Source organism: Nycticebus coucang, chromosome 11 (genome assembly GCF_027406575.1).
Source record: "Nycticebus coucang isolate mNycCou1 chromosome 11, mNycCou1.pri, whole genome shotgun sequence".
Taxonomy (NCBI): domain Eukaryota; kingdom Metazoa; phylum Chordata; class Mammalia; order Primates; family Lorisidae; genus Nycticebus; species Nycticebus coucang.
Genome location: NC_069790.1, coordinates 108,764,392 through 108,993,117, shown reverse-complemented (window position 1 = coordinate 108,993,117; position 228,726 = coordinate 108,764,392). Strand labels below are relative to the sequence as shown.

The following is a 228,726-nucleotide window of genomic DNA, read 5'->3' as shown; positions in this document are numbered from 1 at the left end:
ATATACAAGTCCAGTACAAGTGTCCTTATGATAAAAGGATTTTTTTCCATCTGGGTAGATGCCAGTAATGGTATTGCAGGATCAAATGAGAGGTCTAGCTTGAGTGCTTTGAGGCTTCTCCATACTTCCTTCCAGAAAGGTTGTACTAGTTTGCAGGCCCACCAGCAGTGTAAAAGTGTTCCCTTCTCTCCACATCCACGCCAGGATCTGCAGTTTTGAGATTTTGTGATGTGGGCCATTCTCACTGGGGTTAGATGATATCTCAGGGTTGTTTTGATTTGCATTTCTCTAATATATAGAGATGATGAACGTTTTTTCATATGTTTGTTAGCCATTCGTCTGTCATCTTTAGAGAAGGTTCTATTCATGTCTCTTGCCCATTGATATATGGGATTGTTGGCTTTTTTCATGTGGATTAATTTGAGTTCTCTATAGATCCTAGTTATCAAGCTTTTGTCTGATTGAAAATATGGAAATATCCTTTCCCTTTGTGTAGGTTGTCTGTTTGCTTTGGTTGTTGTCTCTTTAGCTGTACAGAAGCTTTTCAGTTTAATGAAGTCCCATTTGTTTATTTTTGTTGTTGTTGCAATTGCCATGGCAGTCTTCTTCATGAAGTCTTTCCCCAGGCCAATATCTTCCAGTGTTTTTCCTATGCTTTCTTGGAGGATTTTTATTGTTTCATGCCTTAAATTTAAGTCCATTATCCATCTTGAATCAATTTTTGTGAGTGGGGAAAGGTGTGGGTCCAGTTTCAGTCTTTTACATGTAGACATCCAGTTCTCCCAACACCATTTATTGAATAGGGAGTCTTTCCCCCAAGGTATGTTCTTGTTTGGTTTATCAAAGATTAGGTGGTTGTAAGATGTTAGTTTCATTTCTTGGTTTTCAATTTGATTCCTAGTATCTATGTCTCTATTTTTGTGCCAGTACCATGCTGTCTTGAGCACTATGGCTTTGTAGTACAGACTAAAATCTGGTATGCTGATGCCCCCAGCTTTATTTTTATTACTAAGAACTGCTTTAGCTATATGGGTTTTTTTCTGGTTCCATACAAAACGCAGAATCATTTTTTCCAAATCTTGAAAGTACAATATTGGTATTTTGATAGGAATGGCATTGAATAGGTAGATTGCTTTGGGAAGTATAGACATTTTAACAATGTAGATTCTTGCCAGCCATGAGCATGGTATATTCTTCCATTTGTTAGTGTTCTCTGCTATTTTCCTTCTGAGGATTTCATAGTTTTCTTTATAGAGGTCCTTCACCTCCTTCGTTAGGTATATTCCTAGGTATTTCATTTTCTTTGAGACTATGGTGAAGGGAGTTGTGTCCTTAATTAGCTTCTCATCTTGACTGTTATTGGTGTATACAAAGGCTACTGACTTGTGGACATTGATTTTATATCCTGAAACATTACTGTATTTTTTTGATGACTTCTAGGAGTCTTGTGGTTGAGTCTTTGGGGTTCTTCTAAGTATAAGATCATGTCATCAGCAAAGAGGGAGAGTTTGACCTCCTCTACTTCCATTTGGATTCCCTTTATTTCCTTGTCTTGCCTAATTGTATTGGCTAGAACTTCCAGCACTATGTTGAATAGTAAACGTGACAGAGGACAACCTTGTCTGGTTCCAGTTCTAAGAGGAAAAGCTTTCAGTTTTACTCCATTCAGTAAAATATTAGCGGTGGGTTTGTCATAGATAGCTTCAATCAGTTTTAGAAATGTGCCACCTATGCCTATACTCTTCAGTGTTCTAATTAGAAAAGGATGCTGGATTTTATCAAATGCTTTTTCTGCATCTATTGAGAGGATCATGTGATCTTTATTTTTGCCTCTGTTAATATGGTGGATAACGTTTATGGACTTGTGTATGTTAAACCAGACTTACATCCCTGGGATGAAGCCTACTTGATCATGATGAATGACTTTTTTGATGATAAGCTGTAATCTATTGGCTAGGATTTTGTTGAGAATTTTTCCATCTATATTCATGAGTGAGATTGGTCTGAAATTCTCCTTGTTGTTTGGGTCTTTTACTGGTTTTGATATCAGGGTGATGTTTGCTTCATAGACTGTGTTGGGGAAGATTTCTTCTTCCTCAATTTTTTGGAATAATTTCTGCAGTACAGGAATAAGTTCTTCCTTGAAGGTTTGATAGAATTCTTGTGTGAAGCCATCTGGACCAGGGCATTTTTTGGTTGGAAGATTTTTTTATTGTTTCTTTAATCTCAGTGCTTCAAATTGGTCTGTTCAGGAGGTCTATTTCTTCCTTGCTAATTCTAGGGAGAGGGTGTGATTCCAAATATTGATCCATTTCCTTCACATTGTCAAATTTCTGGGCATAGAGTTTCTGGTAGTATTCAGAGATGATCTCTTATATCTCTGTGGGAACAGTTGTTATTTTCCCTTTATCATTTCTAATTGAGGTTACTAGAGATTTTACTTTTCTATTTCTCATTAGTCTGGCCAATGGCTATTTTATTTATTTTTTCAAAAAACCAACTCCTTGTTTTATTAATTTTCTGAATGATTCTTTTGTTTTCAATTTCATTGATCTCTGATTTGATTTTGGATATTTCTTTTCTTCTACTGAGTTTAGGCTTAGATTGTTCTTCTTTTTCCAATTCCATAAAATGGCTTATGAGATTGTTGATGTGCTCTCTTTCTGATTTTCGAATGTAGGCATCTAAAGCGATAAATTTTCCTCTCAAAACTGCTTTTGCCGTATCCCACAGGTTTTGGTAGCTGGTGTCTTCATTGTTGTTATGCTCAAGGAAGTTAATGATTTCCTGTTTTATTTCTTCCTGCACCCATCTGTTATTCAACAGAAGATTGTTTAATTTCCTGAAGGGTGGGGTCGAGCATTTTTGTTAGAGTTGTGTTCCACCGTTAGTGCCTTATGGTCTGAGAAGATACAAAGTAAAATTTTAATTCTTTTGATTCTGTTGATATTTGTTTTGTGTCCCAGGATATGATCAATTTTGGAGAATGTTCCATGGGGTGATGAGAAGAATGTATATTCTTTATCTTTGGGGTAGAGTGTTCTATATGCGTCTGTCAAGCACAGTTGTTCTAGGGTCTCATTTAAATCTCTTATATCTTTGTTTAATTTCTGTTTATAGGATCTGTCCAGCTCTATAAGAGGAGTGTTAAAGTCCCCTGTTGTTATGGTATTATCAGATATCATATTGCTCAGACTGAGTAAGGTCTGTTTCAAGAATCTGGGAGCATTTAAATTGGGTGCATAAATATTTAGAATTGAAATGTCTTCTTGTTGTATTTTTCCCTTGACCAATATAAAGTGACCATCTTTGTCTTTTTTGACTTTAGTTGCTTTAAATCCACATGTATCTGAAAATAAGATTGCAACTCCTCTTTTCTTCTGAATGCCATTTGCCTGAAAAATTGTCTTCCAACCCTTGACTTGGAGCTTTAATTTGTCTTTTGAAGCCAGGTGTGTTTCTTGCAGACAGCAGATGGATGGCTTGTGTTTTTTAATCCAGTCAGCCAATCTATGTCTCTTCAGTAGAGAATTCAATTGACATTTATTGAGATAATTGATAAATGTGGTAGTATTCTACTCATCTTATTTTGTGAGATTCCTTTGCTTAGTTTTGTCTTTTGCATCAGTGTGGAGGTTAGGTTATGTCCTTTAATTTCTGAGTTCTTACTTTGCTGCTGATCCATTGTGATGGTCAGTGTGTAGAACAGGTTGAAGCATTTCCTGTAGAGCTGGTCTTGTTGTGGCGAATTTCCTCAATGTTTGTATATCCATAAATGATTTGATTTCTCTGTCAATTTTAAATCTTGGCTTAGCAGGGTACAGAATTCTGGGCTGGAAATTGTTCTGTTTAAGTAGATTAAAGGTAGATGACCATTTTCTTCTTGCTTGGAAAGTTTCATTAGAGAAGTCTGCTGTCACTCTGATGGATTTGTGCCTGTAGGTCAACTGGCGCTTACTCCTGGCAGCTTGCAGAGAATTGTTTCTTTTGTCTTGATTTTGGACAGGTTCATCACAATGTGTCTTGGAGAAGCTCAGTTAGAGTTGAGGTGACCTGGGGTCTGATATCCCTCTGAAAGCAGTGTGTCAGAATCTTTGGTGATATTTGGGAAATTTTCTTTTATAATATTCTCTAGTATGGCTTCCATTCCTCTGGGGCATTCTTCTTCCCCTTCTGGGATTCCTATAACTCGTATGTTGGAACGCTTCATAAAGTCCCATAATTCTGACAGTGAACGTTCTGCTTTCTCTCTCTTCTTTTCTGCCTCTTTTACTATCTGAGTTATCTCAAGAACTTTGTCTTCTACCTCTGAAATTCTTTCTTCTGCATGGTCTAACCTGTTGCTGATACTTTCCATTGCATCATTAAGTTCCCTAATTGACTGTTTCAGTTCCTTCAGCTCTGCTATATCCTTTTTATATTCTTCATATCGTCCATCTCCTACTTGATTCTGTTTTTGGATTTCCTTTTGGTTATTTTGCACTTTATTAGCAGTTTCCTTTATTGTTTCCATCATTTCTTTCATTGTTTTCATCATGTGTATTCTAAATTCCCTTCCTGTCATTCCTAACATTTCTTTATAGGCAGAATCCTCTGCAGTAGCTACCTCATGGTCCCTTGGTGGGGTTGTTCTGGACTGGTTCTTCCAGTTGCCTGGAGTTTTCTGCTGATTCTTCCTCATGAGTGATTTCTTTTACCTGTTTCCTTGCCCTAATTTTCCTTTCACTTCCTCTTGCTCTTTAAGTTCTCATGCCTGTGGACTAAGGTTTCGATGAGTCCTTTTGGTACAGGACCAGAAGAATGAGAAGGTTGAAAAGCAAGAAAGGGATGGAAGAAAGGAGGAACGAGTGAAAAGAAAAAAAAAAATGGAGAAAGGAGAGGGGGTGGGTAAAAGGAATATTGACAAAAAGAAGAGAGGCACAGAAAGAGGGAGACAGAGCAATATAGGTGTATAGTAGGGTACTTTGACACAACCTTAAAAATACCCCACCTTCTGGGGGTGCCCCATTGGGTGGGTCCCTTGAGGTCAGCAGCTCTTTGCTAACTTGGTCAGACACAATACACCACTTCACCAAGTAGAGAGGAAAGACAAAAATGCTATAAATCAAACCAAAACAAGCAAACAGAAAAGTTTATGGGATAAAATTGGGTGAAAAACCAAATAATAGTGGTAGAAACACTAGCAAAAATGAAGTTATAGTTATTGAAAAAGGCAGCAATGGGAAATTATCATTACACTAGAAAAATTGAGAAAGAAAAAAAATCTGTACGGAAAAGGTTGAAATTAAAAAACAAAACAACATCAACAACATCAAAATAAACAGAAAAACAACCAAACCAAAAAAAAAAAATAGAAAAAGCACAACCAAAAACAAAGCAGTATGTATATGTTGTTGAATATTGTCTGGACAACATGTGGTCTTCTGGGGTATGAGCATTAATCACAGTGCTGATATGACTGGAGGCTGCTGATTTCTCCAACCCCAGGAGGTAGACACCCTAAATCTCTCTTCAGCCCTCTTAAAAGGCACTTTGAACTTGTAAACTTGCTGAGTAGAAGCTTTCCCAGGAAAGTGTTTGTCACTGGAATCACTGCTGAAGTGGCTATCCACTTACCCAGTGTTCCAAAACTGGTCTCACTCTGCCCTTGAGGGTTAGGGCTGTAAGGCGGCTCAGACCCTGCCCTTAGGCTACTCAGTCGCTGGGTAACCAGCTCCCGCCTGATTGTTGCTCTGTGACCCTGAGGGTGGAGCTTGCGGGGCAGATCACTCACAATGGCTCCCTGTGACCCACAGCCAAACACTATTAGCTCCGTCTGGCTCAGCGGCTCAGACTGGGGCCCTAGACAATGGCCAAAGTTCTCCGCACTCCCGCTCAGCCTCTCCCCATGGCATTTCAACTGACTGCCAAGTCCAAAGACACCAAAACAGTTCACAGGTAAGGCCTTTCTGGTTTGCAGTCTCGCTGCTACTGTACTTATTTACAGTTGCTGGCGGGTTTAGACCGATTGAACACACGTGACCACTTGCCGGTTTTCCACTGTTTTTGTCCTCCTCTTGGGGTCCAGAAGTCTCTTGCTGACTCCCTGTATCCTCACAAGGATGACTATAGGCAGATCCCACCAGCCAGAGATGCCTGGAGTCCTATCTCCCCAGACTCACGGTGCCCAGATGCAAGGAAGTTGTTACTCGGCCGCCATCTTGCTCCAAAGGTCTGCCTTAGACTTTTGAACAAACCATTTTCTCTGTCTGAGCCTTAGAGAAAACATCTTGTGTGTGGGCAATGCCTGTGGTTCAGTGGGTAGGGCACCAGCCCCATATACCCAGGGTGGCGGGTTCAAACCTGGCCCTGGCCAAACTGCAATAAAAAAATAGCTGGGCATTCTGTCAGGTGCCTATAGTCCCAGCTACTTGGGAGGCTGAGGCCTAAGCCCAAGAGTTGGAGGTTGCTGTGAGCTGTGATGCCACAGCACTCTACCAAGGGTGATAAAGTGAGACTCTGTCTCTTAAAAAAACAGCAAAAAAAACAACTTATGGGGAGTGTGCAGTTGGGCGCTGGGTCCACAGTGTACCCGCACATCTGTGCACACATCTGGCGCAGTGGTAGACAAGGCAGCACTCATCTTTTCTTCTTGAACTGCTGTGTTGTTAGTGAGGGTAACAGAGTCGAGATAGTATGGGGCTATTGACCTTGTTCAGGCTCAATGGGAGACAGTGGGTGGGAAGAGTGCGTGTTGGGCCTGTTGCACCCTTTCTGGTCTGCAATCTCCAATGACCGGGTCCATTCTAGTCCATGCCTACCACACCCTCCAGCCACTCCTTAACCAACATGGTGAGCTTTCTTTATCAAGCTAACTCCAGCCCTACTTTTTCCAACTTGGAGAAAATTTTTGGAGTGGGAGGATGAAATTAAGAATGGAAGAAAGAGGAGGGGATTAGGAGGGTGGAAGTTAGATAAGCACAGATGCCACCACCTGCTGCTGCAGATTCTCAACTGCTTGTTGATGTCCTGGGAACATTTTCCTTGAGTCTGTTCAACAGTTGATTCCAGGGGAGGGGGAGGAGAAGGAGGGCTTGGGGACAAAGGGCCTTTGGCAACTCCCGAAAAAGCATTGATTCATTTTCTCAGGTTGGCAAACAATAACTGAGGACTTGGAACCCTAGGGTGAACCAGACAGATTTTACCAGAGCACAGTGACTAGCCTGGAGGGAGGGAGTGAAAGCAAATATTCAAGGAATAAGTGTGCCCAGAGGTTCAGCCATAGAGTAAACCACAGAGAAAGGGATAGGGGAGGGGAAGAGCTGCCAGTACCTGGAGTTCTGGTTCTGGGGAGTCCAGCATACATTGTTGGTGATGAAAGAGCCATTCGAGCCCCTTTGACTGTCCTGTTCCCACCCAGTTTCACTCCCCCTTCCTGAAGCTGAGAGGCAGAGGGAGGCATACCAGGGTAGATGTTTCTGAGGTGGTCCTGATGGTGAAGGGTAGGGAGAAGTGGGGTGCTGCCTGAAGACTGGTGTTGAAAGGGAGATAGCATTTGCACTTCCAATCCTGCAGAATGGCATCTGTGCTGGAGGTGGCTTCAGCCTCCTCTTCCAGCCTGGGCTTCCTCCACTGAAAGGCTTTGAATGGCTCCTCTTTCTTGTGCCCCTCTGTGTGTGATGTCTCCCTGAGAACTCCTCCTCCAAAACTCTCCCCTTCCTCTAGGAAGCTTCCAAGATAAATTTACAACATGACTTACAATTTTAGAGTTGAGAGGTAATTAAACATTATAATTACTTAAATATATATGAAGGTCTGACAATTAAGTTCATGAAGTCATCATAGAAAAAGTGCTACATACCTTGTTGCTGAATATCATAATGGTTACCTATAAGGTACTCTCCTTGGGAAGCTATGCACTGATGCCAGTGCCTAGTCTACCTTTCAAAGCAATTTTGGAACTCCTTTTCTGGAGTGGCCATCAGAGCTGTTGTTGTGTCAAGTCGGACAATTAAGTTCACCACTGTGCCCTTATGTGGACAGCACTATACGGACAACTCAGTAAGGTTTCATAACCTTGGTGTGTCAGCGTCTCATGGCTGTGTTTGTGTTGATGTGTGGTGGTGTCTTGCTGAGCGGCATTCATTATTGTTTCTTGTTTTTGTGTGCCTTATGAGAGCGGCTCTGATGGCCATTCCAGAAAAAGAGTTCTAAAGTTGCTTTGGAGAGTGGACTTGGCACTGGCATCAGTGCACAGCTTCTCAAGGGGGAGTACTTCACAGGTGACTGTAGCGATATTCAACAATGAAGTATGTAGCCCTTTTTCAAGGATGAGTTCATGAACTTAACTGTCAGACTTAGTATACTGTAGCTTTATGTCATTCTATTTTGTTTTCATAAAACATTGCTTTGTATCATTTTTATATTGTATTTTCTAAAGGCAAATCTTTAATGGTAGATATTTATTTGCTTATTTGTTTACTGTCACTTCCATAAGCAGGAGAGCTCCAGGAGGTCAGGGCTTTGTTGATTATCCTCCTGTGTCTGCAACAATGCCTGATTCATAGCAGACACTCGCTATACACTCGTTTATGGACATAAATGCTATCAGCGTAGTGATTTCTTTCCCTTTAAAGCCACAGAGCATGTGGTGTATTCCAAGGTGCATGGTGGATGCTTTTGAATAAGCGAAAGAATGAATAAAAAGAATGAATGATCAAATAAATGTGTGACTGAGCTTATGAGAGACATTGGCCAGGCTTAGAACATCATGGCAGTTGGGCTGTCTATAGGAAAATGCTTTTCAGTTGTTCATATTTTCTTAGCCCTGCCAAGGGGGAGCTTGTTCATAGAGCAAGCTGGCATTAGCTCTCTGTCTTTTGCCCATTTTTAGAACTTGAATTATTTGTCTTCTTAGTGTTAACTTTTAAGATCATATGCTAGATTCTTGATACATGTTCTTTACTGGAGATATGCTTTGCAATTTTTTTCCCCTCAATCTGTAGCTCATCTTTTCATTCTCTTGACTGTGTCTTTCATGGAGCAAAACCATTAAATTTTGATAAGGTTTAATTTATTGATTTTTTGTTTTGTTTTGTTTTTTTTGAGACAGAGGCTCAGTCTATCACCCAGGCTAGCATGTCATGGCCTCAGTTTAGCTCACAGCAACCTCAAACTCCTGGGCTCAAACAACCCTCCCGCCAATGCTTCCCAAGTATCTGGGACTACAGGCACCTGTCACAATGCCCACATCGCTATTTTTTTCTCTTTTTAGTAGAGACAGAGTCTCACTTTGCTCAGGCTTACCTTGAACTCCTGAGTTCAAGGGATCCTCCTGCCTCAGCCTCCCACAGTGCTAAGATTAGAGGCACATACAATCTAATTTATCCATTTTTTTGGATTGTGATTTGAGTGTCATGTCAAAGAACTTTTTGTCTACCTTGAGTCACAAAATTTTTATTTTGTATTTTTCTAAATGTTTTTCACTTTCATGTTTTTCATTTAGATGTAGTATCCATTTTGAGTAAATATTTGTTTAATCTAGCAGATTTAGGTCTTTTGTTTTGCATAAGAATGTCCTGTTTTTTCTGCAGTAATAAAGGGAAAGAAGTATTAATGTGCATCACCCTATCTTGTTTTTGAAGCTAGGGTAGTTGTATGATTTTGTTACCAGCAGTGCTAACCTGGATGTGACCTGGTTACCTTGGAAATGCAGGAACTTTTATGAATGTACTGTAAAATAAAATGTGGACTAATAACCAAGGGGGAAAAAAAAAGAACGTCCTGTTTTTCCAATTCTATCTGTTGACAAACACTGCACTTTCTCCCCTGAATTTCTTTTGTGCCGTTGTTAAAAATTGAAGACCACATCTGGGTCAGTCAATTTGTGGACTTCCTATTCTGTTTCTTTGGTCAATTTAGTCTCTCCCTTCACTGGTACCACACTGTCTTGATTTTTGTAGCTTTATTATAAGCCTTAAATTATATAGTGTAATTCTTCAAACTTTATTTTTCTTTTTCAAAAGTGTTTTAACTGGACTCACTCCTTTACTTTCTGTGTAAGTTTTAGAATGAACTTGTTTGTAGCTTGTCTTTAAAATTTTTGCCAGACTTTTTGTGTATTTACAGTGTTTACCCTTAGAGATTAGTCATCTTGAGCTGCTATAACAAAATCTCATAGACTTGGTGGAGTTAACAATTGTCATCTATTTCTCGTATTTCTGGAAACTGGGAAGTCCAAGCTCAGGTGCCTGACAATTCAGTTTCTGGTGAGTGCTATCTTCCTGGCTTGTGGAGGGCTGTCTTTTTGCTGTGTCCTTTTATGGATCTGAGGGCAGCAGGGGGAGGAGGGAAAGAGGAAGCTCTCCAGTTTCTCTTATGAGGACACTAAATGCATCACGAGGACTTCATGAGGGCCTCATCTGAACCTAATCACCCCAAGGCCTCATCTCCAAATACCATTTCATTGGGCAGGGGGAGTCAGGGCTTCAACACGAAAAATTGGAAGGAACACAGTTTAGCATCCCCATACTTGGTTGCTTTGATATGGTTTGTCTTCAGATAGTAAGCCACCATTGACTTAATGTGTAAATTCATGTGTAAACACTTTGAGCCCAACATCAGCTCAAGATGGATGTTTCTTAGAGGAAGCCGATTGCACAGACATATTCATACTTGGAACCAGCCTTAGCCCACCAAGATCCACCAAAACTATGTGCAAATTATGAATCCAATTGATAATACTAAGCATAGATGACAGATTGGTACATGCTGCCTTGAAACAACTCTCAGCCTTTTGGTTATATAGTTTCATTTACCTCTAATTAATACGTATTTAGTTAATACATTCCCTACTATTGGTATGGGATGATACCTTGCTCCAGGCAGTTCTGGAGATGAGTATTTGGTCAATTCAGATCAGCAGAAATTAATCCATGCTATACAAAGGGAATATCTGATGGTCTGTACAAGGCAGAGATAATCTCCTAATGCAGATTAAATAATCACAGCATTTTTCTGACTTGAATAGGAATGGAAAGTTGCTGGGTTCAAGATGCTGCAGCTATGAACAGTGATACGTGAAGGATAGACAAATAATCATCACAGTGACCTGTGTCCCACTGTTTTATTTATCCCATGAAGTGTATTATAATTGTTTTCAATTGACAAGAATATGTCCATCAAAAAATCCTGGGGTGGGGGAGGGGAGGAAATCTTTCAATAGTTACTTTATCAGTTCTTTGATTGAAACATGGATTAATTTCTTTTAACCTGAAAAGTATACAACGGTGGGTGATACGTCTTTATATTAACGTGTTTTACTTATACACCATTAATCTAGAAAGATAAATTTTCATTGTGATTTATCAGGCTTCCCCACCTTATCTTAAATTTGGTGAACAAAGGAGTTTGCACAACAGTCTAGTGAAAATTTGGAGAATGCCAAGAAAATCTGATTATTTTCATTTATTTTTTAAAATAAATCTTTGTAGTATCTAGTGATTTCTTTAGGAAATTCAAGGCTAATTTAGTCACAAGAAAACTTCCTAACTGAAAAGATTTTCCAAGTTGGGACATTTCAAAGGAGTCTCTAGATTCCACAGAATACAGTCTGAAAATGCTGTGATATAGAGGCAAAAGATGGTGGGCCGCAGGAGGGCTCCCCCAAGGCTTGGGGGACAGAGAGGTGACAGTGCTCAAGCTCCCTGGCATCTGGATTCACACACAGAACACACTATGTCTCCTGGTTAGACCCTAGAAGGCTCAAGCTAGAACTTCAAACTGAACTTCCCAGAAGGGATTTTTCTCTCTCTGTGGGCACATAGTCAAACTCAGCTGATGTAGCTAGTTGGGCTGGTTATATGATATCAGCAAAGAAACAGACTGCAGAGGTGAGGATTGCCAAGGTAGCCCCACTTTGTAGCAAACAGATCCTCAAACTATCCTTATCTCATCTCGGCCAAAATCAACAATGTCATCAGGAGGCAAAGAGATGGAGTGTTTCCAGGCCAGTTGTAAAACAACTCTAGCACCCATATTGTTTTATTTTTCTGAACGTGGAACCTAAATTTGGGAAAGGCAAAATCAAGAGTTTTCAGAGGAGAAAAGATATAAACATGAAACACAGTCTCTAGAAGGAATCAATAGTTAACCAATGTTTTGTTCCATCCAGGCAATATTTGAAAAGCACAGTAAAACAAAGAACAATCATTAGTAGAAACTTAAACCCTTATAAGCAATAAGAAACTTTTCATTGGCTCAGTGCGGGTAGCCCAGGGGTCAGGGTGCCAGCCACATACACTGGGGCTGCTGGATTGGAACCTGGCCCAGGCCTGCTAAACAGCAATGACAACTATAACAAGAAAATAGCTGGGCATTGTGGCGGGTGCCTTCAGTCCCCGTTACTTGGGAAGCTGAGGCAAGAGAATTGCTTAAGCCCAAGAGTTGGAGGTTGCTGTGAGCTGTAATGCCACCCATGCACTCTACTGATGGCAACATAGTGAGACTCTGTCTCCAAAAAAGAGAAACTTTTTGTTAAAATGTTTTAATTGTATGCTCAAAGGAATGAAGGCTGTACCTCTGTGACACAAAAATAACTAAGTCTTTTACAGAAGGACAATCTAAGTTGTAATTTTCTCCCTTTGTTAACCATTCATAAAACAATTTGTAGTAAAGGAGTTACTAATACTTCTTAATGTGTAAGAATTTAGACATCTAAAGATATATAAGTACACAAATAGATGATAAGTGTAAAAATTTTAGTTTTAGTGTTTTTTTTTTTTTTTTTTTTTTGAAATGAGAGTCTTGCTTTTTCACTCTGAGGAGAGTGCAGTGGTGTGTTCATGGCTCACAGCAACCTCAAACTCCTGGGCTCTAGCAATCCTCCTGCCTCAGCTTTGCAAGTAGCTAGGACAATAAGCATGTGTCACCATGCTGGCTAATTTTTCCATTTTTGGTAGAGATAGAGGTCTTGCTCAGGCTGGTCTTGAACTCTTGAACTCAAATAATCTTCTTGGCCAGGCTTCCTAGAACACTAGGATAATAGGCACGAGCCATTGCAACTGGCCTGAATTTTACTCTTAACATAATTTTTATAAGTATATTAAATAAAATGATTTTAACTATATTGAATTTACCATCTTAATCATCTACAATAATTTCCTTGATAGACAAATTATATATACATATCTATTTTTTCATTTTCTTTTCTTTTTTTTTTTTTTTTGTAGAGACAGAGTCTCACTTTATCACCCTCAGTACAGTGCCATGGCGTCACACAACTCACAGCAACCTCTAACTCCTGGTCTTAGGTGATTCTCTTGCCTCAGCCTCCCGAGTAGTTGGGACTACAGGTGCTTGCCACAATGCCCTGCTATTTTTTCGCAGTTTGGTCAGGGCTGGGTTTGAACCTGCCACCATTGGTATAAGGGGCCCGTGCCCTACTCACTGAGCCACAGGCGCCACCCTTTTTCATTTTTCTTTTATTTTTTAGAGTGCTGAGGCGGGAGGACTGGGTGGGACATTTCACATGGACCTGCTTCCTTCCCCACCTCCCCCAACAAATTATAAATTTTATTCTGTCTATACATTTATGTTTTTCTGTATTTATTGTATAGTCAAATATTTACATTATTATCATATTTAACAAAAGTAACCCATTATATGTTCTTCAGATACAAAAGAAAACTGTGGGACAGGAAGCCAAGAATTATCTGGGTATCTTTTTCAGCAAACACATATTAAATTATCTCAAATATAATGTGGCAAAAGTAAACATTCTATATAGCATCTTAATAAGGCATTGACACAAACTTAATTTATAACCATTTTAAGCAATAATGGTAAATTAAAACTATATTTTGTAAGGCATGCGGGCCTATCCCTGGACTCTAGAGCAGGCGGGTCCGAAGCTGCCCTGTCCCATGAGCAAAGCTGGAGTGATCCTGCCAGTATGATGCTGGACTAAGACCCATGATGGAGTCTAGGGTACCAGAAGCTATGTTGGCCCAGACAGGATTTGGACACAGGTCTACCAGAAGCAGTCCACAGGCACAAGATCTTAAAGAGCAAGAGGAAGTGAAAGGAAAATTAGGGCAAGGAAACAGATAAAAGAAATCACTCATGAGGAAGAATCAGCAGAAAACTCCAGGCAACATGAAGAACCAGTCCAGAACGACCCTGCCAAGGGACCATGAGGTAGCTACTGCAGAGGATTCCACCTATACAGAAATGTTAGGAATGACAGAAAGGGAATTTAGAATACACATGTTGAAAACAATGAAAGAAATGATGGAAACAATGAAGGAAACTGCTAATAAAGTGGAAAATAACCAAAAGGAAATCCAAAAACAGAATCAAATCAGAGATGAACGATATGAAGAATATAAAAAGGATATAGCAGAGCTGAAGGAAATGAAACAGTCAATCAGGGAACTTAAAGATGCAATGGAAAGTATCAGCAACAGGTTAGACCATGCAGAAGAAAGAATTTCAGAGGTAGAAGACAAAGTTTTTGAGATAACTCAGATAGTAAAAGAGGCAGAAAAGAAGAGAGAGAAAGCAGAACGTTCACTGTCAGAATTATGGGACTTTATGAAGCGTTCCAACATACAAGTTATAGGAATTCCAGAAGGGGAAGAAGAATGCCCCAGAGGAATGGAAGCCATACTAGAGAATATTATAAAAGAAAATTTCCCAAACATCACCAAAGATTCTGACACACTGCTTTCAGAGGGATATCGGACCCCAGGTCGCCTCAACTCTAACTGAGCTTCTCCAAGACACATTGTGATGAACCTGTCCAAAGTCAAGACCAAAGAAATGATTCTGCAAGCTGCCAGGAGTAAGTGCCAGTTGACCTACAGGGGCAAATCCATCAGAGTGACCGCAGACTTCTCTAATGAAACTTTCCAAGCAAGAAGACAATGGTCATCTACCTTTAATCTACTTAAACAGAACAATTTTCAGCCCAGAATTCTGTACCCTGCTAAGCTAAGCTTCAAAATTGATGGAGAAATCAAATCATTTATGGATATACAAACATTGAGGAAATTCGCCACAACAAGACCAGCTCTACAGGAAATACTTCAACCTGTTCTGCACACTGACCACCACAATGGATCAGCAGCAAAGTAAGAACTCAGAAATCAAAGGACAGAGCCTAACCTCCACACTGATGCAAAAGATAAAACTAAGCAATGGACTCTCACCAAATAAGACGAATAGAATACTACCACACTTATCAATTATCTCCATAAATGTTAATGGCTTGAATTCCCCACTGAAGAGACATAGATTGGCTGACTGGATTAAAAAACACAAGCCATCCATTTGCTGTCTGCAAGAAACACACCTGGCTTCAAAAGACAAATTAAAGCTCCGAGTCAAGGGATGGAAGACAATTTTTCAGGCAAATGGAATTCAGAAGAAAAGAGGAGTTGCGATCTTATTTTCAGATACATGTGGATTTAAAGCAACTAAAGTCAAAAAAGACAAAGATGGTCACTTTATATTGGTCAAGGGAAAAATACAACAAGAAGACATTTCAATTCTAAATATTTATGCACCCAATTTAAATGCTCCCAGATTCTTGAAGCAGACCTTACTCAGTCTGAGCAATATGATATCTGATAATACCATCATAACAGGGGACTTTAACACACCTCTTACAGAGTTGGACAGATCCTCTAAACAGAAATTAAACAAAGATATAAGAGATTTAAATGAGACCCTAGAACAACTATGCTTGATAGACGCATATAGAACACTCCATCCCAAAGATAAAGAATATACATTCTTCTCATCACCCCATGGAACATTCTCCAAAATTGATCATATCCTGGGACACAAAACAAATATCAACAGAATCAAAAGAATTGAAAGTTTACCTTGTATCTTTTCAGACCATAAGGCACTAAAGGTGGAACTCAACTCTAACAAAAATGCTCGACCCCACCCAAAGGCATGCAAATTAAACAATCTTCTGTTGAATAACAGATGGGTGCAGGAAGAAATAAAACAGGAAATCATTAACTTCCTTGAGCATAACAACAATGAAGACACAAGCTACCAAAACCTGTGGGATACTGCAAAAGCAGTTTTGAGAGGAAAATTCATCACTTTAGATGCCTACATTCGAAAAACAGAAAGAGAGCACATCAACAGTCTCACAAGAGATCTTATGGAATTGGAAAAAGAAGAACAATCTAAGCCTAAACTCAGTAGAAGAAAAGAAATATCCAAAATCAAATCAGAGATCAATGAAATTGAGAACAAAAGAATCATTCAGAAAATTAATGAAACAAGGAGTTGGTTTTTTGAAAAAATAAATAAAATAGATAAACCATTGGCCAGACTTACTAGAAATAGAAAAGTAAAATCTCTAGTAACCTCAATCAGAAACGATAAAGGGGAAATAACAACTGATCCCACAGAGATACAAGAGATCATCTCTGAATACTACCAGAAACTCTATGCCCAGAAATTTGACAATGTGAAGGAAATGGATCAATATTTGGAATCACACCCTCTCCCTAGACTTAGCCAGGAAGAAATAGAGCTCCTGAACAGACCAATTTCAAGCACTGAGATCAAAGAAACAATAAAAAAGCTTCCAACTAAAAAATGCCCTGGTCCAGATGGCTTCACTCCAGAATTCTATCAAACCTTCAAGGAAGAGCTTATTCCTGTACTGCAGAAATTATTCCAAAAAATTGAGGAAGAAGGAATCTTCCCCAACACTTTCTATGAAGCAAACATCACCCCGATACCAAAACCAGGAAAAGACCCAAACAAAAAGGAGAATTTCAGACCAATCTCACTCATGAATATAGATGGAAAAATTCTCAACAAAATCCTAGCCAATAGATTACAGCTTATCATCAAAAAAGTCATTCATCATGATCAAGTAGGCTTCATCCCAGGGATGCAAGGCTGGTTTAACATACGCAAGTCCATAAACGTTATCCACCATATTAACAGAGGCAAAAATAAAGATCACATGATCCTCTCAATAGATGCAGAAAAAGCATTTGATAAAATCCAGCATCCTTTTCTAATTAGAACACTGAAGAGTATAGGCATAGGTGGCACATTTCTAAAACTGATTGAAGCTATCTATGACAAACCCACAGCCAATATTTTACTGAATGGAGTTAAACTGAAAGCTTTTCCTCTTAGAACTGGAACCAGACAAGGTTGTCCTCTGTCACGTTTACTATTCAACATAGTGCTGGAAGTTCTAGCCAATACAATTAGGCAAGACAAGGAAATAAAGGGAATCCAAATGGGAGCAGAGGAGGTCAAACTCTCCCTCTTTGCTGACGACATGATCTTATACTTAGAGAACCCCAAAGACTCAACCACAAGACTCCTAGAAGTCATCAAAAAATACAGTAATGTTTCAGGATATAAAATCAATGTCCACAAGTCAGTAGCCTTTGTATACACCAATAACAGTCAAGATGAGAAGCTAATTAAGGACACAACTCCCTTCACCATAGTTTCAAAGAAAATGAAATACCTAGGAATATACCTAACGAAGGAGGTGAAGGACCTCTATAAAGAAAACTATGAACTCCTCAGAAAGGAAATAGCAGAGGATATTAACAAATGGAAGAACATACCATGCTCATGGATGGGAAGAATCAACATTGTTAAAATGTCTATACTTCCCAAAGCAATCTACCTATTCAATGCCATTCCTATCAAAGTACCTACATCGTACTTTCAAGATTTGGAAAAAATGATTCTGCGTTTTGTATGGAACCAGAAAAAACCCCGTATAGCTAAGGCAGTTCTCTGTAACAAAAATAAAGCTGGGGGCATCAGCATACCAGATTTTAGGCTGTACTACAAAGCCATAGTGCTCAAGACAGCATGGTACTGGCACAAAAACAGAGACATAGACACTTGGAATCGAATTGAACACCAAGAAATGAAACTAACATCTTACAACCACCTAATCTTCGATAAACCAAACAAGAACTTACCTTGGGGGAAAAAATCCCTATTCAATAAATGGTGTTGGGAGAACTGGATGTCTACATGTAAAAGACTGAAACTGGACCCACACCTTTCCCCACTCACAAAAATTGATTCAAGATGGATAAAGGACTTAAATTTAAGGCATGAAACAATAAAAATCCTCAAAGAAAGCATAGGAAAAACACTGGAAGATATTGGCCTGGGGGAAGACTTCATGAAGAGGACTGCCATGGCAATTGCAACAACAACAAAAATAAACAAATGGGACTTAATGAAACTGAAAAGCTTCTGTACAGCTAAGGAGACAATAACCAAAGCAAAGAGACAACCCACACAATGGGAAAGGATATTTGCATATTTTCAATCAGACAAAAGCTTGATAACTAGGATCTATAGAGAACTCAAATTAATCCACATGAAAAAAGCCAACAATCCCTTATATCAATGGGCAAGAGACATGAATAGAACTTTCTCTAAAGACGACAGACGAATGGCTAACAAACACATGAAAAAATGTTCATCATCTCTATATATTAGAGAAATGCAAATCAAAACATCCCTGAGATATCATCTAACCCCAGTGAGAGTGGCCCATATCACAAAATCTCAAAACTGCAGATGCTGGCGTGGATGTGGAGAGAAGGGAACACTTTTACATTGCTGGTGGGACTGCAAACTAGTACAACCTTTCTGGAAGGAAGTATGGAGAAACCTCAAACCACTCAACCTAGACCTCTCATTCGATCCTGCAATCCCATTACTGGGCATCTACCCCGAAGGAAAGAAATCCTTTTATCATAAGGACACTTGTACTAGACTGTTTATTGCAGCTCAATTTACAATCGCCAAAATGTGGAAACAGCCTAAATGCCCACCAACCCAGGAATGGATTAACAAGCTGTGGTATATGTATACCATGGAATCCTATTCAGCCATTAAAAAAAATGGAGACTTTACATCCTTCGTATTAACCTGGATGGAAGTGGAAGACATTATTCTTAGTAAAGCATCACAAGAATGGAGAAGCATGAATCCTATGTACTCAATCTTGATATGAGGACAATTAATGACAATTAAGGTCATGCGGGGGAAGCAGAAAGAGGGATGGAGGGAGGGGGGTGGGGCCTTAGTGTGTGTCACACTTTATGGGGGCAAGACATGATTGCAAGAGGGACTTTACCTAACAATTGTAATCAGTGTAACTGGCTTATTGTACCCTCAATGAATCCCCAACAATAAAAAAAAAAAACTATATTTTGTAAATAAAAGTCTGCATTTTTTGTTAGTTTCATACTTTCTAGGCATTTAATCTAAAATCTTAAAACTAAGGCTGCATAGAAAGATGGAGACCTCACCTCCTTCATGTTTACATGGATGGAGCTGGAACATATTCTTCTCAGTAAAGTGTCTCAAGCATGGAAGAAAAAATATCCAATGTATTCACCCCTACTATGAAACTAACTTAGAACCTTTACATGAAGCTATAACCAAGTTTCAACCTAAGAACAGAGGGAAGGGGGAAAGCGTGGGGAGGGAGGCGGGAGGTGGGTAAAGGGAGGGGGATTGAAAGGATCACACATGTGGTGCATCTTACAAAGGTACATGTGAGCCCTGGCAAATGTGGAATGTAAATGTCTTGACAAAGTAACTAGCATGATGCCAGGAGGCCTATGTCAACTAATGAGATGAAAATGTGTCAAATATTCTATGAAACAAGTGTATGATGCCCCATGATCATATTGATGTACACAGCTATGATTTAATAAAAAAAAATAAAATGAAAAAAAAAGAAAAATCTAAACATTTTAATAATATGCAAAATTAAAATAAAGGTTTACATTAGCCACTTAAAAAAAAATAAAAAAATAAAATCTTAAAACTAAAGATCTCAAATAACTATTTTAGCTAGCATTTTATGACTTTACGCCTCTTAGTAGTATGAAAATTTTGTAATATTAAACTCCTGAAAAAATCTTTTATTATGGGCAGTGCCTGTGGCTCAAAGGAGTAGGGCGTCAGCCCCATATACCAGGGGTGGTGAGTTCAAACTGGCGCCGGCCAAAAACTGCAAAAGAAAAATAATAATAAAATAAAATAAAAATAAGTTTAAAAAAATCTTTATTATAATTTCAGTTAATCGAACACAAGTTTTTATGTATTTATGTAGAGACAGGGTCTCACTATATTGCCTAGCCTGGTCTTGAATTCTGGCTTTAAGTGATCTTCCTGCCTTGGCCTTCCAAAGTGCTGGGATTAAAGGCATAAGCCTTCATGCCCAGCCAGAATTTAGAAAGTTTACATCTTGAGGCTTGTCGCCTGTGCAAGTAGCTAAGGTGCCAGCCCATACACTTGAGCTGGCAGGTTCCAATCCAGTCCAGGCCCACCAAACAATGACAGCTACAACCAAAAAAATACCCAGGCATTGTGGCAGGCACCCGTAATCCCAGCTACTTGGGAGGCGGAGGCAAGAGAATCACTTGAGCCCAGGAGTTGGAGGTTGCTGTGAGCTGTGATGCCACGACACTCTACCCAGGGTGACAGCTTGAGGTTCTGTCTCAAAAAAAAAAAAAAAAGAAAAGAGAAGAAAAAGAAAGAAAGGAAGTTTACATCTTGAGAAATTTAACTTCAGTCTTGTATGCATTATTAATAAAATATTGCTTTAACAGAACTTTCATATAATAAAATCTGAAAAAAGACGTCATGTTATCTATACATCAATATTATCAACTCACTTGTCTAATTTATCCTAAGATTTACCCATTTATCAAGAATATTACATAAACCTTTCAAATATGTATAATTTATAGATTTCTGCTTTAATAACCATATTTGAAAGACACTTTAAATCAGTGGTTCTCAACCTGTGACTTGCGACTCCTTTGGAGGTCAAACAACCTGTTTCACAAGGGTCATCTAATGCCATCCTACATATCGGATATTTACATTACGATTCATAACAGTAGCAAAATTACAGTTATGAAGTAGCAACGAAAATAATTTTATGGTTGGGGGTTACCACAACATGAGGAACTGTATTAAAGGGTCGCGGCATTAGGAAGGTTGAGAACCACTGCTTTAAATTATGCCAAAACCTCTGTGCATTCAAATTCTGAAATCTTACAACCTTAACCAAGGACATTAGCTTAACTTACAATTAAATCTCTTATTTTTTTCTTTGAACTCCATGCTTTTAGCAAGATGGAATTTAAAAAAAAAAACAGCAACAACATATACTACAAGTTTAATATTTTTGATTTTCCATTTAGTTAGGATGGGGCTATTAATTTTCAGGTAAGCCTTTTCTCTAAAATATCAACAGGTATCTTTACTGGAGAATAAAAAAAAATTCCCTTAGAAGTTTATTACTTTCTAATTCCTTTTCAGGATTATGCCTGTTATTTCTTTAACCAAATGTTTATATCTTCTAATTAAGAAAAATGTGATTGGAAGTGGTCAGGACCAGTCCGAATTCTATGACATAATCTTTGCTTTTCATCCCAGAGTTTGAGAAGTCTTTTCAATGGTAGAGGGATATGAATACAATCAGGATTTAAAATGTACATACCAATCAAAATCTGGAAAATAAAAGGAAAGATACAAACAAGAATGAGGGGAACTGAGAAGGAGCCCTAAGTGAACCTATTTTGAAGTTTTCAATGGCCTTTGTTAAAGAATTTTTTAGAGAAGAAAAAAAATTTTTTTTTTTTTTTTTTAGACAGAATCTCAGTATGTTGCCCTGGGTAGAGTACTGTGGCATCACAGCTCACAGCAACCTCAAACTCTTGGGCTTAAGCGATTCTCTTGTCTCAGCCTCCCAAGTAGCTGGGGCTACAGGCGCCCACCATGATACCTGGCTATTTTTGTTGTTGTAGTTGTTGTTGTTGCTGCAATTATCCTTGTTGTTTTAGCTGGCCCAGGACAGGCTTGAACCTGCCAGCCTAGGTGTATGTGGCTGGCACTGAACCAAAGTGTCTTATTTTTTTCTGTAATGCTGCTTGGCCTCATACAGGCTTGACAGTGGCTTGCAGTGGCCTCAACATGGCACCTTTGATCTCTCAATTCTCATGATCTTAATAATTACTGTCAAAAATTAGGCAAATGGTCAGAGATCCCATATATCCAGGCATTTCTTATATTCTGGAACATTCCTTCCCTGTGTTAGTCCTGTGAAACTCTCAGATTCTCATGGCATGGGTAACACCAGCTTCTCCTGAGACCCTTCCACAGCCCCTACAGTTCCTCTCCAACCCCCACCCCAATCCCTCCATTCTCTCCATCAGAACACCTGGGAAGCTTCTCTGTGTGGGATACCTTTCTTCCATCTATAACCTCCCATCAGTCACCCATTCTTGTTGCCCTCCAACCCCCATGTCCATATCCTTCACTTAAACAATATGCCGTCCCACCCCTCCACTGTCTTCCCCCACTCACCCTCTGCCACAAGTGGTAGACAAAAAAAAAAAAAAAAAAAAAAAGCAGAATTTCCCCCAGGGCCCTCAGACCTTCCAGCGAAATCTCCTTGATCTGGCCTTCAAGGTGAAGCAGAGCCTCTCAGAGCTCCAGTATTGGCTTTCGCCATTAAGCAAAACTTGGCTACTTCTTAAAACTCCAAGAGGCATTCCAAATAAAATAAAATCTTCCTCAGGATCATGCTCTAAGTGCAGCAAACCAGGCTTCAGGCAAAGCAGTGCCCCAAATCCAACCCCCCCTGCAAACCGTGTCCAGCCTGCAGGGCTCTGGCTGCCCAGTCTTTCTGAAGGTCTGGTGCAGACCTCTCAGAACGTGGCTGAAGTTCCCTCCTGAACCTAGCTGCGACAGGCCCACCACCCCTGGAAAATCAGAATGGCTCCTGGACACCATCCTGGAAAACTGAACTCTAAGTATTTTTGTTTTTAAAAGGTAAGCCGATCTTTTCTCTTTCCTAACAAACACACGAGCAACTTCACACTGCCCCTTGTAAAAATCCTCTGAAAACAGGCAGCGATCTCGGTAATGGGTAATAGATGTCTCCTCAGGATTCTGGTGGCCCTGGCCACTCCGACTGGTTCCCGACTCTCACTGTTCATCTTCCTCTTTGATTACTATCTGATAAGATTACTAATTTTGAATGTTTCTCATTCTCAGTTTCCAACCAGTAACCATCCGCCTCAGGTCTCGAGAGTCACTGAAAACCAGTCCTCTTATTCTCACCTTAATGGATGCCACCAGCTCAGACTGAAAAAGCCAAAACGTCCCTGTAACGCCATTCCCTTAGCTCATTCCCTCCCTCCATTCTCTTTACGGGCAGCCCACACAGCCCGTAAGATCTGTACACTAAAAGCTTTTAAAACATAGGTGAAATAAATTGAAGAAAATACAAATAAATGGGGAGCCCGGCTCTAGCGACTCAAGGTGGTGGGTCGGAGCGAGACACAGCGAAGGGAACCGGGACCGCCGTGAGCGCTGCAGCGGCTGGAGGACGAGGAAGGTAGCAGCTACCACCGGGCTGGTTTGAATCTAGCCAATGACACTGGAGCCAAAAGAAGAAAAAAGAAAAAGGCAGCGAGACAGAGTCAGCCCAACATCAGCCTGGGAAGATGAACTCCTCGCCAGCAGCGAGGATCCAGGAAACACAGAAGGCCATTGAGCTGTTCTCAGTGGGGCGGGGACCTGCCAAAACCATGGAGGAGGCGGGCAAGCGAAGCCACCCGTCTGGGATACGCAGCCTGTCCCCGAACTAGGCGAAGTAGTGAACACCCTTGGTCCCGTGGAACCTCAGGAGCCCTCTACTCTACCCTAGGGCTTCACCTGCCCTGGACGTGGGGGACCGGGGGTGCTGAAGGATCTGTACACCCTCCTGAATGAGAACGTGGAAGATGATGACAACGTGTTCTGACTTGATTATTCCCCAGAATTTCTTTTGTGGGCTCTCCAGCCACCCGCTGGCTCCCGCAGTGGCACTGTGGGGTTCGAGTGGTCTCAAGTCGGAAAGTGGTTGGGTTTGTTAGTGCCATCCCGGTGAACGTCCATGTCTGTGACACAGAGAAGGAGATGGTAGAAATTAACTTCTTCTTTTTTTTTAGAGACAGAATTTCACTTTGTCGCCCTCAGTAGAGTGCTGTGGTGTCACAGCTCACAGCAACCTCCCGCTTTTGGGCTTAGGCGATTCTCTTGCCTCAGCCTCCCAAGTAGCTGGGACCACAGGCGCCCGCCACAACGCCCAGCTAAGAGCTTAACTCCTGATGTGTACAGAAGAAGCTGCGGTCCGAGAGGGTGGCTCCAGTCCTGACCGGAGACATAACCAGGCAGGTTCACCTGAAGGGCATTTTCCAAGCTGTTTACACTGCCCGTGTGGTACTACCGAAGCCTGTTGGCACCTGCAGGTACTAGCGTCTGTCCCTAAACCCACGGAAGCTGATTGCAGTGAAGTTTTCCCATCTGAGCAGAAATATGACCATGCAGTGTACCATGAAGCTCTACCGACTGCCAGAGACTCCCAGTACAGCTGGACTATGGAAAAAAAGGACATTCCAGTAGTGCACCAGCCCCTCACCGATACTTGAAGCAGTTTCCCCTCACACCAGTCATGAACCAGGAGGAGGTGGAGCACTGGTTCTACCCCCAGGAGAATGTCATTGGCACTTTCGTGGTGGAGAATGCAAATGGAGAGGTGACATATTTCCTGAGCTCCACCATGATGGTTCCCTACACCATCATGAACCATCCAACCCATAAGAGTCTAAAAGTTGCTTATTCTTTCTACAACATTCACACTCAGACCCCTCTTCTAGACCTCAGGAGTGACGCCCTTGTTCTCACCAAAATGAAAGCGTTTGACGTGTTTAATGCGCTGGATCTCATGGAGAACAAAACTTTCCTGGAGAAGCTTAAATTCAAGAGTTTGAGACCAGCTGAAGCAAGAGCGAGACTCTGTCTCTACAAAAAATAGAAAAATTAGCCTGGTGTGGTGGCGCATGACTATAGTCTCAGCTACTTGTGAGGCTGAAGCTTGAGGATTGTTTTGAGCCCAGGTGTTTGAAATTGCTGTGATCTATGATCACATTAATGCACTCTAGGTCAGAAGACAGAGTTAGGTCAGACTGTCAAAGGGAAGAAGGAAGGAAAAAAGGAAGGGAGGGAGGGAAGGAGGAAGGGAGGAAGAAAGGAAGAGAGAAAAAGAAAATTAGACAATGAGCTTTAGTGAGGAAAGACCTCATTCCTGCCATCTTTGTCTTTTTGCCCATTAAGCTAGCACCGTGGTGGCTGGGAAAAGATGCCAACTCCCATCTGCAGGACTGGTCATTTTTTCCACCAAGCACTGCTTCATAGTGAATGGTATCTGATAGGCATAGATGTGGGACATGCGTTCACACTCTGTGTCCATTCTAATAGGTCCCTTCTCCAAGCAATAGCTCAACTAGCTAGACACTGCCCATGAATAAGTGTTGATTTTCACTTCAGGCACAACTAGATATACCACAAATGTTCTGCCCAATGGGAGGATTTTTCTTCACCTATGTCTTCAGGGCTACTATGTGTGAAGCCATAGTGCAGAAGCCATGTGCATCTGCCTGGTATTGGCCACTTACGCAACTCATCTAGCTATAATCCAGCCCTTTGGTTATTCATCTTTTATTGACTGGTCATAAGGAATTTCCTCTGAAGACAAATGTGTGAGAAAACCACAGAGTTTCAGTACTTGTAACAATGGCAACGTTTACTCTCCCTAGGCCTCCAAGGGTAGGGAGACAAAGTGGTTTCTAGAACCTGGCAACAAAGAGATTGCATTTCTAATTTTGCCTTTTTTAAAAAAAAATTGTGTTTGATTATTTGTAGTTTTTCCCTGTGAACCATTACTCACAGAAACATATGTCCACACAGAGACTTGTACAGTAGTGTTATAACAGCTTTCTTCAGGAGTCCCAAATGGGAAACACAGAAGTCCGTCAACAGGAGAATGGCATGTCCATGTAAGGAAATGTGACTCAGCAGTAAAGAGGAAGGGACTGGTCACATGTACAGCGACACAGAGGAACCTCAAAATCATTATGCTGAGTGAGAAAGGCACAAAAAACACATAAATTCTGATTTAACTCATGTGAAATTCCAGAAAAAATAGAACTCATCCATAGGCATAGAAAAGTATCATTGATAGCCTCAGGTTCAGAAAAGAGGTTTGGAATTCACTGACAAGAGACAGAGGGAATCTTTTGAGATTATGGAAATGTGGGCGGCGCCTGTGGCTCAAAGGGGTAGGGCGCCAGCCCCATGTGCCAAAGGTGGCGGGTTCAAACCCAGCCCCTGCCAAAAAGTGCAAAAGAGATTATGGAAATGTATCTTATATCTAATTGTGGTGGTGATATACTATATATATATATATTTTTTAATTATCTAACTCTTAAAATGAGTATATTTTATTATAAATTATAGCTCAGTAAAGTTGATTAAGTATGAGCTTATAACCTCTTCCAGAGATTTACTTTTAACTCTATATACCACTTTCCTGATTTTTATGTTATTGTTCTCATGTGTTTTAATTTCATACATATTTTAATTATCCCCAAATTATATAGTGATTGGAATTTTTGCAGTCATTGATCACTTAGATTTACTCAGATGGTTGATTCAGTGGAGCTCCTTTCCCCTCCCTCCCTCCCCATCCTTCTTCCCTCCTTCTTTCCTTCCTTCTCTTTCTTGGTTTTAGCTGAATGATTCAGTTATCTTAGTTTCTTTCTTTCTTCTCCCAGTAGTTGCTAGCCTTTTTGTGTCCCACTTAGTGAAAAGCTGGGTGTTTTGCCTAGTTTTAGTTTTAAATGATGTTTATCAAGTAAAGATAATATTAACAAGGGGTCAATCTGAACCTATGCTGGGACTTTGGGGTCCAGGGTCAGGGCAGCCTTGAGGACTTTTTTCATAAACTCTACTGAATGTTTACAATTCTGGAGAAAAAGAAGGAAAGACATTATTGCATGTGAACTGCTATAATATAATTATTCATTTATGTAAGGGTCTCCCCTAGACAGAGAGTTCTTTGAGTTGAGACATGATCTGGAAAATCTTGCTACCTCAGTGACTAGCATAGTTTCTATGATAAGTTAATAGTAGAGGCTGGAAAAAAAAGATTTGCTGCAATCACTTTACAGGAGTCATCTAGCCTCTAGAGCAGTGATTTTCAGCCGGTGTGCTGAGAAAATGTTTAAATATCATTAATTACTTTCTAAAGAAGTTCAAGGCATAGTAAGTATATTTATTTATTTTTTGATCAACAAACACACATAGTTTAAGTGTGTCATAGAAATTTAACTATAGGTTCAAGTGTGCTATGAGATAAAAAAGGTTGAAAAACACTGCTGTGGGTGATGAAGCCAAGAACTCCAGAATTAGAATGAACTTTGTTTCATTCATTCTAACATTCAGAAATACTGAAATGTTACCAGCGTAGCACAGTATTAACATCCTGATTGTTATTCTTTGTAATACTGGCTACTTGAATTGTTACAAGTAGTTGCCCATTTACAGTCTCTAACATTTGATTTTTGAAAGAGCTGCTCTAGTGGCTAGTTAATTTGACGTGTGTGCTGGATAGCTTCCCACGTTGGGAAGATTCAGCCACAGATGAAAATACACTACCTCGCAGCAGTGGTGGCTATGTTTAGGGGAATATAGTTTCTGCCAACCAGAGTGGAGGGTGCTGGGAAACAGATACAATAGTACCCCTCTGTCCAAGGAGGATACAGACCCCCAGAGGATGCCTGAAATGTGGAATAGTAATGAACCCTATGTATGCTACATTTTTTCTATAGATACATATCTGTGATAAAGTTTAATTTATAAATTAGGCACAGAAAGAGATTAACAACAATAACCATTAATAAAATAGGACAATTTTAACAGTATATTGTAATAAACGTCATGTGAATGTGGTCTCTCTTCCTCTTCCTCTTTCTCACATTCCTTTCCTCTCTTATTGTACTGGACTCCCAGCTTCCCAGATTCTCCTTCTTGTGATCTGCTAAGTCTGATAACTCAGATAGCTGCTCCTGGATGAGTAGTTTTTACAGCATGGACAGAGCAGAGCAGCATGAGATTTTATTATGCCACTCAGAGCATTGCACAATTTAAAGCTTAGAAATTATTTTATTTCTGTAATTTTTCATTTAATATTTAAACATTTCATTTAACTCCTGCAAGGGAGTCCCATCAGCTCTTGATGCTTTGAAAATGATTTTTTTTTTTTTTTGAGACAGAGTCTCACTAAGTTGCCCTTGGTAGAGAGCTGTGGTGTCACAGCTCACAGCAACCTCAAACACTTGGGCTTAAGCAATTCTCTTGCCCCAGCCTCCCAGGTAGCTGGGACTATAGGCACCTGCCATAATGCCCAGCTATTTTTTGGTTGCAGTTGTCATTGTTGTTTGGCAGGTCCAGGCTGGATTCAAACCCGCCAGCTCTGGTGTATGTGGCTGGTGCCTAGCCACTGAGCTGAGCCTGGAGATGATTAAGCATTACCTTATTTAACAGTTTTAGTTCTTTTAGCATGAGGGTTTGTCTCTGTAACCAATATCATTATTAACCAAGAATGAAAGTTCTCAGTGCCCTTAAAATGTTCTCCAAAAAATGGAGAGTGAGTAGAAAGTCCAAAACTGGGTTATAGGTGAAGAGGACAGATTAGATCCAGTTTGCACAAGACAAATCGCACCATGATAGACACACATGAGACAGACCAAGATATCCCTTATTGTGAAATGTGACAAAGAAGGCACAAGTGAGCTGAGTAAGAAAGATAACAGGGGAAGATGATTCTGCACTTGGACCTTCCTGGATTGAATGAAGCTTCACTTCTGTCACTCAACCTATTCACGTGGGAAAGATCAATACAAAACATAATCATCAGAATACAAAAATGATGCAAAAACACACTCATCAAAACCAACGATAACAGTAATAATACCCTTTGCACAAATTCCTGCGAATAGTAGATCTCGTTACTTTTCAGACAGTTGTACCAAACAACATGCCACCAATAATAAAAGTATACTGATTTCACTGAAATCTCTTCAGCATCAGGAATTATTTATAGATAGTTTAGAATAATGTAGAAGTGTTTCTTTAATTTGCATTTAAGATTTTTTTAAACCTTCAAGTAGGGCTATTTACTAACTGTATTTATTCAACATTTATATAATTTTGGAAAACAAGAACAATTTAGAAGAGTTCCCAGGAGGCGGAGCAAGATGGCGGCCGAGTAACACCTTCCTTGCATCTGGGCACCGTGAGTCTGGGGAGATAGGACTCCAGGCATCTCTGGCTGGTGGGATCTGCCTATCATCACCCCTGTGAGGATACAGGGAGTCAGCGAGAGACTTCTGGACCCCAAGAGGAGGACTAAAACAGTGGAAAAATGGTCGCGTGTGTTCAATTGGTCTAAAGTGGTCACGTGTGTTCAATTGGTCTAAACCCACCCGCAACTGTAAGTTCAGTAGCAGCGACACTGCAAACCAGAAAGGCCTTACCTGTGAACTGTTTTCATGTCTTTGGACTTGGCACTCAGTTGAACTGCCTTGGGGAGAGCCTGAGCAGGAGTGCAAAGAATTTTGGCCGCTGTCTGGGGCCCCAGTCTGAGCCACTGAGCCAGACGGAGCTAATAGTGTTTGGCTGTGGGTCACAGGGAACCATTATGAGCGATCTGCCCTGGCAAGCTCCACCCTTAGGGTCACAGAACTAGAATCCAGTGGGAGCTAGTAACCCAGTGACCAAGTAGCCTAAGGGTGGGGTCTGAGCCACCTTGCAGCACTAACCCTCGGGGCAGAGTGAGACCGGTTTTGGCACAGTGGGTAAGTGAATAGCCAATTCAGCAGTGATTCCAGTGACAAGCACTTTCCTGGGAAAGCTTCTGCTCACCAAGTTTACAAGTTCAAAGTGCCTTTTAAGTGGGCTGAAGAGAGATTAAGGGCGTCTACCTGCTGGGGTTTGAGAAATCAGCAGCCTCCCGTCGTATCAGAACTGTGATTAACATCTCATAACCCAGAAGACCACGTGTTGCCCAGACAGTATTCAATAACATATACATACTGCTTTGTTTTTGGTTGTGTTTTTTTTTGTTTTGGTTGTTTCTTTTGTTTATTTTGATGTTGTTGATGTTGTTTTGTTTTTTAACTTCAACCTTTTCCATACAGATCCTTTTCTTTCTCAATTTTTCTAGTTTAATTATAATTTCCCACTGCTGCCATTTTCAATAACTAGAACTTCATTTTTGCTAGTGTTTCTACCACTATTATTTGGTTTTTCACCCAATTTTATCCCGTAAAGTTTTCTATTTGCTTGTTTTGGATTGATTTACAGCATTTTTGTCTTTCCTCTCTACTTGGTGGAGGTGGGGTACTGTGTCTGATCAGGTTAGCAAAGAGCTGCTGACCCCAAGGGAACAACCCAATTTGGCACCCCCAGAAGGTGGACTTTTTTTCAGGTTGTGCAAAGTACCATACTGTACACTTATATTGCTCTGTCTCCCTCTTTCTGTGCCTCTCTTCTTTTTGTCAATATTCCTTTTACCCACCTCCTCTCCTATCTCTATTTTTCTTTTTTTTTCTTATCACTCGGTCCTCCTTTCTTTCATCCCTTTTTGCTCTTCATCCTTCTCACCCTTCTGGTCCTGTAACCCTTAGTCCACAGGCATGAGAACTTAAAGAGCAAGAGGAAGTGAAAGGAAAATTAGGGCAAGGAATCAGATAAAAGAAATCACTCATGAGGAAGAATCAGCAGAAAACTCCAGGCAACAGGAAGAACCAGTCCAGAACAACCCCGCCAAGGGACCATGAAGTAGTTACTGCAGATGATACCATCTATAAAGAAATGTTAGGAATGACAGAAAGGGAATTCAGAATACACATGTTGAAAACAATGAAAGAAATGATGAAAACAATAAAGGAAACTGCTAATAAAGTGGAAAATAACCAAAAGGAAATCCAAAAACAGAATCAAATCAGAGATGAACGATATGAAGAATATAAAAAGGATATAGCAGAGCTGAAGGAACTGAAACAGTCAATTAGGGAACTTAAAGATGCAATGGAAAGTATCAGCAACAGGTTAGACCATGCAGAACAAAGAATTTCAGAGGTAGAAGACAAAGTTCTTGAGATAACTCAGATAGTAAAAGAGGCAGAAAAGAAGAGAGAGAAAGCAGAACGTTCACTGTCAGAATTATGGGACTTTATGAAGCGTTCCAACATACGAGTTATAGGAATCCCAGAAGGGGAAGAAGAATGCCCCAGAGGAATGGAAGCCATACTAGAGAATATTATAAAAGAAAATTTCCCAAATATCACCAAAGATTCTGACACACTGCTTTTAGAGGGCTATCGGACCCCAGGTCGCCTCAACTCTAACCGAGCTTCTCCAAGACACATTGTGATGAACCTGTCCAAAGTCAAGACAAAAGGAAAGATTCTGCAAGCTGCCAGGAGTAAGCGCCAGTTGACCTACAGGAAATCCATCAGAGTGACCGCAGACTTCTCTAATGAAACTTTCCAAGCAAGAAGACAATGGTCATCTACCTTTAATCTACTTAAACAGAACAATTTCCAGCCCAGAATTCTGTACCCTGCTAAGCTAAGCTTCAAAATTGACGGAGAAATCAAATCATTTACGGATATACAAACATTGAGGAAATTCGCCACAACAAGACCAGCTCTACAGGAAATACTTCAACCTGTTCTGCACACTGACCACCAGAGTGGATCAGCAGCAAAGTAAGAACTCAGAAATTAAAGGACAGAACCTAACCTCCACACTGATGCAAAAGATAAAACTAAGCAACGGACTCTCACAAAATAAGACGAATAGAATGCTACCAGAATTATCAATTATCTCAATAAATGTTAATGGCTTGAATTCCCCACTGAAGAGACATAGATTGGCTGACTGGATTAAAAAACACAAGCCATCCATTTGCTGTCTGCAAGAAACACACCTGGCTTCAAAAGACAAATTACAGCTCTGAGTCAAGGGTTGGAAGACAATTTTTCAGGCAAATGGAATTCAGAAGAAAAGAGGAGTTGCGATCTTATTTTCAGATACATGTGGATTTAAAGCAACTAAAGTCAAAAAAGACAAAGATGGTCACTTTATATTGGTCAAGGGAAAAATACAACAAGAAGACATTTCAATTCTAAATATTTATGCACCCAATATAAATGCTCCCAGATTCTTGAAACAGACCTTACTCAGTCTGAGCAATATGATATCTGATAATACCATCATAACAGGAGACTTTAACATTCCTCTTACAGAGCTGGACAGATCCTATAAACAGAAATTAAACAAAGATATAAGAGATTGAAATGAGACCCTAGAATAACTGTGCTTGATAGATGCATATAGAACACTCCACCCCAAAGATAAAGAATATACATTCTTCTCATCACCCCATGGACCATTCTCCAAAATTGATCATATCCTGGGACACAAAACAAATATCAACAGAATCAAAAGAATTGAAATTTTACCTTGTATCTTCTCAGACCATAAGGCACTAAAGGTGGAACACAACTCTAACAAAAATGCTCGACCCCACCCAAAGGCAGGGAAATTAAACAATCTTCTGTTGAATAACAGATGGGTGCAGGAAGAAATAAAACAGGAAATCATTAACTTCCTTGAGCATAACAACGATGAAGACACAAGCTACCAAAACCTGTGGGATACTGCAAAAGCAGTTTTGAGAGGAAAATTCATCGTTTTAGATGCCTACATTCGAAAAACAGAAAGAGAGCGCATCGACAATCTCACAAGAGATCTTATGGAATTGGAAAAAGAAGAACAATCTAAGCCTAAACTCAGTAGAAAAAAAGAAATACCCAAAATCAAATCAGAGATCGATGAAATTGAAAACAAAAGAATCATTCAGAAAAGTAATGAAACAAGAAGTTGGCTTTTTGAAAAAATAAATAAAATAGATAAACCATTGGCCAGACTAACGAGGAATAGAAAAGTAAAATCTCTAGTAACCTCAATCAGAAATGATATAGAGTAAATAACAACTGATCCCACAGAGATACAAGAGATCATCTCTGAATACTATCAGAAACTCTATGCCCAGAAATTTGACAATGTGAAGGAAATGGATCAATATTTGGAATCACACTCTCCCTAGACTCAGCCAGGAAGAAATAGAGCTCCTGAACAGACCAATTTCAAGCACTGAGATCAAAGAAACAATAAAAAATCTTCCAACCAAAAAATGCCCTGGTCCAGATGGCTTCACACAAGAATTCTATCAAACCTTCAAGGAAGAGCTGATTCCTGTACTGCAGACATTATTCCAAAAAATTGAGGAAGAAGGAATCTTCCCCAACACGTTCTATGAAGTGAACATCAACCTGATACCAAAACCAGGAAAAGACCCAAACAACAAGGAGAATTTCAGACCAATCTCACTCATGAATATAGATGCAAAAATTCTCAACAAAATCCTAGCCAATAGATTACAGCTTATCCTCAAAAAAGTCATTCATCATGATCAAGTAGGCTTCATCCCAGGGATGCAAGGCTGGTTTAACATACGCAAGTCTATAAACGTTATCCACCATATTAACAGAGGCAAAAATAAAGATCACATGATCCTCTCAATAGATGCAGAAAAAGCATTTGATAAAATCCAGCATCCTTTTCTAATTAGAACACTGAAGAGTATAGGCATAGGTGGCACATTTCTAAAACTGATTGAAGCTATCTATGACAAACCCACCGCCAATATTTTACTGAACGGAGTAAAACTGAAAGCTTTTCCTCTTAGAACTTGAACCAGACAAAATTGTCCTCTGTCACCTTTACTATTCAACATAGTGCTGGAAGTTCTAGCCAATACAATTAGGCAAGACAAGGAAATAAAGGGAATCCAAATGGAAGGAGAGGAGGTCAAACTCTCCCTCTTTGCTGACGAAATGATCTTATACTTAGAGAACCCCAAAGACTCAACCACAAGACTCCTAGAATTCATCAAAAAATACAGTAATGTTTCAGGATATAAAATCAATGTCCACAAGTCAGTAGCCTTTGTATACACCAATAACAGTCAAGATGAGAAGCTAATTAAGGACACAACTCCCTTCACCATAGTTTCAAAGAAAATGAAATACCTAGGAATATACCTAATGAAGGAGGTGAAGGACCTCTATAAAGAAAACTATGAAATCCTCAGAAAGGAAATAGCAGAGGATATTAACAAATGGAAGTACATGCCATGCTCATGGATGGGAAGAATCAACATTGTTAAAATGTCTATACTTCCCAAAGCTATCTACCTATTCAATGCCATTCCTATCAAAATACCAACATCATACTTTCAAGATTTGGAAAAAATGATTCTTCATTTTCTATGGAACCGGAAAAAAACCCGTATAGCTAAGGCAGTTCTTAGTAATAAAAATAAAGCTGGGGGCATCAGCATGCCAGATTTTAGTCTGTACTACAAAGCCATAGTGCTCAAGACAGCACGGTACTGGCACAAAAACAGAGACATAGACACTTGGAATTGAATTGAAAACCAAGAAATGAAAATAACATCTTACAACCACCTAATCTTCGGTAAACCAAACAAGAACATACCTTGGGGGAAAGACTCCCTATTCAATAAATGGTGTTGGGAGAACTGGATGTCTACATGTAAAAGACTGAAACTGGACCCACACCTTTCCCCACTCACAAAAATTGACTCAAGATGGATAATGGACTTAAATTTAAGGCATGAAACAATAAAAATCCTCCAAGAAAGCATAGGAAAAACACTGGAAGATATTGGCCTGGGGAAAGACTAAATGAAGAAGACTGCCATGCCAATTGCAACAACAACAAAAATAAACAAATGGGACTTCATTAAACTGAAAAGCTTCTGTAGCTAAGAAGACAATAACCAAAGCAAAGAGACAACCTACACAATGGGAGAGGATATTTGCATATTTTCAATCAGACAAAAGCTTGATAACTAGGATCTATAGAGAACTCAAATTAATCCACATGAAAAAAGCCAACAATCCTATATATCAATGGGCAAGAGACATGAATAGAACTTTCTCTAAAGATGACAGATGAATGGCTAACAAACATATGAAAAAATGTTCATCATCTCTATATATTAGAGAAATGCAAATCAAAACATCCCTGAGATATCATCTAACCCCGGTGAGAATGGCCCACATCACAAAATCTCAAAACTGTAGATGCTGGCGTGGATGTGGAGAGAAGGAACACTTTTACACTGCTGGTGGGACCGCAAACTAGTACAACCTTTCTGGAAGGAAGTATGGAGAAACCTCAAAGCACTCAAGCTAGACCTCCCATTTGATCCTGTAATCCCATTACTGGGCATCTACCCAGAAGAAAAAAATTCCTTTTATCATAAGGACACTTGTACTAGACTGTTTATTGCAGCTCCATTTACAATCACCAAAATGTGGAAACAGCCTAAATGCCCACCAACCCAGGAATGGATTAACAAGCTGTGGTATATGTATACCATGGAATACTATCAGACGTTAAGAAAAATGGAGACTTTACATCCTTCGTATTAATCTGGATGGAAGTGGAAGACATTATTCTTAGTAAAGTATCACAAGAATGGAGAAGCATGAATCCTATGTACTCAATTTTGATATGAGGACAATTTATGACAATTAAGGTTATGGGGGGGAAGCAGAAAGAGGGACGGAGGGAGGGGGGTGGGGCCTTGGTGTGTGTCACACTTTATGGGGGCAAGACATGATTGCAAGAGGCAGTTTACCTAACAATTGCAATTGGTGTAACCTTGACTTTGGACAGGTTCATCACAATGTGTCTTGGAGAAACTTGGTTAGAGTTGAGGCGACCTGGGGTCCGAAAGCAGTGAAAGCAGTGTGTCAGAATCTTTGGTGACATTTGGGAAATTTTCTTTTATAATATTCTTTTGGGTAGATGCCCAGTAATGGGATTGCAGGATCAAATGGGAGGTCTAGCTTGAGTGCTTTGAGGTTTCTCCATACTTCCTTCCAGAAAGGTTGTACTAGTTTGCAGTCCCACCAGCAGTGTAAAAGTGTTCCCTTCTCTCCACATCCACGCCAGCATCTGCAGTTTTGAGATTTTGTGATGTGGGCCATTCTCACTGGGGTTAGATGATATCTCAGGGTTGTTTTGATTTGCATTTCTCTAATATATAGAGATGATGAACATTTTTTCATGTGTTTGTTAGCCATTCGTCTGTCGTCTTTAGAGAAAGTTCTATTCATGTCTCTTGCCCATTGATATAAGGGATTGTTGGCTTTTTTCATGTGGATTAATTTGAGTTCTCTATAGATCCTAGTTATCAAGCTTTTGTCTGATTGAAAATATGCAAATATCCTTTCCCATTGTGTAGGTTGTCTCTTTGCTTTGGTTATTGTCTCCTTAGCTGTACAGAAGCTTTTCAGTTTAATGAAGTCCCATTTGTTTATTTTTGTTGTTGTTGCAATTGCCATGGCAGTCTTCTTCATGAAGTCTTTCCCCAGGCCAATATCTTCCAGTGTTTTTCCTATGCTTTCTTGGAGGATTTTTATTGTTTCATGCCTTAAGTTTAAGTCCTTTATCCATCTTGAATCAATTTTTGTGAGTGGGGAAAGGTGTGGGTCCAGTTTCAGTCTTTTACATGTAGACATCCAGTTCTCCCAACACCATTTATTGAATAGGGAGTCTTTCCCCCAGGGTATGTTCTTGTTTGGTTTATCAAAGATTAGGTGGTTGTAAGATGTTAGTTTCATTTCTTGGTTTTCCATTCGATTCCAAGTGTCTATGTCTCTGTTTTTGTGCCAGTACCATGCTGTCTTGAGCAGTATGGCTTTGTAGTACAGACTAAAATCTGGTATGCTGATGCCCCCAGCTTTATTTTTATTACAGAGAACTGCCTTAGCTATACGGGGTTTTTTCCAGTTCCATACAAAACGCAGAATCATTTTTTCCAAATCTTGAAAGTATGATGTTGGTATTTTGATAGGAATGGCATTGAATAAGTAGATTGCTTTGGGAAGTATGGACATTTTAACAATGTTGATTCTTCCCACCCACGAGCATGGTATGTTCTTCCATTTGTTAATATCCTCTGCTATTTCCTTTCTGAGGATTTCATAGTTTTCTTTATACAGGTCCTTCACCTCCTTCGTTAGGTATATTCCTAGGTATTTGATTTTCTTTGAGACTATGGTGAAGGGAGTTGTGTCCTTAATTAGCTTCTCATCTTGACTGTTATTGGTGTACACAAAGGCTACTGACTTGTGGACATTGATTTTATATCCTGAAACATTACTGTATTTTTTGATGACTTCTAGGAGTCTTGTGGTTGAGTCTTTGGGGTTCTCTAAGTATAAGATCATGTCGTCAGCAAAGAGGGAGAGTTTGACCTCCTCTGCTCCCACTTGGATTCCCTTTATTTCCTTGTCTTGCCTAATTGTATTGGCTAGAACTTCCAGCACTATGTTGAATAGTAAAGGTGACAGAGGACAACCTTGTCTGGTTCCAGTTCTAAGAGGAAAAGCTTTCAGTTTTACTCCATTCAGTAAAATATTGGCTGTGGGTTTGTCATAGATAGCTTCAATCAGTTTTAGAAATGTGCCACCTATGCCTATACTCTTCAGAGTTCTAATTAGAAAAGGATGCTGGATTTTATCAAATGCTTTTTCTGCATCTATTGAGAGGATCATGTGATCTTTATTTTTGCCTCTGTTAATATGGTGGATAACGTTTATAGACTTGCGTATGTTAAACCAGCCTTGCATCCCTGGGATGAAGCCTACTTGATCATGATGAATGACTTTTTTGATGATAAGCTGTAATCTATTGGCTAGGATTTTGTTGAGAATTTTTGCGTCTATGTTCATGAGTGAGATTGGTCTGAAATTCTCCTTTTTGTTTGGGTCTTTTCCTGGTTTTGGTATCAGGGTGATGTTTGCTTCATAGAATGTGTTGGGGAAGATTCCTTCTTCCTCAATTTTTTGGAATAATTTCTGCAGTACAGGAATAAGCTCTTCCTTGAAGGTTTGATAGAATTCTGGATTGAAGCCATCTGGACCAGGGCATTTTTTGGTTGGAAGCTTTTTTATTGTTTCTTTGATCTCAGTGCTTGAAATTGGTCTGTTCAGGAGCTCTATTTCCTCCTGGCTGAGTCTAGGGAGAGGGTGTGATTCCAAATATTGATCCATTTCTTTCACATTGTCAAATTTCTGGGCATAGAGTTTCTGGTAGTATTCAGAGATGATCTCTTGTATCTCTGTGGGATCAGTTGTTATTTCCCCTTTATCATTTCTGATTGAGGTTACTAGAGATTTTACTTTTCTATTCCTTGTTAGTCTGGCCAATGGTTTATCTATTTTATTTATTTTTTCAAAAAACCAACTCCATGTTTCATTAATTTTCTGAATGATTCTTTTGTTTTCAATTTCATTGATCTCTGATTTGATTTTGGATATTTCTTTTCTTCTACTGAGTTTAGGCTTAGATTGTTCTTCTTTTTCCAATTCCATAAGATCTCTTGTGAGATTGTTGATGAGCTCTCTTTCAGTTTTTCGAATGTAGGCATCTAAAGCGATGAATTTTCCTCTCAAAACTGCTTTTGCAGTATCCCACAGGTTTTGGTAGCTTGTGTCTTCATTGTTGTTATGCTCAAGGAAGTTAATGATTTCCTGTTTTATTTCTTCCTGCACCCATCTGTTATTCAACAGAAGATTGTTTAATTTCCATGCCTTTGGGTGGGGTCGAGCATTTTTGTTAGAGTTGAGTTCCACCTTTAGTGCCTTATGGTCTGAGAAGATACAAGGTAAAATTTCAATTCTTTTGATTCTGTTGATATTTGTTTTGTGTCCCAGGATATGATCAATTTTGGAGAATGTTCCATGGGGTGATGAGAAGAATGTATATTCTTTATCTTTGGGGTGGAGTGTTCTATATGCGTCTATCAAGCACAGTTGTTCTAGAGTCTCATTTAAGTCTTTTATATCCTTGTTTAATTTCTGTTTAGAGGATCTGTCCAGCTCTGTAAGAGGAGTGTTAAAGTCCCCTGTTATGATGGTATTATCAGATATCATATTGCTCAGACTGAGTAAGGTCTGCTTTAAGAATCTGGGAGCATTTAAATTGGGTGCATAAATATTTAGAATTGAAATGTCTTCTTGTTGTAGTTTTCCCTTGACCAATATAAAGTGACCATCTTTGTCTTTTTTGACTTTAGTTGCTTTAAATCCACATGTGTCTGAAAATAAGATTGCAACTCCTCTTTTCTTCTGAATTCCATTTGCCTGAAAAATTGTCTTCCAACCCTTGACTCAGAGCTTTAATTTGTCTTTTGAAGCCAGGTGTGTTTCTTGCAGACAGCAAATGGATGGCTTGTGTTTTTTAATCCAGTCAACCAATCTATGTCTCTTCAGTGGGGAATTCAAGCCATTAACATTTATTGAGATAATTGACAAGTGTGGTAGTATTCTATTCATCTTATTTTGTGAGAGTCCTTTGCTTAGTTTTATCTTTTGCATCAGTGTGGAGGTTAGGTTCTGTCCTTTAATTTCTGAGTTCTTACTTTGCTGCTGATCCATTGTGGTGGTCAGTGTGCAGAACAGGTTGAAGTATTTCCTGTAGAGCTTGTCTTGTTGTGGCGAATTTCCTCAATGTTTGTATATCCGTAAATGATTTGATTTCTCTGTCAATTTTGAAGCTTAGCTTAGCAGGGTACAGAATTCTGGGCTGAAAATTGTTCTGTTTAAGTAGATTAAAGGTAGATGACCATTGTCTTCTTGCTTGGAAAGTTTCATTAGAGAAGTCTGCGGTCACTCTGATGGATTTGCCCCTGTAGGTCAACTGGCGCTTACTCCTGGCAGCTTGCAGAATCATTTCTTTGGTCTTGACTTTGGACAGGTTCATCACAATGTGTCTTGGAGAAGCTCGGTTAGAGTTGAGGCGACCTGGGGTCCGATATCCCTCTGAAAGCAGTGTGTCAGAATCTTTGGTGATATTTGGGAAATTTTCTTTTATAATATTCTCTAGTATGGCTTCCATTCCTCTGGGGGCATTCTTCTTCCCCTTCTGGAATTCCTATAACTCGTATGGTGGAACGCTTCATAAAGTCCCATAATTCTGACAGTGAACGTTCTGCTTTCTCTCTCTTCTTTTCTGCCTCTTTTACTATCTGAGTTATCTCAAAAACTTTGTCTTCTACCTCTGAAATTCTTTCTTCTGCATGGTCTAACCTGTTGCTGATACTTTCCATTGCATCTTTAAGTTCCCTGATTGACTGTTTCATTTCCTTCAGCTCTGCTATATCCTTTTTATATTCTTCATATCGTTCATCTCTTATTTGATTCTGTTTTTGAATTTCCTTTTGGTTATTTTCCACTTTATTAACAGTTTCCTTCATTGTTTCCATCATTTCCTTCATTGTTTTCAACATGTGTATTCTAAATTCCCTTTCTGTCATTCCTAACATTTCTGTATAGGTGGAATCCTCTGCAGTAGCTACCTCATGGTCCCTTGGCGGGGTAGTTCTGGACTGGTTCTTCATGTTGCCTGGAGTTTTCTGCTGATTCTTCCTCATGGGTTATTTCTTTTATCTGTTTACTTGCCCTAATTTTCCTTTCAATTCCTCTTGCTCTTTAAGTTCTTGTGCCTGTGGACTAAGGGTTACAGGACCAGAAGGGTGAGAAGGTTTAAGAGCAAAAAAGCGATGAAAGAAATGAGGACCGAGTGAAAAGAAAAGAAAAAAAAATGAAAAAAAAGAAAAATAGAGAAAGGAGAGTGGTTGAGTGAAAGGAATATTGACAAAGAGAAGAGAGGCACAGAAAGAGGAAGACAGAGCAATATAGGTGTACAGTAGGGTACTTTGATACAACGTTAAAAAAAAAAAAACACCTTCTGGGGGTGCCAAGTGGGGTGGTTCCCTTGAGGTCAGCAGCTCTTTGCTAACCTGATCAGACACAGTACCCCACCTCCACCAAGTAGAGAGGAAAGACAAAAATGCTATAAATCAAACCAAAACAAGGAAACAGAAAACTTTACGGGATAAAATTGGCTGGAAAAACCAAATAATAGTGGTAGAAACACTAACAAAAATGAAGTTCTGATTATTGAAATAGGCAGCAATGGGAAATTATAATTAAACTAGAAAAATTGAGAAAGAAAAAGGATCTGTATGGAAAAGGTTGAACTTAAAAAACAAAACAACAATCTATAACGTCAAAATAAACAAAAAAAAACAACCAGACCAAAAAAAAAACCAAACAAACAAACAAAAAAAAAAACACACACGCAACCAAAAACAAAGCAGTATGTATATGGAATTGAATATTGTCTGGGCAACACGAGGTCTTCTGGGGTATGAGATGTTAATCACAGTTCTGATACGACTGGAGGCTGCTAGTTTCTCGAACCCCAGCAGGTAGACACCCTAAATCTCTCTTCAGCCCACTTAAAAGGCACTTTGAACTTGTTCACTTACTGAGCAGAAGCTTTCTCAGGGAAGTGCTTGTTGCTGGAATCACTGCTGAAGTGGCTATCCACTTACCCTGTGTGTCAAAACTGGTCTCCCTCTGCCCCCGAGGGTTAGGGCTGCAAGGCGGCTCAGACCCCGCCCTTAGGCTACTTGGTCGCTGGGTTACCAGCTCCCACCCAATTCCAGCTCTGCGACCCTGAGGGCGGAGCTTGCCAGGGCAGATCGCTCACAATGTCTGCCTGTGACCCAGAGCCAAACTCTATTAGCTCCGTCTGGCTCAGCGGCTCAGACTGGGGCCCTAGACAAAGGCCAAAGTTCTCCGCACTCCCGCTCAGGCTCTCCCCAAGGCAGTTCAGCTGAGTGCCAAGTCCAAAGACACCAAAACAGTTCACAGGTAAGGCCTTTCTGGTTTGTAGTCTCGCTGCTACTGAACTTACAGTTGCGGGCGGGTTTAGGCGGGTTGAACACACGCGACCACTTGCCGGTTTTCCACTGTTTTAGTCCTCCTCTTGGGGTCCAGAAGTCTCTCGCTGACTCCCTGTATCCTCTCAGGGGTGATGATAGGCAGATCCCACCAGCCAGAGATGCCTGGAGTCCTATATCCCCAGATTCACAGTGCCCAGATGCAAGGAAGCTGTTACTCGGCTGCCATCTTGCTCCACCCTCCGGCAATTTCTTTCTTAATCTCATCTCTGACCCAGCTATCATTCAGCATAAGGTTATTTAACTTCCATGTTTTTGTATGGGTATGCAGATTCCTGTTGTTACTCAATTCAAGTTTTATTCCATGATGGTTCGAGAAGATGCATGGAATAATTTCAATTCCTTTAAATTTACTGAGGTTAGACTTGTGACCTAAAATGTGGTCAATTTTGGAGTAAGTTCCGTGGGCTGATGAGAAGTATGTGTTTTCAGTTTTGTTGGGATGAAATGTTCTGTAGATGTCTGCTAAATCTAAATATTGGATGGTTAGGTTTAAATCTAAGATTTCTTTGCTCAGCTTCTTTCTGGAGGATCGATCCAACACTGTCAAGGGAGTGTTGAAATCTCCGACGATTATGGAGCTGGAGGAAATCAAGTTACTCATGTCTGTTAGAGTTTCTCTTATAAATTGAGGTGCATTCTGGTTGGGTGCATAGATATTAATAATTGAGATCTCATCATATTGAGTATTACCCTTAACAAATATGAAGTGACCATTCTTGTCCTTCCTTACATTTGATGGTTTAAAGCCTACTGTATCTGCAAATAAAATTGCAGCACCTGCTTTTTTCTGATTACCATTTGCCTGAAATATGGTAATCAGGCAAATGATTACCATATTTGCCTGATTGTCTTTGTATTTGTCTTTTAAGTTGAGATGTGACTCTTGTATGCAACAAATATCTGGCTTGAGTTTTTGTATCCAGTCAGCTAACCTATGCCTCTTTAGAGAACAGTTTAAACCATTCACATTGATGGAGAGTATTGATAAGTCTGGTGGAATTTTGGGTATTGAGTTTTTCAAAGGTCCAGTGGACAGTTTTAATCCTTTCGCCAGTGTGGAAGTTGGAGTTTGATCCGAAGTTTCTGAGTGAGTTTACTTTTGTGGTGGAGCAAAGTGGTTCTGTCTTATTTTCAGCTGGTTTCTGTTCGATCCTATTGCAACTTCTACTCTGGCTTGAAGTCTCAGCTGTGTGGAAAAATCAGCAATTAAGTCACCCTGCCTGCCCACCTCTGGCCCCAGTTGGAAAAGGAGAATCAACCTTCCTACAACCATACACCCAGGGCACCGCCTGAAAAGTCCTTAGTCTATTAGCCCAGTTCAAAAGGTCCGAATCTACTGTCTTAATCGTCACTTGTCTCGGGTGAGAGAGTTCAAGAGGTCTCTGGGAACTGGATCATAGGGGCCTGGTGACTCCTCTGACACGGCTCACCCCAGTGCAGCGTGGAGTCAGGAGGAGCCACCCAGCAAACAGAGCAGTCTAGGAAGGTTGACGTCTCCTTCCCCACTTTGCCCCTCCGTCGGACCCAGTCACTGGTATCTCTGCAGATGGCTAACCCAGTTGCCTGCAGTGAACAGACACTCCAGGGGTTTGCACCTGCCCGAATCACAAGGAAGTCTGCCAGGCCCCCGCAGACTGCCGCTATCTAGCAGGAGGAGATGGGGCCTGACATCTATGAGTGTTTGATGCAGGTGATGGGAGGGAGGTGTTCACTCAGGCTTAGCCCCGTCCCTGATGGATGCTGCTAACAGAACAGAACAGAATAGAACAGACAACTTTGCGGGGTTCTGTCTCTGTTCCTGTCAAAATCGCCTACAGAAGATGGGCTGTTTTGAGTTCAAACGTCTTTGCTGCTGGAGATTTGCGTTCGAACACCTCTCTGGGTCGGCCCCGCCCTGGAAGTTTCCCGGGTTTGTGAGCCGTGTCAGGAAATCCCCCGCTCACCGGTGGCCTCCTCTGGTTGCCCAGGGAGACAGGGGGTGTGGCCTCAGAATATCCAGAAGTGAGCGTTCTGCCGTTAAAGAAAAAATGGCTGTTGATCTACCTCCAGGGAACTGCTGCTCTGGTGTGGGCACTCAGGCGACCCTTTTCTCCTCTGTCCCGCGCCCCAGAGTCAGCACTGAGCGGCCGCAGTTTGTGCTGGGTCCACACCCCTCAAGAGATCCCTCAAGAATCAGAACTGTTGGGGGATGGGCCCCCAGACCCCGATTGGGAGTGTGGGGGGGGAAGCTAGAGTTTCATTCAGTTTTACGCAATACTACTGCCCGGGGAGGGCTCCTGCACTGCACCGCAGGGAAGTGCCGCCAAGGCTTGATTTCCCCTCAGCAGAGTGCCCTCTCCTCGCTCACATGTCCCAGAGTCGGCGCTGACCTGATGCAGCTCAGGCACTGTGCACTCCCCTCGAGAAATCACCCAAGGATCCGAACTCCTGGGGGATAGGCCCTCAGACCCCGAGTGAGAGTAGGGGCTCTCAGCTCTCAGTGGGGAAGCTAGAGTCTTATTCAGTCTTGTGCCCGGGGAGGGTTGCTGCACTGCACTGCAGGGAAGTGCCGCGAGGCGTGACTCCCCCTCAGCCCGGTGCCCTCTCCTCACTCGCGCGCCTCAGAGTCAATGCTGACCAGTCGCAACTCGGGGACTGTCCAGTCCCCTTGAGAAATCACCCAAGGATCCGAACTCCTGGGGGACAGGCCAGCGCCGGGAGGGTTGCCGGCGAAGGATTCCCAAAGTTTTATTCCGTTTTATGCCTCGCTGGAGAACGCCACGGCACCCCATCAGGGGGGGTTAGGTCCAGTTTTTAGAAGGTCTCTCCCGTGGAGTGTAGTGGGAGGGCCTTTAATTTCTGCCCGCTTGTTTAATTGTGGGGCTCTTGAGCCGGTCCCATGGGGGAGGGGGACTCCCATCCGCTTGGTGGTGGATTTTGTACCTTTCGTTTGCGTCCATGTGATCGCAGCTTGCCTCAGCGGTGTTGATGTGCGTTCTTCAACCTTCTCTCTTGGTGAGGCTCAAGTCCACCAGGATACTTACTAAATTCCTGTCCCTTAACTCTCCTTCTGGACGGGAGCCTCTGTTGAAAGCTGGCTTCAGTCCGCCATCTTGTCTCTCTCCTGTTGCTGATACTTTCCATTGCATCTTTAAGTTCCCTAATTGACTGTTTCAGTTCCTTCAGCTCTGCTATATCCTTTTTATATTCTTCATATCGTTCATTTCTTATTTGATTCTGTTTTTGAATTTCCTTTTGGTTATTTTCCACTTTATTAGCAGTTTCCTTCATTGTTTCTATCATTTCTTTCATTGTTTTCAACATGTATTTTCTAAATTCCCTTTCTGTCATTCCTAACATTTCTTTTTTTTTTTTTTCCTAACATTTCTTTATAGGTGGTATAATCTGCAGTAGCTACCTCATGATCCCTTGGCGGGGTTGTTCTGGACTTGTTCTTCCAGTTGCCTGGAGTTTTCTGCTGATTCTTCCTCATGAGTGATTTCTTTTATCTGTTTCCTTGCCCTAATTTTCCTTTCACTTCCTCTTGCTCTTTAAGTTCTTGTGCCTGTGGACTAAGGGTTAAAGGACCAGAAGGGTGAGAGCGTTGAAGAGCAAAAAAGGGATGAAAGAAAGGAGGACCGAGTGATAAGAAAAAAAAGAAAAATAGAAAAAGGAGAGGGGGTGGGTAAAAGGAATATTGACAAAAGAAGAGAAGCACAGAAAGAGGGAGACAGAGCAATATAGGTGTACGGTAGGGTACTTTGACACAACCTTAACAAAAGCCCACTTTCTGGGGGTGCCCAGTTGGGTGGGTCCCTTGAGGTCAGGAGCTCTTTTCTAAGCTGATCAGACACAGTACCCCACCTCCACCAAGTAGAGAGGAAAGACAAAAATGGTATAAATCAAACCAAAACAAGCAAATAGAAAACTTTACGGGATAAAATTGGGTGAAAAACCAAATAATAGTGGTAGAAATACTAGCAAAAATGAAGTTCTAGTTATTGAAAAAGGCAGCAATGGGAAATTATAATTAAACTAGAAAAATTGAGAAAGAAAAAGGATCTGTATGGAAAAGGTTGAAATTAAAAAACAAAACAACATCAAAATGAACAACAAAAAAAAAACAACCAAACCAAAAAAAAAAAAAGAAAACAACAAAAAAAACAAAAGAAACACAACCAAAAACAAAGCAGTATGTACATGTTATTGAATATTGTCTGGGCAACATGTGGTCTTCTGGGGTATGAGATGTTAATCACAGTTCTGATACGACTGGAGGCTGCTTATTTCTCAAACCCCAGCAGGTAGACACCCTAAATCTCTCTTCAGCCCACTTAAAAGGCACTTTGAACTTGTAAACTTGGTGAGCAGAAGCTTTCCCAGGAAAGTGCTCGTCACTGGAATCACTGCTGAAGTGGCTATCCACTTACCCAGTGTGCCAAAACCAGTCTCACTCTGCCCCTGAGGGTTAGGGCTGCAAGGCGGCTCAGACCCCACCCTTAGGCTACTTGGTCACTGGGTTACCAGCTCCCACCCGATTCTAGGTCTGTGACCCTGAGGGCGGAGCTTGCTGGGGCAGATCGCTCACAATGGCTCCCTGTGACTCACAGCCAAACAGTATTTTCTCCGTCTGGCCCAGCGTCTCAGAGTGGGGCCCCAGACAGCAGCCAAAGTTCTCCGCACTCCCCAAGGCAGTTCAACTGAGTGCCAAGTCCAAAGACACCAAAACAGTTCACAGGTAAGGCCTTTCTGGTTTGCAGTGTCGCTGCTACTGAACTTACAGTTGCGGGTGGGTTTAGACCGATTGAACACATGCGACCACTTGCCGTTTTTCCACTGTTTTAGTCCTCCTCTTGGGGTCCAGAAGTCTCTCGCTGACTCCCTGTATCCTCACAGGGGTGATGATAGGCAGATCCCACCAGCCAGAGATGCCTGGAGTCCTATCTCACCGGACCCACGGTGCCCAAGGAAGCTGTTACTCAGCCACAATCTTGCTCCACCTCTCCAATTTTTTATTTATTGATCTGTTGTATAATTCTTTTGTTTTCAATTTCATTCAATTCTGCTCTAATTTTGGTTATTTCTTTTATTCTACTGGGTTTGGGGTTGGAATGTTCTTCCTTTTCCAGTTGCTTGAGATGTCCCATTAAGGTGTTAACTTCCTCTCTTTCCGTTCTCTTGAGGAAGGCTTGCAGTTCTATAAATTTCCCTCTTAGGACTGCCTTTGTGGTATCCCAGAGGTTCTGATAATTTGTGTCTTCATTGTCATTTTGTTCCAAAAATTTGGTAATTTCTTTCTTAATCTCATCTCTGACCCAGCTATCATTCAGCATAAGGTTATTTAACTTCCATGTTTTTGTATGTGTAATGCAGATTCCTGTTGTTATTGAGCTCAACTTTTATTACATGGTGGTCCAAAAAGATGAAAAGAATAATTTCTATTCCTTTAAATTTACTGAGGTTAGACTTGTGACCTAAGATGTGATTGATTTTGGAGTGTGTTCTGTGGGCTGATGAGAAATATGTGAATATATGTGTATTCAGTTTTGTTGGGATGAAATATTCTGTAGATGTCTGCTAAATCCAAATGTTGGATGGTTAGGTTTAAATGTAAAATTTCTTTGCTCAGCTTCTTATTGGCGGATCTATCCAGCACTACCAAATGAGTGTTGAAATCTCTGACTATTATGGAGCTGGAGGAAATCAAGTTTCTCATGTCTGTTAGAGTTTCTCTTATAAATTGAGGTGCATTCTGGTTGGGTGCTTAGATGTTTTTTGGTTATTTTCCACTTTCTCAGAAATTTCCTTCATTTTTTTCATCATGTGTATTTTAAATTCTCCTTCTGTCATTTCTAACATTTCTTTAAAGGTGGAAATCTCTGCAGTAGCTACTTCATGGTCCCTTGGGTGGGTGTAGGGGTATTGCTCTGGACTGGTTTTTCATAATGCCAGGATTTTTATGCTGATTCTTCCACATTAGTGCTTTCTTTTATCTGTTTCTTTGACCTGATTTTCTTTTCACTTCCTCTTCCTCTTTAAGTTACTGTGCATCTGGCCTAAGGTTTTGATGCGTCCTTTGTACAGGACTGGGGATGAGAAAATTGAAGAGCAAGAAAGGGAAACAAAATTTTTTTAAAGAAAAAAGAGAAAGGAGATGGAGTGAGTAAAAGAGTATATTGATAAAAATAAGAGAGGCACAGAAAGAGGGAGTCAGGAGTAATAAAGTTGTACAGTAGGGTACTTTGACCCAACCTTAAAATCCCCCAACTTCTGGGGATGCTGGATTGAGTGATTCCCTTGAGGGCAGCAGCTCTTTGCCAGCCTGTTCAGACACAGTACCCCACCTGTACCAAATAGAGAGGAAAGACAAGAATACTATGAATCAAACCAAACCAAAACAAACAAACAAACAAACAAAAAAACCCCAGAAAACGTTATGGGATAATATTAGGGGCAGAAATACTAGCAAAAATGAAGTTCTTATTATTAGGGAAGGCAACAATGGAAAACTATATTTACACTAGAAAAATGAAGAAAGAAAAGAGAGAGAGAGTGAAAAAAATAAAAATCTAGAGGGAAATGTTGAAATTAAAAAAATGAAACAAACAAAAACCAAAACAAAGCAGTATATATATCTTGCTGAATATTATCTGGTCAACAGGTGATCTCCTGGGGTATGAGATGTTAATCATAGTGCTGATACAGCTGTATGAGATGGACTGGAGGCCTCTGCTGATTTCTCAAACCCCACAGGGTTGAGAGCCTTAATCTCTTCTCAGCCCACTTAAAAGACACTTTAAACCACTAACCTTGGCTAAGTAGAAGCTTTCCCAGGAAAGGACTTGTTGCAGAGATCTCTCCTGATGTGGCTGCGTATCCGGTGCGCCAAAACCAGTCTCACTCTATGCCCCTGAGAGCCAAGGCTGCAAGGCAGCCCTGCTACTGCAAAACTGAAATTTCTGCTCTTACCCAGCATCTCATCCCGACCTTTGGTGCTGCTCAATCACTAAATCCTTCACCCAAGTTCTCCCAGCCTCAATCTAGCTCTGCGACCCTGAGGGCGGAGCCTGCAGGAGCAGTTCTCCCACAATGGCTGTCCACACAGCCCACAACCAAACAATATTAGCTCTGTTCAGGCTCAGCGGCTCAGTCTGGGGTCCTAGACAGCTCTTAAAGTCATCTGCACTCTTGCCCAAGTTCTCTGAAGGTAGTTCAACTGAGTCCCCAAGTCCAAAAAAAATGAAAAAATAAAAATAGCCCATAAGGAAGGCCTTCCCTGTTTGCCTTCTTGCTTCTGTTGTAATTATAGGTATGGCAGCCACAGCCTCAGACCAAATGAATGCAACCATTTGCCAGTTCTCCACTGATTTTGTTCTCCTCCTGGGGTCCAAAAGTCTCTCACTGTCTCTCTGTGTCCCCAAAGTGAAGTTTCTGGGCAGCTTCCACAAGCCAGAAGTGCCTGGAGTCTTCTCTCCCCAATCTTACTGCACTCATTTGCAAAGAAGCTGTTACTCAGCTGCCACCTTACTCCCTCCCCACTGTTTGCTTGCTTTTTAAAAAAATACATGGTCTTGCTCTGTTGCCCAGGCTGGAAATTTGGTTATTTTTGTGGCATATGATATAATAACAGAATGTGACTGAAGACATATCATATTTCTAATTTTTGTATATAATTTTGGAATATTTATATGAATAACATGCTCACAAATGTAATTTAAAGAAAGTCTAACACTTACATTTGACATGGTTTCCCATACAACATTATTCCCATATTAACATTTCATATAAGCCTGACTTAGTTCAATATGTCTCTTTTTTACTTTTCTTTTTTTTTTTTAAATTAAGTCATATACACATAGATCATGAATACATTTATGCATATGTGGGGTACAATGTGTTGATTTTTTTTTATACAATCTGACATGGTTGCATCAAACCAATCAACATAGTTTTTGCCTCATTTACTTGATTATTGTGTTAAGACATCTACATTCTACACTTGACAGATTTGACTTATACCCTTGCAATATGCTCCATAGGTGTGGTCCCACCTTTTACCCTCCCTCCATCAAACCTCTTTCCTCTCCTCCCTTCCCACTCCATTTGTCTCCTTCATCCTGGGCTATAGTTGTGTTTTATCTTTTATAAGAAAGTGTGAGTAAATAGAAGTTGGTTTCATAGAAGTACTGAGTACATTGGATACTTTTCATCCATTCTTGAAATACTTTATTCAGGAGAATATGTTCCAGGTCCCTTCATGTAAACATAAAAGAAGTAAAGGTTCTATCTTTTTTTAAGGCTGTATATTATTCCATGGTATACATATACCACAAATTAGTCATCCATTCATGAGTCGATGGATTGGGCTTCTTGGGCTTCTTCCATGACTTGGTTATTACAAATTGAGCTTCAATGAATAATCTGGTGCAAACATCTTTTTCGCAAAGTGATCTTTGGTCTTTTGGATATACTCCTAGTAGAGGAATTGCAGGATCCAATGGCAGGCCTACATTTAGATCCCTCAGTATTCTCCAAACTTCTTTCCAAAGGGAACATATTAGTTTGCATTCCCACCAGCAGTGGAGGAGTGTTCCCTTTTCTCCACATCCATGCCAACATCTGTAGTTTTGGGATCTTTCTGAGTTTGTTGAGTTTCCTACTGGAGTTAGCTGGTATATCAAAGTGGTTTTTATTTGCATTTCTCTGATGATTGAAGATGATGAGTGTCTGTAGACCATGTGCCTGTCTTCTTCGGAGAAGCTTCTGTTCAGGTCTCTTGCCCATAGTGAAATGGGGTCACTTGTTCTTTTCTTGCTAATACGTTTGAGTTCTCTGTGGATTCTGGTTATCAGACCTTTGCCAGAAATATAACCTGCAAATATCCTCTCCCATTCTGAGGGCAGTCTACTTGCTTTACTTACTATGTTCTTGGCAGTGCAGAAGATTTTTAGTTTGATCAGATCCCAGTAATGGATTTTTGGCATTGTTTCAATTCCCCTGGGGGTCCTCCTCATAAACTTTTCTCCCAGGCCAATTTCTTCAAGTGTTTCTCCTGCACTCTTTCCCAGAATCTTTATACTTTCATGTCTTAGGTTTAAATCTTTTATCCAGTGAGAGTCAATTTTTGTTAGAAGTGAAAGGCGTGGGTCCAGTTTCAGTCTTCTACAAGTCCCCAGCCAATTCACCCAGCATCATTTGTTAAATAGGAATTCTTTCCCCCAATTTAAGTTTTTGATAGGCTTATCAAAGATCAAATGAAGATAATTGTCTTGGTTCATCTCTTGGTTCTCAATTCTGTTCCATACGTCTACCTCTCTATTTTTGTGCCAATACCATGCTGTTTTGATCACTATAGATTTATAGTATAGTCTGAAGTCTGGTAGTATGATTCCACCTGATTTGTTTTTATTTCTGAGTAATGTCTTAGCTATTCAAGGTTTTTTCTGTTTCCATATAAAACAAAGTACTTATTTTTTCAGATCTTTATTTAAAGTATGACAGTGGTGCTTTAATGGGGATTGCATTAAATCTGTAGATTGCTTTGGGTAGTATGGATGTTTTAACAATGTTGTTTCTTCCCAGCAATAAGCATGGTATGTTTTTCCATTTGTTGACATCTTTGGCTATTTCTTTTCTTAGAGGTTCATAGTTCTCTTTATAGAGATCTTTCACGTCCTTTGTAAGGTAAACTCCCAAATATTTCATTTTCTCTGGCACTACTGTAAAGGGAATAGAGTCCATGACTGTTTTTTTCAGCTTGACTATTGTTCATATATATGAATGGTACAGATTTGTAAGTATTGATTTTGTAGCCTGAGATGCTGCTGTATTCCTTGATCACTTCTAAGAGTTTTGTGGTTGAGTCCCTGGGGTTTTCTAGGTATACAATCATATCATCTATGAAAAGTGAAAGTTTGATCTCTTCTGACCCTATATAGATAACCTTGATTGCCTTTTCTTCCCTAATTGTGGTAGCTAAAACATCCATTACAATATTAAAGAGTAGTGGAGACAATGGGCAGCCTTGTCTGGTTCCTGATCTGAGTGGAAATGATTTCAATTTCACTCCATTCAATACAATATTGGCTGTGGGTTTGCCGTAGATGGCCTCTATCAGTTTAAGAAATGTCCCTTCTATACCAATTTTCTTAAGTGTTCTGATCATGAAGGGATGCTGGATATTATCAAAAGCTTTTTCTGCATCAATTGAAAGAATAATATGGTCTTTGTTTTTTAATTTGCTTATGTGCTGAATTATACTTAAAGATTTATGTATATTGAACCAGCCTTGAGACCCTGTGATAAAACCGACTTGGTCATGATGTATAATTTGTTTGATGTGTTGCTGGATTCTGTTTGTCAGGATCTTGCTGAATATTTTTGCATCTATATTCATTAGTGATATTGGTCTATGATTTTCTTTTAATAATTTGTATTCCTTTAAATTTACTGAGGTTAGACTTGTGACCTAAGATGTGATCGATTTTTGAGTATGTTGTGTGGGCTGATGAGAAGTATGTGTATTCAGTTTTGTTGGGATGAAATGTTCTGTAGATGTCTGCTAAATCCAAATGTTGGATGGTTAGGTTTAATGTAAAATTTCTTTGCTCAGCTTCTTATTAAAGGATCTATCCAACACTGCTAAAGGAGTGTTGAAATCTTTGACTATTATGGAGCTGGAGGAAATCAAGTTTCTCATGTCTGTTAGAGTTTCTCTTATAAATTGAGGTGTATTCTTGTTGGTGCATAAATATTAATAATTGAAATCTCAGCATATTGAGTATTACCCTTAACAAATATGAAGTGACCATTCTTATCGTTCTTTACTTTTGTTGGTTTAAAGCCTATTGTGTCTGCAAATGGAATCGCAATACCTGCTTTTTTCTGATTACCATTTGCCTGAAATATGGACGACCATTCTTTCACCGTGAGTCTATATTTATCTTTTAAGGTAAGATGTGACTCTTATATGCAGCAAATATCTGGCCTGAGTTTTTGTATCCAGTTAGATAACCAGTGCCTCTTTAGAGGACAGTTTAAGCCATTCACGTTAATGGAGAATATTGATAAGTCTGGTAAAATTATGGGTTTTTCGAAAGTCCAGTGGACATTTTTAATCCTTTCGTCACTGTGGAAGTTGGAGTTTGATCAAAAGTTTCTGAGTGAGTTTACTTTTGTGGTAGTGGATGGGGCTGGTCATTATGGGGATAGTTCTGAGAATATCCTGAAGAGCTGGTTTGGTTATGACAAATTTCTTCAACATGTGAATGTGATTAAAGTATTTAATTTCTCCATCATAAATGAAACTCAGTTTAGCTGGATACAGGATCTGGGGTTGAAAGTTATTTTCATTTAGGAGATTAAAAGTCGATGACCACCCTCTTCTGGCTTGAAGTTTCAGCAGAGAGATCTGCAGTCATTCTAATATTCTTCCTTTTGTAGGTAATGTAATTCTTACATCTGGCTGCTTTCAGAATTTTCTCCTTAATATTAACTTTAGTGAAGTAAATTATGATATGCCTGGGGGATGTCTTATTCAGATTGAGTCATGCTGGGGTTCTGAAACTGTCTGCTATCTGAATTTCAGAATGTCTTGGCATGTCTGAATAATTCTCTTTCATAATTTCATGGAGAAGGGTCTCTGTACCTTGCGAGGCCACTTCATCACTTTCAGGGATTCCAATTTTGGCAGATATTATCCTTCTTCGAATTATCCCAGAGCTCTCTGAGAGAATGGTCCGTTTTTGCTCTCCATTTCTCTTCCTTTTTGAGAGTTTGGGAGCATTCAAAAGCTTTGTCTTCAGTGTCAGAAATCCTTTCTTCTGCTTGCTCCACTCTGTTACTGAGGGATTCTAGTGTATTTTTTAGATCTTTGAGGGCTGCAAATTCTTGCTTTAGTGTATCAAAATCTTTGGTGGTTTTGCCTTAAAATTCATTAAATTCTTGAGACAACTTTTGAATTTCCCCTCGAATTTCTAATTCTGACTTTTGAATTGCTCCCCAAATTTCTAATTCCAAATTTTCCTCCGTTCCATTAATCTTGTTTGCAATCCAAATTCTGAATTCGATTTGTGACATCTTGGCCAAATGTTTTTTAATGGAATCTTCAGTTGCATCTGCCATATTTTTCCTTGGGGGGGGGGTTGATCTATTCTGGTTATTCACGTTACCAGAGTTTTTCCACTGATTCCACCCCTATGATTATTTTACACTGTTTGGTTTTTCCCCTGGAGCTTTGTCAAGGACCCACACAGTGCTATGGCCTGAGAAACAGGGGACCTGTTTGGTGTGGTGGGGCTAAGTAGTTCTGTCTTGTTTTCAGCTGGTCTCTGTCCGTCCTAGTGAAACAGTTCCTCTGGGTTGAAGTCTCACCTGTGGAGAAATACCAGCAATTGAGTCACCCGCCACCAACAGGCAACAATTGGAAAAGGAAAATCAAACCTTCCTGCAACCACACACCCAGGGCACCACTTGAACAGTCCTCGGGTGATTGGCTCAGTTCAAAAGGTCCAAATCAATTGTGTCAGTCAGCACCTATCTCAGGTGGGAGAGTTTAAAAGGTCTCTGGCAACTGGATCACAGGGTTCTGGTGATAACTCAGATATGACTTGCTCCAGTGCTCTGTGAAGTCAGGAGGACCTACCCAGCAAATAGATTTGTCTTGGAAGGTTAATGCCTCCTCCCTACCTTGCACCTCTGTCACACCCTGTCACTGATAGCCCCACAGGGCTGTGACCCAGTTGCCTGTAGTGAACAGATACTCCAGGGGTTTGCACCTGCCTGAATCACAAAGAAACCTATATCTGCTCAGCCAGGCTGCTGCTCTCTGCCTCTATTTAGCAGAGGGATGTGAGGCCTGATGGTGCTTGATGGAGGCTGGGGGTGTTCACTCAGTTCCAGCCCCACCCCTGTTTGATGTTACTGACAGAACAGAACAGAACAACTTTGTGGGAATTTGTTTCTGTCCCTGCTAAATTCCCCTGCAGAATAGAAGCTGTTTTGAGTTCACAGAGCCTGCGCCTCAGGCCCTGTCTTTGCTCCTGCAGGTTTGTATTCGGTTAGCTGTCAGTTCTAGCCTCCTGCCTTCCTTTGTCTATAGGCTGACTATCCCCTGAGGGACCGTTGCATCTTGGGCTCAGTAAAGCGTTCCTCTGGGTCAGGCCCCCCTGGGAATTTCCTGGCTCTGCGTATGCATTCTCTAGTCCCCGTGCTCTACCCAGGCTGGTACCATCTCAGACAAACCCTTTACTCATGGGCTGAGTTTCCATCCCAGATCTGTTCTGCGGTGGTTGCCACCTGTCAAGATGCCCAGCCTCCTCTGGTTGTCCAGGGAGATAGGGGGTGTGGCTTCGGAATATCCAGGAGTGAGCCCAATTGTTGCCAAAAACAGCTGCTGCTCTGCACCTTGGGGCACCGCCACTCTGATGTGGTTCCCTCTCTGCTGACCGTCCTCTCCTCACTCCCATGCTGCAGAATCAGCACTGACCAGCTGCAATCTAGGCCCTGTCCACACCCCTCAAGAAATCACCCAAGAATCTGGACTCCTGGCTTACAGGTCTCCAGACCTCAGAGTGAGAGTGAAGGGGAGTGCTGGGAGCTCAGAATTGCAGGTAGAGAATATATACAGTTTTATACAGTTTTATGCCTGGCAGGAGAACACCGTGGCACCCTAGTATGGGAGGCAGGTCCAGTTTTTAGAGGGTCTTTCCCATGGAGTGTGGTGGGAAGACCTTTGAACTCTGCTTGTTTGTTTGTGGGGCACTCCAAGCTATTCTCATGGGGGAGGGGACTCCCATCCACTTGGTGATGGATTTTGTACCTTTTGTTTGTATCCTTGGGGTTGCAGCTTCGTCTCGGCGGGGTTGATGTGTGTTCTTCAACCTTCTGTCTTGGTGAAGCTCCAATCCACTAGGTTACTTGCTAAATTTCTGCCCTTTAACTCTCCTTCTGGATGGGAGCCTCTGTGGAAAGCTGGCTTCAGTCAGCCATCTTGTCTCCATCCGCCCCATCTTCAGCTTTTCTTAGAGTTTCACAGTTCTCTTTATAGAGATCTTTCACGTCCTTTGTTAGGTAAACTTCCAAGTATTTCATCTGCTTTGGCACTACTATGAATGGAATAGAGTCCTTGACTGTTTTTTCAGCTTGACTATTGTCGGTATATATAAAGGCTCCAGATTTATGAGTGTTGATTTTGTATCCTGAGACGCTGCTGTATTCCTTGATCACTTCTAAGAGTTCTGTAGTAGAATCCCTGGTGTTTTCCAGATATACGATCATATCATCTGTGAAGAGTGAAAGTTTGATCTCTTCTGACCCTATGTGGATACCGTTGATCGCCTTTTCTTCCCTAATTACAATGGCTAAAACTTCCATTACAATGTTAAAGAGCAATGGAGACAATGGACAAACTTGCCTGGTTCTTCATTTTCTCTGTTGGTTTCTGGTTTTTAATGTCATTGATTTCTGCTCTAATTCATTATTTCTTTTATTCTACTTTCTTTGAATCCAATTTCCTCCTTGTTTTCTAGTTTTCTAAGGTGGAATTTAGTTATTCATTTTGTGTTCTTTCTCCTTTTCTCCTTTAGGCACCCAATGCTATAAATTTTCCTCGATGTGTTGCTTTTACTCTATCCCACAAATTTTGATAAGTTGTATTTTCATTTACATTTAGATCAAAATACAAGCTCTGACTATTAAGTTTGTGAACTCATCTTGGAAAAAGTGCTGCATTTTCACTGCTGAATATCACTATGGTAACTTTTGAAGTACACTCCTTGAGAAGCTATGCATTGACACCAGCACCTAGTTCATCCTTCATGGCAATTTTGGAACTCTTTTTCTGAAATGTCCATCAGATCTGTCATTGTATTACACTTGATGTCCTGAATATCATCAAATGTCTTCCTTTCAATATTTCCTTTACCTTCAGGTAAAGAAAAATGTTACTGTGAGCCAAATCAGGTGAGTAAGGAGAGTTTTCCAATATAATTATTTGTTTTCCAGCTAAAAAACTCCCTCACAGATAGTGCCTTGTGATCTCTTTGCTTTTGTACATTGCTGAGCTTCTTCAAGACCATTTTTGTACACACCTTCCTCACGACAAGATTTGCAGTTAAGGTTTTCCTAACTATTTCTCTATTGATATTTATTTAGTCTGCTATGCTTCTCACATTTTGCTGATTATTTTGACACGTAATTCAATTAATTTTTGCAATGTTTTTATCAGTTCTGCTCATTACTACCTACCCTGACCTCTCTTCATCAGTGACACTTTCTCTTCCCTCAGAAATACATTTAATACATTTGTACACTGTTGTTTTCTTCTGGGCATTTCCCCTCAAAACTTGAACTAACATGTCCTTGATTTCTGTTCCACTCTTTGCTCTAGCATTCTTGCAATAGCACATAAAAACATTCAACAATGATAACGATTGCCATTCAGCAGGACACTGTCACAAGTCAACATGAACACAACCATGAGACTCTGATATACTAAGGTTATGAAACATAACAGAGTTATTTGTGCAGTGCTGCCAATATCAGCACACAGTGATAAGTTCATGAACTTAATTGTCCCACCTTGTATTTTTTAATTTCTCTTGAACTTCCTTTAACATATGTTTATTTGGAAGTGAATTATTTAATCTCGGGTATTTGGGGGCGGGTATTTTCCAGCTATCATTCTGTTTTTCATTTCTAGTTTAACTTTATTGTACTCTAAGAGAATATTTTGTGTCATTTCTATTCACTTGAGATTGTTAAGGTATGTTTTATGGCCCAGAAGGTTGCCTGTTATAATGATTGTTTTCTGTGAGCTTGGGAAGAATATAGAGTCTTCTGTTGTTGGATGACATATTTTATAGATTCCAGTAGATCCAGTTGTTTTGTGGTGCTGTTCAGCTCAATTATGTCCTTACTAATTTTCTGTCTGTGAGATTCGTCAGCTGTAAAGAGGAGTATGGAAGTCTCCAAACATAATAGTGGATTTATGTATTTCTTCTTGCAGTTCTCAGTTTTGCCTTGTATATTTTGAGGCTTTCTTATTAGGAGTACAATAATTAGGAATTATTATGTCTTCTTAAAGAATTGATTCTTTTATTTTATGTAACGTTCTTCTTTATCCCTGATAATTTTCCTTGCTCTGAAGTCTGCTTTATCTGAAATTACTATAGCTACTTGAGATTTCTTTTCATTGGTATTAACATGTTATATCTTTATTCATCCCCTTACTTTTAATCTATCTGTGTCTTTATAATTAAGGTGGATTTCTTAGAGACAATATATAATTTGTTTTTAGTCTACTGTGACTATCTCTGTCATTAAATTTGTGGATTTACATCATTGACATTTAAAGTGATTATTAATATAATTGATAAAGACTTAACACATTTGTTAGTTTTCTGTTTGTTATTCTTCATTGTTTCTCCCCTCTCACCCTTCTTTTGGACTTTCACTCTTTCCTCTGCCTTCAGTAGCTTAGTTGCGAAATTTATAGGATACCATTTTCCCTCTTATCATATCAGTTATACTTCTTTTTAAATACTTTTTTATTGGTTGGCTTTGATTTTTTTTTTTTTTTTTTTTATTGTTGGGGATTCATTGAGGGTACAATAAGCCAGTTACACTGATTGCAATTGTTAGGTAAAGTCCCTCTTGCAATCATGTCTTGCCCCCATAAAGTGTGACACACACTAAGGCCCCACCCTCCTCCCTCCATCCCTCTTTCTGCTTCCCCCCCCATAAACTTAATTGTCATTAATTGTCCTCATATCAAGATTGAGTACATAGGATTCATGGTTGGCTTTGATTTTTCAGTATTTACATCTAATTCAAGTCTTCTTCCAAATAATACTTTGTCACTTCAGGGGTAGTGTTAATTCTGCATAACAGAGAATTCTCAATTACGCTTTCCTTTTCCTTATAATATTGCAGTCATTATTCCACTTATCCATAAACTAAAATCACACCAAATATATTGTTGCTGTTCCTTTCTCTTCCTTCCTTCCTAGAATCTCACTCTGTCCCCTGGGCTAGAGAATAGTGGCATCATCATGGCTCATTGTAACCTCAAACTCCTGGGCTCAATGATCCTCTTGCCTCAACCTCCCAAATAGCTGGGGCTATAGGAGCACACCAGCACTTCTGCCTTATTTCTACATTTTTTTGTAGAGATGACTATGTTACCTAGGCTGATTTTGAACTCCTGGCCTTAAGCAATCACAGGCATGAAGCACCACACCTGACACTATTATTATTTTGAACAGTGATCTGATTTTATCAATATGAAGAAGAAAAAATTTTTCTTTTACCTTCATTTGTTTCTTCTTTAACACTCTTCCTTTCTTTGTGTGTAGATCCAAGTTTTTTCCTTTTCTTTTTCTGAGGAATTTCTTTTAGCATTTCTTGCAGAGCAGATTTTTACTGGTGACAAACCTCTTCAAATTTTATTAGTCAGAGAAAGTCTATTTCTCCTTTACTTTTGAAAGATAATTTTTCTGGATACAGAATTTATAGGTTGATGGTATTTTTCTTTTTTTTTATTTTTTTTATTTTTATTAAACCATAGCTGTGTACATTAGTATGATTGTGGGGCACCATACATTTGGTTCATAGATCGTTTGACACATTTTCATCACATTAGTTAACATAGCTTTTGTAGCATTTTCTTAGTTATTTTGCTAAGACCTTTACATTCCACATTTACTAGGATTCACATATACCCTTGTAAGATGCACCTATTCATAATTGCTAAGTCATGGAAAAAGCCCAAGTGCCCATCGATCCACGAATGGATCAATAAATTGTGGTATATGTACACCATAGAATATTATGCAGCCTTAAAGTACCCAACGTACTCACCCTTATTATGAAACTAATGTAGGGGGATTAATGATATTTTTCTTTTAATAGTTTAAATATTTCACTTCATTCTCTCCTTGTTTGTGTGGTTCCTAAAAAGAAGTCTGAAGTAATTCTCATTCTTGCATCTCTGTACATAAGTTTCCCTCTCTGCCTTCCCTCCATCCTGCCTTCTTTCCAGATTTTCTATTTGTTTTTGATGTTTTCAAATTTGGATATGATATGTCTAGGTATATTCACTTGCTATTCTATGAGCTTCCTAGATCTGATTTGGTGTCTACCATTAATAAGGGAAAATTTCAGTCATCAATTCTTCAAATATTTGTTCTGCTCTTTCTTTTATTTCTGGTATTTTCATTATATATATGCTTTGTGCTTTTTGTGATTGTCCCATTGTTTTGGGGTATTCTGTTGTCTCCCCCTTTTCATTATTTTTTCTGTTTGTATTTCAGTTTTGGAAGTTTGTATTAATATTTCCTCCAAGTCACTGCTTTCTTCAGCTATGTCCAGTTTGTTGATGGGTACAGAAAAGACACTCTGCTAGTGTTTTTTATTTCTAATGTTTCCTTTGATTATTTTTTAGAGTTTACATCACCCTGCTAACATTACCCATCTGTTCTTGCATTTTCCCCATGAGAGCTCATAGCATGTTCATCATTGTTGTTTTAAATTTCCAGTTTAATAATTCAATACCTCTGACATATCTGAGTCTTCTAATATTTACTCCGTGATTTCAAAGTGTGTCTTTTGGCTTTACAATTCTTTGTTGAAAGCTAGACATTATGTGGCATACCAGAGAACTGAGGTAAATAGGCCTTTACTGTGAGGTTTTGTTAATGTTAATCTGGGTAGGGGTTAGTCCTTATTTACTGCTTGATGTAGTGATAAGTGTCTGAGCTAAATTTTCTCCAATGTCCTCATTTCTCTTTCCCTTATTGTTTTTTGGGTTCCCTAATTATTTCTTATTCAATAAGGTCTAAGATGTAAAATCTCAGGTGCATTAATCTGTTATTAAGCAAGACCCCTACTGATGTGGTGGTAAGGTGTCAGCAGAGGGAAAGCTTTCTGTATGCCTATGAATAGGTCTCAGTGTTCTAGTGAGCCTTGGCCTGAGCTGTGACCTTTACAAGTGCTTCTCAGCACTGAGGCTAGAAGGATCTGGACTTGGATATCTCCTTCTCCCAGGCCACTTAGTCAGTTAGGCTCAATAAAACCCTAGTCACTTATGCTATGGAGAAATAGTTGCTTTTTTCTTTTTTGGAAGTCAGGTCTTGTTAAGAACAGAATGCTTTGACTGTACTCAGAGTGGCTACTTTCCCCCTCATGAGCCTAAAAAAACACAGAGGCTACCTTAAAAATAATGATATTTACTCAGGAATAGGCCATTGCAGTGGGAGTGCCTATGCTATAGTACACTACCTGCATCTTCAGGGAGATAAAGGAAAACAAAGGGTTTTAGAAGACAACTGAGGAGGATTACATAATTGTTTTGAGATGGTTATCCTCAGCTACAATAACAAGGACGTGCCAGGCCAAGGTTGAACAGGCAGCAGCTGGGCAGATGTAAGGTTGTTATGGCCATTGTGCAAGGTCATGATTTTTGCAAAGTCTTTGATGACAGTTTTTTTTTTTTTTCATCAGGCATTTATACATGAGAACATTTCTCCTCATGGCCTGAGCTCTATTTGTCATTCTTTTTTTTTTTAAACAAAAAAACAGTGACTCTGTTTTCTGATAACCTTCATACCCTTTCCCTCCCAGCAGCACTGGATTTTCTCCTGTTTTCAGTATGAGAACTTGGTTGTGCTCTTGGAGGTGAAACTCACAAAAGTGTGGGGTCTCCACTTCACACTGGACAGCCTTGGAGTTTTTAACTATCCAGCAGGTCCATACTGAGCCTCCAGTAATTGAGTTTTCCTTCCAAGTACTGATTCTTGTGGGCAGGTTTATTCTAATAAGTTGTGGTTCTCTGTGTTTGCTTCTCTCTCTGATTTTCAGGACAGTGATTTGCCCAGTTACCTCAATTCTCTGAGGGATCTAAGAAGAATCGTTTTCAGTTCATTCAGCTTTTTTCTTGTACTTTGAATGGGAATAACTTTTAAGGTCTTTATATGTTGAAAGATTTCCAGAAACTGGAAATCTTTCTACAATTGTAGAATATTACATTTCTTTCTGCTTAGCAATGCCATGTTTAAAATAGGTATAAGGGCGGCGCCTGTGGCTCAAAGGGGTAGGGCACCGGCCCCATATGCCGGAGGTGGCGGGTTTAAACCCAGCCCTGGCCAAAAACTGGAAAAAAAAAATGAACTAAAATAGGTATAAGTTGTATGCAGGTAGAAGAATGAAAAAGACAAAAAATACGTGAATAAGAATATTTATGGGAGAACATACATAATAGGAAAATAATACTTTGGAAACAACCACGTGTTATTGACAGGAAGATAAATGACTTGTGGTATATTCACACAATGGTGTACATAGTTCACCACAATGAAAGGCATGAACTGCAACTCGCACAAATCTCAGTAATATAATAGTGAGCAGCAAAAAAAGAGTCCAGAAAATAACAAATAGTAAGATATTCTTTCTCTGAAGTCCAAAAGCCCCTGGAACTAAAGTGTGTATTGCTTAGGCATAGATATACCATATTTGTTGATTTTAAGATGCAAATTGAGGGGAAATGTTGGAAAGAGAAACACTGGAAGGACAAACTAGAAACAAATCAAATCGCTCCCTCTGGTGGAGATGATGATGATGTGCAAAGTCATTGTGGAAGGTTTTGAAATACAAGCAAATCTTCATTAAGGTTTTTAAACATAGTTTTTACTTTCAAATTACATATTTCCATATTTTAAAAATAAAATTAGATCATAAAAAAGAAAGAGAAATTTTTTAAATAGAAAAAAAGGGACACAATGAACCTGTGTGTCAAGTTGGTAACTGCGTATAGGAGGACCAAACTGTTTTACTCTATAATCTCACTCATAACACTCAATACTTGCAGAACACTTTACTTCTGTACTTCATGACATTAGTTGTATGGGTGATTTTTTCATACCAAGCAATTCTCCAATTCTCTGTAGATATCAACTCGGTGTCCTGTTCCAATTAAATACTGATGCTATCTAACTGGAGATGCTCACATACTCCACACTTAAGGTCTGAGTCCCACAAGACTGCTCTGCCCCCCACTTCAAAAATCAACCACAGTGGATGGGTCATCAGGTTATATATAATTTCAATCTGATTTGGCTACAAATCAGTGGTTCCTATGACCTGCTCTTCAGATTCTTTCATTTCATAGAATAGCTCATATGACTCAACAAAACACTGATGTCTACTAATTTATTATAAAAAATACAATAAAGGGGATTCGGAGCAAGATGGCAACCAAGTAACAGCTTCTTTGCACCTGGGCATGGTGAGATTGGGGAGAGAAGACTCCAGACACCTCTGGCTTGTGGACTTTGCCCAGAACGATCCCTTTGGGGATGCAGGGAGACAGTGAGGGACTTCTGGACCCCAAGAGGAGGACAAAAGCAGTGGAGAAGTAGCAAGTGGTTGCATTCATTCATTCGTGGTGGCTGCCATGACTGTACCTACAATAGCAGCAAGACTGAAGGCCTTCGCTGAGGGTTGTTTTATTTTTTTAGACTTGGGCACTTGGTTGAGTTACCTTGGGAGAACTTGGGTGAGATTGTGGGTGACTTTAAGCATTGTTCAGGGTCTGGGACTGAGCTGCTTTGCCAGAATGGAGCTATCATTGTTCAGCTATGGACTGCAGACAGCCATTGTGGGAGAGCTTCCCTGTAAGCTCTGCCCTCAGGGTTGAAGAATGAGGCCCGGGCTGGGAGACCTTGGGTGAGTGATCTAGTGACTGTGAACAGCACCAGAGGCCAGGACTGAGACCGAAGGGAAGAGTGGAGCTTTCAGTGTTTGGCAGTAGGACAGCTACCTTGCAGCCTCGGCCCTCAAGGGCATAGACTAAGACCAGTTTTGGCACAAGTGATAAGTGGGAAGCCACTTCAGGAGAGATCCCAGTGACACATCATTTCCTGGGAAAGCCTCTGCTTAGTCAACCTTAATGGTTTAATATGTCTTAAGCAGGCTGAGGAGCGAGTCAGGCTCTCAACCCTGATATGATAAGCTATAATGTATTGGCTAGGATTTTGTTGAGAATTTTTGCATCTATATTCATTAGTTAAATTGGTCTGAAGTTCTCCTTTTCAGCTGAGCCTTTTCCTGGTTTTGGTATCAGGGTGATGGTTCCTTCCCAGAATGAGTTGGGGAACATTCCTTCCTCCTCAATTTTTTGGAATAATTTCTGCAGTATCGGACTAAGTTCTTCTTTGAAGGTTTCATAGAATTCTGATTTGAAGCCATCTGGACAAGGGCTTTTTTTGTTGGGATATTATCTCTGAATACTACAAGACACTCTATGCCCAGAAATTTGAACAATGTGAAGGAAATGGATTAATATTTGGAATCACACCCTCTCCCTAGACTTGGCAGGGAAGAAATAGATCTCCTGAACAGACCAATTTAAAGCACTGAGATCAAAGAAACAATATAAAATCTCCCAACAATACAAAATCTCCTAAGTTAAAAAAAATCTCACTATATTACCAGGCTGGTCTTCCAACTCCTGGCCTCAAGCACTCCTCTCAAAGTTCTGGGATTATAGGCATCAGCCACTGTGGCCCACCAAAAGTTGCATTTCTAAAAAAAAAAAAAAAAAAGAAAAGAAAGAAAAAAATTTAAATTTTTATTATATAAGCTTAACAAACATCTAGATCAATGAGATAATGGTAATGACTCAAATTAATTAATTTATCCAATATCTTGCTTGTCTTAAACGAGATTCTGATCAAAGTCACAGAGGGAGCACAACCTTGCTGATGCCTTGATTTGGGACTTGTAAATAAGCAAAACTTTTGTTTGAAACCATCTAGTTTGTGCTACTTTGTTATAGCCTCTATAGGAAAGCAGCCAAATTGTCATTTCATATGAGAACACAGTAAAGATACTCTCAGCCATATCCTTAGTCAAGGCCTTAGAGAATTTTCCATACAAAGTCTCCCTTTGAAACAGTCTTGGAGAACTCAAAAGAAAGAAAAATAAATATAGGTGTATGTTGAAGGAAATGTGAGCTGTAAGAACAATCAAATGTCTTAACTAAACAAACAGTAAAAGAGACCAACTGAGACACAAAATAATACTCAACCCAGAAGAAAACAGAAAAGGAGGAGCAAAGGAACAAAGAACAGAAGAAAAATTAGAAAGTAAATATTGAAGATATTTATCAATGCTAGCAACTACACTAAATATTATTAAGCTAACAACATTTGATAAAAATAAAAAACTGTAGAGACTAATAAAACATCAATAAAAAGACAAAGAAATAGTCAGATGAGATAGAGTCAACCATCTTAGTTTGTTCGTGTTGCTATAACAAAATACTGTGGACTGGGTAATTTATGTTCTTTTCCTTTTTTCTTTTCTTTCTTTCCTTTTTTTTTTTTTGAGATGGATTCTCACCATGTCACCCTCAGTAGAGTGCTGTGATGTCACAGCTCACAGCAAGCTCAAACTTTTGGGCCTAAATGATTCTCTCGCCTCAGTCTCCCAGTAGCTGGGACTACAGGCACCTGCCACAATGCCCAGCTATTTTTTGTTGCAGTTGTCATTGTTTAGCTGGCCCTGGCTGGGTTCCAACCCACCAGCCTCCATGTACGTGGCTGGTGCCGTAACCACTGTGCCATGGGTCCTGAGCCAGACTGGGTAATTTATGAACAACACAAATTTACCTGGGGCCATGGATCTAGCTCTGGCCTTGGTCTGGGAAATTCAAAATAAATAAGAAGATTAAAAATATATGTTTCTTATGATTTGGAAGCTGGAAGTCCAAGATCAAAACACTAGTAAGTTGTTGTCTAGTGAAGGCAACTCCCTGCTTCTAAAATTATGCCTGCTGTTACATCCTTTGGAAGGTAGGGACGTTGTGTCCTCACATGATGGAAGAGATAGAAAAGCAAGAGAGCTCTCCCTTCAACCATGAGCCCTTTTACAAAGACTTAATGATCTCCCAAAGGCCACACTTCTTAATACTGTTACATTGGGGATTAAACATCACCATGAGTTTTGGATTAGATACAATCATCCAAACCATAGTGCCAACTATATGCTATTTATAAAAGACATTTAAAATATAAATAGTTTATTTGAAAGCAAAGAATAGAAATAAGCTATGTCATATAAACACTAATTAGAAAAAAACTAATGTAACCGTACAAGTACCAAAGTAGACTTTGAGACAAAGTTTATAACATGAAAACAGAGTGACATTTCTTGATGATAAAAAGAATCTCTTCATCCTGGAGATATAAAATCTCTACATCCACCTAATGACATAGTGTACAGTCCATGACTCAATAGTTGACATGACTAAAAGATTAAAAAACAGTTGTAGTTGGAGATTTTGATATTCATTTCATAGCAACTGAGAAAACAAGTACACAAAAATCAATAAGGCTGTAGAATATTTGAACGACTAAACCCTAATTGACATTCATGGAACACAATATCCAATTACTGTAGTACACCAAATCTTTTCATGTGTACATGGAACATTCGGCCAAACAGAACAAGTCTCAAAATGTCAAAGGATTGAAATAATACACAATATGTTCTTTGGTCTCAATGGAATTAAACTAAAAATTCATAACCGAAAGATAACTAGAAATTTCAAACATACTCAGAAGTTAACAAGCACATCTTTGTAACCCCCAGGTTAAAGAAAAGTTTGCAACGGATGTTAGAAGATATTTGACTTAAACTATACATATAAAACATATCAAAACAGACAATGAAGTTAAAGCAGTACTAAGAGGAAAGTGTAGAAGTTTCATACATTTATTTAAAAGTAATGGTGCATGATTCTACTGAAGAAGAGAGAAAAAGCTTAGGTGACTTAGAGGAAATAGGTAATTTCCTTGAACAACACAACTTTTCAAAACCGATATAGGATATGTAGAAAATTGAGGGTCCTGTACCTCTTGGGAAATTATGGGTAATCAAACCCATAATTAAAACTTTCTCATTAAATAAACTCCAAATGCACATGGTTTTACTAATAAAAAAGTCTTTGAAGTATTTATGGGAGAAAACTAATCTTACATGAACACTTTTAGAAAGAAGAGGTAATATTTCCCAACTTGTTTGTTTATGGACTGAGCCTAAATATGTTGATTGCTTGTTAGCTTTTTTTTCTCATCAACATTCTTCAAAGGATGAACACAAAACCCAAGAGTCTGCACAGTTTAACATTAAATGTGGGCAGGATAAAATCTGAAATTATTCTTCAACAACCCCGAACAGGTAAATGTAGCTGGTATAGATTGAATATTTGTGTTTCCCAAAATTCCTCTGTTGAAGCCTAATCTCCAATGTGATGGTACTTAGGTGGGATCTTTGAGAAATAATTAGGTTAGATAAGGTCATGAGGGTGAGAGTGGACTTAAGCGAAAGAAACCTCTCTCTCTGTTCCCCCTGCCCTGCACCAAGGACAAGTCATGTGAGGACATAGAAAACGGCCGTCTATAAGCCCTTTCTGAAAACTGAATCAGCTGGCACCTTGATCTGGAACTTCCTCACCTCCAGAACTTTGAGAAATAAATTTCCATTGTTTAGACCACACTGTATTAGTTACCTCCAATTATAACTATTTTTTAACCTTTTAGTTATGTCAACTATTGAGTCATGGACTATAAAACTATGTCATTGGGTGGATGTAGAGATTTTATATCTCCTTGATGAACCCATTCTTTTTAACATCAAGAAATGTCATTGTTTTCATGTAATAATCTTTGCCTCAAAGTCCACTTTGGTAATTATACGGTTACATCAGCTTTTTTCTAATTAGTATTTGTGTGATATAGCTTATTTCTATCCTTTGCTTTTGCAAGTGTGACGATCAATGGATGTTAACTATTGGAACTATCAAGTGGAAACTTTAAGTAGCTATTATAAATATGCTTCATGATGTACGGAAAAACACACTTTCATAAGCTCTATTATAAACCTTCTAAGTACGGATGGTTTCACTTGTGAATTCTATCAAATATTCAAGGAAGAGAAACACAAATCTTACACAAATGTTTTCATAAAATAGAGGAGGAGAGATCACTGTCCAAATAATTTTATGAAACCAGTGTGCCTTAATACCAACAACTAACAAAGACATTATCAAAAAAATTTTACAAAGAAACATCACCTGTAAATATAGATGCAATCAAATTCAACACCATAGAGTTTATCCCAAAAGGCAAAGTCAATTTCATACTTGAAAACTAATTTATATAATCCATCACATTTTTCTTTTTTATAATCCATCATATTAACAAAATAAAGGAGAAAAGCCAGATGATCATTCTAACAGATGCAGAAAAAGTGCTTGAGAATTCAACCTTCACTAGTCATAAAAAGCCTCTCAGAAAACTAAAAGTATACAAAAACATCCTCAAATTGATAAAAAGCATCGATGAGAAACTTACAGTCAACATCTTTCTTAATGATAAAGGACTGAATTATTCCCCCTTGAGACTGGGAACAGGGTAAGGTGTTTTCACTATTTCTGTTCAATGTTTTTTGAAGGTCTGGAGCAATAGGGTAATTAAAAGTATAAAGATCAAAGAGAGAGATATTAAACTTTCCTTGTTTGCAGATGATATAAATTGTTTATATAGAAAATATCAGAGAATATACAAAATAACTACTAAAACTAATCCATGAATTTAGGACGGTCACAGGATAGAAGGTTAATACAAAAATCAAACAATTAAAGAATGAAAAATTTAAAAATTCTATTTAAGATAGTACTTCAAAGAATAGGAATAATTCTGCTAAAAGACATCCAAGACACTGCACTTAAAGCTACATAACATTGCTGTGAGACATTGACAGGAATCTAAAAATGGAGAGACGTATGATCATGGATTAGAAAACTCAAGATTTTTCAGCTTCAGATGACAATTTTCCCCAAATTGGTTCATACATTCAGTACAATTGAGGTCAAAATTCCATAGCCTTTTTTTGGGAGGAAGAAGTTGTCAAGTCAATTCTAAAATTTATAGGAAATGAAAGGACCTGGAGAAAACAATGTTTGAAAAATAAATCCATTGTAGGTTTCACAGTATCTATTTCAAGATTTAATATAAAGTGTTAGTCGTGAAGAATGCTTAGTTTGGCAAAAATCTAGATATCAATGGAAATAATAGAGAGCCAAAATTTCCCCAGACAGGCTGGGGGTGGTAGCTCAGGCCTGTTATACCATCACTTTGGTAGGCTGAGGAGGGAGGATAGCTTGAGGCCAGGAGTTCAAGAGCAGCCTGAGCAACACAGTAAGACCTCATGTCTACAAAAGAAAAAAAAAAAAAAATATATATATATATATATATATATATGTCAGCTGGGGGTGGTGGCACAAGTTTGTATCTCAGCTATTCAGGAGGCTGAAGCAGGAAGATCCTTTGGGCTCAGGAGTTGGAGATTAGTGTGATATGATTGTGCCTCAGCACTCCAGCCTGGGCAGCTGAGTGAGATCTTGACTCTAAAAAAAAACAAAACCAAAAATCCCCCAAATCTATTTAAATATATATAGTCAATTTATTTTTTGAGATAGCACCCAAGCTGGACTACAGTACTTCATCATAGGTAACTGCAACCTCAAACTCCTGGGCTTAGACAATGTCTTGCCTCAGCCTTCCAAGTAGCTGAGACTATAGGTGTACACCACCATGGCTGGCTAAGTTTTCTAATTCCTTTTAGAGACACGGGTCTCATTCTTGCTCAGTCTGATCTCAAACTCCTAGCCTCAAGCAATCCTCTTGACTCAGTCTTTCAAAGTACTAGGATTATAGGCACTCACATTATGAGTGCACCCAATTTTTTTTTTTTATTGTTGAGGATTTATTGAGGGTACAAGAAACCAAGTTACACTGATTGCATTTGTTAGGTAAAGGCATACTTATGCCTTGCCCCCCAAAAGTGTGTCACACACCAAGACCCTCCACCTCCCTTTCCTCTCTCTGCTCTTCCTTCTCCCAACCCCTTTCCCCTCCCTCCTTCCTATTCTCTGGTCTTCCTTTCCCCCACTCCCTCCCTTCTCTCTCTCTGCTCTCCCCTTCCCCCAGCCTCCACCATGTAGTAAGTGATTAATTGTCCTCATATCAAAATGGAATACACAGGATTCATGCTTCTCCACTCTTACTAAGAATAATGTGTTCCACTTCCATCCAGGTTAATACAAAAGATGTAAAGTCTTCATCTTTTTAATGGCTGAATAGTATTCCATGGTGTACATATACCACAGCTTGTTAATCCATTCCTGGGTTGGTGGGCATTTAGGCTGTTTCCACATTTTGGAAATTGCTAATTGAGCTGTGATAAACAGTCTAGTGCAAGTGTCCTTATGGCAAAATGATTTTTTTTCTTTTGGGTAGATGCCCAGTAATGGGATTGCAGGATCAAATGGGAGGTCTAGCTTGAGTTCTTTGAGGTTTCTCCACACTTCTTTCCAAAAAGGTTGTATTACCCTGCAGTCCCACCAGCAGTGTAAAAGTATTCCTTTCTCTCCACATCTACGCCATCAGTTTTGAGATTTTGTGATGTGTGATGTGTGATGCCATTCTCGCTGGGGTTAGATGATATCTCAGGGTGGTTTTGATTCGCATTTCTCTAATAATTAGGGACAATGAGCATTTTTTTTTTTTTTGTAGAGACAGAGTCTCACTGTACCACCCTCTGGTAGAGTGCCGTGGCGTCACACGGCTCACAGCAACCTCTACTCTTGGGCTTATGTGATTCTCTTGCCTCAGCCTCCCCAGCAGCTGGGACTACAGGCGCCCGCCACAACGCCCGGCTATTTTTTTATTGCAGTTTGGCCGGGGCTGGGTTTGAACCCTCCACCCTCGGCATATGGGGCCGGCGCCCTACTCACTGAGCCATAGGCGCCGCCCCATCTGTCTTCTTTAGAGAAGGTTCTATTCATCTCTCTTGCCCACTGATATATGGGATTGTTGGCTTTTTTCATGTGTATTAATTTGAGTTCTATATAGATCCTAGTTATCAAGCTTTGGTCTGATTCAAAATATGCAAATATCCTTTCTCATTGTGTAGGTTGTCTATTTGCTTGGGTTGTTATCGCCTTAGCTGTACAGAAGCTTTTCAGTTTACTTAAGTCCCATTTGTTTATTTTTGTTCTCGTTGCAATTGCCATGGAAGTCTTCTTCATAAAGTCTTTCCCCAGGCCGATATCTTCAAGCTTTCTTTGAGGATTTTTATCACTTCATGCCTTAAACTTAGGTCTTTTATCCATCTTGAATCAATTTTTTGTGAGTGGAGAAAGGTGTGAGCCCAGTTTCAGTCTTCTACATGTGATATCCAGTTCTCCGAGCACCATTTATTGAATAGGGACTCTTTCCCCCAGTGTGTGTTCTTGTTTGGTTTATCAAAGATTAGGTGGCTATAAGATGTTAGTTTCATTTCCTGGTTTTCTATTCAATTCCAAATGTCTATATCTCTGTTTTAGTGCCATACTGGTTTTGGCCACTATGGCCTCGTAGTACAGCCTAAAATCTAGTATGCTGATGACCCTGGTTTTGTTTTTATTACTAAGAACTGCCTTAGCTATACGAGGTTTTTTCTGGTTCCACACAAAATGAAGAATTATTTTTTTCAAATCTTGAAAGTATGACAGCCAAATTTATTTTATTTTTTAAGTCAGGATTTCACTTTGCTACTTAGGGTGGAGTGCAGTAGCACAATCATAGCTCACTATAGCCTCAAACTCATGGGCTCAAGGGTTCCTCTTACTTCAGCCTTCCAGGTATCTAGGACTATAGATGCATGGCATCACACCTAGCTGATATTTTTATTTTTTATAGAGATGTGGGTCTCACTACATTGCCCAGGTTAGTCTTAAACTCCTGGTCTCAAGTGATCCTCCTGCCTTGGCCTCCCAAATTACTAAGATGACAGGTGTGAGCCACCATGCCCCACCTCAATTGTTTTTTGACAAAGATATCGAGGCAATTCAATGGAGAAAGAAAAGTGTTTTCAATTAATGGCACTGGATCAACTGAATACCCGTATAGATAAAGAAGAACACTAGCTCTTAGGGCACATTATACACAAAAATTTACTTGATATGGATCATATACATATATGTAAAACCTGAAATTACCTTCTACAAGGAAACATAGAAAAAAAAATTTGCAACTTTGGTTAGACAAATGATTCTGAGAGCATAAAAGCTAAGAAACATAAAAAAAAGAGATAGTTTTAAATCATTAAAATTAATTTTTTTCCTTTTTGAAAGACACCATTAAAAAACCCTGTGTCAAAGAACTTGTACTCATACTATAGAAACATTCCTTAAAATTCAATAATATAAAGACAAACAACCAAATAAGATGGGCAAAATATCTGAACACTTTACAGAAGGACAAGATGATGAATATTATTAGTCAGCAAGTAAATGTGAATTAAATTAAAAATTAAAGTTTTAGAGTGGGTGGAAGATGTAAGCAAATAGAACTCTCATATGTTGCTAATAGGAAATTGTACAATCTCTTTGGAAATAATTTGGTAGTTACATAAAAAGTTAAATATGCATCTATTACATAACCCAGCCTTTTCATTCTGCTCTAGAGAAAAGAAAATATGTCAATGCAAAGATTTCCAAATGTCTAAAGTAAGTTTATTTTTAACTCAAAACTGTAAACAAACCAAAGGTCAATCCACAAGTGTGTGGATAAACACATCATGGTATGTCCATGTATCAGAATATTACCCATCAATAAGAACTAAACTGTTGACATATTCAGCAATATGCATGAGTCTCAAAATCATCATGCTGAATGAAAGAAGCCAGGCAAAGAGTACAAATAGTACCATCCCATTTATGTACATGTTTTAGAAAATAAAAACAAATTAATAGTGAAATTAAAAAAATTCCATAGACTGGGTTACAGCAGGCACACAGCAATTGGGAGATCATGGAAATGTTTGTTACATTGATTTTTCTGATAGTTTTATAGGAATGAACATATATTAATGATGCTTAACTTACAGTTTAAGTATTTTCAGCTTATTATATTTCAATTTGTCCCACAATAAAGTTGGAAAAATCAAATGGGAAAAGTATCAGTCTATGGAATTCACCTCCTTAACCCCTTGCCTGTGGAGCACTCATAATCAAAACATGCCATTTGAGGCCTGCAACCATCCCAACAACCCTTATCATACGTGGCATGCTGCTGGACATCCTTTGGTTTCTTACTAATCAAAATAATTCACCCAATTTGGTTTCAGTTTCCATATTTTATATTTGTATTTATAAAGATGTAATATGCAAACACAAAAATTAATATGAAGTGGTAAAGCTTTGCCATCTCAATAAAAATTTAATCATCCTTGTTTTGCATGATATAACTCAAAACATGGCTTGATGTGTAATCTAACTCTCTGCATTGACACTGTGTTCTGCTTTGCTTATGTTTTGTGCAAGCAACACGTCCCCAGTGGGTGTTCCGCTGTATTCTTATTAGACTGTTATACTTTGATGTAAAATGCCTCTCCACGAGAGGGAATGGATTGTTGTCAGAGACAGTTCTTCCTTCAGCATGGTACAATATGATTAAACATATGTTCTGGGAGGAATACCTGGAAGACTTCTAACATTGATGGTTTGTTATGAATCCTGGCTTTTATTCCCGATACATTGGCATCAAAATCATATATTTTGGGATTTAAATTGTCTTCTCTCCATTGCAGTTGCCAAGGATTGACAATTTTTAAATTTGAAGTAGCTTCTATGCTTTCATTTTGCAAATCAGATTCTGAGGTACTTGACAGTTTATGTTTTTTGCGAGAAGTATTTTTAAAGCTACCTTAATATCCAAATTCTCCAAAAATGATCGAGTCTTCTAAACTCCGTGACTCTTTGAATTGATCATATTCCATATTTATATATACTCCCACAAGAATCCACTATTTGTACGAATTATTTCAGGCACAACTGTGAAAAATATTAAGAACAAAGCATATGATGCTTACAGACTTAAGTCAGGTAACACAATTGTAACTGGTAATCAAGTGCTTCTTTGCAAAATGAACGTATACAGGCATTGTTCATACTAAAGGAACATGTTGTTTGAATGCCTATTGGTGGGGTTCACAGTCAAAAGATTAAGAAAATAAGATGCATAGGATAATGTGATTATTTTGGTAGCAAAAGAGCATTTGATGAAATTAAGCATCTGTTCCTAATAAAAATTCTCTGTTAACTAAGAATATAGGGTGTCCCAAAAGTCACCCGTAAAGTTTCCCTACATAGGGAAAATGGGAAATGGTAGCTAAATCTACCTTTATTTACAATATATTCATTACAACATTTTACAAAATATTTACAAAATATTCTCTGTGTATTGGCTACCTCTGTTGCGGGGGCCTAACACAGCTACACACAAACCCTTTTACCTCCCTCTTTCTCCTCTCCTCCTAAGACAAAGACACAAAGGATCTGGCTAGCCCCACCTCGAGAAGTTCAGGCCAAAGGACCCTAACTTTCTGGGTAAGGTATGGAATTCGTCCACCCACTATGGCCCCATATAAAAGGGGTCTCTAACTGTCCCCGTGTACAGACACCACCTTTGCATTGCCGTGGCTGGTCACCCTCCCCTTTGAATAAACCTGGCCTGAACATCTCTGTAGCCTCATCTCTGGGCACCATCTTTTATACCTTTCAGCTGCTTTATAAAATTTTCTGATGAACATGTTGTAAATAAAGGTATATTTGACTACCATTTCTCATTTTTCCTATTTGTAGCAACTTTGGGGACACCCTGTAGATGGCTTAGCAGGTCAGGCTCCCAGAAAGCAGATTCAGCTATGTATTCCATTCCATTGGAATCTTATCCCAGGTGATATGGCTCCAAAAGGCTACTTATAACTTGCTTTCATAGACCACTCCCTGCACCAACCATCATGGAGACAGAGGAAGTTTATTGGAGAAGGTTTACAAGAACAACACTTATAGAGGAATGCAGATGGGAAAATTAGGCAGAAGGTAAATTGATGTGCAGTCTTGACAATGGCCTCAGGTTAACCTATGGGGAACTTTGGGGCTGGAATGACTATCCAGAGTTGTCCCGAATTGCAGCAAGAAGGCTGAGTCTCTATGCCTCCCTCCTCCCCATCCCAACTAGACATTGGATATGGATTGTCCCATAAGAAGTGTTATGAACTCAAGTGAAGTGACTCTCTTTGGCTGAGAGCGGATAGCTGGCAAGACTTACAGCATCTGTGAGAATGACTTTTTCTGTTCTACATGAGGTCTTGGAGAGGGAACCAAGAGTACCACATAGTGACATCAACTATAGACACAAAGCTCTTCAATCTGCAATCTATATATAAACAAAATGTATACTTATAATTTTTTGTAGGTTGTATTTTAGTTATTTTTTTTTTTTTATTTCAGGCTAATGTGAGGGTATAAACAACCGGGTCACAATATTTGAATCTTCAGGTAAAGTCCCTTTTGTAGTTGTGTTCCACTCCCAAAAGGTGTGCCATACACCTGTACATTGTGCTCATTAAAGTGGGAGCGCACTGAACCCCCCTCCTCTCTCCCTTCTCCCTCGTTCCCCCTCCTGCCAACTTGAATTGAATTGAGTTTTTCTCCTATGTGGGTGTCACTTAGATCGTCTTCTGACTTCATGTTAGTATTGAGTACATTGGATATTTGCTTTTCCATTCTTGTGATACTTCACTAAGAAGAATGTGTTCAACTTTACCCAGGTTAATACAAAAGATGTAAAATCACCATCTTTTTATGGCTGAATAGTATTCCGTGGTATACATATACCACAGTTTGTTAATCTATTCCTGAGTTGATGGGCACAAAGGTTGTTTCCACACCTAGGCAATTGTAAACTGAGTTGCAGTAAACAATCAGACAACTCAACTGATCGCTTGAGTCAGGATGCTAGGGCAGGAAGATTGTCTGTGCCCAGGAGTTCAAGGTCGAAGTGAACTATGATTATGCCACCACACTTCAACCTGGGTGACAGAGCGAGATTCTATATCAAAAAATAAAAACCAAAACCAAAACCAAGAATTTAGCAAAGTTGTAAATTGATAAGGTCAATATGCAAAAATTAGTTATATTACTATTGATACCAACAAGCAATTACAAAAGAAAATTAATTAAAAATGCCAGTTACAATAACAGTAAAAATATAATACACTTAAAAATAAATTCTAAATCTAAGTAAAGATGTTCATGGCCTCTATTCTGAAAACCACAGAATATTCCTGAGAGAAATTAAATGTGACCTAATTAAGTGGAGGTGTTTTTCACATTTATTTGTTGGAAGACTCATTGTGATTAAGATGATATTTTCTCCAAATTGACTTACAGATTTAATGAAAAAACTCAGAAGAATTTTAAAAATATAGATAAGATGATTCTACAAACCTCAGCAGAATTTTAAAAATATAGATAAGATGATTCAACAAGCACCATGAGCTTGGTGGCTCATGCCTGTAGTCCTAGCACTTTGGAAGGCTGAGATAAATGGATTGCTTGAGCTCAGGGGTTTGAGACCAGCCTGGGTAAGAGTGAGATCCGTTCTCTGCTAAAAATTGAAAAATATTAGCCAGGCATTGTGACAGGCACCTGTAGTCCCAGCTCCTTGGGAGGCTGAGGCAGAAGGATCATTTGAACCCAAGAGTTTGAGGTTGCTGTGAAGTATGATGCTATAGTGTCTACCCAGGATGACAGAGTGACTTTGTATCAAGAAAACAATTTATATGCAAGTGCAACATTTCTAGAATGAACTCAATCTTGAAGAGAAAGACTAAAGTTAGAGGACATGCGTTGCCATATTTTAAGACATACTATAATGCTATAGTAATTAAAACATAGGACAAAAAGATAGATAAATTAATCAATGAAACAGGAAAACTAGTTTGAAAATAAGGCTGACAAGTCCAAAATCAGCAGGGTAGGCTCGCAGGCTGGAGATCTCAGGAAGAGCTGACGTTGTAGCTTGTGTCTACACAAGATTGTCTTCTGAAACAGCTCACTCTTTCCTGAGAGGGGTTGGTCTTCCCTTTGGGCCTTCAATTAGTTGGTTGACACCCTTCCATATTTTGGAGGATAACCGCTTTACTTATAGCCTACTGATCTAAGTGTTAATTTCATCTAAAAAATAGCTTCATAATCAGCAATGTTACCAGCCACTGTTAACCTGAACAGCCATTTCATGCAGGGTGCTGCTGGTCAGGCCCTACCAGGGCAGAATGAGGCTATGTGCTGCCGTCTGGAGACTGTTTATTCACTTCTAAGGCCTACTACTATCATAGATAAGGTGGGGTCCATGGTACCAGCCAAGGACCCAGGGTCCTCTATGCATGCAGCGAATTGTTGACCAACTATAAATTTAGAAGCTATAACTACTTTAAGATAGGAAGATATTGTATCACTTTGTAACCTGAGAGGAGGAACCTATTTCATGTATACTGTGACTAGTAATAACATTGCCGATGTTTACTTTTACTGTGAGAATAAAAAGTAACACAGGGAAAGAGGGGGCAGAACAGTTCTTTGGGGGAAATATTCCTGTAGTTCTCAGGAATTGCTGGCTTTTCTGCAAGTAAAAGTGAAACTGTTGATCTCTCATCTACCTCTCTGTTGACTGGCTTAGGTGACAGGTGCATGGCCTTCTTGGTCCCACAACAGCAACATCCAGATGGGTGACCAGATATCTGAGTGGTGCTGTGGCCTAGCCAAGTTAACACACGAAATTAACCATCACAACACCAGTGCCATTTACCAGGGAAAGGAGGGTTTTTCAGTACTAGAGCAATTAGATGTCTGTTTAAAAAATCATCTTTGATTTCTCAAATATAGTGATAAAGTGCTGTCTAGTGCTTCCAAATGCAAGAAGGCTGTGAGGTGTCTTTCAGAGAAAATAGTGTGTTAGGTAAGTTTCATTCAGGTACAAGTCCATGATAGTGCTGTTGGTGTTCAGCATTAATGAATCACCACTATGTATTAAATAAGGTGCCTCTAAACAGATACGCATAAAAAAGCTATTTGTTTCTATTTCATTTGTTGACGTGTATTGATCATCGCTTGATAGTGTTTTATGTTGATGTGTTTTGTTTGGCTGTCAGGAGCCTAACTTTTAAATGTCCCTAGGAGCAGTGGCTCACAGCGTTCGTGGTGGCTTCACAGAACACACCTACCGCGAATAATGAAAATCGACTGCGCACGCAACAACAGACGCTGTGAGCTAGACACGGGAGGGCGCGCAGCAGGATTCCATTTATAACATGCCCCAGAACGTGCCAGTAGAAGTCACAAGAGCAATGATCACTAGGGGAGGACCGCCCGGAAAACAGCGGTGGATGGAAACGTTCTTTACGTTGACCTGGGGTCGGAAAATAAGACAGAAAGTGAGACTCGGTTTTATTTGATAGCTTCCCAGCTCTTGCAATCTAGCCCTGGGGTTCGCTGGCCTCATTGTCCCACAACAGCCACACAGGGGCAGTGTTGTAGAAAGGAACAAAGCTGGAGGAAGGCAGAAAGCGGGCTGGAACCGGTTCCCAGGTTCAGTTTCCGACGGCGTGTTCCAGCTTCGTTCAAGGAATCTTGGCCTCCACCACCTCTCTGGTAAAACAGTTTGAATAAGGTGCTAAGGCGAGGGTGTGGCAGCGTGTATCCTTGAAGCCTGTTCTGCGGCCTCCAGCCATTTCTCCTCCCTGTGTCCCCGCCTGCCCTCCCAGCCCCGCTCCTCCAGCACCAGGAGAGACTCTGGGTCCAGCACCAGGAGGGGCTCTGGGCTGTCGGATCCAACGCTCTGAACCTAACCTTCCCTTACCGGGAGAAGGTCACACTTAGGGAAACTCAAGACAAAAGCATATGATCACATGTCATTTAAATGATGTTTCTAAACTTAAAACCTGCCAGTGAGTAAATGTTTATTAATAGAGGAACAAAAAGTGCTTCCTCCTTGCTCAGTCAACTGTTAACAACAATGCATTAGATTCATACTGGAGGACTTGAGGGATTTTCAAGACCTATTGTTGGTGAGAGGAGTGGACCACAGAGAAGTGTGCGTAATAATCACCAAACTTCTCTCTATGTGTGTGTGTTTGTATGTGGTTATGTGTGTATGAAGACAAGTGTGGAAAGGTACATAGTGTTACATCTATGTACTTGGGATGGATGGGATGGGGGAAGGGGATAAATGGTAAAAAAAGAACTTCACTAAAAAGATCGAAGCAAACTACGTGTGTAACATTTCAATCTTGTTTGTTTAATTATGTATTATGGTAGATGTGTATCTACGTATGTGCATACATATATATACGCATACACATCCATGTGTATATAGCTTTTATGCTCCTCCTCCCTTTTAAAGAGATGGGGTCTTGCTCTGCTGCCCAGGCTGGACTTCAGTGGTACAATCATATCTCACTGCAGCCCTGCTCATTGCTTGAGCCTTCAAACTGCTGGGCTCACGCAATCCTCCTGCTTCAGCCTCCTGAGTAGCTGGGACTATAGGCATGTGCCACCACACTTAGCTAATTACAAGCATTTTTTGTAGACCTTGGGTTTCACTGTGTTGTTCAGGTCAGTTTTGAACTCCTGGCCTCAAGTGATCCTCTTCCCTCCAGCCTACCAAAGTGCTGGAATTACAGATGTGGGCCACTGTGCTGGGCTTCTGTCTTTTATATTATGCCTAAACCTTGGCCTACTTGGAAATTTTAGAAGTATTTTATCTCTGGTTTCTCTATATAGCTTTTTTCCATCCATCTAAGTTGTTAGGTAGAGGTTTAATATTTAAAACATTTATATTCAAACAATTAGTCAGTGAACCATGATTTTAAAGACGCTTATCCTGGTGGCGAGTTAGTGTGAATATAAGCTCAGAATGTGATTACGAAGCCCATTGGCAGTATGAGGAGGGGTAGTCCCAGCTCTCCTGAGGTCAGCAAAGGCAGAGAAGGACAGAAGATGGTGGCAGCTGCTCTGCTCATGCCTGTGGCTCTTCCTGTTGTCCTGATGACTTTTGCCATCTCTGATCTTGCCAAGATGGGAAAAGGTTTCTCTTAATCACATTTTACAGATTTTTTATTAGATTTCAAAGGCACTGCCCCCAAGATCTTCACAGTCACATTCTCCTGGAAATTGAGAGCCAGACCCAGACAGACAAGTTTCCTTGACTTCAGGCAGAGTGGCTGTATCCAGGACACCCCTCAGAGGCCATTTGCATAAGCAGTCTATATCTGCAGCCAAGGCACCTGTGCCTTCTAGTCCTTTCTAGCTCCCTGTCTACCCAGGGCGGACTTCTCAGAGATTGGGGCCACTTCTTCTCCTCTCATTTTTTGGCTTTATCCCAGTGCTCTGAGTTTTCATTACCAATGCTTTTTTGACTCCCAAGGTCTATCCTACTATCCCAGATTCCCTAAGGAGAGACTGTAGATTCTCCTGGAAATCTTGTCTCCTCTCAGGTTTATTTACAAGAAAGAATAATGTTATAAAGTGAAAAACACCATTTCTGATTACGCAATCATAACTAAAAGAAATTCCTCCAAGCTGAAAAATTTCTGTTGTACTGAAGACTGTTAGAATAGAACACATTGAAAGGAGGAAGGGCAACGGGTAATATTTGCTTTCTCTCCATGTTGGAATAGAGTAATAGAACATGTTACAACAGCAATAAAATTCTCAAAAGATGATAGAAAGTCAAGAGCATTGAGGAACAAAATAGACACTTATCAGAATTCATTGAAACAATGCTTAGAGATGAAATAGACAGAATTACGAGCTTTGTTATACTCACAGGAAAAAAACTTGTCAAGAGCAAGGTCTCAAAAATGCAAAGCTGATTGTGTAACACAAGTGGTTTAATAAGGACAACAAGTGGGCTGTCCTGGGAGAACTCAGGCTGTTTGTAGGGACAGTGCTGAGATGAGCTCTTGAGTGGACATGTACAAAAGAGAGGAAGAGGAACAGAAGAGGGTGGTGCACACATTCAAGAGTCATTGCAGGGAAGCTAAATTCTAAGTATGATGAGGCATGTGCTTTGTTTTGCCTTTTTAAGGCAATAATGGATCTATCAAAGAATCAAAGAAGTATGTTTGGGGGCAGTAAAATGACCAAGGACTAGGCATGCTTGTATTATGAACTTGTGTGGTAAGGTCGATATGGTGGCTTGGTAAAATGTTATAAGTTGAATATGTATCCACAGAAAAGACAGGTGAAAGTCCTAATCTCAGAATACCGAAAAGACAGGTTAAAGTCCTAATCTCAGAATACAGAAAAGACAGGTTAAAGTCCTAATCTCAGAACTTCCTTGGAAGCAGAGTCATTATAATTGGAATTAGGTAAGATAAAGCTGTTCTGCAGAGGTGAGGAGAGACACAGGAAAGAGAATGCCATGTGAAGAGAGAGACACAGGGAATGAGGTGTCGCGTGGCCATGGAGGCAGAGATTAGCGTGATGCTGTGACAAGACAAGAAATGCCAGAGATTGAAAGCTACACCCGATGCTGGGAGGAGGCAAAGAAAGATTCTCCTCCGAGTCAGAGGGAGCACGGCCCTGCTGACACCCAACTGTGGACCTCTAGCCTGGAGAACTGTGAGTCAATACATCTTTGTTGTTTTAAGCCATCCAGTTTGTGGTACTTTGCTATTGCAGCCCTGGGGATCCTATAGAATAGGCAGCCCTGACATGATGCCCTCTCTTGCCTGCCTTTCCCCTTCTCCTAATCCTCACCGTCATGAGAGGGAGATGTTGATGAGCCAACTCCTGTTCATCTCATGCACATTCTCTGGTCCACAATTTCTTCTTGGAAGTCTTCAGGGCTTGCACCACATATAGGTGTCAGGATGTGGAGCCAGGGATGCTTTTACTCATTATTTTGTACAGCCTCTTCATATTGTTGGCTTAGGCAGACTTTTCCTCCCAGAAACAAAGGCAATAGGCTTGCCACTGAACTCTTTCTCCAGTTCATAGCCTAGGTTGTCTGAATCTTCTAGAAAGATTGCAGTTGAGGAAAAAGAACCAAAATCATCACATCTTTCTAACCATCACCAACTTCGATTTCCTTGGCTGCTGTAACACGCATTTGGTTAAGTCTTAAGTCAAATTTCAGCTCAACTCCAGGACGGCCCGAGAAATACCAGACTGGAATGTGTCTATCTTTTTTTTAGTTTCAGATTAATATGAGGGAACAAATGTTTAGGTTACATTGTTTTCAATTCCAAGGTAAAGTTCAAGTTCTAGTTGTACCCTTCGCCCAGGGGGTGTGCTGAACACCCTCACATTGTGCACATTAGGTGAGATCTCCCCAACAGCCCTCCCGCTTCCCCTCTCCCCTTTCTCTTCTCCCCCTTCCCTCTTGCTAGATTATACTTGTGTTTTTTCTTTCTTATGGGTGTGTAGTTGTTTACGTACTGGTTTCGTGTTAGTATTGAGTGAATGTGTCTATCTTTCTGCCATTAGGTTCCATGTCTTCAACTCATGAATATGGCCTTGTTCTCTTGTGAGCACCAGTCTAGGAAAAGGATGAGTGACAAAACCCCACTTCTCTTTAAGAGAGTTTTACATCTGGAAAAATGTAGGCACAACGCTGTCTGGCATTTACCAGGGACTTAAAAAAATCCTTGTGGAGAAACCAAAAAAAAAAAAAAAATTACAGCACATGAAAAGGGAAAATTTGATAGAGTAATATTTAATTTACTTGAATAGTCAAATAGAAAGCATACTGATGAATGGGGCCAAGTCTACTTAGAAGGTGGATTCTATTTCATGGTGTTGGGATCTGTGAAGTGTCCAGTCCTGGATACAGTTTATCTTAATAATTGTGATGAAAGGATAGAAAGCAGGTAAAACAAGTTTATAAACAGATTGCCACATGGGAGGATAACAAGTCATACCAAGAAAAAGAATTAGAAAAATATCTGGTTGGCTTATGCATCTGATTTTGGTTTGAGGAAATCTGACTTCCAGTCATCCTGGTGCCATTAACCTAGTAGTATCTGATAGTGGGGAACAGGCACTGCCACTTCATAAGGGAGGTGAGAGGAGCTAGAAAAGAGAGTCAACTACATTGCCATGTCCTAAGAAGGAAAGGGAAAGGGAAAGACTAGCTTTCAAGATGAAAAACAGGAAGATGAGCTTGTAAGAAGTTGTGTGTACATTTAACAGAACTATACACAAAATAAAGGAGGCTGGAGGGACTGTGACATTATTATTAACATTAGGGTCCAGACAGCCTTCACCAATCCATTTAGGGTGTCAATGATCATAATATCTATTTTACAAAGGAAAAAGTTAGTGCCTTAAAACCTCACTGTACTTCATAGTGTCTGCAGATCAGGAATCTGAGCATGGCTTAGCTGGGTTCTCTGGCTCCAAGTATCCCACAAGGCTGTGGTCATCTCAAGTCTCACTTCCATGTTACTCACATGGTTATTATTAATGGAATTCAGTTGCTCATGGGCTGTAGGACTGAGAGCCTCAGTTCCTTGCTGGCTGTTGGCCAGATACAGTTCTCTGCTCTATGGGTCTCTCCCCAGGGAAGCTCATACAGGGCAGTTGGCTTTCCTTGGAATAGGCAAGAACAAGAGAAGAGAACAAACAAGTCAGGAGCCAGAATCTTTTTGATATCCTCTCACTTTTGCCATATTCTGTTTGTGAGAAACAGTATCCAGGTCTAGCACACCCTGGAAAGGAGGGAATTGGCTACCAGGAGGTGGGATTATTTGGGGCGTCAGGGAAGCTGCCCACCACAGGGCATAACCAGGATTAGACTTTGTCAACAGCAGAAGTGTTTGACAGGTAAATGCATTCCTCTATCAAGGAGGATATACAGATGCTGCTGACCTAAGATTTTACAACTTTTTACATTAGTGTGAAAGAGATATGCATTCATAGAAACTGTATTTACAATTTTGATCTTTTCCTGCTTAGCGATGTGTGGTGTGATACTCTCTTGTGATGCTGGAGAGTGGACAGTGATCACAGTGGTAAACACCAGCACTCTGCAATGTTCTGTACTGCCACAGGATTTTTTCCAACAGTAGGGGAATATAAGTGTTCTGAGGACATTTAAGGTAGGGTAGGCTAAAGTATGATGTTTGATGGGCTTGATGTATTAAATGCATTTTTGATTTACAATATTTTCAGTTTTCACCAAAAAATGAAAAAGAAAAACTTGGCCAGTTTTTTCCCCCTCAATGGGTTTATCTGGATGTAACCCCACTATAAACTGAGGAGCATCTGCCATGTTTCTAACCTCACTTGCTCATGTTGAATGCTATGTTAAAAAAATTAGAAAAGGTCTTCAAAAATTGAAACCATGGTCTATGGAAAAAATATGATGGAGGTAACACGTTGGAACAGAAAAACCAAGAAGCTAAGAGAAACATGAGAAAACTATTACATGAGAGGACTCCAAAATGTGCATGGAAAATGGAAAAATAAAATAAAAATATAAAAATAAAATATCACAGATAAAAATAAAAATAGAAATTTCATTTCTCAACATAAGCTCCACCAAATTCAAGACACTTTTTAAACTGATGATACCAGCCGTTGGGTCTATCAGTGAAGAACTGTGGATTCTGGGAATTTAACCTTGTGTCCATGCAGTATTTTTTACATTATTAACTGAAGAAAAATAAGTGTTCTTTAAATACTCAATGAATTGAACTACTTGAAAATATTTTGGACCGTATTTAAGTCTGCCTCATTTCTCCAGCGAACTTCTGCTGCTCCTCAACTCTCACTGCCAGTCTTAGCGATTTTGTTCTTTTCTGGGATTCCCGGGGTAGGAACTGAGCGTGCCCCTCCCTTTTATAAAATGTATTCTTGTCGCTACTTGATTGGCTTTCGCTCTCAGACACTCCTTTATCATTGGCCAAGTCTCCAGTCCAACACTCAGTGAACCTAGCCCTCTATTGGTCCGCTGTACCAGACAACCAGCAGCTGGCCGTACTTAGATAGGAGGAGTTCCCCGGTGACGGCAAAGTCACGCCCCGCCCACATTCCAAAGCCGGGGCGGAGACTTTCGGCAGCCCTTGCCCTTGTGGGCGGGACATGGCGGAAAGTAAGACTTCTGATTTGGTCTGGAGGGTGAGGAGGGTATTCGATTGGTCACTTCCCTGGAGGGAGGGAGCCAGAGAGCTGAGCTGAAGAGCCCTAGGGAGTCTCAAAGTTTGCGTCTAGATCGGTAGTGTAAAGTGGGCTATTGCGAAGGAAGTTTCCTGGGATGAGAGCTGATCGCCTGCTTTCCTTTTGAATGCACATCCCGCTTTAATCCCTGAAGCCTTCGGTCCGAGGCCTGGACGGCCTGTGTACCCCGGCGATTCTCAAACCTCCCAGGACGCCGGACGGGCGCCCGCGGCCCTTCTCTCTCTCCAACAGAGGAGGAAAGGTTTTCCTTCCTAAGTGCACACACCACACACTCACGCACACACACGCACACGGACAGAGAGCAACCTCGCGGTCCCCTCCTGCCCTCCGCATCCTCGCCCCGCGCGGCTCGGCCACCATGGAGGTGCTGGAGAGCGGGGAGCAGAGCGTCCTGCAGTGGGACCGCAAGCTGAGCGAGCTGTCAGAGCCCGGGGACAGCGAGGCCCTCCTGTACCAGACGGTGAGCACTCCGCGGGGCGCGGGCAGGGGAGCGTCGGAGGAACAGCTGGACACCTGGGGTCTCGGGGATGGTATTTGGGAAAGGGTATGGCCAGGATCCAGACGACTGGGGCGAGGTGGAGTTTTTCTATCTGAGCGGTTGGGGGGGTGGGGCTGGCCCTTTTAAACTTTTCTTAAGAGCAATACCACTTTGAACTCCTTTAGCAATTTATACTTTTCCCCCCAGACTTTTTCATATCTGTACTATTTGCTATTGCTAACAGTACAGTAACGCAGAACAAGGGATATGTGTTTTGAGAATAATTTGCCTCCACCTTGTTTGCTATTAATTTTTGTGAGTAGTTATTAAAAGCTGGACAAGAATTAGGAGCGTTTCCTTTCCATATGTTTCATATTCTTCCTCCCTTCTCCCGCCTTTCTTATCTATATTTTACAAAGTCTGTATTGAGAAGCCTCCTTCGTATTAGTCAGAAAGCTGCTTTATTTGGCTTCCTAAACTGTACAGCCAAGAAATCTCCTTCCTCTCTTTTCAGAGGAAAGACCAGCAGAGGAGTATGGAAAATCTGAGGCAGTTGCATATTTCAGAAAGGCTCTGGGGAAGCTCACCAGTTAGCTCCTCCTTCACTCTTAAACTAAGCCTCGAGACCCCTTTGGGCATTAAGCTGTCACAGGGCTTGCATATTTCTTTTAAAGTTTTAAATTTCAGCTTTTCCGTGTTAAGTTTGCAAAATTTGTTGCTAACAGCCAGCACCGATAATTTGATTCCTCAAAATCTGTTTCTTTCTAGACGTTTATAATGAAGGGAGGGGCACTACGGCAAAAGAGAGGCTTGGCTCCTTCCCTTTCATGGTTCTTTTCCTGGGGTCAGTACTGGGATATCTGAAACTTTAGCAAAATGGCCTGCAGGCTCCACCTCTTTGGCCTTTAACTCTGGCTGACGTTATTTTGAGACAAGGGATGAGGACTTCCCTGCTGATTCCCAACCGAGCATTTGTGGTGGCTGAGAATGGCTTGTTTTAAAAATGTGCAAGGCTGAGAGGGAGTGGTAGTTCCGGCGGGGGCAAAATCCAGATGTTCAATGTGATGGTCTGGGTTTTGCTTACTGTGCCTGTCCAGAGGAGACCTTGTGGGCTGCTTTTGGATTGGGGGCCCAAATGTGCTTCCTATCCTCAGTAAAAAAGGCGGAGCATACTGGCCTTTAAATATTTTCTGATTGTTGGGTGCTGCAGATGTTTCTACTGACATGATCTGCATTTTAACCATCTGTAGCTCTTCTCTTTTGTTCTTAAACTTCTTTGATTTTGAAAATATCTTGTCCAGAAGCTGTAGTACTACAGCTGGTGGATGAATTATGCACAGGCATTTCACTGCCCTTCCTGGGCCCTGTGGCTTGCATTTGTGAGATCCCAGGCCAGGGTCCGAGATGCTACCTGTGACTGGCATTAACTCCAGGAAGAACAGCTTGGGCTGCCTCTAACTACCATCTGTATGCACAGTTTTAAGGGTAGAGATCTTACACTCGTTTTGATAGTGACAGTTCAGTTTTTCCATCACCGGATAATAAAGCAGTAATATGTGTTTTTCTTCTAATCCTCATTTTTAAAAAATGCTCGTGTCCTCTACTTACGTCTCTCTTCTGAACAGCTCACTCATATAAAATGCCACTAATCATTGCTACAAGTCAGTGCAACAAACTGCATATGGGCTACTGTTGAAAGAGGTATTGGGTGTAGTAGCACAGACCATTGGATTATATTCATATTCTTTCCAAACTAAGGGACGTTTGGTAGAGATGTAAACATAGATAACATTCCCACCTGTTTCTTGAACTCTGTTGGTTATCAGTGGCAAAAATGATTCTTATTGCCTTTTGTCTACAATGTGGGATGGCCTAATCTCCAGCCAACTCTCCATGTGGAAAAAGGATAGTCTGATGATACATTCTTTCAAAAATATACAGAAGAATTTCTGTAAGTTGACCACCCCAAGAAACTATAACAAACTAGTCAATATATTGAGGTGGCCAACATAAGGAACTAGGCCTACTATATTGATACATACATGTAGTACATGTCCCGTCTGTGAAAATTAGGCCAACTTAAGGAGGTAGTCACTATGGAGGTCCTACTGTATTAGTTTTTTTCAATGAATATTTATTAGATATCTTGTTTGTGTCACACACTATTCTAAGCAACAAAAATTCCTATACTCTAGAAGCTTACTTTTTTGGGGGTGTGTGTAGAAGATAATAAATGATGAACATAATAAAGAAGTAGGTGGTGCTGTATGTTAGACAATGTAAATGCTATGGAAAAAGTAAAAATAGAACCAGGGTGAGTGGATAGAGAATACAGGATAGAAAAGGGTAAAGGAAGGGATTTAATTGAGTGATCAGAATAAGCCTGTTCTAGATGATGGACCTGAACAAAGATTTGAAGGAGGTGGGAGTATTTGCTCAGCAGGATGAAAGGCCAGAGCAGAGGCTCCCAGGTGGGGAGTGTGTTTAGATTGAGCCTGTGGTAATATCATCTTCTGTTTCAGAAGGTGAATTTTCTCTTTCCTCCATTTGGGTGAGTTATTTTCCTTATAAATTCAGGTTATTTCTGAAACATGAGTACCTGTTTTTGGAATGACCCAGTAAAACTTTCAAGTTGAAAAGCGCCCACAGGGAGGGTGAGGCGTGGATGTAAGTTGGGACAGTGGTAGAAGATGTAGCTACTGACTGTGGAGTGTTCACCATCCGAGAGGGAGGGCACGCTGCTATGTGGTGCCACAGGGCCGCGCCCTTGATTTGATGTTCTGCTGTTACTGTCTTTTTGTTTTAATTTTTTTAATTGGCAGATAATAATTGTACATATACATGGAATACATAGTGATGTTTTGATATATGTAATGTATTGTGATCAGATCAGTGTAATCAGCACATTTATCTCTTTGTGTTGGGAATATTCAATATCCTCTCTTTAGCCATTTGAAACTACAGTAGAATTTCCATAGCTGACTGCCTCCCGACCTTGACCACCTCCTTAAGTGACCTAATTTTCACAGACTGGACACGCACCACATGCATGTATCAGTTCTTTATAGTGACTACCTCTGTAGGTTGACCAGTTTGTTACCTTGAGTGGTCAACTTGCAGAGGTTCTGCTGTGTATAATACCTTATTGTTACTGTAGTCATTATATAGGGGATAGAACACTAAAACTTATTCCTCCTCTCTGGCTGTAATTTTGTATCTTTTAATATATCTTTCCCTATCCCTCCCTTCCCCCTATCCACTGGAAATTCTTAATTTTTGAACAGGGGGCTCTTCTCATTTTGCATTGGGGCCCACAAATATATAGCTAGTCCTGCTGAAGACATCACATTTAGTACTTTACAAAACTTAGGCCTTTAACCCTCTTTTTTTTTGTAGAGACAGAGTCTCACTTTATGGCCCTAGGTAGAGTGCCCCGTGGCCTCACACAGCTCACAGCAACCTCCAACTCCTGGGCTTAAGCGATTCTCTTGCCTCAGCCTCCCCAGTAGCTGGGACTACAGGCGCCTGCCACAACGCCCAGCTATTTTTTGGTTGCAGTTCAGCCGGGGCCGGGTTTGAACCCGCCACCCTCAGTATATGGGGCCGGCGCCTTACTGACTGAGCCACAGGCGCCGCCCGCCTTTAACCCTCTTAATGAACCATATAAGAAATCTGATTTTATCATTCTCATTGTACATATAAGAGAACGGAGAAGTAATGAGCTCAAGCAACTTGGGTTAGGCCCCACAGCTAGTTAGTGAGAGAACCAGGATTCAAACCCAGGTCTGCCTGCCTCTAGGGTCTGAGTTCTTGCCCTTCAGGCCCTATGGATAATGAATTTTGAGTTAAAGAGAAGGAATTGAGGGAAAAGTGGAGAAGGGAATGACTGGGGGATAGAAACTGCTGAGCCTGAAAGCAGCTAATGTTTAACTGAGCCTGCCAGTGGCAGCCACCAAGCCTTCCTAGCATGATCGCTCTTGTTGCTCTAAATAGGGTTTAGTTACCACATGCATGATTGCTAATGCCCTGTTTTAGCAAACCTGTCACATACCTGATTTTAAAAATTCAGAATGTTCATGTTGCCCAAGGCTGTAATTATAATGTTTCTCAGGCGCCTTCTGTTAGCTATCAAGAGCAATGTTTTTCTCATTTGTTTAGCTATGAATACTTCTTGGTCCAGAAGGAAAAGGCTTAGAGAAGACAGGTTCAAAGTCTACAAAATAATGAAGCACATGGAAAGGGCCAATATGGCCTGGCTTCATAGATCCTGAATTACTAAAGCTCTGGGCTTCCTCTTGAAGCTTAAAAAAAATAGTTTCTATAAACATGATGAAATACCGTTTTAATTCAGTGAATAGTGCTTTTATGAAAGCTGTTGCTTCAGGATGACATAGAGGCTAAATATGGGTTCAGAAAAGATGACAGACTCTTAAAATGAGGAGAATGTCTCTCAGGGTTTGACATCACTGATATCTTGTCTCTTTCCACAAACCTGCCTGGATGTCTGATTCTGGGAAAATTACATTTCTGGGAATTCTCTGTGGGCTTTGCAATTTAGAAAAGCAAAATAATCTATATATATTATATATGTACACACTACGTCTTCTCAAGAAACGAACGACTGTTTTGGGGAAGGAGACTTGGAGTGGAGGTCAGGAAAAGAGGGGGAACTTATCTATATACCATACCCTTTGGGACAATTCAAATCTTTATTTGTTGGATGCATTAGAAGGTGAAGAATTACAAGTTGGAGGAACTGTGTAAAATTGAACTAGAGGCAGTTTCACCTGAGTGTCCATGGGGGACAGGGGAGTTCATTGCTATAGGAAAGCTCAACACAACTCAAGTCAGTGGAGGCCTCAGAATAAGAGAGGCAGCAATACTGTTGGAAAAAGGCTCTAAGAGTGGAAGTGAATGATGGGTTTGTGTACAATAAACCTTGTGATCTTGGTAACTTTCTTTGATCTCATTTTAGCTATCTGAGAAAATAAAGCTTTTACCATTTTTTTTTTTTTTTTTTGAGACAGAGTCTTATTATGTCACCCTGGGTAGAGTGCCATGGCATCACAGCTTACAGCAACCTCAAACTCTTGAACTTAAGCGATTCTCTTGCCTTAGTCTAACAGTAGCTGGGACTACAGGTGCCTGCCACAATGCCTGGCTAATTTTTGTTGTTGTCATTGTTGTTTTGCAGGCCCAGGCCTGGTTCAAACCTGCCAGTACTGGTGCATGTGGCTGGCACCCTAACCACTGACTACAGGCGCCGAGCCAGCTTTTACCAATTTTTTTTGCAATGAGTATGTGCTTTTAAAAAGTCTGTAATAGCAACCACTAAGTCTTTGCAAAGATAACAGAAGTTCTGCTTGTTTTAAGTGCAAAGTTTGTATAAAGCCAGTTACAAAATTGTTAGGCTGTGCTACTAAAATTTGTATCTGGTTGATTCTGATTGCAGACAGTGGTAGGTAGGGAGTTAAGGGGGTATTCAACCTGCCTGGTGCCCAGATGGAAAGGCCATCTGGCCTCCACATCTCTCACTAATCACTGAGAAGGGGCTGGCTGATCTCACAGGCTGAGTAGTTTTCCACATCCTCCTGGCTGTCCCTGAGACTGATGTGGTTCCAATGGGATATTGAAACTTTTGGTTTGATGTTCCATCTCGGAGTCAATTCCCATGGTTGGTCCCTGGCCAGGTTCTGAATGAGGACCTGGGTCCTCACTGGCTGAGAATGTCATTACTTATGTTCACCTGACCTCCACAAGCTGGATACATGTAATGCGACCTAGCAGGAGATAAAGTTGGGAAGTATAATCCGTCTTTAAAGCTCTCAACAGCCCTTTGTATACTTTCTCCCCTTTCTTGTTCCCTCCCTTCTGAAGCCCCGAGTACTACCATAGTGAGGGTCTCTTTCCAGCTTCTCTTCTTCAAATTTTGTTCTCAGGAAAGATCTTAGAAGTATAGACTAAAAATTTAAATAGTAGTAAGGCTTAAGGTGTAACCCCTAAATGGGCATTTATTTTTAACAATAATAACTTCAGGTCAAAAGGATGACTCTCTAAATGGAGAACATAAAGCAACAGTGAGGGAGTAGGGGAGGGATATTTGGGGACTAGGAAGGGACCGCTCACCTTCTTCTACTAGTCCACGCACCTGCCTTGTGTATAGGTCAGTCTTGCTCATGTGTGGCTAATTTGTCCGTGATGTAGAGGATTTCCATTGGCTTGGCAAAAATCTTCTTTGACTCATTATTTGTCTCTGAAATTGTTCTCATGGTGTTAACATGGGTTGTGTGAAGATAGATGGGGCATATCTTGAAAAGTGAGAGGGTTTTGTGTTTTCCCTTCTTGAATGAACCCAGAGTTATAGTGATTTCTGGAAGCAGGAATTGTGATGTGATGTCGCTTTTGCAGGAGAAATGAGGCATTGCATCTAGATCAATAATTGAATGACTTACAATGCTTGCAGCTGCAAGTAACTGAATACTAATTCAGATTGACTTATGCAAGAAGTAAATTATTCTTTCATGTCATAAGAGGCTTAGCAATATAGCTCCTTGCTTGGCTGTGACAGCAGCTCCTCAGTGTACCCCTGCACCTTGGCTCCCCGCGTCCAGGTGAAGTTATCGTTCTCAGGTTGGAGGATGACGGATGTATGAGGTGCAGGCATAGCATTCAAAATGACAGTATCCAGAGGAGGAGAGGCTCTTTCTTGCTCATATCCCTTTTTTAGAATGGAAGAAACTTTTCTTACTAGCCTGCCAGCTGATTTCATTTAGAGCTTTGTTGGTAAGTATTGGGTCACAAGACCATTCCTAAAGCAATGTCTGGAAAGGGGAGTGGGATTTATATTATTGGCTTAGGCAGGCGTCCTCAAACTTTTTAAACAGGGGACCAATTCACTGTCCCTCAGACCGTTGGAGGGCTGGACTATAGTTTAAAAAAAAAAAACTATGAACAAATTCCTATGCACACTGCACATATCTTATTTTGAAGTAAAAAAAACAAAATGGGAATAAATACAATCACATCGCCTCATGTGGCCCGTGGGCTGCAGTTTGAGGACCCCTGGCTTAGAGTAATCATTTGGGGATGGGTGAGATACTGGAGCCACAACCTGCATGAGCTTTGTAATGATTGTTAGTAAAATAGTCTGAGTTAACTGTTCTTTCTTTAGCCAAAAGGTGGTGTTTGTTTTCTCACAAACGTGGGCTGGCTGGTAACTGGAAATGTCTTAAAATCCACAATAATTTGTCCTGGGGACAAAAGACCAGACCCAAGTACTGTGCTGCTTGCAAAATTCTAAGAACATTATTTAGCTGTGCTAAAAGTGCCCAATGAAAGAAGACTAGAGGTAGGGACAGACTCTCTGAAATGCATGCAAAGGCTAGTCATGGGGCGGAGGTCAGCAGGAAGGTAGGCTGTGTCTTAACTTGGTAACTAGGACACATAGAATTACCTATATTATCTGGACTGTCTGCATCAGGGTCACATACTGGAGCTGGAGGGAGCTAGCTGAGCCTGTATTCACACTCGCCATGCAAGACAAGAATGACTTGTTCTGTCTGAGGTCCATAGCGGGCAGAAAGCCGAATGCCATTTTTCAAAGAAGCTATTTTTCTTGTTGTATATAGCTATTTAAATATTGATGAGGCCACTTGACTGCCTGCCTCAGCCTGGCATGGCTCTAACCTGTTTGCGGGCTCTCTTGGGACAAATGGCCTCAGGCCTTGGCTGGGCATTTGGTAGGGTGAGTCCTATGCAGACCATCTGAGTTGTGCAGAAGAATGACCTTATGAATGGAGAAGCAGTGTCCATGTTTCCTTTCCATATTCCCTGCCCACACGGAGTCAGAACTGAAAGGAAATGATGAAACACCATCTTTGGATCAACCTTGAGCCTATTTCCCCTTCTCCCTGCTCACTCAATGCTTTCAGGCTCTTTCAAATGAAGTTCTACATGACCTTGATTTTTCCTTGAATTAATTCTATGGGTTATTCATGAGGCACTTGGCAGGTATTGGCCTATTTTATCTATGGAGAATCAGAGAAACTTGCTTAGCTAGAATGCAAGCTTCCTGAGGACAGGAAACATGGCTTTGACCCATAATGCTTAGTCAAGTTCAGGATGCTCAGCAAAACATATTAATCGCTTGATGCATGATGAGAGGAGTGAGGCAGCCCTGGAGAATGAATGGGTAAGCTGGGTGGCTTTGTCTTCTTTTGTGAAAATATTTTTACAACTCTGGATTCTTGTAAATGCATCCATAAATGTGAAAATTTAGTATAATAGCAACTTGGGTAATTTGATGTCTTGTTTTGTTTAGAGAATAAGATGAGGCAGGGTGGTTGAATAACAGTTCTGGTTTCCCTCTTTCTTCGTTTCTTCCCTTCCCTTCCCTTCCCTCCTCTGTCACCTTAAGTAGAATGTAGTGGCATCATTGTAACTCACTGCAACCTCCAATTCCTGGGCTCAAGTGATCCTCTTCCTGCATCAGCCTCCTGAGTAACTGGGACTATAGGCAACCATAATGCCCTGCTAATTTTTCTATTTTTAGTAGAGATGGGATCCTTTGCTCTTTCTCAGGCTGGTTTTGAACTCTTGAGTTCTAGTAATTCTCCCACCTTAGCCTTGCAGAGTGCTAGGATTATAGGCATGAGCCACTGCACCCAGCCTTACAGTGCCAATTTCTAATGGAAATGGAGTTGAAGACTTTGTTTTGGCAAGAATGGGCTTTTGAGCCAGACAGATTTGATGTTGAGGGCCATTGGTTCCCTGGTGACCTCTGGCTTATTACTTCACCTATTTAGATCTCAATTTCTTTGCAAGTCACTGCCTGGCCCATATAGATATACTTTCCACTCTGTCCCCTGAGTCAAATGACTTCTCTTTGAGGACAAGGTCTTCTGACCTTGGGAGTCTGACATCCCTCTGGAAGCAGAAGGGGCCTGTAATGATGCTTTCTCCGGCATCTTTATTTCCTCTCCTCCCCTGCTTCTGCCTTCTTCTATAAACACATGTCTCTGCTGTAAACATGTTTGTCAGATGCCCCTTTTTGCTGATTTCTTTTCTCTTGTTTACTGCTAGCCTTTCTCAAACAAGTGAACAACAGCGATGGCCTTCATTTCCTCTCTCTCTGCTCCTGTGCCCTCTGTGCCCTGGTTTCCATAGCTGATCTTAGGCCCTCCAACCTCTTCCTAAATGCTAAGTCCAGTAGTCTTTTCCCTGCTTTCACCTGCTGGGCCTTGTAATATTTCACCATACTGACCACAGGGTTATCTCGTAACTCATCCTTGCTTTGGCTTCCATGACACTCTGGTGGGCTTAGTTTTTTCCCTCTTTGCTGGCTTCAATGCCACATGTTAAATGTGAGCATTTGGTACATGGCCTTCTTTTTGCTCTGTGTGCTCCCCTGGGTTCCACTTTCAACTTTAGTACAGCTGGTTCTCAGATCTTTAGATCTGTTATTTGTCTATTGATGGAAAGCAGGGGATCTTTGGAGTATGACTCAAGATAGTTCTGGGTCCACTTTAGCACCAGAACAGCCCTGGTTGGGTAACCCTTGAATCTTTGTGAAGTGTTTCTCTGACAAAGAAGAGCTGGAGACACTTTGATCCCTCTTATCAGTGTACCCATTTATCTCAGGGAATGTTCAGTGACTCAGCTCTCTTACAATGTAAACCCATGCGGAGCTCACGGATCATTCCTGGTACACAGCTACTTCTAAAGTCAACATCACCCAGTAGATGTTGTTTTGCCTAGACTTTTACTTGGGGAACCTTCTATGTTGTTCTGCAGGGCTATGTCTAATTTTTTCAGGTGTGTGGAAGGTTAATGCAAAAGTCAGACATAACTTCTTAGATCATGTACCATCTGTCCCTGCAGTGTGTATGGCTGCCATTGGGCTCAGTTGCAATGGCCACATGCTGAATCGCCTGCCTTTGACTTGCTCTATTCTGTTGTGGTTTATTTTGTTAAATTTTACTGACATGACTGAAGAGCTTTGAATTTTCTTTTTTTTTTAAGAGTTGAGATGAGTTACTGTGAACCACCTAAATCTCTATGACTGCCTCTTGTTAGGATTATGAAATGAGCTCTTGCAAGAGAAGTTTTCTTTGGAGGATAAAGTCTTTTGATGTGTGACCTTATTTGGGACTATTTACTTCCCATCTTTAGTCTCACTTTGTCCAGCTGTCAAATTCTGCATTTGTGACACATGGTTCTCTAGCCCCGTTGATATTATACATATTGTGCTCCTACCATAGAAAGTTTCCTATCTTTAAAAAATAGGCTACTTTAAATAACAACAACAAAAACAGACTGTTGATTGCATAGTTCATCTGGTAGTTTTGTATTTTATAGTCTCTGTTTTCTGACTTAAAACCTTACTTAAGGAAGACCCAGACAAAATAAAGAATGGAAAAACAGTGAGGCACAGAGGTAGGAAACATTTTTTTGACATCAGAAAAGAAAAAAACAAAAAAGACTCTTCAGACTTCTTGGCAAATAAGAGGAGTCTGGGGGAAAAAAATTCACAGTTTCCTAGTTGTCTGAGTGGAAAACCCTGGTTTTTAATGTTTCATATCTTGGAAATGTCTGAATAGTTTTTGCTTAAAGGGAAATTCCTTTTGGCTGAGAAAGAGCTAGCAGGATTCCAACTGATAGGGTGATGTTTTTACAAGACTTGGAGGAAATGGGATTTGTGATAAAAATGCTTTCTCATTGGCTAGTTGTATTAAATACAAATTTAAATCCAAATTTACTCATTATATTGTTTTTAAAGGTTCAGCCATTAACTCCTTCCTTCCTTTTGCTTCCTATTTGCATATCCTGAGGAAACATCTCTCACAGCTGGTCCTTCCTATAATTGGAGAAACTTAATGAAATGCTTTTTTAAGCATGTGCATATTCTAAGCAGGGAATATACATGCTTGGCTCTTCCAGTAGAGTGGGAAGAAGATATGTAAACAAGTCATGCATACATGCTTTATGTTTTGCAGTAGAGCCATGTTCAAAGTATTTCTGTAGCAAAGAAGATAGAATGACAAATCTGAAGAAGTTGAAGAGTTGGGGGACGTTTCACAGAGTAGGTGATATTTGCTGTGGTTGCTGAAGTATAAATAGGAGTTTTCCAGGTACTGGGAACAGCAGCTATAGAGTAGGAATGTGTAAAATTCATGGTTGGTTTTGGGAATCCTGAGTAGTATTTTTTTTGGTTTTTGGCCGGGGCTGGGTTTGAACCCGCCACCTCTGGCATATGGGACCAGTGCCCTACTCCTTGAGCCACAGGCGCTGCCCTGAGTAGTATTTTGTAGTTTGAAAGTAGAGTGTACTGTGGGGAGTGCCAGGAGACAGGACAAGATCACAAATTATGTGCATGCTTCATGTCTGTAGGCAGAAGGGTGGGAGGACTTCTAGCAAGTTATCAATGTGAATCTCATAGGCACCTTCAATGTGACCCACCTGGTGGCTGGTGAGATGGGCCAGAATGAACCAGACCAGGGAGACCAACGTGGGGTCATCACAACACCGCCAGTGTGGCTGTCTTCGAAGGCCAGGTTGGACAAGCTGCGTATTCTGCTTCCAAAGGGGGCATAGTAGGCATGATACTGCCTATTGCTCAGGATCTGACTCCCATAGGCATTCAGGTGACGACCATTGCTCCAGGCCTATTTGGCGCCCCCATGCTGACCACCCTCCCAGAGAAGGTGTGCAACTTCTTGTCCAGCCAAGTACCCTTCCCCAGCCGACTAGGAAACCCTGCTGAGTATGCTCACCTTGTACAGATCATCATCGAGAACTCTTTCCTCAATGAGAGGTCATCTTGTTAGATGGGGCCGTCCACATGCAGCCTTGAAGGGAAAAGGCAGAGAAAACATGCTCTTTGCCCTTCCTTCTTCTGGGGGTACTACTCTCCAGCTCAGGAGGAAGCCGAGTAGCTATTTTGTAACTATCCATCAATCACTCTTTGTGCCTAATAAAGTCTCTGTTTCTCCAAAAAAAAAAAACAAGAGAGAGAGAGAACAGGAACAGAAATGACTTTTAGAAAGGAAAGTCTAGTGGGTATGAAAGGATGAATTTGAGGGAAGAATTGATGGTGGCAAGCTGATTTGCTGGCTGGCTATTTCACCATAGGAGCGTGAACCTGAGGGAGGAGCAAACAAATGTAAGAAAACATTAGAAGCTGGATTTGGAGGCTTAGTGATTATGGGGCATGAGAGAGGCACATGGGAGACTTGCTATTTTCTGACTTGGTAGGCTGGGTTGATGGTGTTGCCATTGGCCTAGAATGAGAATATTTGGAGGGGAATGAGTTTAGTGGGGAAGATAATGAGTTCAATTTTAGATACAGTAATTTCAATGTATTTGTGGAACACTCATAGGAGTGATGCCTGAATAGCATTTGGAAACTTTCCTCTGGAATTCTGGAGAGGGGTCTGGATTAGAGATGTAGATTCGAGTGTTAGGATTCTGAAGGAGGATTTGGATTAGAGATGTAGACTGAGTGTTAGGATTCTGGAAAAGGGTCTGGATTAGAGATGTAGATTTGAGTGTTAGGATTCTGAAGGAGGATTTGGACTAGAGATGTAGACTGAGTGTTAGGATTCTGGAAAAGGGTCTGGACTAGAGATGTAGATTGAGTGTTAGGATTCTGGTAGGGGATTAAAGAAGTGAGTAGTCCATCTAAGATAGTCCAGAAAGGTCCAGGTGAATGGGAGGAGTGTGAGGAAGAACTGAGTGTGGAGCCCTTGGGGCACTGGAAGGGCTGGCCAGGGAGAGGACCCTGCAGATGGAACTTGGAAAGAATTGGCAAAAAAAGTAGAGAAAAGCCATGAACATTCCATGACAGGATCCAAGAAGGGGAGAGTAGCTACAGAGTGGTCAAGATAAATAAGGGCTGAGTGTGTTCTTCAGGTGACCGCGAAGTACTCCTAGGACTTAGAGGTGTGTTAGCTCAGGGCGGTGCCCGTGTCTCTGCAGCCACAGGTCTTCACTGCAGTCAGGACCTGAGTGCATGGTATGTGGCATTCTGCTGAGGAGGGTGAGAGTAAGGAGGCCTGGTTTCCAGGCCAGAGCCAAGTGAAGAGGGGCTGAGAGCAAACAGACAAGCTGTGTAATGTTCACAGCACTATCTATCTGTGTCTCTTATAAAAAGATTGATGTCAGTCCTCAGAATTGGCCTTGGAGACTGTCATTGGTGCTAAAGAATTTTATGAGCGTCCTTTCTTCATTCTTCTCTGTAGACTGAACCCATCTATTCCCGCATGTCCTGCCTGTCATGGAGTTTGTGCGTCTCTTTTGTGCCCATGCCATTTCTGCTCTTGGGTATGCAGGAAGATGGCTCCTGGAATCATTATTCCTGGGAAAGAGTATTGGGATTTTCCAAATGACTCTAAGGTTTGAGCCTTTTTATTTCTGAGAAAGTAGCAGGTGAATCCAGTGGTTGTCAAAAATGAGTTTGATCCCAGAGGCACCAATAATACTCAAGTGGTGGAAACATAGGAAAAAGTCCTTAATTGGCTCCATTTTTGTATGAAATAGTAATAGAGGCAGGTGAGGATAAATGGCTTCATAATAAGAATATGAGACTGTAGAAGAAACAGGAAAACAAATGATCATAGCCTCAGAGAAAATGTGCAGCTACAAGTGATGCCTGTTTTTCAGGACCTACAAAGGGGCTGTGGCAGACGCATGCCTGCTCCCCTCCTGCGGCCCTCCTGCTGCTGTTGATGGACTTGCTGTCTACTACTCCATGTCCTGAGCAACTGGGATGCCAGGAGGAAGCTGTTCAGCTGGACGAAGTTGGGGACATGAGGACTAAAGACAGGAGGGTGCACAGGGAGGGGGTGGGGGAGTCTTGCAGCCCAGAGCAGAGCGGGATCTTTCCAGATAGACATGGAGTTTAGGACATTCCCCAGTTCAGCTATGCAGTGATTTAAGTGGGTTTCTCTGGCCTGACTGCAAAACAGATGGCTTTTTATTATGTCATTTCAATAAGAAAATATCTTGTGAGTTTGAAATACCTATTGTTAGAAGCTTAAGAAAATAGAGTTATTTTTTAGAGCAGATTTAGGTTCACCTAAAAACTGAGCAGAAAATACAGAGAGTGCTTGCGCCCACTTGCACCGCCAGGGCCCAGTCTGCTCCACCATCAACATCCTGCTTCTGCAGACATTTTGGCATATGCAGTCATAAGCTGGGGTTACCACTGGCAGCTTTTGATTTTAACTTGGTTTTTAAAAAAATAAGTGGCAGATAAGTTTCTTTTTGTAGTTCAGTAAGAAGCCAGATGGGCCCAAAAGAGCCTTCAATGTGTGTGTATTCTGTTTTTGTTTTGTCTTAATAGAAATTTATTCAAACAACCCGGTGTAGACCTATAGATTTCAGGAGAATACATTAAGAGGTTAAAATATGGTGTGATATTCCCCCCTCCCCCCACTTTCCATGTACAAATGACTTAGGCACTAGATGCTATCCTTTCGAAAGGATAGGATCTAGCAAGGAAATCCTAGGTTTTATAGCCAAAGGACTTGATGGTGATCTTTGTAGTTATGACTTTTAACTTCCTACCCTGAAATGATATTCATTTCTGAGGCACTGCCCAGAGTTGTTTTTCTAGTTCTGCTTTGCTTTTGTGAGTTTTCTTCCCAGGTTCCCCCAAAACCCAAGACTCACATCTGGGAGCCCTGGCAGTCCCGGGGTAGTGTGCTGAGGGGGCCCAAGTCCAAACCCAGCTGGAGCACACCTGGCTCCTCATGCTCAGGCCGTCACACTCTCATCAAGGCACCCATGACCCCAGTCTTAACAGACATATTTTCTTGCACCATGTGAAAAGCAGACAGAAAAGTAGCTGCTAGGAAACCATTTGGTTTTTCAGCTGTGTTTACAAGTTGAGGAACATAAAGTGCATCGAAACCCAGTGTTACCTTTTGATTTAAATACAAACTCATAGGAGGACACTGAAATTATGAGTGGCTCAGCAAAGGCGTGGGGTGGTGGAGAGGATTGAGCAGGAGGAGGTTTTAGCTTCGTATTCCTAACCTTCCTGTTTCTATCCTGGGATTCTAAAGGTCCTGCTGACTGCTCAGACACTGGGGAAGAGGTGGGTGGAGCAGGGATTCTGGAGCCAGTGCAGCCCCACAGCCCTTATCATCACTGACAAATGATTAATCTGGTGGACCCGAGCTCTGTTAACAGCGCTGGTGGAAAACAATGGTATCTGCGTGGTGCATTGATGTGACCGATGAGGCTGAGCACAGTGGGTGGATTCATCCCAGTGCTGCTGCTCCAGCTTCTGCTGCCACCTGTGCCCCCTCTTCCCAGTCGCTCAGAGCCGGGGCGCTCCATGACACACTTCACGAGAAATGCCGATAATTATGCTGGTCTCTAGCAACAACATGTAAGCACCAAGAAAGCAGCGACTTTACCTGCTTTATCCACTGCTGTGTTCTCAGCTCTTCGAGCAGTGCCCAGCACTTTGCATTGAAATGTTTGGTACATGAACAGATGAAGGAATGAGTGACTCTGGGCTTGTGATCTGGTTTTGGCTCTTTTTAACTCAAGCTATTTCATAAGGCCATGATGGAGCATGTTGGAATGGCATAAGGCATCCAGCCCTGTGTCCAGGCCCTTCCATTTCTCCACTTGAGGAATTTCAGAGGGGTAAAGGAGGAAAAGCCCTTGCCGAATTCTGAAATTATGGAAATGAATAGTCAATAGAATAAGGCCTCTTTTTCTTGTGGCCTAATTGTGAAAAGCCATTTACAGGAGAAGCACCTAAAATTTTCTTTGGTTCCTGTCTGAAACCTCTTCAGTGCGACAGCTGGCATTGATTTGCATGACTGAATTCACACTTCGATTTTTCAGGGACCAAAAATTCTGGAACTGAAATTCTTTCTATGTTTTAGGGGGTAGGTGGGCAGCAGGTGTGAGCATTCTTCATGTTACAAGAGGGAAGACAAGGATGGGATGACCCATTCTGTGCCTCTGCTATGCCGTGAAACACCCTCTGTCATTGAACACTGGGATCGTTTACCCTGCTTTTTCTAATATAAAAATTTTGTGGGGACTGATTGTGGTACATTTTGGAATCCACTGACATGAGGAGAGTGGGGAAGGGACAATAGGAAAGGCATTGAGCCACTTTGGTGGGGCTGCTGCCCACGGTGTCAGGGATAAGCTGAATGTCACCTCCTCTGTCTAGAACTGCCCATCCCCTGGGGCTTCCCAAAGAGCATCTTTGGAGTGCTAGTGATGAGCTGCAGCAAAGGTGTTTAAGCCACATGCTCTCCCTGTGACCATGGGCTGAATTGGACGTTGCAAAGTACTTGATGTATGTAGAGTTCAGAGAGAAAACCTCCCCTGAGTCCTGCTCCCTTGGGAAGCGGGGTTCTAAATTGGTCTTTTGTACCTTCCTTTTGTCTGGACCAACCAGCATATTAATAGAAGTGTCATGGGGATTCTGGCACGTGCACGGACCTCATTCCATAATGTTTTATTACTTTAACAATTTCAGTAGGGTTTTGGGAAAGAGCTGTTAGGAAACTGTCCCCCAGTCTCCATCTCTTTTGGAAGTTATACATTTTTATTTTAAGCGAAAAAAAAATCATTGCTGATAATGGGGTTAAATGTGACATCACAGAGAAATTCCCCAGCTATGGAGGCTAATAAGTTTTAATGAGTTACCTGATGGTTCTTCGTATAGGGCTATATTACTGTCAAATGTTTGCAATTTGGAATACTTTAAAAGATCCTTGGTCTTTTATGAAATGCAGACGCCTTTCAAGGAGAAGTTTGTTCTTTGGTATTTGCCAACTGAAAGAAAAACATCCTGGTAGGTAATTTTTTTTTTTCTCATTGCCCAGTTGAGCCAAGTTTGCTTTTAGAAAAACAAAAAGTAACAACAACAACAACAAAGAACAAGAACCAAAGTGTCAGAAACACAAGCATCTATGTTAAAAAATGCATAATTTAAACACATAAGGGCTATTTTTCTCAGGAGCCAAGAAAGGCTGGTATAGTGGTTGACCAGAGCCAGGGAGCCCAGGATTTTCCATCCTTTCTTTCCGCCAGCTTTGGCAGAAACACCTTTGTTCTCATGCCTGGAAGATGGCTGCTTCCCCTCTGGAGTCACATCAGCCTCTCTGGTAGAAGACAGTGAGAGGGTGAAGCAGAATCAGTCAGTAGCACCTTTATCAGAGGAGCTGAGGCTTTCTCAGAGGCCTGCAACTAAATTCCTCTTAGGTTTTACTGGGTACCCCTACTGCAGGAGAGGCCAGGAGGGTGAGTGTTTTAGCTGGATACCTTGCTACTTGGAATAAAATTGTTATGTCTGATAGGAAGGAGCTTGGGCGGCAGTGTCTGCCACCCTACAAAGTAACATTTTCTCAAACGAAAAGAACCCTGCACCTGGTAGGGACCTGGAGATGGCCATGAACAACCCTTCATCTCACAAGTGGGGGAGCTATGTTACTTCCTTCTGCTTCTACTCAGTGCCCTGAAAACCTCAGTGGCACCGTTTGGCACTCCTCAGACAGGACACTCATCCCCGATGTGCACACTGTGCCTGGAATGTGAGTGGGCTTTGAAGTCCCTTTCCCTGGAGAGGACAGTGTCAGGGGAATAGGTAGTGTGTGTATGGGAATCAAAAGGCCTTATTATGCTTTCTCAGGAAAAGCTCAGCTGGCCAACAATAATTACTGGGCCGCCTCTGAGTGCAGAGCCTGGACTCCAGCCTCCTGGAATGATTACAAAAGCCATGGAAGGCTCAGCCCTGCCCCTAAGGAGTGAATGCCTAGGAGTGATGGCAGACAACTGCACAGAGAGGCAGAGCAGAGATACACGCTAACAGTGGAGAGAGTCCTCGGCAAACCAGGTAGCCAGGCGAGAAGGAGGCTCAGAGGAGTTGGCTTTGACCAGGGATTTGCTCAGGCCTATTATTTGGTGGAGAGCAGTGGTGTGTGAAAACGCTGATTGAGAGAGTAAGCAGCTTTGCCTGGCTGGAGCAATTTAACAACACCTGCCTGAAGCCTGGTGTGTTTTCTTTAGAAGAACAGCCTGAACTGACAGTGTTTATGGACTCCTTGCTGTGTGCAGAGGGAGTATTAAGTTAGCCAGATTTATAAGAACCTGTGCAAAAGACCACTAGCTCTCTACCAGCATTTCCTTCAAATTTTCCGTTTTCATTCTCCTTTCCTCCCCTATCTCTGATAGCCCTGACATTGCATTTCTGCCCTTTCCTGGGCCTATGTGCTAGATCAGGGGTCCTCAAACTGCAGCCCGCAGGCCACATGAGGTGGTGTGATTGTATTTGTTCCCGTTTTGTTTTTTTTTACTTCAAAATAAGATATGTGCAGTGTGCATAGGAATTTGTTCATAGCTTTTTTTTTTTGTACTTTTTGGCTAGGGCTGGGTTTGAACCTGCCACCTCTGGCATATGGGGCTGGTGCCCTACTCCGTTGAGCCACAGGCGCCACCAATAGTTTTTTTTTTTTTTAAACTATAGTCCGGCCCTCCAACGATCTGAGGGACAGTGAATTGGCCCCCTGGTTAAAAAGTTTGAGGACGCCTGTGCAAGATAGTACTCAGAAGGGTGTTATTTACTTGGCCTTAGGGCCATATGGCAGGAGAGGTGAAAATGAGGTGGCCAGTGTCTCAGAGCCCTTATGGCTCACAGTGGGCCAGGTGGACTGTGCTTTGGCATCTGGGAGCATCTGGGTGTGTTAACCTGCTTGGGCTGCTACAACAAAATACCACAGACCGGGCGATTTAAACAGCAAATGTTTATTTCTAGTCGTTCTAGGGCAGTGGTTCTCAACCTTCCTAATGCTGCGATGTATTTTCATTGTTACAAACGGGTCAGGACCCACAGGTTGAGAACTGCTGTTCTAGAGGCTGGGAAGTCCAAGATCGAGGTACTGGCTGATTCTGTTCATGGTAAGGGCTCTCTTCCTGGCTTGTAGATGGCCACCTTCTTGCTATATTCACACATGGTAGAGAGTGAGTGATCTCTCTTCCTTCACATTAGGCCCTCTCTCTTATAAAGTTACTAAGCCTATGGTGGGGCCCCACCCTGCTGACCTCATCTAACTCTCAGCCTGTGTTTCCAAATACCATCACATTGGGGATGAGGGCTTTAAGGATTTTCAGCCCATAGCCATGGGGATTCATTAGAGTTCCTAAGCCTCCCACATGACACATGGTGTGGACCAGGCAGTGTACATTCTCCTGGAAGAAATCAGAGAGACTTGAAAATGAACCTGGAGTCTTAAGCTTTGTCCATGGACTTGGGAGTCTGGGAACCTCTGGCAATGTTCTCCAGAATACTGTACATGTAGTGTGTATGTGCACCTCTTACCGTCACATTTTCAAAAGGTGCACATAACCCAAACAGTACCAAGCGCTACTGTCCTGGAGACTGTCCCTCCAGAACAGAGAGCACAAGTGGACCAGGTCTGTGCACAGTGTTGTCCACACCAGCATCACCAGCCCATCGTGCTGCCCTGTCCCCCCAGAGCATACCAGGGAGGCCCCCTTTCTCCTGCAGCTGTGCAGCTGCTGACAGTGAGCTTATTATTGCCTAAGAGTTGAAACAAAAGCCTTTCTCTGGGAAGCTGTGCTGTGCATCTGTACCTGAAACCTAATCCTTTGTCTTCTTTTATTTATTTTTGGAGCAAGCCCTATTCTTGGAGAACACATGAAATGGGTGGCTGTCTTACATCATAAGCCAGAAAAACCATTTTGCTTATTGCACATTTCAGAGTAGTCTTAAGAATTAGACTCAAAGTAGACACAAGTAGAAGCTGGTTTTTCTGCCCATCAGTGGAGGGTTCTGGCTTCAAGTTCATTCTACCCTGAGTGAAACCATCTCCCACCCTGCTGGGTGTCCTGGTGCAGCAGCCCCTCTAGGCAAACTGACCTCAGAAGCAGAGCTGGGGCTCATAGGCACACACTTTTGGTCTATTATGTTGTTTCCTAATTGATTTCTGTGAGGGATGGAGTATTTTTTAGACATATGATTATTATTTTTTTTTCTTCTCTGCTTCTTGGCCCTCCTACATTGCTAATTCTTCTCTATGCCCATTTTGAATTTTATTTGATCATATGAAGTCAGATGATTAAGTTCATGAACTCATCCTAGAAAAAGTGAAAAGTGCTACATATTTGATTGCTGAATATCATCACAATGGTCACATTCCTTGTACTCTCCTTGACCATCTCATGGCTGTCATGATATTCAGTGATGATGTGTATAGCACTTTCTCTAGGATGAGTTTGTGAACTTAATTTTCAGACCCCATATGATGACAGTTTTGATGGCCATTCCAGAAAAAGAGTTCCAAAATTGCTTTGAAGGGCTAAGCACTGGCATCAGTGCATAGTTTCCCATGGGGAGTACCTGGAAGGTGACCATAGTGATCTTCAGCAACAAGGTACATAGCACTTTTTCTAGGATGAGTTCACAAACTTAATTGTCCAACCTCATAGTATATGTTTTCTTTAAGTCACTTCAGCCCTTTTTGAAATATGGTAGACATAAATAAATCTGAAAAGCACAGACCCTCACAGACCAGGGCTTCACGCTTCCCTGGCACAGTCCCTGAAAGACACCAAAGGCCAGTACCCTGCCTTGCCTTTCCCTACCTGGGCTTCCTTTTCCTCATCTCCATTCTGTCCTTCTCGTTTCCTTTTTGTGTCCTTGGCAGCCCTTTCTCTCACTCACTCAGGCTGTTCCCTTTCCCTTCTCTGGGCTTTAACTGTGCCGTTGTTCCTAGAGCTTCTCTCAGCCCTGATGGGTGTGAAGACCTGTACTCTGGTTTGGAATCTGTTCTTAGATTCCTCTGCCTTCTTGCAAGGACTTGGGGTTCCCACCAGACGATGGTGTGCCGGATGGTGCCAATTAAGTGTGTGCATCTTTAAGGGTCTTTGGGGAGAGTTCTGTTTGGCATTTGCAAACTGCAGAACTGACTTTGTAAATATATGGAGTCGTGGGGGACAATGGGAGGTTCACATTGTGGAGGAACAGGCATCAATGTACAAAGAAAGAACAGGAATAGTGAAGTGATTAGTGAGGACTTTTAGTGGAAAATTTGTTCCTATTTTGCCTTTCCTGCCTCCTCCTCAATTGAAATACTGAGGATCTCTGTTGTAAGCCCTGTGTGGAGAAATCACTTATCATGAGTGCTGGGTTATAGGTGTGAGCCACCGCCTACACTTGCCAAAAGATTCTGAGTTGGTTCTAGAATGTGGGCTTCACATCAGTAGTTTTAAGAGCTCTCCTGGTGATTCCAGAGTGGAACCAAGGCAGAGAGCCTGTGGCTTGGGGCCTGGCTACTCCATGGACCGGCGGATTAGCATCACCCGGGAGTTTGTCTCTGCTGCAGAATCTCTGGCTTTCCTCCAGACTTTCTGAATTATAATGTGAAGATCAGCAGATCCTCAAATGATCCATGTGCATGATAAGTTTGATAAGTAAGGCCGAAGTGTCCCTCTCATGAGGTCGATTGGACCCCCTGCCTCTCTGAACCGCCCCTAGTACAGATGGCTGATGAAGCTAGATGGAGCCCAGGAGACCTGGCCCTCGTTGGGGGTCAGTTCTGTATCTAGATTAGGCATCCTGCTCCCTGCCTTCTGACTAGTGGCTTCTACACTTGTCCACTCAGAAGTCCCAGCATATTTCAAAACCAAGGATGCAAGGATCTGGGAAGTGTCCTTCTTTGGAAATAAGGGTCTGGGGGGCTAGCTGCAGCTTGGGCTTTTGCAGTCTTGGCCAGCCCTCGCTGCACTTTGCCTGATCAGCCTGGCAGAGTTTGCCCTGTGCTGCCCCTGGAGAGTGAAAGTGGGGAAATTAGGAGAAACAAAAGTTTCACAAGAGGAAATGAATACAACAGGGTAGCGCTGGAATTGATTAGAACAGCAGTGACAGGTGCAAAGCCCTGGTGTTTCTTCTCCCCTCCCTGAGACTCCTTCAGATGCCTCTTTTTGAACACAGCTCTTCCCCCTACTGTGCTCAGACTAAGGGCTAGTTCCTCTCTCAGTAGGACACTGCAGGCAGACATGGCCAGTTATTCAGATTTTGTACTTCACATGCAAGTATTTGGAAATTTCTTTTCCCTAGAAGAGCATCATTTATTACTTCCATTGTGAGGATCGAGTTTTGTCCCACAACTTCCAAGCTCACAGATCACTTCTGAGATGCATCAGATCGTCACCTCCTGCTGCTGCTCGTGGGGCCACCTTCCAGGCTTCCACAGTCAGTCGTGAAGCAAGCACATGTTTCTCCTGTGCGGTTGGCATCTGTAGCTCTCTTCCACAGATATTTTTTGAGCAACTCTCTGTGCCCAGCACTGCAATGGGCTGGGAGTCATAGGAACACAAACTTAGTGGGGATTCAGCTGCCTGCCTCAGCTGTGTCACCTGCTGCCCTGGCTGAAGCAGCCTCCGTTCCTCTGTTCCTTGTCACTCAGTGGGGATAACAGTACATCAGGTCATTCAGCTTCTTGACCCTCAACGTCACTGCAGGACCAGTGTCTTACATTCTTTTCCTACTCACTATTAACAATAGTATCTGACTTATTAACTTTTAAATCGCATCAGGGCTGACCAGCACCACCTTCCAGTTCCTCTGCCTTCTTTGCTGACTTGAGCTCAGGAGTCAGGCAGACAAGTGAAGCTGGTCAGTTGACCACAGAGCTGTGGAATGGGGATCTCAGGACCTGCTTAAAGGAGGCAGCAGCCTCTCAGTTCCCACCCCTGATTGCCACACAGGAATTTGGACCCAGTGCTGCCAGATGATCTGGCTTCAACAGATGCTAGAAGTACAGATAGTGTGTAACATGTTTTACTTTTTAAAAGTTATCCCGTACTCTGCCAACATAGCACAAATTCAGGAAAAACCATGAAGAAGGTATCTTATAGGCCATCCAGATATAAATCATGGACTCTCCTCAATTTTGTAGAAATTTAACAAATACTCTATCCATGTAAACTATGCTGAGATAATCTAGGCATGGACTGCACTATCTGCATTTCATAAAAAGGTGCCATTTCTGCAATTATCTGACATGCCTCTGGAATTAGAACCAGAAGCAACATCAGCGTATTCTTTTTGCTCCATGCTGACTACTTTTCAAGCTCTTCTTTTCCATCATAAAGTTACATGTTGGAGTTGGGAGTCTGGGGCCTTGAAGCCACATTTGGCCTTCCAAATCCCCAAGTGTCACTCCTCCACTGAATCCAAACTTCACAGAACAAAGGGATTCAGTCAAAAGGCCACACTCAAGGATCCAGAAGGCCACACGTGGCCCCAAGGCTGCAGGTTCCCACCCCTTTCAGTTCATTTAGCTCCACAGTCTCTATCTTGGCTTTATTTGCTTCATTTGTAAAGTGAATTGATACCACCTACTGATTTCACAAAGGTGGTATAAGGGGACTACCTAAGATCATTTATGTGGAATCTCTTGAGAAAAGACTTCCTAATAGTTAGGTATGTTGCTGTTATGTATTATTTATCTTCTGTCTATCATTTATTGCCTTCAACGTGGGATTAATCCTCTAGGCCTTTCCAAAATGGCTCCCAATTATCTGGTTAGATGCTCAGTGGGTTATACCAAGATTCTTTTCTGAGTTTGCATTTCCTTTTTCTGAACCCCTCTAAGTATCAACTGTCCCTCCGGTAGGCTGTTGCATAACCTTTCCACATACGTGCTCTGGGTGTCTCAGGGACAGAAATAGAGACGCTGCTGCTTCAGTGGCTTCTGCCACCTAACCGTGTTGGCTTTGGTTTGTCTGGGTTAGAGAACATGGGCAGGGTTTATTGCTAATCCCGCTTTCTTCCCACTGCAGGATTTTGAGAAGCCCTGCAGCCTCACTTCCATGCAGCTTTCTCCTGTGGTTGGGAGGCAGTGGAAGGGGGGAAGAAAACCAGCCAGGATAGAAGGAGTCCTTGTGGCAGGGGCCCTCTTCAAGGTGGAAGCCCAGGGAGTGTCTTTAGACCTGAATTTCCCCTGCTGTGGCCTCAGTTCTCCAAGAATACAAGGAAGTCTCCAACCCGCAGCCTTTGCCTTCTTGTGGTTGTTTATAGATGGTCGGTTGTGTGTCTCAGTGCGGGCGTACAAGAAGACAGCCAGTGCAGGCTGCGTGGCAAACAGCTATGGCATTCTCAGCCTCCGTCCTCTGGCCTCTCTCACGCCCACTGACCAGGGCTCATGGGAAGCAGAGACATTCTCACCTACCCTTTCATCTGCATGTTTGGGTTCCTTGGGGAGAGTTTTAAAAACTAGTAATGCCTGAGCCCCACCCAAGACTGACTAAATAAAAATTTCTGGAGATGGGGCATGCGAATTTTTAACATAGTCCCTAAGTGACCATTGCGTTTGTACCAAGTAAATAGTACAATTTACCAAGTAAATTTGTGCAATTTACTATGTAATGGATAAAAAGTAAAGTGGAGTGATAGACAAATATATCAATGGACAGATTTGTGATAATCAAGAACAATGAAATATTAATGGTAGAATTTAGGCAGTGGGCATACGGTATTCCTTATAAAATTCCTTCAAGTTTGTTCTGATTTATATTTTTCAAATTAGAATGTTGGGAAACACACACACACACACACACACATACACACACAGAGCTACCTCTCCAGATAACAATAATATGCAGCCAGACTCACGGATCAGTGAACTGAAGGATAAAATAGTGGTTATTGAGATCCCCATTGCATTGAGATGCTTAGGGAAGAAAATTTGGAGGTTATGCCACCCAAGGCTTGATGGTAGACATGAATGGAGGGAGACAGCATCAGTTCTGTGGGAAAAGAATGTTGGGTCAGCACGCCTTTGCCCAGGCCTGGTGGCTGGATAGCCACATTTGTAGGCAAGGGACCCCAAGAAGACCCTAGAAAGAAAGTAAGAAAAAACTGGCTGATAAAATATCTATATTGAACTCCAAACTTGGTCAATCAGAGTTCTGAGTGCCATTGATCCACGTATTAGCAAAGAGAAAATAGATGTTTTTGAAAGATGCTGACTCCTTAATTGGAGATAAGTCTGTGGAACAGCTTGTCCTTCCACATGGGAGCGGAGTCCTGGAACAGGAGGAGCACGGAGGACCCTCTGGCTCAGCCTCTCAGCAGCCTCAGCTGCGCTGGGTTTATGCAGCTGGACGGAAGGGCTCTTAGGTCACCGTTTTGAGGGTGAAACCACTTTTGATTCCAGCAAATGAATGTAGTTTAGAACTATTTTCCTAAGAGAAAAATAACAGCTGTTCTATGCAAAACTTGATTGCCTCTCTTCCCTGCCATTCTAAAATTGGGTGTTGAGGTGCTGGGAGATGCGGGAGAAGTGTGTGGTGTGCTGCTTGAGTTTTATTTCCCGTGGAGTCATGGGTCCTGGTCCTCCCTTAAGTGGACAAAACGAAGCAAAGGCCCCTCTGTCCTGCCTGTGAGGCTGGGGAACAAAGGACAAAGGCCCTTTAAGGAGGGAGAAGGGGCCAGAGTCCTGCAGATGTGAGATTACAGTGTGCCAGCCCACCCGGGAGCTTCAGCTAGCTCACTGCACAGGCCTAAGTATGGGACTCATTTGTGGGTTCTGGAAAAGCAATCCTCTGTTGATTATGAGTAACCCTGGGTCCCCTCCTGAGAGCCTCTTGAGTCTCATAGAGAACTCAGTCTGTTCTCCTGCACTTTTTGAAGCTTTGATATGAGTTAAACTCCTGCAGAGTTCCACATAACTAATGGCCCTGTTGAGCCTGATTGTAACTTTCTTTATCAGTTTCTATACCTATAAAATGTGGAGAAATATTAGTCTTCAAATCCTTTCAAGTTTCATAGTTATTAACATTTTTATAATGCTTCATAGTTTATAAAACATTCATATACATGATCTCCTTTGCTTAATACAGCCTTCTAATAGCTTTGAGTGTCTCAAGTCTGAAAGGTCTCATCTCATTCTTTTTTTTTTTGTAAAGACAGAGTCTCACTTTATGGCCCTCAGTAGAGTGCCGTGGCCTCACACAGCTCAGAGCAACCTCCAACTCCTGGGCTTAAGCGATTCTCTTGCCTCAGCCTCCCGAGTAGCTGGGACTACAGGTGCCCGCCACAACGCCCGGCTATTTCTCATCTTGTTCTGTAACTTTTCCTTGCACAACTTCTTTTAATTACTATATATCATGATTTAGAACTTTAGCACGGATCTCTCTCCAAGACTTAATTATCCACTCACCAGTTTGTCTCTCCACAGGGCTATCTCTAGTCACTCAACTATGTCCAAGCCTGAATTTATCATGTTTCTGTTTCCCCATCTCAGTGAATGGTGCAGTCATATGTCCACTAAGAGCAGGCTGGACATCTAGGAGGAATCCTTGACATCATTGTCTCCCAAACATCTCGTATCCAGTCTGCCGCTCAGTCCTATGGATCTTCCCTCCTGAATGTCTTCACTCCATACGTTTCTTTCCATCTCTTTGATCACCTCAGGAAGGCAAAGCTTTCCCCATCTTTTGCCAGGACTATTGAAGTAGCCTGTTAATAACTCTCCTCATATCTGCTCTCCCCTCTTTCCTTTTCCTGTCACCCCCAAGTTTATGATAAATCTTCTCAAGATGCAAATCTGATTATGCCACTGTCATTTCTTAAGCCCTTCAATATCTTACATTGCTTTTATGATGGAAACACAATCTCCTAAAAGGCCTAAAGTTCCCTCTGATAAGGTTTGACCTCTGTGTAGCTCTTCCCTAGCAATCTGTCCTCCAGTCATAAGAGCCCCCCCAGCCCCTTTTCCCTTTTTAAGTTTGTTAAACATATTTTTTTTCTTGCTACAGGGGCTTTCACATGCTATTCTCTGTCTGGAACACTCTACAGCTGCTTTCCTTTTGTTTAGTTGACTGATCCTTATCCTTCAGATTGAGCTCAAGCCTTAAGGAAACTCCCTGCTCTTAAGAGATGTGACAATAACTAAGAAAATGCCAGGAAGGCTATGTCAACCAGTGTGATGAAAATGTGTCAAACTGTTTATAAAACCAGTGTATGGTGCCCCATGATCGCATTAATGTACACAGCTATGATTTAATATTAATAAAAAAAGAGATGTGGGTTCCTTTATTAAAGAGGGGTTATAACATTTCATAATGTTAGTTCATTATTTTGGTTATTTGACTGACATCTCTCCTATTTAAGTGTTAAGTTTCACTAGAGCATTATCAGCACTGTATCCTAATACCCAGCTCTCAGAAATATTTATGGAATGAATGAACCCATGTGGTAGGTAGGACAAATATTTTTATTCACTTTTTTTTTTTTTTACACAAGGAAGTTAATTTTTTTAAAAGCAGATTGACTTTTTTTTTTTTTTAATTTTAAATTTTGTAAGATGGATGTTTCTGCCACTGGTAGGTTCCTTGTTCCATCGTTTCTCATTTCCCAGCTGGATTTGCCCCTGCAGAGTCCATGGTGAGCAGTCATCGGGTGGAAGTGTTCCTCAGAACATGCAGTGCCAGCCCATAAAATGTCTTCAGGTTGTTGGAAACCTTGTGAGAATATGCATAGTTAACTATTAGAGAACTTAACTCCAATCCACAGTGAATAGTGAACTTAGTCCATAGTGAATATGGATGAGGGAGTCATTAATCAGAAAATTTGTCTGATAGATAATTCATGCAGGTAGATTTTTTAAAGAGGAGCTTCTCAGTTTGCAGACTTAGTTGTTAAGCTCTGGCCAACTAAGATCTCTCGAGCCAGTCTCACTTTTGCCTCATTGCTTTACTCATTAGTAAATTCATCATATTATGTCTCAGGGTATAACTTAGCTGGTGCCAGATGGGCTCTAATCTGCTTCTTTCTTGCCTTTGGGACACTTCTGATACCTTTTGCTGCTTACTACCTCTGAGGAACACAGTAGACCCCACCTTACTCTAGGCGTGCTTTCTTCTAACTCGCAGGGGCCAAGTAGATCTCCACTGTGTTCAAAGAGAATGGACACGTGTGGATCATTGTCTAGGAGACTCCGTGTTCCTTGCTGTTGCACTGAACCTGTTTGGCTAAAGTTCATCAACTTTGAGCACACCCACACAGGGAGCCTGTGGAGTCCCCTTGGGACCCAAGTCTTCTACACAGGCAAACAGGTTGGAATAAGGATTGCTATGAGCAAGCCCATCATAGTTGAGGGATTTCAAAACATTTTGGTTTTTCGTGCTAGTCTATTTCTTCAATTTTCAGGTGTGAGTTTTGGGGTGTATATATGTGTGTGCCTTCTCATGTGTAAACATTTTCATAGTAGCACTGAGGTGTCTTCCCTACAGTGGGATTTGTGGAGCTTCCCCAAGTCAAATAGGAGGGCTCTGTTACCAGGCTGTCCATCTGGATACCTGCTGGTATGAAAATACTCCTTGTGTTGATCTGCAATGTCTTTAGCCCTGAATGTTACAAAAACTTTAGAGTTTAGTTCCCTTATGTGACTATGGAATTTAAAATAAGAAACCTGCCCGTGTTCTAGATTTATTGTTTTTTTTTTTTTAATCAAGAAAAGATACTTTTACAGTTGTTCATTATAAAAAGAGTATTACCTCATTACAGACACGGAAAAACAAAAAAGACATCTCTCAAAAAACTCATTACCCACTCCCCCAAATGCTGTTAATTTCTGTTGCATCAGTGTTCAGACCCTTTTCTGTGAATATGTCTGTGAATTGGCTATAATTCATATTCTTCATATTGTGTCATGCTCCTTAGTATTTAATGATAGACATTTTCTTATTATAGTACCTATCCATCATTTTTAATGGTTATGTATTATTCATTGCATATGTGCTTTGTAGTTTAACTAATATCCAATTATTGGAGTTTTATGTCATTTTCCATTTTTTCCTCTTTTAAATAGGCTGGGTTAATTTTTAGTTAAGAATTTTAGAAAGGTGGAAAGAACTAGAAAGAATATGCATTAGAAACATTCTGTGGCTTTTTGCAACTATCCATAGAAGTTCATGGTTAAGATAAGGATATATGATAAGGTGCAATGAGGCAAAGACAGTCAGCTCATTATGATTGTACAGAGCAAGGACTTGAGTTCTGTCTGTGATGTGTACATCACAGCATTGCTTCAAAAAAGAGTGAGTTCTGCAATGTCCGCAACATCCCTTAGTGTCCTGCATAACCACTTACATGCCTCCCTTCAATTTTTAAAAATTTTATTTTAATAGATTTTGGGGGGTGCAAGTTGAATTCCATCACATGTATATACTGTATAGTGGTGGAGTCTGGACTTTTGGTGTATCCATCACTCAAGTAATGTCCATTGTACCCATAGGTAATTTTTTATCCCTTAAACCCCCTTTCTCCCCCATCGTGAGTCTCAGGTGTCCATTATAGCTGTGTGCCTCCGTGAGTCATGATTTTGCTCCCACTTAGAGGTGAAGTCATGTGGCATTTATTTTTCTGTTCCTGAGTTACTTCACTTAGGATCATGGCCTCCAGTTCCATCTAAGTTGTTGTGAAAGACATTATTTCATTCTTATTGGTGAGTAGTACTTGATGGTATATATGAATATACATGCACGCCATATTTTCTTTATCCACTTAATCTGTTGATGGTCACTTAAGCTGATTCCGTATCTTTGTAGATGTGAATTATGCTGCGATAAACACACGAGTGCAGGTATCTTTTTAATATAATGATTTCTTTTCCTCTGAGTGGATACCTAGTAGTGGGATTGTGAGATTGAATGATAGATCTACTTCTAGCTGTTTGAGAAATTTCCATACTGTTTTCCTTAAAGGCAATATTTTTTAAAAAGAAAACATAACTCAAGCTCTCAAAATAAGTAGACAACTTTAAGGTCTGTGTAAACTTGATTTTCTTTTTTTAAAGTTTGTGTGTATCTCAGTATTCCTGCTAACTTAATTTAGGGCAAGGTTTGTACTGATGTTGGAAGCATGCCATTCTCCAGGCTTTTTAAAAAAATGGATATTCTTAGGTATCTCACACTGAGGAACCTGGCTACAAAGTAACTGCAGTATAGGTGGATGGACACAGCATAAACCGTCCTTCTGTAAACTGGAGAAATGGCTGGAGGAGAAATCTGTTCTTAGAACAAGGCACATGCTGTTGGTTCCAGACATTCTTTTTGCTGGAGGATACAAAAGTGGTGTTTAAGGGCTGCTGGCCCCACGCCTACTCTCCAGCCTTCTGGAATGTGCTCTGTCTGGGCCACACTGCTGGTCATCAAGGAGGTTACTGTAGGGAGGGGAGAAGCCAGCTCTCCAGTTCCTTGGCCTGAACTTTTCCTGCCAAAAGAAGGAATCTGTTTTGTAGACTTCGAGACTCCCACCTGGCCCCTTCCCCCTGGCTCTGTGAACTGTCCTGCTTACACAAGAAGGCACATTTTTCTTTCTTATAGTTGCTGTTTCTTCATTGCAAGGGATTCACTCTGAATGTGAAGTTAAGAAACAGAGTTTCTGTGAATTTATAAGAAATGGTTTAGTAGAGAGGCGTCACCCTGTTCTCCTGTTAAAAGATGTGATGTCTGGATTGATTTCAATTTCTGTGGTTTCTGGCACACACCATCTTTCTGAAATTGCTTCTTTGTGTTTTATATAAGAGAAAGAGAGAAAAAGAAGTTCTAAAACAAAACAGTCAGTTTATTCTTTGGGGTTTGATTTGGGCTACTTAAGTAAGTATACTATTATCGTCGGTACTTTCTCATAACAAAAACCATAACAATAACTTTTCTGGATTAGTTTTTTTTTAATTTAATTTTAAGTAAATTTATTTCAGGTTAATGTGAGGGCACAAGCAACAAGGTTAAGATATTTTATTTTGTTAGATAGAGTTCGTCTTCTGGTTATGTCTCACACACAAAAGGTGTGCCAACTCCCTCAATGCCCACTCAGTGAGAGCCCGCCCACCCTCACATCTACCCCTAACTTGAATTGAAATGAATTTTCCTCCTATTTGGGTGTGCATTGGATCATCTACTGGCTTCATACTAGCATTGAGCACATTGGATATTTGCTTTTCCATTCTTGTGATACTTTACTAAGAAGAATGTGTTTCAACTCCATCCAGGATATTACAAAAGATGTGAAGCTACAATCTTTTTTATGGCTGAAAAGTGTTCCATGGTGTGCATGTACCACAATTTGTTAATCCATTGCTGAGATGATGGACATTTAGGTTGTTTTCATGTCCTGATGATTGTAAATTGGGCTGTAATAAACAATCCAGTGCATATGTGTTTATGGTAAAATTATTTTTTTTCTTCTGGGTAGATGCCTAGTAGTGAGATTGCAGGATCAAATGGGAGATCGAATTTGAATTCTTTGAGTATTCTCCATATTTTTTTTCCAAAGAGGCAGTATGAGTTTGCAGTCCTACCTACAGTGTAAAAGTGTTCCCTTCTTTCCACATCCAGGCCAGCATCTGCAGCTTTGGGACTTTGCGATGTGGGCTAATCTTACTGGGGTAAGGTGATATCTCAGGGTGGTTTTGATTTGCATTTCTCTGATGATTAGGGACAATGAGCATTTTTTCATATGCTTGTTAACCATTCTTCTGTCTTCTTTAGAGAAGGTTCTGTTCATGTCTCTTGACCAGGGATATATGGGATTGTTAGTTCTTTTTTTGTTGATTTATTTGAGTTCTCTATAGATGTTAGTTATCAAGCCTTTGTCTTCTTTGTAATATGCAAATATCTTTTCCCATTCTGAAGGTTGTCTGTTTGCTTTGTTTGTTTTCAGTTGAATTAAGTCCAATTTATTTATTTATTTACATGTTATTGCAATTGTCATGGAAATCTTTTTCATAAAATCTTTCTTCAGGCCAATATCTTCAAGTGTTTTCCCTACACTTCTTTTGAGGATTTTTATAGTTTCATGACTTAGATTTAAATCTTTTATCCATCTTGACTCAATTTTGGTGTTTGGTGAAAGGTATGGGTACATGTGGTTATCTAGTTCTCCTAGCACCATTTATTGAATAGGGATTCTTTTCCCCAGTGTATGTGCTCGTTTGGTTTATGAAAGATCAGGTGGCTGTAAGATGTTAGTATCATATTATGGTTTTCAATTTGGTTCCAAATGTCTATTTCTTTATTTTTGTGCCAATACCATGTTGTTTTGATCATTATGGCCTTGAAGTGTAGCCTAATGTCTGGTAGGCTGAAGGCTATATTGCCTTGACTATATGGTTTTTTTTTTCTGTTTCTAAACAAAACAAAGAATTATTTTTTCTATATCTTGAAAGTATGATGTTGGTATTTTAATGGCGATTGCATTGAATCTGTAGATTGCTTTGGGAATTATAGACATTTTCACAATGTTGATTCTTCCCAGGCATAAGAATGGTATGTTCTTCCATTTGTTAATATTTCTTTTTTAGGGTTTCATAATTTTCTTTGTAGCAGTCCTTTATCTCATTTGTTAGGTATATTCCTAGATATTTCATTTTTTTTTTTTAAGCTGCTGTGAAGAGATTTATGTCCTTGATTAGCTTCTCATTGTGGCTGTCATTGGCATATACAAAGGCTACTGATTTGTGACATTGGTTATATATCCTGAGACATTTTTTTTTTTTTATCACTCCAGGAGTCTTGTGGTAGATTCTTTGGGGTTCTTTAAGTAGAAGGTCATATCATCAGGAAAGAGCAAGAGTCTCTGCCCCATATGAATGCCCATTATTTCCTTCTTTTGCCTGATTGCATTAGCTAGAATTTCCAGCACTGTGTTGAATAGTAGTGGTGATAGAGGACAACCTTGTCTGGTTCCAGTTCTAAGTGGAAAAGCTTTCAATTTTACTCCATTCAGTATAATATTAGCTGTGGATTTGTTGTAGATGGCTTCTACAACGAATATGACGTATGACATATGACACCTATGTCTAAATTCTTACGTGTTCTAATTAGGAAAGGATTCTGAATTTTATCGAATGCTTTTTCTGCATCTATTGAGAGAATCATATGGTCTTTGTTGATATGGTGAATTACATTTATGGACTTGTGTATGTTAAACCAGCCTTGCACCTCTGGGATGAAACGTACTTGATTGTGATGTATATATATTACATATATAATATATTTTATACATATAAATGTATAAATAATGTAATATATATATATTTTTTTCCCTGAAAAAACAATTTTTATTATTATTTTTTTATTAAATCATAGCTGTGTACATTGATATGATCATGGGGCATCATTCACTAGCTTCACAGACCGTTTACCAAGTTTCACATATACCCTTGTAAGATGCACCGCTGGTATATTTTTTAATGTGTAGCTGTGATGTATTGGTTAGGATTTCATTGAGAATTTTTGCATCTATATTCATTAGTGAAATTGGTCTAAAGTTCTCCTTTTTAGTTGAATCTTTTTCTGGTTTTGGTATCAAGGTGATATTTGCTTCATAGAACATGTTGAAGATGGTTCCTTCTTTCTTAATTTTTTGGAATAATTTCTGTAGTATGGATATAAGCTTTTTTTTTTAATGTTTGATAGAATTTTGGTGTGAAGTCATCTGGACCAGGGCCTTGTTTTGTTGGGAGACTTTTTATTATTTCTTTTATCTCAGTGCTTGAAATTGGTTTGTTCACGAGATCTGTTTCCTTTTGGTTAAGTCCAGAAAGAGGGTGTGATTCCGTATTGGTCCATTTTCTCCACATTGTCAAATTTCTGGTCATAGAGTTTCTTGTAGTACTCAGAGATGATCTCTTGCACTTTTGTGGCATCTGTTATTTCCCCTTTATCATTTCTGATTGAAGTTTTTAGAGATTTTACTTTTCTGTTTCTGGCTAACCTAGCGAAAGGTTTATCAATGTTATTTGTTTTTTCAATGAAATGTTTTATTTAACTCTCACAATCAGCACTTTGAACTAGATTTGGCCTCATTTTACAGATGAGGAGACTGAAGCTTAAGGAGGTTATGTAACCTGTCCCTTAGGTGGTAACTCAGTGGAGGCAGTCTGAATCTAGTGCTGGATGAACTTCTGACACCCCATAACTGTGCCTTCAAGGTCAGTAGGAGGAATTTATTTGGCAAAAGAAAATACCTTGAGCTCTATAGAAGTGTTTGCTTCTTAGTCTGGGGCTAATTTCAATTTTTTTCCTAAACTTTTTTTTTTTGAAAATGTTTAAACCTTAGAGAAATTGTAAACACAATATAATCCAGACATACATCCTTCATCTAAATCCACCATTTGCTATATTAGCTTTGTTCTCTATTTTTCTGCATTTTTATGTGTTGTGTTTTTTGTGGGTTTTTTTTGATGACCTTTGAAAATTAATTGAGTCATTGTGACATTTCATCTCTAAATATATCAGCAGGTATCTTCAAAGAGCAGAGACATTCCTGTAAACAACCTTGATGAAAATTATAATGCTTGAAAATATTTTACATTGATCCACTGCTATTATCTAATATGCACATGTTAAATTGTCCTGATTGTCCCCAAAATGTCTTTTATAGCTGCCTCTTTTTTTTTTTTTAACTGTTTGGAATTCATTGAGGGTACAAAGAATTAGGTTACATTGATTGCATTTGTTAGATAAAGTCCCTCTTATAATTGTGTCTCACCCCCCAAGAGGTGTGCTATACACTGTGACCCCATCTGCCCTCTCCTCCCCTCTCCTCAATTCCTCATTTCCCTACCCCACCCCTTCTATTAACTCATCTACTGTCTTCCTATTAGAATTTAATACATTAGATTCTTGATTCTCCATTCTTGTGATGCTTTACAAAGAAGCATGTGTTCCACCTCCATCCAGGTTAATACAAAAAAATGTAAAGTCTCCATCTTTTTTAATGGGTGAATAGTATTCCATGATATGCATATACCAGAGCTTATCAATCCATTCTTGAGTTGGTAGGAACTTGGGTTATTTCCATATTTTTGCTGCCTCTTTTTTTGACCAAATATATCCCATCAAAGATCAAACATTGCTTTTATGATTTGTAATCTCATTTCCTATTCTCATCTCAGACTAGGAATAGTTTGTTTGATTTAACTAGGAAGGCTAGGGATCCTGCTACACTTTCTGGTTTGAGCTCTCTGACCCTCCCAACTAAGCCACCCCTCATTGTCCTCACTGGACACATGCTGTTGTATTTTTTTTCTTGACCCTCCTTCACTCTCTCTGTCTTTTTTTTTTTTTTTTTTGCAGTTTTTGGCTGGGATTAAGTTTGAACCCACCACCTCTGGCATATGGGGCTGGCGCCCTACTCCTTTGAGCCACAGGTGCTGCCCCACTCTCTCTTTTTTCTCCTTCATCTTTTTTTATCCTCATTTTGTTTATTTGTTTTCTCCAACCCTCTATAACATTCACAAAACTTTTTATGTGCTATAATTGTTTCATGCTACAACTTAGAAACTAATAGGTGGCAGGTGGGAGCCACTAAATTGGATTGTTTATGAGTTGGGACAGAGACCTGGTGCCCTGGGGACAAATCTAGCTGTAGACCTTTTTGGAGGAGGCTCAGTTGGTGTGGCACAACATGAGCCTGAGAGGATATGAGAATGGCCCAGCTGCAGTCCAGGGAATCATCGGCTGTGGAGGACAGGGAAAGGGTAGGGTGTGCCAAGAAAAGGTAGGAATGGTACTGTAGTACATTGGAAAGAATATGGACTTTAAGGTCAAACAAACAGGTGAAAATAGCAAGCTTTTACTGACTAGCTGTGTGGTCTTGGGAAAGTTATTTCACTCTCTGTCTTGAGTTCTTCCCCCACAAATGTGATGACTAATATCCACCTTGCAGCATTGTGTTGAGGATAAAGGATAGCACACGTAAAGCAGAGGTGATCCTGGCACACAGCGGTGCTCAGTGAATGGGGGTTGATAGGTATTTACTTGGTTTTTCAATAAGTGGATGAGCATCACAGCTAGGGGAGCCCCAGGGAGATGATGGGTGGAAGTTGATGCAGGTGGCCAGCTTGAGGCTGGCCCATCAGTGGGTAGCAGAAGGACCTTCAGATGCATTTTAGGACAGGCCTTATGTTATTGGGAGGGAAACTTGGGAGGCAGGTTCTAGTGATCAAGAGAAAACTTGAATTAGAAAGCATGGGGCTTGGCATCCAGGAGAGAATCAAAGAGCCTATAACAAATTGCCCCATCGAGTTCAAGTGAATGGCGGGGGAGACCCACTGCTGAGTCACCTGCAGCATCTCTTGTTTCTGGTTGGCATTAGGAAGTGACTGAGGTGGGAGGAGTGACTGTGAGAGAGGGCTAGGACTCGGGCCGAGCCAGGGTTTATTGTCTGTTTAGATCTGGTAGTGCTGTGATGATCACTATTACATTCCAGAGGCTCTTTTCTTCCCACGTTCTTGGCTCCGAGTTAGGTCTGAGCTCAAAGTCCAAACTACTTGCCTGATCTAGAGTCACTCCAGTCTGTCTCTGACTGCTCAGGCCTCCTTAACAAAGTGCCTTAGACAGGGTGGCTGAACAGCAGATTTTTATTTCTCACAGCTCTGGAGGCTAGAAGTCTGAGGTCAGATGACCACCTTCTTGCTGTGTCCTCACATGGCAATGAAAGATTGAGAGAGAGAGTGAGATCTAGAGTCTTCTTATAAGGTCACTAATTCCATCCTGGGAACCCCACCCTCATGACTTCATCCAAACCTTTCAAAGGCTCCATCTCCCAATACTATCACTTTAGGTGTAAGGGCTTCAACATATGAATTTTCAGGGGACACAAACATTCAGTCCATGACACCTTCCTTCCATGACCCCATTCCCAGACACTTGAGAACCTGTATGTCTTGAGAGTGTTACCCAGAGGCATGTGCTTCTCAAATATATTATACAGAAGCACAGACATGATTCATAACCACAATTGGAGCAACTTGTCAATAAGCCTCTGCTGGGGAGGTCTGATGATGCTTTTATTACATAGATCTTCCCTTTCTACTTCAATTTAAAAATAAATTTCCTTGTTTTCAGTATTACATTTTATTGTAGCGGCATGAAACTGAAGCAAAATATGTTATTGCCTAGTCTCTGTAAATCTCCAAGTTGAACTTTCTGTAGCCCAAAGTGAGATATTCTTTTCTTTTTATCCAAAAGATTAACTTCTTCTTGTGTTTCCTTCTTCTTTCTGAGCTGTGGCTAGTATCACTGCATTCTCTTAACTACTCAGGGCCCACACAAAGGGTAGGCCTCCTTTCCCCTGAGCACTGTCATGCTAGCGTATTTCCTATTAATTTGTTGACTGAATTTTTGTTTTTACCTGCTTTCTGAAAGAATATCACATTACCATCCAAGTTTACTAAGGCATAGTTTTTTACAGTATTTAAGCAAGCCATACAACCAAAGAAACATATAATCTATTTTATAAATTGTGCAGCAAGACATGAGGATATAATTTAAGAAGCTGCAACTAGCCTTTACTGTTCCACTTTCTGGAAGAATTTCATGGCTGCTCACATCTGCACCTCCTTTCTCTGATCTCTCTCTTCTGTGGCTTCTTGCCTTGGTGCCCTCCAACCCTCTGTACCTCTGACCTCATCAGTGAGCATCTAGTTCCTTCCTTGGAGACCAGTGTTTCCCAAAGTGTGTTCCATGGACCAGTGGTGCACTTGCTGAATTAGAAACTCTAGGGGTGAGACACAGCCATCTGTGTTTAGCAAGTTCTTAAAGGGATTCTGACATGCTTCAAGTTTAAAAATTCCTGCCCTAGACTGTGAGGCTAGATTCAGTGGGTTTATGTCCTAATTGCCTTTTTTGGCATAAAGAACAGCACTTTATTTTCCTCCTCCTCAGACACAGAATCAGATAACTTTAAGTGGAATGAGATTTTGAGTGGAGACCACCTGATCAGTTCACTTTGCCTTGGAAGAGAACTTATGACTTGTGAAAAATCTAGTAGATAACTAGCTGCATTGTTTGGCTAGCAATCCAACACTTTTTGTCTCAGGGTCCTTATTCATATTTGCTCATAGCATGGGCCATGTCCACTTTTCTGAGACTGTTTAGTCAGGCTGACACCAGGCTTCCATGCTGCAACCAAATATTCAAATGCTTTCTAAAAGAAAGCAGATACAACAAAGTCATTAAAAGGTTAGTTAGCTTTAAAATTAACAAATAATAAGGAGTACATTGGATATTTATTTTTCCATTCTTGTAATACTTTACTAAGAAGAATGTATTTCAACTTCTTCCAGATAAATGTAAAAGTTGTAGAGTCTCCATCTTTATTTATTTATTTTTTTTGACACAGAGCCTCAAGCTATCACCCTGGTTAGAGTGCTGTCGCATCACAGCTTACAGCAACCTCCAACTCTTGGGCTCAAGCCATTCTCCTGCCTGAGCCTCCCAAGTAGCTGGGACTACAGGCGCCCGCCACAATGCCTGGCTATTTTTTTTTTTTGGTTGCAGCCTTCATTGTTGTTTGGCAGGCCTGGGCTGGATTCGAACCCACCAACTCAGGTGTATGTGGCTGGTGCCTTAGACGCTGCAGCCACAGGCACCTAGTCAGTCTCCATCTTTTTTAATGGCTGAATAGTATTTGTGGTATACATATACCACAGTTTGTTGATCCATTCATGGGTTGATGGGCACTTAGATTGCTTCTATGACATGAATTGAGCTGCAATAAACTTTCTGGTGCAAATGTTTTTGTGGTAAAATGATTTTTGTTCTTCTGGGTAGATACCTAGTAATGAGATTGCAGGATCAAATGGAAGGTCTACTTTTAGATCTTTGAGGATTCTCTATACTTCTCTCCAAAAAGATTATATTAGTTTGCAATCTCACCAGCAGTGTAGAAGTAGTCCCTTCTCTCCACATCCACAGCAGCATCTAATGTTTTGGGACTTGCGATATGGGCTAATCTTGCTGAAGTTAGGTGATATTTTAGAGTGGTTTTGATCTGTATTTCGCTGATGATTAAAGACAATGAGCATTTTCTCATGTGTTTGTTGGCCATTCGTCTGTCATCCTTGGAGAAGTTTCTGTTCAAGTCTCTTGCCCACTTATAGAGGGGATTGTTTGCACTTTTCTTATTTAATTTGGATTCTCTGTAGATTCTAGACCAATGTATAAACAATTACACGCTCATATGAACAATGAAACACAAATAGTCTTGTACAGGATAGGTCGAGGGATGTGGGAGAGGAAGGACGACTGGCAGAAGGAGGGAGGTTATGAGGCGGGATCTCACCTAATATCCACATTGTAAAGGTGTATGACACGCCCCTTTGAGTGAAGGGCTCCTTTACAACTGGAACTTTTCCTGGAAGTGAGAACAATGTAACCTAAAGATTTGTATCCCTATATTAATTTGAAATAAAATAATAAAATCAATAACTAAATAAAAATAAAGCAAAGAACTTAAAAAAATAAAATTAACAAATAGTTTTCATTTTTTGAAATTATATTAGAACCTCTGTAAGTTGACTACCCAAGGGACTGTAACAAACTAGTTAAGATGCAGAGGTGGTCAATCTAAGGAACTAGGCCTACTGTACTGATATGTACATGTGGTGTATGGCTGGTCTACAAAAATTAGGTTAATTTAAGGGTGTGGTCAGTGTAGATAGGTGGTCAACTACAGAGATTCTACTGTACTAAGTACATAGTAGTTAAGAGTTTTGCAAAATAAGTATTTTAAGTATTTCTAATTGAAGGTTCTTGAATGTAACTTTATTTGATTACAGCTAAACTAATGCAACCTTCTAACACCTAAGTGTTCTCCACTCCTGGCCAACACCACTAGTCTAATCACCTGTGGGTTCTATTAATATTAATCATATTCCAATAGTTTGGATGCAGCTTCCAGGGTTAAAAAAATTGACTGCTTAAACCAGCAGAATCCCACATATTTCTATTTTTTTTTTTTTTGCTTTTATTCCCTCCTACAATGATCATGAATATATTTGTGCACATATTGTGCATTGGAACGACAGAGGGAGGGAGGATAAATTTCTGTCTGTTGGAAAAGTGAAAGTAATCTGAGGAAAGCGTGATTACCAGAGGTGGCTACAGTTTGAGCTAGTTCAAGCACCACAGTGTCCCTTGATCTAACTCTGGTTTTGGAGACTGTGCACTTAAAATGAGGCGAGAATGTCATCACATACATAAGCAGGTTCCTTATCCTTCTTGTTTTCCTTAAAATCTGAAGAAAATGTTAGAATTTGAAGAATTTGAAAGTAGTCAGTGCAGATAATTCAATACCTGACTGCCTTACATAGCACACCTGTCACCTCCTCCCCATCCTTGTGGGGTTGCAGGGGGAGGGAGGGCACAAAGAAAGCTTTACCTAAAGGATCTGGTTTTCTGGAGGGCTTAAATTCCTTGTTTTTGATGGGTCAATAGCCTTGGGTATTGCTGAGTGCTCAGAAGGGATAAAAAACCATGAGAAGAACATTCCCAGGTCAAAATCCATGATTGATTTGGTAGTGATGAGTGTTTTGGGAGCCAAAGACTTGCTGGTGGGTTCAGTGAGGGTTCCTTTAATCTGACAATTTTAAAGGGGATAAAAGGGGCTATTTAGGCCTTCCAGGAATTCATGACTGCTGAAAATGGATTATAATAAATTCTTACTTTAGGGTTGTCATCATATGTTTATTTTTAATTTTTATTCATTTCTTCAACAGATATGCCAAATAGTGTCCTCAACATTGAACAAAATAAGGTTTTAAACAACCACAAAAATGAAGAGCATAATCATTATTTTTATTTTAAGTTTTTAAAAATAAATCAAGTCATGCCATAATTATCCTTGAAATCAGCAATTTAGGAAAGATAATTTCAAAAGAGCCAGGGGAAATATTAGATAAACTTTATGCCAAAGACTCTTATATAAATATAGTTCATGAAAGATGAAGTTAGAAGAAAATTTAAACTTAATCTATTAAAAAAGATGAACAATAAAAGATAGGGTGGAGGAGAACATGACACCAGAACGTAACTAAGAAGTTTCTGATAGGCTCAGAATTGAAAATAATGTATCCAGAAGAGAGAAGGATTGATGTTCATGTTAGGACAATATAAAAGTGTCATGGAAGCCAATATAAGGAATACCAAAGTCAAGTATGAGGTACCAAAAACTAGAGAGCGGCAAATACAGTACTGAATTTTGACAAGTGAAAAGCTTATTAATTAATTAATTCCCACCTACAATACTCACAGAGCTGGTTAGCGAACAGATGGTTTGTGAATGTGAAGAAAGCAGTGCTGACTAGGTGACAGCATGAATTTGCTAAGAGGCAGTCAAGAGCTGGCGTAGAGCCACAGGAGAGGGAGGAGATCTTGAAAAGTACCCCAGTTACTTGGGAGGCTGAGGCAAGAGAATCACTTGAGCCCAAGAGTTGGAGGTTGCTGTAAGCTGTGACACCACGACACTCTACCAAAGGTGACAAAGTAATACTGTCTCAAAAAAAAAAAATACTGAACAAAACATTGATACTAGAAAAGAGAGGTTAAAAATACAAAGAAAAAGAAAAGAAAGAAAAGTACCCCACTTGGCTTTCTTCTTTCTTGTCAGTAAGTCAAAGGATGACCTCAAGGGTAGAGTAGACCGTACACGGTGGGGTGGCCGGTGTGAGAGGAGGAAGGGAAGTGAGAGAGGGGACTGTGTGAGTGAGGTAAAGAGGGAAGGAGAAATCTTAATGAAGATGCAAGGACCCCAAAGCAAGTCCTCAAGGGACTGCTTGATGTCAGATATCAGAGTCAGTATTCAAAATCACCTTGCTGGCTGGAAGAGCTGGATACAAGGCCTGTGCAGACAGTGGGGGGTGGGTGTGGGGGCATAAGGGAGTGGGAATTTGCGTTTTGAATAAACATTGGCAAAGCACCTGGTTTGAGCCAGGTACTATATTCTGGGTGCTAGTGTTAGAGCCCTGGATCTAGTGGACGAGCATTTGACCCTCATGGAGCTGATAGGTAGCGAGGGAAACAAAAACACAAATCTGTAATTCCTCAGGAGGTGATGATGTTATGGGGAATAATAAGCCAGGATGAGGAAGGGGAATTTGGAGGGGGCGGGGAGAGGAGGCCTCTCTGGTATTGTGGCATTAGATCCTGGGGATGGTGAAGACTCAGTCAAGCCAGATGGCTAGGAAAGCTGAAAGAAGGGGAGTGGGTGAGAGGGCAGAGAAAGGGGCTTGCAAAACAGCTGTTCCTCCCAATGAGAGTCAGTATTTTGAGCAAAGGAGACAAGGTCAAGGTCAGAGAATGGACAAATGAACGTAAGGTCAGAGAATAAACACTCAGAGCCCTTCTTTATGACAGTCCTCAAAGTCAGAGCCACAACCATTCAGACTATCCAGTAAAAGTTACACAAAGAGGTGGGGACAGCTTTATTTATTTATTTATTCATTTTATTTTATTTTTGAGACTGAGTTTCACTTTGTCACCCTCGGTAGACATCATAGCTCACAGCAACCTCAAACTTTTGGGCTTAAGTGATTCTCTTGCCTCAGCCTCCTGAGTAGCTGGGACTAAGGCACCCTCTACAACACAGCTATTTTTTTGAGAGATGGGGTCTTGCTCTTGCTCAGGCTGGTCTTACACTCCTGAGCTCAGGCACTCCACCTGCCTTGGCTTTCCAGAGTGCTAGGATTACAGGCGTGAGGACCACAGTGACAGCTTTATAATTTAAGGTGCCCAGTAGTAGTCCAAGCTACCTCATGAGTTTAATGTCCCTGGTCTTGAATTTAACAACTGCCAAGATCCCTTTCAATGTCAACATTCACTGTTGTTTCTCCCTTTGAGAACAAGTGTGTCTTGACTTTGGCATTGACTTCAAGTGGGGGGGCAGATGGAGGAGTGGGGGGCTAAGAGGGGGTAGGTTGGCCAAGTCTAGGAAGACACAGGGAAAGCAGTATGAGTTCCTAGAAGAACTTCCTAGAAGTGTCTGTGGTTGAGAAAGTGAGGGAGCCTTTATCAGTGGGCGTAACGAGGGTGTGGGTCAGATGAGAGAGGCCTGGGGTGGGGTAGGGGTTTTTCAGGAAAGATCAAGGGATGTGCCTGAACTTCCATGGAGTTGAGTGGCCAAGGGGACGCTCCAGAGGCTTGAGAGGTGTGCGTCTGGGCAGAAAAAGAAAATCAGTTCTCTGGGGACCGCAGGTATTTGAAACAAAGGTAGAGGAATGGGAAGGAAGACTCCAAAAGTGCCAGCAAGAGGCTGGATCCCCAGAGGGAGTGTTCTGTGTGTCCATCTGTTCTCTTCCCGGGTTGGGCCCTGAGGCCTGGAGAGGGACAGCTGACTCAGCAGAGACTGACTCAGCCTGTGCTATGGCTGTGAAGGGAGAGAGTCCCTGTGGATGTGCCCCCCCAGTTTTAATTCAGTGAATTTACGCACTTTCCCCCAAACTGCTACCTAATTATTTGCTGGCCCGATCTCAAGGACACTGAACTAATTAATTTAAATTGAGACAATTGGGGACAAATGAAACACTAACAAATTCTCATCTCTCTTCTCCAGTTTGTAATGTGGAGGCAGGAAGTGAATTTAATGCAGAATATAAACATTTAATTAGCAATTAGGCTTCTTACTAAAATAACAGGTTTTCCTTTTAACCCCATGTTTCTTTTTGAGTAAAATAAATAATTTAGTTTTAAAAATAATTAATAAATAATACTATATTTATTTGTTCATTTAAATAAAATGCAACACATGCTTTACTTAAGTAGTGGATATATTCTGGCAAAACTGTTCACAGATATGCACAATTAAATTTCATATAGTTCCCTCCTGGTGTCCTCCCATGTGTGTGCTTTAGATCCAGAGGTGATTGATCAGTGATGCCTTTTATTAGATACTTCCAAGCTAATATGCCAAACTATTGTCTGTACAGATATTCCTGGTTCCCCTCCTGTCCTCCCTTCCTTTCTTCCTTCCTCACAGTCTTGCTCTGTCTCCCTGGGTAGAATGGCATCACCGTAGCTCACGGCAACCTCAAACTCCTGGGCTCAAGCAGTTCAAGCAATTGTCCCACCTCAGCCTCCTGAGTAGCTGGAACCTCAGGCATACACTACCAAGCCCAGCTAGTTTTCCTGTTTTTAGTGGAGATAAGGTCTCGCTCTTGCTCAGGCTGGCTTCAAATTCCAAAGGAATTCCACAAGCAATCTTCCTGCCTCAGCCTCCCAGAGTGGTAGGATGACGGGCATGAGCCACCTTGCCTAGCTCTCTCTCTCTTCCTAAGTCTTAAAAGGTTTTGACTAAAATCAATAAAATTCCAACTCTTTTAGCAGAATCTGTTTCCATAATTGCTTCTTTTTGTCTTTTAGTTTTTCTCTCTCTCTTTCCACTCATGTGTATGTATGCACACATATGTATTTATTTCGCATTTATTTATAGTCACTGAATTTAAACTTACATTCTCACAAGAAGTCTATGTTATGAGCTCAGCACTTGATATTCCTTAGAGGCGGTGTTATATAATGGAAAATTCATGAGCTATGTAACCAAACAGATGGTGGCTTAAATTCTAGCTCCAGCATGTTCAAACCACATAATGTTGGCAAGTTACTTAAACTCTCTGAACCTTGGTTTACTACCCTATAAAATGGGTGTAATTATTATTTACCTAATGGGGTAGTTATGAGGATTCATAATATAATGTGAATCATATTTTTTTTACGAGGTCTAGTAAAGTTCCTCCCTGGGTAGAAGTACAATGAGGACATCAGGTAATATGAATCATAAAAATTAGGGAAAGGGGAACATGGACAGTGGATTTTTGAGAAAAAAGGGAAGAGCGAGAGAGTGAAAGTGAAAAGTTACAGAGGTAAGTAAATATTTTTATTGTTCAATTACTTTTTCTAAATAATGTACTTGCTTTCCTCACTGGATAGCAAAGGATGCAGTTTACATAGGACGATTTAATTTGGTCTCTATGACTTTTCCTTCAAGATTTCTTTCACTCTGGTTTGTAGACTGTTTGAGAAATCATTGATCAGGTTCCCCATCTATAAGAAGAGGAGTGTCATTTGAATTTATGGCCAACTCTTCTCTTCCAGAAAGTTTTGGAGGCTGGTGTTCCAGGTTTTTCTTCAAATTACCATACAATTTAATGGCTTAAAACCACCACTTTTATTTAGGTCACAATTCTGTGGATGAGCAATTTGGACTGGGCTCATATGGACAGTTCTGCTGCTGCTCTTGGCTAGGTCCACTCATAAGTCTGTGATCAATTGCTGGTCAAGTAGCCAGCTTGTTTCTAGGGAATGGCTGACCATTGGCAGGGGTGACAGAGGAAGGGAGTGATGGGGTCTGAACTTTGGATCTCTCATTGTTCAGCAGACTAGCCCTGGCTTGTTCAGATGGCAGCTCAAGATTCCCAGAGGGAGACTGGAAGTGCCCGGGACTCTCAAGGCCCAGTTTCAGAACTTGGACAGTGGCACTTGTTAACACCTTCTGTTGGCTGAAGCAACTCCAAAGGCCATTCCAGAGTCAAAGAGCAGAGAAATAGATACCATCTCTTAATGGGAGGACCTGCCAAGTATTAGGGCCAGTATTGTAAGCCTCCTTAGATGAGGACTCTGCAGTCTTCAGTAACAAGTAAATTCTGATCTCTTGGAATCAACAGGTTCTGTCTCAGGTCTACTGTAGTAGACTTTTAGTCTTTTTATTTTTATTTTTTTTAATTCATGACTTGGCATACTGAAGACTGAAAAGAGATACTTAAGTTCTTACGTCCCTTATAGTGCAGCCAGATCTTAAGTTTGTAAAGTGCTGGGGCCAGAGGCTTGAGCCTGACCCCACTGGACCTTCCTTGGATTTCATCCCTGACCAGACCCACTCACCCGTGTCTGAGCAGTGTCCAGGCAGAGTCAGGAGGAGTCAGCTGAGTGGCCTTTTCTTAAGAGCAGCTTATTCATGTCTTTGATGTAGAAAGTGTGACAAGGGAAAAGGGCCTCCCCCCATTCCTCTCGAGTTCTTAGACTATTTAAACGTTGCATTGTAGAAAAGCTGAGCAGATAAGTGAGTTCCTCAAGTAGAGTTACTTTAAGCTCTTTTCATCCATCTTGATCTCAAGACTGCTTAGTTTGTTTGAAGTCACTAAGGACTCACTTTCTGATCATTTGGGGGGCATAAACAGTCCAATCATTTTCCTGAGTCAGTAGATTTAGGATCTGTGGTTTATCTCTAAGTCTCAGATTTAATGGGGTTTATTTTTCATGTGAATTTTATCTCAGAGTTTTAATTGGGTTGGACCATCATTACCCATAGCCTCGGCCTTATTTGCTTTCAGTAATATGAACTTTTTGCATTGCCTTCTGGCCTGTAAACTCAACTCTATTCTCTCTGAGGCCTGACCACAGGGAATTACACAAGCCAGGAAGGAAGGAGAGGTGTCCAGAGCTGCTTGTTTCCCTCAGTGACCATGGAAGTTAGGTACAGGGATGACCTAGCCTTAGGAAAAACTAGAAAGTGACTGATCTGGTTTAACAGCTCCTCAGGACTTCAATGGGCTGGGTCTAGAAGAGAATGTGCCAGACAGGATGTGTCTGCCTTTTGGGAGGAAGTCTCAGGCTGTAGCCATCTGGATCAAAGAGTCTTCTACTCCGTGTAGCAGCAAAAATTAGTAAGATCTCATCTGAATTACTTTTGTTGATTGATCAATTAGTACCTTGGTAAAGGAAAGAGATAAAGTTTACTATATTTCTACTGTCCTTACACATAAGTCATCTTTCCTACAGTTGTGTTCTTTGAAGAATCATGGGAAGCAGGTAACTCGAATGGAGGGAACAGGAATTATTTGGGTTGTTGACATATTCTTCACTTGCTAAAAATGAAGAGAAAGTATTCATCTTCTCTTGAGTTTAAGTCAGTGGTTCTCAACCTTCCTAATGGCGTGATGTATTTTCATTGTTACAAAGGGGTTACGACCCACAGGTTGAGAACCATTGGATTAAGCATTCTTTACTAGTTGAGGAGCTGGCCTGGTTGCATTTTTTTTTCTAGGGGGAAGTAGTCTGGGCCAACTGGTGATTTTGGTGTGAGGGGTAACCCTGGTTGTAGAACTAGGCAGCCCTGTGGACGGGCAGGTTGCCACACAGAGGCAGGTAAGACAACAGGGTCAGGACATTCACAAGTTTATCAAGCATTCCTTTGGTTTCTGCCATGTCTAGGCATGTAGATCCTGCAGTCCTTGAAGAGAGGGAAAAAGGTAAAAATGCACAAAGTAAGTGATACATATGGTGAGAGAAGTAAATGTCAGAGTTCTGGGTACACTTCGGGTGCACAGTGGAATGATTTCCCAGGCGAGTGGAAGACGGCTGGGTCGAGAAGCAGGCATCTCCCTGTCATTCTTCTAGACCAGAGTAGGGCTGGGTGGAGTGGAAAGGCGGGAAGAAGCACAGGCAAAGCATTTTGAGAATTTTAATGTACATTGGGGAAAGCGTATGAAATCCACACACACCGCTTTCAGAAAGACCTCTATTTGACAAAATGCAATGCTGTTCATTCTCAAAGCAGCTCCTCACCACTGTGCGAACTGAATTTGGTCACTTTCCTGTAAGCCGAGATCTATTTTTTTTGAAAAAGGTGAACAGATTTATCCAGCTCAGCTCTGTGGGGAATGTTATTTCACCTGTTTGAATGGTCTTTGTAGGGGAGGCATGGTATATATAATGTTAGTAGTGATCACAAGTCTTTGCTCAATTCAAAGGATTCAGAACCTGGATTGTAAAATACAAATTAAAATAAAATAAATATCTATAATAGAAGGAGCAGGACCCTAAAAAAAATCATTGTTATTTTGTGCTGTTTAAATATGGTTTACCTGAGCTGTGAATTCTCAAAAATATTTGACATGGCAGTCCGTGTGCAGGGCTGGCAAGATGGAAAGTGTAGCGTGAAATGGTGGTCTGCAAGGGGCTGGAGTGGACTTGAGAGCTTTTGTGAATAAGACAGAGCTCAGGGTTGATTTAGAGGAACTTGACTTTGAAATTAAGTCTAGTACTGGAAGCCTGCATTGGGGATGGAATCTGAGTGTTCTGTCCACAAGTAACACGCCAGAGCAGTTTTCTTCTGGCAAGAATGGTAGCAGGAGTGGAAGCCAGATGCTGACCTGAGATACTCTCTAAAGTAAATTGACAAGAAACAATTATTTGAAAAATGTTCTATACTGAAAATGTCCACTTATATTGCAATTTTTACAAGTTACAGCTTATTCACTTTACATGATTATTGCCTTTTAATTTTACTTCCACTTGTAAGCAGGAAACAACTGTTTATAAATAATTATAAGGCCTTTTGGGTTTTCTCTGATTCGAAGTCTTGCATTCCTGAGGTGACCTGATTGCTTCCTGCAGCCACCAGACACCTGGCACCTACTAGCATACCTGGCAGCAGAATCTGAGTCCTGAAATCAAGTGCCTTGGTTTGTGTTTTAAGCATCATATTAGAAGCGATTTCAAGACGATTAAAAAGCATCCAGCGAGAAAAGAGACATTTTATTTGCAGCAGGAAGGCTGGCACTTGAACGTGCCCAGTGACTGTCTCCCCCCATCCCACCCCTGTAGCCTGGGGGCAAGTTCCTTAATCTTTCTCAGCTTCAGTTTCTACCTCTGTAGAAGGTGAGAATGGTTGGACCTGCCTTGTTGAGGAGGGGTTCCAATGTTATTGGTAATATTTCAGCTCGTTTTAAAAAATCTGAGGCCAAATAGCAGATTGCCATTTTAAAAAGTTGGGATGGTCAATTTTAAGGGTGTCTGGTAAGTTATTTACTTAATTACCCTTTATTTGAAATTATTTTTAACTAGAACAAGATCTTAATGTTGAAAGTGCCAAATGCCTTACATGTATTTCTAGGCTCAGTGGGTGTTTTTGAACCTGGCATTTCTCTTTGGCTTTCAAGGCTAAGGGGAGATGAGTGAGGTGGCATTCCTGAAGAACTAACTGATCATGAAACTGCCATCATCACATTCTCCTTGTCCTGCAGCACTTAGCAAACCAGGATGCCACCAGCTTCAACCCTCAGGCTTTTGCTTCTCCTTCCTTCAAAAACATGTCTGTGAAGAGGCTTTTCCTATGCCCATTTGACAGGCTCCTACTGTATGAAGATGGAAACATGCAAGGATTTCTGGGGGATTCTTTTCTAAAGACAGACCAGTGGTGTACCTGTCACCACTCACAAATTGGTGGCCTGGTGAGAATTAGGCTCAGGAGACTGATTGGTTTATTATGACCATTGATTATTTACTTTTTTTCTTTTAATAATGCACAATTTTGGGTGGCACCTGTGGCTCAAAGGAGTAGCATGCTGGCCCCATATACCAGGGGTCATGGGTTCAAACCCAGCCCCAGCCTCCCCCCAAAAAAAACTGCAAAAAAAATAATAATACTGCACATTTTTTATTTATTCAATCATGCAACATATTCCTTATCTTCATAGAACAAACTTTCTGGTGGAAAAGTTGTCAGACTCACTGTGATCAGCTTTTGAGCCACTCTGCCATTTGATTATCAGCATTATTTATTGTACAGACCATTCTTGTCAAGGGCATGTGGATGTTACTTGTTTTTAATTTCAGATTAATATGAGGGTACAAACAATTAGGTTACAGTGTTTGTATTTGTGAGGTGAGGTCCCTGTTGTAGTTGTGTCCTGTATATGGGGGGTGGGCCACACACCCTCACATCATGCCCGTTAGATGAAAGCACACCAATCCCCTCCCTGATGATTTATTTTTAAATGCAGGTAAAATGGTGGAAGAAGGGTGTCTCTACCTGTGTCTACTAAAGGCTCTGAGGAGCTTTAGAGTTTTATCGTATTGTTGTACTCATTTGCCACTTGGAAGAAAAACTCGGACCCCACTTTAGGTATAAATCAGATGGTGATTTATTGCACCTGCACAAGTGGGTCATTGCCCCAAAGGGCAAACAGCCCCAAGGTGAGGAGCAAGCTGATTTTTATACCATTTTTGTGCTGTGTTGGCAAGCAGGCAAGTTAGCACAGAAGCAGAACATGGCGGTTGGTTAGCTCAGGGGGTAGCTCGGAGTGGGGTTACAGTCAGGGGGGCTGGTTGGCTCAGGGGGTTACATCATGGCAGCTGGCATGGGGACAAACTTGGTTTGGGAAATTGTGCTTGAGTAAGCTTTCCACCATTGTTTAGCCATGGGTAAGGGGTTGGGGTAAGTTCTACCATTGTTTTACCTGTGGCTAGGAGTTTTTTGGGAACTCAGAGAACTTCCTTGTTCTGAAACCTGTTCTCAGATTTAACCCAAGTGGGGGTTTGAGACATGTGGGGACTCAGGCTGAGACAGTTAGGGGCCTTTAGGGGTCCTTTTGCTGGGTACTACAATATGTTACATGAGAACCAAGACTCCCACGGCTGGCACAGAGTAGGGTCACTCCAACCCTGGCGTGGTGGTCTGAGAGCAGGGAGATTCCACAGCAGGGTGACCAGGAGTGCTCGGTGACTAATTGTGCCAGTGCTCAGGCAGTCTATAGTCTTCATTGTATTCCTTTGTAGGTGGAACAATTGTCCCCATTTGTCTAGAACTGAGGGGTGTCCTGGGATACAGGACTTTTAGCGCCACAACCAGGACAGTCGGGGGCAAACTGGGGCAGCTGGTCTCCCTCCTCTCTAATCTCCCTGACCGCCTTCTCTCTCTCCTGCCTCCTCTCTTGTGGTCAAACAGTACAGTGAGTACTGCAGACTTCTGTTCACTGTCACAAGTAAACTTTACACACGGCAGACCTGGAAAGCTTGGTGAAATAAAACAATCTGTTTTTTCAAAATAAGCATGCTCCTTGGGTAGTTTGGATTTAAGATGAGCAGCCTTTGTGGAGCTTAAGTTTGAGGTGCCTGTGATGCTCCTGGTGATTTCTTTGTAGCCCTTTTCCTTTTGCTAAAAGTTTTCTGAACATAGAAAGCCTTGGCTATTGCAGTTAGAACAGGGAGCAAACAGCCTGGTCCCACTCCCTCCAGAAGTTTAACTCTCTGCTCTCTTCACCTGCAAGAACAGGAGTATTTGTAAGCTGTGTATTATGTCCCTAGGATTACTAGTCTTTTATTTTCAGGGAAAATAATATATGACTGGAGAATAATGTGAGTTAAATGCTACCCTTTAGTCCCCAGGGATGATTAAATGCTTTGTCATTTCACAGTGTCAGTTGTCACTTTTGTTATCCTCTGTGCAGACACAGGACAGGTACGACCTGCGTCTCACCATCAAAGGGCTGGACTCTGTTACGTCTGTGGAACTTCAAGATACTAGACAGAAGCCCTTCCATGCAGGAGTCTCTCGGGCTGCCGCCTTATCTCCATGCGGAGTGTCTGGAAGTCTCTCTCCTTACAATTCATCAGGCCAGGGCCTTTTATTTTTTCAGGCTTTCAGCTCACAAGCTCCTGCTGCTTCTTCCTGACAAACTCACAAGACTGTGCGAGCTTACTGGGCTGTGTGAAAACCCATGATGACGTCCTTCCCTGCCCTGGCCCTCTTTGTTTGGCTACCTGTTTTACGTGATGCTCTTCTGCTTGGTTATCTAGCTGCCAGATGTTTAGAACCTAGTTTGCGTCAGGCAGTTGCCTAGAAACCATCATGAAAATAGGATTAGGAAAAGAATTTTTCCTCTATTACAGCTGCTTTCTGATTAAGGCTTGGCATAAAAGTGGCTGTATGAATACCCCTTTGCAGCCTTAAAACACATGCGCGGGAAGCCAGGATTGTTCAACAGGGATGAAGTGATTTCTCCACAGTCACATTCTGAGAGGATCATCGCCAACTCAGATCTCCCCTCCCCCTACACGCCCCTCTTGTTCAGGATTGTCAGGTGTTGGGGATTGTTGGCCCTTTTTAACTAAGCTTCACATAAACCAATAGCAAATCTCAGACACTATTGTGTATCCATTTGCTCCTTGGCCTCAGCCATGCTGGAGTGTGTGCAGAGAGACGTTAGAAGGTGATGGCAGGGACCAGATCTGAGGAAGGAGGAGCAGTTAGTGAGATAGGCAACAAGCAGATTTTCAATACAATACCACCAGGAGCTAATCCCACTTTAATCATCTGCAGTGATTCGGAGGGAAAAAACTGCCCACCCTGAACCCTGCTGTTTCCCAGGAGATGAATCAGGATGATGTTAAGAGACATCAAGATAGAAGACATACATTAAAATGTCTTGTTAAATGATTGACATATTTTTAAGCTCCTTCTGAAAATAGGATCAGTAAATAAATGATTATGGGCAGAATTTGGGGGTCAGTGGAGACAAGAGGAATCAGGTAAGCTTTAGAAAGTCAGTAAGTCAGCAAATACTTATTGAGCACTTCCTGCATGCCAGACTGCCCTTGCAGGTGTGGTGGGGTGTGGTGGGGTGGCTCCCAAACCTTAAGCAAGACAGATAGTTTCTGTATCTAGTGGGGTGTGGGGAGCAGGACTCAGGTGATAAAAACTGGAACAGGTAGATATAGAAAAACTGATTTCAGATAACAGCAAATGCCAGGGAGATGATAAAACAGAGTCCATGGCTACCATTGGAGCCAGAGACACTGACTTTCTGAGGTGACATTTGAGTTAGAGGCTGAGGGTTATCCTCTCTGCAATGGGGGGAGGTCAGGAAGGAAGCTAAGTATATGGTAGAGATAGTTAATAGAAATCCAAACACAAAGAGAACCTTCCATATTGTTAGTTGATAAATCACATTCATATTAGGAAAGTCATGTCCAAGTTTCTCAGAAAAGTGAATCAAACCTCACCAGTCCTCCAGATGGTTTTAATTATCTTTTTTGGGGGATGCCTAATGGGGTATTAGCCATAAACTTGACAACAACAATATCTAGATTTTCCCAGAGATATGAATGGATGAGAGTTACTTTGCATTTGAGATTTTATTTTTAAACTATGAAAATAACATCATCAAAGTTAGAGGAGGAAGGAAAAAAAATTCCTATCTCCAACCTAACAGTACTCTTTTATATTTTGTGTATTTTTTCCAGTATTTTTTATGTATTTGATTTTAGGCAGTTAATCTTTAGCCCTTTAAATGCTTAACAGGCATTTTCTCCTCAAACCTATATGCCATACTTACAAATTTTAATGACTAAGTACAATCAATTCTTGTTATTTGCAGTGGCTGTGTTCTAGAAAGTCACTGTGAACATCGGATTAGTGAATACTGAATCAGGGCTCCCAAGGAAATATAGGACTAGGTTCCTGAAAGCCTTGGATGACATTTTCACCACTAATCAACACATGGGCTTATTTCATATGTGCTTCTGTTTAAAGACACTGTGTTTGATGTATACTGTTGACTTATGAGTATTGAGCCGTGGCCAGGAGTGCTGTAACCCCTGACGGAGGGAAGTTTTTCTAACATACAGATTTTCTCCATGAAGCACATCACAGCCTTTTTGTACGTTGGAGCACTAGACAGCACTTCATGCTTGGGGCCTTTCTGAACAGCAAAATCACCAACAAAAAGCACAAAGATGCAAAAACATGGCACTAAGTAGACCGTGAAAAGGACACTTGTGTATAGTCTGAGGGCTCGCGCAGGAAGGCAGCCACCACCTGGGTCAGCCTTAGCTGGGGATGTGTACAACACGTGACTCAAAGTTTTGGCTGCTCTGCACAGATTCCTGAATGACCATGAAAGTGCCATTGGTTGGGGGAGGGTCACAAATAAATTTTAGCAAGTAGCTGAGCACCATCATATTATTCCACTGACTGGTTACACCATTATTAACGGAATCCTCAATGGCACACTTGAGAGGGGTACACAGACATAGTTCTACTCTGTTGTTTGTGGGGCCTTTGCAATTCCTCCTCACTCCCACCCCAAACAAACCAAATCCTGACAACAGCACTACTGGAGGAGTCGCTCAGAAGCTTGGGGCGGGCGAGAAAACAGCCCCCTGTGTCTTGGTGGGGGACGATGGTAATAATGCCACCTCACATTCATGTCAGGCCTCCGCACCAGGGGACTTCCTGATGTGCTGATTTTCCCAGAAAAAGACATAACTGTGAGTTGATGGTGATCATACCCGGTATCCCACTGCAGAACGCTGCACCCTGCAGGTGGCCCATGAACGCCTGACAGTATCCACCCTCATTTTCACCATCGAAGATCAAGAAGCACATGGTGGAGTGGAAAGACAGTGGTTTGTGCAGTCAGAAGAAGTGACTTCAATTTCCTGGTTCCACCCTTTACTCAGCTGTACAACTCTGGGAAAGCATAAAACCTCTCTGGGCTTGTATTTTCTCACTGGTAAAATGGGGATAATAGTGTCCTAACTCATTTCCATTGTGAAGGTTTAATAAAATAATGTATTTAGCCACTTTCCTCATTATACTTCTGATAAGACCTCTGTTGACAAGGAGTTTATCAATGGCTCCATAGAGAAAATCAATGAGTCATCTTGACCATGACCTTTGTTTCCCAGCAACCAGTGACTCTGCCCGGAGAGAGTCACTCGAGAGCACCACGCTCAAATAACCAGTGTGTATCGGTGTTGGCATCAGTGAGTGTCTCAGCTAATGTCACTGTTTACCTTTATTCTTCCTAAACATGTTATTTTTCCCTGGTGAGAGAAATGCACGCATTCCAGGATAAACATTAGTGAAATATCCCGTAGGCTTTTTTCTCATCTCGATTGGGGTGTCGGTAAGTTTTGTGTACGTGTTAGCTGTTGAAGAAAGCTGTGGAAGGGTCTTGCTGAATGTCACAGTCAAATAAATGGGGTGTGGGAAGAGGCCAGAGCAAGAGCAATGCCCATTTTATTTGTGGAAACAGTGAAATATAAAGAAGTGATTTGCACAGAAGGATTTTGAAACAAGGTGAGGCATTTCCAGGCTTTTGAATTGCTGGAGTGAAGAAATAAAAAGATGCCCTTTCTCCTGATAATTTTGCGATTCAATGAGAATATGTGGGTCCTTTTTAAAATGTTTGTTTGGGATCCAGCTTACACCGAATAAGGACACAGTTTCCAGCATGTTCTTTTTTAAATTTTTGTGTGAAGTTAGCAAGTGAAACCCAACTGCTTTCAAGAGGTCATAGGAACCCTTGAAATGGAAGTGGCAAGCATGTTGGGTTAGCAGTCTGAATGCTAAGCTCCAGGTCCAAGTAGCTATTCCTTTTTGAACTTTGATAGCTGGTATCTGCCTGAGAGAAAATATTTGTGCTGGCTTGGCCTTTGAGATTTCCCTGAGCCCAGTGATCTCCAGACGCTGATGGGAGCTCTAGACTTAGCTCTCAACTAAGCAGAGGAATGCCTTTGTGTGTACGTGTTTGGGACTTTTTTCCATTCTTGTGTGAATGTCTTATTATATTTCTGGTGACTCATATGGTGTGAGTTGGTAACGCAGCCATCCTTATGCAGGAGATGGAGTCACAAAATGGGGTGTTTTCATCCTTGTCACTGAAACTCATTTGAATGGCCAGTTGCCTGTTGTTATGCAGGTCACAGAATAAAGAAAGTGCATCTGACTACCTTGTGAATCTAAGACAGTGCAGAGATAGGAACAGGAATGGTTGGTTTATTTTCATGAGGTGGTTTTTATGTAATGTGCTAATAATCACTTTGTGGATTCTGTAGGAAGACTCAAACAGAGAATTCTTGTTTCAAGTCCAGAACACCTCCAATAGCCTAGAGGACCCTCTTAAAGGTAAATACTTACCTTGGCCAAGGTGTAGCACTATCCTATTTCCCTGTTACTTGCAGTGTGTCTACAAGTAAGTAGTCTGGTGGTGAGTGGTCTAGTAGTGAGATGGAGCTTAGACACTGAAATTCTAATAAATTTGTTTTATTCCAACTTTGCAGGAAAGGGGGATAGAGATGCTACAGGTAGGTATAGGCCCTGACCGTGATGTTTCTCTGGCTGCTAGGGAGATGAAGCTCAGGTGCTAGCTGAGAAAAATAGTTTGATCATAAACTGAGTTTGGCTTAACGTGGTATAAGCCTCAATGATGACGAGTGAGCATGTCTGGGGCAGTAATAGTAGGCCTTGAGCTGTAAGACAGCATGTCTGCATCTCCAGAATTTGGCACATAGTGAATTCTTTTTGTAGCTTGGCTGGACTAAAGCCAGAGTGGTAAGAGAGCAAAGGTAAGAGACAGAGGAGAGGCCTAAGGACAGTGAATGAAGCAAAAGCGTTGTCTTGCAAGGTCCCTGGCGTTAGGCCTAGGAGAGGAATCGCTGAGGTCAGTAGGGAAGTACCTTGTTCATCCAGGGAGCCAGAAACAGAGGAGCTGGGGGAGCTGCAGCGTGGAAGGACCTGAGACTCCAGGGCTGGCCGAGGAGCCAACCGCTTTGGACGCCAGTGGGGCCAGAGGGAAACTGGCACCTCTGTAACCTCCTGCAGAGGCTGGCAGGGGAAGGAAGCGGTTGTGGAGATGACTATATTCCAGGAGTCACACCAGCCAAGCCAGGCTGTGACTAGTCTTAAGTTAGAGCAAGAAATGTGTCTACTTTGTGAATTTCAAAAATTCCTTCTCTTACTTCCTCTCAGTTTTCTTGTAAAAGTTTCTTTAAAAAAAAAAAAAATCAACTTTGTCTTGGCTAGCCCACCAGGAAAAAAAAATAGAGATTTATCTAAACTTTGGCCAGGGTAGAACAACTGATCTATGGTCCAGGAGGCCAGATAGGAAGTCACAGCTGCCATGTTAAACTGGCTTCTCAGAGGGTGTGAGCAGAGGAGCAGGGCGGGAGGCAGATGCCAGGTTCCAGATCCAGAGGTGGAGAGGCTCCAACAAATCCGGGGGTGGGGGCAAGGGCAGGGCCACACTCTGCCTTTGAAGCTGACTCCTGAAAGGCTCTGGGATTCTCACGTTTGTCTTTAGAATTCGTTTCTTCTTCACATAAACATGTAAAGGACAGTTGACAGGCGGAAGAGAAAGTGCGGGCGAGGGAGTGGTTGGAGATGGGGCCAGTTGGTGGATAAATTAGTTTTCTGTCACTATATGTGTTAACCAGCTCAGACTGCAATAATAACAAAGTGCTATAGACTGGGCAGCTGAAAGAGTGGAAATTTATTTCTCCCCATTCTGGAGGCGGGGAAGCCTGAGACCAGGGTGCCAGCATCCTTGGGTTCTGGGGAGGGTTGGCTCTCTGGTTCACACATGCGCACTCGCCTGTAGGCGGCCAAACTTGTCAAAGACCCAGTTCTCGTAAGTCCTACTTGCTCTCAACACAGGGGCAAAATTAGGAAATTTCTATCCATGCAACATTTAAAGTATCAGAGGGGGAAAAAAATGCTGTGATTTAGGGTATGATTGCCCTGCAAAGTGGTCTGTCTTTGAAGCTTGGGTCTGCCAGTGGCTTATTTTTTAAAACAAACACACAAATAGAAAATCCATCTTCTGGGTAGAAAATTTTGTTTCTTGTCAGATCTCCTCATTGTTCTTTGTTCCCCGAGGAATATTTAAACCAGATCCCATCCAATTTGATTAAAGTCTGTTTTTAAAAAACAAACACTCCCCTCCCCTCATTATAAATTATAGGGTTTCATTGCAGAAAATATAGATAAGAATTAAAAAAAAAACACCTGTTCCACTGTGCAAAGGTGTATGTATTGTATATACATGAGGCTGTCTGGAAAGTATCCAAATAGACATGCGTGGTTGGATATCCATATAGCTATAAAATTCTATATTCTAGCATGTATAGATAATTTTCTACTTCGTAATTAAAAGTTACAGATTATAAATTCAATTATAAATTTGTAAGAAATGTACACCAACACATTAATATATATGAATATATAGCAAATAAATAATGACAATTGTAAATTAGAGAATTTAGTTTTTGCAATATAATTTTTTTCATTAGAGATATATTGTGGAAATTCTTATATAGTAACAAATAGCTTTCTGCAACGGCAGTTTCAACAGGTACTTGGCTGTGCGTTAATTTTACTCTTACACGTGTTACTTCAAATTTCACGTAGATCAGTGATGGCGATGCTAAGCTGTTCTTCGCGTTTGTGATCCTGTGGTCTTCACGCGATGCATTAATGTACATTAATGAATACCCATACGGTGCTGGCTGCTTGCAGAGGCGAAACTTGTGTTTTAGGTTTACTTTTTCTCTGGTCAGTTCCCAAGGCTACATGCAGAGTTTTTAAATACCTCCTTTGTGAGCTGGAAGCCCCAATAAACAAACCACTTTGTTGAGACTGGGAGTATTAGCCCTGGCACGATTTCCTAATTTTACTGCACGTTGCAGACATCACGAGGCAGCGCGGTGGTCCAGCTGCACCTTAGTTCTACACACAGACTCTGTGTACAGCTTTGTGAATTGCTGCTTTTCTTTCCCTTTCCCTTCTCACTGGGCTGCTGGTAGCGAAAATCCGTTAAAACAAAGGTGAGCAAAGGATCAGTGTAAAGCCCAGAATTGAAAAGTTTAGTTAGGAGTTTAACCTATTAGAAGCCTGTGATTTGCAAATGTGAAGACTATTAGGATTAATGGGCAATGGGGCACCTGGATATTGGCCGGTAGTTAGGGGAGTGGTGTCTCCTACGGCAGAGACAGTCACCAGGAGATTTTTGGACACACTGTTGCATTTTACATCAATAAGGAAAATAGACCCATGGAAACCCCCGCTCCCCAAATTATTATACTAACATATCTATCCCTTGTCATCCGGCAGAGTCTACATTTTGAAAGCACTTTTCTGACTTTTGTGGTTGTGATCGTGGTGGGAAAGGGGCTGCTACTAGCATTTAGTGCCCAGGGGCCCTGGAATGTGTAGGACAACCCTGTGAAGGAACAGTCATCTTACCTACAGCAGGAACACTGGGGCAGTACCTCTAGCATTTCAGAACTTTTTGGTTTCTTCTAAGGAATGGAGCCGAAAACACGACACTATAGCCCTGAGTTTTTCTAGGGCTGAGGCTTCCTAGAAATTGCTAGTCCCATTTCTCACCGAGGTTCTGGGCAGCTCAGGTTAGGCGGATCTTGGTCCATGGTGAGGGATCTGGGTCGGGGAAAGGAGGTCAGCACTTTTTGAGTCTGATCTTTCTCTCCATCTACCCTTGTCCTGCGCAAGTTGCGTCATTTTTTTCTGATAATAGCCTGTCTGGTTGTTTGTCTCAAAGACCAGCTGTTGAGAGGGTGGAAATCATCCAGTACTGCCCAGCTGTGAGCTCAGCCATCCTCAGGGGAATGAATTCTTTGCCAAAAGAGTCTCAGCAAAGGCCAAAGAGGGGGAGTTGCGGGGAACATTGACTCAGGCTTAAAATTTGTTTTCAGGCTGTTTTATTCCCTTAGGTGTGAGTGGAAGCAGGGGCCACCTACATCACAGCTGGCCTCAGAGTGTCAGAGCTGCAGGGGGCCTGGGAGACCATCTGGTCATGCTCTTTTATTTTAAATTCTGAGAAAAGAGGCCCAGAGAGGTTCAATGACTTGCCTGAGGTCACAGAACCAGGTAGTGACACAGCTGGGTCTAAAACCCAAACCTGTTCTTCCCACACAAAGCATTCTTTCTCCTATACTGGTGGCGACTCCTGTGACTGCTTACATTATTTACTAATGAAGCTTTGCTAAATTACTTTCTAAAATGTTCTCCCATCCCCCACACCAGTGGATTGCATCATTATTACGGGCAAATTTTATATACTTTCTGAGACCATTGGCTTGATGGGTAAACAGAAAAGAATCTTTTATGACCAGAAGGCAAACGCTTCCCACTCATGACGCAGTAAGCACCTATCCACCTCTGTTCTATCATGAAACCAATTCAGAAGCCTGGCTCTACATTTTCTTCTGGGAGAAAAATACTCAATTAAGCTGTTTGGTAGCACGTTTTAGCATATGGTGGTTGTGTGTGTTTTCCAATGGTGCCCTGCTGAGTATTTCTGTTGCTTGTTCTCATAACAACCTGCTGAGATCACTAGATTCCATTTATGGTCTTTCTTAGAAAGAGAATGTTATGGCCTCTTTTTTCTCCTTCCTTAAACTTTGAACTCTACCAAGGTCAAGCCAAGAGGAGTGGCAGGACTGTGTCCAGATGACGGAACATCTGCTGGAGGGCAAAGCTTCTCCAGACATACCTTTAGGAGTACCTAAACCCACTTCCAGAGAAAACTTTGGGAGCCTGAAGATATCCATGTATGGAAAAGATTTGGCTGGCTACTGCTTAGAATTAGGGTAGAGAATATTCAAGCATAGGCAGGACATTTTCTCCACCAAATGACTCTGTTTTACTTCCTTCCTGTTGGCGCTCTGTCATGGACTCCCAGTTGCCCGGTGGGTAATGATCTCATTTTTTATGCTGGTTTACTTTGGTTGTCTGAAAGCAGAACTTGGTGGTATTAATTCAGTTTAGCTCTAGCTAGTTCCTTCATAAAAGTTTGGGTGAGAGGTTTGCATAGAGATTATAATTACTGGTTAGAACAAAAGTTCACTGACAGAAGAAACATATCATCAAAGTGGTGTTGTTGAACGATCAAGGAATCATAAATCATAGGGCATATGAGAGATGGTTTGAGTCTGGAGATATGGACCTGGTTTTCAGAAAGGGAAAAGGAAGATTTATTACTTATGAATTAATGAACTGAACATCATGCCCCTTAGTAAGCAAATGGGCAACCTGGAATCTAGCGTGAGTTCACTAAGAAAAAATGGTATTCACTGAGCCTCATCTTTTTGGATAGTGCTGACAGGCTGACAGATCAGAGAAAGGCCTAATCCTTTGCCCCAGTTTTAGCAAGGCATGTAACACAGGCAATAAAACAGATAACATTTATTAAGTTATTATTATACAAAAGGAATGATTCTAAGTGAGTAGAGAAACATCAAATTCTGCTTCTTTTAGGGCAGTGGTTCTCAACTTTCCTAATGCCACAATGTATTTTCATTGTTACAAAGGGGTCGTGATCCACAGGTTGAGAACCACTGTTTTAGGGGGTTGTGGTAGGGGTTTAATGTAGACTAAATTCAGCTTCTTCATTAAAATGATGACACTTGCTTTTCCAGTTTCTCTCATGTCTAGAGATGTGATGGAGTTAATGGCTTGCCTGGAGGCTGGCTGTGTGGGGTGACAGAGAGACAACAGGTGGCTCTTCACTTCCAGTTTTTTCCAGATCTCCATCCCAAGAAGGCTGTTGCCTTTGGGTTCTAGTAGCATTTGGAAATACACAGGAAGGTTCATCTCCTTAGCTGGTTGAGTTTCATGAGAGGAAGGAACGTTTAGGAGCAGACGGCCAATGGCTGCTTCCAGTAACTGCCATTGCTCCCTAGCTCCCCACGATGAAGAAAAAACCCACGTGGATGACTATGCAGTAGTTATTCGTGTTCATAGCCCATCCACGGCTTTCTCAGCCAATTTTCACTTACTATAAAACCATGTTAGATCCAGATTAGACTGCTGATGAATTCATTTTACTTTTACTACAGTTTTGAAAGGCAGATTGTATTGCTAATTTTCAAATGAGGCAGACAGCATGTCTGATTTGACTAAGGTCACTCCTAAAAATTACAGAGCTGGTTTAGAATATATGTCTTCTGACTCACAAGTCTAGTACCTAAAACCCTGCCTCCCATGGCTACGAGCCCTTGGTATGTTTCAGCATGCCGAATTGTAGAGAGGTGGGGCATGCCCGTGAGGTCTGACAGGGCAAGAGCCAAAGTGGCCAGAAGCCAGAACCTGCCTGGCTCTCCCAGCTTGATGACCTCTGAAATCGCTGTTGCTCTTACTTGGGGGTGAAGGGGCACCTCCTGGCAGTGAGTCACTCCCTGTGCATTTAAACATGACAGGTAGTGCTTTGTACTGCTTCTGAGGCACTTGCCTTGTCCCCAGTGTGGCCCTCTAGGGATGAGATTATCTCAGTAATGCTTATGACATATTTGGCTCATAAATAAAATATAGGTTTCCAGGAAGCCTGAACACCATTTGTTTTTTTTCCTGCAAACTTCATGATGCCTTAAATGTTTCACACTTGATTTCTTTGGCATCGGATCTTGATACAGAGGCAGAATTCTCCTCAATGAGTGTCCTCTTCAGAGCATTGCATGGGATGAGTCTGTGGGACCCTCTTCAGTCACCTGCTTGTCATGCTTACTTATGTCTAGCCACTGTGTCTCTTGTTACAGAGGCTGTAGTGTCAGAGGTCATCCCTCAACTCTGATGTCACATGCCACTCTGGATCTCAGTTTTCTCAAATTAGAATGACCAGGTCGACTCAGAGGATTTCACCATTTCTTCCAGCTTTACTAGTTCTAGGACTTGGGGCCTGCTGTCGTAATCCAAAACTTTTCTGGAGTGGCAGAACACTAGGTTTTGTTCTCTTACAGTAGAACCCAAGAGAGTAGAAACAATGACTATCTTAGCTTGTGCCTTCCCTGCAGGATATGAGGAAAGGCCCTGGATATTCCCTGGTGGGGGAAAGGCTGAAATGTTGACAATGGAAAATGTGTGCTAAGAGAAAGGAAATGAGGATGTTTTCTGTTTTAGAGAATGGAAAGAACCAGAGAGGAGATGCTCATGGCTACAGAGAGGACAGGAGATACAATTAGAAGAGTCTGACAAACAAACCAACCCTCCAAATGTATCTATATAATGAGAATGTAAAATGGTTGAAAACTGAAAATGAAGGGAGGGGGTATCAACAAGGAATAAAACACCAGTCAGGAAGAGACTGTAGAGGATTTAACAGGGTGAATAAGAAATTTAAATCTATTTTTCCTCTAACTGTGGAGAATTTGGAGTTAAATTGGTTTATGTGGGAGGCTTTTAAGTATGGGAGGGCTAAAAGCAAATGTTTCCTTAGCCTTGACATATGGAATAGACAAGGCAGAAAGTCCTGCTGGGTCATCAGGGTTCCTGTCGGAGAGTATGGAGGTATCGCGTGGAGCTCTAGTCTGGATTTGGGTATAAAAGTGGAGAAATGGGGCAGGGAAGAACTGGCCTTGGGGTTGGCTGCTGCTCTCAGCAGCCCGGTCTCCACAGGTGGAGAGTTCAGAACGCCAGGCTCTGTTACTGCCTCCGCCCCGCCCCAAGTGGCTGGCCCTGTCCTGATTTTGACAGGCTTTTATTTATTGCTGAGATTCAGCTAGCTGGTGTGGTATAAGGAAGAGGCAAGAGAAGGACCGGGGGGATGGTTTGCGGTTCTGGAAACAAATCAAAGAGACTCCTCCATCTGATATGGATATTTCTGGAACAGTTCTGTCTGCTCTAACAGGATCGATCCTGAGGATTTCCTCCATGGATTCCTGTATGGGGAGATTGCCCTGCTCTCAGACCCAAGTTAAAATTACAACTTTTTTTTTTTTTCAGCAACTGAATCTGAGCTCTGAGGTCTCTGTGTTGGTGGCCTGGGAGGCAGCAGGGGCTGTGCTCAGAGTGCAGAGGAAGGAGAGTGGGCAGCAGGGTCCAGCTCTGCTCCACGCTGCTCCCCCAGCTCCACCCTGGCGTGGATGTGTCTTGTCATATGTAAAGCTCTGAGCATTGAACATGGAAGGTGATATTATTATGTTTTCTTACTATTACCTTTGTTCTTGTGGGTGTGCATTGGATACCCTTGGGTTGTAGGAAGAAAGATCCTACCAGAAACTCACTTTGGGAGCATTTGCTTTTATATATGAAAGGCAGTCTGGATTTGTTTTATGCTTGCTGACTCCGAGTCTCTCCTTTGCCAGTAGGAGCCACCTGTGAGGAATTTTTCCCTTAATCTTGTTAACTCATTTATCTATATTATGGGTGCACGTTCTTAAGATGAAACAATGGACTTCATCTACATCACATTTTAATAACTGCCATAGGCCATTTGGAATTGGATTGGATTTGGGGCAAGTGCATTGTTACTTGTTTTAACAATGAAAATTATGTTGCTTAAAATGAATTAGTGTTAGGGCATGAGCTTTGAAGCAAATGTTACATGTAAAAAATTCGCATTTACATGATAAATAAATCACAGAGAAAGTGAACAGCAGGTACAAAGATTTCCCATATAACCCCTGGTCCGGTATCTTCATGGGGGGTCTGTTTGTTACAGGTGATGAACCTGCATCCACACATCATTGTCACTCGGAGCCCGTAGTTACATTTGGGTTCCCTCAGGGTATTGGAAATTCCGTAGGTTTGGACACACGCACCCATTTCAGTGTCACACAGAGTGGTTTGACTGCCTTAAAAATCTGCCGTGTCCTGCCTGTTCATCTCTCCTTCCCCAGGATGACTCTTTTTACAAAACCTAAAATATACCCTAATGATGAATCTATAATAGGGTTCCTTTATATAGCATCCTTCATGCCTTTATAATTTGATTAATCTGTTTCACACACTTCTTTTTATTTGAGAAAAGGGTACATCTGGCTATTACCCATCAAAGTATGTTTGTTTTGTAATATGTATGGCCCTTTAAGAACAGTTCCTTGTTGCAACTGGTGAAATTTTAGTAAATCAAATATTACTTCAAAACAACTCCCCAAGCCCCTAAACCTCTGGTGTAATAAAGAGACCCCTACTTATTTATTTATTTATTATATAAAATATGTAATGTATCTAAATTTTTGTGCCAGAAGAGAATTGGGTACTCTTGACATTTCACTGTATTGGGGTTTGCCTCAGTGAGCCATTTTTCTTCTTGTGGCTCTGACAAGGTCAGCTTTTCCCTCCTGGTTGGCATCTGGCCCTTTTCTGTGTGTTGTGTTCAGGGTCCTTATGTAAGAGCCACTCAGGTCTAAGGTGCTCTGCCCATGAAGGTGGCGCCCTGGGGAGCTGGCCCCTTCTCTTCCCTGCAAGAGGAGAAGTGAGGGTGCCCAGTAGATGCTCAGAGCCCAGCACAGCTCCTCCCCGTGAGCAATAGAGGCTGACAGTGTGTTTGCTGGAGGGGAAGCTTGATTTCTGAAGTGAATTTGAAGTGTGTCCCTTAAATTATTTCTTGTGGGGTTGTCAGATTGCCTTTACCACACAGCCTCCTCCGTGCTTCAGTCTCTGGGCCATCCTGTGCTCGAGGCGAGGGTTCTAGCCCTGGTTTTAAATTTCAAAGTCTTCTTCCTCTGCCTGCCTGGGTCAGTCAGAGGCAGCAGAAGCACTTGGTTTCCCAGTGGGCAGGACTGGAGAATAGGAGGTTGGCCTGATGCTTGCTGCCAGCAGCCAGGTTCTGCTTTCTGAGCCCCATCACCCGCTGGGCCACAGCTTTGCTGTCTCTGAGCAGGGGTTACAGTGGCAAATCCAAACAAACCCCCGAAGCAGGAGAAGGTGTTTTCCCTCTTCCTTTTCCCAAGTTGAAAAGCTTTTGTAGCTCTATTTTATGTTGCCTGCAACGTTTTAGAAAATGATAGGGTATTATAACTGAATAGGTTGTTAGCCATGATCTATAAATATTCGTGTGTTATTACCACTTTCTCTGCTGGCAGTGTTTAACCAGGGGCTGTAGAATCCCCCTCCAATCTGTGGAAGGAATTCAGGGGTGGGTGAGCCTCCTGTGTTGGGGTGTATGTGGCTGTGGGCATTTCTTGGACAGGACAGTCCAGAGCATTCATCACATTCTCCAAAAGGCCCACAAATCAAACAAAGTGTGACGAGCTACAATTCAAATCTAAAGCATATTCCATCACCTCTCCATACACACAGGGATTTGCGGGTGAGGAAACTGAGTCCCGAAGAGATGGAGTCCCGAAGAGTGGAGTCCCAGTGAAGCACAGGGCTGGAACCAGGTCCTGGGTCCTTACCTGGTCCAGTCCCACACTCTTCTGTGAACCTGTGCACAGAGGGTACCCTTTTGGCTGACTAGGGGATGACAAAACTGCTTTATACCATGCTTCATGAGCGCTCTGGATGATGGGGTACAAGACGTACTCTTGGGATGACCCATTTCACAGGATCATCTGTTTGCAGGCCCGACCTGCGTTCATTGTCCTGCCCGCTTCTCTCTTGGCACACCCTTGCTCAGAGCTTCCTGCGGTGTCTGATGAATGTGTGAACCTCAGTAAAGAGCACAGTTAGGAAGACAGCTTAGCAGCTTTATGCAGTGGGTTGTTTGAACTCATGAACAAACTGAATTCTTCACTTTCCTCCAACCTTATTCCCCTTTTCTTCCCCTCTATGACCTCAGATCTTGGGGCGATCATTAGCAGCAGACAGTGGCCTAGATTATACACCACTCTATCCCTGAAAGCTATTTTGACTATTTGTTAGTGACCTGCAAACTCAGTGCTTCAGAGCCAGGATGATTTTTAATGAAATAAGTAATTCTTATTAGGATAAGCATTTATCCTAATTTGTCTGATTCGGAAATTTGGATGTACATTTTAAACATTTAATTGTATATTTGTACCTGTTGGGACGTTCAACTCTATTTCAGCTTTATCTTCTATTTTGCTAGGATGTTATAGAGTGATAGTATGTAAACCAGACAGTTGTTGAAACATATATGATCTGGGCTAGGCCCAGAGGATGATTGGTAGAAAAGTTTACATCTGCACCATGAAGTTTATAAGGCCTAACGATAAAATATTTATGTACATTGGCATTGACACCGGAGAAAAGTGAAAACATGTCAAATTAAGAGATACTTATTCAAAGGGTTTTAGTTGTGAAACACCAAGTCCAGCTGTGTGTGTGTCTGGGGGGCTTTTATAAGAAAAATATAGTTGTTTTTCGTTAGGTAGTTTCCTGATGGGTAAAGAGGAAAACAAAAAGACATTCTAAGGGGAACAATGTGAGAAGCTGGTGGGGAAGTAGGAAACACCAGCATCTTATTGTTTGAATTATGTTAGTTTTTTGTTTTGTTTTGTTTAATAGAACTTTTTAAAAGATTGCTATGCTAGGGAAGTATGAGGTACATTACACTCATTGTTTAGTTTAAACCTCACAACACAAGCTGGTACTAATGTTAACCTCACTTTACAGGGGGAAGAAACCGAAGTTTGGTGAATGGAAGTATCTTGCTCTGGCTTGCTCAGCTGGGAGCCAGTGTTCTAGTTCAAGGCTGTCTGGTTCCAAAGCTATATTGCCATGATGTCACACTGAAACTATTAGGATTGGATTGAAAGTATTGTGTGTAAGAATAAAAGCAGACAAGACTTTATAGGGTTGTTGGAGGATATTAAATGCTAGGTCTTTAGAGAATAGAGAGACAAGAAATTGACACAGATTCTTAAAGGAGGTTGCCAAGTGTCTTCACTGAGTTGAACGAAGGACCTCCTATTAGGAGGGAGGGGTTTGAGCCTGCCGGGAGGTTTTTTCCCAGCCCAGAGATTCTGGGATGTTCCTCTGAACTCTTTGGCAGAAATGTGCATTAAGGGCAAATGAGTATCTTCATTCTTTTTTTTTTAATTTCAAATTAATATAAGGGTATATATGATTAGTTTACATTGTTGTTGCGTTTGTTAGGAAAAGTCCGAGTTGTATTTGAGTTCTTCATCATGGAGGTGTACTGTGCACTCCTACATTGTACCCATTATAATGGTGGGAGCTTACTGAGCCCTCCCGCCTCCCCCCTCTCCCTTTGCCCTTTTCTAGAATTTAGTTGTGCTTTTCCTCTCATGTGGGCCGGTAGTAGTGTCTCCATCCTTAGTGCTGATGTGCTACAGAAAGTGATACCGGAAGCCTTTCCATCTAACAGTCCCTGGCGTGTTTCCATAGTTTCCATGCAGAGGACTACATGTTCACAGCAGAAGATGATCTGTGAGTCTGTGTTTGTCTAGCTACAGAGTCTAACTCACACGAGGCAGCTTGCTGTAGTGGCAAGTGCACGGGATTTGGAGCCAGCTGGACTTGGGATAGAATCTCAATTTCACTTTTCATCAGCTGTGCGACTCTGGGCATAATCCTGAGCTCCAGTTTTCTTATCTATGCATGGGGATGTATCGCTTTCACAGGAGCGCACCCAGCTCATTTTCCAAAAATCAGATATGTCCAGCACTTAGTCCATCAGACTGTCCTAGCACCCAATGTTATCAGGAACATTGTTCATCGTCATCACCATCATGGTTACATGCTTGTTAGAACCTTTCTATGCAGGTGGATGGTGAGACTCAAATACCTCTTTCCTAGGTGAAACAATGTGGGGAAAATCCAGTCAATTTGAAATGAGGACCTTAGTTCAAGTTCTCTGAGTAGGTGACAGAGATCTCAGACAGTGTGTTTAAATCCAACTTCATGGGACTGTTGTGAGAATTAAGCAAGGAAAAGGCTATGAAAGTACTTTGTAAGCTTATAAAGCTTGATTAAAACATTAGGCAGAATGGTAAGATGTTATGCCATTGTCTTGGAAAGAAGTAAACTAAAATTCCCTCACTCTTAGTTCACAGGAGTCATCCTTTGCTAAAGTGTTTGCAAGATCCCTTTTGGAGGCTTCCTTTGCTCCTTTCTCTGGTTTTTGGCCTCCAGGACCATAATGTCCCTTTGTAACTGGCTGGTATTAATGATGGGCCCATTCTGGCATGATCCCTGCATCAGCGCTGGAATGTTGACCTGTCTACTGAGCCCTGCCTAGAGCCCACAGCTACCAAGCAGAGCCAGATGGAATTAATTTGCTGGGCTGACTCACAGCATCTGGCTGGGCCTAGTTGGGCCTGTCTTTTCAATCAAAAACATTTCCCTAAACCTTCTCAGTGCTCTCCACTTTGTAATTTCCTGGGTGTAAGTGGGTGGTTAGGCACAGTTAGGCTTCTGAGGAACATCCTTTTCCAGAAGGAAAGTTATGTATGATAATGCAATTGATAACAGAGGTGAATTCTGCCAAACTGCCTATCATTAGGGCTACATTGTTTGGTAACATTATAATTACCATATAATCCGAAGTAAAGGGACTTCATGGAAGTCTAGCAGTGATAGAGAGTTTATTATTGCTTATCCAGGGGATGCTCATGAAAACATTGATTAGTGCTGCTCAGGAGAAAGAAAACAGGGTGTCAGCAGAGTAGGCCAACCTGGACAACCTCCATGGGAAAGCCCAGGCCATCACCGAGAGAGAGGCTAGCCATGAGTAGAGTGGGATTCATGAGCCTCAGCAAGCCGGCATAGCTGGCCAGAGTTGGCTTTGTAGTTCACAATAGAATCATGGCTTGGAAATGCCGGGACTGTGAGCTTAACTCTTATATGTACATTTTACATTTCAGGTTATTTATTTCTCTTTTTCTTAACTTAATTTTGGTCTTGAAAGGAATTCTATCAAATAGTTGCAAAATATCACCATCAGGCAACCAGTAAATTTGTCCTTGGGGAGCTACTTTGGGAGTTAGGCGCTGACTTTGGGTTATTGTAAAATCGGGAAATCTGGTTCTAATCTTAGCCTTGCCCTTGTTCCATTCCTTGCTTCTGAGTATGGTCAGTGGACCAGCAGCGTTACCTGGGAGCTGGTTAGAAATGCAGAATCTCAGGCCCCATGTAGACCTGTGAACCAGAATCTGTATCTTAAAATTCCCAGGTAATTTCATGTGCACATAAAACGTTGAGAAGCACTTGCCTGTTTTAAGCTCTGGGAAAGCATGGGTTTTGCTTTTTCTTTTTTAATTTTCTTATTTATTATTTTTTTATTCTCACTGTCTATCTAAAGTTTAGCCTATGGTATCTGGAAAATTCTTGAATCTTTCTCTGACCTTAGGCATATCTGAACTTCTAGGAACTTTGTAAACTTCTAGGGCCTTAACTGTAAAGTGGTGAAGGAGAGATATGGTGAGTGGAAAGGGAGGCGACCTTCAGTGATGGAGAATCACAGGTGGTGGTGGTTGTGGATTTAATATGGGTGATTTTGACCTACTGAGTCCTGGCCTACAAATACCTTAGTCTCTGAAGATGGAGCATACAATTTGTATGGGAATTAGACCAGAATTAAATGAAATTTAAAACAAAAGAATTATATAACAGATCAATAAATCAAAAAGTTGGTTCTTTGAAAAGGTCAATAAAATAGATAAACCTTTGGCCAACCTAATCAGGAAAAAAAGAGTAAAATCTCTAATCTCATTAATCAGAAACGACAAAGACGAAATAACAACAGACTCCTCAGAAATTAAAAAAATCATTAATGAATATTACAAGAAACTTTATTCTCAGAAATAAGAAAATCTGAAGGAAATTGACCAATACTTGGAAGCACGTCACCTTCCAAGACTTAGCCAGAATCAAGTGGAAATGTTGAACAGGCCCATATCAAGTTCGGAAATAGCATCAACCATACAAAACCTCCCTAAAAAGAAAAGCCCGGGACCAGATGGTTTCATGTCAGAATTCTACCAAACCTTTAAAGAGGAATTAGTACCTATATTACTCAACCTGTTCCAAAAGATAGAAAAAGAAGGAAGACTACCCAACACGTTCTATGAAGCAAACATCACCCTGATCCCCAAACCATTAAAAGACCCAACAAGAAAAGAAAATTATAGACCAATATCACTAATGAATATAGATGCAAAAATATTCAACAAGAGCCTAACAAACAGAATCCAGCAACATATCAAACAAATTATATATCATGACCAAGTCAGTTTTAATCCAGGGTCTCAAGGCTGGTTTAATATACGTAAATCTATAAGTATAATTCAGCACATAAACAAATTAAAAACCAAAGACCATATGTTTCTCTTAATCAATGCAGAAAAAGCTTTTGATAATACACAGCATCCCTTCATGATCAGAACACTTAAGGAAATTGGTATAGAAGGGACATTTCTTAAACTGATAGAGGCCATCTACAGCAAACCCATAGCCAATATCGTATTGAATGGAGTTAAATTGAAATCATTTCCACTCAGATCAGGAACCAGACAAGGCTGCCCATTGTCTTCACTGCTCTTTAACATTGTGATGGAAGTTTTAGCCATCGCAATTAGGGAAGAAAAGGCAATCAAGCGTATCCATATAGGGTCAGAAGAGATCAAACTTTCGCTCTTCGCAGATGATATGATAGTATATCTGGAAAACACCAGGGATTCTACTACAAAACTCTTAAAAATGATCAAGGAATACAGCAGCATCTCAGGTTACAAAATCAACATTCATAAATCGGTAACCTTTATATATACCAACAATAGTCAAGCTGAAAAAACAGTTAAGGACTATTTTGTTCACAGTAGTGCCAAAGAAGATGAAATATTTGGGAGTTTATCTAATAAAAGACGTGAAAGATCTCTATAAAGAGAACTATGAAACTCTAAGAAAAGAAATAGCTGAAAACATTAACAAATGGAAAAACATACCATGCTCATGGCTGGGAAGAATCAACATGGTTAAAATGTCCATACTACCCAAAGCAATATACAATTTTAATGCAATCCCTATTAAAGCTACACTGTCATACTTTAAAGATCTTGAAAAAGTAATACTTCATTTTATATGGAATCAGAAAAAACCTCAAATAGCCAAGACATTACTCAGAAATAAAAAAGCAGGAGGAATCATGCTACCAGACCTCAGACTATACTATAAATCGATAGTGATCAAAACAGCGTGGTACTGGCACAAAAACAGAGAAGTAGATGTCTGGAACAGAATAGAGAACCAAGAGATGAATCCAGCTAATTACCATTATCTGATCTTTGACAAGCCAATTAAAAATGTTCAGTAGGGAAAAGATTTCCTATTTAACAAATGGTGCTGGGTGAACTGGCTGGGTCAACCTGTAGAAGACTGAAACTGGACCCACACCTTTCACCATTAACTAAGATAGACTCTCACTGGATTCGAGAATTAAACATAAGACATGAAACTGTAAAAATACTAGAAGAGAGTGTAGGGAAAACCCTTGAAGAAATCGGTCTGGGTGAGTATTTTATGAGGAGGACCCCTCAGGCAATTGAAGCAGCTTCAAAAATACACTACTGGGACCTGATCAAACTAAAAAGCTTCTGCACAGCCAAGAACACAGTAAGTAAAGCAAGCAGACAGCCCTCAGAATGGGAGAAGATATTTGCAGGTTGTGTCTCCGACAAAGGTTTAATAACCAGAATCCACAGAGAACTCAAACGTATAAGCAAGAAAAGAACAAGTGATCCCATTGCAGGCTGGGTAAGGGACTTGAAGAGAAACTTCTCTGAAGAAGACAGGTGCACAGCCTACAGACATATGAAAAAATGCTCATCAACATTGTTAAAATGTCTCTACTTCCCAAAGTAATCTACCTATTCAATCCCATTCCTATCAAAATACCAACATCGTACTTTCAAGATTTGGGAAAAAATGATTCTGTGTTTTGTATGGAACCAGAAAAAACCCCGTATAGCTAAGGCAGTTCTTAGTAATAAAAATAAAGCTGGGGGCATCAGCATACCAGATTTTAGTCTGTTCTACAAAGCCATAGTGGTCAAGACAGCGTGGTACTGGCACAAAAATAGAGACATAGACACTTGGAATCGAATAGAAAACCAGGAAATGAAACTGACATCTTACAACCACCTAATCTTCGATAAACCAAACAAGAACATACCTTGGGGGAAAGACTCCCTATTCAATAAATGGTGTTGGGAGAACTGGCTATCTACATGTAAAAGACTAAAACTGGACCCACACCTTTCCCCACTCACAAAAATTGATGCAAGATGGATAAAGGACTTAAATTTAAGGCATGAAACAATAAAAATCCTCAATCCTCAAAGAAAGCATAGGAAAAACACTGGAAGATATTGGCCTGGGGGAAGACTTCATGAAGAAGACTGCCATGGCATTTCCAACAACAAAAATAAACAAATGGGACTTAATTAAACTGAAAAGCTTCTGTACAGCTAAGGAGACAATAACCAAAGCAAACAGACAACCTACACAATGGGAAAGGATATTTGCATATTTTGAATTGGACAAAAGCTTGATAACTAGGATCTATAGAGAACTCAAATTAATCCACATGAAAAAAGCCAACAATCCCATATATCAATGGGCAAGAGACATGAATAGAAACTTCTCTAAAGAAGACAGACGAATGGCTAACAAACATATGAAAAAATGTTCATCATCCCTATATATTAGAGAAATGCAAATCAAAACCACCCTGAGATACCATCTAACCTCAGTGAGAATGGCCCACATCACAAAATCTCAAAACTGCAGATGCTGGTGTGGATGTGGAGAGAAGGGAACACTTTACACTGCTGTTGGGACCGCAAACTAGTACAACCTTCCTGGAAGGAAGTATGGAGAAACCCCAAAGCACTCAAGCTAGACCTCCCATTTGATCCTGCAATCCCATTACTGGGCATCTACCCAGAAGGAAAAAAAAAATCCTCTTATCATAAGGACACTTGTACTAGACTGTTTATTGCAGCTCAGTTTACAATCGCCAAAACATGGAAACAGCCTAAATGCCCACAAACCCAGGAATGGATTAACAAGATGTGGTAATATGTATACTATGGAATACTATTTAGCTATTAAAAAAAATGGAAACTTTACATCCTTCATATTAACTTGGATGGAAGTAGAAGACATTATTCTTAGTAAAGCATCACAAGAATGGAGAAGCATGTATCCTATGTACTCAATTTTGATATGAGGACAATTAATGACAATTAAGGTCATGGGGGGGAGGAAAGGCAGAGAGAGGGAAGGATGGAGGGGGGCAGGGCCTTGGTGCGTGCCACACCTTCTGGGGGCAAGACATGATTGCAAGAGGGACTTTACCTAACAAATGCAGTCAGTGTAACCTGGCTTATGGTACCCTCAATGAATCCCCAACAATAAAAAAAAAAAAGAAAGAAAAACTGCTCATCATCTTTAATCATCAGAGAAATGCAAATCAAAACTACTTTGAGATCTCTATTAACTCCAGTAAGATTAGCCCATATCACAAAATCCCAAGACCAGAGATGTTGGCATGGATGTGGAGAAAAGGGAACATTTCTACACTGCTGGTGGGAATGCAAATTAATACATTCCTTTTGGAAAGATGTTTGGAGAACACTTAGAGATCTAAAAATAAATCTGCCATTCAAACCTATAATTCCTCTACTAGGTATATACCCAGAAGACCAAAAATCACATTATAACAAAGATATTTGTACCAGAATGTTTATTGCAGCCCAATTCATAATTGCTAAGTCATGGAAAAAGCCCAAGTGCCCATCGATCCACGAATGGATTAATAAATTGTGTTCTATGTACACCATGGAATATTATGCAGCCTTTACATGGATAGAGCTGGAACATATTCTTCTTAGTAAAGTATCTCAAGAATGGAAGAAAAAGTATCCAATGTACTCAACCCTACTATGAAACTAATGTGTGGCTTTCATATGAAAGCTATAACCCAGTTACAACCTAAGAATATGGTGAAGGGCATATGGTGGAGGGGAGGGTAAAGGGAGGATTGGCGAAGGGAGGGTGATCGGTGGGATTACACCTATGGTGCATCTTACAAGGGTACATGTGAAACTTAGTAAATGTAGAATATAATTGTCTTGACACAATAACTAAGAAAATGCCAGGAAGGCTATGTTAACCAGTGTGATGAGAATGTGTCAAACTGTTTATAAAATCAATGTATGGGGCCCCATGATCGCATTAATGTACACAGCTATGATTTAATATTAATAAAAAATAAAAAAAACAATTTGTATGGGTTTTTTTTGTTGTTTGCTTGTTTGTTTGTTTTTGCAGTTTTTGGCCGGGGCTGGGTTTGAACCTGCCACCTCCAGCATACGGGGTTGGCACCCTACTCCTTTGAGCTACAGGCACAACCCAGAATTTGTATGCTTTTAAAAGTTCCCCTCATGTTAAAGAATATTTATTACAATATACTGATAGCATATAATAAAAAAAGCCCTTAAAATTTTCTCAAGAGGAAATGGATCAATACAGTGGAATACAATTCAGATGTTTAAATCAATGAAATAAAACTACGCGTATAAACATAAATAAGTCTAAATTTATTTTTTGTAACAGAAGGTGGCAGAAGGATGTATGAGGTATAGTACAATTTATTGAAGGTTTTAAAGACTCATATATGAAATGGAAACATGTACATAAAGTAAAAGAATAAAGACCTAGATGGAAATGATAAATGCCAGGTTCTGTCCAGTGGTTAACTTTGAGAGGGATGAAGGAAATGGATGTGAGCCTCAACACTCTTTCGTGTTTCATTTCTTAACAAAAGGAAGACAGCACGAAAAAGGCAAAGAAAATAAGTCTGCAGCAGCAACTGTGTGAAAGTAAGATTTTTAAATGACTACGTACATAATCCTTTAGATATTTATATAGATATCTATGTATCTATACCTGTACCTATGTCTATTACATCTATCGATAGATCTATATTTGCAGTCTGGAAAGTATATGGCCATCCATGTAATATGAAAAATAGAAATATACATGGCCAAACACTTTCCAGACAGCCCATATATGTGTGTGTGTGCGTGCGCATGTGTGTGTGTACATATCTGAGGTCTGACTATTAAGTTTGTGAACTAACCCTAGGAAAAGTGCTACATACCTCATGGCTGAATATCACTGTGGTCACCTTCAAGGTATTCCTCTTGGGAAGCTATGCACTGATGTCAGTGCCTAGTCTACCCTTCACACCAATTTTGGAACTCTTTCTGAAATGGACCCCAGAGCTTTTGCTGTAGAAGGTGTGACAATTAAGTTTGCCACTGTGCACTGTTGGCAGCACTGTACAAACAGCTCAGTAACATTTCATAACCTCAATATATCAGTGTCTCACAGCTGTGTTCTTGTTGACTTGTGGTGGTATCTTGCTGAGTGGTGTCTATTATTGTTCTTGTGTGTTTTGTGAGCTGATGACAGCTCTGATGGCCATTCTAGAAAAAGTACCAAAATTGCTTTGAAGAGTGGACTGGGTGCTGGCATAGGTACATAGCTTCCCAAGAAGAGTACTTCAAAGGTGACCATAGTGATATTCAGTGATGAGGTATGTACTTTTTCTAGGATGAGTTCTCAAACTCAATTATCAGGTCTTGTATGTGTGTGAGTGTATGGATACTTTTTTCTGAATGCTTAAACTATTTCATTATGAAAAGACTAACACAAAACTGTGTTACTGATGCAGGCAGTTGGCATGTGAGGATTATTATTTTAGTTACTCCTAAGGACCTCCTAGTTCTAAATGTGTTTGTACTCAAAGAACTCCCTTCCAAACACCCTCTCTTGTTCTCATAGACAAGCATGCTATCAGGATGTGTCTGAGGCTGGGAGCTTTCTGGCATTGTCTCCTGATGACACGGAGCCGTGTCCCATGCTTGCCATATCGGCACATTCCCTGATTCTGACTCTTGAGGAACATTCTTTGGGGCAAGGCAAGTGACAAAGCCAGATTCACAGCTGAAACAACAGACTCCATCTCTCAGTGAGAGCAATGGCAGAATCACCTTGCCGATGAGTGTGGATGGGAGATGGTACTATTTGCTGGGGGTCATTACTGAGATGACCTACATGTCTCGCATTGGCAATATTTTAGGTAAGCTACACTGCACTTCTATAACAGGAGAGTGCCAAGTTCAAAGGCAGTAGAGGCAACTTCTCTCTATTCTCCCCACTGCCTGGGCTTTTTTCCTTTCCAGGTTTTTCTTAATCTTCTCCCCCTCCATCTGTAACACCATGAACTTTCCAGCTCCCACCACACTATGGCCATGGTGTAGGAACATTCCCTGGGATTCCTCCATCTCCTGTTACACCTTCCCTCTCTGAAGGAGCTGCAGCCCATCTATAATACCGTCCCTACTGATAGGGGTATATTCCAGGTCTGAAGATCAACACAGCAGGGTTTTGTAGCCTTGGCACCATTGATATTTTGGACTGGATGATTATTTGTGAATGGTAGGATGTGGATGGGTGAGGGACTATTCTGTACATTATAGGACATCAGCAGCATGCTGGGTCTCCACCCACTAGACTCCAACAGCTCTTCCCAGTTGTGAAAACAAAAATGTTTCCAGACACTACCAAATGTCCCTAAGGGGGCAAAATCACCCCTGGTTTAGAATCACTGTTATTATTAGAAACAATAATAAAATGAAAATTAAAACTTCACTTTGGTACCAGCTATTAGAACCACTTCTGCTTCCTTAAATGTTCCTTTCCTTGAGTCACAGACCAACAGGTATCATTTTATTGCTTAAACTTGAGGATGCTTCTAGTATAGAAAGGAGGTTAACAAAGCAGGTATAGCACTAAGAGATTGCAAACAGTGAGGTTTGAAGGGGGGGCAATGAAAATTCTTGATTTTCACATGGATATCTAAGTGCTACCACTGAACTTTATGAAAATGGAGGTAGAAGGAAAGGTGGAAGATGCCACTAGAGCTAAAGCTCTAAGGTTAGGGTAGCTGGATGCTATGAGAGAAGCAGATGACAGATTCTGCCTTTGCTCTCACTGAGAGATGGAGTCTGTTGTTTCAGCCGTGAATCTGGCTTTGTCACTTGCCTTGCCCCAAAGAATGTGTAGGTTACTTCTGAGGAATGGTGTGTTACTTCTGAGGCCATTCAGCTTTGTTTTTTTCCCTCATGGACCATTTCTGCTAACATGTGAGGAAACCCTGCCTGATTGAGCCTCCTTGAGAGAGGCCCAGATATAGGGAGCCCCAGCCCGGCTCTGCTCCAGCCCATTTTCCCATGCAATGTGGCTGTGTCAGGGAGCCCATGTGAAATCAGCTCACCAACTCACCAACTCACTGAAGACAAAGAAATGACAGATGTGGTCATTTTAAGGCACTGAATTAGGGGGTGGCTTTCTACACTGTCTAGATAACTGGATAGTGCACATTAAGAGACTTCATATAAAGCAGTGGATGGTGTATTTGCCTTGGGTATTGATATGTATGTAAACATCAGATCATGCAAAGAGAAACTGAGTTCTCTCCTGTTTGTTTCTTGCAGCACTTCTCAGAACTTCTGGATGAGTTCTCCCAGAATGTCTTGGGTCAGCTCCTCAATGACCCTTTCCTCTCTGAGAAGAGCGTGTCGATGGAGGTGGAGCCATCCCCCACATCCCCAGCGCCTCTCATCCAGGCTGAGCACAGCTACTCCCTGTGCGAGGAACCTCGGGCCCAGTCACCATTGACCCAGGTCACCACCAGTGACAGCTTCAACGATGGTAAACTCAGAGTGGGGAAACCCCTGGGATCTTGTTACCTTTGACTCTGAGCTCCTTTAGAGTAGAGAGTATGTTATCGTTAGCAACCACTTTAGCCAAATACCGACAGTGTGTAAGGTTTTGTGCTTGGGCAGTGGAGAAATGCAAAGAGGTACAAGACACATTCGTGTGCACCAGACTGTCCCTGGGACCTTGTTCTAACTGAGGTATGGTCGCTACTTTCTTTGGCCCTGTGGCTTGGGCAGCAAAGCAGCCTTTTGCAAATCCACTCGTCTATCAGACTGATAATTCCCACTGTCCAGTATGGCCATTGTTTTAAGAGGTCACATCATTTTTTCTGAGAAAAAATTTTTATGATCACTCTTCTCTGTAGAAACTTCATGGGAATTCTCTTAATCCACTTCCAGCATACTCCATTGATCCCCTATTCTGGGATCTTCGTGAACATACCTAGACTTTCTTGTTGGTTACTATTTCACACCCATCATCAATGTTACAAGTATGGCAATGATAGAGGTCTAGTCTTTCTTGCTTTAGAGATGTTACCGGCAGTCCCCAGGTTACAGATGAACCAACTTCCTTACCAGTACAATCCTTCAGTACTTACCAGCATGTTCCCAAGTCTCCCTATAAGCCCAATTTATAGTTAACTAATTAAATTAGTAATTAGGGAGCTAGTTCCTTCTGCACATGTAAACAAACTCTCAGGGAGTAAGTGGTTTGTTGGCACGGCATCTTTACACTAGCCGTGAGTTTCATTATTTATATGATGGCTCACACACAGCATCACTTTTGTCTAACTTTTTAATTCAATTGTGTGAATCTGTGTTTACCCTATGACCACGCATTCCAAGTGGAAGTCCACTGGAGGTCCAGGTGAGCCTGCAGCAAGGAGAAAGGTGATTACAGTGGAAACAAAAGTAGAGATACTTCAGTGTTTGGAGACAGGCCAGACACCATCATTCACTGGGAAAGCATTGACTCTCAAAACAAATCGAAAAGGATAAAGTGATAACAGTGGAACACGAGAAAGGCAGTGGTCCAATGAAAGCATCAGTTATAGCTGAGTGGCGCAGTGGATTGATTATTGTGATGGAAAGGTTATTTTTGATTGGGTTAGAAGATCAAAATAAGCATAGCAAGCACAGCATTCGTATTAGGGTAGAATTTTATAAATTTCTATCTCCTATTAAACTTTTTTCATGAGTTTACTATTATGTTCTACTTGTTCTCATTAAAAGGACACAATAGTTTCTGTAAGATTATTACAGTACAGTGGTAGTAGTATTATTACAGTATTATACTATATTATTATTACCACCTCTGAGTCATTATAGTATTATTATCACTGTTATTACCATATGTGCACTTTTCATCAGTGATCTGAGTTGCATACAAATCCATCCTAAAGATATTCTCAGTAATATGTCATGTCCCTAATTCAGAGACAGCCTGTACCCTATAGATGTTGAATTGGTAAAAGCTGTATTTTCCAAATTCTCCAAGGCATATATGTTTTTTTAAACTGCATTTCTGTTTTGTTTTCCTTCAGGGATGACTAGATAATTTAGTACTTTGTGTATATTTTTTATTCCCAGTTCAGCGCATGCCTCTTCTTCACGGGGGAATGGTTGCTAACCTGACCGCCTCTGCTTTGCCCAAGTGTTCCCCCCTCTCTCCTTACACCTCTGTGCCTGTGGCAGCATCTTTTGATGGGGCTCTCTAAAGAACCAATTTCTTCACCCTCCCTCTGGTGAAAGGCAAGTGCTTTTATCTACTTGAACAAGGCACTGACTTTGTCCCACAAAAGCTTCCTTCCTGGAAGCTTCTTAGATCTTCTAGTGTCCGTGGAAGAACCAATTCTGGGGCCATTGTAACATCTTATCTTGGGACAGGTAATGTTGTCGGTTCTTAAATTTTCCATCTCCGATACATTCTTCCTTTGAATAGAATTACATTGATCAGCAGCCTTAATACCCTCAGTGAAGGGAATGCCCCAAATCTGTTAGTGGATTCTCTCTCGGCTGGACCTTCCTGAAGCCTTACCCGTATGCTCAGATTCTTTTCCTGATGAGTGTCTAAGTGCAAGATGCCTCAATCCTTCTCTGTAGCTTGTAAGTTTTCCCTACCTCAGGGGAATGGGGTGAGGGAAGCCTTCTGGGGTGGGGTGGGGTTGAAGAAATAGAACTAAAATAATTTGGGGATACAGAATTGTGAGGGTAAAGTGAGATGTGTTTAAAGAACTTAGGAGAGTGTGTACCGCATGGCATTTCAACAAATCAATTCTTCTGTCCCCTGTCCCCTTTGTGGTGTTGTTGCCTTCCTCTCCTCTTCCTCCTCTCCCTCTTCTTCTTCCGCCTTCCTTGCCTCTCCTCCTTCTCATCTTCCTTCTGTCTCCTCCCGCGCTCCCTCCCACCGCTCTCTCAATGTCTTATTTAAATTGATTTCAGGAATGACCTCAGATTAGACACAGGGGTGTGGTCCCTGTTCTGACTAAATAGTCCTCATTTGTGTGACTACGTAGGGAAGTCAGCCTCCTTCTGGGTTTCAGCTTAGGAAGATGCAAGCAATTCCTGTCTTAGTTTTACTGTATTAAGAGTAGACTTTAGCATTAAATGATTAGTTGAACTAAATGACGTTAGGATTTCTTCCGATCCTGGCCAGGTGCAGTGGTTCATGCCTGTAATCCTAGTGCTCTGAGAGGCTGAGGCAGGAGAATCACTTGAGCTCAGGAGTTCAAGACCAGCGTGAATAAGAGAGAGAGGCCATCTCTACGACAAATAGAAAAATTAGCCCGGTGTGGTGGCAGGTACCTGTAGTCCCAGCTACTTGGGAGAGTGAGGCAGTAGGAGTGTTTCGGGACAGGAGTTGGAGGTTGATGTGAGCTGGGCTGATGCCCTGGCGCTCTAGCCTGGGTAACAGGGTAAGACTTTGTCTCAAAAAATTCTCTCAATTCCTCTGATGCCTCTATTTCCAATATCTCTTATATTTTAATGAGCTGTTTCTGTGTAACATGTCTCCCCCTCCCAATAATGAATTACAACAGTAATAATCATTTATTACTTCCCATGATTTCTTTTTTATTTTTTTGAGACAGAGTTTCACTATGTCGCCCTTGGTAGAGTGCCATGGCATCACACTCACAACAACCTCAAACTCTTGGGTTTAAGTGATTCTCTTGCCTCAGCCTCCCAAGTAGCTGGGACTACAGGCACCGCCACAATGCTCGGCTATTTTTTTTTTTTTTTTTTTTTTGGTTGTAGTTGTCATTGTTTTTTGGCAGCCCCAGGCTGGGTTTGAACCCGCCAGCTCCCATGTATGTAGCTGGCACCCTAGCCACTGAGCTACAGATGCTGAGCCACCTCTTATGATTTCTGTGGGTAAGTACATCAGGAGTGGCTCACCTGCATGGTTCTGGTTCAGGATCTCTCAGGAGGTTGAAATCACATGTATGGTGAAAACTTTTTCAGGGTTAAAGGATCTACTTCCAAGGTTGCTCACTCACACAGTTGGCAAAAATAATGCTGGTGAATGGGTAGCTCTGCATGTGGGCCTCTCTGTAGGCTGCTTGAGTGCCACCACAGCATGGCAGCTGGCTTTCCCCAGAGTGAGGGACTCACTGCAATACCTTTGCTGATCGCATTCTGGAAGTTATTCTATTGGTCACACAGGGCAGCACGGATTCACTTTGGTCGCGTAATTCACAAGGTTGTCCTCTTAGAAGATGACTGCCACACCTCCCTTCCCAGTGACATCTTAAGGTGACGTTCTTCTGTATCTCTACTTCTTTATCTCATAGCATCAGTGCCTCACAGTGTTGCTTTCATCCACTGAATGGTTCTTGAATTCATGTTAGAGGTATTGAAGGAAACATGGTAGTCCCCCCTCAACTGTGGGGCATATATTCTAAGACCCTCAGTGGATGCCTGAAACCGTGCATTGCGCCAAACCTTATGCATACTGTGTATTTTCCTGTGCAGGCATATTTTGGAGATATTGTGGGTTGGAGTCCAGACCATTACAATAAAACATCTCAATAAAGGGAGCCACACACATTTTGGTTTCCCAGTGCATATAAAAGTTATGCTTACACTATACTGTGGTCTATTAAGTGTATAATAGCATTATGTCTAAAAAAATGCACATACCTTAATTAAAAAATATTTTATTGCTAAAAAATGCCAACAATCTGAACCGTTAGCAAATTGTGATCTTTCTGCTAGTGGAAGGTCTTGCCTCCTTATGGATGGTTGACTAATCACAGTGATGGCTGAAGGTGGCTGTGGCAATTTCTTAAAATAAGACAGCAGTGAAGTTTGTCACGTCCATTGACTCTTCCTCTCATGAAAGATTTCTCTGTAGTTTTCAATGCTGTTTGATAGCATTTTATCCATAGTAAAACTTTTTTCAAAATTGGAGTCAGTGTTCTCAAACCCTGCTGCTACTTTGTCAACTAAGTTTATGTAATATTTTAAATCCTTGGTTGTCATTTCAACAATAAGCAACTTTACCAGCAGCAGGTTCTGTCTCAAGAAACCACTTTCTTTGCTCATCCATAAGAAGCAACTTTATTCAAGTTTATCAGGAAATTGCAGTGAGGTAGTCACATCTTCATATTCCACTCCTATTTTTACTATTTCCACTAAATCTGCCATTACTTCCTCCACTGAAGTCTTGAACCCCTCAAAGTCATTCATGAGGATTGAAATCAACTTCTTCCAGGCTACTGGAAATGTTAATATTTTGACTGCTTCTTGTGAATTGTGAATATTCTTAAAGCTGGCTAGAATGGTATATTCTTTCCAGAAGGTTTTCAGTTTACTTTGTCCAGATCCATTATAGGAATCACTGTCTTTAGCAGCTATAGCATTATGAAATGTATTTCTTTTTTTTTTTTTTTCCTTTTAGACAGAGTCTTACTCTGTGGCTCTGGGTAGAGTGCCATGGCATTATATTTCACAGCAACCTCAAACTCTTGGGTTCAAGTGATCCTCTTTCTTCAGCCACCTGAGTAGCTAGGACCACAGGCGGGTGCTGCCATGCCTGGCTAATTTTTCCATTTTGCTTGGGCTGGTCTTAAACTCCTAAGTTCAAGTCATCCACCTGCCTCAGCCAGAGTGCTAGGATTACAGGTGCAAGTCACCACTCCTGGCCTGAAATGTATTTCTTAAATAGTAAGACTTGAAAGTTGAAATGACTCCTTGATCCATTGGCTGCAGAACGGATATTGTGGTAGTAAGCCTGAAAATAATGTTAATCTCCATGTACATCTCCATCAGAGCTCTTGGGTGATCAGTTACATTGCCAAAGAACAGTAATATTTTGAAACGAATTTTTTTCTGAGCAGTAGGTCTGAACATTGGGTTTAAAATATTCTCTAAACCATGTGCTATCATCTAGGTTTTGTAGGCTTTGTTCCACTTGTAAAGCACAGATTTAGTGTAATTCTTAAGGGCCTCAAGACTTTTGGAGGGGTAAATGATCACTGGCTTCAACTTAAGGTCACATCAACCCTTAACAAGAGAGTTAGCTTGTCCCTTGAAGCTTTGAAAGCAGGTAGTGACTTCCCTGTAGCTATAAAAGTCCTACTTGGCATTTACTTTCAATAGAAGGCCGCTTCGTCTGTACTGAGAATTTGTTGTTCAGTGTAGTCACCTCCATCAGTGATCTTAGCTAGATCCTAGATCCACTTGCTGCAGCTTCTTCATCAGCACCTGCTGCTTCACCTAGCACTTTTATGTTACAGAGATGGCTTCTTTCCTTAAACTTCATGAGCCAACCTCTGCTAACTTCAGACTTTTCTTCTGCAATTTCCTCACCTCTCTCAGCCTTCATTGAATTGAAGAGAGTTAGGGTCTTGTTCTGGAATAGGCTTTGGCTTTAAGGAATATTAAGGCTGCTTTGATTTATCCAGACAACTAAAATTCTCCCTATCAACAATAAGTCTGCTTCACTTGCTTATCATTCATGAGTTCACTGGAGTAGCACTTTTAATTTTCTCCAAGAACTTTTTCTTTACACTTGCAACTTGGATAACTATTTGCTGCAAGACCCCTAGCCTTCAGCCTATCTCAGCTTTCGGCATACCTTCCTCAGTGAGCATAATTATTTCCAGCTTTTGATTTCAAGTGAGAGATATAGGACTCAATTTTACTTGAACACTTAGAGGCCCTTGTAGGGTTATTAATTGGCTTAATTTCAAAACTGTTGTGTATTAGGGAATAGAGAGGCCCAAGGAGTGAAAGAGAAATGGGGAACAGCTAGTGTGCCAGCAGTTAGAACACATGTAACATTTATTAAGTTTGCCATCTTATATGGGTGTGGTTTATGGCACCCCAAAACAATGACAGTGGTAACATCAAAGATTGCTGATCACAGACCACCATATCAATTGTTTTTGGAAAACTCTCAAACTTGTGTTTTCCATTAAACTCCACACCAACACAATTGGCACAGAAGACTTCTGTGACCAAATGTGGGTTTTCCCCCACATACCAAGCACCGCACACCACTTAGGTATCCTCTAATTCAACTTTTTGATGCTGTCTATCCAGAGATAGTGCCCTGTGCCACAGGACTGACCCCTCCTTCCCACTAGTAACAAGTCCAGGTCTCCAAATTGTCTGACCAACTAGCTTCAAGTTGGGGTTTCTACAAACGTCTCTTTGAGTTCAGTTAATTTGCTGAAGCAGCTCACAGAACTCGGGGAAATGCTGGTTTATTATGAAGACTATTACAAAGGAGCTAGGTGCAGAGATGCATGAGGTGAGGTATGGGGGAGGGGAACAGAACTTCCAGGGCCTCCCTGAGTCCCACGTTCCAGGAGCCTCCTCGTGTTCAGCAATCTGGAAGCTCTCTGAATGCTGGCCTCTTAGATTTGTATGGACAATTGTGAGAAATGTGATTAGCCTTCAGGATATAGGGTGGGACTGTCTCTGGAAGGAGAGTCTTTTGACCCATGATCAGAAAGGTGGAGGAAGTCAGAGAGATTCTGTTTCCTGAGGCCTACTGCACCTAACACCCAACTTTATAACAACACAAAACTGTAACCAAGGCTGTGGGAGTTATGAGCCAGGAACTGTGGATGAAAACCACCACAAAGACATTTGCACTAGGATGTTTATTGCAGCTCAAGTCATAATCATCAAGATGTGGAAACAACACAAGTGCCCTTCATCAACTCATAAATAGATGAATAAACTATGATATATGTATACCATGGAATACTATTGAGCCCTAAAGAAAGATAGAGACTTTACCTGTTTTTTGTATTTACCTGGATGGATTTGGAGAGTATCCTTCTAAGTAAAGTATCACAAGAATGGAAAAACTAGCACTCAATGTACTCCAAACTAATATGAATCCAGTACATGAATTACTATATGCCTACACAAGGAAAAAAAACACAATTAAATTCGAGTAGGGGGAGGAGGAAGGAAGGAGAGAGGGAGGGAGAGAGGGAGGGAGAGAGGGGAGAAAGGAAAGGGGGAGTGGTAAGTTCTCATCTAATAGGTGCAATGTAGGAGTATAGGCACACCTCGTGGGTGAAGGACTCAACTACAACTTGGACTTTACCTAACAAATACGAACAATGTAACCTAATTATTTGTACCCAAGTATTAAACTGAAATTTAGAAAAACCAAGAAACAATTTCAACTCTAAATATGAATATTTAACAGTTCATTTCACTTAAAAAATCTCATTAAGTTTAAATAATTATGATTCCTTATGATTTAGGTTTATATTGCTTTGTGATATAAATGTAGACTTTTTAAAGGTCGCATTTGTTCATGATATGTATAATTTATCATGGGCCAAGGATATACATATTAGCCCTTTAAAAAAAACCCAACATATCTCTATCTATATCTCTCTATATATATGTATATGTCCATTCCACCCAGGAGAGGAAATATATATCACAATGTCATAGAGACATAATAATAATGAATAAGTCTGAAATATTGTGAGAATTCCAAACGTGTGACACAGAGAGCGCTGAGACAGCACATGCTGTCTGAAAAGTGGCACTGATGGACTTGCTTGATGCCGACTTGCCTCAAACCTTCAATTTGTACACAAAATCTGCAAAGCACAAAAAAGTGAAGCACAGTCAAATGAGGCATGCCTGTATGTACATAGCTATAATGAAGTTTCATGTATAAATTAGGCACAGTAAGAGATTAACTGTAATAACAATAAAATAGAACAATTATAACAATGTATTGTAATGAAAGTCGCATGTGGATGTGGCTTCTCTCGTTGCTTTCTAAGTAACTTATTGTGCTGTACTCACCCTTCTTCCGCTTGTCAGGATGTGAGATGGCACTGTGCCTTTGTGAAGAGACAAAGCCAGGTGAATGGTGTAGACTCTGTGACGTGGAGCCAGAGAACGCTCGACCTTCTGATGATGCAGCAGAAGGAGGGTCATCTGGGCTTTGTGTGATCTGGAATCATGGAGCCATGGTGATGCGGATGGCTACATGTCGGGAGCTGATAATGTTGATGACTAGACCGCAGGTCCTGTCCTGGGTGGAATGGAGTGGAATAGTGTGAGATTTCATCACGCTACTCAGAGCAGTGCACAATTTAAAACGTATGAGTTGTTTATTTCTAGATCTTTGCATTTAATATTTTGGCATTGTGATTGACTGCAGTAATTGAAACTTCAGAAGGTGAAACTGTGGATGGGAATGGGCTATTGCATAAACAAAAGAAATTGTACGTTGTTCTCACAGAAGTTATTGAGTGGGAAGAAGAGAAACACATACAAATGATTCTAAAATGTTGAACACATAATAACGGTGATGGTTAAGTTATGTGCTCTATAGTCAGACCTTGTTTTTAATTTTACTTCATCACTGACTAACTATGGATGAATTAATTCTCCAAGCTACATCTTCCTCATGTGTAAAATTAGAATAATAATATCCACTTTATGTCTCATTGTGACGATTAAATATGATAATATATTTCAGTACCTAGGCCAGGGCCTTACCGATGGTAAGAACATTGTTCTTAGCTGCTCTTGCAATTATTTATTTACTTATTATTAATATTTTTATTTCAGATTAATATGTGAGTACAAATGATTGGGTTACATTGTTTGCATTTATTAGGTGAAGTGTCCAAGTTGTAGTTGTTATTTTTTTATTGATTGACCAATTGATTGACAGGGTCTTGCTCTGTTGCCCAGGCTGCAATACAATGGTTATAATCATAGCTCACTGCAGCCTTGAGCTCCAGGGCTCAAGTAATCTTCCTGCTTCAGATTCCTGAGTAGCTGGGACTATAGGTGCATACCACCTTGGCAGCTAATTATTTTATTTTTTTATGGCTTAGGGAGATAAAATTAAAAATTATTTTATTTTTTATTTTATCTCCCTATGTTCCTCCCTGGTTTCAGCCTCCTGGTCTCAGGTGATCCTCTGAGCCTTGAGTAGCTCAGAGTCTAGTGAAAATACCATGTACTCAAGTACTTTATGAACAGAATGTGAGCAACGTCCCAAGAGGCAATTAAACTGTAGAAGTTCTGAGGAGAGAGAGCACACCCATTGGAGATTCTGAGAAAAGTTGCATGAAGGAGGCAGAATTTCAGTTGGCAAGGACATTGATTCTAGACAAAGAAACTCTGAACTTCTGGAAATCTGTTTTGGCAAGTGAATTGATTGCCAGAACAGATTTCCAGAAGTTCGGGATTCCTTTCTCTTCCATGATGACATTACTTTTTTTGTTTTCAGTTCTAATCAATTTAAATGCAGCAGAACTCAGTGTAACTCGTGGGTACCACCTCTGTTAATAGCTTAGTGTGGGGAGGAATAATCAGTAGATCTTTTCTAGGAAGCCCTTCTTATCTCAAGACCAAAGCACACACCATTCAGTTCCCCCAACTGGCACCTTGTTCTATTTATAGAACCTGGTTGCAATAGGCTGTGCCAGTAATTAGCTGAGAACAGGTACAGCAGGTCAGATAGAGTTTGCAGAGGGTTCTGAACTATGGTTCATCTTTGTTGAAGTGCCAATGTTTTCTCAGAGTAAAAGCCACTTTCCTGTGCCAGCAAAGCCATTTTTATGAATAGAGGACAACAAGCATGGGGTGGTCACTCTTTATGTGAAATCAGAGTTAGGCAGTGCGGATGAGTGGACAGGGAACTTTCCCAGTAAAGCTTCATCTAGATTTTGGCTTCAATCATTTTTCTGAATTTTGTGGATTGGCACCTGTTTGGGTACAGAATTATTTTATTCATTTGAAGCCTAATTTTCATCCCCCTTAGTGGGGAATCAGTCCACAAGGATCTCTCCCGAGTCCAGGTGCTCTGTCAAAGCAGATAATCACCCTGATGGAGAAGGACAGTTGTTCTTCAGACAACAAATTCATATGCTGTATTTAAAAATAGCTGTTTGTGTTAAATTTAATATTCTTTATCTCTTTCCTTGTGATAATAACCTAAGCTAAATTAGGAGTCCTGGGTCTTGTGATGGATAGGGAGTGAATATTTCTTTATACCTGGGAAAACCAATGATTAACACATCCCTGTCCAATTTTACTTAGATTAAATACAATTCTTTTGCAATTGATTCTAAGCCTGAAAAAAAAGTGATAAAATACACAGCTAAGTAGAGTCTCTCTCCTAGTTTATTAGGAGTTTCCTCTTTCTTTTTCTCCTTCTTCCCTCTTTCCTTGCCCCACCCCCCAATTTTTCTCTGCCCCCTGCCACTCTCTATCCAAACCACTGGGCAATTACATAGGGTACATGTAGTTTCTTTCTTTCTTTTTTTAATAGAGATAAAGTCTCACTCTGTTGCCTGGGCTAGAGTACAGTGACCCTCATACCTAACGGCAACCTCAAACTCCTAAGTTCAAGTAATCCTCTTGCCTCATTCTTCTAAGTAACTAAGACTGCAGACAGGGCAGTGCCTGTGGCTCAAAGGGATAGGGCACTGGCCTCATATGCCAGAGGTGGAGGGTTCAAACCCAGCCCCGGTCAAAAACTGCAAAAAAGAAAGAAAGACTGCAGACAAACACCGTCACATCTGGTTAATGTTTTTTATTTTTTGTACCGATGAGGCCTCACTATGTTGCTCAGTCTTGTCTTGAACTCCTGGTCTCAAGTGAGCCTCCCACCTCCATCTCCCCAGGTGTTGGGATTATAGGTGTGAGCCACTGTGCCTGGCCAGATGTGCTGATCCTGTCGTTCTGTCTTAGACCTCAGATGAGCTGTGAACCCCTAAAACGGTCTACAAAAATTTGGGCTATCTAACTTTGTTAATTTTTCTGGTGAGAGCCATTATAACTTTTTTTAGATTCTTAAAAGAGCCTATGCCCCCAAATGTTAAGAAATGCTTGGTCTAAGATTACAAAGGAGTAATCTGTTTCAGGACTGACTTTAAGTGTAGGCTTCCCTGAAATACTAGCACTGAAGAACTTCATGTGGTTCAGCAACCACAGGAGCCAACCCTAGAAATGTGGGCTCAGCCTTCAAAACCACCAGAAAGAACCTATATCCAGCTTAGTCATTTCTCCCCTTGGTTAAGGCTGTTGGCTGTTAACCAGATGCTAAGCAGGATTTTCTGTCCTACCAAAAAAAAAAAAAAGTAAGGAAGTTAAAAGAGATAACCAGAAGCATACCAGTAAGTATTTATATGCATTTTTGTGCTTTGAGAAATAAAAGCTTATATTTGAATGACCAAGTCTTGTACCTCACTGCATGGAGTTATCTTTATGAGTTACTGTATTTCAGTCCTGTTCCTTTATAATTAAACTGGGATGCTGTGCCTGCCTTTGATTTGTCTTTAATTTCAGTGTGCTTTCTAAAGAAGATACTTCATGGGACTTAAGTAGGGCTTTTGAGAGAGAACTAGGCCTGGCCTCTATTCTCCAAGGTAATACAAGAGCAATGTTTAAAAATATGTAAAATATCAACAGGCCTTGGCATCAAATATGCTAACAGAAGTGGTCTAATACCACATTCACACCAACCACAAGTCAAGGTAACTTTATTTCATATGGAATAAGGGACTGTAACTATGGGTGGTCTGGGCCCATAGAGGTTGGGCCAGGATCATAAGTAATAATTATCGTCTTTCTGATGAATCCATTGGGAATCCAGAACTTGCAGAGGCAAGAGATGGCTGGGTGGCTGGCTCAGTGTGTATTCTCTAAATTTATGGAGCCATGGTCACAGGTGGGAAGGAAAACAATACTTTGTGAGCTGAAGGTGAGCAGATGATGCTGGTGTGAAGTCACAGGTAGGAAGTGGGACAGTTTGTGCATGGACACAGGGTTTGATCACTGTGTGATGGCAATTTGCACCTGAGAAAAGTGCGATGGCCTTTTTTGGAGATGAGAAGAGACAATAATGTCTCATGGCTGTTGAGTGAGAGCAGAGATGGTGTACGTGTTATACAGGGAGACATGGAAAGGTATACATGATGGATGGCAAAGAAAAAATGGAATTTGACATGATCTGATGAAACCCACAGCAGGATTAGCACAGGATCAAAGATGCTGAAGAGAGGGCAGAGATGAGTCAGAGATGACTTAGGTTTCTGGTTTGTGGTGCTGGAGAGATCTTGATGTTGACATGTTACAAGGAAGTGGGACCTGAAAGAGAGTCACAGAGATGAGATGAATGGCTTGTGCCTTTGTCACATTTCATTTGAGCCGGTGACAAGAGCATTAGTCTTGAGCCGTGTTACAGGGGTGTAGATTCAGGGGTAGAAAAGGAAGATGTGTTCATTGTCAGCCCACAGAGAGTAACTGGGTTCTCTGCCATGCGTAAACTAAAGAAAGAACCTGATTGTGGTTGGGGGAGGAGACACACAGAAGAACAGTTGACCCCTCCCATCTGAACCTTAGGCTTGTGGCACATGCTATTTCACCCTTCACCACCTTCTTTGGCGTTACTTTTTAACTGTTCTTTCAAACAGATAATAATGTTTTCTTTTAGTTTGTTTTTTAAAATGAAATGATTACTTCTTTGTCTGCCCAGCATTGCAAGGCTAGCTTGGTATAGAAAGTGATGTTTACCCCTATTCAGCAATTAAAATTCTGGACATTCATGAATGAGAGTTGTAACTTCAATGAAGAAAAAAATATGCATGAGATTTTTACGTATGTGTGTGTGTAGTAAATAAGTCTTTTGAAATTAATCATTTGTTCCTTAGAGATTTATTTAATTCGTACTTTAAACACTATTGCCTACAGGAAGATCTGATGCTAAAAGGAGAGTGCTAATTAGATATCGTAGTTAATCTCTGGAGTCACATTGCGTGGGCTTTGCTACTTACTCATACTGTGATCATGGGCAAGTTGCTTAACTCTGTGTCTCACTTTCTTGATTTTTAAAATGGGAAAAGTCATAATACTTACTTTAGACCATTGTGGTAGGGATTAAGTAAGTTAATGCTTTTTAAGTGCTAGGAACAGTACCTGGCAGTTAGTAAGTGCTGAGCAAATATTAGCTATTATTGCTGTTGCCTTTATGTGATTACTGCATAATGAAATACATAATTTACCCAATGACTGCTGTAAGAATGACAGAAGCCAGGAAAGTGGTTCTGTATATACAGAGAAGGCACAGAGTAAGGAAAGTATTCCAGAGAAATTATACTGGTTTCAGAGGTCCATCTAATACTCAATGAGTGCCTGGCATATAATAAGCACTCAAAGCATCTTAGTATTATTTAGTGTTCTTACACTGGGATTCTTCTCCTTGGGAACATTGGATTTTAGAAGTCTAAATAAACCAAGGCACCTTGTGCAGTGGCTAATTGTGAAGTCAAAATAACATTAAGTAATAATTACTCTTATTTAGGGATCTATTTAATCATTGACTGTTGAAAAGCAATGTATTAGGGTGGTAAAGAGCACAGGCTGAGTAGCTAGTTTGAGTGTGAATCCCTGCTCTGCGATGGACCAGCTGTGTAACTTTGGGTGAGTTATTTAATCCCTAAATTTCCTTGTCTGTAGAATGGGTGTAATGGTAGCACATGTACTGAGTGATTACTCTTAGGATTTCATTAATTAATATAGGTAGAGCACTGAGAGCAATACCCAGCAAATAAAATGTACTTATAGTGTGTGATTGCCATTTTTATGGTTATTACCACCTCTTCACGCCATTCAAGACTGAAAGTTATTCCAGGGTCAGGATACTCAGGATGGGGACTGGAGACAAATGGGCCTCTAACTTCTATTTGAACATACAGTAGGCTGTAGTCTGATATGAGACAAGACGTATTTGACTGAGTTCTCACTCCTTCCCCTGGCTTTTAGAACCCAGCTGCTACATTTTTCTCTTAAGGGAATTTTTGCAACAAAAATTGGTCAGGTTCTGACCAATTTTCATTTTACTTATTTTTTCATTTTCAGACAGAGTCTCACTATGTCGCCCTTGGTAGAGTAGTAGTCATCACAGTAGTAGTAGCTGTCATCACAGCTCACAGCAACCTCAAACTCATGGGCTTAAGCAATTGTCTTGCCTCAGCCTCCTAAATAGCTTGGACTACAGGCACCCACCACAATGCCCAGCTATTTTTTGGTTGCAGTTATCAGTGTTGATTTTAGTTGGCCCAGACTGGGTCCGAACCCACCAGCTTCCATGTATGTGGCCAGCGCCCTACCCATTGAGGTATGGGTGCCGCCCTCCTCCGAAGATCTTAAAAGGACAAAGAAATAAAATGCTGCATGATTTAGATGAGGCATATTTATTTAATTTACAAAATTTCCTTTTTACTGTAGACATGTTATATAAACAGTAAATGGATATAGAGTCATCCCAGCAGATACGTAGGTTTTGCATCTCCTAAATATACTGCACTCTCAATCTGCGTTTAATGGGGGAAAATATGTGTATAACGGTGTATAATTGCTTGTAGTTCAAACCTGTGTTCAAGGATCAACTGTGTATGTGTTTTTATCTTGTAAGACGTATTTCCCCCATGTGATTTTTCTTTTTGAGAACAAATGCCCTGTATACTCTGTATACACACGGACGTGTGTGTGTGTGTGTGTGTGTGTGTGTGTGTGTAAGTATATGGTGTATTGATAAAGATACTACCGACTCCCAATTTAGGGTTTAGTCTTTTTTCCCCCCTTTCCCATGCATCAGTATCTATCCAATGCAGTTATCTATGTAGTATATATGGAAATGATTGGGGATCTGCATTTTGGAGCTGCTTATCTTGGCTTTGAGTTCATGTCTTTTTTAGTCTCTCTGTCCAGCTTGATATTTCAGATCTCTTGGCATCCAACGTCATTGGTCATGGCTGCTCCATTCTGCCCTTGGATGTAAAGGACGCGCTTATTACCATGACACAGTGGCTTGTTTTTGTTTTCTTGCTGCTGGCTAAGTGGTGATGCTGAGGAAGAGATGTGCCAGTTTAGTTTCACCTTTGACAGGAAGCTGTTTAAATGAATCAGAAGATATGAGGGTTGTTCTTCTTACTCTCCACATTATGCACAAGTAAACTTACTGGGGATTTCTTTTATCTGAAGGGAAACTTAAAAAGCCATATAAATACAATCTAGAAAGACCGTTTTTTTTTCACTCCATATCTGAGCTTCAAGTTTTAGAAATTAGGGGGTATAGAGTGTCTACTGACTCTTGCTTTTGTAGTTTAGCCAATAACCAAGACATTATCTGAGGATAATTCTAGTTCTAAGCTATGGCAGCCCGACTGATCTTTTGCCAATAAAATAAAATTATAAAAATAAGGTCACGTAGTAGAAAAACTGTAATGCACGTTCTATTCCTTCTCCTTCGCTCTTCCCTTTGTTAACCCTCCTTCATAGGTTATGTTTGTCATTTTATTTTCTCTGATTTTATATTTATTTCCATTGAGGGATGGAGTACAAGCCAACACTCTGTACTTCAGAATGAAATCTCTCTTTTTCTAATTTCAGCTAACCATGGAACGTGGTTCTCACCAAACTACTTACTGGTTGGTTTTTTTCATATGAGCTCATTTATTTTATGATGTAAATGGTAGGCCTAATGAGCCAATCTACAAATATTTATTGATGTGATTCACAGTTGATGGTTTAGGGGAATTAGTTTGGAAGCAAATACAGTCATTTTGTTGTAATAGATTCAGATGTAATAGATTTAATTTCTTGTTCATACAGTCAGCTGTTTTGTGTCTGCTAGCTATGTTGCTGCATAACAGATGATCCCAAAGCTTAATGGCTTAAACAGTAATCATTTATCATTGTAGCTCATGGGTCTGTTCCTACTCTGGAAGTTAGCTGTTTTATGTGGAGGTCAGTTGAGTGGTTCCACTGGTTTTAGCTAGACTCACTCACGTCTCTAGACCATCTCTTGGCTGGTCGTGGCTGAGCTCATCTGGGGGTGCCTCCATTCCATGTGCCTGCTACCTTTCTCCTGAGGTCAGTAGATTATCCTGTACATACTACTCATGGTGATGGCAAAACTATGCACACTTAGGTCCAGTCCTGCAAACACAGTTCAAGAGTTTAAGAAGCCAACATGCTATTGGCTTATTACATGGCCAAGCCCAGAGTGAAAAGCAGCCCACAGTGGGAAGTAGCCCACCCCAGAATTACATGGTAAGAGACCTGGATGGTGGGAGAGTGAAGACCTGGGGCTGGGAATGTGACTTATATCTATTAAGGTCATTGACTCTTAAGTGAGCCAAAGGGCTCTAAGAGGCCTCTTGAGCCCCTGGAGCCTCTATCCAATATTTACCGTCCTAAGGCATAAAGTAGAGCAGGCAGAAGCAGGCTGTGTCCATGTGTGTTCATCTGGGGATAATGGCTATCCAGTAGTGGAAATGTGGAAACATTATAAAATTTAAATGAAAAGAAAAAAAATTATACATATTCTGAATGATTATCCAGATTCATGCTTACTATTTGGCATATTTCCTTTTTATCTTTCTGATACTTTCTTTATTAATGTTATATAGATTTATATCTATGTTTTTCCTTAATACTCTATCATCAACCTTTCCTTGGTCATTAAAAAGGATTTGTCAATGTAATATTAATATCTGTGTAGATATCCCATTGGGTGGATGCATCATCACTAATTTAACCTTTTCCTTGCTCCTCAATATTTTGGTTATAGCCAGGGTTTTGTGATCTTAAATGGTGCCTCAGTAAGCGTATTTGTGCATAAATCTTTATCCACATGTTGAGTGGATTTTTTAGGAGAAAGAATACTGGCTGGAGTGAGGAGCTTGGGTTCTGCCACTAGTTTGCAGTATGACCTAAACCTCCATGTCATTTTTCTCGTCTATAAAAGAATGCCTTTGAACTTGGTGGTCTTAAATGTCTTCCTAACCCTAATACATCCTTCAGAGTAGAGGACTACATTGCTGCACTGGCATGGAAACATGAAGGCAACAGCAGTTGTGTGTCCTCAGAAAGCTCAGGGGAGGAGAGGCAGCTTCCCCTGGCTGGCTCCTTACTTGGAAGCATTCCGTTGTCTTCAGAGAGGTTTCCTTTGGCAATTCCGGCGTCATTGTTTGCCTTGTAGTCTCCATTCCCTGAGGCAGCAGTAAAGATATTTATTTGTTTTTAAAGAGGGCAATGAGTCATGAGCCTTAAGAATATAAACTGTCCTGACCCATTTTGTGAGTATGCACACTTTGAGAATTGGCCTCCCTCTATCGGAAGAACTGGTTTCATTGTCCATCTTCATTTTGTCTTATAATTTTATATTCACTTTTCGTATTTATTTTTGCTTTTTGTTTGCCTTGGAAATTAAGTTTCATCACAGTTGTCTTCACTATTTCCTGGTAGTTGCGTGCAACCTTTTTCTCTGGGACAGGGCACTTCCTTACTGCTCATTTCCATATGGATTGAGGCTGTATTTCATCTATCTCTCTTACAGCCTCTGCCAGAAACAAATATTGCTCAATTTCAGCAGGCATTAAGCATTGACTTCAAAAGGAAGAGGCATCAATGTGTCCCTGCTAAGTAGAGAAAGTGGGACCTGTGCTCTCTCTTTCTCCCTCTCCAACCCTTACCCGACTGTCCTAAGTGGGTCTCTTTTGCAGCAGACAGAGTCTTCTAGTTCTAAGCTCTTTTGGGGATAGGCATTAGAAACTGGTCCAGCCGCTTCTCTGGGCTGAGCTGGAGCACCATCTGTGTCAAGCACAGAGTCATCTCCCCCCTCTGGCCCACATCAGAAGGGCCTTTGTTCCCTGTTCCTGCTGAGGGCCAGCGTGGTGCCTGCACCCATGAGTGATGGAAATCCCCTGTCACAGCACAGCACTCAGCAACCCCACTCCAGAAGCAAAACATCTTCCATCCACAGAAGTCTTGCTCATCCTTCTTTTACCCCAGGAAATAAATTGGGGCTGGAGTAATTCACCAAGTCAGTTACACATTGGATTTGAGGAGGGGAAATAATTTTCCTTTGTGAATATGAATGTGCTTGGAGGAAGTTACTTATGAAATGCAACTTTAATAATTGTGAACTTAAGTTTTTAGTTTCTGTGTCCACCCTTCCTCCAGTAATTCTCAATGATTCCCATGTACCTTTTCATAAGGAAATTGGAGTTAAATTCTTAAGTGTAAAATAATTTCGTAATGTGAATAACTTTGCTTCCTCAAACAATAATGGGTCTTTGAGCAAGTGAATCACATAGTGTGTGGGCTTAAACACTTGCAGAAAGCAATGAGGCTTTATTTTAGCCTCATACTGGTGCAAGGCATGTGTAAGTAAAGTATGGAATGTGGACTATGGGAACCGCAGGTGTGGTTTTTCTTGCTGGATGCCTCTTTCCAACCTCCTCTTCTTTCCTTTCCCTCCTCCTTCCTGCTTTTCCAAGTCTGTGCTGAGGTGCTAGCTCTGAAGTTAAGCAATTGGGTAAGAAAAACATGGTACTGCTTAGATCCCCAGAAGGGCATGTGCTAGGTGATAGAGGCCTCTTTCTGTTCTGTCTGGTTGCTTGGTTGTTATCTAGCCCCAGGCCTAGTGATAATCAGGAAAAACCAAGGCAAGACAAGACGCAGACTGACCAAGTCCCAGCCCTTTTCCCCTGAGGGATATTTAGTCTATTTTAGCAAAGGGCAGATGGTCCTTACAGATTTTGAAGTCTCCCAAAGAGCTAAGCAAAAGTCTCTGGAAATCAAAGTTCAGTTTAAGACAGATGGCAGCCCAGGGAAAGCAGAAGAGGATAAAAAAATGGAGTAAGAAGGGGGGAAAAAAAAAAAAACAACCAAAAAAACCTCAAGAAGCCAAATAACTTTCCATGGGGGAGAAGGACAGAGATGGACTCACCATTCTCTCCTGTCCTCTCTTCTGAGCCCTTTGCTGCCAATCATTTGGTTTTTTTCTTTCTTGTTTTTAAATGTGCTTATTTATTTTTGAATCCTAACACATTCACTTGGTTTAAAAACTGGAAATCTAACTCATTGCACATTTAACAGCCTCCCTCGTGTCCTTTTCGTGTCCACCGGGAAGCCAGGTGACTTTCTCTCATATACATTCCTTCCAGTGTCCCTTTAGGCATATCCCCTGTAAGGGCACCAGTGTAGGTTCTCACTTTTCCAGTCATTTCCTCATCTATTTATCTCCTCTCTCACATGCTCCCTTGACTTCCTTTTATTCTGCTCTCAATAATCCTTTGTTGATCTTTTCTATGCCTAAGGCCCTGAATGAGTTCACCAGGCTTGTCTTTTTCCTGCAGATGAAGCAGAAAGTGAGAAATGGTACCTGTCTACAGATTTTCCTTCGGCCACCATCAAGACAGAGCCTATTACAGACGAGCCACCCCCAGGACTTGTTCCCTCTGTCACTCTGACCATTACAGCCATCTCTACCCCTTTCGAGAAGGACGAACCTCCTCTGGAAATGAATACTGGGGTATGCTTAATTTTTCTTTCATATAAACAGTTTGGATTAAAAGTTACAGGTCCTCATTCTCTAATAAGGCATTTAATCTTTTTTGGAGTTAGTGACCACATGTATTTAAGGACATGTAACTTTATGTGTATATTTAGGCATTTATATATATATCAAGAATATGTTGATTTGGTATCAGCTTTAGAAAAACTGGTAGCAAAGCTGATTTTCATTTTCTTTGATTACTGTTAAAAATATAAAACATAGATGAATATTCACGGTAGAAGAAAATTCTCCATGGCACTGATTTTTAAGCAGTGGGAAGGTGATGGTTATGATGGTGCTGTGGCAACCCATGGCTTTGTGTGTGGCTGTTGAGAATGCTAGTTCCTGTGTGCTATTTCACTTTACTTTCCTAGTAATGCTGAGTTGCCCTTACTCAACTCAGGACCCTCCCACCTGATGATTCTTATTACATTACTGGTGGAAAGTATAAGAAATCAGGAATTTCTTCCTTGCTTGATTTGCACACAGCAAATTTAACTTAATTTTATTCTACCTCCTTTCTGAGTGTTTTTAGTGTCTGGAAAAGGACCAGAACCGTACTTGTATATCTTCTTACAGAGTTGAAAGCCAGTCTTCACTTTCCTTACACTTAAAGCCTCAGGTTATAAACAATGACTCCATTAACATTCCTTACAGCAGATTTCCTGTGAGCAAGATAGAGTGCCTGCTTGTTCAGGAAAAAGTAACACAGACTCCATAGAGCCACAGAAGCATCACTGCATACGTGCTTCTTACTCCGTCCATGTAGAAGATGAAGTGTGGTAGGCGGAAGACCCCTGCAGCTGCTCTCAAGGATTCCCAAGGAGTCTTTCTTGGACTTTCTTGAATCTCAAGGATTCCTCCTGGAGTCTGTATTAATTGCCTTAAGATCTTGGTCCCTAAGAATTTTAGTTCAGTTGATTTTTAAGTATGCAATTAACAAAGCTCAAGCTCATGGCCTTGCTATAACTTGTCTCCTTTCCCTACTGTGTATTTCATGGTTAGATGTCTTCAGTCATTAGGGAGCCTGGAGAAAAGGATGTGGGTTAATGGTGCACGGTCTTTACCATTCAACAAACTAGTGTCGGCCGGTGGCCCTGTAAAAATTACCAGGATGTATTGTAAAATGCTTTTATATGACCCAAAACAATAGAAAGAAGCACTGATAAGTGTGCCTTGGGCTTTTCATGTTAGGGTTTTGAGGGTTCCATCAGCTATAATGCCAGATTTGGTGGTGAGAAGAAGGTTAAGGACTAAAGTGACTTTCTGCCAAAGAAGCTGTCCATGCTCAGCTGTGCTCTGCAGAAGCAAGGCTATCCTGAGAGGAGGACACAGACGACAAATCACTCTCCTCTATGCTTCTTCAAAGCTGTCATTTGTTTTTAAAAATTGTCTCCGGAATTCTTCTTTCAGGTCGATTCCTCATGCCAGACCATTATTCCTAAGATTAAGCTGGAGCCTCATGAAGTAGATCAGTTTCTGAACTTCTCACCTAAAGAAGGTTGGTCTGTCCTCTTGTGCTCCTTTAGCTCCTAGATACAGTCATGAAGTCTGAAGGGAAAGAGAGTATGGGTAAGGACGCTGGGGTCAGTTTGTGCCACATGTGTAGCTTGCCTTAGGAAGTAGCTCTGCTCTTATAAACTTTGCTTCCAAATACAGTTTTTGAGAGCTAAGTATTATATATGCTCATGCTAAATGTTACTGTGCCTTTTTGCTCCTAGCCAGGGTGATTTTTGAAAACCTTTTATGGACTGCTGCAGTGTGGGCCCTGACACACAGGAGAGCTGTGGCCCTCAAACCTTCTTGGTGTGAACACAAGACAGCCTCACATATAAACAGCAGCCCACAGAGGCGCTTTGCTCCATTAAAACAGCTCCAGTTTCAGAAACAGCTCCAGTTCTTTTGTGATGAGAGTTCACAATTTATCTGTCTGGCCAATTCAGTGTTTTGGTTTTTAAATCATGTCTCTTGAATCCTAAAATTCAGTGTTTTTAAATGTTGACTCTGGATGACAGCAGTGAGAAAGAGCCCCCTACCTCTATTGGAATTTCTACAGCCTCTGATTATGCACCTCATTGGGCTTCTTGCCATCCATTTACAGCTAAATAGTGTCATACTTGATATTGTCATACTTTCACTGTTTTCTTTCTCTGTGTTAGTTTAAAGGTAAATAAAAGGCCAACCAGGATTACATTGACTAGGATCTACACCAAGACACTGTTTCTTTGTGCTGAGTGATAAGCATTCACGCCTTTCACCTCTATATGCCGCTGTAAGGCAGGTCCTCTCATCTTTGTGCACTGGTTGTTGCTATCAAATGCATCTTGCTCTTTTATGTTGCAATACAGTTCAGAGAGTATCATAAGTGTAATAATGAGTCCCAGAGTGGCTTCAGAATTCGGGGTCACTGGAGGAGAAATGTTTCAAGAATATAGTAAAGGGCAGTCTTTCCTCATTATCCTGGATAAACAGAGATAAGGAAACTCGATATCCTTGAATGCATCAGAGTTTCTAGGCAGAGTAGCTTGTTGTACCCAGACCTTTCAGTAACCCACGAGCTGCATTTCCAGTGGTATTTGGAAATCTGAGACCGAGGCACCTATGGCCAGAGCAGTCGCTCTCAATAGGCAGGAAAGACCAGAGTCAAGCTTGCCTCACTCACTTTTCCTGCCATGTCATTTCTGGGTTTTGTGGGCTGCCCTCTGCCTGGAGAGGAGCACAATGTTAAAATGATTTGACTTGTGCCAAGTAGAAGGGACAGGGAAGCTCTAAAGTGCTCTTGGCTAATTTTCGGGAACGTAACAGTACAGAGTGGCAGGAAATTGGAGCCCCTAACAGATTCGCTTCCTGGGTGTCTGTGTGTGTGTGTGTGTGTGTGTGTGTGTGTGTGTGTGTGTGTGTGTGTGTGTGTGTGTGTGTGTGTGTGTGTGTGACCATAAAGTGCTGTAGTATTTACGGAATTAGAAAAACCACGATTAGCACTCTTAGCACACGGATCTTCCAGCCAACCTTGTACATACTGGCTAGAACAACAGAAATCCCCACTGTTGAATCCAGACTTGGATTCTGGCTTCAGAAGCCCCTCTCTGGTGCCCAGAGGTGCCTGATGGATGAGACTGAGGCTCTGTAGGCCCTGGCAGAGGGGGGACTATGACATGGCTCCCCGAGGAAGGGCAAAGGGTGGGATTCTTACATGCTGGGGGACGTTGGAGGAGAAAGCCCCTTACCCCCACTTGTATTCCCTATGCCTACTCATCTCTCTAGAGATGGATGTAGAGTTTTCTGAATGAAGAATGCTTGGCGTCTTGCCTGCAGGCCCCACCATGCACATTCCTCCAGAAATAAACGAGCTTTTCTCAAAGTAGCCGTTGGGAACCCTCATGAGCTCCCAGGTATTGCTATCTTTTAAATGATTTTTTTATTTTAAAGTGCATAATTCATTAGCACGGTTTACAAATGAAACTGTATGACTATCTGGAAGAATCACAGTGAAGTCTTATCAACACCCGGTCTCAGGCTCTCCTGATCTCTCCCTGCCTGCCTCGGGTCAGAGTATTACTGGTTTCCTGTGTACGCTTCTTTATGCCAATGTAAGCAAACATGGGTCTGTATTCCCTTTCCTTTTTTATACAAAAGGGGGCTACTATATACACTGTCTGCTCCTGGCCCCTCTCCCCCCTCCTGCACTTCATAATCCTTCTTGGAGATCTTCTTGCCTCAGCGCAGTGGGCTCCTCATTTGTTTGTTGGGCTATCCTGAGTTCTGCCACATGGATGCAGAGTTTGTGTCACCAGCCCCAATTCCTTCCTTGTGGCTCTGGGATGGATGAAATGTGCTTTCTTTTCTTCAGCCCCCGGGGACCACCTGCACTTACCACCCACCCCACCCAGCAGTCATGGCAGTGACTCGGAGGGCAGCCTGAGCCCCAACCCACGCCTGCACCCATTTGGCCTGCCTCAGACCCACAGCCCAGCCAGAACTGCGCCCCGGGCTCCCTCCACCCTCTCCAGTTCCCCCCTCCTCACAGCTCCTCACGTAAGTATGGGCTGGGACTTTCTGGACTGTCTGTCCAGTGGGGCATCCAGAGAAGGCCCACTCAAGGCTATTTGCTTTTTCCTTTTGTCTAGAAGTTTCTGTTTTGTAGTTAAAGCAGGGTGATGACAACTTTAGGGAACATTTTTTTAAGAACTTCTCATAAATCTCATCTTGCTGCCACAATTCTCTTCATTTTCATTTACATTCTTCCAGTTTTTATTCACATGTTTATTTTACAGAGCTATAAGCATAAAGAATAACAATTTTGGTTTGTTCTCTTTAAGAGTATACCATAAATATTTACAATCGTGTTGGTGGTCCTTACGGCCTGGCATAGAAATACCTTTTATATTTTAAATGAGCGGTCTTTGGTGAACTTAAAAATCACTCTGAGATTAAATTCTTTAATGCCTAAAGCTGTATGTGTTTAGTATGACTGGTAACCCAGGAACTGAGATCAGAAATCATGACAATGGTTCATCTCCTACTTACATACGGACACAATTTTCCAAGTTAAAAACAAAAATGGAATAGATCATTAACTTTTATTGTTCTAAAGAGTGAATTGATTTCTATGATGTTGTAAACATTATAATTAACTTTTTTGAATTTAAAATGTCATGACTGGAAAATTTAAAAGACATGAGATATTTATGAATAAAAATTCTGTAAGAATCATTCATTCGTTAGCATAACTTTGAAAATTTGAATTGTGTCCCAGAAAATCCTTGATCTATAGCCACATTCTCACATGTCACTATTACCGAGGATAACGGAGATAACTCTTTTCATTCTTTCTTGACCTCCTCTGCTTGGACCTGACTTTTCACTCCTTGGGTTACTAGAATAGCTTTTATCCTGTATGTCTGAATCCTGCTGGGATTAATCTGTTCTATATGCTTATGGAGGAAGCTTCCCCAGGCCACACTCTTGCTCAATGACTGTGTTATGTTTCCCTATTACTCCTGGTACTGAGCCCTAATGCTCGTTATCGTGTGCTCAGCACTTTGTGACTTCAAGAACTAGTCTAGGCAGAATGGCGTCTTTAGTAACTGTTCAGAGTCCTGCCTTTTGCTTGCGATGCCCTTCTCTCTTTTTCTCTTTTTTTTTTCTTTTTTATTAAATTATAGCCGTGTACATTAATGTGATCATGGGGCACCATACACTAGTTTCATAGACCGTTTGACACATTTTCATCACACTGGTTGACATAGCCTTCCTGGCATTTTCTCTCTTAGGTAAGCAATCTCTCTTCCTTGCAGGAGGCCCAATTCTCTCCTACTCTAACCCTTTCCTGATCATACAAACTCAAATAATTGTTGTCTTTCTCCACATTTATAATGCATCTTCAATTAGTATTACAGTTTAGCATTTAATTACTCTCATCTTTGTATGGGTATCAATTCAGTTTTCATCATGAGCTACTTGAGAGATGGGGTTTATGTGGAGTCCCCCAGGGTATTTAGCATGGAGCTAATGTGCAGTGGGGACTCTGTTTGTTCGACTAATTAGAACACATCATTCTATTGTAGGCTAAATGAGATGAGCTACAGTGTTCATCTTCATGGCTGAGGCCCAATCTGGGACTACTGTCGCCAGAGGCTTCCCTAGAAAGTGCGGACAGGTGCACCCCTGAGAGCTCTGTGGCCCCTTAGCTGTAAGTGGAGGTGAGAAGACCCTTGCCGTGTGGAGAGCACCTTATAAAATTGCATTTTCACGAGGAGAACACCAAAGCTCTGCCACAAAACAGAGGTGCATGTGAATCCTTCTTCACCCTAAGGCCAGGCAGTCTCCAGGAATGTGGGAAATGAATTCTCTACTTTTACTTTTCATATTGGCTAATGGGATTCTTCTTGGATGGAAAATCATGAGTGGCAGCTTCTTTATCCTTTCCTCTGAATTACAGTCCTTGGGTTATTAACACTCACGTGGAAGTGTCTTCTCCATCTTTGCTTTCACTTCAAAATAGTAGTTTCTCCCTCAAAGCAGATGGCACCTCCTTTTCTCTGAGCCACCTGTGAGATGTTAGAATGGATTCTGATTCCCCCATTGGCAGGTGACTCTTCAGTGCACCCACTTCTTCTTTTTGACCCCTTTCTGCTGCTCCTTTGTCTATACAGAAACTGCAGGGATCAGGCCCACTGGTCTTGACTGAGGAGGAGAAGAGGACTCTGATAGCTGAGGGTTATCCCATCCCTACCAAATTGCCCCTAACAAAATCAGAGGAGAAGGCCCTGAAGAAAATCCGGAGGAAAATCAAAAATAAGGTGAGCCCTTCAAATCTAGGCACTCTTGTGAGCAGAGCCAGGAGGATTGAGCACATCACTCTTTCCCTTTCCCTTCCTGATGGCCAGCCTGTCCCAGGGTGCAGACCAAGGCTCAGCTGTCGGTCGGGGGAGTGGCACACTCACACTTGCCCCTGCCTTCTTCTGGCCCCTTTGTCCGCCTGGAGGCCAACAGACGCCCACTGCAGTGTCTCCCTGCGATGACACATCCAGGGCTGGGAGGAAGATATTAGAATTTCCATCTAAATTTGCTTGTTTAATCTCAGCCTTTTAGATTTCAGTTTTATGATGTACACAATAGTTTACTGTAAAAAATGTATATATAATTTATCATTAAATAAATGCAAATACATTGGAAGTGCTTGTTTAATTTTCTTTTTTGATTCATCTTTTATTTTTTAATTATTTTAGAATTTTTTAAAATTTCAATAGATTTTGGGAGTACTAGTGGTTTTTTGATACATAGATGAATTGTATAGTGGCTTATAGTGTGCCCATCACTTGAATAGTATACAGTGTACTCGGCAGGTAACTTCTGATCCCTCATCCTCCCCCCACCCTCTCCTCTTCTGAGTCTCCAAAGTCCATAATACCACTCTGTATGACTGTGTATACTCATAGGTTAGCTCTTGCTTATGAGTGAGTACATGTGGTATTTCTTATTCCATTCCTGAGACACTTTGCTTAGGATAACGTCCTCCAGTTATCTGAGTTGCTGCAGAAAACACTATTACATTCTATTTTATGGCTGAGTAGTACTCCATGATATAGACAGGGTTCCATGAAGTTTGTGCCGTATGAAATAGGTTTACACTGTAAATTGCACAGACTTTACGGACCCCCAGTATATGTGTATAGGCCATGTTTTCTTTATCACTCACTAGTTCATGGGAACTTAGGTTGATTTCACGTCTTTGTTATTGTGAACTGTGCTGTAATATCATGTAGACGCAGGTGTCTTTTTGATGACTTCTTTTCCTTTGGGTATAGATCCCTACGAGTGGGATTGAGTGGTAGGTCTACCTTTTAGTACTTTGAAAAATCTCCATAGAAGTTGTACTAATTTAAATTCCCACCAATGGTGTGTAAGTATTCTCGTTTCATTACCTCTACACTAACATCTATTGTTTTTTGACTTTTTAAAAATGACCATTCTGACAAGGGTAAAGTAGTATGTCATTACAGTTTTAATTTGTATTTCCCTGAAGTGTTGAGCATTTTTTCATATTTGTCAGCCATTTGTCTGTATTCTTTTGAAAAATGGCTGTTCATGTCTTTGCCTGCTTTTTAATGGGTTTATCGTTTTTTTCTTGCTGACATCTTTTTTTTGTGGATAGGGGTTTGTGATAAAAGAGAATTCTGCCATGCCCTGGTCTGTATCTGGCCTCGGCAAGCTGGTTGTAGCCCTCTTGGTGCTGAGCAGGATGGCTGAGGCCCAGGGGCGTGACGTAGGCTTAGGCAGACCAGGATGGGTGGGGAGGGATGGGGTGGGACAAGGAAGGCAAGTGATTAGGATCACTCTTCATCCATGGGCAGAATCAGCAGTGAGTTGCTGCATGACCAAGCCCAACTGTCTTATTTTACATACATAGTTGAGCAAACGGAGGTCCAGAGAATTAAACTCATTTATCTGAGACAATACCAATGTCTGTGACCCACATGCTCTGGACTGGCCTGTGGTCCCGTGTCTTTCCATTAGGGGCCTAGTTTGTGGAAAGTAGGTGAAAGCACAGGCTGGTGGAAACCAGAGAGGACAGAAGAGGTGACTAGTAGATGAGCTGGCAGATTAAGCAAATGGCAAATGGCCACAAAGGTGATCAGGACTTTGCTGATTTCTGCACTAATAGCCGCCTGTCTTCCACTCACATACAGAGCTGGAAATTAATCATTCTCTATTCCTTTTTACCTCTCAGATTTCTGCCCAGGAAAGTAGGAGAAAGAAGAAAGAGTACATGGACAGCTTGGAGAAAAAGTAAGCCTGATGACAAACTGTCGTGTTTTTTGGGCAATGTGAACAGAAAAATGTGAGTGTGCTAAGAGCTGGTGAGAAACAGGTGACTTCCTCCTTCTGGCCACCTTAGAAGCCTGCTGATGTATCAACTCTTGCCTGCCACCTAGTGGTTATTTGCAGGGGAAGTTAATAAGCCCAGGAAGAAGTGAAAAATACTCAGTCTTATTAGGCACATGAACCACACTATTTTCCAGCCAAGGATCCCTTGGAGGCTTCCTTTCAGACTAGTGCAAATATTAACATTCCGGCACATTCCTGGAACTTCTCAGAGAAGAAGCACTGTTTTGGCAGAAAGGGGCAGTGCTACTTAACTAGTTCCCGCGGGCCATGCTCCCGCGCACCCTAGACAGAGCACACTGGAACAACATACATCAGGTTGGCGATAATTCATGCTATAGGTGAGAGACTTTTTGTAAAACTACTTGAAAGCATTCTTTGTCTGAAAAGCCTGGAATATGGGAGGGCCGTTAGAAAAATATGCATTAAAAGCAATTTTAGATTAGCACTAGAAGATAACTCCCAAGTTCACAAACTAGTATCATTTTAAGATGGGTATGAGGTCTCAGACCCAGAAATGAACCTTCATGTGTATCTGGGGTAAAAAGTGGGTCAGTGGATCCTGGCTGGTTCTAGACGTTTTCTGCTGAAAGTTTAGTATTTCTGTCTATAACCTGATCTAAGTACTGCCAAGTTAGCTTTAAGTACGGTTGGCTCTTCATATCCAGAAGTTCCACAACCCGAATTCAATAAATCATGGATCAAAAAAATTCAGAAAAAAATGCAACAATAAAAATTATATAAGTAAAAAATATGGTATAATAATGATTCATGTAGAATTTATTAATACATTGTATTAGGTATCATAAGAAATCTAGAGATAATGTAAAGATTTCAGAAGAATGTGTATAGGTCCTCCTACACCATTTACAGATTTTGGTATCCATGGGAAGGTGGTCAGGGGCTCTGGAACCATTCCCCCCAGGCACACAGGACAACTGTAGACCCGTGCTGTTCCATCAGTTTCTGTAGGCACTCAGGGCCAAGCTCTTTCTGTGAGAATCTCTTCACCGCCTCTTTGGCATGCAGGCTCCAGCACTGGGGTTCCTCGTCCTAAGTTCTTGTCCTTCTGCTTGTCCCCCTTGGCTTCTCATTGGTCCTCTGGCCAGGAGAGTGTCCAGTAGCACCCAGATCAACTGTCCTGTAGAAGGAAAGAAGTACGATGTGTATTGAGAGCATTAGAGAAGAGGTGAAAGAAAACGAGGTGGTAACACCCTCGAAGAGGCATTTATATGTTGTCCCATCTTTCATTACGGAGACACTTGTTACTCTGCTCCCCTGTATTTTTATACTTTTCTTTAGTCTCTTCATCCGTCTTCACAACTCTAGCAAGCCAGGCTCTTTCCTACACCTCCCTGGAGTAGCTTCCCCCCCGTCTTTCCCTGATCCCTGCTAACTTCCACCCAAGCTCCTGGCTTTGCATTTGTTTCACTGAGAATGACTAATTTTATTCTTTCTCTCTTCTTCATAGAGTAGAGTCTTGCTCAACTGAGAACTCAGAACTTCGGAAGAAGGTCGAGGTTCTGGAGAACACCAATAGGTGGGTGTTGCGGGAGTGGGAGTTAACTGAGGTGCCTAACAGAGATGAGGAAAGAGGGAATAGAATCATGGAGGGAGTTGGGAGGAAAGTGGAGGAGAGCACATTGGAAGTGTAGTTGTTCCAGGATGCTCAGGACGCCTGGCCTCCACTCACAGGTTCCTGCTGCGCACACACATCACACACATGTGTACTCACATGCATGCACACACTCTCACATATACACATGTGTGCACATGGGCTCACGCATGCGCACTGTCTGCTTCCTTAATGATACAGGACTCGCGAAGAGGCTCATCATTACAAGGACTATTAAGAGGGGGTTAAAAAAGAGGCTTTGAGGAGAATGAGTCCAATAAGTCTGATTTTATGAAAGTGACTTTAGAGGTGGACAAGGAGAACCTGGCTACTTCATGATCACGCAATTTTAGTAGCATATGATGTCTATTATTAAAGTTCAAAAAAGAATATCAGTTTGTTTTTAAAAATAGCTTTTAAAATTGATTAACTACATTTCAATTCTCTTTCCTACCACCATTTTGACAAAAATAACTTGGGACTGAGTTAATAGAGTCCTGTAGCAGAGGGGTGTCCAACCTGTGGCCCACTTGGGATTTTGTGAGGACTTTTTTGCATATCTGTGGTGTTGGATATCATGAAAAGTATGCATGGACCTTTGGGGTTTTTTTTGGGTGGGGTTGCTAATCAGCTTTTGTTAGTGTTTGTGTATTTGCTGTGTAGCCCAAGACAAGTCTTGTTCTTCTCATGTATGGCAAAAAGGAAAAAACATGAGATACCCCTGTCTAGCACTTATGGTGCAAAGCTCTGTTTTAAGTACTTTACAGCTATTAGCTCATTTAGCTCTATGAGGTGGTACTATTATTATCCTCTTATATAGGGGAGGTAGGTAAGACTGAGAAATGTTAGGTGATTTGCCCAGCGTCACACAGAACATGCTAAAGCTGCATGTGACCCCAGGCAGTCTGGCTCTGAAGGCTTCATATGGTAGGAGTGTATTGATGTATGCCTGAGTTGTATGCAGGAGAGGATGAAGGTAAGGGGTTAAGATTATTGGCAAGTTTCATCCAGAATGAAATGTGTTTGTGTGCCTACATGAAGTGTTCCCCTCGGGAAGTCATGCCTTAGTCAGGGAATCCTGTCACCCTTAGTATTATAGATCCAATAAATCCAGAAGAGGAAAATGGACTTAGTGGGTAAGCCATGTATTAATTAATCATTTAACGGTCAGCATTAATGCCTAATAACAATTGCACAAATATTAAAGGGTCAAATTAAATCTCTGCGCATGTCATTTGATAATAACAATGAATTTGCCTTCCTCTTCCTGATCTTCATGGTTTGTTGCTCGCACAGCAGGCTGATAGGCTCGTGAGTTATTCCACTGAATTTCTGGGAACATGTGCTCCAGCAGCTGGTGAAGGGCAGTTCACCTCAAGTGCTCTGTAAGACAGATGGCCCACAGGGAGGAAACGTCACCAACTCAGTGTGACATTACCTTAATCTCTTGAGGCAAAGGGGTTGGTTTCAGATACCACCTTAGGGTCTGGTTTCACTGCCTGCCTTTGCCCACTAATCTTTTCTTTCTTTTTTTTTTTTTTTTGTTGTTGGGGATTCATTGAGGGTATACTAAGCCAGGTTACACTGATTGTATTTGTTAGGTAAAGTCCCTCTTGCAATCATGTCTTGCCTCCAGAAGGTGTGGCACACACCAAGGCCCCACCCCTCTCCTTCCTTCCCTCTCTCTGCTTTTCCTCCCCCCCCATGACCTTAATTGTCATTAATTGTCCTCATACCAAAATTGAGTACATAGGAGGTATATGTATACCGTGGAATGCTATTCAGCTATTAAAAAAAAAAAAATGGAGACTTTACATTCTTCGTATTAACCTGGATGGAAGTAGAAGACATTATTCTTAGTAAAGCATCACAAAAATGGAGAAGCTTGAATCCTATGTGCCCAATCTTTTCATCTCCACCTTTACCACGTCAGAGGGGATTTCTTGAGATGGTTCTAGTTCTCTGGATCCTGCGTCCTCAGCCACAGTCTGTATCCAGCCATTCTCACTTGCTTTCAAGGAAGCCCCATGTTCATGGGGCAGGTCCTCACCATAAGTTGGTCAAAGGAGAAGAGGAATCTATCGAAGATGATTGTGGCATTTGGGGTCTTGGTTTGGTCTAAGGGGACCAGTGTCAGGCCTTCCCTTGGCCACCTGGGGGCAGCAGAGGCACAGCAGGGCTGTGCAGTGGTGAAGGGCCAGCAAGGTCACTTGCCTGGGGCAGGGCCTCTCCTCCCCTCTCCGGGCCTGCTGTGCGTGTTAGTTTATTTCTCTCTCTCTCTGTCTTTCTTTCACACATTTATTTCTGCTTGTTCGTGTGAATCAGATATCCAGATAAGGTCCATATGTTCCAATGGTTGATGTGCCCCTTAGGTATCTTTTTACCCATAGGTTCTGTTTCATTTCTTTGCTTGTTACTTAGTAAAGCACCGAGTCAGTTGTCCCGTGGAGTCTTCCGAGGTCTCAGTTTGCTCATAACATTCTGTGGTGCCATTTAGCACACTCCCATATCCACAGTGGGCTACCTTGTGTGTTTGTTTTTTGATAAGAATTCTTGATAGGTTCTGCTGTGTTCTTCTACCAGGAGTAGTTTAAAAACTGGTTATCTGATTATCAGCAACTTGTAGTCATCCCTGTGATGGATCCATACATCATGAGCTTGGAAACAGCTTTATCACATTCAGTCACTTCTCCTTCGATTATTAGCAGAATATTTCTCTAAAGTAAAACTCTTCATGATTAATGAACATAGGGGCATATGTATCTCCACGAGGTGCTGATTTCATTGCCTTTGGGTATCTACCCAGCAGGGGGATTGCTGGGTCAGATGGTTGTTCTATTTTTAATTTTTTGAGGAACTTCCACACTGTTTTTGGTAATGATTTTATTACTTTACTACCAACAGTGTAAAAGGGTTGCTTTTCCTCCAGATCCTCACTAATACTTATTATAGTTTATCTTTTTGATAATAATCATCATAATAGGTGCAAGGTGATATCTCATCTGGTTTTGATTTGCATTTCATCAATGATTACTATCTGAGTACCTTTTCATATCCCCCTGGGCCATTTTCATGTCTTCTTTGGAAAAATGTCTGTTAAGATTCTTTTACTGTTTTAAAATTGGATTAGTTGGTTTTTTACTATTGGATTATATGAGTTCCCTTTCTTATGTATTTTGGATATTAATCCCTTACAATTTATATGGTTTGCAAATAATTTCCTCCTGTTTCATTTTGTTGTTTCCTTGGATTTGCAGGAGCTTTGTAATTTGATGTAGTCCTATGTGTTTATCATGGTTTTAAATATAAAAGAAGACACATACACAATATATGCTTGTTGATGAAAAATGTAGAAAATACAATTAGCAAAGAAAAATGTATATGATCCTTTCATCCAGAGGTACCTTTACATTTTGGATTATTTTATTGTGCATACTCCTTTGTTAAGAAATATTTTCATTTTAAGGGAATACTCTGGACATATTTTCATATCGGTAAATATATTTCTGCATAATCTTTGAATGTCCATTTTTAAAAAATCTACTTTGCGTTATCTGACCCTTCCTGAATGGGTTTCTGTGGCCAGGGCTATCACAGCCACCTATTAAGGAAGGGATAGGTTTTTGTTTATTTTGTTGTGTTGTCAGCTTTATTAAGGAATAGTTGATGAAAAACATACATATATTTTTACGGTGTAAACGATGCACTATATGCACACATGGTGAAATGATTACCTTAATCAAGTTAATTAATGCATCTATCACCACACTCAGCCTCCCTCCCTCCCTCCTTCTTTCCCTCCCTTCCCCCTTCCTTCTTTTCTTTCTTGTGTCCTGTGTAAGATCTACTCTCTTATCACATTTTGAGTATTTAATACAGGATTATTAACCTGTAATGGTGACTACCTGACCTGTAGTCACCATGCTGCACATTGGATCCCTGGAATGTATTCCTCTTACAACTGAAAGCTCGTCCCCTTTAACTCACATCACCCCATTGCCCCCTACTCAGCCCTGGCAACCACCCTTCTACTCTCTAGCTTCTATGAGTTTGACTTTTTCTTTTTAATTCCATGTAGAGTGATCCCATCTAGTGTTTGTCTTTCCCTGTCTGGCTTATTTCACTCACAAAACAGGGCAGACCCATGGCTGTTTTCCCTCCGGCCAGCTCCTTCCCCTGCTCTGTCCCTTCTGCCCCTTGACTGTTGGGCGCCTCCACTCCGGTTCCTGCCAGTGGCCCTGTGTGTTCCCCTCCCATTTCTTCTCTCTCTTCAAGTCCCGCCTCTGCTGGTGTGGTGCTGAGAGTCCGTTGTCCCATGGAGTCGTCCTTCTTCTTCCCATGGATGATTTTATCAGGGAGCTCCTAAGGTTATCCTATTTGAGACCAGAGGCTTTTCATGTATTTTGGCTTGAGAGGTAAATACATAAGAGCAGAGCTTCTCCTGCCGAATCAGGAGGTGAACCTATAGTTTCTTTAACTCCTCTGCCCCCTTTTCCTTCTGCTTCCTGCCAAGGGCCTCCCCTTACTGAGCTGACACCACACTAACCAAAGCGACTGTAATGTGAACACTGTCAATGCCCTGCCCTAAAGCCAGCCCCAGGGAGCTGGCGGTGGGGCACACGGTCCAGGAAGAATTTTGGACCCTTTGCTCACATGATACCGTGTGTGTGAAGCTCAGGGTCTGAGCTACGTGCAGGGCTGGGCTGGATGAACACACAGCTGTGTTTGTGTTCCTGTTGATGCCTCCCATCTTATATCCTTGGAGGCAGCTGGACGGAGGAAGTAGAAATGACTCTGATAAGCAAACAGGCTCCGAGGTCACCAGAAATGGAGTCGGAGCCATGCGGAACATTGTTTCATGTGACATGCCATGGCAGGAAAGGTGAGGGGGTGTTTCATTATTGACCAAATTAAAGAAAAAATGAGGTCTATCCAGAGGTGAATTTGTGCTTGGATTGTGAGTCAATTCTGAATCTTTTCATTTGTACCAGACTCAGCAGCAACAACTTAGAATATCGTTAGTTTCTAGGTGAAAGCTAGCTAAACCTTTTATCTGAGCTGAGCCTCTTAGAGCAGAGCCAAGACGGTGTGAAAACACCTTCACACTTCTTGCTAAGCTGATCCACTAATTGCACACCATCAAGAAATGTGTAAGATGGGCGTGAGATGATTTCCCAGGGTGCCTTCTTCCTAGGCTCAAAATCAGCAAATACATTTGCACTGATGAGGGTCCAGGCCTGGTGGGACTGCTGGGAGGTCCTCCTGGCTTAGTTCCTAAGTTGATCATTCATCTCTGCAAGCCGGGAGCTCCCTGGATGCCCCACCCCCACCCCCCACCAATCTTGACCCTGAGAAACCCTGTTCTTTTTCTTCCACTTATATCCTTTTCTTCTGAACAAGTGATGCACACTCAGCCCCTCACTTTTAGGTGCTTGAGACTCAGTTTGTTCCACTCATCACCTATTTTGTTCTCATGCCTCTGTGGGGCTGTGCACTACAGTCCTTCCCCTTCAGCACAGCTTTGCAGAATCACGGGAGCTTCGACTTGAAATGCACCATAGAGATTATTTTATTCAACTGCTAGTCACTTTATTTTATGTTTTTTTTTTTTGAGACAGAGCCTCACTCTGCTGCCTTGGGTAGAGTGCCATAGCATCATAGCTCACAGCAACCTCAAACTCCTGGGCTCAAGCAATCTTCTTGCCTCTGCCTCCCAAGTAGCTGTGACTACAGGCACCTGCCACAATTTATTGGGCTAATTTTTCTATTTTTCATAGATATGGGGTCCCACTCTTGCTTAGGCTGGTCTTGAACTCCTGAGCTCAGGCGATCCATCTGCCTCGGCCTCCCAGAGTGCTAGGATTACAGGCGTGAGACACTGTGCCTGGGAACGTTTTATTTTATAGAAGGAGAAACTGAGGCCCCGTGAAGTGAAAGTCATCCCAACATTTAAAGATAGAATGGGGACTATCATTTAGCCACATAACCTTTGCAGATATTTATACTGATTTCTATTGCTGCTATGCCTCTCTCTTCTCCAAAGACCATACCTTGCCCAGGAAGGGCCAACTTAGACCTGGGTATTGGGGTCCTTGCTTTGGACCCAGTGTCTTAGAGGCCCCTATGCTGACTCTCCTCTGTGCAGTCAGCAGGACCAAGGGGATGTGGAGCTCTGACCCTGCCCCTTCTAGACCATGGATTCTGGAATTCCTTATCCAAAGGGCTTTAGTCCATTTCTAGGGCCTGTGTGGGCTTCCATTGTAAATATTTTCTCTGAAATGTCAACCATGTGACCAGTGGCACCCTGGAAGCTGGTGGGGTGGCCAGAGACAGCACTCTGTGATGGCCGTGTGTGAGTTTGAACTAGGGCAGGGTGTGCATGAGGTCTTTCACAGCATGCCAGTTCTGGGATCCAGTTTGTCTTGTTTATAGAAGACATGCAATTCCTGGGTCGAGGACTGCAGACGTTATTACTCAGCACAGCAGGTGGTGTGAGCATCAGCTCTCCTTGCCGCCAAGTGCCAGAATAGAGACAGGTAGATGCTACGTTCTCAGGGAATTTATCTCACAGCCAAGGAGCCCTGAACTTAGAGACTCTAGTGCCTTTATAGCAGGCGGGAGAGACATTTCCTCATCTGTCCAGCCTACCAGTTTCATAAACAACCCTGAAAAGTGGCCAGTATGGAAGAACAGTGCAGGGAACTTTCTGTCCTGGCAGCTCTGGCCAAAGAAGACCCAAAGAGACTGTCTCTCCCCAGCTGCATGTGGCAGAGCCCGGGAGCGAGGAGAAGGGGAGCAGGCTGTAGTTGAGACCAGTTCTGTCCAAACCACCACATGTGGGAAGGAAGCCTGGGATGTCCAAGAATTCTAAGTTCAAACCTCGCCTTAGAGGGCCCTGGAAGGAGCAGGTGTTGGGGCAGGGTTTGCCTGGTTGGGAGTTGGGTGAGGAGAAACCCTAAGATGTGTGGCATGTGGCTTCATTTGTATTCTTTCCCCAGACTCCACAGAAGTGAGGGACATGCTTGTCCTGACCCTTATCTTTATTGTTATCATAAAAAAGAACTTTTCAATTTTCCTCTCTTACCTTCCTTTTAGCTATAGTCCTTCTAACTCTACTTATTCTTTAAAATCTATCTGTGATTCCCGGTAACAGTCTTTCCACCCATGTCTACTGGGCTTCGACTGTCTTCTGGGTCTCCTGATTTGTTTGTTTAGCCCACACAGCTGTGTCCATTAGCACAGATACTATGCCTTGACTCCCTAATCACTACTATGGCCTCTGCTTGTGAGTTCTTCTCTATTATAGACTGATGGTAACTGGCTGAGCCCGTTCCCTGACCTACTCAGAGAAGCCATGTGAGGACATCTGATGAATGATCCAAGTTACTCCCCTGTGGACTTTTATCTTAGTTTAATTCACCTTTCTTTTCTCCATTATCTCTAACTTCTGTGAAGAGTAGGAGCTTTCTTTTCATGTGGAAATATTTCAAACTTTGAAGGATTGTTGGGCACTAGACTAAATTCCACAGAGAGATTAAAAAGACATTTTAGTTTAATTCAGTGGTAAAGTTCAAAATTCCCTAGCCCCAGAAAACATTCTTAGAACAATCTTTTTTGTGTCTTCCTGGGCTGATAGGTAATATGGTATTTTACAAAAGCCCTTTGATCCTAGCAAAATAAATGTACCTCCTGCAATGTTGCTATTACTAAGAGAGAAAAAAGAGACAATTCATTCTTTCTTTTTTGTTATTTAGGCTTCAAAACTTAAGTAAAAGATCATAAACAAATAGTATTTATGTACTCAAAGTTGACGAATTTTGGCTGATGCAGTTGTTTTTTATATATGACCCATTTTAAAAGTCTTTGAGATCATGATTCCCCTTAAATGTCCTTATGAAATATGTAAACTTGCAATTATTATCATTATATCCCACCACTTCTCCACCCTCCATCCCAGGACCTGGGGGTATAGCTTTTGGCTTTTAGACACCTCCTCTTATGCGTCAGAACTTTCCAGACACTAACTCCAGATGACGTGGGTGGGCTGCAGAGTGAGATTTGGGTGGGATCTTGCCTCAGAAGGCTGGGGATGCTCATCTATTTCATTATGAGGCCACCTGATCTTACCTTATATTTTCGTGTGTGTGTGTGTATATTTGCTTATGTGCACTGCATCAGTAACATCCCAACCTTTTTGATTGTATAACCTTTTAACATTTTATGTGGTATAAATGTCACAGCAGGCAGACTTATGTATGCATCATACACCTAACTAACGTGAATGCTTCACAAATTAATAGTTATTTACTGTGTGTGATGCCCTCTGATAGAATATATTGTATTTGATTCTGTTTCATTAAAAAATAGCCCCAGTAACAACTCATCTGATTTCCTAACCCACTAATAGTTCAGGATTTGGAATTGGGAAATTACTGCACTAGGTACTTTCATAAGGATGTGAAAAAGTTCCTTCTTCACTGAAGGAGGCTGATTTATCCAGGGAGTGGTTTATATACACACACATATTTACACATACACCGTAGCCCAGACATTTCTATTTTTAATATTTTAATTTTTAATAGAAATGTTACAGGGCCTGATGAAAGTGTGTCTACACAGAGGACCTGGCCTGAAGCTCCCAACACAGCAAGCAGTCGGGAAGCATCAGTTTATTGTTTTTCCTGACTTCTGGTTTCAGACTCCAGTAGGAAATTGAATACCCAAATGTTCTCTGTCTAACATGCAATAGCCATATGACTCTTCTCACTCCCTCTTGTTCTCTCTCCTGTGAATAAAGGAAAAAGAAGAAAACAAAATTAAATCGAAGACAAAGAAAACATATGAGGCTGTTGATGCATTTCCCAGCTATCGTAGGATTGCGTCTCACACTCTCGGATGCTTTTGAATGTTTTACCCAATTTCCTTTGATATGCCTCCCCAGATCCAGGGTGATGGTTTATTTTGGAGCAGGCTGACAGCTGCCTTCGACTGCTCTTTTGCAAGCAACTGTATGAGGATAGCCACTACGTTTATTTTTACATCTCACCACAGGACAGAATCTACATTTTCAATCAAGTGCTGGACACAATTTAACAAGTTGTGAAAAATCTCTTGGCCCAGATATAAATGTATGCGAAGAGTATTCTTCTCTCTAAATTAAGATTTTGCTCCCAGAAGCCCAAGAATAAGCCATAATTAGCTGTGATCACTGATGGTTTAAAATACAGTAATAAAAAGAAAGTTTATATTGAGCTTTGAAGGCACCATTGGGTGTGTCTTATGGTTGACTTTTTATAGCTTTTAGTTTTAAGATAACTTTCCTATTTTATCTGCTGGCCGCCTTTTCTCCATGCAGCCCTTCACGCAAGCAGGGTAAGAGCTGTCTTCCTGGCTCCCGAGGCTTCAGGCAGTGGTAGCTGTCTTCTCTGTGGCCTCAGAGAAAGTGCCACTTCATCTCAAACCGGCATATCACTTATGAAGTCACAGGCTTTGCCAGAGAAAGGACTGGTTTCACCTGTCATCTAAAAGGAGACAGGAAGCACCCCTTCAAAGATGCATTTGCTACAATAAACCCAGCAGGGCCCAGGAGGGGGAAATGTCAAGTTAATCTATTAGCTGACGTGGTCAGGGGGATTCATTTTGATTAGCTGCCTGCGCTCAGAATGGGAGTAACCTGATGAAAGGCGCACAGGAGCAGTGCTTCCATCTAAGTCCAGGGCACGTGCACCAGCTTAGCAGTGCCAAAGCCATCTCATCAGCTTGTTTGGTGTCTGACAGGGCTGATATTTTTTCATTTTTCCAAATAAAGCCTGGGTTTGACTTCCTGATGCCTGAAGTCAGGTGAGGAAGACCTGCAAAGTCTTTTATCCATTAGCTGCATTTTATCTGTGGTATATCCAGAGATGTACCGTGAAAAGTTTACTTGCCGTTATAGTTCTGTTTGTATCAGTATTACTGACATTTTAGCATGAACTCATTGCCGTTGGCATGGGTTTTATTGTGGCTCTCCCACCTGCAGTTTAATAACTTTTAACAGTAACAGTTTCTTTTCTGACAGTAGACATATCTCTTGGTGGGGCTGTCATCAGTAAGATGTTAACATCACTGGGTTTAAGAAAAATCTACTTAACTAAGATATGTTTTGTTATTTGATTTATTAGGTTCTTGACCAGGGTACCACGTTGTACTGTGTTGGGAAGTACAAAAGCCATGGTGTACACCTTAGGTCTCCTACCTACTAGTTGTGTGACTTTGAGACAGTTACTCAGTATTTTGGTATATCCAGTTCTTACAGCTCAACCAATGGACGTGCAATCCTCTGTCATTGTTAATTTTCTTCCCCTTTGTGTTGTATGAATGTGTATAAATTTCCCGAGCGCTACTGGATCATAGAAAGCTATTCAGGTTTTTTGGATGAATGAGTTAATCCACCTTCCCCTGGTGAAATACTTGGTTGCTGATGGGTGGGGGCCGTTGGAGTGCTGTCATTTCCACCATCCGTTCCCTTTACTTTCTCCAACCCAAGTGGGAGAAGCAACAGCAAACAACCACGTTATTATCACTGTTGCTTTCCGCCAAAATTTCAAACTAAAACTATGTATTTTAAACCACATGTTTGCTCGTCTTAAAGAGTTGGGTTATAAACTGTTAGAAATCAGGGACCATTAAACAACCATTTTCATTTGCAGTGGATTCACAATATAATTATCTTTCAGTTTGGAAAGACGTGTCCATGAATGCCAAGTAAAGTGCTGTGCGGTTGGTGAATGCAAAGCCTTCCCCGCTTTCTCCAGCCAGACATAAATGGTTCTTCTTCCAAACTTGAGGCACTTTGCACCTGTAGCTGGGGGTGGGAGGGTTCCTATTTGAGCCTAAGGGATTCTGTCAGTGGGCTTTAGGTATATCTGGCCTAGAATCTGTTTTCAGGGGAGACTGTAGAACTTCCTGGGAGACCGTTCATCCTCGGGAAGGGAGTAACCAGGATGGGAGGAGTGATTCCAAGTATTGTGTGGAATTTATTTTCTAGGTCATCCATGACCTACAGACCAGGCAAGGAGCAGGACACTGGCAGGGAGGAAGTAGGAGATAGTTGCAGGTATACAGGGAAAATTGGTAAAAAATGGAAATGGCTGTTTTACTTTCAAATACTTTAGGAATTTAGAGCAAGAGTAGTGTGGCGTTGGTAGCATCGAAGTCAGTGGTTCTCAACCTTCCTAATGCCGCAGCAATTTATTTATTTATTTATTTTTATTAAATCATAGCTGTGCACATTGATATGATCATGGGGCATCATACACTAGCTTCACAGACCGTTTACCAAGTTTCACATATACTGCCACAGCAATTTAAATGGATGATATTAACTAATGGGATGAATGATTTTGTGTGCTTAAATTAAAATCACTATACCAGGCAAAAATGTGGTGTAGATGGAACCATACAGGAATTTGGTTTTTAAATTTTTTTTTTCATTTCAGATTAATATGAGGGTACACATGATTAGGCTGCATCGTTCGCATTTGTTTTAATGTAGTTCCTGTGGGTCGCGACCCACAGGTTAAGAACCACTGATCTAAATGAAGTCTGGATGGAGAAATTTTTTTTTCAGATTAATATGAGAGTACATACAATTAGGTTACATTTGTTAGGTAAAATCCAAGTTGCAGTTGAGCCCTTCACCCAGGAGAAGTGCCATATACCTGTACATTGTACCATCAGGTGGGAGCTTACAGACTCCCCTCCGCCCTTCTTTATTTAGTTGTGTTTTTCTCTTACGTGGGCCTGTACTTGTTTATCTACTAGTTTCAAATTAGTGCGAATACATGGGATGCTTGCTTGTCCATTCTTGAAATACTTTACTGATTTTCTCCAGATCCATCCAGGTAAATACAAACTGTGTGATGTCTCTGGATGGGGCAATGTTACCCACTTGTGCACAGAGTGCAGCTACACTTTCATACCTCGAGGCCACCAGCACACAGGCAGAGGGAGCACCCCAGAAAAGCTGAGGTGCCCAGCAAAAATGGCAGCATCATTTAAGGAAACAGCTCTTCAGCTGGCAAGGGGAGCAGGGAGGCCACTTCTTATAGCTTAGCAGGTGCCAAAGCACCACTGATCAATTGGTGCTGTGGGAGGTGGCCACTCTACAGGGGACAGGGCCCGTGCTGAGGAGTGTCACCTGTGAGCTCACCTGTAAATCTGCCCCAGGCCTTCCATAGGGACCAGCAGGGATAATCCAGACAGGGCTTTGGGGCTGACATTGCAGAAGACAGACTGTCAAACGTGAGCCACAGCCAGCCAGTTCTTGGCTCTGTGGAAGTACCTCCTTCTCAGGGCATGGCGGTGTGCGGTGGATCGCTCAGCTCTCAGCTTTGAAAAGGCCACTGTGCTGGTGTGCAGAAAGAGGGTGGTCTGGGGAAGGAGTCCTGGGAGAAGAGATAAAAAGCTTGGTGAGGGAGAAAAGGTACCACGTTGTAGAACCCTTTACACGCAAACCATTTCTTTCAGTAGAGTTTAAAGTAATCACACTGTCAGTGTTTCTCAGCCTTCAGTAACATACAAGATGTTTTTAAAGAATATGGTCTAAACTCCATGTGATCATACATCTACATAACTAGAAACAAACATACACAAAAAGTTCAAGTACAAAAAAAGACTTGCATGTTACATAGAATTTAAATGGATGATATTAACTAATGGGATGAATGATTTTGTGTGCTTAAATTAAAATCACCATACCAGGCAAAAATGTGGTGTAGATGGAACCATTCAGATTGTATATGAAACCCGCACAATGTACCCCTTGATTGCACTAATGTACACAGCTATGATTTAACAATAAAAATAAATAAATTAAAAAAATAAAGTAAAAATAGAAAAAAATAAATAAAATGTTTTTCATTTCAGATTAATATGAGGGTACACACGACGATTAGGTTGTATCGTTTGCATTTAATAGGTAGAGTCCAAGTTGCAAGTGCTTCTCCCCTGGAGGTGTGCTGGACAGCCTTCCACTGTGCCCTCCACCAACCTCCCTGTCCTGCCCCTGTCCCCTCCTCCCCACTTGAGTTGAATTGTGTTTGTGTTTTTCTCTTGTGTGGGGCTGTTTTTTACACAGGAATTTTTAAGGCCAGAAAGCTTGTGTGCTGAAGGCTGTACCAATTCTCCCAACATTTTTCTCTAGTTAAACTGTCCTTAACTTACTTAAATTAGGAGCATTTATTTCATTGGTGCTTGCCAGGCAAGAAGTTGCAACCCCTGGAAAAATCTGCCTGTCCTTCTAGCACTTGAAAGCTCTTCAGGGATAGACTGTGAGGAGAAACAAGCTACCAGAGAGAGCTCGGTGCTGTTCTGTGCACAAATGGTTTGCTGATGGTTTCCAGCGAACCCGAGTGGCTCCCTGACATTATTACACCACAGCATGAATTTTTTGAAAATCCCTGAGACCTAAGAAAAAGCATCTGCTCATAAAATCTTTCCACTTTGCCGTGTGCACTGCGCTTGGGGACGAGGGGTGAGGGCGAGGGAGTTGCTCCTCCTTCCACTGCTCATGCAAAATTCACCCCCATTCTCTCAGCCAGGAGGGAGTACTGTCAGGCCCTTTTCTCTGCCTTGCAACATTCAGAATTTGCAAAGGATTTTACCATCTGCTTTTCCTGTGTCCTGATATGCCCATCCTCAAAGCTTTCCCTTTTCAGGGGCTGCACATTTGTCCCATTTTAGGGACACAATACCCTTTTTTGGCTCCTGGAGATAGACGATAGTCTGTGTCAAAGGACGGCTTCCCAGATGGCTGGGTCAAGGTGCGGGGTCTGGTTGAGCAGCACCCTTGCTGTCTCCTATCTTGGCTTCATTTCTGAAGGTGCTGCAAGCCTTCAGGAACCACGGGCTTTGCACCCCTGCCTGAGACAGAGCTGTTCTTGGTCTCTCCCTCTCTCTTCGCATCTGCCTCTAAAAGCCCGGCCCGTACTGACACCACTGCCATTTCCAATCACAGCTCCCACCTCTGGCAACTTCTTCCATTGTTCTCTGCCGGTCATGTTCTCCATTGCTTTGCTTTGCTCCTTTTTATATTTTTGTCAGTGTCTCTCATCTTAAGAAATAAGTTTAAGTTCACCATGGTCTTAGCCTGTTTGGGCTAATGAAATACCATAAACCAGATGGCTTATAAATAATAGAAATTTATTGTTCACAGTTCCAGAGCTGGGAGGTCCAAGATCAAGGTGCTGGCAGGGTGGCCCTCTGGTGAGGACCTACTTTCTGTTTCATAGGAAGCATCTTTTCCCTGTGTCCTCAAATTGTAGAAGGGAAGAACTCTAGTCTTTTCAGTTCTTTATAAAGCAATAATCCTCTTCCTGAGGGCCCCACTCTCGTGATTTAATCCTCTCCCAAAGTCCCCACCTCTTAACACCATCTCACTGGAAGCTAGGTTTCAACATACGAATTTTGAGCAGACACAAACATTCCAGCTATAGCCACCATCCCAGCAGAATACTTCTTTTTCTTTGTTCTCAGTAGCTGACAAACAAGACGTGGCCTGTCAGGGATGCTGTGGGATCAGTCACCTTTTACTTAGAATAATGTAAGAACAGGACAAGCTGTCTTCAGTGTTAAGACTGACTCTGGGCCCCTGCGGGCTCTGTGACAACGGTGCTGGAAGGTCCTGGTGACCGTATCTTCTCCCAGAGGAAACTTCACCTCTGTGCTCTGTTCAATTGCAGACACAAAGTCACAGCAACTTCTCTGGAGCAGGAGGGGAGACCATCAAAAAGCATCTCTTAGCCCTCAGCCTCCGTTCATCACTGTTTTTTGTTATCATTGGCAGAACTCTCCTTCAGCAACTGCAGAAGCTCCAGACTTTGGTGATGGGCAAGGTTTCTCGTACCTGCAAGTTAGCTGGCACGCAGACGGGCACCTGCCTCATGGTGAGTTCTCAGAGGGACAGCATAGCCAGTGCCCCCGGCCCAGTCCCCTGTCTCCAATTTCTCTCGGCTTGTCAAAGCCACATTCGTTGTGCAGTTGGAGAAACAACACAGCTCATCCCCAGGATGCTCCTCTGTGGGACACTCCAGGGATGTGATGTCTGCTAGCTGGGCAGAGGGGAGTGTGCCTTCTTGTCTGTCCATCAGGTCCACAGCTTTGCCCAGCGGAGCCCGGAACCCACAGCTCCCCATGTGCTCCCCTCCCTTCCAGGTCGTCGTGCTGTGCTTTGCCGTGGCATTCGGCAGCTTCTTTCAGGGCTGCAGCCCCTATTCTTCTGCCACCAAGGCGGCCGTGCCCAGCCAGCACTCCATGCCGGAGCCGTACACAGCCTCCGTCGGTAAGACAGCGCCCAGCAACTTGGGAAGTGTCTCGTTTTATTTCTTTAGAGCTGGGTTTCTCAGCATTTCAAAAGAAATCTTACATGAAAATCCAATTTTTAAAAAGTGGTAAACATAGAGCTTCCCCTTTTAAAGGGAAGAAAGAAGCGTAGGGACCGTTTGCTGCCTGACTGGTGGTCACCCTGAGGCCCCTCACCCGCTGGGCTCAGGCATCACTGGCGTGCACTAGAGCTTGACCGAGCACGGTGTGCCGGCTGCCTCACCAGACCGTGTTTCCTGATGTTTCCTGACATTCCCTTTTGTAGTTCTCTGATCAGGGGGAAGAAAGGAGACGAGGTAGGGGAGAGAGGATTAAGCTTTCCATGACATTTTCAGAGAACCTTTGTGTTTCTGCCTCCAATGAGTGGAATTGCATGTGGCCACAGTAAGAGTTTGTAAACTAAAATTACAGAATTGGTTGGTCTTTCAAAACATTATGCCCAAGACTTAAAGACTGGAGGTTCAGGTGTTCGGTAACAGGTGTAAAATATTCTCACCTAGATTAATAATCTAAGTACGTAGGAAACAAAGGGAGGGAGGAGTAAGGAATCCACACACAAATACACACACGTTGGTAAGAATGAGCACGCAGCTAGGAGGGCTGGCAGTCTCCTGCGTCCAAGGGTTGGCTCGCTAGGTTTCAGTTACCCGTGCAACAAGGCCCAGACATACGTGAGTATAGTACAGAAAGGAACACTGAGAGAGTCCACATTCAGATAGATAATATTGCAGGGTATGTATTAGAATTATTTTATCATTATTGCGATCCATTTCTTAGTGTACCTAATCCATAGACTAAATTTCATCAGCGATATGGATGTTTAGGAAAAACAATAGTCTGTATTGTTTTTACCATCTGAGTTTGGTACCATCTGAGGTTTCAGGCATCCACTGGGGGTCTTGGAACACAGCCCCCTGGATAAGGGGGACCACCGTACTGGACTTAGGAGAGGGACAATTTTGCCATTCGGAAATGCCTGTGGTCTTCTCCAGCAGGGATATCCCTGCCTGGTGTATGCAGAAGTGCTGGCATTCTGATTAAATAATTTCAGTGACCTGTTGGGAAATTATTTTCCCCCCAAGGACATACCTCTCTAAATTTAATTGGAAGGCAATGAGAGCATAAGTTTCTATGTCATGGAAATTGCTACCTAGTCATCTGCTACGTGACTATCCTATAAAAAGAGAGGGAGAGAGAGACTCCATCCTTTGATTTATGGCCTTGGCTTTCTGTCCTCTCTCCAGTTTCTAAATGAAAATGCCCAGTACCTCATTTTCCTGTAAGACCTCCTCACTGGGGATGCTTTCTTTTAGCTGGGTCTGGACATCTCCAAGTATTTGACTCCTGTTCTGTGAATTATTTTCCCTAGAGGTTTATAGGTAGGGAGGGAGGGGCGTTTTATTTTCAAAGCAGTGGGGGTGGTTTGCTTGGTGTTTATTTCCTTTTCTATTGTTCTTCCAGCACTGTATAATTGGTATAATTTTTCAATGTACAAACTCTGAAATCCCGAAGCCTTTTTAGAAAGCCAAATCCAGTTGGAGCCTTCAGTTCTGAGCAACTAGAACACACAACTTGTCATAAGCCAGCAGCCCTAAGCATCTGGAGTGAGGGATGTGGTGGAGTGAGGGACCCCTGTGATCTTTGGCTAATGCCTTGCTGCTCTGCTGTGTTCTCAGTGAGATCCAGGAACCTGCTGATCTATGAGGAGCACTCTTCCCCCGAGGAGCCATCCAGCCCAACCACGGCTGCGGAGCTTGGGCACTGGGATAGAGGCTCTTCCCTTCTCCGCGTGTCAGCGCTGGAGTCCGGGCCGGATGTGGATCTTTCCCATTTCATTATCTCGAATGAGACCAGCCTGGAGAAGTCAGTGCTTTTGGAGCTGCAACAGCACCTGTGAGTCCTGTAGATACAGATTCAACACCTTTAGTGAGTGCGCTGATGCTGCGGTAGGAGTGAGCAACCTGGAACGTAGGGAACAGGCTCTCCTGTAGGCCCAGTCCAGTCCCGCTCTCTCAGGATCTATTTCCAGGACCTGGTACTGAGGATAGCCTGTTGCCAGCCAACAGCTGCCCTGAGCAGAGACGGGGACGAGACCCAGCATGAGCTCCCCCATGCCTGCTGCACCAGTGGGAAGCTGGCAGTGGTGGCACCACGGAGTGGGGGAGGGGCTTCTCCCACCATCTCTATCCCCCACTCCAGCCACACCCGTGAGCACATGGTCCAGGTAATAGCAGTGAGCTTGCTATGCAAATGCAGTTTCCAGACTGGTTCTCTGGCTTCCTTCCAGCTGGAGAGTAAATATACATTCTGCTATATGTCAATGTATAGCAGTGATTTACATATAAATACACACGTTCTAATTCTAACAGTATATGCTTATAGACTTGAAGGTCACTGAGTGAGACATACATGTTCTCATATTGAAAAGAACCTGCATTTGGCTCCAGTTCTCCCTGAGTTGTTTCTCCTAGCTAGCTATGGGGAAATCCTTTTGTAAACCCAAGGGCTTAGATGACTACAAGTATTGTGATGGTGATGAGGGAGGCCCCTGGGTGTGCCGGGAGCATGAGGAAGAGGGTCAGTGTGCGTCTCCTGGTTGCAGGGGTGCAGTTGGGGACTTAGTCTGGTGCCCCACAGAAATGAGATTGTATCCATGTAAGTGGGAATGATTTTGACTCAGCTTCTTCAGCTTTCTTCCCAGCCCTGTGGAAGGGTCCTAATTATAGACTTTTACATGAGTACATCACACATGTATATTTAATGTTGACTAGCACTTGCTATTTTAAGCACTTTACAGGTGTGACTTAGGTTGAATATCTTTTATCCAAAATACCTGGGACTGGAAGTGTTCAGATCTGGGATGTTTTTGGACTTAGAAATATTCACATTATACTTATCAGTTAAGTGCCTCTAATCCAAAAATCTAAAATGCTTCAATAAGCATTGCCTTTGATGGTCATATTGGCACTCAAAAAGTTTTGGATCTGTTTCAGATTTCAGATTTTTAGATTAGAAATACTTAACAGGTATCACATAAATTATTTTAATTGCCCCAAGTGGTGATTAATTTTATTCCCATTATAAAGAGAATCTGGAGCTGCCACTGGAAGCTGCAGAAGACTGGGCTCCTTGGTCACTTGACTCAAGGCACAAGTTTCTCTCCACTAAGCTGCTCAAGTCCCTCCAGATCCCACTGGTTCTGTGATATCTCCCAGATAACAAAGCCTCCTAGCCCTCCTCCAAATGAATGGCTGGAGACTTTCTAGCTGGTTGCAAAGTTTAATAATGTGTTTTTTTGTTATAGATTTATTGTTATTTCAAATTAGTTCATTGTTAAAAATCTTTGTCTGGATTATTAACTCTTCTAGACTGAGGAATTCTTTTATTTCCTCCTTCCCAGAGTTTAGCATTGGGCCAGACAATGCTAAATAAATAAATACAACATTTAGTAAATAAATAAATAAATAAATACAACATTTAGCTTAGTAAATACAACATTTTAATGCAATTCGTAAGAAATCAGTGTCAAGCTACCACGTTATCCTCGGGTTTGGGGGTGCCTACCCTTGGGTGGGGATAAAGGTAGGAATGTATATGAGTGGATCACCTGGTAGTGGAGACAAGAAACACGCCTGGGCCAGCCCAGTAACTTGCAGTCATCCAATGATTGTGTCACACTACAAAGCATGAGAATCGTAGTCAACAGTTGGTGGCTAATACTTCTGTTTCCTTTCAATGCTTTCACAGGGTCAGTGCCAAACTGGAGGGGAACGAAACACTCAAAGTTGTAGAACTCGACAGAAGAGTGAACACCACCTTCTAAGGAGGCTCTCCTTCAGCCCCCTCCCCCACTTCCCTTCATCTACTTTTACACCTTCAAATCACCTTTGTCATAAGCTTTTCCTCTTTGCCACTGGATCTTGACGAAGACATGGACGAGCATTAGTGGCTTCAGATGGGAGGCCAGCCTGGGATTTCCCCTGCAGTGAGAGAGCACCTTCCCCCCAGTATGCGCCCCTCTGTGCAGAAGGGACCCCACATCCCTCCCTCCCTCACTCTTACTGCCATAGGATATTATTTTAGGGGTGGGGTGGGACAAGCAGGCTTGTTTCCACCAGTAGTGCCAAAAAAATACTGCCTGATTCACACCTGTGAGGTGTGACGCCCCCCCTCTTTGAAGAAGAAATGACTCATTCAATCAAGACCCCAGATGCTAGCCACAAAAAAATGCCACAATGCCTGTTGGGATTCGGCAAAGCACTGACTCATGTCCTCCCTTGCTCACAGCGGGGTCTCCGGTGGGAACTCTGCCCCTCAGAGCCCTCGCTGGATTGTTGGGCCCTGACGGGCGAGGGCTCCCCTCATCATTCTCAGGCCGCAAGTGCAATGCCTGAAGGGATCAGGCGTCTCTACTCCAGGCAAATCTGCCCCATCTCATTGCTTGTAGGACCTCCCATCACCCGGTCCCCACACACCCGTAGTTCTGCCTCCCAGCTTCTCCTCCCCGTGTGTAAATAGTATTTATTAGCTTGCCGAGTATTCTTGCTAGACAGCCACACTGAAGAGATTCCAGGCCTCCCCTCAAGCGAGCAAGGTCTCTTCCTGGCGTTTGGAATGAGGAGGGCAGCCTAGGCTCTGGGATCCCCAATCTTTCCAGACAATATTTCATTTCCTTTTCCTCTTTCTTTTTTTATTGGAGACTTATAAAATAATTACTATTGAGAAATCCCGTGGGGCACATGTCTGCCTCTAGGATGAGCTCAGAGGGAAAGCAAGAGCGATGCCTTGCTTGGGCCTGTGGCTCTGTGGACAAACGCTTTCTCTATTCTGTTTGCAGGACAGAGAAGGGACGCCCTGTCCCTGACGACAGGCATCTCAGAAAGCCTTGCTGGCTTGTCCTTCCACACCTGCCTGGCCCCTCCTCCCTCTGCACTTCCCCTATGTCCTCCACCTCAACGGGGGCTGGAGTAGGTGACGTTTGTGTATCCAGATTCTTACCTTTTATCGTCTTGTTTGGCTACCTTGCAGCTCACCCAAAGAGATACAACCTAACTCCCAACCTACTTCTATTTCTTTTTTTTTAATGATTAAAAGTAACTTTTGTAGTTTAAAACAACCTTTCCTCTTTCATACAAAGAAGAAATGAAATTTCTTTTTTATTAAATAATGTAGATGACCCCCTTCCTTAAATATTTTTTCCTAGCTTGTAAAAGATTTTGTGTAGGAAATTTGCTTACGTTTTGTATTTTATTTTTAGTAGCAGCTGAAATGCCCCTAGCATTAGCTTTTTCCTCTCTCTCTCTCTCCTTTCCCCTCTCCCTCTCTCTCATATCATCCACATTGTCATTGGAATCTGTACTTGCAGGGACGAAGCCCACACCCGGTCATTCCATAGCAGATACAGGAATTGGTGTCATTCCCTTTGTCACCCTGCTTCATGAGTGGCTCCCTGCTTGTGTACCTAGCTGCATTAGGGCTCACTGTGATTCCTTGCTCTCCTGAGATGGAGAGGGTTCCAGACTGGGAGTTCATCTTCTTGTCCTGTGTGAGAGCTGAATCCGGACCTCCACGGTGCTGGTAGCCCTGTTGTCTGGGTGGATCTCAGTATCCCTTACCTTGGCCAGGGCAGGCAAAGACCTGGCTATGAGGAGAAGTGTTTGCTATCAGGGTCTGCTGTTTCTCTCTGCTCCGCTCAGCTCTAGATCCTCCTGGGCCCAGCTGGTGTCTGCTAACCATGGCCACTGTTGACCCTCTCTTTTCAAATGTCATGTCATTATCAGGCAGCTTGTGGGGCCCGGAAAGGTTTCGTATTTAAGGGCAGAAGTGAGGGACTGGGCCAGCCCACGCAGCTGCTGCAACTGAAGCAGATTGAGTTAAGGCTTCTGGATTACCCAGAGTAGAAAACCTGATCTTCTGAATGAGGAGGGCAAAGGAAGAGGAAACTTCTCGCCCTTGTCCTTAGTGCTTTCAGGATTTTCTTTTCTCCCCCACTCTACTCACCCTTGCTTGGCATCACTGTTTGCAGACCTCTGAGCAGCAGGGTTCTGAGAAACTGTCCTTCCAGAACAGAATCTGTATCTGGAGACATAAGACATTAGCCAGGGAGCTCAAATGGCCCTTAAAGGGAATTCCAAGAACCAGCATGGCTGTTCTTTGAGAAAAACCTCTTCCCTCCACTCCTTGCTTAAGTGAGTAAAGGGTACTAACGGTCGTCCTTTAGGAGAACAAAATGGAACCCGCACAGTCCCATTCCATGGGACTCTGGAGTCTAACTCACATAAAGAGCGTGTTATATAAAAATGAGGTCAAGAGGACACAGAAGGGTCGGATAACACCAGATCGGTTCCAAATAATCAACTGATGCGTGCACAATTTCTGTTCAGAGTTAAGCTCAGAATATTTGGTTTCTCCACTGAGCAGCCCCATAAACTAGTCATTAATTCATGTCAGCTCCGAAGATTTCAAATGGTGCACACATTAGTGACTGAATTTGTGTTTTGAGAAATTTTATGACACTGTGAGAGCAACCATGACCCATAAAGAATAAATCTGTTAATTATATTTTTCATTCATGTAAACAAGGTTTCCTCTCCCCTTTCTTTGATTACACAAGAAAAGGGTATGTCTTGCAAAGTTCAGAGAACAACTGATTTTTCACTGGATGAGACCTTTGTAACCCAGACACACACTCCCCACCCCCAGCTATGTTCTTTTCACAGCTCTTGACTTTGCACTTAAAAAGGGATATTGTAAATGAAAGGCCTCAGTGCCAATTTTAAGAAAGCATTTCTGTGAAGTGTTAGGACTCTGGAGTCTAACTCACATAAAGAGAGTGTTATATAAAAATCTGACAGGGAACTAGGTTGCTCCTCTATGGCAGGGGGTGGGGATGAGATTTGACACCAATATAGGCAAAATTAGATAACCTTTGGTTAGTATAAATGATTGGTAGACCCAATTTCTAGTTTGTGAAAGCAGGTTTTAGATCAGCATATTTACAAACCAACCGTAAGTATCATGTTTTTTATTTTTCTTCCTAAATCTCTCAGTCCAGCGTGGATGCCAAAAGGTAGCTGTGAATCTTGTGTGTCCATAAAGTGGGAGTATTGAATTGATTCTTCTTTATTCTGGCAGTGATTCAGTGTCTGACATTTTTGTCATAAGTGTTTTATTAACATTATTTTTCAGCATTGCGTAGTCCCTCCCAGCAAAAGCAGAAAGGCAGATTCGGAGGCCTCTCTAGGACAGCTCCTCTGAACACACATGTCATATGAGAAGTGAATTTGAGTATATCCCAGAAAGGGAGAAATCCCACCACCAGTCAAGGACTGGATCATCCTTGCTGGTCTTGCTAACACAGGGACACTAGAGACGGAAGAGAAGTCTTTCCACCTCCCCCTTGACCTGACATGAGTCACTAATTTGGCTCTGTTGAGACCAGTCATTGAGAAACCTCAGTTAAAAACACCAGCACTGGGGCACTGGGCTGGCAGGACCTGTGAGGCCACAGTGCCCTACTGGGAGTCATTTTATTTAGTCCCAGTGGCAGGGCAGTTACAGGAGAGGGTAGGGGTGCCTTAGAATGGGACTGTGAGGGTTCCAGAGAGAGGTTTTAGATTTTTCATTCATTCATTCAATCCACCTAGTATTTTTCAGTAATAAGGAGTAATAACCCTGAGGCTTCAGGGGACATTAAGTAATTGGAGAGAGAGAGGGAACTTGATCGACAATAGTTGTTCAAAAGACCAAAGCGCTAGTTAAGCATGCTCTCTCCCTCTCTCTGTCGCACAAACACACATTCCTCCCTTGTCTTAGATACTCATTTGTGCCTTAAATGTGCCTTATATATGAATCCAGGATGACTGAGGGATCCCTGGGAGATTTTACATATAGCCTTAGATTATTAGATTGAAATGGATGTGGTGGGCGGAAAGGAAGAGATTTTTTCAAAGCCTCAAAAATGGTTTTCTACAAGTGAGCCACTATCAGATTTGCTAATCAGGAAAAAAGAAATAGGGCCATGTCCATTAGGAAAATCCCATTTTGTAGGGGTGCAATCCCATCAAAAAATGGCCAGCTAGGATTAAAGGTATTATAAATGCTCATAACAGAACATTTTCTCAGTGCAAGAAACCTGGCCCATTTGAGGATTACTGTTCCATGCCTCTGTGGCCAAAGGGTCAGCACTTAACACAGGGAAAAAAACTAGGTGGTGGTTTGTTTTGTTATTTCGGGCAACATAAAATTCAGTAATGCTTTTCTGTGTTGTGGTTTTTAGAAACAAGGGAAATGGTATTTCCTGAGCACTTACTAAGGTGTTGGGTGCTATGCTACATTTAAAGTTTTTTCAATTTTAGAGATATAGAAAACCAGGGAGACAGCTTATGATGAGACGGATAAAGATCTAAGTTATGTAGGAAGTACACCCATTCAGCAAGGGGTTGAGCAGACTCCTCTGTGAACACGCTGTAAACTTTTCAAGTTCTCCGGGCAGGAATCGCAGCATCTGCCCCCTGCGTTGGTGCCGCTGTGCAGTGTTCATTTCTTCCCCTCATCATGGGGTTATCCACCGTATGGACCTCTCTAGTGTTTTTGATCCAATCTTCTTGAGTTCCAGCTAGCACACTTTACATCTGGGAGAAGGGAAACGAGGGGTTTTAGCTCTGTTTCACTGTTCCCATCCTTTGTTCACCAGCTGGGTGAGAATATGAACTTTTTGTACCATGGACCCACGGCTTACACGACATAGAAAATCTCCCTTTTAGATCAAATGCTATTTGAGTCTATAAAAAATGCCAGCACTCTGACAAACCCTAAATGATCCTTTGTAAACAATGCTGAGCAGACCCTGGGCTATAATCAACAGTGAGTTTTAAGTCAATGCTGACAGCTGGGCTTTCCTCTCTTTAGTAACAGGTTGTATACACCAGCAGTGTGTAAATCTAAATACATTGGGAGTCGATTGTCCTCTTGCATTGTTTTTTTTAATGGCTTTTATTCTTTATCATAGCTAAGTAAATATCAAAAAAAAAAAGGAAAAAATGCTTTGTAGGATACGTGTACTTAGATTGAAAAAAAGAATTGAAATTGTTATGCTTTTGTATTTCCATTTCTTGCAAATAAATATTTTTCTTAAATAGTAAAATGTTGCCCAGTCTTTAAAATCCTGCTGGTAATCTGGTTTTAAAAGCAGTTTGTTATTTTTGTGAGCGTGGGTTTGTGTATGTGTGCCTTGCTGTTCTTTGCTGGTTATCTAGTCGGACTGAAAGGAGAGCCTCCGGCCAGGCCGGCAATTGCTATGCTGTGTTGTCCTGGATCCAACCCTCCACTGGAGGAATATTGAGAAATGTAATTGTTTTTTCAGGCAGTCACAGGAAGAAAAACAACAGTCTCTAGAGATGTATGCAGCCTGACGACTATTTTCGTTGTCTCCTCCAACTGTCCCCTAACTAGATTTCAAAAGTCTACGGATTTGATTTTGCTTTTCCCAGCTCTGGATGCTTGAGAAAGATCCTTTGGACTTGAGCCAGGGAGGAATGATCCTTGTTCCTATGAACAGTTGCAGGTTGTCTAACACAGACTCGTGCTCCAGAAAGTCTGATGAAACGGTTGATAAAGGTCAATGCGCTCAAGCAGAATAATCTTCATTCCATTGCAATCTCTGGATCCAACTGTGACTTTCTCCACTCCCAGCGAGTGGGGGCTTCATTTCATCTCAGAAAAAGTGCCTGTGGATGTTAGAGAGTAAGGCCGGCGGCTGTGCTTACCTAACCCTGCTTTGGCCTTGAGGAAGAATTAATCTGCCACTTCCTCTCCTCTCTGAGCACCTTGACTTCTCCTGTTTGTACAAAAGTTCCTTTCCCTGCAGAGGCCTTTAGTAACATGTCCCCCCCTCTTCTGTACCGGGGAGCCTCCTACAGAAGCCTCCTCCCAACGTGCAGACATCTTTCCAGTGATGATGCAGGGAGCACATACTGATTTGAGAATGTTCTACATTAATTGTGCCTTTCCATTTTGTGCATTTCATTATTATTATTATTATTATTATTATTATTATTATTATTATTATTATTACTGAGACAGAATCTTGCTCTATTAGTGGTAAGATAGCAGCTCATAGCAACCTCAAACTCTCCGGACCTCCAGGACCCTCCTCCTGCCTCAGTCTCCTGAGTAGCTGGGACTACAGGTGTGCACCACCATGTCTGGGTAATTTCCCAGCTGTTTTCCATTTTTAGTAGAGACAGGGTCTCTTGCTCAGGCTTGCTGCAACTGCTGGCCTTAAGTGATCCTCCTGCCTCGGTCTTCCAGAATGCGAGGATTATAGGCATGAGCATCATTTTCTGTATTTCTAATGTTTTGATGTCTAGGGCCGTGCTGACTCTGGAGGGACTGCTCCTGCCAGGGCTAATCCATTCCAGCCTGCAAGCATGCCTTTCATACGCAGACCAATCCAGACAGAGCCCACATTCCAGCCACTGTGTTTGTGGGCTCTCACAGGGCTGTCATACTCTGGACCATTGGTCCCCTGCCCTAGTCACCCAGGTACCAGATAACTACAGATATTCCCTAACCCCAGAGCCCAGTGAAGTCATTCAAAGTAGCCAATCCTAAGGCTGCTCACTTGCCTCAATTGTTTCTTCCTGCATCGACCACAATGGAAGCTCATGCCCACATTTCACCCAAACCCCATCTGGGAACTGTGAGTAACAAGCTCTCTTTCCTCTTCAATGGCTGTCTTCTCCCATCTGCTGGCATTACCATAGCTGAATAATAATACTGTAAAACCTACACTTTAACATACATCTCTTGGGCACTGATATATTAAACCAATGGCTGATCCCACACTCACGGGTATCTGGGATGACACAGCTAGGCCAAGTATGATTTAGGTTAATAGGATAAAGATTTATTATCTCTTTTCACAACAGTCATCACTTTTGTTTCAAAGAGGAAAAGTGAGACCTACAGAGAGTAGTGTGGTTTGTTCATGGAAAAGGAAAACAGGTGTCTAAAGTCCTAGACCTGTGCTCAGGATGCAAGTTACATCACACCCAATACCTGTGAGAATGAGGGCAGCAGAGGCGAGGACACACTGGGATACGGTGTAGGGGGTGGGGGGTATGTAACAAAAGGGATTCAGAAGATAGAAGTATATGGGGTCTTGTCCTAGACACACTTATAACTTGAAGGCCTCGAGGGAGAAGGAGATGCTTATGGAGTGCCTACTGTGTCCTAGGTGGTTTTCATATATTATCTGTAATCTTGTTCCCCACAAAACTTTATGGAGGCAGTGTTAATTATCCTTTTTCAAGTGGAGAAAACAGGGGTTCAAAAGAGAAAGACAATTTTTCAAGGATTTGCATCCTAGGCTGACTTCAACTCCATTATCTTTGAGCCATGTTCTGCTGGGTTTTAGTGCTTGAAGATTGATATTTGTAAAAATAAAAGAGTTGGCCTAAATCAGAGGTTGTAAACCCTTGGCACTATGTATAGATGTTTCTGGTTTGGTCTCCTGATGTTTCAAACATTTTAAATTTACAGGTTAGTCTTTCAACATGTGTGTTTTCCTTAAAACTCCAGATTTCGATCTTCTCTTGAAAGATTGGGAGACTCTTCAACCTCAGGAGCTGGGTGGTGGTGGCTCCTTGCACGTGTAGCCTCTCCTGGTGGCCACACTTCCCCATACTCCAGCTGGGTCACTCATTCATGGTACTTACCCGGTCCTCCATCATCTGAATTCCCAGTGTCTGGACCAGTTGGTGGTTGACTTTCTGGGAGTCACAAGAAAGGGAATAAAGGAAAAAATCCTGTATAGGTGGTGGAAGTAAGAGATGGGGAGAGTGGTTAGTTTCATCCGAGGGACAGGAAATGAAAGGTCTGAGCATTGAGGCAGCAGACCTATGAGCCAGGGAGGGAGCTAAGCACTGATTGTGCCTCTTGGACTACATGGGGGTGAGGTGGGGAAAGTTGCATTCTGGAATCTGGTCTTCCTACTCCCAGAGATAAATCTTCATTGATCTCAAAAGTTTTATTAAAAATCTTAATGATGCTTTAAAGAAGACTTTGTGCCTTTTGTCAAGTCCATTCACAATTTATTTGTCATCCACAACCCTCTGAAAGAATTTTGTTTATTTATGAAATAAATTGCTTTGCAAGATATCAATGGTCTTTTTCTCAAGATTCTCAGATTGAGTTTTCAACAGGACTTGAGACACTCTTAAAGGCACCTGTGTCTCCAGAGAGGGAAGAAGGAGGAAGATGGCTCATCTCAGTAATTTCCTGTAAAATAGTCCAAGTCACTATTTGAAAGTCTGATGATGCTCAACTGTCATCACTTGATGGGTCTGGGCAGGGTGCACAAGTCGATGCTGTCTTCCAGTGAGCACAGCCATTGCTAGATATTTTGGCAATTTTAAGGAAGAGTTCTGGCCCCACGAGGAGACCATGTGTTCTCCTCCTCCCTCTGTGCTGTTGTTTTTAGATGGAGGGGCAAAAATAACCATTGAGGAACACCATGAAAGCTGCCAGGGAGGCTGTTGTGCTGTTCTCTGAGAAGTCTGTTTCCAAATGTTTAATGTTTGTTAAGTGAAAAGAATTTGGGAATGGGGCTGCCACAGAGTTCATAACTACCACCCTCCCCAGTATCACTGCAAAACAGATGGCAAGTTCACTTTCCTAATGAGCGCATGAGAGATTCCACATGACTGGGCTAGTTCAAGGGAAAATCCTCCTCAAGAAGAAAAACCGTAAATGAGATCTCTGGGATAGAAAAAGGATGGATTTTCATCCCCTAAGTGTTACTTTCTTGGGTTTGTAATCGTTTAAATGCTTTTGGTTGATATGGGTTATTGTTATGGTGTGAGAGCATTTAAATTGCAAAGGAATACACAAAAGAAAATGCAGTTATGGTGGTATTTGCAATAGAGCATAAATGATTCCATATGGTGGTACTACAGGGCCATGCTTGATGGGGGGAGTCTCAGTGGAGCTGGGAGGGGTACTGCAGAGACAAAGTCAATTAGAGTTAATCAAGGAAAAGAAAGAGGTAGAAAGAGTGCTGTTGGGACCAGTGACAACATTCTCCTGCAACGCAATTAAGTGAAAAATATTATTGCAGCGATTCTGTGCACAGCTTTAAAAATTAGAGTCCTAAAAACCTTTTTTTTTTTTTTTTTCTTTTTTTTTGAGACATAGAGTCTCACTCTCTCACTCTGGGTAGAGTGCCATGACATCATCATAACTCACTGCAACCTGGAACTCCTGGGCTCAAGCGATCCTCCTGCCTCAGGCTTTCTGTTTTTAGTAGAGACAGGGTCTCCCTCTGGTTCAGGCTAGTCTCAAACTCCTGAGCTCAAGCAATCCAATTACCTCAGCCTCCCAAAGTGCACGGGGTACAGGGGTGATGACTCATGTCTGTAATCCCAATGGGCCCTAAAAAGCTTTTATTGAAAAATAAATAGGTTTTATTAGAAAATAGCAGTCCATTATTCTATTGTTTTCCACTCACAAGTCCTACTTCCTAGAAATGACCAATTTCCATTTCTTTTCACATTCACATCTATATTTCAATAATATACTTATGCTGCTAACACTTGATATATCAATTTCAGACATTCAGTATTAACTTCTTCTTACAGTATATGAGAACTTGAGCACCTCCAGACATAAATGCGCACGCACACACATGCACACACGCACACACACACTTCTCTGTCCCCATTTTCCCAGTAGTGCTCACATTAATATAGTGGCATAAATGTTGTTTCCTGCTAAGCCATGCATTATTTTAGGATTACCTTTCCTTCCTTGTATAAATTTTCATCTTTTCTGGGATTAATAACTGCCTAATTTTTCCATTTGGTTAGTGTGTGTGTATATATATTTAGTATACATGTATAGAATTAATTATTTTCATGTTTGTTTATCCCACATATTTATATTTATTATATTTATATGAATAATACACTAAATATATACCAACTGTTTCATCTCATCAGTTTTACTGCCTATCAATATGTTCTTGATAGTCAACTAAATTAATTTATCGATGTTGTACTTTTGTTAATCCCAAGACCAGAGATGTTGGCATGGATGTGGAGAAAAGGGAACACTTCTACACTGCTGGTGGGAATGCAAATTAATACATTCCTTTTGGAAAGATGTTTGGAGAACACTTAGAAATCTAAAAATAGATCTGCCATTCAATCCTATAATTCCTCTACTAGGCATATACCCAGAATACCAAAAACCACATCATAACAAAGATATTTGTACCAGAATGTTTATTGCAGCCCTATTCATAATTGCTAAGTCATGGAAAAAGCCCAAGTGCCCATCAATCCATGAATGGATTAATAAATTGTGGTATATGTACACCATGGAATATTATGCAGCCTTAAAGAAAGATGGAGACTTTACCTCTTTCAAGTTTACATGGATGGAGCTGAAACATATTCTTCTTAGTAAAGTATCTCAAGAATGGAAGAAAACGTATCCAATGTACTCAGCCCTACTATGAAACTAATTTATGGCTTTCATATGAAAGCTATAACCCAGTTATAACCTAAGAATATGGGGAAGGGGGAGAGGGAGGGGGGAGGATGGGCAAAGGGAGGGTGATTGGTGGGATTACACCTATGGTGCATCTTACAAGGGTACATGTGAAACTTAGTAAATGTAGAATATTAATGTCTTAACACAGTAACTAAGAAAATGCCAGGAACGCTATGTTAACCAGTGTGATGAAAATATGTCAAATGGTCTATAAAACCAGTGTATGGTGCCCCGTGATCGCATTAATGTACACAGTTATGATTTAATAATAAAATTAAAAAAAAAAGACACTTCTCCAAGGGACCTCTAATCACCTTCTCCAATCCATTTACTAGTTAGGCTTATTGTAGAGCTGTTATCCTGGAACTTCTCATTGCCACTGCACTGGGAAAACCCTTTCCCATTTTGCTGTCTTGGATATCAAGAGATATCTTCTCTTTTCTTGGTTTATTCTCCTGTTGAGGGGGAAGTACATTCTCTAGTAGCTGCCTAAGAAAATATTCATTAGTGGTAAATTACTTGATTTTTGCAAGACTCATAATGTCTCAGTCTACTCAGATAGTTTGGCTGAGTGTAAAACATTTGGCTGGGAAAGTCTGCCTTTAGAATTTTGACGGAATTACCCAAATATGCTAGATTCCAACATTCTTGTAGAGAAGTCCAATGTTATTTTGATTCTTGCTTCCTTTGACTTTCTTTTTCTCTATTTTTGTTGTTGTTGTTTCAGAATGATGATCTGCTTTATGGGGGTCTCTTTTTTGTTTACTGTAGTGGATCTTTTATTCTGAAGACTCATTTCTTTTAGTTCTGGGAACATTTTTGAATAATTTCTTTGATTCATTTTCTCTCCTTATGTTTGAAATTACTAGGCTAAGCCCTTACTTTTCTTATATTTACTCATTGTTTTCTATCTCCTCTCTTTAAAAATTACAATCTCTTCTACTTTTAGCTTCTAGTTCCTTTATTAAAATTTTATTTTTCACTCTTTTTCCTAATTTCAAAATCTCTCTTTTCTTCTTATTTTTTTTTTTTGTTCCTGGCATTTTGTTTTGCTTTTTGGAAGCAATACCTTTTATCTAAGTATATTAATTATATTATATTATTATTTTTTTCTTTTTTTTGGCCTGGGCTGGGTTTGAACCCGCCACCTCCGGCATATGGGACCGGTGCCCTACTCCTTGAGCCACAGGCGCAGCCCATATTATTTTTTTTAATAGTTGCAACCCAGGATATTTATTTTATTTATTTATTTGTTTATAACCCAGGATATTTTTTCTTTCCTCTTTTTTTATTAGATAATAACTGGGTACATTACTACATTTATGGGGTATGATGTGCTAATTTTTATATACAATTTGGAATGCTTATATCAAACTGGTAATTATACTATTTTAAAAATTTTCTGATTCCTGCTTTGTTTTAATTTTCTTTCCCTCTTTGTGTGGTTGTTTGTCTGAATGAAATGGGTATTGCTGTCCGCTCACACACATCAGAGAGCATTAATGATGCACGGTGACTAGTTGTCTTAAATATGTGTGTCATGATAAGTGGATGTTCATTTCTCTTTAGCCTATTATTTTAAAAACTGAGTCAAGATGTTAAGAAATCAATTTAGTTTGCTGTGACTAACAATTTGAAAAGGAAACAAAACAGAATGGGATGGAATTTCACAGAATAAAATAGAAAATTCCAGACTGCATCTAGTAGAAGTAAACAGTGTTTCGTAACTTTCATTTCAGTCCTGTAAGTATAGTGTAAGTGTTGTTTGGCCCATAACATTTACATCTTTCTGAGAGTGACAATGAAAAGACTTAAAATTCTCAAAAAATAAAATAAAAAAGCATTCCTGCAAAGGGATAGAATGATGTTAGGTTTTTTTAGAGTTCCCAAAGGATAGTAATATGAAACCTTGGGCCATTTTGTCTTTGAAGAGGAGAGTGTTTCCAGACAGGAATTGTAATTGAGTGCTCATATCTGGGATCAAGTTGAACAATGGAGCCAGGGAGAGTCTAATCACCGAGCAAATATGCAGAACCTCTGTAAGTTGACCATCCAAGGAACTGTAACAAGCTGGTCAACATACAGAGTAGGTCAACATAAGGAACTGGGCCTTCCATACTGATGTGCACATGTGATGCATGTCTGGTTTATGAAAATTAGGTCAACTTAAGGAAGTGGTCAATGGACGGACATGGTCAACTGTGAAAAGTTCACTGTAGTTTCTTTAATCCTTCTGTTTTTTTTTTTTTGTTTGTTTTTATAATTTTTTTTATTGTTAAATCATAGCTGTGTACATTAGTGCAATCGAGGGGTACAATGTGCGGGTTTCATATACAATCTGAAATATTCTCATCAAACTGTTCAACGTAGCATTCAAGGCATTTTCTTAGTTACTGTATGTAGGCGTTTGTATTCTGCATTTAGTAAGTTTCGCCTGTACCCGTTCTAAGATGCACCATAGATGTGGCCCCACCAATTACCCTCCCTCCACCAAAACCTTATCCTATGTCTTGCCCCTGCTTTCTTTTGTCGCTGTGACTTAAGCTGTACTTTATTTTGATTACCTCTCTTAAAGAACCTCCCATAATCTTCAAGATGAATCAGCACTTGTTTTCACCTCACCATTGCCTGTTAGCACACCAAGACATGCAGTGAGTGAATCTCTCTCTCTCTCATTGCTCAAACTCCTTCCCCCTCAGATAGCATCTGAGACCACTTGTAGGGTCTCAGATGCTATTTTTAAACAAAGATGAAGTTGCTCTGCTTATCCAAAAGGGTAGATGTTTCTAATAATTCAGAGTTAAAACTTTTGATACAAATTTAGAAATAATTTTCAAGCTGAGATCAACAGTATATCAGAAGATGAACATGTTCTGGTTGAAAGGGAGAAAAGATAAACATGGCAAAGATGTGCCGCCTCGGTGGGACTGTGTGGCACAGCTCACCTCCCTGGAAAAATTAACTCCCATTTCCCTTTCTTAAATGCCTGATTCTGAGTATCTCCCATTTTTATGCAACTTCTGTGTTATATTTTATTTGCACAGTAGAGCCTCTTCATTCACAGATACCTTATTTATGAACCCCTCTACTCATTAAAATTTATTTGTAATCCCAGAATCAATATTGTAATACCTTCATGGCAACTGATGGAAACATGCAAAGTGGCAAAAAAAAAATTAGTTTCCTGATACACATATTCCCATCTGAGGTTGCACAACAAGGTGATGCTTTACCTTCTTGTTTCAGCTCTTTATAACTGGAAGCATATCCTTTTCAAAGACTACTTAGTTACCTAATTTTCCCCATTTTTCATGCTTTATGTTGGAGATTTTGCTGTTTAAAATGGTTCTTAAGCACAGTGCTGAAGTGTTGTCCTAGTGTTTCTAAGTGAAAAGAGCTGTGATGGGGCTTACAAAGAAAATATATGTGTTAGATAGCTTCCCTCAGGCATGACTTACAGTGCTGCTGGCTGTGAGTTCCTTGCTAATGAATCAAGAATACCATACATCCCAAAAAAGGAAGAGGAAAAGTCTGCTTGTGAGGCCATTCTGGAAAATGCTAAAGTAATATCTATAGTGAATGACAAAGCCATGGGAAAGATGGAAAAGTGGGTAAATTTGTGGATTCTTCAGATAACAACTTACTGAAAAAGAAAAAGCATAGCGGACAACATTGTGGCAAGACCAAAAGCCAAAGAAATGTATCGTTATATTACCCAGGGACAGGAAAATGTTGACGTCTTCTTAGTCAACTGGCTGCCTCACATATTTCAAACAAGGAAGGTAAAGCAGATTAGGATGTTGCAGAAGAATTTTCAAAATACCTGCTAAGGTGTTATATAGGAAAAGGTGTGCGAAGATCTTGTTCTAAGCTTGTCTGTAATTGTCTTTCATTCTTCTGAATTCATCAAAAATAGTTTTCCTGGGTAAACAATTTCAAGTTGGCAGGTATTCTCACTCCATGCTTTGATTCTACCACCTTGAGTGTTCTAAATTTGCTGTTTGAAAAATCAATTTTTTCAGTTCTTGATTATCTCAAGGTAATCTGTCCTTTCCTTCTGGCAACTTCATCATCTTTTCTTTGTCTAACAATGAACTCAATGACATGTTTGTTAACCTATTAAACTTGAGATTCATTGTATTTCCTTAATCTGAGTATTGCTACATTTCATCAATTTTGGAAATTCTCTGCCATTATGTTTTCAAATATTGCATCTTCCCCTTTCCTTCTACTAATTCTTATGAAACTCTGATTGCTTTTATTCCATACCTCATTTTATCTGAAATATCTCTTAACTCCCATATAAATCTCTGTCAGTTATAACTTCTTATCTATCCAATTGCAAGGAGTGTGGTCAACCGACAGCCTCCAAGTGTTGCCTCAAAAGCCACAAGCTGCCTTTCCCATGGTCTCTAGAATAGCCCAGATCCAGCCAATAAGCAAACAGGAGAATATAAATACCCCAGCTATTTCATCCCAGTGAAGGACAATTCTGATAAATAATAATAATAAAAATATCCTCATTTCAGAGCTCCCTGATGGACTGACTAAGGCTTTGTTAGGATTCTATTTCAGTTTGACTTTTTTGCCCAGTCCCGATTTTTTTCTTTTTTTATGCTTATAGATTTGGATCCCTAATACACAGCTTGTATCCTAGATTCAATGTCAGCATCTGTTTCCAGAGAGCACAACCTTTGATGCAGCAGATTGTTATGCAGCTGACACAATCAAAAGGAGACCTTTCAATAAAATTGGAAACACTTCTACAAGTGCAGGGGCAACGCTGGTTGATTTATGAGGTCTTTCCCAGCCCTAACATCCTATAATTCTGGATATATAGGATTCTTTATATTAGAAGAAACAGATTTTTCTTTAAAAGACAAGATTAGAACTCATACATAAGATATAGAAAGGAAGAAATGTTTATCTCAGTATAAAGAATCATAGATAAATTAAGTGGTTCCACAGTGAAATTCTGACATAGCAGTAGAGTACTATCTTATAGTTTCTTAGGGTACAGATCCTTGAACTATACAGCTAGGGTTCAAAGTTCTCACTTTGCAATGCAGAACTGTCTTTATTTATTGTCTCAGTCAAGTCTCTTAACCTCTCTACTCCCATTCCTTCATGTGTAAAATGGAAATAAAGATGATGCCCACCTTACAAAGTTATTGTGAGTTTAGAGTGAGTTGATATAAGTAATGTATTAATAATTGGCATATGATATTCATTACATAAGGGTTAATTATAATTATTATGTGTATTATTGTGTATGTCATATTTATGGATACTCCTTACTAAGTAGAAGTATATCTATAATTCAAAATGTTTCCTGAATTCTCATAATACCATGAATCTTTTGTTAATGACCCCATTCACCTCACAGAAATCTATCCCCTCTGGGAACTACTATAATATCTATTGTTTATCCTGCCTGTGCCTTGGGGAACCATGCTACTTTATCAGTTACCAACACTTCACAGTGCCCAGAACCTTCCATTTTAATGGTTCTCAAACCTGGCTATACATTAGAATTATCTGGAAAATTTTTCTCAGAATACTGATGTGTGGACCCAGTTCTAAGAGATTTCTGAAAAAT

General features: G+C 41.3%; 1 protein-coding gene and 2 pseudogenes across 1 annotated transcript; all 3 read left to right on the top strand.

The window, feature by feature from the left end:
• Positions 1–23,465: 23,465 nt before the first annotated feature.
• Positions 23,466–25,315, top strand: LOC128598235 (glycylpeptide N-tetradecanoyltransferase 1-like; annotated as a pseudogene).
• Positions 25,316–85,014: 59,699 nt separating this feature from the next.
• Positions 85,015–217,710, top strand: CREB3L2 (cAMP responsive element binding protein 3 like 2). Its single transcript, XM_053608617.1, has 12 exons — positions 85,015–85,473; positions 163,129–163,345; positions 183,009–183,184; positions 184,622–184,709; positions 187,059–187,243; positions 189,364–189,510; positions 191,442–191,500; positions 193,068–193,136; positions 208,036–208,135; positions 208,404–208,530; positions 210,248–210,464; positions 212,319–217,710. The coding sequence occupies exons 1-12, from the start codon at positions 85,372–85,374 to the stop codon at positions 212,392–212,394; spliced, it is 1,563 nt and encodes a 520-aa protein (XP_053464592.1). The 5' UTR covers positions 85,015–85,371; the 3' UTR covers positions 212,395–217,710.
• LOC128560238 (3-hydroxyacyl-CoA dehydrogenase type-2-like) lies at positions 93,641–97,435 on the top strand (annotated as a pseudogene).
• Positions 217,711–228,726: the final 11,016 nt, after the last annotated feature.

What these genes read in the sequence shown, in the direction of transcription:
- CREB3L2 (XM_053608617.1), top strand. Translation starts at nt 85,372, where the DNA reads ATGGAGGTGCTGGAGAGCGGGGAGCAGAGCGTCCTGCAGTGGGACCGC. An exon ending in CAGTGACAGCTTCAACGATG is followed by an intron (nt 163,346 to 183,008) that starts GTAAACTCAGAG and finishes TTTTTCCTGCAG; the next exon opens with ATGAAGCAGAAAGTGAGAAA. An exon ending in ATGGACAGCTTGGAGAAAAA is followed by an intron (nt 191,501 to 193,067) that starts GTAAGCCTGATG and finishes TCTTCTTCATAG; the next exon opens with AGTAGAGTCTTGCTCAACTG.